At 40.6% G+C, this 288,358-nt stretch overlaps 2 protein-coding genes, 1 long non-coding RNA gene, 1 other non-coding gene and 1 pseudogene across 9 annotated transcripts in view; 3 read left to right on the top strand and 2 right to left on the bottom strand.

The window, feature by feature from the left end:
* The first annotated feature begins 42,334 nt into the window (after nt 1-42,334).
* Nucleotides 42,335-42,529, top strand: LOC127666592 (H/ACA ribonucleoprotein complex subunit 3-like; annotated as a pseudogene).
* Nucleotides 42,530-44,733: 2,204 nt separating this feature from the next.
* On the top strand, nt 44,734-44,876 carry LOC127667137 (small nucleolar RNA SNORA48). Its single transcript, XR_007973796.1, has one exon. It is a non-coding gene; the product is annotated as a small nucleolar RNA SNORA48 (small nucleolar RNA).
* A 119,614-nt stretch (nt 44,877-164,490) lies between these two features.
* Nucleotides 164,491-168,964, bottom strand: LOC127666997 (uncharacterized). Its single transcript, XR_007973763.1, has 2 exons — nt 166,407-168,964; nt 164,491-165,033 (listed from the first exon to the last, which is right to left on the bottom strand). It is a non-coding gene; the product is annotated as an uncharacterized LOC127666997 (long non-coding RNA).
* A 2,389-nt stretch (nt 168,965-171,353) lies between these two features.
* On the bottom strand, nt 171,354-263,992 carry Nnt (nicotinamide nucleotide transhydrogenase). Of its 3 annotated transcripts, none has more exons than XM_052159567.1 (22): nt 263,850-263,992; nt 258,875-259,076; nt 250,812-251,041; nt 248,548-248,765; nt 243,078-243,165; nt 238,812-238,900; nt 237,488-237,675; nt 219,853-219,986; nt 218,930-219,121; nt 218,283-218,436; nt 215,397-215,558; nt 214,270-214,380; nt 212,973-213,118; nt 211,072-211,267; nt 207,906-208,139; nt 206,491-206,651; nt 204,343-204,522; nt 195,168-195,327; nt 192,053-192,134; nt 175,517-175,635; nt 174,118-174,233; nt 171,354-171,873 (listed from the first exon to the last, which is right to left on the bottom strand). In XM_052159567.1, exons 2-22 carry the CDS (start codon nt 259,023-259,025, stop codon nt 171,724-171,726), a joined length of 3,261 nt encoding a protein of 1,086 aa, XP_052015527.1. In that variant the 5' UTR covers nt 259,026-259,076; nt 263,850-263,992; the 3' UTR covers nt 171,354-171,723. The 3 variants fall into 3 exon arrangements, with proteins under 3 accessions (XP_052015527.1, XP_052015525.1, XP_052015524.1); XM_052159565.1 differs by lacking the exon at nt 263,850-263,992 and adding an exon at nt 263,717-263,809; XM_052159564.1 differs by lacking the exon at nt 263,850-263,992 and adding an exon at nt 263,437-263,557.
* Nucleotides 263,993-283,311: 19,319 nt separating this feature from the next.
* Nucleotides 283,312-288,358, top strand: part of Paip1 (poly(A) binding protein interacting protein 1) — a 25,356-nt gene continuing 20,309 nt past the window's right edge. Inside the window, exons 1-2 of one of the 4 annotated variants that reach the window (XM_052159739.1) lie at nt 283,312-283,550; nt 284,933-285,102. In XM_052159739.1, the coding sequence (XP_052015699.1) occupies nt 285,004-285,102 (99 nt within the window). In that variant the 5' untranslated portion in view covers nt 283,312-283,550; nt 284,933-285,003. Of the gene's footprint in view, nt 283,551-283,981; nt 284,352-284,398; nt 284,490-284,932; nt 285,103-288,358 lie in introns of those variants that run through there. The other 3 variants (XM_052159740.1, XM_052159737.1, XM_052159738.1) reach the window with 3 other exon arrangements.

The following is a 288,358-nucleotide window of genomic DNA, read 5'->3' as shown; positions in this document are numbered from 1 at the left end:
GCTGGGGCAGAAAAGCATCACTAGGTACTGTATTATCCTGAGCTTAAGATCTCTGAGGGTGCAAACCGCCAGGGGTCTGCCTGCATCCAGGACCTGGGCACATAGGTGGGTCCTCTGACAGCAGGCCTGTCGGGGGCCTGTGTCCTATTTGGAGAGCAGCAGAGGGAGTGACTCCCAGTGGCCATCTTGGCTGCCTGCAAGGGCAGAAAAGCATCACTAGGTACTGAATTATCCTGAGCTTAAGATCTCTGGGCGTGCAAACCGCCAGGGGTCTGCCTGCATCCAGGACCTGAGTGCATAGGAAGTTCATTTGCCAGCCAGCCTGTCATGGGGGCCTGTGTCCTACATGAGGATCAACAGAGGGAGTGACGCTCCACCGCCATCTTCAATCCATGACAGAGCAGTCAGGGAACACGTGGTTCACTGAGACAACCCAAGTATAACATTGCTTGAGGCAAGACTCAGCAGAGCTCCAAAGGCACAAAAGAGGAAGGCAGCATATCAGCAATCTGTGCCAGAGGAAACCCAGTCATCCAGTGTCACTGAAATAACGTTAAAGGTCCACAGGAGGTTGAAGCACCAGCCAGTGTCAATAAGACCATCTAACACCAGTGAGAACCAGATGGCTAAAGGCAAACGTAGGAACGTTACTAACAGAAACCAAGGCATTATGGCAGCATCGAACCCAATTCTCCAACAACTGCAAGTCCTGGATACCCCAACACACAAGAAAAACAAGAGTTGGATTTAAAAATCACTGATCAGGAAGCTATTAGAGGAACACTTGAAGGACATAAATAACTCTCTTAAAAAAATTCAGGAGAAAAAATGATCAAAAACTAGAAGCCCTTACAAGAAAAACACAAAAATCACTTAAAGAAATTCAGGAGAATATGGGTCATAAGTTAGTAGCCAAAAAGGAGGAAATGCAAAAATCTCTTAAAGAAATACAGGAGAACTTTGATAAAGGCAGAAGTCATGAAAGAGGAAACACAAAAATCTCTTAAAGAATCAGAGGAAAACACAAACAAGCAAGTGACGGATCTGAGCAAAATCATCCAGGATCTAAAAACAGAAGTAGAAACAACTAAGAAATCACAAAGAGAGACAACTTTGGAGAGACAAAATCTTGGGAAGAAATCAGGGGCCATAGATACAAATATCAACAACAGAATACAAGAGATAGAAGAAAGAATCTCAGATGTTGAAGATACCATAGAACCATGGACTCAACAGTCAAAGAAAATGCAAAGTGCAAAAAGCTTGTAACCCAAAACATCCAGAAAATCCAGGACACAATGAGAAAGCCAAACCTAAGGATTATGGGCATTGATGAGAGTGAAGATTTACAACTTAAAGGGCCAGCAAATATCTTCAACAAAATTATGGAAGAAAACTTCCCTAACCTAAAGAGAGAGATGCCCATAAATATACAAGAAACCTATAGAACTCCAAACAGACTGGACCAGAACAGAAATACCTCCCGTCACATAATAACCAAAACCCCAAATGTACTAAACAAAGAAAGAATACTTAGGGCAGTAAGAGAAAAGGGGCAAGTAACATATAAAAGAAGACCTATCATAATTACACCAGACTTCTCACCAGAGACCATGAAAGCTAGAAGATCCTGGGCAGAGCTCATGCAGACTCTAAGAGAACACAAATGCCAGACAAGACTACTATACCCAGTGAAACTCTCAGTCACTATAGATGGAGAAACCAAGATATTCCAGGACAAAACCAAATTTACACAATATCTTTCCACAAACCCAGCCCTACAAAGGATAATAGGGGGAAAACACCATTACAACGAGAGAAACTATACCCTGGAAAAAGCAGGATATTAAACTTCTTTCATCAAAGCCAAAAGAAGATAACCACACAAGTATAAAATTAACATCAAAAATGATAGAAAACAATAACCACTACTCCTTAATATCTCTTAACATCAATGGACTCAATTCCCCAATAAAAAGACATAGGCTAACAGACTAGATACATAAACAGGACCCTTCATTTTGCTGCATACAGGAAGCACACCTCAGTGTCAAAGACAAAAACTACCTTAGAGTAAAAGGCTGGAAGACAATTTTACAAGCAAATGGTCTCAAGAAACAAGCCAGAGTTGCCATTCTAATATCAGATAAAATTGACTTTCAACCTAATGTCATCAAAAGAGACATGGAAGGACACTTCTTGCTGGTCAAAGGAAAAATCCAACAAAAAGAACTCTCAATCCTAAATATCTATGCTCCAAATGCAAGGGCACCCTCATTCATAAAAGAAACTTTACTAAAACTCAAAGCACACATTGGACCTAACACAATAATCATGAGTGGCTTCAACACTCCACTCTCACCAATGAACCGATCAGGAAAACAGAAACTAAACAGAGAGACAGTGAAACTAATTGAAGCTTTGGACCAAATGGATTTAACAGATATATATATATATATATATATATATATATATATATATATATATATATATATATATATATATATAACTTTTCAACCCAAAGCAAAAGAATATACCTTTTTCTCAGCACCTCATGATACCTTCTCCAAAATCGATCATATAGTTGGTCACAAGACAGACCTCAACAAATATAAGAAGATTGAAATAATCCCATGCCTCCTATCAGATCACTATGGAGTAAAAGTGCTCTTCAGTAGCAACAGAAAAGAACAGAAAGCCCACATACACATGGAAACTGAACAATACTCTACTCAATGAATCCTTGGTCAAGGAAGAAATAAAGAAATCAAAGACTTTTTAGAATTTAACGAAAATGAAGGCACAACATACCCAAATCTATGGGACACAATGAAAGCAGTGCTAAGAGGAAAACTCATAGCTTTGAGTGCTTCCAAAAAGAAATTGGAGAGAACATACACTAGAAGCTTAACAGCACAACTGAAAGCCCTGGAACAAAAAGAAGCCAATTCACCCAGGAGGAGTAGAAGGCAGGAAATCATCAAACTCAGGGCCAAAACCATTCAAGTAGAAACTAAGAGAACCATACCAGAAATCAACAAAACCGGGAGCTGGTTCTTTGAAAAAATCAACAAGATAGATAAACCCTTAGCCAGACTGACCAAAGGGCACAGAGAAAGTATCCAAATTAACAAAATTAGAAATGAAAAGGGAGATATAACAACAGAAACTGAGTAAATTCAAAAAATCATCAGATCCTGCTACAAAAGCCTGTACTCAACACAACAGGAGAATCTGGAGGAAATGGACAATTTCTTAGACAGATAACAAATACCAAAATTAAATTAGGATCAAACAGATCATCTAAACAGACACATAAACCCTAAAGAAATAGAAGGGGTCATAGAAAACCTTCTGACCAAAAAAAAAAAAAAAAAAAAAAAAAAAAAAAAAAAAAAAAACACAGGACCAGATGGTTTCCGTGCAGAATTCTGTCAGACCTTCAAAGAAGACTTAAAACCAATACTCTTCAAACTATTCCACCAAATAGAAACAGAAGGAACACTACCCAATTCCTTCTACGAAGCCACAACTACGCTGATACCAAAACCACACAAAGATCCAACTAAGAAAGAGAATTTCAGACCAATTTCCCTTATGAATATTGGTGCAAAAATACTCAATAAAATTCTTGCCCACCGAATCCAAGAACACATCAAAATGATCATCCACCATGTTAAAGTAGACTTCATCCCAGGGATAAAGGGGATGGTTCAATATAAGGAAATCCATCAATGCTATCCACTATATAAACAAACTCAAAGAAAAAACCACATGATCATTTCATCAGATGCTGAAAAGGCATTTGACAAAATTCATCATCCTTTCATGCTAAAAGTCTTGGAAAGGACTGGAATTCAAGGCCCATATCCAAACATAGTAAAAGCAATATACAGCAAACCGGTAGCCAACATCAAACGAAATGGAGAGAAACTTGAAGCAATCCCACTAAAATCAGGGACTAGTCAAGGCTGCCCCCTCTCTCCATATCTTTTCAATATAGTTCTTGAAGTCCTAGCTAGAGCAATTAAATAACATAAGGAGGTCAAAGGGATACAAATTGGAAAAGAAGAAGTCAAACTATCACTATTTGCAGATGATATGATAGTATACTTAAGAGACCCAAAAACCCAACAGAAGAGTGGATGCAAAAAATGTGGTATATCTACACAATGGAGTACTATTCAGCCATTAGAAACAATGAATTCATGAAATTCTTAGGCAAATGGATGGAGCTAGAGAACATCATACTAAGTGAGGTAACCCAGACTCAAAAGGTGAATCATGGTATGCACTCACTAATAAGTGGTTATTAACCTAGAAAACTGGAATACCCAAAACATAATCCACACATCAAATGAGATACAAGAAGAAAGGAGGAGTGGCCCCTGGAAAGACTCAGTGAAACAGTATTCGGCAAAACCAGAACGGGGAAGTGGGAAGGGGTGGGAGGGAGGACAGGGGAAGAGAAGGGACTATCGGGGAGTGGGGGGGGGCTAGAAAAGGGGAAATCATTTGAAATGTAAATAAATTATATCGAATAAAAAAATAAAAAATAAATTAAAAAAAAAAGAGACCCAAAAACCTCTACCAGAGAACTCCTACAGCTGATAAACAACTTCAGCAAAGTGGCTGGTTACAAAATCAACTCAAGCAAATCAGTAGCCTTTCTATACTCAAAGGATAAGCAGACTGAGAAAGAAATTAGGGAAATGACACCCTTCACAATAGCCACAAACAGCATAAAGTATCTTGGGGTAACTCTAACCAAACAAGTGAAAGACCTATATGACAAGAACTTCAGATCTCTGAAGAAGGAAATCAGAGAAGACCTCAGAAAATAGAAAAATCTTCCATGCTTGTGGATTGGCAGGATTAATATAGTTAAAATGGCCATCTTGCCAAAAGCAATCTACAGATTCAATGCAATCCCCATCAAAATCCCAAATCAGTTCTTCATAGACCTAGAAAGAGCAATTCTCAAATTGATCTGGAATAACAAAAAAACCAGGATAGCTAAAACTATTCTCAACAGTAAAAGAACTTCTAGGGGAATCAGTATCTCAGACCTCTAACATTACGACAGAGCAATAGTGATAAAAACTGCATGGTATTTGTACAATGTCAGACAAGCAGATCAATGGAATAGGATTGAAGACCCAGAAATGAACCCAAATATCTATGGTCACTTGATCTTCAACAAAGGAACTGAAAGCAGTGGAAAAAAGATAGCCTTTTCAACAAATGGTTCAACTGCAGGTCAGCATGCAGAAGAATGCAAATCGATCCATTCTTATCTCCTTGTACTAAGGTCAACTCCAAGTGGATCAAGGACCGCCACATAAATCCTGACACACTGAAACTAATAGAAAAGAAACTGGGGAAGACCCTTGAGGACATGGGCACAGGGGAAATGTTCCTGAACAGAACACCAATAGCTTATACTCTAAGATCAAGAATTGACAAATGGGACCTCATAAAACTACAAAGTTTCTGTAAGGCAAAGGACACTGTCAAAAGGACAAAACATCAACCAACAGATTAGGAAAGGATCTTCACCAACCCTAAATCCGACAGAGGGCTAATATCTAATATATACAAAGAACTCAAGAAGGTAGAACCCAGAGAACCAAATAACCCTATTAAAAAGTGGGGTACAGAGCTAAGCAAAGAATTTTCACATGAAGAACTTCGGAGGGCTGAGAAGCACCTTAAAAAATGTTCAACATCATTAATCATTAGGGAAATGCAAATCAAAACAACCCTGAGATTTCACCTCACACCAGTCAGAATGGCTAAGGTCAAAAAATCAGGAGACCGCAAGTGTTGGCAAGGATGTGGAGAAAGAGGAACACTCCTCCACTGCTGGTGGGATTGAAAGATGGTGCAACCACTCTGGATATCAGTCTGGCAGTTCCTCAGAAAACTGAGCATGACACTTCCAGAGGACCCTGCTATACCACTCCTCGGCATATACCCAGAGGATTCCCCAGCATGCAATAAGGACACATGCTCCACTATGTTCATAGCAGCCCTATTTGTAGTAGCCAGATGCTGGAAAGAACCCAGGTGTCCCCCAACGGAGGAATGGATACAAAAAAAATGTGGTATATTTACACAATGGAGTACTATTCAGCCATTAGAAACAATGAATTCATGAAATTCTTAGACAAATGGATGGAGCTGGAGAACATCATACTAAGTGAGGTAACACAGTCTCAAAAGATCAATCATGGTATGCACTCACTGATAAGTGGATATTAGCCTAGAAACTTTGAATACCCAAGACATAATCCACATATTAAATGGTGTCCAAGAAGAATGGAGGAGTGGCCCCTGGTTCTGGAAAGACTCAGTGAAGCAGTATAGGGGAATACCAGAACAGGGAAGTAGAAAGAGGTAGATGGGGGAACAGGGGAAGGGAAGAGGGCTTATGGGACTTTGAGGGAGTGGGGACCCAGAAAAGGGGAAATCATTTGAAATGTAAATAAAGAATATATCGAATAAAAAAATTAAAAAAGAAAGAAAAAACAGCATTAAAGATTAAGTGATACACTCAAAACATAGTTGAACAGTCATTATAACCCTTGTCAAATAATGGTTAAGAAAGGACTGAAGAAGCTGATGAGGTTTGCAACCTCATAGGAAGAACAACAATATCAACCAACCAGACTCCTCCCCCACCCTCAGAGCTCCCAGGGACTAAACCACCAACCAAAGAGTACACATGGAGAATCCCATGGCGCCAACCAAATATGTACAGAGGACAGCCTTGTCAGACTTCAATGGGAGGAGAGACCCTTGGTCCTGGGAAGGCTCAATGCCCAATGTGGGGGAATGCCAGGATGGGTAGGTGGGAGGGTTGGGTGGATGAGGGAACACCCTCATAGAAGCAGGAAAAGGGGGACTGGGATAGGGGACTTCTGGGAGGAAGCCAGGAAAGGGGATAACATTTGAAATGAAAATAAAGAAAATATTCAATTAAAAAATAAGGGGAAAAAAGAACACTATACAGGTAAATGAAATACTGGTGAAACTACACGTAAGAAGTACTATGTTGCTATATTCATTGCATTTCTAGAAATATTAAAAGAATCACTTAATTAGTAGAACCAACAGTTCAGTTAATAATATAATGGATGAGATAAAATGGAACACAGTATTGGGTATCTATTCAATGACATGATTACAGAAAAGTTTGCCAAATCTAGAGAAATGGCAGCCAAGCACATGTTTAATATTGTCCCATCAGAAATTGTAAAAGTAATCAAGCATAGAATAATAATATTTCAGCTCTTGAAAATAAACAACTGCCAGCCAAGATTGTTATGACCAGCAAATGTATCTTTTAAGGATTTTGTATTTGTTTTCTGAGAATTTAGTGCAATGTGTTTTCCTTTCTGGTCCCCTTCACCTTCGTTCCACTGATACTTCCCATATCTACCCACCCTTTCCTAGCCTCCAAATTTTGGGTCTTTTATGTTATAGACCAAATTGTGTTACCCAAGTATTCATAGATATTGGGTTTATGGCCCTCCTTTGGCACATAGTCGACTTACTAGAGGCTACGCTCAGAGAAACTGACTCCCTTCTCCCTGTAGCTACCAACAGTTGCCAATTCCTCCACAGCTATGAGTAGGATTTTGTTCCCAGCTCCTCACTTTATGCCAGGATTTCATCTGCTTTGGGCTTGTACAGTTCTTGTGTATTCTATTACAGTTGCTGGACATACATATCACTGTCTTATTTGATTTTAGTAGAAAGACTATGATCTTTTTACATAGAATGATGTTGGCTATGGGATTGCTATAATTTACCATTAACATGCTGTAATTTGTCCACTGAGGGGTGTCTCTTCAGGTGTCAGACAGAAAAGTGAACTATGAAGAAGTGAGAATGAAAATTCAGGAAACTTGGTCAACCTGGATTCCTGATGCCAAGAAGTTTATTCCCAACAAATTTAAACACAGCATAATAACTTGGAAGAAAAAAAAGTCTCCTGGTATAATACAACCCCTGGTGCACAAGAAGATGGGTTAAATGTATTTATTCTAAATAAACTACTGAGCAACATCATAGTCTCATCAAAATCCCCAGAAATAATGACCTTTAAAATTGACTATTGACACAGTTCCTAATGTCCTTGATTCTTTCAGGAACTCTCCTGATCAATAAGTTACTAATTTTAAACAAGTAAAATCCTCTCAGACAAAAGCTTGGCAGACTGAGGACCAAGCTCAGTGGTTCTGCACCACAAAAAGAGAGTAAAAACCTAGACAAAAGCAAACCACTAGTGAGGTCCAATTAGTGGATCACCATGTTCTGATCTATGCTACACTTCATAATAGCTGTGGGCTGTACTCAGTTGCAACAATGCATCAGACTCCCAAGGAGAAAAGGAAATACAAAGATGGATGTTTCAGATGCTCTGATGACAAAATCAGTGGATAGTCAATAGTTTCTGTAATAAAAAAATTAATGAGTGTTCATAGCATGTTATCACCTGAGAAACTAACCACCCTCATGCTGTAGACCTTCTCAAGTTGATGTGTGGAATTCTGAGTTCTTACTGTTATTTATTTGTTCTTATTGTTACTTGTTACTCTTGCTGAGTAACAAACTGCTACAAACAAAACATCATAAAATGGCACGCTTTAATCTCTCACTGTCCCAGCAGGCATGGCGTTCCATTAAGGCTTAACTGGCGACTTTACTTCTAGTCAGGCAAACTGCAATTAAGGTAATAATAAGACTGCTTTTTCGTGGACCTCTAAGCTAAAGAAGACTTTGTTCCTAAGCCCACTAGGGCTGATGGCAAAATGTATTTCTATCTGGCAATAATGAGTCTGCAATTGGGATTTTCTATGGTACAATGAAGGTAGTATCAGGCCATTACCTTTGCTTTATCTATGCTAGTACCAAACATGGTTGCCACCAACTCAAGGGACCGAAATTATGCAAGGGCATGAATCTCATAAGACAGATAACATGGAAGGGAAGTTTTGTAGACTCTCTAGTCCACATGCTCACTGGGAAACAAAATTGGTTTACTAAATGCTTAAATAATAAAGAGTACAATATGGACCAGTGCTTTTAGATAGTCTCATGATTTGTCTTTAAACATTTTAGATGCCAAAGCATTCCCAAAACATCTCTGAAATTTGCACTATACATGATAATGCAACAATAAAATAGAGGATATTTGTAGTAGAAAACATTGAGACCCACCACAATTTTTAAACCCCTTTCTAGAAAACTGCATAGCTTCAGTTGGGCCAATTTTAGACTATGATACATCAATGTTGTTTAAATTCAGAATAAATGCAAATTTCCCCAAATGAAACCTATACAAAACTCATCACTAGAGGAAAATAATGTTCTCAATTATGATATCACTTTCATATGATGGGTGTGTTTAGACAATATTAATAGCATTCCTGATCCAATTTAGTACATGCTGGAAGAGAGATGGAAAGGCAAGGAAGGATAATGGAAGATGAGCCCCACAGCTCCATCACCTTTGCGGACCACTTACACCACTAGAGAGAGCAAGCCAAAGATAGACTCTGATGAACCATCAACACAGACTACGCGATGCTACCCGGAATCATGCATGTTTATAATTCTTTACAGGCAACAGAAGTCATTTCATAATTAAAAGAAGTGGGCATTTATGATTTCTGATGTTCAAGTGTTTCTGATTCATTTCTAACTTCCTTATTTAAACATTCTTTTCTCCCAGATTAGCCAAGAGATTCTTTCTCAGTGAGCAAAACCACATGGAAAGTTACAGTTTTGTGTCACTCCCAGTTCTTAGTTCTCTATGAACTAAACATAGATTGCTTCAGATTCAGAAATCTAAGTATAAAAATTCAAATCTGGGATTTGGGTTAAGGAAAAACACACACAAAAAAATTCTTCCCTAAATAGGTAATTTTGGGGGATGCACTAATCGTCTTGAAACATTGAACAAATGGTACAAAATGATAGATACATCTATGTACAGCTAGCTGTTCATATAACCAATAATTACACGAAGCAAAGACAAACATAGTAAGAAAGTCAATGTATGTGATAAGGTAGTGAGAGATGATCGGCATAATTCCTTTTTAAAACTGAAATCCCAGACTTTGGGAGGCTGATGTAGGGGGATTGTGAGTTTCAATGCAAGTCTGCGTTTTATACTGAGTTGCAGACCCTTTGTTAAAACAAGTATCAGGTAAGGCTCTGAACATACTAAGGCAGAGGCTATGAGGGAAAAAGCGGCTTGTAGGGAGTGAATGGCCCAGAGCAAAGGAGTCTAGGCACAGAAACTACATTCCAAATGAAAGTTACCTATATCGTTAATCCAAAAATACATAAAGAAAAACGTGAAAATTACTGTGTCCATTAAAGTGGACTTTTTTTGACTAACATCTTGATCTATCTTATCATGTATGTCGAGTCTATTGGAATAATATATTTTATGCACTTGCTAGATACTTAGGAGATATCAATCCATTTCCCCACCCATTCAATAACTAAACTGTTTACTGAACACCAGCCCCAAGGTAGTCATTTTTCAAGAAATCATAGTCTACATAGCAGTGAATAATTGATAATAATAATAATAATAATAATTAATAAATACCCCTGATCTCATGAAACTTCCCTTCCCAGTCAATAAGCAAATACCCAGATGAAATAACAATTTAAGTCTATCAGGTAGTGTTAAGTACATCTCAAATACGACATTAAGAGATAATCAGAAAAACAACTTCAAGATAATGGCCTTGGAACTAACAAATGAATGAAATGTAAGAAAAACATATGAAAGAACAGGGAAAGAGACCTTCGGTATGAGGGGTGACACTTGGGAAAAGCTCCAAGAAAGACCCAGCCAGTTTAAGAAAAAGAAGCTCAGTGGGACTTGTGTTGCAAGGAGAGGGCGAGGAAAGCTCTAGGATGGCAGAGTCCCTGAAGAGCTAACTCTGTGCTTGGTTGACCTCATGATGATCTATAATGAGAGGTGTCATGGAACACAAGTATATAAGCAGATGAATGCCATGGTCTGATTTACATTACCAAGGAAAATCTGTCTGAAAAATATTATTAACATAATTAATGTTAAGTATTTCTTGGGTACAAAAGCAGAATTGTAATAAATTAAATGCCTGGCTTGGATTTCTAGAGTAGCTTTCTCCCATAGATTTTTCTTTGAAAAAAAATCATCATCTGTTTATTTTCCTAACATAAAATGCCATTATTCGTTTTATAGCTAGGGACTGAGACACAGTACAATCCATTTGCTTTCTATGCTTGACATGTAAGAACGACCATCACTGTAGGAAAAATGCATCCAACTAGCAACTTTGTGGCTGCCTTCTAATTAAACAAGCATCTCGTCTTGTTGATTTCACTGAACACCTCCCCTCATCCTTCCCTTCAGATGGAAGAATTCCTCTGAGTGCTTCTGGAAGACAAAATGCTGCTTGCCAAATTACAAGCAGACAGGCCGTCTTTCCCTGATAGATGAATGGCTGGCGTTAGTGTTATGAGTCACTAAGCTCCCAGTTGCTTTACTCACTCGAGGCATTCAGTCATTTCCTAACAATGCAATGTAGGGAATGAGTGTCTTACCGCTTTTAGGAAACAGAACTCATAAATAAAAATAAGATGGTATTCAGGGTGCTTTGCCGACCTCACAGTACAGACAAGTCAAATAAACACCATCATGCACTTTTTTTCAGCCCAAAGATCCGAAGCTTAAAAGAAGGCAATCTTGAAAGCCAACCCATTAACCTCTGGCTTTCCATTATCTTTTGCTGGACTTTGATAGAAACTCCTGAACAGCTACATCTCCTTCATCTCGAGAAGAGCTTGGAGGACTTGTCTTGTCATCGTGGATGTTAAAGTGGGTTGGTAGATTTAGGAAATACCTAAAAGAACATAGAAATGTTTGCAGGATGGTGAATGTTTTCCTTTACTCTCTCAGCAGGACTTCGTTGGCCACAGCCTTTTCATAACAATTTTCCCAACAAATTGACTCACTCACCACCCAAAAGACATATCGATGCAGTAAGAGTACAAAAATGTTTTTGAAGAAATCGACTAATTTGAATGTTTTCCTAAAATTGCTAAGGTCAAGAAAGGGTTAAAGAACGAGTCCTTGTGTTGCTGAAGTGGCCCTTGGTGACAACTGTCACTGAAGACAATTCTGTCTCCTAATACACTGAAGTGGCAGCCATGGCTTTCTGTGTACATGACTGTCTGCTGCTGGCTTCCTTAACCTAAGGACATCCTGTCCATGGACATCTTATTAATTTTTTTTTTTTACTTAATCTATTTTACTCTAACATCTATTTAGTTTTGTGTGTTTTGTTTCTTATTTGCTGTTCAGTCTTGGTGTTGTTTGGATAGTTTGGTGTTTTAGAACAGGATCTCACTCTGGAGCTCATGCCAGTCTTGAAGTTATAATCGACCTGTTTCTCTGTTCCTGAGTGTTTATGGTTACAGGTATGTGCCAGGGTGGCTGACTTAGGCTGTCTGTGATATGCTGAGATCCTGGTTGATACTTTAATTGACCTCACATCAGAGTGTTAGAAGTGTTAAAATCCAGCCTCGTAGACTCTTTGTGGAATAAGCATTTGCTGTTCCTCACTACCCCTCCAGTTACACAGTGTACGTTGAGTCTGCAAATCCGGAAACAGTGGGGGCACAGTTTATTTCAAGGAGTGTAGTGTCTCCTTGCCATACCAAAACTTTAACCCAGGGTCTCATACATGCAAGGCAAATTTCCATCACTGACACATATCCTAAGGTCCTGAAAAAGCCTTTCCATGCCAGGAGCTCTTCTATGAACTGTAGAAGACATTACTCGTTCCCATAGGAAAATCATTCTATTAGGCAACTATACCTTCTCAAATTCTTTTCATGGTTGTTTCTATCACATAAAACCAGCTAAGCTAAAATTACAGAACACAGACCCTGCCGTAATTACAGAGATGGTAAATGTTGGTATTGGAGAAGCATTCGAGAGAAATTTAGATACACATGATAAAAGAACAAAACAGCATAGATTTGGTTGAAACCAGATAATCAAGAATATTGAATACTGTTAACAACTAATTTATCTGAGTAAATTGTGATAAGAAATAGTAGAATTACACAAAATATGGAGTGAACACACCAAATTTTATCAAGGAATTAAAGACTGGTGAGATGAGAGAAGCTTTGGTACCCAGTAAATAAAATAGCTCCAAAAATGAGGCTCAATACTAAACACAAAAAGAGAAATATAAATCCAAAAGGCTACCAAATCTGAAAAGTAAAGTGGATTGCATTAATTCTAGAGGTAATAATGAAAAAGAGACAACCTTAGGTAAATTATTGTGTTATATAATTGCAAACTCCTGTGGCTCTGTTTTCAGATCAAGATGTACTGATTTTTCTCCTAAACCATATTCCTACTTAGATATAATCAACCATAAGATCTATTTGCCCACATTTTAGGAAAGTTTCTGAACTACATCTGTTTTCATAAGATTGTATGGTGGTCACCATTCTGTTAGTAATAACTCCGTGTGGTTTTTTTCTGTATTACATCAGACAATAAGGAAACTTTGGAAGTTTTGTAAGGAAGGGCCGAAGCTATAATTATGTCTCAAACATGATTCCATCACGTTTCACTTTCTACATAAACCATCTTTGGAAATGAATGAGTCAAAGCAGGAAATGTTCTTTCTGCTGTTACAAGAAAAGAACACAAAGTAACAATCAAGTGTGAGATGAATCAGTATCACATGGCAGAGGTCATTAGGATGGGGCACACTGTTGTTCAAAGCAAAAGATACTAATTTCTTCCAACATCAAACACTGCTCTGCTCAAACAGAAGATTGCCTACATGCAATGAGCCAAGTCTTAACATTTTTCTTCTCTAACTTATTTCTCCGTGCTGAGACAAAAAATAATAATAATAAATACAATTATACCTTTAGCATCCTTTTAAGGCTTCATTTCCTTTCCAGTCCTGGAACACAGTCTTTATAATCACTCTCTCAATGAACTTATATGTTCCCGTAGTCTCCTCTCCTTCTCGTACCTGTCTATCCACCCTAAACTTCAGCTTCTTTCTCCTTCCTGTATAGTGAGCATTTCCACATAGATGCCTTGCCACACTCCACACTCAGCACATTTATGACAAACCCCATCATCTCCTTCCTTCCTCCCTGAGTTAGCTCATCCTCGCACCAAAATTACATTCAAACACTGTAGTTTTCCACCGGTCTTGCAGTCTTGAGATCTTGACATCTCTCACCTTTACATATTACTTATTTATTTGTTTCTTTCCATATATATATTATTCTTTTGTTCTTAGATAAATAACGACCATATAGGCATGTATGTCTATATGTATCTCCATAGCAAAATGGAAAGAAACAACACTGTCTTAAATTATAAGGCTAGTAAAATATGTAGGCTTACATAAACATGGCACTATCTTCTTCTGTAAATAATAATAATATAATAATAATAATAATGACAATAATAGAGACTGGGCATTCCTACTCCAAAAATCCAAACTCTGAAATGATATAAAATTTAAAATGTCTTGAACCCCGGCATGACACAAGTGAAAAAAAAAACAGCTTTCTGCCAAAGCATAAGCATATAAAATATTGTGTAAAATTACCTTTGGATTATGTATATAATTTTCACATGAAATGAGTTTCATGTCTAGAATTGTGTACTATCCCCCAGATGCTATATTATATATGGGACTATTTTAAATTCTGAAAAAGATCTGGTTCTAAGCCTTTCAGATAAGGGAAATTAAATCTCTTATATCGGTTCCATAGGGTTGACAAGAGGATGAGATGGTATAATACACATAAGTGGGCATGTATTGTACCCAGTAATTCAGTGAAGTTTGCTATGGGTTTCATTGCATCACTCAGTTCACATAGTTTTATCAAGCTAACTGAACTTAGATCTTGTTCCAATTCCATTCATTAGCCACATAAGTCCTTGGAATTTATTTATTATTTCTTTTTGTTTTCCTGGAACTTATACTGTTGGCTTAGAAAACAATACTTGCTGGTCGTTAAAAACACCATATAAGATGCCTCTTTACTTTGGCACTAAAAACGTCAATTACCCAGAGCCCTGGAACTGGTCCTGTTTTAGTCCTTCTTCTAACCCAAAATATGTGACAGCAACTATTAACATACTATGTTCTGATGGTAGGGCTTGAAAATACTGTTCATATTGTTCACATTTTCCTGTAAAAATGTGGAGTTCTGTATCAGATGAGAACAGATTATCTTTTGTAATATGGTGTCTTGTGACATCATGAGACATTAAATACCAGTTCACAGAATCTGAATAACTGATTCAATTACAGACTATGCCAGGGCAGGTGAAATTCTACATCGCCCTCTGTCAATGGGCTCTGGTCAGTCAGCCCAGCTACCATCCTAGGCTGAAGAAGAAAAATCTCAAATCCTTTAACAAAAGTCGTGGATTTCACAGTCTTCCTTCTCCCAATCATTTTTTAAACCCTATTGTGTTTCAAGGGAAATTCAATCCATCTGTTTCTGGTTCTTCAAAAAACATTGCTGTTTTGTAAGACTTATTTGATGTCCCAAAGCCTGATGAGTCTCAACAAAGCCATTTGAGTCCCCACAGAAGGCTATAGATGTCCCCAAGGAATTAATGAAGCTGGAACCTCAGGCATCTAAGACCTCAAGGCTATTATACCCCGCAATGACTACCAACTTGAGTGTCTTTCCTTCTCTTTATGTACAGTAATTTTATAGGCATTCCTATAAACACATATATAACATGGTTTGCTCATAGTCTCCCCTTGGTTATCTTTTCTTGCCCTCTGTCTCTCTTCTGCCCTGACATATCTCAGGTAATTCCCCCTTTACTTCTACATATTTTTCTGTCTTCATTATGCACATGAGATAAAAGGTGACAGCATTTCCCTGAGCCCGACTTATCTTACTTAACAGAATGATCTCTAGTTCAACCTATCAATTTCCTCAACTAATATAATTTCATTCTACTCTAAGACTAACACTCTATTTGTGGGGTCTAAAGAGATGGTTCAGTTAAAAACATGTAATACCTTTGAAGAGGTCTCTCATCAGTACCCATGTCAGGCAGGTTGTGACTCCAGGCACAGAGGAACCAATGCCTCTGCCCTCCACAGACCCTGCACTCACTAATCCAAACATGTACATAAAATTTTAAAACAAATCAAAAACTAAAGCAAAAGTATTTTTTGTATATCTATCACTTTTTTCAACCCTCTATAGGGACAGGAACCTAGACAGATTATATAGTTTGGCTTTTATGATTACTTTCATAAACATGGGCATGTAGGTAAGTCTACAATAACTAAGGTCATGGTTCTTTGTGGTATATACCTATAGTTTATAATAAGCAGGATAGATAGTTGTACTTGTTCCTTTTAAAAGGAATTTTTAGGGCTCTCCATAACAATGTCTGTTCACTTTTTAAAAATACCTAATTAAAAAGTTGTTCTCTATCTTAGTCTATCTTCTTATTTCTGTAATAAAAAAAATCCTCACAAAAGCAATTTAAGAGGGAAAAAAACAAAGCTGAATTTGGCTCACAGTTCAGAGTGCAGTCCAGCACTACAAATAAATGCATACATACATACATACATACATACATACATACATACACACATGCAACTAGAGCTGGAAGCAGTAGTCACCGCATGTATATGTCCAGGGCCAAAGAAAGGAATGATGCTGTCCAGCGGACTCTGTTCATTTCATAGAGTCTACGATCCCTGCCCTTAGAATGCCCCACCCACACAGAGTGGGTCTTCCCTCCTTGATTAGTTTAATTAACATAATTTCCCACTGGCATCCCAGAGGCTGGCCTCTCACGTGACTCAGGTCCCACCCAGTTGATGACTAACATATCCGGGTCACTCACTCCCTTATAGCATCACTAGCCACACACTTTACAATGTGATACAAACTCACCTTCCTCTCCTCAATATACTGATATTCCTCAGTATACACTGATACTCCTCAATACACAGTGATGCTCCTCATAGGATCACTGTGATGCAAGTGAGTGCCACTGCTTTAGGAAATGGAACTTTCAGCAATCAAATTTTCTATTTTAGCCCCTTAATTTCTACAACATTCAAAGGAAAAATAGTAATCTCACATAAAGAAAGATGTATCAAACTATAACATATCAGGGGCAGCAATGATGCAAGGTTTCCTGTTCTTGGATGATCATTTTAGAGTTCTAGGGAACAAGCTGGTAGATACAGAAAATCATTCATTAGAATAAGTTAAATAAGATAGCTTTCTTCTTCTTGGAGTGAGTTACAATTTTAAATAGAGTCCTGGGGCTCTGAACTGAAGCAATGAGGGAAATTAAATTGCAAATTAATTAAGGAAGATGCAATTTCAATTTCACCAAAATACAATTTTGTCTTCCTGATGTAACCCAGGCTTTTGTTACTGCTTTCTCAAACAAGCCCATGAAGTAAGAAAAAGGAAGCAACTCAAAATAAAGTGTGTTTTGAAGTCCATCAATCTGGCAGTATTAAGCTTTTCTATAGAAGCCGAATTTAATCAAAACAGCAAGGAGAATTGTCCACTAATTCATTAACACACTGAATGTCTGAAAGGACTGAGCTTTTTAAATTCTTCCATAGGGAGTCTCTTGACAGTTATGATAAAAAGTTCTCTAAATACATTTCAGTGGCAGCTATATGATTAAACCAGAAGAAAGATTAGTACAAAGGGTTGATTTCAAAGGCAAAATACGCATTATCTGGTTTTAAATAATCTAAGAGATAAGCCCTCTAGTAGTAACCAGAAATATAGTAACATAAATGTGAAAATGGCACCTTTTCATAATCTTTTTTCACTTGCCTTGCTAATTTTCATTGTTCAGTGTATGACTGTCCCATGAAATTCAAGTTATTTCCCTTTTGTGTACTTAAATAATGCTAACGGCAATCATGACATGAATCGTGTACACAGCTTGAGCTATAGGGACATGAGAGCAGTCTTGGATGAGACTTCAGAGAAGTACAGGTTTGAGGGCCAAAAGTGGGTGGCTCCATGCACCCAAGACACCAACCTCTTGAACACTTTCCTTTTCCTTTGATATAGACATAATCTAGTTAAAATGGAAATGTATTAGGAAAGTCAAACAATTAATTGACGCAAGAAAGGTTGTTTCGTGTTCTGTGTAAATCAAAGCTAGAAATTAATTTGAGAAACAGCGTTGTGTTGTAGACTAAACACAGTTTGGCTTGAGTATGGGGCTTGCTATGGGTGTCAAAGTTGTTCAGGCTATACAGGGTCGGTAATCCTCAGCAGAAATGTTAACTCAATTTGTCAGTATTATCTTTATGTCAACAGTAATGCTTAAATATTTACAATAGGCATAGTACAGTGAGAGTTAGTAACACAAGATAAATTGGAAAAACACTAACAAAATGAATGCTACAAATAGAAAGCCCTGGTACTACAGGCTCTGGGTTTATATACAAGAAGCTTACCCAAAGGTAAGATTTTATTAGGTCCTATCACTGATACGCTGTTCCAAAGGTTTCCTTAAAATATAAAAGGAGTTTACCAAAATTATTCCACACAGCACGGTCAGCATTTGATTCCAAAGCCCAGAGTAGCCACCCTGCTTTTTAAATAGACAAATAATAGCACACAAATTGAGCAGCGTGTTTTTCAGGTATATCATATATTTCAACTCCACAAAACTAAACAGCTACCGTGTTACATATGATGAAAGCCACGAAAAAAGAAAGTGTTCCTTCTCTTTCGTTTTGTGGGTCCTGCTTATATTGCTACTGTTTGTTGTGTTAAAGGAGTGCTGTGTGTTTAAACTCTTTGTGCCTTGAGTTCATTGAAAAAAACAGAGACAGATAAAACTAATAAATAAATCTTGTAGACTTAAAACACTGCCACAGCACAAAGGCAACTAACAAACAAGTCTGTCTTTCAAAATACAAGCCCCAAGAAAAATAAGTAAATGAAGGAAAACTATTATGCAGAGTTTAAAATGGGGGACAAGAAAAGTTTTAAAAAGAAAGAAAGAAGTACACAGCAGTTGGAAGATAATTTTAGGAATTTACACAAGTGTTAAAAAGGAATAAAATGTATCCGAAATTCTAAAAATCAACTAATCCATTGAAGAAACTTGCATCTGCAATCCATAAAGATGTACAAAATGAACAGACAAGACTATGTTTACTTTGAAGCCACTTTGAAATTTTCAACTCTTCTTCAGAATTGATTCATTTAATTTTGTCTGTGTTAAAGGCCGAAAGAAAAGTTCACTTAGTTGAGAGGTGAGCGGCCTAAAACCCTTATATTTTGCTTCTTTCCATCCATCAAAATGTCCCAGAATTGTTTTGTTGTAGCTTTTTAGGAAGAACTGATAAAAGATGCTCTACTGTTGAGATGATGTATAAATTATTATTCTAACATCTGCTGTAGAACCCAATTTCCCTGAAGGACTTTATAACAATCTACCACAGAAAAATATCAGCACTCTATGAAACACTATCTTAATTTTCTTGCCTTTGCAGGGAACTTTTCAATCCAATAATAATCAAATCAATAATAGAGAAGGAATTAACAGAAGTCATCCATCTATTCTCAAAGGCATTTTTCTGATTCTGCTGCATAACCATATGGTTTCCACTTATTTCTTTGATGTTTTATGTCATGCTCAATACCAACCAAAAGTTTCTAGGAACTTATGGGTGCTGAATCCCCAGAATCACCAGCATTTCAAGTAAACTGAAGATAAATACACATACATCATCAAAACCAGTTAATTTTTAAGTAACCACATTCTTGTTATTGCTGACTTCTGTCTTATTAACATGTCAGTTGATACCTTAATTCTTTTGTGAGAAATAAAGGTATTAAAACCATTACCTGTGTTAATTTGGTATGTCATTTGGAATTTATGCATTGTAAAATTAATCCTCTAAGTCAAATGTTAATGGCATTTGTAGATGAGGCCTCTGGGATGGAAAATTAAATAAATCCATGAGGATGAGGACGCATGATGGCACTGTAATGATTTTATACATGGGAGATAAATCCATCAGCTAACGTGTTTGTTCAGTCAAGGTGAACATTATTTGTTCATCATGTGATTGGTGCTCTCTGCCACACAGTGGGGAATCCTTTAGAAGATGTCAGCATCTTGACACTGGACCCCAGAAGTGCAAACAAGAAGCTTCTGCTATTTATAAATTATCTCTGTGGTACACAGTTTCAGGAACCAACGACAACTAATGACCAAAAGCAACTTGGGAAAGAAAGTTATCTATTTTAGCTAACAGTTGATAGTCCATTATTCAGAATATTCAGGTCAGGCACTCAAGCAGAAACTGATGTAGAGGCCATAGAAGAGTACTGCTTATTGTTGTATCCTTCATGCCTTGCTCAGACTGTTTTCTTATATAACTCAGGACCATCTACCTAGGGCCAGCACTTCCCAATCTGGGCTGGGCCCTTCACTTCAATAACTGTCTTAGGAGTTCCACTGCTGTGAAGAGACACTATGACCAAATCAGCTCTTATAAAGGCTAACATTTATCCTTTCAGAGGTTTAGTCCATTATCATCATTGTGGGAAGCATGAGCGCATGCAGGCAGACATGATGTGAGAGGAACCAAGAGTTCTACATCTTGATCGAAAGGCAGACAAAAAGAGACTGTCCTCTGCACGCATCCAGGAGGAGTCTCTGATGCTATACTAGGCAGAACTTGAGCATAAAAGGCCTCAAATCCTACCTACACAGTGACATAATTCCTCCAACAAGGCCACAGATATTCTAATAAGGCCACGCCTCCTAATAGTGCCACTCCCTATGACCAAGCATTGAAACACATAAATCTATGGGGCCCTAACCTATTCAAACCACCACAATAACCAATCAAGAAAACACACCCCAAGTTTGCCTACAGACCAATATTATGGATTCATATTGTAAGTTGAGACTCCCTCTTCTCTGATGACCTTAATCTTTGTCAAATTGAAATAAAAGCTAAATAGCACAATTGACCCCTTTTCAATATGAATATCACTATTCAACTATTCCTTTTCATTCTTGCTAATGGCTAAGATTTCATATTACTATGAAAATCACAACAAAAACATTCCAACATTTTAAAGTCTTTAAAATACAAATATTTCATAAGTTCAGTCTCTTTTAAATATTTTAAATTTCTAGAAAGAATGAAAGGTTCTTACAAAATCAAAAGAGAAAAAGAAAGTTAAATACTACCTTATTCTAAGATGGAAGAGTCAGGGCGGGCGTGTTCACAATCAAATGAAAGTGAAACCAAAATTCAACAGTGTAAAAAGTTCACTTTTTAAAGTCTGGGACCCACTCACAATCTCCTGGGTTCTAAAAAGCTCGGTTTCTCCAACTCAGCTGTCTAAATCATGTACAATTTGTCTCAGGCTCAGCCCTGCTGCTGTCCTCAACAGTTAGACCATGGCACTGATTCTCCAGTATACTGGAGTCTCCACTACAGCTGGGCTGCAGTTCACCTATAGACTCTCCAGGACTTTCTTCAGGAATTCTGGCTCTGCCACGTTTACCCCAAGCCTCAGCTTGTCTTCATGAGGCCTTCAGTCTTGGGCTTTACTGCATCTGAAGCTGTCCCTTTACCAATAGCCCACCCTGGCTTCTCTCAGTGCCAATCTTCAGCTGCTCTCTATGACCCTTTGTGCCTAGAAAACCAGTACTATGTGTAAAACTCTACCCATTACCAAGTTCAGCTACCAGCATGAGGTACAGCCTCAGTCCCCTCTGGACTGCAGCTTCTGTGTGTTGACCCTAAGGAAACACTCCCCAGATAACATTGCTTCAGCATTACTGGTCTCATCCTACGATTGATTTTTCAGCACCAGATAACCAGAATCAGTTCTCCCAGCAATCAAAGCTTCATTTCAATGTCATCTGCCACATCCTGTGCATCTTGGGTCCCAGAACCCTGATTAAGGGCAGCGACAGAATGAGAAAGGACAGACACATCCATAAAAGTAGGATTGTGTGGACCATGTGCACTCTGGATGGGGTGACACTAGCTATTCAATAACCTGTAACCTTAGTGTATTTATTATGGGCAACACAAGGAGAAAGAGTTGACTAGTCTTGATAGGAGACTATCCCAGTCTCAGGCTGTAAAACATCAGAGAAGTAGAGTTGCTCAAAAATAATCATACTTACACACACTGGATACATTGGACACTCAGACCAGTGGGTCATTTTGCCATCCCTGGGGGAATCTCTGTCCTTCCCAAGGCTCTGAGGACTTGGGTTGGCCATGCCAATATCAAATAATATGGATGTGCTCAGGACTTAATCTACTCCTCACACATTCACCCAAGGTTTCCTGAAACTTCACAACCCAGACCTCTATCGGCGATATCACTCTCAGCATTCTTTCCTTCCAAGTTTCTAAGGAAGTGTCCACTCTGCCCTGAGTATTCACTGGTTTTTCTAGCACAGAGTTCTAAACATCTTCCAAAATCCTTCCCTAAAACAAAATGGCCAGGTCTGCCACAGCAATAATTCACTCTCTGTTTCTAATTTCAGTTTTAGGTAGAATCTATTGCTGTGATAAAATACCATAATAAATCCGCTTGAGAAGAAAAGCTTTATTTCATCTTTTTCCCAAGACAGTAGAATTGTGTGGTATGAATAGAACCTAGTTTTATATTATTGTACTTTTGGAGATTACAGTATAATTATATCATTTACCCTTCACCCCACCCCAAACTCTCCTATATATCTCTTCTTTGTCACATTCAAATTCATGGTCTTTTTTTTTTCATTCATTTTGCTGTTCATTTTTTCATTCATTTAAGAATATATATGCTTATATATTAATGTTATATATGTAATATATAACATTAATATATAAGCATATATATGTGCTTATATATGCATATATATATATATATATATATATATATACTTTCCCCACTCTCATCCTTCTTCAGTCACCCATAGTTCTTTGTGTAGGGTTAGGGCCTTGGGCGTTCTCCTCCCCATTCATGTTAGGATGACTATTGTCCTTATTCAGCTCAAGCTAAGACAGGCTTGTTGATAAGGCTTTATATGTGTAGCCTTCCTAGAACACACAACCTCACAGCAAACTTTCTGATTCTCTAATTCTTATAATCTTGTCCCCCCTCTTCTGTAATAATCAATGATCCTTAGATGATGGAGGTAGGTAGGTAGATGTTTCCATTGGCACTGGGCCCCAGAACTCTGTCCATTTTAATTGGTTGTGATTTTCTATAATTTTTCTTATCTGTTCCAAAGAGAAGCTTCCTTGATGAGGGGTGAGGACTACACTTGCCATACACTTATCTTGAGGTATAACAAAATTAGAACAGTTTATTTCATCAGCAGCTTGTAGTCTATCACCCAGAGAAATAAGGCATGAACTCAAGGAATGAGCCTAGAAGTAAAAACTAATACAGAGACCATGAAGGAGTACAATTTACTGGCTTGCTCCTCATGCCTCACTCAACCTACTTTCTTATACAACTCACAACCACAGACCTGGGGATTGCACTGCCCACAGTGGGCTGGGCCCTTCCACATTACTCATCAATCGAGAAAATGTATCACAGGTTTCCTCACAAGCTGATGTTATGAAGGCGTTATCTCAGTCGATGTTTTCTCTTCCCATGTGACTATAGTTTGTCTCAATTTGAAATAAAACCTAAGTCAACTCAATATCAAGGTTACTGTAATAAGGAAGACAAAATGACCTAGTAGTGCCAAAAAGAGAATGACTAAGATAAAATCACTTCTCCAGAAAAGTAGTTGTGGCATATGAAAAACTATGGTTACTACAAATTGTAAATCTACATAGAATTATAATATACTTTCTACTTTTATTTTTATTTTATTGCTATTTTTACTATATTTATTTTAATGCTATTTATTATATAGTATATAATTTTACTATACTAATATTATATGGGAATTTCCTCCAAGATCAAATTTTCTGTCTCAGAGAGAAAGTCCCTTCAGAGCAAAGATGCTCCAAAGAGAGGTGAATCATTACATCCCACAAGGAAGCTCATTAAGATCAGGAGGTAAACAACTCGAAAGTTTCCCTGAAGCCAAAAAAGATTGAATAGTTTCCTCATTCTCTAAGCACATCTCCTATGACTGCAAAGAGATATTCTCAGACTAGCTCTGCTATCTTGAAATGGTTTTGGTCAACTGAGCTGACTGGAAGAAAAACCCTCTGACTTGCCAAGCTGCCTACTGGTTGTAAAAGTTTCCAGCTTTCATGAGCTCTTAGCCATGTTGGGATGGGCTTTTGGTAGTGAAACGATCTTTGAGTCATTTCTTCTGTATGTAACTTCCTCAAGCACACTCCTGTGAGAAACAGCAATAAACTCACTGGTTTTCTCAAGTTGGATTTGGTAGTATCTAGACTTTGGTCTGTTATCAGTTCCCTATCTGAGGTGAGTAGAAATTTGTTCTTGAGTGCCCAGGAATAGTATCACACAACAAGTTATAATCATATAAGACCATTTCTTCTTCATCTACAAGTCGATACCCCTAATATAGAATTGTCAGAATCAATACTGATGGTTTCATAAAAGGGCTAGTAAGGCATAGTTTGTGCGAGGACACAGATAGTGAGTTCTTCAAGAATAGTTAAGAACAATTGCTGGGTACTCCAAAAGCAGATCAGCTACAAAATGTCTATACTTTACCAACTAAACAACCTGCAATTTTTCTTGGCTTCTACACTGCTATAATCTCTCTTTAACCATACTCTTCCTTCTATCACAAATGTTTGTCTCTTACCATGAGCCACCAAAGATAAAGCTCAGTTTTTCATCTGAAAAGAAGATGGGAGTCTAGGCAATAAGTATTTCCTAGAAACCTTGAAAGATTGACTCTTAGTTGCTCATAACATTGTGTAATATTTAACTTCCATCATAAAAACTCAATATATGGTACCACTTGCCAAAATAAGAGCATAAAATGGTTTATTTAATAACAAAAAATACAACAGTAGTTTGGGAGAAGAAAAAATGTTTATTGAGAAGAGAAGTTACAGACACAAATATGGGAGAGCCAGTAATAGCGGCAGATACCAGTAATTCCAGAACTTGGGAAGATGAGGCAGGAGGATTACAAGTTTAGAATTAGCCAACAGGGATATGCAGAAACGTCTTAATCTTGGAAAGAAAGAAAATAGCTGGTTAAAAGAAAATAGGAAAATCTTAAAGATCTAACTAGAATTATTTCATTGAGAGTAAACTCATATTTTTAAGGATGAAGATAATATCATGGAAAGCTATGCTTTGAGATTATCCTGACAGTATTTGATGTATTTTGAAAATAAGGTGTTAATACCCATGGAAATCATCAATATGGCAAACATAGAAGATATAGATGCTAGGATGTATTTCAACTATAGTCACTCTGTCTTCTCTACCTCCAAAAATAAATCTTGAACATTTTGCTGAAGGAATTCTAGGTAAAAGTAGAGAGAACTATAAAATACATAAGCCATGTAATACAAGCCACCTTTGGGGAGGATGAGAATGAAAGCAAGATGGACTCTCAGTTAAATGGATGGAGAAGAAGAGTATGGTGCCGCTCATATCCTTCTTATCCTCATGCAATGTCAACTTCCTGAGTATGCCAAGAAGACAGCAAGGCAGAATCCTAATGTCTGATATGCAGCATCATCTCATTATACCCAAGGAAGAGCAATGATGTAGCATAAAATACTGTAAGTAATAGCGGCATAGACATGGTGACGTTCACATAAACTCATGGGTAGAGAGAGAGGAGCAGGTAATAGAGGCATAGGCACAAGGATGATCACATAAACTGAAGGGTGAAAAGAAAAAAATTATCCACTTCAGAGGCCTATGTTAGCACCCACCACTGAATTAGATAGATACTTGAATTTATCTGAATTAATAAGTCCCTCTGAACCTCATTAATTTCTCTTATCAAAACTAGGCACAGTAGATATTCTGCAGGATTATTTCTCATAGACAATGACTCTAAGATCTCAAGAGTTACTGTTCCCTACAAAGAACATAAGAATATAGACTCCAAAGAGTCAGATAACCCTATTAAAAAATGGGGTACAGAGCTAAACAAAGAATTTTCACCGGAGGAATATTGAATGGCTGAGAAACACCTAAAGAAATGTTCAACATCCTTAGTCATCAGGGAAATGCAAATCAAAACTGAGATTTCACCTCACACCAGTCAGAATGGCTAGGATCAAAAACTCAGGAGAAAACAGGTGCTGGCAAGGATGTGGAGAAAGGGGAACACTCTTTCACTGCTGGTGGGGTTGCAAGCTGGTACAACCACTCTGGAAATCAGTCTGGCAGTTTCTCAGAAAACTGGCCATAATACTACCAGAGGAACCAGCTATACCACTCCTGAGCATATACCCAGAGGATTCCCCAGCATATAATAAGGATATATGTTCCACTATGTTCATAGCAGTCCTATTTATATTACCCAGAAGCTGGAAAGAACCCAGATGTCCCTCGACAGAGGAATAGATACAGAAAATGTGGTATATTTACACTATGGAATACTACTCAGCTATTAAAAACAATGAATTCATGAAATTCTTAGGCAAATGAGTGGAACTGGAGAATGTCATCCTGAGTGAGGTGACCCAATCACAAAAGAACACACATGGTATGCACTCACTGATAAGCAGATATTAGCCCAGAAGCTTGCAATACCCAGGACACAATTCACATATCAAATGATGCCCAAGAAGGAAGGAAAGGCCCCTGGTCTTAGAGAGGCTCAGTGCAACAGTGTGGAGAAATACCAGGACAGGGAAGCGGGAAGGGGTTGATTGGGGAACAAGGGGAGGGAAGAGGGCTTATGGGACTTTCGGGGATGGGGGATCCTACAAAGGGGAAAACATTTTAAATGTAAATAAAGAATATATCAAATAAAAAATTTTGTAGGTGCATTCATCAAAAGTCCTGTCTTCTACAATCCCACATTACAGTCATACTTAGAAAGCCCATAAGATAATATGAGTCTCTCATTCCAAATAAATGTTACACTACAGTTCTATTCAAGGATGTCCAGACACTGAAATGGAAATACATTCTGAAAAGTAATGGCTACCGTTTTTCAATACATCATAAATGTTTTGTTTCTTTTGCCTTCATCTTTATCTACCTTTAAAAAAAAATAGCAGTCATCACTGTGATTTAGAACCCAGATTTCTTCAAAAATATCTGCTGTGTTGAAGACATAGTCCTGAGCTGGTGGTGCTGTAAAAAAGTAGTGGTCCTTAATAGGTGGGGGGATACTGGAAGTTAAGTTATTATGGAATATCCTTGAATGGAGCATTGGGACTCTGATTCATTCCGTTCTATGACTCCCACTCACCGTGGAAAGCAGTCGTTTTCAGCAGTACCACCCACCACATGTTTCTATCAGGCTGTACTGTCTCAGTTTGGGCTGAAAAGCCATCAATCCAACCAACCATGGATTGAAACTTTGAAACCATTCATCTAAATCAAGCATTTGCTCTTAATAAAATGACCATCTTAGATGCACTGTCACAGTGGTAAAGATCAGGCTAACATTTAAAAGGGTCAAAGAGTTGTTTGTATTATTTCATAGGCTACACTAATGATTCTATTAATTTCCTATTTGGAACTGTAAAATAATGTGGTAAACCTCTCCTTTGCAGAAGCTGCAAAGCATTTGACAAAGTTCATATTGTATTGTCTAGACACAAAGGATACAAAAATTTAAGATGCCACATGGAAACTAAACCTGCTCTTCCTGAATACCAGACCCCCTTCACCCAACACTACGTCTCAAATGACAGCTACTTCTACTACATGATGGCCCAGATAGCAACCACTGCAGTCCTTATGGCTGTGAGACACATAATGGGTCTCACCATAACTGAGAGCATCCGTGAGTAGTAATGCTGAGCTCACAAAGCCTGAGATCACTTCCCAGGAGCCTACAGGAGCACAGGTGGTGAAGTAGAAGTCAGTCGTCCTCTTTCTTAAAATTAAACCGTTCCTGGAATGTGCCCAGATCCAGCAATGAGAATTGCAATGCGGGTCTGAGGAAGTTACAACTACAAATGGATTGATCTAATCACAAAGTTCAAACTGGAGAGATGGGAAACTGGCTGTAACGGTCAGTCATAATTGATAATGTCAAGTATGAGTCTCTGTTGTAACTAATCATTCCATTGTCTGAGAATGGACATGAAAGGGAGTTCACACCGTACCAGAATTCACTGAAGTGTGTAGTGTGAATACCAGGCAAGCGTTGGTCTCAATGAACTAACTCTACTGCCTACTATGTTTTATTTATGAGTTAAATCAAATGATTATAGAAAAAACATTGTGGTAAACAATGTCAGTTTCATTTATAGTCTGTTGAAATGCCAAAGCTACTCAATCAATTACTCCTGTTCAAAATATATCTAGCTAATCAAACAGTCCTGATTTAAATAAGAAATTTAATTTAAAATGTGTCATAGTCTAGATTGAATTATTAATTATTACATCATTAAAGTCCTATTATAATAGTGACCTGGAGCTTTAAATCTTTCTTAGCGCCCATCTAAATCCATGAAATTTCATTTTACTTACCATGACAGTGTATTATATTGACTGTCACTCTTGCAGTAATATACACATATATGCATGTACATACACACACACATATACACACATGCTAATACACATACAGTGTCTTAAGTTTTCTTTATATCTTGAGATATCTTACTTTTCATTTCTCTGGGCATTTGATTATTGGTATTGTGAAATATATTGCTCCTTTACAAAAGTATTCCTCAAAATAATATCATCCAGTAATGTTTTTCTGATATTGATGTTGTCAAGGTTGTGTGAATGACCACAGTTGTGTTTCTTAAAAGAGTGCTGGGATGTACCTGACCAATAGAGAGTCAGGTACTCATAACCAGTCCTTGAACTGAACCCAGGGACCCCAATGGAAGAGCTAGGGGAAGGACTGAAGGAGCTGAAGGGGGCTGTGACCCCATATAAAGGACAATATCAGTTAACTGGAGCACCCAGAGCTCCCAGGGACTAAACCACCAACCAAAGAGTATACATGGAGGGAGCCATAGCTTCAGATACATATGTAGCAGGGGAGGCCTTGTTGGACATAAATGGAAGGGAAGGGACTAAGAACCTCCTTAGTCCTGTGGAGGCTTCATGGCCCAGCATAAGGCGATGCAAGAGTGGTGAGGCAGGAGTGGATGAGTGGGTGGAGGAGCACCCTCATAGAAGCAAAGGGGAGGGAGGGAGAGGGATGGGAGGGTTGTGGAGAGGTAAGTTCGATATCATTTGAAATATAAATGAATAAAATGATTAATAAAAAGAGTACTGTCATAAAGGAATAGATAAAATATTTCTTATGGGTATTTTCTAATTAATCATCTAGAATTATTATTATTTGCTTTAACGGGTATTAACATTTTTGTTAGCCATTCAGAATATATTAATTTGATTATAATTTGATAGTATATATATATAATTTGATTATATCAGATATGGCTAGAATGTTTCCTCTTTATTTACAATCCTTGCATAATCATGGAGAAAAATGAAGTTATGTTTTATCAAATAAACATAATCTATAAAATAATCCTCAAAACATAAATTTAACAACTTTTTCAATGAACTCTGGTAAAATGTAAAGACTCCTACTGCTGTCAAGTAAATTGAAGCTCACACATATTCCCAAGCACTGAATATTTGCTATTTTTTGGTTAAAGAGAGATAGCCAGGTGCTTCCAAGAAAAGCCCAACAACAATGTTTTGAAAATAGATGAAATCTCATCTTGTCTTTGAGCTGTCATTTGAGCTCTTGAAAATCTCCTGTATTTCTATTTCTCTTCTTGTTCAGACGGAGGTAACTGATTCCCAGTTTGGTTATTTCCTCTTGTAGAGAATATTTCATCTCAATCCAGAGCTTCTACATTGCCTTTGGTCATGGAGTTCCTGGATAAAAGACACACAAGACCTTTATATTTATAATATGCCTTTATTGGCACTAAGGCTAGGCAAATATCTACTCTCTGTGCTATTAAAATCTATTTCTTACCAATAACCCTGAGCTATTACTTACGAGGTTGCATTTGGGCTGTTCTCAACTCCAATTGGCCAGTCCTCAATCTCCATGCTTTCTTGACTCCTAACCCATGGCATCTTTCTTCTCTCTCCTCCTTCTTCTCTCTCCTCCTTCTCTCTCCTCCTTCTTCTCTCTCTCTCCCGGGTTTCCTCTGACCCCAAGTTCAGGAACACTAAACCCCACCTGTCTAAACTCTGTCCAGCTGTAGGTTGTAGGCATCTTTACTTACCAATCAGGAATAACTTGGGGGCAAGGTCACAAAGCATCACTCGGGTCTCAATGTGGACTCTCTCACCTCTGCGCCAATCCAGCTTTGTGGGCCTACACCTAGCACTGCAATGCATAACAACAGACCCAGCCTCACAATTCTTACTTTTTAGTCCAATAAAAATGCTCCTTTTCTCTCAAATATAAATTAAATACAATTACATGAAAATCATACAGTATAATACAAATTTTTAATACAAATTTATAATGTCCAGTTCATTATATTTGGCAATGTAGATAAAGTATTTTATCATCTATCCTATCCTGATGAGTTAGAAATTACTTTTTATCTTAACTTGTACGACCATCCTAAAAACATCTTTTTTAGACCTAGAACATCTTCTTAAATTGTAAACAATTTAAGTTTAATTGTGAGATTATAATTATCTAGTCTTCAACCTCATTACACATCTAAGAAGGAATAAATATTTGAGTATGCAGGAAACAGCATACTCCACAAATGATAGAAATGACAGAGATAGCTTTCTGTGTGGACAGTCCCAAATATTCTTTACAATATTGTAGCATCTATCTTCAGCCTTCTGTCCCAGAACATCTGACAAACCTTAAATGAAGCAGGAATTATGAATAACTAGCTTATCCTGTCTTGGCAGAGTTTAGCAATTGACCACCCTGTGTCCATTTGTCCTTTTTGGACAGCATTTCATCTCCAGACAATGTTGGGACTTTTTTCCCAGTGGCTAGTTTGCCATAATTGAAACAACTCCATATGGAGGTTATAGGTGTTCATCCTTTTCTTTAAAGTAGAATGCAGGTACTTTCAGAAGCAAATCAGTCTCATAGTCAAAAGATCTTTTAATAAAAAATGGTTTTAAATATTCTGTGGATCTCTGACACTTTTAAAGACCATCTACCTATATAGAGCATATCTGGATTTTAAACATTGTTATTTTTAGCTTTTACTATTTGAATAACTTTGAAAACATTTTATTGTAATTAACTAAATTAGTATCATATGACCAGGAGTTTGACTATCAGGCTATTAACTTGCATTATTCAATTAATTTTTCTAAACAGTTTGTAATAACAGCTATCAAAATACTAGAACTAAGCCTTGAATTCTTAAATGAGTTGCATAAGCATAATATCTATATAAGAGTCAAAACATACATATGTTGTAACAAAATTAATCTTAAATTTTGTATCAATATGCAAAGATTTATGCCAATGAAAACCTTAAACCTGTATCTATATACAAATGTAAGATAACATATTAATTCTGAATCAAAATATGAAGATCTCTACCAGTGTAAAATTATTGCTATAAAATGCTTTTAAGAGTGGATTTACTAATCCATCCTTATTTGTCTAATTTCTTATAATAATACTATATCCCCTATTTTTCTTTTTAACCCCCCCATCCTAGAAGGATAGAGAAGAGGAAAGGAAAGACAAAAATTCCAGAGTCTAAGCTCCCTATTTAGTTTCCTCCCTGTTCAAGACTATAATTATTTGTACATCATCCCTTAAAATGATATTTATAATTTATAAAATAAACAAAATTACCTGCCCCAATTTAAGGGATTAGAATGATGGTCTCTTTATAATTGCTTCCTGTTGAGTTGAAGCAAAGAATTTCTGTTTGGAGGCCCAAACAGAAACTGGAAAAACGGTTAAGTTAAAATAAAGCTAGCTGCCATCATTTGTTATCCAGTCTTTATGTGTTGAAAGAACAGGGCTTAACTGAAGTCCTGGTGGGAACAATCCAAAAGGCTGCATGGACCAAGGTCATCAGGGATGAGTTGTCTTTCCTGAAGCTGTTCTGGAAGCAAATCTCTGAAAACAGCATCAGTTTGAGGCAGGATCGGTCAAAAAGTTAGAACAGCAAGTCTCATCATCTCAGCATCCCCAAGGGTGAATCTTGTCAGAACTGTCCTTTTGGTCTTTCCATGAACATAAAGCTTTTAGAGGTAATACATATTTATATATTAGCATAAAGTATGGGATGTTCTCAGATCAGTTGAAGATGAATTTTGCTCCTTGTTTGAGTAAGTGAAAGACAATTAGCTGTCTTTCTTTAGAATTAGTTTGATAATATAATCAAATTGCAATATAAATATCCATTTATATCATATGAAAAGATAGTAAATAATAATAAGAGAATTCTGTAGCTAACAAAATTTATTGGCCATGTAAGTTGAAGTTCTGACTGGAGACATATATGTCCCTGTCAGTTCCATAGTTGTTTTAATAGAAGGTTTAGCAATATACATTACCAGTATATTTGAGCCTTTCAATTCCTTCCTACCTATAGATGAGATCTTTAGGAGTCTTTGTCTATCAAATCTAATCTTTATAACTTTGGAAGAAATCCAAAGCCTTTTCTTCTTTCCTGTTAACACAAATACAGAGCCTCTCTCCCAAAATAGCATATCCTTGGTCCAGCAACTCAAAGTCAATCAAAGTATAGATTGATTCAGTTTAGCAACCTCTTTTTTATTTAGGTTTGCTCTAGTTTGATCTCTCTCATAGAGGATTTGTAAAACTATTATAACCGCCAAACTTATAGCCACCTTTATTTTGATAATAAAAAACAATTTAAAACAATTAATATTATTTATTGGGAATGTGTTTCTCTGTATAGCCTGGGCTAGCTTGGATTTGCTCTGTAGATTAGGCTGGCCACAAACTCACAAGAAACTAACCTGTGCTTGCCTTTGTCTTCCAAGTATTGAGATCAAAGGTCTGGATTTATTTATCTATCTATGTATCCTTAAAAACATTTATATCAGTTCTTATTTCTTTCTTCCTTCTTTGTAGGTTAATGACCTTGATGATTTAAAACAGTTAAAACAATTAAAAGCAATTATTATTATTTATTAAGACAGAGTTTCTCTGTGTAGCCTGAGCTAACTTGGAATGGCTCTGTTGATTAGGCTGGACTCCCAGGTTGGTGAAGGTCAAACACGAAGAACAAGCTGAGACACAATTGCTCAGAATCTAAAAGAAATAAAATTGAATGAAAAATTATAAATTGATAAAGGACAAAGAAAATCCAAGAAAAATCTGTGAGAGTCAAAATTGTTCAACTATGATATATTGACCAATGCATATAATAGCTATTTATATTACAATTAGAATTATATATTTGATTATACATTCCAAAATTATTTTGAGTCCAATAATTTATATTAATGTATAATTCATAATATTTAAAGCACAGCTTACACTTATGAAAAGTTATAGCATTATAATAATAATTTACTTTAAATGAACATAAATAATCTTTTTTAAAAATATTCATTTGAATCCAAAATATTTAACTGAACTTTAGGTTTAAAATTGTAGTTATATACAATTAAAATATTTAAAGCTAGTGAATTGACTAAGTAAGTGGCTATTGTTCATCTACAATTCCAGTGTTGTGCTCCTGTGGGAAAATGGGAGGTGAAGAGAAAAGAATTCCCAGAAGCTTGTAGGCTGGCTAGCCTGCCACACAGCAGCAAATAACAAAAGAGAGGTCTTGCTTCCAACAAAGTGGAATACCATAACATACATCTAACCAAGATTATTCTCACCTCTTCAGATATGTGCATACACACACATACACACACATACACACACAAACACAAACACCCACAAACAAATAAAAAGCATGCATATCCTCTACTACTTGGATAGTGATGAAATAACAAACCTTTATTTAGTTCTTACATTTTTTCCTTTTTTAAGTACAATTGTCCTTATCACTGAAACAAAATCATCATATGAAAAATAAGCTAGTAAATCACCATGTGTGTCATACGTTTAACAAATTTTGCATATGTCTACAGATATATTTAGGCATATATAAGACTATATATGTATATGTAGTTGGCTTTTATATTTTTTTCTCTCAAGTGGTGCCACCTGTACACCTGGTACTCTACCTAGCTTTGTCACTTAGTAGGACTCTCAGAGGTCCCATCAGTAGTCCTAGAGCCTCACAATATCTGCTTCTGAGCTATATCAAAACCTGTCTTATGGATGCACAAAAATTTGTACATAGAGAGCCATTTACAAATAATTAAGTATTCTGTCATTTTTCTCCCTCTTACAAACAGCAGTGAAATAGATAATTCAAATAACTATCTTACTGGTTCTTGTGGCCTTGACACAAACCATTAGATTCAGCAATATGATTAAGCCACCATGGACTTTGAGAAGAGGTATTTATCTGGGGTATCAAGGAACAAAGACTGAAAACACAATTTGTAAGGGAATTTTGAGAAAGAACACTGTGAGCATATGTGCAGATAATTCTCTGCATAGTTTTTCAGTAAGGAAAGTAGAGAAATAGAAATGAAGTTTAGAAGGTGAACCAAATGTTAGGCTTGGCTACATTGTTAAGAGAGGTTGGAGTGTGCTACTAAGGCTATAGTAAAACAAATATTAATAACACACTATGAGGTATAAGTAGAGAAGGCAGAGTCTTGTGTATAAGGAGAAGAGTGGATCTTTAGTAAGAGCAACTCCAGTAAACAGAAAATTCGAGGCTGAAGAAGTTTATGCTATTGGGTCATTAGCAACTCATTTATCAAATGTTCATTTGTGTTTTTAAATTTAAAATATACATTCTTCAAAATATTATTCCCATTTTCCCTTAGTGTAACAGAAGTGAGAAGGTTTTTTACAGTACATTTTCATCATGGTTTTCCCCTCTCTAACTCCTAATAGATCCTCCCCATCTCTCTATTCTCTCAACTTTCTTCCCCCTCTCAAAAAAGAAAGAAAAACAAAAAATAACTACATAAAATAGATAAAACAGCAATAAGACAAGAAAGAAAGAGAGAAAGAGAAAGGAAGGAAGGAAGGAAGGAAGGAAGGAAAGAAGAAAGAAAGAAAGAAAGAAAGAAAGAAAGAAAGAAAGAAAGAAAGAAAGAAAGAAAGAAAGAAAGAAAGAAAGAAGAGAAAAAGAAAAAAACCAACCAACAAACAAAGTCCACAAAAATACCATTGAGTTTGTTTTGTGTTGGCCAATTACTCCTGGGCATGGAGCCTGCCCTGGAGTGTGGTTGATATACCCAGTGGCACACCATCATCTAAGAAAATTTCCATTCCCTTTGTCAGCATGGATCAGTTACAGATAGCTTCTCTGTTAGGGATGGGACCCTTGTCCAATTCTCCCTCTCAGTGCTGAGACCCCACCTGGCTTGAACCTGTGCAGATCATGTGCCTGCCTCCACAGTTCCTGTGAATTGGTGTGTGCATCCATCCTGTTGTATCTGAATGACACTGTTTCTTTGGAGTCATTCATCACCACTTGTTTACAGTCCGTCCACCTCCTCTTCCACATAGATTCTGAGCCCAGAGGGGAAGGCTCTGATAAAGACACCCCATTTAGGACTGAGTGCTCCACCGTCTCTCACTCTCTGTGTGTCATTCAGTTGTGGATATTTGTGTTAGTGCCCAACCATGGCAAGAAACTTCTCTGATGTAGGCTGAGCCAGGCATTGACCTATAGGTATAGCAGTATGTCATTAGGAGTTACTTCACTGCTGTTCCTATCTTAATCACTCTTTTATTCCTGTGAAAAGATACCATGACCAAGACAACTATATTAGAGAAAGCATTTAACTGAGGACCGGCTTATAGTTCCAGATGTTTAGTCTATAATCATCAGAGAGTATGGCAGCATGCAGGCATGTACTGAAGCAGTAACTGAGATCTACATCCTGATCCATAGGTAGAGAGAAAGTACCTATCTCAGACAGAGAGAGACATGCAGGTAGAAAGACAGAGGGACAGTCAAACAGACAGGTAGACAGATAGGCAGGCAGGTAAGCAGATGACAGACAGATAGAGGGACAGACAGACAGTCTGTCTAAATCATCAGGTGGCATCCTCAGAAACCCTGTTCACCTCCTTTGACACAGGACTTCTCACTGTCCTAGAGGATGCCAATTAAGCTAGACTAGCTGGAAATCAAGCCCCTGTCTCTGCTTTCTCAGCCCTTAGGTTATAAGCAGAGGCCACTCTGCTTGGGATTTTTATATGATTTCTAGAGCTTTAACTCAGGCCCTTATGCATATGGGACAAGTACATTACTAACAGTGCTCTCCCCCACCTCCTCTGAATTTTATTTTACCAGTACTTATACTACTAAACTTCAAAAGAAAACTATTAATTAGCACTAATCAGTTTACCTCATTTCATCCAAAGTGTTATTTCAAAGTGTAATCAATATAAAAGTGTAGGATGGGTCCTGATGCTAAGGTCCTGTTCCCCAATTGGTTCTTGCTCTGTCAGTAAAGAGGTCATGGGACAATTGCTGGGTGGAAGAGATAGGCAGGATTTCTGGGTCCCAGGAGGTAAGCAAGAAACCCAAGGAGAGGAGAGGAGAGTTCACCATACTTCTGATAGAGAAAAGTTGACCAGCCGTGTGAGATCTCAAAATGGAATGAACATACAGGCTGCTCCTACAGGCAGGTGGTCAGGGGCATTAAGCAGGGGCTAGATGGGACTGAGCCACTAAAGTTTAGGGCAGGTGGGAGAAGCAGAGATAAGAAATTGATAAGGGCACACTTTTCCAGATAGGAGATAGTAGCACCCTGCAATTGTGTCCAAAGGCAAGTTGAAATTGAACAACTATGTAGTCATGTTTTTTATCCATGGATTCAAGGGAAGCTGGGTGGGGGCTGGTGGCTTAGCCAGTTCCCGGAGCTTAGGTGGGGTAGAAAAAGCTACATGCAACATAAAAGCATTACTATTATTGCAAAAAATCTTTTTAAGTTTGTATATTCTTCTACAACTGATATGTTTTACATATATAACACACCTTCATTTAGGTACTAAGTTTCCCACCCATAATTAAATTTTTAAGTAGACAGAAGCTTGTTTCGATCTTGTCATATACATATGAGAAGGACACTGTATCTCAGCAGTTGGCTTTAACAGTAAAGGTAACTGTCCTCCATCAAACCATACCCTTATTTTAAAGATTTCAAATTCTGCTACCTAGCCTAAAAGGAATATGAATTTCAGAAACAAAAAGATTCTACAGTACCTGACTCTAAGAATCACAAAATTGAGTTTAGATACAGTTGACTTCATTTGTGACTATGGAAAGTAAAAGGTGCTAGTCTACAAAATTACTAAGGATTCATAAACATATAAGCTTGATTGATTAGCAAAGATCAAAGATGCATCATGCTACAGCTAAAGAAAACTGGGGCACTGTGTCTTTCTCCCAGTGCAGATGCTCAAGCACACATGTGTAATCTGAAGAAGATGTAAGACCCAGCCAAAACTCATGAATAGCAAGAGAGAAAAGCAGCTTATGAACTTAGGATCAATGAAGCTCTTACAAATTCAGATGTGTTACAGGAACGAGAAGTGCTTGCTGAACACCTAGTGTGGGTAAAACCCAAGATTAACTTAAAACCTTGAGATTAAAAGAAATTCCCTGTGCTTAGAAGTCCATCCTATTTGCTGTGTAAGTCCATAACTGGCCCAGGCTAAACTATCCATTTCCAATATAGTACATGATCTTTTTCAACTTAAGCCGCAACTCGAAACATTTGAGAAGAGCCCAATGATATTGTTCAGGGATCTAAGTACACCTAGTCTCCTCTATAGTTTGTCCAAATTACTGTTTAAAATCCTTTGAAATTCTGTTACTGTCTAATGAGACATTTCTTTACATTAATCTCTTCTTTATTATCTCCATTTATCTCTATTATTTCTCTGTATTTTTCTGCCACATCTGACAAAGCACATAGTTCATTCATCTTTCAAAATGTCCTTCCTACAACTTTTCTCATCAGAAAACTTTGTTTGCAAAATAAATCTTCCATATTAAAGAGCACATTGCATATATACCTAAATGGTTTTTACTTACATATTACATTGTGAACTTTCTAAGATAAAAAAAATAACATGTACATTTTTTTTTTGCTCTCTAATCTGCCATGTGATGTGGATTTGCATGGAACTTTTTCAACTGTTGCATGAGACAAAGGATCCTAATTTCAAAGTGCAGTCTCAGAAAGAGATGTCGGTAGACAGGACATTGTTGTCAGAGCTGGACTACCGCATATACTAATCCCCTTGGCTCCTACTCTCAACCTCCCTGGACATCAGCCGAGGATCTTAACCTGCCTGCTCTTAGAAAACACCGGAAAGAGAAAAATGAAAGATCAGGACAAATGGACACAGCCTTGGGCTAGGATTTGCTAGTCAGTAAACAGCTCTGACCTTAACTTGGTAGCATATTTTCTCTCTCTCTCTCTCTCTCTCTCTCTCTCCCCCCCTCTCTCAAAATTAAATAGGCCATACCAAAGAGAGTCCAATTCCCACTGTGTCTTCAGGTAGAATCACATGCACTCACATGTGTCTTATCATTTGAGGCCTTCCTGAAGAAATGCTGTCTCAAGGTGGACACTAAGAGGAAAAAGTAAAGTTGTTCAGTCACCAAAGGCATCTGCTGGGTAACAAGTATCCAATCGACTGTCAAACTCCTACTTTCTTGAATATACCTAGATTCTCACCTCTGCATTTTGATGGTAGCTCTCACTAAGCAAATTTTGCCTTAAAATGCTTCTGAGAGCATCCAAACTATGAAATGTATCTTCTATATAAAATGCAACAAGAAAGGAAAAAATAATTCCCTTCCAACAAAGTCTAATCTTGTATTTAAAGCTAGCACCTAATAATAAAATTACAGTAATGTTTCACATGTTTCTGGGTTTTGTCCTCAGCAAAAGCACTATGTGACTATTGAATCACGTCATATAGTCAAATTATAACAGTTTATCAGCTCCCACGAGTGTTCTCCAAAAGTCATTTTCAAATCCCATGAAACCAGGAAGTGTGGGATAACGAAGGGTTTCTCCTGTAGAACTGCATTTGCCTTTGTCTGGACCCACAGTCAAGGACTATTACTAAAATATAGGAGAGGACATTGCACTGCATCAGTGTCCATTCCTTCCGGGCCTTGTGCTGAATGCGCGAGCATCCACACCAGCAGGACTCTTCACCCCTCCGGACCCCTGACTTAGCTAACTACCGGCTGTAGCAGCAGGCACATGCCAAACAGGGGAAGAAGATCTGTCCCCCACAGCAGCTCCTCCCTGCTCCCCGGCAGATTCCAGAGTTGTTGCTGGCTGTGGTTTCAGACTTATCTACTGATGTGTCACATGTTTGGGCTGTTATGTGATCCATCCTGGCTGCCTTGTGCTCCTAAAAGCTTTTTCCATTCGATGACTTTTTACACATTCCGAACAGTTGTGAATGAGGTGCCTTATGACTCGCCTGTGCCAACACACTAAAGGTCCGTGTGGGTAGAGAAATGGAACTCTTTCTCCAGATTCCTTCCTTGTCGGCCAGTTGCTTCCCTGGGCACCACGTGCAACTTCCAACCACGAAATCCCATCTTAACAACTCCCCCTCTCCGTCCTCCAAGCTCCAATTTTTCCTCACTGAAATAATGCTCGCTTAAAGATTCTGTTAATTGCTAAACGCCACCTTCACCTTGGCTCCTTATTTGACCCTTCCAAGGCATGTGACATAGTCGATCTTCCTGCCCTTGAAACTCTTTTCTGGGTTCTTCAGCCCACTTAACCCTCCCCTCCTCCTCTCCTCCTCTCCTTCCCTCCTCCCCTCCTCTCCTCTCTTCCTCCCCTCCTCCCCTCCTCTCCCCTTCTCCTCCCCTCCTCTCCTCTTCTTCTCTCTTCCCCTCCTCTCCTCCCCTTCTCTCCTCCCCTCCTCTCCTTCCTTCTTCCCCTCCTCTCTTCCTCTCTTCCCTTCCTCCCCTCCTCCCTTCCTCCCCTCCTCCCTTCCTCCCCTCCTCCCTTCCGCCCCTCCTCCTCTCCTCCCCTCCTCCCCTTCTTCCCTCCCCTGGCTGCAGTTTCCAAGTTTCCCAACTTCCTTTCCTGCTTGTTTTCCTCCAGGTATTCTGTACACACTGGTTTAACCTGAATCTAAATGTAAGTTGCTTTCCTCTCTTTGTCTGCGAGCTTCCCATTGAAGATCTCACTTGGCTGCACGACATGCACCTCGCCACTCCATGTACTCTCCCCAATCCTTCCCTGGCATCCTCCTGCCTGCTACCGTCCGGTCATCACCCTTTCACTCCCTCCTAACTCACAAGTGTTCAGTTCTGAAACCCTTAACATGAGCTAGTGGCAGCGCACTCCTCATGCTGTCCGAGTCATGACGCTAAATCTCATCTATATACCTCATATTCTTGAAGCTCAGTCATTTTTAAAACAGAGTCTTCAGTTTTGTCCTAGTGATAGGGCAGATTATCTTGGTGAAAACATTGACTCATAATAAAAAATATCCACCAACCCTCAGGCTCTCCTGCTGGAGAGCTCAGATGGTGTTTTGGCCACTTATGTAAGTGAAGACCTCACGTTAGAACAGAGAGTATGCCAACCATGTCGGGTACTCCCGACATTGATATTATCCCAGCAAAGACCCCAGATATCATCAAGCAACAGAAAGATGCTTTTAATGTGTTGTTCATTAATTATATGACGACCATGAGAAATTTTTTAAGTTGTTAAATACCATTGAGATGGGGGGGGGGAGGAGCAGGAAATAGCAAATACAGATTAGCTTCCTGAGCTTCAAACATAAGAACATTACCTTTCTCTCCCATGTTTTCATTCAACAAATAATTTCATTATGAGCCTACTATGTGCCAGACTCTGTACCAAGAACTGGTGACACAGATGATTACAAGTCTAACAGAGAAGCTGTGCAAAGGAAACAAATCAGAACACAATAAGATGGCATTTCCCAACTTCGTTTCAGGGAATTCTGCAGGCAGATGTTTCTCAAAGGAGATGTTTCACAGTCAATTAATCTTAGAAAAAACAAGAGATTTCTTTTTTTCCCTGCATTACTTCTAAAGACGCTAGTCAAATATGTGTAATAAATGTGTAAAAAAAAAAAAAAGTCAAAACTACCCAAAATTATTGACTGCAAAACAGGTTTACTGGTTGTTTAGATGGTTGTTCTTTTGTTCTTTTGTTTTGGAGAGAAACTCCAGGAAACGCAGTTCTGCATGCAAGCCTAGGACCTTTGATCATTAAATGTGTATATAAACCATGCACCAGGAGCCAAGAAGGGTGCCTAAGACTTCATTAATTAAAGACTCCCTCAGTAGGAAACAGGATTGGAACTGAGTATTGATGGAGAGTAAGACCCTCCCTTCTGTCAGCGGAAGTGGGAAACAGGACCACCTATCAGCAGGAAGTGGAGACTCCACCAGGTTTGGAGAGACTGACATTAGCATTTCAAGTTCAGGTCTGAAGTTGTTTACTGACCAGCAAATCCTAGCCTAGGGCTTTGTGCAGACTCTGTTCTCTTTTCTTTTTCCTGTGTTTCCTAAGAGGGGTCAGGTGAGGAGCCACAGGCATGCCTGACGTTTACGTATTCTCTTATTTCTATGTTTACAGTAAACCCTTTCTTATTCTCAAAATCTACTCACATTTGCAATTCTAAAGCAAAAGATTAATTTAATCCATCAAAAACTTTTATGAATCTAAAATAATTCCATTATTCAGGTCACCCAGATGCCACATATAAGATGTAAGTCCTTCCTTTAATAACTCTGTATACTTAACATAAGGTCAGGGATTCTGAGATTATTTTAAATTATGCACCCTAATTCTACATAAGGAATTAACATTGAAGTGTGATATTTTGTAAAAAAAAAAAAAAAAAAAAAAAATTGCTGGAAAATTCATAGAAAGGTAGTTTTTAAATGATAGGACATATTTTAATAAAACAAAGGCAGTAATGAGATGTTATTGATATTTAAGGCATATGTAAGTATATGAATACATTTTAAATATCTACACAGGTAAAACGAGGCTGGAAGTAAGCATACGGGCATCTTTTTGCTGAGGGGCAGTCATGCTTCTCCAGTATTACCTCAACAAACAGGGCAATCAGGTCTATGCACTGAAGAAATTTGACCTTGTGGGACAACAGACTTTCTCTGTCCATCCTGCTTGGTTCTCCCCAGATGACAAATACTCAAAACACTGAATCACCATCAAGAAACGCTTCAAGGTGCTCATGACCCAGCAACCGTGTCCTGTCCTCTGAGGGCTCATTAACCTCTTGTTAGGTTAACATCCCTCAGCCAATTATCAGCAACCAAACTCATCCATCTGTAAGCATTGAAGCATCCCCATGCTGTTTGGAATCCTATCTCACTCACTTCATGAGTGAGTCTATACTGATGGTGCTCACCCATAAAAGGAACAATCTCCTTCTTTCTTTTTCATGTTTTGACTTACTGCCAGGTTATTAAAGATACAATGACTTGAAAAAACAAGTGTGTGTGTGTGTGTGTGTGTGTGTGTGTGTTGTATCGATTGTACATATATATGAACTGGCTGACAAAGCATATTAAACTTATATAAGTCAACTCTATACAAGAAGCTTATCCACTCTTTTTTCTCTTCTTCCAAGAGATACAGTATAGCCGAAGGAAGTCAGGCAGATCAGGACTAATTCATAAGTCCAAACTAGGAAACTGATGTCTACATGGCTCTGATTGGGGCATAATTTAAAGTGAAGTATCTCTTAACATAGTCCTGGTGAGTTCTGGGCTGGATTAAAGCATGGTGCACTAGAACTGATCGTAAGAGGGCTGTCACTCTAACAGGTGAATGACCTGAGCAGCTAAGCTGAGTCGGGGTGTGCTGAAGCCATCACTCAGCTCTCCATGTCAAATCCCTCTTCAACCTGAGACATTTAATCATGGGAAAGCAGTGGCTAATCCGAAATCCCATACTGATAAAACACTGAAACAGTACCAACTTCTCTGAGCATTTTACAGAGAAGAAAAAGTGTCTATCATAGTTACTGATTTGGTTAACACACACTCACACACACAACCACCACCACTACCACCACTACTACCACCATCACCATTATCACCACCACCACCACCACCATCACCATCACTACCACCAAAAACAAAAACAACTTTCTGGCCTATGAAGATTATTAAGTTTCTGATTCTCTATTGAGTAAAGCCAGGTGAGTATGGTAGGCAAATTGTAATCACAGCAAATCAGAGGCCAAAACAGGAGATCCACTGAACAGTCTAACTAGTGTGGATTATTTGAGTCAGGGAGCCCAGAGTTCAAGTGAGAGATCCTGTCTCCATAAATAACATAGAGCAGGATCAAGAAAAACATCTGAAATCAATCTCTAGCCTCCAGATGCACTCGCATGCTCATATGCACATGGTACACACATGTACACCCACACATATGGACAGCACATGTGCGCATACACATGTACACACACAACACACACATATGCAAGTGTGCAAAAACACAAAAGCCTTCTTCCTATATCAAAGCATATCTCACAAAGTAAATGTTTTCCTTCATCTTTAGAAACTTATAAGAAGGGGGCTGAAGAGATGGCCCCCTTAAGAGCACCAACTGTTTTCCAGAGGTCCTGAGTTCAATTCCCAGCAACTACATGGTGGCTCACAACCATGTGTAATGGGATCCAATGCCCTCTTTTGGTATGTTTGGTGACAGTTATAGTGTACTCATATAAATTAAATACATAAATCGTTAAAAAAAACTCATAAGAATAAGTTCAACTTCTTTTTTTTTCTTTCTAGTTCATAGTCATACTTCCTTAATAATTAAACTTAATTTCAGTGTCCAGGTCACTGAGAAAACTGATTAAAAACCCTTCACCCTAATGACAATATCCTATAGATAGCTAAAATATCTATAAACACCTTAAAGAAACTTCTTTGTTAAAAAAATAAATAAACTTGTAAAAAATTGAGAAGTCCTCAGAAGCAGTTTTGGTTTAAAGAACTATTTTTTTTTTCAAAGAAAGCCAAGTTGTCCTTTATCAAGGACATGGAGGAAATTACAATCATACAAGGGACATAGGAAAAAGTACAACTCTATTACCAGAGAACTAAATAGTTAAAGAACCACAAGATGCTATCTGAAACATTAGGGGCTGGCTCATTGCACAACTCTAATGGGAGTGGAAGCAGGGGGCATCACTTGGAAATCATATTAGATGTTCTTCATTAACCTCAAACAGCCTCTGCCTCTGGACAAGGAGACCCCTGCCTTAGTTGGGGAGCGAATGGAAGTCAATGACTGCTGGGTAAGAGAGAGACCCTTTACTTTCTGGAGTGAAACAAATAAGTTGCATATCCCCTGGTGAATGACCCACACTGGTGTCTTTATATAGCAGCTCTAATGGATTCAGTGTCTTAATCAAAAATAAAAACAAAAAGAAAACAAAAACAGAAACAGAAACTCTGGTACTGGGCAAAGGCAGACATCTTGCTGGTGGTGTTCTTGTATCAGTCAGGGCCAGAGCAGATAGCAGTCCTTTACTCATTCTAGCTTAATGCCTGGCTTGGTGGCCAAAGCTGATTTATGCCTGGAGTACATAAAAATCAAATTCAGGCAACACAGTAAGGGAGGAAGAAGACAGAGACCTGAATCCTGCCATGTCACGTGGTGCAATCAGGGAAAGACACCCACCGACCTGCCTTCCACCCCACTGCTCTAGCGGTGGCCCATAGTAGACAGACACACAGCGCCCTGCTCACCACCACGACAGAGACCCGCAGAACCCCACGCCATCCTTAGACCTGCGCTCCAGTGCATGGTGCAGGCAGGCCATAGACACCTGCTCACCGGAGGATGTCATTCAGGGGCCTGCGAATATGTGGCAAGCCTGCAACGGGAACCACCACCGCAGTGTGCAGAGGTGATGGTCAGATGGGAGAGAAAGGAGTGGAGCCGCTTGAGCATTAAGAAGAGAGATGGAACTGGAGACCTGAGGGTGGAGAGGAGGAGCCTGTTGTGGATGGCCAGTCCTGCCACCTGGGGCTACGGTGAGATCCCAGCCGGGAGATGCCACCAAGAGCCCTGTCTGAGTCCATGGCTATACAGTGGCACCTCTATAGTTGGAGTCAATCTCCATAGCTCATATTGCCACTAGAGAACATGGGGATGTCCCCGGTCAGAGCAACTGCAGAGGAGCCATCTGGGTGTCCGGGGTCTGTGCAGAACTTACCCCGCCTCTCATTGGCTGTGTGGTTCTAGACAACTGGCTTCACCTCTCACCAGCTGCTCTGGAGAGGAGGCCTTGTGCCTAACCCAGGAAGCAGAGTGAAGCTGGCCCTGGTGGCAGGGTTGTGAGCTGGGGCATGAGTGTGGGAAAGTTGACCCCCCCACACACACACATACACACACACACACACACACACACACACACACACACTTATCTGCCACCGGGTGGCATGGATTCAAAGGTGATTCTCTTCCTGCCCCGGCCCTCACCACCTGCAGTAGTGGGAAGAGCTGACCCTATGGGCATGAGAGCAGCGGGAGAGCTGGCCCTGACTCCTCACTGACTGCAGCACATGGGAGCATGGGCCCTGATTCTAGACAGGCCAGCATAGTGGAGCTGGCTCTGGAGGCGTGGGTGTAGGTAAGCCAGCCCCGAGTGCATCCCAAAGATTTGGCCCATCCCAAATCTCTATCATCTGCAAATGGTTGGGACATGGGAAAGGGCCAGTACTGCTGTTCCAAAGCTGCATGATCTCTATGACACAGGGCAACAACGGGACAAATGGGAGGAGGTCCAGTGAGGATCCAGTATTGATGGTGTCACAGAAACCAGAAATCTCGGACTAGACCAATGACTCATTGCAGTGAACATTTACAAGTGAAGATGTGTGGGCAGAGGAATAGACTGTGGCATCCTATAGCTTCCATGATGAGAAGTTTCCTATGTCTTGGTTTTTTGGTTTGGGGGCATTTGTGTGTGTGTGTGTGTGTGTGTGTGTGTGTGTGTGTGTGTGTTATTTGGGAGGGGGAGGTTGCAAGGGTTAAGTGATAGGAAGATAAGCTAGGGCCCATGATGTGAAACTCACAAAGAATTAATAAAAAAAAAATATTTTAAGGCTATGAAATTTCAAGAGAGATCTGTTGGAAGAGGAGTAACAGGCAGAAGAAACATTGTATACCTATATGAAATTTTCAGATCTAATTAATTAATTGATTGACTGGAAAAATTAGACTATGCTTCAACAATCCTATCACTAACATTTATACTAGGGCAGCAGCTTCTGGCATTTTTTAAGCCAACACTTAAAATAAAACTATGCAATTTGAATTACAACACAATACATGCAAGATAAACCTATGTAGACTCAGCAAACTGGAGCAAGGAATTTTCACTCATGTAGAGTACACATATAAAGAGCATTATCTGGAGATGGAAACTTGGCATTGCCTAGTCCATTACACCAATGGTTCTCAACCTTTCAGATTCCGCCACCCTTAAACAGAGATCCTCGTGTTGTGGTAAAATTATTTTCATTGCTACTTCACAACTGTAATTTTTCTACTATTATGAGTTGTAATGTAAATATCTGTGTTTTCAGATGTTTTTATGTGACCCCTGTGAAAGGGTTATTCGACCCCCAAAAGGGTCCCAACCTACAGGATGAAAACCACTGCATTACAGTGTAAGATTTTGTATATATAATTTGTTTAGGAGGAGCATGCATGCCCTGGTACATAAGTAGAGGCCAGAGGACAACTTGCAGAAGTCTGTCCTTTCTACCTTGTACATCTCAGGAATCCAACTCAAGTTACCAGGTTCTGTGCCAAGCTCATTTACCTACTGAGCTATCCCAAAAGCCCCATAAGAATGTATTTAAACATTGGTCCCAAGCTACTAAACGATCTTCACAAATTCGGTCACAAACTAATGTGATAAATATTGCCCAAGTGATTTATCACAAACTAATGTGATAAATATTACCAGAAGAAAATGTACAGGAATATTCAGTCATGTCCTCATCATTTACAAGGGCAAGAAACAGAATACAACTCAATTCTATATTTATAGATAGATCCCCATATATTCGTATTGTTGTAATCATAAAAAGAGAAAGAGGTTAAAGAATATGTTCTGCGGCGGTGTGGGGGTAGGGGGTGCCTCAGTGGGCCCATGCCAAGGCATCCCTTCCCCCAAGGGACCAGGCACACACTGGTATAGGATAGAATAGAGTTTATTCAGGGCATGGGATGGGAGTTAAAGGGGTAGTAGAGGCGGAGAAAAGCAGAGAGAAGAAGAGAGTAGAGAAGCAGAGGCCGGCCATGACCACATGAAGAGAGGGAGTAGGGGAGGAGAGCCCAAGAGGGGGCAAGAGAGAAGCTGGGAGGGTGAGAAGAGAGATGAAAGAGCTGTAAGAGAGGGAAGAGAGAGGAGGGGCCGAGCATCCTCTGTTATAGTAGGCCAGGCCTACCTGGCTGTTGTTAGGTAACAGTGGGGAGGGGCATACCTGGCTGTTGCCAGGTAATTGTGGGGTAGAGCTTAGACAGAATCCTAACACATATAATAAAGTATAGTATAATATAAGTATGAAAAGTTAATGAAATACAGTTACATAGAACATGAATGAATCTCAGAGGTACAACTGAGAGACAAAACCAAGTTAGAAAGTCTAATTAATTCCTTTTCTACAAGTGGAAAAACATGCAAAGCTAAACACAGTCACTATAATTCTTATGGAAATGAAAAATGCAAATTTTAGGATAACCCTTACCTTGAGAGGAGACAGAGAAGAAAGGTATTTAGGTCATAAAGGGACACAAATGGGCCACAGATGAGTGCAAAATGCCCTTTTGAGCAGCTGTTCCCAGCAACCACTTAAGTTCAAATTCTTCTGTCCTAAATCTCTGTCATAATACAGATCCCCTCCCATTCATTTCCTCAGAGCTATGCTCTTCAGAAATGTGAGTGGCTAACCTGCAAAGATACAGTATGTCTAATGCAGAGACAAGAAAATGAGCTACTAAAGATGATTTAATTTGAAGGGACTTTGGATGAGTGTCAGCAGGATAGACTTGTAGCAGGACCAGCAAAATGCCTGCCTATACACATCAGCTAGCTATATAGCACCAAGAATAAAGTCATCAGTGTAGATTCCTACTGAAGGAAAAGTGAACCAAGAACAAATGCTCAGCACTCAAACCCTCGGCATTCAAATCCTTTCAATCTTCTGCCAAGTATCCAAAGAGAAATAGCAGATGGTCATGATGTGCTACCCCTAGGAACATGCAGATACATGGATAAAGCACACACTATGATATCTACCACTACACCATGGCAAAGGGTACAATAGTTTATAGATTAAATGTAAAGTTAAAATGAAAGTGTTGTTGTGTTTATTTATATCATTAATTCAACAAAATTCCAAGCATTCTGTCTAACTAGTTGCCAGTGTCAACAAACTGGACATAAACTTTTATTTATTAAATGAAATAGCATCATTACTCTCTGGACTAAACAAATGATTACAAGTTAACAGATTAATGGTAGGTAGTGAATGTTTTTATGACTATATAACCCTTTGAAAAAATATAAACATTTGTTAATTTCATGTCCTAGTTACAAATCTTAACTTATCCAGAACATACTCACGAGCTTAGAGAGCAACAAACAAATATTTTAAAACAAAACCAAAAAAAAAAAGGACTAAAACCCATATATTCTATTATTTGAGAAAGGAAAACTTAGTCTTATATTTTATGGTTGTGAGCCTAGCCTTTAACTGCTGAGCCATCTCTCCAGGAAAACTTATTCTTATGTCATCTGAAACACACAAAAAATAAACAAATAAATTCATAAAATTTGCCATCTGGAATAACTATTATACTATGGCTACCAAAAGATCATATATTGACAACAAGGACAGGCTAGAAATGGATGTGCACACTAATGTCTGAAACAGTTAAAAGACAAACTATGTCCTTCGGCCACTCCTGGAAGCATTATGATTTTTATACTAAATTAACAACTGACCATTTATGTTTGTGACTGAGGTGATCAAAATTAAATTATCTCTCAAATATTTTATGCCTAAAATCCCAAGGAGGTATGTGATGCATAATAATAAAAATGTCTAAAGTTGAAAGCATTGGTATGATAAATTATCCTATATGGCGTAGGGCCTCAGTTCTACGTATGACATTCCATACACACAAATTATTCACATACCAGATGTCAACTACTCAAAAAGTAAACCATTTTATCTAAAATATCTTACTTACCCTTTGCAAAATTGCATCTCAAAGGCAACTTGGAAATTATTCTCTAGAAGCTCTTAGTGGACATCTAATCCTGAATCACTTTGGCGTTTCTGAAAGTCATCTTCTCTTTGATGGTACAAGATGGTTTAATTTTGATTTAAGTTAAGGCAAAGCTTTCGTACACACCTCATACACTGTTGACAATAATAAATGTCACGTATCAATGAAATGCCATATGACTTTTGCAGATACCAAGACATTTCATCATCTGAGAGCAGCACTTTAATGATATCTGCACATTGTAGAAAAATTTGCTTCACTTTCTTCCAACAAATAATTCCTTCCATGCCTCCATGTGATTTTTTTTTCTTTCAGAGAGTTCAGAATCAATAGTTTTTCTGTGGTTTATGGTTTCCTTAAAAACACTCAATGATGAAAAAGAGAAGCTCGTCTTAATTTTGCTTTCCCAATATGCTTTTACCCAACACAAATTGTTTCCAACTCCTTGCCTCAAAGAAGGCAAATTGGAGCATTAATTAATAATATTAAGACTTAACAAGCTAACTTTCCATAGTTCTGCTGAACAAAGTGTGTTCTTCCCAAAAGGAACAACAAAACCACAAATTCAGATTTTTTTCCTGTCATGCTGACCCATTTAAAAGCATTAACTGTTACAGAAAAAGATAGACAGACATCACTTAACTTCCTGAAATGAACTAGGTCATTCTCTCTTGGTGATGGTTCTCAGACTGTATGGGCTTTCTAGATTACAAAACACTGCTTCCTAATAAATAAGTTTATCATCTGATGAAATTATCTAAATGTAATGCAATTCTGCAAGCATTTAATTTATAGTCATTAAAGTGTTTTTACACTGTGTGAGAAACTTCTTCATTTTGAGCTGAAATCTTTTAATTCCAAAAGTAATCTATATCAATAATCTGACTCTAAATGTTATCAAAAATTGTCCATATCAGTTCAGTTGCATAAATAAATCTTCATACACAACCATCAATACTCAAACATCTGGTATTATATCATATGATGTACATAGGCTATCAATTAAAATGTGATTTAAAAGAGATAGAAGGAGGGGAGAGAAGTTAGCTATAAAACAAGTACTATTTTAACTTTTTATTTTATCTTAAATTTTGTTGTTTCTAATAAGATAGTAGACTTTAAAAAAGTCTCTCATAACCTTGGTCAAAGAAAATTCTTTTTGTAGTAGACATAGTCAGTGCGGAAGGGGCACAATTATCAAAGTGTTGAAGTCAAAACAAAGACTGCTCACTCCTAAATGAGACATAATTATCAAGACTTCACCCTCTGCCAAGGCTCAAGAAAAAGAAGAAACACACACACACAGAGAGAGAGGGGGGGGAGGAAGAGAGGGAGAGAGGGAGGGAGGAAAGGAGGGAGGAAAGGAGGGAGGGAAGGAGGGAGGAAGAGAGAGAGAGAGAGAGAGAGAGAGAGAGAGAGAGAGAGAGAGAGAGAGAGAGAGAGAGAGAGAGAGAAATACACACAAACCACAGGAGGACTATAAGAGCTGTGAAATGCTATCTTCTGCACATGACACGGTCATTGCATTCATAGTGGTTACCAGCACATGACCTACACATGATCAAGCCAACCAAAATTTTATCATGGAGGAGAGAGATACTCACCAGACCCCACCCCTTGATGAGGAGCTATTGCCAATACATAGATACTCAGGGAGGGAAAATCATCTTTCGGAGGTGTTCCTACCCTAAGTTTCCCATGCTTCAGTGGACAGTCTCATACCCATTCACATAGTGTACTTAGTGTGTTATCAAAAGAAGAAAAGGGGGAGGAAGAGGAGGAAAGAGAAGGAAGGAAGGAAGGAAGGAAGGAAGGAAGGAAGGAAGGAAGGAAGGAAGGAAGGAAGGAAGGAAGGAAGGAAGGAAGGAAGGAGAGAGAGAGAGAGAGAGAGAGAGAGAGAGAGAGAGAGAGAGAGAGAGAGAGAAAGAAAGAAAGAAAGAAAGAAAGAAAGAAAGAAAGAAAGAAAGAAAGAAAGAAAGAAAGAAAGAAAGAGAAAGTGAGAGAGAAGGAAAGTAGGTAAAATTCTTGAGAACAAATGAAAATTATAATTAAAAATACCTAAAGTTACTGCTATACCTATTACAGAGCTAAGCATTATACAAGCATAGTAAAATCATATGTTGAGGATCACACTGGCTTAGTAAAGTGCAGGCAATAAAGGGCAATAATAATAGTCTGTAATGTTTTTTGAGTCTCTTAGACAACTCTGGAAAAAAAAAAACAACAGCAACAACAAAAAACAAAGTAAAACGAACGCCAGGGGTAAGGAGATGCTCAGAGGTTAAGAAGAGCACTTCCTGCTCTTCCAGAGGACTCGTGTTCAGGTGTCAAATCCAGCAGCTCACAATTAACTGCAACTCCTCATACCTGAGATCCAATGCCCTCCTCTGACCTTCATGGGCATCCACACACAAATGTCATACATCCACATAGACACACACACACACACACACACACACACACACAAGTAAAACTAATACATAAATAAACAAAAGCATGAAATGCCTATAGAGCAAACCATGTCATCCTAGAGCTGAGTGGAAGGATACACTGCCAAATTAAGCCTACCATGCAGGCTCCAGCAGCCAACCACAGAATAAAATGATAGTAACAGATGGTCATCAAAAGAGTTTAACAAACTAAATGTGACAGGAGAATGAAGCTGTTTATTTGAAACAAGCGCAGCTTATATCCAGTTTATATTCCAAGAGCCTCATACCTGGAGAAGTTAGGGAATATTATATTATACATAAGGGATGCTGTAATGTATCACTTGCAGTAGGTCGAACATGATTGAACCTTGCTGAAATACTTGATGAAACATAATCTCCCTAAGATATTAAAAGACGAGGTGGGACCACTAAGAGCTGATCAGGGCTCTGCCTGCTTGATTGGACTTATGCATTTGTGTCATTAATGGGTTCTTTCTGCTGTGGTCATACTACAGAAGCCACTTCTGCGAAGCGGGACTCCACTGTGTGCTGACCTTCATTGTGCCGCCTCAGGAGCCAAAACAAGTCATACATACATATATATGACATGTATTTTTTTTAACTTAGCCTGTGTTATTGTGTCACTAGTGTCCTAGGCTGAGTAAAATGTCACCCAAACTGAGAAAAATTTTTTAAATATTTTTATTCGATATATCTTTTTATTTACATTTCAAATGATTTCCCTTTTTCTGCCCCCCCCCCACTCCCTGAAAGTCCCATAAGCCCTCTTCCTTCCCCCTGTTCTCCCACCCACCCCTTCCCACTTCCCTGTTCTGGTTTTGCCCTATACTGCTACACTGCGTCTTTCCAGAACCAGGCCACTCCTCCGTTCTTCTTGTACATCATTTGATGTGTGGATTATGTTTTGGGTATTCCAGTTTTCTAGGTTAATATCCACTTATTAGTGAGTGCATACCATGATTCATCTTTTGAGTCAGGGTTACCTCACTTAGTATGATGTTCTCCAGCTCCATCCATTTGTCTAAGAATTTCATGAATTCATTGTTTCTAATGGCTGAATAGTACTCCATTGTGTATATATACCACATTTTTTGCATCCATTCTTCCATTGAGGGATACCTGGGTTCTTTCCAGGTTCTGGCTATTATAAATAGGGCTGCTATGAGGAAATTTTAAAAGTTTAAAAGAGTACTGCACTGGCTGGAGAGATGGCTCAGCCGTTAAAGGCTAGGCTCACAACCAAAAAAATGCTACTAGTGATTAAGGTAAACTCACTCAGACAAACCAGGGTGTAGAATCCACCTAGCCATAATTAAATCTGTGTGTCATACCAGGAACATTGTGAAGACATAGCATAGAAGGAAGTATTTAGAGAAACGACAGACCTTCCAGACACAAGTCACTCGAGCAGGAGAAAACTTTAGAAGTTTCCATTCAGGCGCATACACAGGTGCACACATTACAATATGTAACATATTGCATGACTGATCCCCTCAGGATTTACAAGCTTGTAACTAATTTGTGAATAATAAGTTCTGAAACTTAACGTTTGTATACTTTTTCTTTGCTTTTTCTAAGTTGATGCCTGAAATATTGATTTATTCGTCATTATCACTTTATTACTCTCACTGGGTGTATGTTTGTGTGGAGCCTATGTGGGAGCAGAGGGTAACTTTGATAATCTGGTTTTCCTACCTTTACAGGCATTCAACACAGGTTGTCAGATTTATAACTCAAGTGCTTTACTAGTTAAGCTATGTTCGTTAAATAGTGCTATGTTGCATAAACAATATTTAAAATGTTATCTGAAACACTAATGGCTTAAAAATCAATAACTTCCTTTTAGTTCTTAGTCTCAGAATACATTTTCACTACCTAGTTTATATGAAGGAGTAGAAAGATCCTCTCCACATTCCTGGATTAACTGCTAATATTTGCCTAATCTGATTATGTGTACAACGAAGCACAAATCCTTTGGCTAAGTATAGGTTAGCACTCCAGCGGGATATACACAGCATACGGGTCTGGGTTTATTTTTTAACTTTTTATTGATTCTTCCTGAGTTTCAACATCATGCACCCCAGTCCTGCTTATCTCCCTATCCTTCATATCTGCACTTTGCCCTTGCAGCATGCCCCCCCCAATGAAACACATTCACACAAACAACAAAAGAACAAAGCGTAGAAAACATCTCGTCATGGACGCTGTAGTAAGTCGCAGTGTGTCCCACAGTATATCCCCCTGTCCACATATCTTCACTTCAGTCTACTGTGCTGCCCAGGTGAGGTAGAGGGCCTGTTCTCCCGGGTGCTGCAGCTGGTGAGGGGCGTCTTCTTCTGAGCTTGTGACCCTGTGGGTAGCTTTTCCAACTGCTGAGGTGGCAAGGAGCTGAGGGCAGGGTATCACCTCTGCACCTGTGCTACCCCATGACAGACAAGTGGCAGGCTTGGTTCTCCCACACTCATGTCCTCCATGCTGGCTCCCTCACAAGCCCACCACCAGGACCAGTCCTACTGCACTGCCTAAGCAAAGCGTAGGTCCTGTTTTCCCAAGAGTTGCTGCTGGTGAGAGATGGATCCAGCTTTCCATATCCCTGCAGCCAGTGAGGAGCAGGAACTGTTATACACAGCCCCTGGACAATAAGGTGGTCCCCTGCTGCTTCCCTAATTACCACTGGTGAACCAGGGACATTCCCATGTTCACTAGTGGTAATATGATTCATAGATGTTGACACCGACTGCTGTTGCAGCACAGCCACAGACTCAGACATGGTCCTCAGGGTCATCTCTGGGCTGGTACCTTACCATGGCCCCAGATGACAATGCTGGCCATTCACAACAGTCTACTTCTCTCTACCCTCATGTTCCCGTTTCCATGGATGGTGAGCAAGCCAAGAGAAGAAAGTCAGTAAGCAGCACCCCTCCATGGTCTCTGAATCAGCTCCTGCCTCCAGGATTCTGCCCTGCTTGAGTTCCTGTCCTGACTTATATCAATGATGAACAGCAATATGGACATGTAAGACAATTATACTCTTTCCTCCTAAAGTTGCTTTTTGGTCATGGTGTTTCCTCACAGTAATAGAAACCCTAACTCAAACAGAAGGTTTTAAAGGGAGCATCCAAGCATAGTTTTAAAAAAAAATAGCTCTCCTCAGAAAATTGGACCTGAGGACCCAGCTATACCACTCCTGGGCATGTATCCAGAAGATGCTCCAACATGTAGTAAGGACACATGCTCCACTATGTTCATAGCAGCCTTATTTATAGTATTCAGAAGCTGGAAACAACCCAGATGTCCCTCAACAGAGGAATGGATACAGAAAATGTGGTACATTTACACAATGGAGTACTACTCAGCTATTAAAAATGATGATTTCATGAAATTCGCAGGCAAATGGATGGAACTTGAAAATATCATCCTGAGTGAGATAGCTCAGTCACAAAAGAACACACATGGTATGCACTCACTGATAAGTGGATATTAGCCCAAAAGTTCGGAATATCCAAGATTCAATTCACAGACCATATGAAGCCCAAGAAGAAGGAAGATCAAAGTGTGGATGCTTCTTAGAGCAGGGGCACAAAATACCCACGGGAGGAGATATGGAAACAAAGTGTGGAGCAGAGACTGAAGGAAAGGCCATCCAGAGACTGTCCCACCTGGGGCTCCATCTCATATACAGTCACCAAGCCTGGACGCTATTGCCAATACCAGGAAGTGCTTGCTGACAGAAGCCTGATATGGCTGTCTCCTGAGAGGCTGTGTGCCAGAGCCTGACAAATACAGAGGCAGATGCTCACAGCCAACCATTGGACTGAGTGTGGGCTCCCTGATGGATGAGTTGGAGAAGGGACTGAAGAAGCTGAAGGGGTTTGCAGCCCCATGGGGTGTGCAACAGTGTCAACTGGCCAGACCCCCCCTCCAGAGTTCACCGGGGACTGGACCAACCAAAGAGTACACATAGAGGGACCCATTGCTCTGGTGGCATATGTGGCAGAGGATGGCCTTATTGTATATCAGTGGGAGGAGCAGCCCTTGGTGCTCCATGCCCCAGTGTAGGGGAACGCCAGGGCAGGAAGACGAGAGTAGGTGGGTGGGTGGGTGAGCACCCTCATAGAGGCAGGGGGAGGAGGGATGGGATAGGATTTCCAAAGGGGAGACCTAGAAAGGGGAAAATAATTGAAATGTAAATAAATAAAAATATCCAATAAAAAATAAAAAAATAAAAAATAAATACAATACCATGTAACCTACTACCTACTAGATTGCAAATTAAGTGAATTAAACACAAAGAAGGAAAAAAATAGCTCAGGGTTAACAACCTAGGAAGCATTACCATCTTCAGTCTCTAAAAGGGAAGGCTTTAGTAGCGGACTTTGGAGGAAGCCATTTCTGTAATGGAAACCAAGTAGGCACTGTGGCCTTTAATAGAAAGTCACTGCCACTCCCCAAACCTACAACCATTGTATCTATTTTGGTACTTCCAGTTGCCCCAAGGCATGGCTAATAAAAAAAGAATCCATAGACCTCAGTCTCCAGCGTGACACAGTATAATATGCAAGGCTAAAGAATAGATCTGGAGAAACAAACCAAGAATGTACAGTTGGACTTACTTAAATGCTATAAAACACTTCTTACTACAGTCTGGATGTGTTCTGCATCTCTTTTATATTCATAAGTGAAAAATTAAGAACAAATTAATGACCCCAGGAATACACAGACACAGAGCAGGTGATATGAGGACTACTGTCTTGGCTTCTCTAGATGAAGAAATTGATGGTAAAGAGAAAATCTGGTTGGATCAATCCTCCAAAAGATATAATAAAGGCTATCTTGTCTATGAACCTGGCTTTACAGCTAAGTCACTTCTCAACATTAACTAGAAATTCAGCCTTCTACTCCTAAGCCAAAGAGTCTAATAACACCAACAATGTAGTGAATGCCAACTACATTAAATGTGTATACATACATGCGATAAGATCATTTTATTTTTATGAACATAAATTTACTTTATGTCCCTGTGTGATACAACTCAGGGGATCGGTGACAGAACTCTGACTCACAGAATTAATAATAGTAGTAGTGGAGGTAAGCAGAGTGTAAGTGGGCCGTAGCCATATTAAAAAGGTGATCCCATGTGTTTCCCATCATTGGTCCTGCAAATGGCACGCTGTTGGTGGTAGCAACAACAATGACAGTAATAACTGGATCAAAATCGATGATACATTGTTTTCTGGCTGAAGCAAACTTGCAGAAATCTAATGGCAGCACACAATGAAACCTGAGAATAGTTAAGCATATTTCCTGTGCTGTCTACTGTAACAGACACTGATATATTTCCTTCATCTATTTCCTCTTTTGCCTTGGCAAACTGCTAGATCACACGTTCTATCCTCCTTGCAGTTAATTACAGGTGTGAGGGTGTGGAGGGCACACACCTTTAATCCCAGCACTCCGGATGCTGGGGCAGGCATGTCTCTGTGAGTTTGAGGCCAGCCTGGTCTACAGAGAGTTCCAGGACAGACAGAGTGGCTACACAGAGAGACACAGTCTCAAAAGCAAAACAAAACAATTAGTTACATGTAGCCATGCCACTGAGTTCTAGCTAAAGTGGCCAAAGTGAGTTTCCCCTTTTAGCCTGGCCCTGCAGAGAGCTTCCACTCTCCTTACGTTCTATTCTTCCAGATGATTGCGCTCAAAGAGCACCAGGAACTCTGAACTAAAGATGGCTGAGCGTATGTCAAGCTAAGTCCTCAAGTAAGCAAGCAGAGCCACTCACCTCATCCTGACCCAAACAGTAATTGATTCAGTTAATTAACTGGGGTTACTGCAGCAACCTTAGTGAATAAGCCACTTCTCAGGATAACCATATTTAACATATTCACATGCAACAATAGTCCCAAAAGTATATTCTATTGTACAGTGCCCCTCAGCCTTTTTATATTTTGGATAATTTCTCATGCTCATGGAATCCTTAAATATTATAATTTTTAAAAAGCTTGTTAGTGACCCCATGTTGTGGTTATAGTTTTGTGTTTTCACCATTTTATTTCATTTTTGAAGCATTAAATAGCCCATTATCCAAAGAACTATGTGTTCTCATTATTATGCTAAAGACCATGTCCTCATTATAGATTTTCACTGATTTGTCCCTAATGTTCAGAATAATAGACCACGGATTCTGTGCTCCTCAACCTCAGAAAATCCATATGTTTCTTTGAGTTTGTTCCATATGATAAGCCTTGCTCACAATATATTCTTGTAAAAGTAAATAGCTTTCATTTAAAATGCTTCAAAATTACAAAGTAAATGGACTGCTGTGATCCAGCACATATTAGAACCAAACCATTTGCCATTCTGTGTTCTATATTAACATACAAAATAATGTTTATTTTCCAAAATAATTATGATGCTACAGAAAAAAATCTGCATACAACGTGGGAGAAAATACTCTCAAACTACTTCTAGCAAGGAGTTAATATACCTATTATTTAAGAAACTCAAATAGTCTTTAAAACTATTTTAAAGAAAGACTAAAAAGATCTAACAAGACTTTTTTTAAGTCATGCAACTGAGCAGCAGATACGTGAAAAAGTTTTCAGATTCACTAATCATCAGAGAGTTGCAAGTCAAAAAACTCAAGAGACAGTGTTGAACTCCACTGAGAGACTTACCAGAAGGGTAGCAAGGGCCGAGGCAAGGCCAGGAAGGAAAAAGAAGCCTGGCCGTTTCTGGGTGTGATGTACACTAGTGTGACCATCATAGAAAACAGAAACAGTGTTTGTTCTTCAGCAAGATGCACGCACAAGCTGCCCATCTCAGCATCCCTTGACATGTCCAGATTCTTTATAACATGAACCTTTGTACAGCACTTGGAATAGCATAAGCTTTGCGATGCAGTCTCTCCACTAACCAACCATGTGACCATCAGTTATTTGTTTTATTCTTGAGTTCCAGTTGCTAGATGGATAAAAAGAATTGAATACCCACTTCACAAGACATTTCGTAAGTATTTAATTTCATTGTGTGTATCATGAAACCACCATAGAGCAGAGCATGTAGTAAAGAGCCCACAGATTTTGGTCCTTTATTTCCAGTGCCCATTATTTTTGCTAAAATATTATCTACCTAATACTGCTGCTTAGGGATGTCTCTTAAAACATGCAAACTTTGTATCTCTAAATGACTTCCAAGACACCCTATTTTTCCAAGACACACAATTCTATTTTTCATTTTTTTCTTTTAACATACATTTGCCTTATATCTGCTCTGTGCTGGGAAGTGTTATCACTGCTATAGACTTAATAGCAAAGATAAACTACCAAAAAAAATGACACTTGTAAAGTTTATTGATCACAGAGGACTATAGACATTTTGATGCAAAATTATCTAGGCTGCGGAGAAAAGCAAAATAAAAATGATATGACTGATTGTAGCTGATAGTTTAATTGGATCTGAAAAGAATGCTATCTCTGTATAAATATTAAGTTAAAATAAGAGAAGAGCAATTGGGGATAACTATCTAGTCAGAAGGAAGAACAAGCGAGAAGACACTACACAAAAGTAGGATGACAGTGCTAAGAAGATTGGTGATAGAATGACAAGAGAGATGGTAGGTAGGTCAAAATAAGGCTAGATTACACGGCTGAGGAGGACATCCTAGATCACATGGCTTAAGAGGACATCTTGAGGACGTTTGATATTAGTTAGAGTTAAATTGCAGGCATTACAGAAGTCATTGAGACATATGGTAGACAAGTGACCTATTGTGTACATTTCACTGTTTCCCAGGCAAAGAACGATGGTAGCTTCATCAGAATGGTTGTAGTGGAGATGGTGAGATGTCACCATGTTCTGCTTAGGAGTTCACTGGGTTTGCTTGTAGACTGGAAATGGGATGTAAGATCCCAGAAGGAAGATGGATGAAGCCAAAGCTGGAGCTATTACAGCTAAAAAAAAAAATGGACTCACTATTTTTTATTATTATTAGATATTTTCTTTATTTACATTTCAAATGTTATCCCCTTTCCTGGTTTCCCCTCCAAAACACCCCATCCCATCCTCCCCTCCCCCTGACCCCCAATCCACCTACTCCTGCTTCCCTGCCCTGGCATTCCCCCATACTTGGGCATCGAGCCTTCTCAGGACCAAGGGCCTTTCCTCTCACTGATGTCCAACAAGGCCATCCTCTGTTACACATGTGGCTGGAGCCAGAGCCATGGGTCCCTCCATGTGTACTCTTTGTTGGTGGTTTAGTCCCTGGGAGCTCTTGAGAAAATATTACAAAATAAAGTAGAAAAGGATTGGACAAATTTGGTTTTGTAAACACTGTTAGATGTGCCAACTGTATTCAGCAGCTGTGCATAGAAGGCACATGAATAAAAGAATCAAAAACTGAAGATAAAATTCAAATCAAGAATCTAAAACTTAAGTGTCTAGAAGAGACGGGTGGTAGTTACCTCTCAGAGACAAAATGTTGTTCCACTCGGGTATCAGTGTGCATGGGGGACATAAAAAAATCCAGAGCTGAGCCCTACTGGTCTCAGGATTATACATTGAGCAAATAATAAGTAGGTTTGTGTTTGGGTTTGTTTTGATTTTTTTTCATGCTAATCAATTCTTTGTTTCTTCCCAAAAAAAAAAAAAAAAAAACTAGGACCTAAACTTCAATTCAATTTTAACATTAACTAACTTAAACTGGTATTAGGTTCCACAGATTTAAGGGCTCAGTCTAAAAAGATAGCAAACTATCAGGCGCCAGTTATAAGCATCATGTGCCCTGGTTACTAACATTTCTGTCCTCGAATATCAGACGTTCCTGCAGGACCTTTCCCCCTCTCAGAAAACTTGTTACAATCATTCATAGAATTCTATTATTGCAGTCTATTGTGGAGGATGAAGATGAAAAATCAGATGAAAAGATGTTCTGGGTGAAACCTGGAAGGATCCTGAATGCAGGAACTTCTATCCTTTCGAAGTTAGTGTGTGTTCTGGAAATCGGGTGTATTGGCACATTCATAAATCCAAACTACGTCATTTGTGAAGGCTTCATTAAATATGCATGATTTTTTCTATTGATGATTGACTCGCTCTCTCACCTGTTTTTCTCTGACCTCATACATGTGCCTTGGTATGTGCATAGCGCGTGTGTGTGTGCGCGTGCGCACACACACACACACACACACACACATGAATGAATGAATGAATGAATGAATGAATGAATGAGAAGGTGTAACTTTATAGATTTAAGGATTCATTTATCAGCCTGATTGCTCTGGAAATTCTAAGGAATAGAACCAGAAACAAACACTGAATGTTTTCTCTATTAAATCACAGTCATGACTTTAGTCTTTGAGCCAAATTCACTATAGCAAAATGATCATACTTCTCAGGATATTCATATGTGGATGAGCACCTATAGAATGGGTATATCAACAGGAATGAAATTAATTTGGCTAACACTTGAAGAAAGCTAGTGTGTGGCAGGAATTGATTTCACGAGATGATTTATCTTTACAACCATTATATCTTTCTCCTATTCCTGTACTTACTGTTTTAAACTGTGGTTGTAGCAGTATTGTGCTATTCCGATATTTTCCCCCCCACCCGTCCTCAACTACTACTAATTGTAACTTTTGATAAGTCTTTTAGAACCACGCCCTGTAGAAATCATCTCTGCCATGGCTAGATCTGCTTATTCCTAGGCTAGTCATTTCACATGGGTATGATAATCTATCAGTAACTTTGGTTACTCTCAGTACAATTAACCACAAATATAAGTATTATCATAATGACTGTTTATGTATGATGAGCTGACCTCTCTCATCAGTGTGCTGTCTTGGTATACCATATGAACACAGACAAGTTGGATTTCATAATAAGACAAATAAATGATCACAGAGACATTTGCGTTGCCTTCTCAATAGAATCTACTAAATAAGCAAGGTGGCCACTTTCATCTGGTTTAAAATACTCAAGAGACCTTTAGGATCTGGTATAAAACATTTTCCAGCACTAAGTTGTAGCCAAGGTCAGCATTATCGAGTTAACCTCACCAACTTCAATACGTCTCAGTAGCTTCCAGGCTGATTCCTGTTCTTTGACTTCTTTGAAGATCATTCCTTCTAATCTCCTTTCTTTACTGAATCCTTTACTATTCTTCCATTTAAAAAAAAAAAAAAAACATTTTGTTGCCAATACAGTCTAAACCACACATACATCCCTTTTCAGTTTTGTGGGCTGTGCTACTTAATCTACCATGTGTATCACTGCCATAATCTGCTAACATGTTTTATAGCCCAAAATGCTGGCTAGCCCAACCTAGAGTTAGGTAAATGGTACTTACGTCTAAATTCAGTTTTGTCTGTGGATGTCATAAAACACACTTCCTCCGACCTATCAGCCGCAGGCAGCCCTCCTCTCAGGATAGAGCCTCTCCGAAGGAAAGCTAAGATCACGACATGGAGCAGCTGTTTTCATCTCATCACAGCTCAGGTTTCCCTGGCTCCTCTTCATCACTTTCCATCACGGCACACAAGAGTGCTACAATCTGTGCTCTGCACACTGGTGTGTTTGCCATGCTGCCATTGAATTTCAACTGGCATATCCAGAGACCTCTCTGAGCACTGATATTTGTAGCTGCTCAAGTAGGTATTGGCAGTTGTACAATGATCCCTTGAATGAGCCTAATACCTGCAGTCATGACTTCCTCCTCAAAGAACAGCCTGTTTAGTGGATTTTACCAAAAAGTGAGAGTCGGGAGAGAGTGATGCAATCAGAATGTCTTCTGGGGGAAGACACTTTAGACAGGATGATTCTTTGGTGTGGGAGCTGTAGGCTCATCATGGAATGTGTATCAGCTTGCTGAATGTTGTCTAGAAAGCTGTTAAGAGCAGGGCTAGGGAGATGAATGAGCAGTTCAGAGCACTGGCCATTCTTACAGAGGACGTGAATTTGATTTCCAGCACCTCTACATGACAGTTCACAACTGTCTATAACTCCAGTGCTAGGAACTCCATAGGCACCTGGCACACACACGACATAAACTTCTACCATACAGAAGTAGAAGTTTTGGTTCCAGATTGGGGAGAGCAGAGAATTATGGGACAATGGTCAATGAATACTGTGGAACTCAGTTACAACTGATAACTATAATATACAATTAGCCACAAATCCGTACAGTCATCATGTATGATTATTATCATTAAATTCTGAGAAAACATCAGCTCTACCAAGAGCCAGGAAAGGGTTGCCAGTGCCCCATTCTAACAAGCAAAGGTATGAGTCAAATCCCCTGCAGAGTTTCTGTAGAAAACACAAGCCTCACAGATGCTATTAAGCTGAATTCTGTATTTGATTTGGTCACTGGTCACTGCTTCTCTTAATAAATAAATAAAATTGTAAGGGATTCCAACTTGCATTGTATTTAGATTGCTAAGAAAACTTTTGACAAGGTCTCTCTCTCTCTCTCTCTCTCTCTCTCTCTCTTTCTCTCTCTCTCTCTCTCTTTCTCTCTCTCTCTCTCTCTAGAGAGGCTATCAAGCTTGTGGAAATGAAAGCAGGTACACAAACCTCTTATTATCGGAACAATGGACATGATATTCAATATCCTTCAAAGAAAATTTAACCTGGTCTTTGATTTTAGCACTTTCTGCTACTTTAAAATTAGGTCAAACAACTATAAGTTTTAAAAAAACAAAAATGGGACAAGAGATAAAGCAAATTCATAAACCAATTTTATTTTTCAAGCTTAGCTGAAAAATGTATATGCAAAACAAATTTCCTTGCATGCTGAGTAATGCTCTAACCCTTCAGCTTCTGCAGAAAAAGAGTTTTTTGTCATTTTATAATAAATCTAAAACATTATCATTTTAACATGAAATGCTATGTGTTGCCTTGCCAAAAATAGTCACCCTGCGAAGCAGTTGATGCAAGTTTGTTTTAATAATCCCCAGATACATTTACCACTATGTTGGCCCCTCAGCACACTACTGCTATTATCTATTGTTTAAAATAGATGTCCTAAGTCCATTATCTAAGTGAACAAAAACATAAACATTTCAACTATCAAATCATCAGAACTGCTTAGGCAAGCATAAATATCCCTTACGGAACTCTGCCCGCTCCACAGACACCCGCATCCCAATCCCCCTGCCCTGCCCCTGACACGTCCCCACCACCTCCCACCCCCACTCCCACCTCTGTTACTGGATCTGCTGCTGCAATGATAGCAGACCCTCGCTCAGATAATGAAGTCAGGGGTCTTCTTTTTATAGTTTAAGTATTTTTTTATATCTGAAGAAGCAGTGGTAGAAGAAAAAAAAAACATTTTAGTATCATCCAAATGGAAGATAAAATCAATGAAGGGCATCGCTGGAAAGGAGTGAGTAAGTTGGATTTAGGAATTGACTTTAATTTCCACTTGACATTATAGGGGATTTTTTTTTTGCCCAGATATCTCCATCAAAATGCATAGTTCCACTCTGCCTGTATTATGTTTTCAGGGTCTTCTTTGACTTTAGAAGGTGAAGAATCACTTTAGGTTCATGATCAATCCAGCGAATAAAGGGTTGAGAAATGTCACAAGTTTTCACACTGCTCAAAACTCCTGGCTCTGTCTTCCCTCACAAAGGTGACATTCCATAGAGGATTACAGAGAAATACAAGAGAAACCTAGTCCTGTGCTAGGGTCCTTTGGTGGGATAATTTCTATTGGATTGGTATCAGATTCCATTTAATACTGTCTATTACTGAGATCATTTTTTCCTTCCACAGAAGTCTTCTCAACTGTCACTGTGATGAGTCGGCCTTTTTCTGATGTCCCTAAGTGCCTGCACTACCAAGGACTCAGATAAGAGCCCCAGCTGAGTGACTGGGTTAACTGATAAAATTGCTAATTAAAGCCCTGTTTTCAACACTCCGGAAAGATTAACTAACTGGCCAAAGTTTAGAGTCTAGAGGAAGTTTTTATTTTTAACAGTGTGTACTGTCTGGTAAATAAAAGGCTTTACACAATTTCAAAGAAGGTAATGTCAAGAGCTATCCATAGAGGCTTTTCCCTGCAGAGAGTTGTGAAGATGGAACTGTTTAGAGGAAGTTTTGTTAGTTTTCTTCACTGTAAACATTGTCGCTTGGTAGGAAAGCTCAGAAGCTCGCCCATGAACTCTTCTATCTGCCTGAGCTAGCATGAGGATAGCTAGCATGAGGATAGCAAGGCATGTATGAAAACATATTTTCTCTAAGGGGGTGGGGGTAACTATTTTGTCTTTAAAACTATGGAAAATGCAAAACTTGCATGTCAGACTTTTTCAGTTGGGTACCGTTAGAGAAACTATTCAATACTGTTGTTTCCTAGGAAAGCAACACTGCCGGCTTTGACATGAGCTACCTCCTAGATTGCTGGACTTGAATGCATTGCTTTGATGTGTCTATTTCACTGTCCTGTCTGAAAAGCAGAATGACAGTGACTGCCTTCTCTGACTATGGTGCAAGGTGAATGAACTAAATCAATTGGTCAGTGCATAGGAAGTGCACACTCACACAGCAAAGAGAGACGCTTGTGTGCATGGGCACATAGTCAGAAATCACACATCAGTGTCACAACCTAAGACTTAACTTTCCTATGCATGTTTGTATGGTATGGTGAAGGACAGATCTGAGAAACTCCTCCTCCTCCTCCTCCTCCTCCTCCTCCTCCTCCTCCTCCTCCTCCTCCTCCTCCTCTTCCTCCTCCTCCCCCTCCTTCTCCTCCTCTTCTTCTTCTTCAGACCTAACTTGTTGATCAAGAATACTTTTGTCAGTGAAATCAACTCATCTGTACTGTGTGATTACCCCAGCCTCTTCTTGCTCCAGTGCTCACCAACTTGAAGCCTGAGCAAAAGCACTTGGAAACCCTGGCTCATTTGCCCCACTCGTTAATTGTCACCCTCTCTCGACAACCCTCACAGTGCTATAAATCCACCAAATGGCTAACCTCAACTATTTGTGTCAGCTGCTCTTCTGGGAAAAGTCAATGGAGAAAAGCTCCAGTGAAGCGTGTTTTTTAACTTGTAAAAAGAAATGGGTTCATTCCCCCTGGGGGCTCTTTCTTTTCCCAGACCCAGTCTAGCTGCTGGTGACAGACATGAGACATGTGGATAAGTATGGTGAGAGGACCAAATGCCAATCAGCTAGAGAATAAAAGCTGGGAGAGAAACAGAGCCATAGGTTCTTCTTTGCCTGCCCTTCTGATGTAAGGAAAGTGAAGGACCATTAGAATGTGGCCTTCTTTGATATCCCTTCTAATACTGCTGGAAATGGGACTACTCACAGTTCAAACGTGGGATGTTCAAACTGTTTAAAATGTCGGGCTCTGGAAACATCAAAGGCTACTCCTGGGTGGTTTGGGCCACCGTGAGGTCACCACTGCCCTGAACTATAATAGGTGTGGAGACATTGTGTACCTGTGATATGGTTTTATTTGCTTTTTTCCCTGCTGATAAATGTGGAGCTGGAAGAGGAGATGCCTCCGTGCGCCTGAGGCATGATCTACTGTGGAAGGCTTAAAGGCAAATAGGTATCAGGTTAGGGTTACAGGGGGCGAGTTGTTGGACGAAGATGTTCTTTGTTCCTTGAAAATGGGCCTCTTTAATTCATAGTGCAGCAGGAGATATTGATAATAAAGGCTTTCCTCTAGACTGCCAAATTCAAAATACAGGTAGCCTCGTTCTGACAATAGGTAATTGAGATGACATTAGGAGTGGATATAAAAAAGGAGGAAAGGTTAACTCATTTTATCTGTTCATAGATACTTTTATATTACATTAGTTCCCCAACACTCATCCAATATGACAGTTTAAATTACAATCCCATAAAATTATATCAGAAAATCGTGTGTAGTTTCTTAGATAAAGTTCTAAGGGGGGAAAATCTCTATTTACATGTAAAATGACTTTAAAGGTTTTAGTAATAAGCCTTCAAACCTTTCTTAGAATGATAGACTAATACTTTCAAATTAGGTATTTATTATATAAAATGGATGGGGGGGTGCGCCTAACTGCCTTTCAAGATAAAAAGTAATATTTGATCCATGGAAAAAATGAGAGGAAATGATGATATAATAGGTTGTGTTTGCCTCCCAAAATATAGGGAGAATGATTACAAAGACATGTAAAGCCAAACAGCCCAACCAAAGAAAGCCCAACTAAAACTGTGAGAACCACCATGGGGGAAGACTGCTTCCACCACGGGCAGTGAGGGCTGAGTGGTGCCTCATCCTCGCCCAGGATCCGTAGTGAAGGTCACTGGTAAGGAGACTGTTTCCTAAGACTCACATTCTCCTAAACCCTATCTGGACTTAGCCATAGCAGTGTGACTATAAATCGCCTTAATACCATTGCCCGTCTGTGGCAACTCCACTATACATCTGCAAAGTCCAGAAAGCACTTTGTTTTTTCTGTTTTCTTCTCATTGTGTGTGCATACCTCCAACCATACCAGTTATGAAAGAGAAACCGTAATTGCTGGTTGAGCTAGAAATGAAATCTCCACTTAGGAAGGAGGAAAGAAAAGGTGAAAAGAGGAGTCTAACTCTCATCCCACAGCGACCCCATTGCATCTTCTCAGAGGACTAGAACCATGAACAAACACCTTGTGTCCAACTGCCAGGCTTTACCTTGTGGGGGTGGGGGAGGGGGATCGTTTTCTAGTAGACTCAGGTCCAATTTCCATTGTGATTTTTTACCTTCAAAAAATAAACATCGTGGTCAGAATGTCTGCCCAGCATCCCTCTGGCCAGAAAAGCAGTGGTTTCTAACAAAATGAGAGTGCTTGGTAAGACTGTGTGGGCCCAGTGACTACAAATTCATATGAAACACAGGTTTTCTAACCACTGGCAGAGTTGCAAACCACTTAATTGAATGACAAGTCCCCAAACCAGCTGTCACTTAAGATTCCTGGGTTTGGATGAAAGGCCAGAAGTCCTTGTAATTGCCCCCCTCTAGCACCCTTTGACTAAACACAGCACAGCACTGGCAGTAATTTGCAATAAGATGAGCAGACTGGACTGGACGTGGGGTGTGAGCAGACATCTAAGATGGACTTTTTTTAAGACATGAAGGTGTCTTTTCTTTCCTTCCTTCTTTCTTTCTTTCTTTGTTTCTTTCTTTCTTTCTTTTACTTTCTCCTGTTTTCTTCTATGATTCTTTTAAGAAAACACCACTTTTCGAAAAAACTTACAGCTTTCAAATCCTGTTTCATATTAAAGTCCTTCCCATCTTTCATGGTCTTCCAGGATTCAGTTCCTCCAACAACTCCGCCCAAGTCCACAGGAGTAGCACTGACCATTTGAGAAGAAAACTCTATTTATCTGAAAGGAGGAGTCCTATTCTCCACACAAACGTGATTAATATCAACATTGTGCTTGAATGTTGGGGCAAATGAATGCTAATTCTAATATGTGTGGGTTGAAATAACTGTGTATAGTGTACCGGCTAAATAAGATTATTTCTTGAGAAGAAACACACTGAAGCCCAGTATGGTAGCACTGGAGTCCCAGTATACATCACAAGGTCAGGACAATTGAGAGTCTGAGGCAAAAGCTGGCTTTGTGGTGAGCTTCAGGCCTGTCCCTAGTCTACAAGGTGAGAGAGCCTATCATATGAGCCAACCCTAAAATAAAACGTAACTATATATGCGATCACATTTCACATCATCATATGAGTCTGAAGACAACCTTGTGAGTACTGTCTGGCAGATGCCATTCCCTCATTTGACTAACTAAGAAGTAGAATGAAACACGTTCACCCTGCAGCTCCAAAGCCATGTGGGCTCACAGGACTGCTATCCTTAGCCCACGCAGCTTTAATGCAGTAAATAACCATTTAAAGTTCACAAACTCTTCTACATTTACCCTTCCTGTTTCTTGTTATGTTCTTCTCTGCTTTATCCTAACATACAGCAGCAGCAGGAGAGAGGGGAGAGGGAGGAAGGAAGAGAGAGAGGGAGGGAGTAAGGGAGAGAGAGAGGGAAAGAGGGAGAGGGGGAGGGAGGCAGAGGGAGAGAGGAGGAGAGAGGGAGAGAGGGAGAGAAAGAGAGGGAAAGAGGGAGAGACGGGGAGGGAGAAAGGGAGAGGGAGGGAGAGAGGGAGAGGGAGAAAGATACACCATGATAAAATATCCTAGGCAAAAGCAACTTAAGAAAGGGTTTATTTTAACTCACAGTTCAAGATCAACTCCTGCCAGATGGTTCACCTGCCTTCTCCATACGTCTATCTATAGCCTCGGGTTATCACTGCCCTCAACCTCGGTCAGGACAGCCTCTCTTTGCAGTGGGTGGTAGTTAATATAGGAACTCATAACTTGTCAAAGTGCTGAGAAACATGACCTCTGAGTGCTCAGCCCATGATGAGACACCTCTATACAAGTCCTCCCTTCTAAAGACTCAGGGCACATTGCAGAAAAAGAGACTGAAAGGGCGTGAGAGCCGGGGAGTGGTGAAGAATGCTGGGAAATGCTGCTGTCTTCTGGACGTGACACGGTCATTGCACCCATGGAGGCACTGAAGCTAGCTATGGCTCATGCCCCAGATTTGCACAAGATCAAACCAATAAAATTAGTCAACTTTCCAGCAGCCAACAGGAATCGGACTCAGTGGGTGCCCCCCTGGAAAAAAAAGTAATGGGGGACATAAAAACTGGCAGAGGGCCCGGCAGTGGTGGCGCATATCTTTTTTTTTATTCGATATAATTTATTTACATTTCAAATGATTTCCCCTTTTCTAGCCCCCCCACTCCCCGAAAGTCCCGTAAGCCCCCTTCTCTTCCCCTGTCCTCCCATCTACCCCTTCCCACTTCCCCGTTCTGGTTTTGCTGAATACTGTTTCACTGAGTCTTTCCAGAACCAGGGGCCACTCCTCCTTTCTTCTTGTACCTCATTTGATGTGTGGATTATGTTTTGGGTATTCCAGTTTTCTAGGTTAATATCCACTTATTAGTGAGTGCATACCATGATTCACCTTTTGAGTCTGGGTTACCTCACTTAGTATGATATTCTCTAGCTCCATCCATTTGCCTAAGAATTTCATGAATTCATTGTTTCTAATGGCTGAATAGTACTCCATTGTGTAGATATACCACATTTTTTGCATCCACTCTTCTGTTGAGGGATACCTGGGTTCTTTCCAGCATTTGGCAATTATAAATAGGGCTGCTATGAACATAGTAGAGCATGTATCCTTATTACATGGTGGGGAATCCTCTGGGTATATGCCCAGGAGTGGTATAGCAGGATCTTCTGGAAGTGAGGTGCCCAGTTTTCGGAGGAACCGCCAGACTGCTTTCCAGAGTGGTTGTACCAATTTGCAACCCCACCAGCAGTGGAGGAGTGTTCCTCTTTCTCCACACCCTCTCCAACACCTGCTGTCTCCTGAATTTTTAATCTTAGCCATTCTGACTGGTGTAAGATGAAATCTTAGGGTTGTTTTGATTTGCATTTCCCTAATGACTAATGAAGTTGAGCATTTTTTAAGATGCTTCTCCGCCATCCGAAGTTCTTCAGGTGAGAATTCTTTGTTTAACTCTGTACCCCATTTTTTAATAGGGTTGTTTGGTTTTCTGGAGTCTAACTTCTTGAGTTCTTTATATATATTGGATATTAGCCCTCTATCTGATGTAGGATTGGTGAAGATCTTTTCCCAATTTGTTGGTTGCCGATTTGTCCTCTTGATGGTGTCCTTTGCCTTACAGAAACTTTGTAATTTTATGAGGTCCCATTTGTCAATTCTTGCTCTTAGAGCATACGCTATTGGTGTTCTGTTCAGAAACTTTCTCCCTGTACCAATGTCCTCAAGGGTCTTCCCCAGTTTCTTTTCTATTAGCTTCAGAGTGTCTGGCTTCATGTGGAGGTCCTTGATCCATTTGGATTTGAGCTTAGTACAAGGAGACAAGGATGGATCAATTCGCATTCTTCTGCATGCTGACCTCCAGTTGAACCAGCACCATTTGTTGAAAAGGCTATCTTTTTTCCATTGGATGTTTTCAGCCTCTTTGTCGAGGATCAAGTGGCCATAGGTGTGTGGGTTCATTTCTGGATCTTCAATCCTGTTCCATTGATCCTCCTGTCTGTCACTGTACCAATACCATGCAGTTTTTAACACTACTGCTCTGTAGTATTGCTTGAGGTCAGGGATACTGATTCCCCCAGATTTTCTTTTGTTGCTGAGAATAGTTTTAGCTATGGTGGCGCATATCTTTAATCACAGCACTTGGGAGGCAGAGGCAGGTGGATTTCTGAGTTTGAGGCCAGCCTGGTCTACAGAGTGAGTTCTAGGACAGCCAGGGCTATACAGAGAAACCGTGTCTCAACAGCTGCCCCCCCAAAAAAACAAATTTTAAAAACTGGTGGAGGTCATGTTGGGGAAGGTTCAGGGAATAGGAGGGAGAAATCATGGCATGGATGTGATCAGTGTACACATATATGAAATTGTCAAGGAATAAGTAAAAGAAGACATAACAAAGATACAGTCTATCATGAAAAGGTAGTCATGGCATCATGGGCTTGAAGAAGCTGCTCACGTTGTATCTCATCAGAATAATAGAGCAACCAAAGCACTAAGAGTCGTAAGTGCAACGATGCTGGCATTCAGCATGTATTTCCATTTCATATAGTCTCAGATATCAGTTCCGGACTGACGCCACTCACAGTGAAGAAGCCTTCCCACCTCAGTTGACCAAGACAATGTCCAAAGGCCCATCTTCCTGGTTAGTCTAGGATTCTGTCAAGTTAACACATCATTAACTCAATGATCAGTGTCACAATGGCCTTCTGAGAGAAGTTACCTTTGTTACTCTGCTTTTTGAAGTTATGGTGCATACCTGTTTGAATTTCACATCAATCAAATGCTTTGCTTCAAATTGCGTTGCATGACAGCTTTATTTTGGGTTTTAAAGAAAGTAGTTCCTAAATACTAAATTAAGTGTGACTTTCTTGGTCCTGGAAAGGCTCAAAGCCACAGAGTAGGGGAACACCAGGACAGGGAAGCAGGAGAAAGAAGGGTGATTGGGGAACAGGAGGAGGGGGGAGGGCTTATGGGATTTTCAGGGGGAGGGGAACCAGGAAAGGGCAAATCATTTGAAATGTAAATAAAGAATATATCTAATAAAAAAATTTTTTAAATGTGGCTTTCTTTCCCTAAATGGAAAGAAGATTATCACCATATGGCATATTTTTCTTATGTTACACAACTCAGTCCTGCCTCTAATGTTCTTGTCCAAAATATTCCAATACTTTACTTAAAAAGACAAAGCATTCCCATAGTCTTCTATGTAAAATCAATGAGTTTACCCCATGGTATTTATTACTGATAAATTAGTTAATAATTGATAATTAGACCTTGATAAACCTTTTATTGGATATCACCTGTCAAAGTTTTAAAAAATAAAATAAAATTTTAACAAATTTCCTCTGGGAGGCAATGTGATGTTCTTTGAGCAAAAAAATATTCTCTGAACAAGGATTTGACATCATGACTTGCTACAAAATGGAGTAATGGTGGGCACAAGTCTTCCTTCAGTTCTAGGGTTTACATCTCTGGGATCTCATATGCTATATCACCATAGCCTTATATCATACAGTAGATACATATCCTCCTGACCTCAGAGCACCTCATGGAAACTGGGACATTGGTAAGTTTCCTCTCTGAGACTGCTTACATACTTGGTTCTTCATAGGAATATATTCCTAACCTGTATATCCAACAGAAAATCAAAAATATTTGGGAAAATAACTAAGTGTCCCCTTACACCCTGTCCTGGATCCTTCTGATGCAAACCTGCCACCTGTAATTCTCTCTTTGATCCTTAGCACCTTAAAAGCTGCCAGTTTTGAGCCTTCACCTCTCAAGACAGGCTAGGCTAGATTTTATCCCCTGAGAATTTTATCCAAAAAGTGTAATGAATTTTATACACTTCTGCTATGTAAATCCTGCCTCTTTAAATACATATTTTAAGTAATGGATGTCATACAGAAGAAAGAGCTGACTGTTGGGTGGATCTTTAGGAAACACACTGGTTCAACCTTCAGGAAAGACCAGTTCTCAGAGATAGAGTGCTTGCACAGATATTATAGTAGGTGGGAATCAGGTAGAGTTCAGTTTGTGGCACACAATCATCCGGGAGTATACGTGTCTATTGCCAGCTTCAAATCTGCCACCTGTGGTCCTCTTCTTAGTCCTCAGTCACCTCATCCAGACACCTATATCTTATTGGCATGCTTCTCTATGGACACCCCTGATCATTTGGAAAGCCTCCAGAAAGGTCAAGCAGAAGTCAAATACTCCTGTCCCAGTGTGTCTACCATCCTGCTTGGGACCATTAAGTGATACTGTGAAGGGTGTTAAGAAACTGGATTTGGCTCGTGAATCTATGGTGTGTTTAGCAATGATCAAGAATGGAGTCGAGGGCATATTATCTTATTTGGATGTGTGTGAAGTACACGCATGTGCACATGTGCACTTGCCATAGTCCACATGTGGAGGTTGGAAGGCAACTTATGGGAGTCAGTGGGGATCAAACTCAGGTCATCAGGCTTGGCAGAAAGTGCCCTTGCCAACTGAGTGACCTTACTGAAGAAGGTTTTACAATATCCACAGAGATGTTCCATAAGCCAAATGTGGGAAGAAAAACTGAGTGTCTTTTCTCATAAAACCTTACTGTGATCCAGCCCTCATGCTGTTACTTTTTAAACGCTATTTGTTAAAACCAGGGTATAATTACTGGGCTGGCCAATGTTACCCAGCTATAATTTACCTGTTACTACAGATCACAAGTCAAGTTCTTACCAATATGTAGAAGCCAATCATGAGTATTAACAATGCCTTCTTCCTCTGCCCAGCCACTACCTTCCCAACATTGTAACCTTCTCTGCACTCATTAACACACCAGTTACTGCTTCTGGGAATTTTAAACCTTCTGGTTCTTTCTAAAAAGAGAAATATTATGAACTGACCTGACCGCAACTATTTTCTAGAGATTGGCTAACCTCTGCAATCCACATCTTGAGAGCTTTGATACTTCAGAGGTTTCATCTGCATAGCACTAGGGTGGGCACCATGTTATTAAAAATGAACTCAGCCAGAAGACATAAGTCCATGAAGCTATGACAGAGTCACATGTCCGTGGCTTGAAGTTAGTTTCCTTATGGTTACTGTAGAATTGGGTCCACATGAGATGTGTTATCGAAAACGAACACGTACATATCCACCCCAGACTGCATGACAAATTTTTGTATAATTTCATTTTGACACCGTATTTAACACCCAGCAATGTCATCCCGCCTCTCATGGGAAGGCTTGCTGGTGGGAAATGCAACACTGCTGGAAGAAAGAGTATTTGGAAAGAAACTCAGACAGAAAATTCAAAGCATGCACAAGTCACGCACAGTCTATTTTCCTCAGTTTTGCTTTCTAAAGAATACAGTAAGACACAGGCTGGAGAGATGGCTCCATGGTTAAGGCACTGACTGCTCTTCCAGAGGTCCTGAGTTCAATTCTTAGCAACCACATGGTGGCTCACAACCATCTGTAATGGAATCTGATGCCTCCTTCTAGTGTGCTTGAAGACAGCAACAGTATAATCATATAAATAATAAATAAATAAATAAATAAATAAATAAATAAATAAATAAATAAATAAATAAAGCTTTAAAAGAGAAAAGAAAAAGTATAGTAAGACGCAGGCTGGAGAGATGGCACAGAGGTTAAGAGCACTAACCCCTCCTTCAGAGGTCCTGAGGTCTACTCCCAGCAAGCACACAGTAGCTCATAACCATTTATAATGAGATTTGGTGCCCTCTTCTGGCATGCAGGCATGCACGCAAGCAGAATGCTATATACACAATCTTGCATAGAACTTACATTGATTAATTACCAGCAGTAATCTACAAATGACATAAAGCACACAAGAGGATGTACACATGCTGCATGCAAATTATATGCTTTCAATAAAGATCTTGGGATTCTCTGGACTAGATGAATATTGAAAATCTGGAGCCAATCCCCTGTGCTTACCAAATAACATCTCTACTATTCCTCATATGCTGACCCAACACTTGCCCCTCCTGCCCCTGCCTATGATGCATAAAGACTACCCAGGACCTGTCCCCATGCTCTGGAATTCTTGTTTCTCTGCTCTTTACCTACCTTCTCCTTTTCCATTACCACTTTCTCTTCCATCTCTGATCACTTCTTGTAATGGCCAAGCTCAGATTCATGGGGACATAAAATGAAACATAGTTAATCACTGGCACTTTTTCTTACTAGAAAGGTTATTATTCATATTAAGATAGGCTACCACAGAAAAGAAAGTAAGTTGAACCTGACAATTATTTTGTCTACGAAATTCCCTTAAGTTTCATAGTCTGCTCATTTTCTCTCGAAGCTCATTTAAAATCATCCTACTTTTAAAAAGTAAGTATCATCTAGTCCTTTGTGTTTAGTGTCCAAGTGGGAATGCGATTGGTTTTCTTTCCAGGAACAACTTGTGAACTTCAACTTGAAAGTTTAAGAATCAGGTACTGTTAGTAAAGCAAGGGATTTTCATACTTAATCCATGGGAAACCCCACTGTCTGTTTTACTGAGTGGACAGTGATTATTTGCTGAACCCAAGACATTCTGTCATTACAATTGCACCAAAAACAAGGTTCCATATTCAATATTATAAAATTAGATTTTCCTTCTCACATGGTCTTAAGTTCTCATACTTTTTCCCTTCACTAATTGTTCGGGGAGATTAATAGAGTCACATATCATTAGCAACTTGTCAAAGAACCTTTAAATACCTTCAAACACTAAACAGTCACATAATCATGTAAAATTATGGGACAGCAATTTCATGAAGCATAAATTTAAATTTAACATGGTGACTATGAAATAATTTCTTTGCTAATAAGATATTCCTAAATTCTCCATGATGCTATCAGCTTCCTAAGCCTTCCAGTATAATGTCCTATTTGATATTACTTCAATTTTTGGTGATCTTACACAGGGAAGGGGACTATTTGTTGAAATGAGATCAGTTCTTGCATCTGTTTGAAAATTTCCCTACCATCCCTTGTATAAAACCGACAATTTATGTCTTGAGCAACAACCACTAAGACTCTAAGTACTCTGGACTCTGACTATTTCTCTAGCCTCGTCTACATAACATTTATTATTCTTGCCAGTGACATTGCCTTTTTTCCATTCCCATAACCATGGGTAGCTGCCTCCTTCTCTACATAGAAATCCTAGCCAAACCGTTGCCCCCTCAAAGATAATTTCCCAGAATTCTCAGCCTCTTGCCAACTCACTACCTCACTGCCCAGTTTTATTCTCTTCAGGGCACTTGCTCATTGATTAGCACCTTTCAGTCATCTTCCCACATAAAATACAATCCATGAGAACAAGAGCTTGTCTGTCTGTGTCTTAGTTTTCTCCCCACCACCCAGTCTCCATCCTGTAGCTAGCAAAAGACTATCAATTTCCCCTTTCTTCCTTCTATTCCTAGCCCTTTGTGCAGAAGAAAAATCCTTCTTTCGATTGCAGTTAACCACCCACAGAAGATCACAATCCAATATGACATCCTTACATGGGTCTGCACATTTCATCATGTCAATAACCTCAATGCAAAACATAAATAGATAGATAGATAGATAGATAGATAGATAGATAGATAGATAGATAGACAGATAGATAAACAAACCACTCAGCAGGAAGCAGCCCGAATAACAAAGATGTCACCCTACTTGCCATGGAAATGGATTTAAAGATTGATGGTGAGAAAAGTAATAGTCCTGGAGGAAAGCATTTTTTTATACTGTAATTGTGAACATATAGAAAAATCCTGAAACAACAAACATATTAATTTGGCTGTTTCCAAGTGGAATCAAGGTGAGGTGGGGTGAGGCAAATTTGCAGCTTTAGCCTTTGCTTCCATTTAATCCCCTTCCTACTTTTTTCTCTTTATTTGCCCCACCTCCTCTTCCTTTTCCTAATCTATCAACCATCCATCCTTTCACATAGCATTCTTGTAACAGCCCTCTCCTGCTCATCAAGAAGAGATGGGATTCTAAAGAGCTCTTGCAAATCCCATTTACTGCACATGTACACTTCCAGCAGTGATAAGCTATAATCAGCAATGGAAGAATTTGCACATATGAGAGGCAGAGTATAGAGAATTCAAGCTGTACCTGACTTGAAAACTTCCTCCCTCCTGGCTAGCTTTCATAATGCTGGAAGGTGCCGTGTTGTGTCCTAAGAAAGAAAAATCCTCAACATATCACAAAGCTATGAAACTCACACGCTGCAGTAATGATCTGCCTGGAAATGTGCAGTTTCTTACCACAGCATTGCCATGACTTCCATGGGTAGAACAGAGTGCTTTCTGATTGGATTCACAGCCAACTCCACAAGGGGGACCAATCAAGCCTAGTGCAGGAAATCTGGTCAAAAGGCCACAACTGTGATGTTCTAGGCCCTGGAAGACTACCTATTTATACTTGTTTTACTAAATGGACATGATATCAAACTGCTTCAAATTTATTCTTATGCTGTCCTCAACCTTTTTTTGAGAAACTTCTTTTTGCAGCAAGTGGTGGTTCACTCAGACTCACAGCTGTTTGAAGAGAAAGAAAAAGTAGGGTGCTCAGTCCTAAGTGGGAAAGCTATTATCACCCTCTCTGAGGCTCAGGGAACATCATGGAAGAGCAGGGAAAGGATATGAGAGACAGGGGATGAGAAGAAATGGTTCAAAACAGAGCCTTCTGGATATAACATTAGGTATTCTCCTTCCTAACTCACTACAGCTGTAGTTTCTTGCTCCCAATTTTGACAAAATTGGACCTGTCGCCATTTCATCATGAATGGAGAAAGGACTCATGCCTCACTAAGGGACAATAGACAATCAATGACTGCAAAGAGAGTGGGCAGCATTTTCTTTAGTGGTGAAGCCACTATTAAGTTGCCTATATTATAGTAAATAAGCCCTAATCCATTCAAGAAACCCTAATTAAATCCAACTAATGGTAAGGATACAGATGACATGGAGATACATAAGATAGATACATACATACATAGAGAGAGAGAGAGAGATGATAGATAGATAGATAGATAGATAGATAGATAGATAGATAGATAAGAGACAGACAGACAGATAGGACATCAAAATTTGAGAGGACTTGTTGGAAAGAAAAATTCAGTGGAAGATGAAGAGAATGGGGCAGGGTAATAGAGATAAAATGAGGGAAATCCATTATAACCATGCATAAAACTGTCAAATTACCTATGCCACGAGCCATACCCAGATATCACTGGGAGGGATCTAGTCTCCCAGGAGTGCTGACACACCTGTGAGCACAGATAAGGCCACCACTTCTGCTCAGAGGGACCTGCCCAGTGCCCTCAAGACACAAGAACCAAGGAGCAGCGTGGAACAGGATCCTTCTAGTTTCTGTCAGCACAGCATGTGGAATACTGTGCCACAATATTCCATACTTAAATACCACCTAGAGAGAGCTGGTCTCTGAGGAGTGCTGACACACCTGTGAGCTCAGGTAAGACCATTACTTCTGTTCAAATTCCTAGCCCAAGAAGGACCTGCCCAGAGCCATCAGTACCTGCCCAGAGCCATCAGGAACCAAGGAAAAACTGGGGACAGGATCCTTCCGGTTTCTGTCTGCATCCCTGATCTGACCACATGCCACAGCTCTCCATACCCAAATTCCTCCATGAGAGAGGTGGTCTCCCAGGAGTACTGACACACAGGCTTTCAGGAAGGACAAGCCACAGTCAGAGACAGCAAAACCATCTAACACCAGAGATAACCAGATGGCCAGACGCAAGGGCAAGAACATAAGCAACAGAAGCCAAACCTACATGGCATCTTCAGAATCCAGTTTTCCTATAACAGTGAGCCCTGGATATCCCAACACACCAGAAAAGCAAGACTCTGATTTGAAATCACACCTCATGATGTTAATAGAGGACTTTAAGAAGGACATAAATGACTCCCTTAAAGAAATACAGGAAAACACAGGTAAACAGCTGGAAGCCCTGAAAGAGTTAACACAAAAATCCCTTAAAGAATTACAGGAAAACACAACCAAAAGGTGAAGGATTGAACAAAACCATCCAGGATCTAAAGATGGAAATATAAACAATAAAGAAATTACAAAGGGAGATAACTCGGGAGATTGAAAACTTCAGAAAGAGATCAGGACTCATAGATGCAAGCATCACTAACAGAATACAAGAGATAGAAGAGAGAATCTCAGGTACAAAAGATACCATAGAAAACATTGACTCAACAGTAAAAAAAAAAAAAAAAAAAAAAAAAAAAAAAAGCAAAATGCAAAAAGCTCCTAACCCAAAGCATCTAGGAAATCCAGGACACAATAAGAAGATCAAACCTAAGAATAATAGGCATAGAAGAGAGTGAAGACTCCCAAATTAAAGGACCAGTAAATATTTCAACAAAATTATAGAAGAAAACTTCCCTAACCTAAAGAAAGAGAAGCCAATAATCATACAAGAGGCCTATAGAAATCCAAATGGATTGGACCAGAAAAGAAATTTCTCCTGTTACATAATAGTCAAAACACCAAATGCACAAAACAAAGAAAGAATATTAAAAGCAATAAGGGGAAAAGGTCAAGTAACATATAAAGGCAGACCAATGATAATTACATCAGACTTCTCACCAGAGACTATGAAAGCTAGAAGATGCTGGGCAGACGTTATACAGACCCTACAAGAACACAAATGCCATTGGGATACTATACCCAGCAAAACTCTCAATTACCATAGATAGAGAAACCAAGATATTCCATGACAAAACCAAATTTATACAACATCTTTCCACAAATACAGTCCTACAAAGGATAACAGATGAAAAATGCCATCACAAGGAGGGAAACTAAACCCTAGGAAAGGCAAGAAAGTAATCTTCTTCAAAGAAACCCAAAAGAAGATAACCACGTAATCATAAAAATAACATTAGAAATAACGGGAAGCAACAATCACTATTCCTTAATATCTCAACATCAATGGACTCAAATTCCCAATAAAAAGACATAGGTTTACATACTGGATAGGTAAACAGGACCCAGCATTTTGCTGCATACAGAAAATGCACCTTAGTGTCAAAGACAGACACTACCTCAGAGTAAAGGGCTGAAAAACAATTTTCCAAACAAATGGTCCCAAGAAACAAGCTGGAGTAGTCATTTTAATATCAAATAAAATCAACTTTCCACCAAAAGTTATGAAAAAGGATAAGGAAGGACACTGCATACTCATCAAAGGAAAAAAATCTACCAAGAAGAACTCTCAATTCTGAACATCTATGCTCTAAATGCAAGAGCATCCACATTCATAAAAGAAACTTTACTAAAGCTCAAAGCACACATTGCACCTCACCCAATAATAGTGGGAGACTTCAACAGCCCACTCTCATCAGAGGACTGAACATGGAAACAGAAACTAAACAGGGACACAGTGAACTAACAGAACTTACGGACCAAATGGATTTAACAGGTATCTATAGAACATTTCATCCTTAAACAAAAGAATATACCTTCCTCTCAGAACCTCATGATACCCTCTCCAAAACTGACCATATAATTGGTCACAGAAAAGGCCTCAACGGATACAAGAAGATTGAAATAATTTCATGTTTCCTGTCAGATCACCACAGACCTTATAAGGCTGGTCTTCAATAGCAACAAAACAACAGAAAGCCCACATATACATGGAAGCTGAACAGTGCCCTACTCAATGATAACTTGGCCAAGGAAGAAATAAGGAAATAAAATAAAGACTTTTTAGAATTTAATGAAAATGAAGGCACAACATACCCAAACTAATGGGACACAATGAAAGTAATACTAAGAGGAAAACTCATAGCTCTGAGTGCTTCCCAAAAGAAACTGGAGAGAGCATACACTAGCAGCTTAACAGCCCACCTGAAAGTTCTAGAACAAAAAGAAGCAAATACACCCAAGAGGAGTAGACACAAGAAATAATCAGACTCAGAGCTGAAATCAACCAAGTAGAAACAAAAAGAACTATACGAAGAATCAACCAAACCAGGAGCTGGTTCTTTGAGAAAATCAACAAGATAGATAAACTCTTAGCCAGATTAAACAGACGGTACAGAGACAGTATCCAAATTAACAAAATCAGAAATGAAAAGGGAGATAGAACATAGAAACTGAGGAAATTCAAAAAAATCATCAGATGCTACTACAAAAGCCTATATTCAACAAAACTGGAAAATCTGAATGAAATGGACAATTTTCTAGACAGAAAACACATAAACCATCTAAACAGTCCCATAACCCCTAAAGAATAGAAGCAATCATTAAAAGTCTCCCAACCAAAAAATGCCCAGGACCAAATGGGGTTAGTGCAGAATTCTACCAGACTTTCAAAGAAGACCTAATACCAATATTCTTCAAATTATTCCACAAAATAGAAACAGAAGGAACACTACCCAATTCATTCTATGAAATACACAGTTATGCTGCATATTCTCCCTTGGAGATGGAACAGTTTCTGTCTAATCAGCAACTTGTCACGATTTCCTTTCATAGAAGACTTCATAAGAGATTTTTTTCTACTTCTATCATGTTTAATATTCAAAATAGATTTTGAAAACTGGTTGAGTGCATATTACATTTATCTTCAGAAGATATCATGTATATTTAAGAGGCATAAATTATTTTGATGACTTAAAAATTGTCAATACTGGGTTGTATATTTTAAAATAAATTGTATTGGCTTAATAAAAATAAATTTAAAAACTGCCAAATTATATTAAAACAAAAAGAGTTTAAAATGTATTTCCTTTAAAAAGGAAGAGACAACAATGGGATGCTAACGTTATAATGAATGCCAATAGAAATATAAGGAAAAGTCATCAAGTAAAGAACAAGAAGTAAAAAAACTGCTTAATCATGGCAATTCTGTAACTTTTATAAAACTAGTGATTCAGAGCTGCACTGTGAGTTCAGGGTATCCTTGGAAATCTGTTTTCTCAATTGCCTCAAAGCCTTGGGAGAGGCAGTTGGGAAATAGAAAGAGTACCTTTCTTCTAACAGTTTAAAATAACTCTGATAATTGACAACTGCCCTATTATTAGCTTCTAATTGCTCCCCTCAGGTTTCAGAGAAAAATTTTTTATAGATTTCCCTATAAATATTTTATTTAGTCCTTGGATTCTTGAAGCACATGGAGTAAATGAGAAGGGATGAAAATCCGAGCTGGGAGCCACACATGTCTCCCTAGAAAACTGTCTTGAGCCTAATAATTTTATTGTGAAGTAATTTAAAGTTAATGCAAATATATTTATTTTCCCTTAAATGCACAGCTCTAACCACATGACCATCGTCATCATCACATTGCCACAAGTGAAAAGTACTAAGTGCCTCTATTCAGTATGTCTGGATCAAATGCTAGAGACAGCATAAGGACAAAGGAACGTCCATGTTTTATAGCTGATGAGAATGGGAGCCGGCCAGCCACTCTCTAGGGTAATTAGCCAATATTCTGCATCTGCGTCTGAGCACGATCCATTGTTTAATCAACTATTTCCTACATACATGCTCCATAGACATTTCTTTGTTAACTACATGAGATATAGAATGTTGCTTATTACATAATCATTGACAATATTAGACTAGGCTTGATAACAACCTCTAAACTTTCACTATAGAAAACCAAACATAAGCACCGTACAGGCAGGTACAGAATACATTTTTAACATGGCAAGAAAAAAATAAACCCTAGGGACACATGAATCAAGCAAAAATCAGTGTGGAGTAACTCTGACAAAAGTCCAATAAACAGAACATGTATAGCGCCACAGACTGATAATGTCTTTTTTTTTTTAGTGCATAAAATAATTAATAGATTTTCACAAGTATATTTAGTACTTTTTAAAGTTTTAATGAATGATGCACATAAGTAAAATGTACGAAATGTAGGCCAGTGAAGAAAACAGCAGAGGTTATAGATCCAAGAATAAAGGTAAACAGGAAATAAAAAATAGCAGATCTAAGGCCTGGTGAAAAAGCTCAATGGTAGAACACGTGCCTAAAAAAGATCAACCCAACTTCTCACAAGGCACCAACCCCTGGGCTTTCTTCTCGTGGTTGCACTTCTCAGCCCAGCAGCTTCCCTGCATCCAAAATGTCTCTCTAACATCACTAGAAATCATTTCCTGCTAAATTCAAAGGACACGGAGCATTTTCAGCTCCTGTCCTAAGGGACCTTTCACCAGCCTGACCTCTCATTCTTTACTCCCCTCAACATTACAAGTTCCTACTTTGCCTCTGCCATCTCTGAATGCTTTCTATTGCTCAATAAGTGTTTCTCTTTTTCTTTAGATATCAGCTCAAATTTCACCTGTGTAAGCCTTTTCTTACTGTTAGGCAAAGGCAGATGAACCTGTTATATGATCCCTCGGGACTCAATGTGGTTTTTCTTTTATAATCATTACTACCATTTACTTATCTATTCAAACCATAAATTTCTCTCACTCATGCTAATGATGTAAGTTTCATGAGAGTGGGTGATATATGTAATACTGCTCAGTGTGTCGCCAAATTTATCATACTACTTATCATACTATGTGAATGACTAAATACACCCTAGGATATCAGCCTATCTCAAAAATTATAGTGCAGTAAAAATTTTCAGTATCTCACATACACTTCTGTTGTTTGTTAATCAAATAAAATCAGGCTACAGAATAAGAATCACTCTTTCAATATTTACTTAAAAGCCCCATACTTTAGCCAACAATAGACACTTCTGTTGACTAGCTGTTGGTATTTCACCCATAAAACTGAATCTTTAATGTGATGTTCTTTAGACTAGGGGACATGATGTGATTAGTGTCTTTAAAAAAACAAGGAAAAGAGACCGTGGTGGCTTACCCCAAACCCACAAACACACGTGAAGATACTTGAGGACAGCCTTCTGAAAACCTGAAGATAGCCTTCCCTTGTAGGCATGCTACCCTGCATATACCCAGTACTTGTATTTTAGACATCTCTGAAACTTTGAGAAATAAATGTCTACCTCGGAAACAATTAAGCCTATGGTATTTTGAGGTTGTAGCTGTTCTAAAACAGGCACCCAGTAAGCAAAAACAATCTGTGCTGCCCAATCTCTCTTGTATCCCAAGAGAAGCAAATTAGCAAGTTTGGGTGAATAGGAGGTCCAGCAAATTGCTGAGCGCAGCCTTGAAAAGAGGCACGCCATCTTTCTTTACTTCTTTCATCCATCTTTTTCTCTCTCCTATTCACTGAGCAGAAATGCAAGCAACAGTCTACACTTGATCTTAGCCAAAAGGCGGAGAAGCAATTGCAAGCAACAGTCTAAGCAAGCAAAAGCAACACCAAGCAGAAAAAGAAGAGAAAAAACTGGTTCCTCATAGTTGGTCTAATGAATCAACACGGCTACCCAAACTTTTAAAAGAAAGGGGGAAAATACAACCTTGGTTAACGCTTCATATTCATATTCAGCCTCAACATGTAAATATATGGCTAGGTGATACAAGAAGAAATGGACATAAGTTCCTTTTAACCGACATAACTGTGAATTTTAACTAAGTTAAAATTCAAGGGGAAGTCCTAGAAAGATGGATCAGCAGCTAGGAATATGTTCTTTATCCATAGAGGATCTGAGTTCAGTTCCCAGCATCCACTTTAGACAGTCACTTGTCACACTTGGCAGTCACAGTCACTTGTAACTCCAGCTCCAGAGTATCCCTCTTGTGGCCTCAATGGACACTGCACCACACACACACACACACACACACACACACACACACACACACACACGATTTAAACATTAAACCAAAAGTAAAAAACAACAATCAAAATTTCCTGTGCTACAACATTTTTAGGCCTGCCTAATCCAACCCCATGTCCAGTTAACAGTATCTTTTGTCACTGATGTCACTGAAACAATCCATCAAACACCCTACCCTCTCCAACTTCCCTCTTGGCTTCATGGACCTTCAGAAATCCATCCTCCCAACCTTGACTCAGTTCATTTTGGATACATCCCTTTTACCCATTCCCTGAATTTTATCAAACCTGACGTTTCATATATATGCCCATTTGAGACGTGAGGCATTGGGAGCAAAAGGTGGTCTTTCTAATTCACTCCAAATTAAATCCCAATAAATACCCCCCATCCCACACTGCCTTTTGTAAGCATGCTTACACACATATCATGGCAACATCTTCCAGAGCACAGGTGTTGAAACAGCTAACTCCCAACCCCCACTCACTTATTCTTTTCCAGATGTTCTCTGGTCAATAGCTCCTTATCACTGGGTTTCTGCTCAAACTTAATCTTTGTATTTGGCAGAAAACATGATGAGAACAATAACAGAGAGCCACAAGGATTAACCAACACTTAATGATTTCTTCTTTCATAGGATCCTAGCCAAGTAATCAGCAGGCTGTACAGCTCTCAATATGAATGGTCTTTCCCCCATTACAGAATAATTGCTAATCCCTAAGGGGTAGGGCCTTTGTCCTCTTAAATAAATAGAAAGTGCTGAATTTTCCAAAGGTCAGAAAGTCAAGATTGGTAAGCTACTTATATAAAATAAATGGATGTCATTTTATAATCATGGGAGTTCAGCAGAAAAACCAAAGCCACTAATGTTTAATACCTTACCAAGGAAGTCATTTGAAATTATAAGAGATGATCTTTAAATGCAACAGGCATTTGTAACTGCCTGTGCAGAGGAGATAATAGCCCTTATAATTCAATTCTCAATGCCTATGTGTTTATGGGCAGTGATCTCTATGGGCAATAATTTTTCCACATTTCTAAATATTTAATTCAGAAGCAAGTTTTACACTCACATTCCTTCACGGCATGTGTATTATGTGCTAGATTCTGAAGGTACAGAGAAGTATGAGGCAAGACCTTTTGTACTGAGAGCTGTATGGCTTCTCCACTCCTTGTCTCCAATCCTACAAAAGGAGAAATGTGCTTAAACTCTAAAGGAGATGATGGAAGAAGTCATTGTGACACGAAATGCAAGTGTTCAGAGGAGACACATAAGCTACTTGTGAGAAGTGACCGAAATATCTTAAACAACGAACAGAAATTATTCTGGGCAATGACGTACAAGAGTCACTCTACACAAAATTCAGAGTGTATACAGAATTATAGGGATGAGATTATGAAAATTAAAGCTAGTAGATTATAGCTGGAGCCAAGGATCAGTGAGTGAAACAACCCAGAACAAAGCAGGAAGGATGTACAGGCATTTGACCAAGATCTTGGGCATGAAGACCTGATATACCATACCATTACCATTCTTTGCATTTAAAATAAAAACTAGTTACAGGTGGTTACTGCTGAGCCAGAAAGACTTAACATTGAACTCTGATTAGCTGACACATGCTTGATGCACTGCCAAGCATATTCCAACATCTTACATACTTGTGAAGTAAGTACTATTATTTCTATCCCATCAAGACCAAGTTAATGACTACACAAATTTACACCAATGGTGACAGAGCCAAAAACATAGCTAACACCTCAGTCTAACATGCCACAGCTACTTCCAAAAAGAAACTATCAAAACTATCAACACTTGCCCTAGCTTATATATTATACAAAACAATTTTAATTCATCATCTGACTTGATCTCTATTTTATGCTGTAAGGAAACTTAAGACTTGGAGAGTTGGCTAGGTTTTTCGGTTGATTAAATGGTGAATTGAAACCCAGGACATCTAATGATTACTATTAGCACTTTTCAATGTTACCTCTCTCTCCTGGCTTGTTTTGTGTGTCAACTTGACACAAGCTGGAGTTATCATAGAGAAAGGCACTTCATTGAGGAATGCCTCTATGAGATCCAGCTGTAAGGCATTTTCTCACTTAGTGATCAAGGGTGAGAAATCCCATTGTGGGCGGTGCCATCCCTGGGCTGGTAGTCTTGGTTTCTATAAGAAAGCAAGCTGAGCAAGCCAGAGCAAGCAAGCCGGTAAGTAGCATCCCTCCATGGCCTTTGCATCAGTTCCTGCTTCCTGACCTGCTTGAATTCCAGTCCTGACTTCCTTTGGTAAAGAACAGCAATGTGGAAGTGTGAGTTGAATAAACCCTTTCCTCCCCGACTTGCTTCTTGGCCATGATGTTTGTGCAGGAATAGAAACCCTGACAAAGACACACCCTAAATATAACCTTGTTCTTGTAACTCTCGTATTTTATGAACTCACCTTGAGTAATATTCATACAATCAACAGGTCACCTACTCTGCCTAACACTGACTTTTAATATTATCAGTGGAGGCTGCTTGGCTGACATCATGAGTCATGTTCCCCAATATCTATTGGCCACGCAACTTTATGAGCCCCACACACAGTATGTTGAGAACTGAGCCCCTCATCTTGCCACAAGATGAAACTCGTTGTCTAAACCAGAAATCCTGGGCTGCCCAACTGCCAGCTTTCTCATTCTCATTCCCAAATCTAATTGTCCTCCAAGTCCTAGTTAGTCTCTCTCCTAACTGTCCAGAGAGTTGCTTTCTTTTTCTGTTTTACTACTAGTACAATGTTTCTAATTTAATTCAGTTTCATTCATGAACTCCATGTCATGAACTCCATTTTAAGTTCTGTGACCTGTCTTGAAGAGAATCTGCAAACTGCCTCATATATATATATATATATATATATATATATATATATATATGTATATATATATATATATACATATATATATATATATATATATATATATATATATATATATACACACACACACACACACACACACATGCACACATACCAGAAGAGGGCATCAGATTCCATTAGAGATGGTTGGGAGCCACCATGTAGTTGCTGGGAATTGAACTCAGGACCTCTGAAAAAGCAATCAGTGTTCTTTACTGCTGAGCCATCTCTCCAGCTCCCTGAAAACTGTCTTTTTCCAGTTCAGCAGGGAACAAACTTTCACCAGAAGGTAACCATATCACTCGTTTCACTGAACACACAACTTTATTTCAGTCAACTTTTCTCAGTAGTCACCCTTTCCTTAATAATACATCAGCAGGGCTGGAGAGATGACTCAGGATTTAAGAGCACTGACTGCTCTTCCAAAGGTCCTGAGTTCAAATCCCAGCAACCACATGGTAACTAATAATCATCCTTTACGAAATCTAACACCCTCTTCTGGAGTGTCTGAAGACACCTACAGTGTACTTACATAAATAAATAAATTTTTTAAAAATAATAATAATGCATCAGCAATGACACAGGTGACTTGATTGTTTTTGGTTTTGCTCCGTGTTTTCTTGTTGCAGTTTGTATTGTTCTGGTTTCATTGGCTGGTTTTGCTAGCTAGTATTTCTCAATGAAAGGTAAGGCATTTCTCTGAATGCTGACATAAGGCCTTTAACCCTTAGAAACCTTAACCAACAATTCAGATTAACTACTTCTAGCAACATGACTAATGATGCTACCATTCTGAAGGCAACCCATGTTCAATTCAGATCATGTACTGCCATGGTAAATGATGTGATTTTGATCCCTCTGGGGGGTTTGTTCTGTTCCTCGTCCAAAGAATTCCTTGGCACTGTGTTTACAATAGGGAGAGCACTCTTCATATTACATGATAATTTTTATTCATTCCTATCATGCTCCATGAAATTTAGCTAAGTGAGTAGTAAACAACTCTCTGTAGATGTTCTTATTCATTTGGGCCCCTATTACAAAAGTACTTGTAGTAACTGGTTTTGTGTCAACTTGACACAAGCTAGAATCATCAGTGGTGAATGAGTTTCAGTTGAGGATATCTCCATTTGATCCAGCTTTAAGGCATTTTCTCAATTAGTGGGTGATGTCATCCCTAAGTTGGTGGTCTTGGGTTCTGTAGAAACCAGGCTGAGCAAACAAGGGAATCAAGCCAGTAAGCAGCGTCCCTCCATGGCCTCTACATCAGCTCCTGCTTCCAGGTTCTTTCCCAGTTTGAGTTCTAGTCCAGACTTCCTTTGATAATAAATAGCAATATGAAAGTGTAAGCTAAATAAACCCTTTCCTAATAATAGAAATAGAAATAGAAATAGAAATAGAAATAGAAATAGAATAGAATAGAATAGAATAGAATAGAATAGAATAGAAAACCGAATTAATACAGTACTATATCTTTACTGATTACTTTTCATTTGTTTTCACAATTGTAAAGGCTAGGACATCTTAAAAATTAAAAGCATCAATGGATTTGCTGTCTACTGAGGACACTTTTTCTGGTCCATAACTATTCTTTTGGCTGTGTCCTTTCAAAGCAATGAGAGAAAGAGCTCTCCCTGGGGCCTTCTTTATAAGAGCACCCACACCATTCAATTTGATCTCCAGCAATATGGCTGCTCTGACAAGGGATCACATCCAAACATGATGATCTGGCTGTAATGCAGACATGCCTTTAGTATACACCTTTAATCCTAAACAAAGACATCTAATTGAGGGACAGACAAACTAATGAATCAAAGAAAGATTTGACAGAATGAATCAAAGATAAGGCATGCCCAGCTCTCCTAAGGAAAGACAGAAAAGAAGGGCTACTTAAGGATCTATAAGGGAGAGAGAATTGAGTTCAATTCAGTCCAGTCCAGTCCAGTTCAGTTCAGTCAGAGAATTCAGTGCAGTTTGGAGCAGTTCAGTTCCTGGAGTTCAGAGGCAGTCTTCAAGCAGAGCAATTCAGTCAGAAGATGAGAGAAGCCAATTCAAATCATTCAGATTGGAGAGAAGTTTGGGCCAGAACAGCTGCATTGAGCCAGCTGGAGTTCAGAAAGAGCTAGAAAGAGTGAGTCTCTTCAGCAGTAACTCTCAGAGACTGAAACAATGTAGACCTGGTTTAACAGACAGAGGCTGGAAGCTGAAGCCTTCATGCTCTAGGCTTATGGAAGAGAGGCTACAGATTCCGAAGCCTAGGCCTAAAGATAGTACAGAGAAGGAAACACTGGGCTCAGCCCAAGCCACGTACTCACGAAGCTCGAGTACGGCTCTCATCTCATCTCATCTGAGGAAATAAAAGGGACATTTACGTTTACTCACTTGACCTAAAGCCTTCCCCAAATCCCTTCTTTGAATATCATCACCTCAGAGTCTAGAATTTCAACACACAAATGGAAGCAATGGATGGGATTTTAAGGCAGGAACAAAATGTCAGCTATGGTGCACTTCTCGCCTACCTGCTTTTAATTAAGCTTTAAGCTTTAAAATCTTAAGTATGTGCATATTATAAGACAAATGGTCTGCTGACCTACTGTAATGTGATTTTAGTCATGTCGCACACTATATACCTGATAGAGAAGCTTTTCTCTTAGTTCACACAAGAAGAAATCCTGACCTAGAACAAGTATTTTTTTGGCAGGAATTGCTGTAGACAACTTGCTATTCAAATCAGATTTGGCTCCCAAGACCCATTTCTCCATCTATCTGGCCCGTTTCTACATCTATTTCCTGTCCATATCACTTGGAACCTAGTTTTTCAAGAAAATGTGTTTTTAAAATTGAACGAGCATGCATTTTAGTCCCGTGATAGATAAGACGTGTAATTATGTGTTTTAGATTCCTAAAAGAGCTAGAAGTGCAATTTATGTAAAACACATACATATAAACAAAAGAAAATAGGAGAGCGTGCACATGCAGACGTGGCATACAATGGCTGATGTGATATTTTCAACGCATGGTTTTGGAAATATGTCTTTCTGCCTTGTTTATAGTTTCAGCTGCTTATTTAACTTGCCATCACCCTTGGTTCAATTATTTACACCTGTGACTTACAGTTATTTATGGTGTGTACATGGTATATTAAAAAGACCTAAGACTTGCTGAACATTTCCAATTCACTCCTCTTCTACTCTAAACAAGAATTCAAAGGTGTTGGTTCAACAGAGAGTGTCCGACACAAGTGTCGGGATCTAACAGCTGGATGAATAACTATGAATGCATACCATAGATCAATGTAGGAAGCTGCATCACTTTCTTGGTCCTCACAATCTTTAAAAGTGGACCTATCATTTGTTTGAAAGGTCATATGATTATCAAACACCTTTCTATACTGCTGTAATTAGAGGTAGGCCATGCTGAATATTTGTGGTTGAGGAGTAATTTACTGTTGGTTAGGTGACTGGGCTTGCAAGATTTTTGTGAGCTCATGGGAGTTTGTTTGGGGGGTTTTGTGGTTGCTTTTGTTTTCTTTTTTTTTTTTTTTACTACCTAGAACCTCCCCCATTTTCAAAATCAAACAGAAAACAATTAACTCTTCTCCCTCTGAAAATTTCATATATTTCAATAATATTAATCTCCCCCTACATCCCTACCCAAAATGTTAACTATCTTAATATATTTGTATTATTTTTTGAGAATTTCAGACATGCATACAATGTATTTTGATCCTATGAACCCACCACTCCTCCCAGTAACTCCTCCCACATCTACCTACCCCTCTCAACTTCATTGTCTTTTTCTTTAGGGGGTTGTTTTGTTTTGTTTTGCATATAGCTCAATGATTTCAGTTTGACCTTATACTCATGGATAAGGAGCTATCCCTTAGAGCATGGTTGGCATTAGTTTCCACACCCATTTCTTTGAGACGTCACCGACTGGCAATAGCTCTTCAGTCACAAGTGGAGAGTCATGAGCCCCTTCTGACTTCATACTGGAAGAAATGTTGATTGGCTTAATCTTGTGAAGGTCTTATGGTGAGTTTTCAATTTTAACTTATATTTAAGTTTCTGAGACCCTAGTACTTAACGTGGCATATACTTGAGTTAAAGGACATAGAAAAGTCACAATAGTGCTTCCCTGGAAGCTCCCTCCCTCCTAACTAGCTTTTGTGGTACTGGAAGATGTTACACATGGCATTGGAGAAGAAATTAATCATTACTTTTACCCAGCTGTGAACCCTATGAGCTACATCAATGACCAGCCTGGCAAGTCATGTCCACTGATTCAGTACTGACACAAACAGAATGGGAGTAACCAGCTACTTTCTAATTGGATCTAAGACCCATTTCCCAAGATGAAACCATACCAGTACCATTATTAGACCAACAATCTATAGCTAAGCAGGTCGAAGACTTTAAGGAAGAATACTATTATTTTCCTAATTTGACATAGTATTAGACTGTCTCCTAATGACATCAGTAGAGGTCAATGACTCTCTCAGCCCCCATCAAAGAAGCTTCTACTTGCAGTAGATCGTAGTTAGCACAGAGACCTGCAACTTATGAAGTATCAGAAAATATGAGACCAGAATACTCATCCCTAAATGTAACACATACACCACATATCCTGCTCACAAAACTCAAGGATCATTGCAGAAGAGGGAGGGTGAAAGACTAAGGGCCAGAGTTGACAGATGATTACACAGAAACAGTTTTATTGGGACACAGCACATGGCTACAAATATGAACTCACACAGGTTATATTAGCATTATAAGACCTATGCAAACCAAACTAGATCCTAGAAAGAAGGTGGCCACAAGATCCCACCTCTAGCTATGAAGCTATTGGCAATTATTAACTGCTGGAAGACAGAATCAGTTTTCTCTGGTGTAGCTCCTGGCATGTTCTAATGGAAGGCCACACATCCACAAATATTTGAGCAGCATAAATCAGTCTTGATATATTTTTTTAAGGGGTTGGTGACACAAAGTTGTTTGTAAATGGAAGGGAATGGATATGGGAAGAGGTAGAAGGGGGGATGAATATGACCAAAACAGGTTAGATAAAAGTCTCAAAAAACTAGCAAATGTTTAAAAAGATTTGGTAGCTGTGATGGTTTGTATATGCTAGGCCCAGAGAGTGGCACTATTGGAGGGTGTGGCTCTGTTACAGTAGGTGTAGCCTTATTGGTATAAGTATGTCACTGTTGGCATGGGCTTTAAGACCTTCATCCTAACTGAGGGAAGGCAGTATTCTGCTAGCAGCCTTCAGATGAAGATATAAAACTCTCAGCTCTTCCTGTAACCTGCCTTCCTAGTTGCTGCCCTGTTCCCACCTTGATGGACTGAACCTCTGAACCTATGAACCAGCTGCAATTAAATGTTGTCCTTTTTAAGAGTTGCCTTGGTCATGGCGTACTGGCTGGTTTTGTGTGTCAACTTGACACAGGATGGAGTTATCACAGAGAAAGGAGCTTCAGTTGGGAAAGTGCCTCCATGAGATCCAGCTGTGGGGCATTTTCTCAATCAGTGATCAAGGCAGGAGGGCCCAGCCCATCGTGGGTGATGCCATCCCTGGGCTGGTGTTCTTGGTTTCTATAAGAAAGCAGGCTGAGCAAGCCAGGGGAAGCAAGCCAGTAAGGAACATCTTTCCATGGCCTCTGCATCAGCTCCTGCTTCCTAACCTGCTTGAGTTCCAGCCCTGACTTCCTTTTGTGATGAACAGCAATGAAGAAGTGTAAGCTGAATAAACCCTTTCCTCCCAACTTGCTTCTTGGTCATGATGTTTGTGCAGGAATAGAAACCCTGACTAAGACACATGGTGTCTGTTCATAGCAGTAAAACCCTAACTAAGATAGAAGTTGTTATCTATCTAGACAACAACAAAAAAAAGACTATTGCGTATCAGTGATACACAAAGACACCTAATTTTTAACATTATTTTTATTCTTTGAGAAATTTATTGTGTTTGGTAGTTTTATGTCAACTTGACACAAGCTAAAGTACCTAAGAGGAAGGAACCTCAATTAAGAAAATGCGTCCATAAGATGGGACTGTAGGAAAACCTGTAGGGAATTCTCTGTGACTGGTGCCATCACTGGTGGTCTTGTGTTCTATAAGAAACCATGCTCATCTAGTTATAAAGAACAAGCCAATAAGCAGCACCCCCTCCATGGCTTCTGCATCTGTTCTTGCCTCCTGTTCCAGTCCTGCTTGAGTTCCTATCCCAACTTCCTTCAGTGATGGACTATGAAGTAGAAGTGGAAGCCAAATACCCCTCTCCAACACAACTTGCTTTTCGTAATGGTGTTTATCGTACCAAAAGAAACTCTAGGATATTCATACAATATATTTTGAGCATATTCACACCCCAACTCCTCCAATAACTTCTCTCTCCACCTTCTCATTGTCTTTCATCCTCCTTTGCACTAAACTCTGAGATTTCCTCTATTAATTTATTTCCCCATTAAAGCCAGTTTGTGCTTCCCTGATGATCTTGGGAGTAGGGCTTGCCCTGGTATGTGGGCAATCTACCAAGGGTCACCTCATTTTTAAAAATAATCTGATTCTCCTTCTCCCAGAAGCTATTAAATACCAATAGCCCCTTGGCTAGTGATGGCAACTGACTCCCGTATTCCCCCTTCTGTGCTGGTATTTTGTCCAACTGGAGTTACACAGGTCATGTGCATGCTGTCACAAATGTTATAAAGTCATATGTACAACTGACCTGTTGTGACTAGGGAACACTGTTTCCTTGATGTTTTCCACTACCCTTAATCTTAATCTTACAATCTTTCTGTCTTCCGAGCATTAGTTGGGACTGTGGTGGTGATGTTCTATGTAGGGTTGAGCATCCCATAGGCTCTTTTTCTGTGCATATTGCCCTGTTTAGGGTTACTGTGTTAACTGCTATCAACTGCAAGGAGAAGCGTCTCTGATCATATTGAGAGGTGCTCTTGTTTGTATGTATAGTAGTAAGTCATCAGAAGTCATTTTAATATTCTGTCCATTTAGCAGAATAAGAGTATTAAGTTCTCTCCTAGGGCCCATGCATGACCTGTGTAAACATGGGAAGTTTTAGCAGTGCCAGGTATAGGTTACATCTAATGCAGTGGACCTCAGTTCTAATCAGAAAGTGATTGATTACTCCCATAACATCTGTCAAACACCTAAATGTTTAAGTTTTATCTCTTAGCAAAGATTGGACAGGACGACAAGGCCTTCAGAACCTCATTTATTGTCAGATACTTTAAACTGGCACAAGAATTCCCCACCAGACATGTGATCTGACAACCATTCTTAAGGTCAGGAGTGAAGGCAGCAAGAAAGGAATTTAGCCATTTCTCTTTCTTTCCCGTGCTCCGTGTCTCCATCGCACACACCCTGAAGGAGCAGAAAGGACAGTCTCTCTTTTCTTCTCATGGGTTCTTTTTCTACGTGTCACGGTTTAAATACAACTGAACAACTGGGACATGGTTTCATCTAATCAATAACTTTGAAGAAACTGAGCACCCAAACCAACAAGTCTTGCCAAATTCCAGCAACTGCTAAGTGGCTGACTGGAATAGACCTGCTTGCCTGGCAATCTCAGCTACATCCATTCTGATGAAGAAACAACATGCCAGGGATTGCCAAGTTTTCAAGCTCAGGGGCAAGCCAGTCTTTAAGAGATGCTCTGCAGTTGGGTGCAATCATTATTTATACCCTCAAACCTGGACATGCAGGTGTGGTTTGGGTTTCTCCCTATTTAAATTAAAATTTCATTTTAGTAAAAAAGGCCATTGATTATGCAAGTTTCAATAATGTTTAATGGCTAATAATGGTCAATAATGCTTACTACAACCAACATGGATTTGGTTAGCTTAATCTTTCCTGGCCTTAATCTTTGTATTTGACTGCTCATGAGCATATTGTTCTTTTCTTTTCTTAGATTAGTAAAGCTTAGTTTCTCTTAAACTTAACAGAATAACTGACGAGTACTTCCAGAGACTGTTTCTTCTTATACTTTGAGTTTTGTTCTCTTGACTTACATCTAAGTATCATCTTTCCTTTAACATTTTCTCTGATTTGAACTGTGGATCTGATTTTGATAATCCTAACTGTATTTTAGCTAGAGTTACTGTTGCCATGATGAAACACCATGACCAAAAGCAAGTTGTGGAGGAAAGGGTTTGTTCAGCTTACACCTCCACATCATAGACCCGGAACTCAGGAAAGAAATCAAGACAGGAACTCAAGAGGAACTGAAACATGGCAGCAGGAACAGATTCAGAGGCCATGGATGGGTTCTACTTACTCAGCCTGCTTTCTTATAGTACCCAGGACTACCAGTGCAAGGACTGCACCATCAGCAGTGGCCTGGTCCTTCTCCATAAATCACTAATTAAGAAAATGCCCTATAGTCTGATCTTATGAAGCCATTTTCTCAGTTGAGGTCCTATCCTTTCAGATGACTCTAGCTTGTGTCAAGTTGACATAAAGCTATGAAGCACATGCTGGTTTCATTTATTTAAATTAATTAAGTTACTAAAGGGGAGCTGGAGAGTTAGCTCAGCAGTTGAGAATACTTGTTGCTCTTCCAGAGGACCGAGGCTCAATTTCCAGCACCCACATGATGACGCACACCATTTGCCACCAGAGGATCTGACACCCTCTTCTGACCTCTGCTGGCAATAGGTATACACATATGGTGAAGTATATGCATACATGCAGGTAAAATACCCACACACATAAAATAAATACATCTAAAATAAGAAGACCTTTTTTTTTAATTAGAAAGTAATTAATTCATTGTTCCAGTTCCCAATGAGTAAGAGGGAGGAAGGATGGATGACTCTAAATAAAAGATAAAATCTTTAGTTGACTCAGAAAGACTTTTTTTAACTGATTCAATTATGCAATTCTTAAAAAACTTAAATGTAGCCACCCTGTAATGGTGCTCCCCTACTTTACTACTCACCTTAACTTCAAAATTATCAACCTTTACATTGGGATGAAAAATTTGGTAAAATTGTTTTGCACATTTGCTCATTTATCATTCCCAAAATAAGGAATAATTGGAATTCTTTGACAGCTGCTATTAAATTTTGATGAACATATTGATTAACTCAACACTTAAATATAAAAGATGTCAAATCTTTTGAAAATTTCCATGCAGTTGGGCAGCTGACGCAAAAAAAAAAAAAAAAAAAAAAAAAAAAAAAAAAAAACCTGTTAATTCAAGGCTAGTCTGGGATATATTTTTAAAATCCTATCATTGAAAATAAGTAAACTTAAAAATAGTATGCAATCATCATATTTCAGTAAGTAAATAGGATTATGTATGTTTTTCTCCATAAGAAATATGAGTAAGGCTGAGGAGTTAGCTCAGTTGTACAGGGCTTGCCAGGCATACTCAAAGCCCTGAGTTCAATCCCATCATCAGGACCACATGAAGGAGGCATGGTGGCATAGCCTACAATCCTAGCACTCGGGAACTAAAGGCAGGAGGATCAGAGGTTTGATATTACCCTTGGCTATATAGAAATGAAGTATAAGGCCCCAAAATATAAATTGAGAAATTAAAATAGTACAGAACAAAGAAAAATGTTGGAAAAATAATAGATCATTTTGTCTCACTCATGAGTATATCACAAAATGTAAAAGCATACTTTCAAACCAAAAGACTTCTGTCGATAAATCCAAATCACTTACTGTCATAAGGATGATTAGTCCTTTAGGAAACCTGTCTTTAATTTTAAATATATGTCATGAAAAAAATAGCACCATTAGAAAAAATCACTTTAATCCAGGTATGGAACCCTATGCTTAAAATCCCAGCATTCCCAATGTTGAGATGGGAAGGTGACAACTCCCATGCCAACCTGGACTACCCAGCAGGACAATGTCTACAAATTAGCCAAATAATAAGAACAGTCATAATTTTAGCAAATAATTTATTCAAATTGAATTAAACTATTTCACACATTTTTAAGGAGGATGTGAAACTCTAAACTTCAATTTGATTATGCTGAGTGAAAAATTAAGAGTAAGACCTATATGGTTCTAGAAAATGCAAATTCATCTACAGTAGCAGAAAGTGTATATGTTATCGCCATGAAGATGATAAAAGCACAAGGAGACCATTATGAGTCATGGGATTCGCCCTTTGTTTCCAGATTGCTGTTGGTTTCCCTGATTTGTCTACTTCAAACCTTCCACAGCTGAGCATACTGTGTGTATATAATATGCATATTAATTTCCCTCAGTAAAAGAGCTACATGTTAAAAAAAATTCTAATTTAAGACTATTACAAAATCAACCACTTGTCAAGGTACAGGAAGCAACTGATTATGGAGTATCTATCACCCAATTTACAACTCAGCCCATACACCTAATGTACTAAAGGATAGTGAAGAAGACCGTAAGATAATGTAGAAGTCCCAGAGCTACTATGTAGTATCTTCTAAACATAACAGGGAAGCTGCCCCCATGATATCTCAACAAAATCCTAATGAAAATAGCAGTTGGTATGTCAATTTCAATAATGGATGGGAGAAATCCCAAAAGGTCTCATCACTAGCTGAAGGTAATCAATGGCACTAGATAGGCAATTAGTGGCTATTGAGAAAGGGAGAATAAAATTTCTTCTAGGTGAGCCTCCTGATGGCCAATTCCAAGTGGTCAGCCCTAAACACTCCTACATAATTGCAATTAGTAGGATACATATATGAATATATGTCTGTGTATATATGCATTGTAAATAGAGTTACATGTATGTGTGTGTATAATGAAGTCATGAATTTAAGAGAAGTAAGGACACAGGAAAAGTTGGAGGGTAGAAATACTATATTCATATATAAAATTCTCAAAAAGAATTTAATTAGAAAAAGTCCAATTTATTTTCAAAATGAAACTCTATACCTACTCGATGATTAGTCAGAAAACTCATTTTAAACAACATTTTTTCCTAGAAAAAAAAACATAGAATAGCTTGGTAAATTAACACCTAAACATAGTCAATCAGCAGAATATAATTTTCAGTATGACATAATTTATTTGAAATCCTTATTTTGATAAACCAGTGATTTAACATTTACATATATGAGGTAAGTCGAGTTTATAGAAATATGATGATTCAAAGATCAATAAGAAATAGTCTATCCTTTCTTGTGACAGAAAAATATTAAAGGGACATCTGACACAAATTAACAACCGCACTCCAATTTAGCAAGTCTTGCTTGGAATTCCAGTTCAATAAATCAGAATGTGCACATTCTGAGCTTATCTTTAGAATCGAGATATAGTGCACTTGTGAAATTAAAATTTCATTGATTTCAAAGCTTCATCCTTCTGTTCCTTATCTAACAGCCAATCTGTGTGAGAACAGCGGGTCTCTGGGGCGCAGGAAGGGATGCAATGGCTCTGAACAGCAGGTCTCTGGGGAGCGCAAGCAGGAAGGGATGCAATGGCTCTTTGTCTTCCAAGTCTGTCATCTCTCCTTGGCTTTGGAGATATGTGCCCTTCTGAACCGTGTTGTTAACTGGTGTGCATTTACTCTGTGTAAATCTTACATTAACATAGCATTTTAGAATTAAAGTTGGTACTGATCGTCATTGGTCTTTCAAGCATCAGAGGACTTCTCGATTTTGCCAAGTTCTCCCTTTAAGGTATTTTAAAGTTGGAACACACAAAACTGATCAAGCTACCACAGAGGCTCCAAATGTTATAGATTTGTGTTTGTACTTAGCTTCATATTAGAGCATGAGCTGTTCTGGGAGTGAGTTTCAATCTAAGAAAGACCTCGCGATATCGATAAGATGCCTTAACTATGTGGTCCCTAATGACCATTTAATGCACACAAGAGTGATACATTAAAAGGTTCCCTAACCAAATAAAAATGGCCCAGAGTCCCTAAATGGATTTCAGCCCTCGATCATTTCAGACTAATTAAATAGAAAGTCAGCAATCGGGATAATTGAGATCTCCAGATAATCTTAAATAAATATAAAATAATGTAATTGTCTGCCCAGTTCCATCCACCAGTCTTACAGACTACGAGACTTCAAAGCAATTTGAAGCATCTTATCCTGAATCAAGTTTTCCAATAAGAAAACTGTTCTTGGCTCCATCTTTTCCTATAAATGATGAAGGTTTGTTCTTTGGAGAATCTTGTTCATCTAGAGTAGTGGTTCTCAACCTTGCTAATGCTGCAGCCCTTTATTATAGTTCCTCATGTGGCGATCCCCAAGCATAAAATTATTTTCATCACTACTTCATAAGTACTACTTTTGTTAGGAATCATAATGTGAATGTCTGTTTTCTGATGGTGTTAGGAGACTCCAGCGAGTCTCCTTCAACCCCCAAAGGGGTCACAACCCACTCTTAAGAACCACTGATCTAGTTGATTCCCAGTACTTTACATAATTTGTAATTGAATTTTGTTTTTCTATAGGTACATTTTTTTGAGGAAGCATCTATACATGTATGCATTAGAAATTAGCTCTTTCTTCATATCCAACTTGACCTTTTCTAAGCAGTTTTGGAAAAACACTCAATAATAATTAAGTGCATAAAATGTAATTTCTATCTGAAAATTTTATTTCATTGAACCAATCCTTATCTTTCTCTTGAATAAAAATTTAAGAGTCATCACATGCTAAAGAAAAGGAATATAATGGTCCTTAATTCCAACACTAAAGAAGCCAAAGCAGGCAGAATATATTTGCCTAGCTTGGTCTAAATAATGATATAGTAAATTCCAGAACAGCTAGGGCTATGTCAAGAGACTCAAGATATGTATAAAGCTCAATTCCTCAATAGCCAAGTGGAATACAAGAATTATATTTATTATAAATGTATTTATTACACATGTGTTTAGTAGACATTTATTAGAAATGTATTTATTATAATATTAGGGGGAATGATTATACTAACATAAATAATATCATTGTAATTTACTGATTTATTATTGATTTATTAATTTTTAATTTATTAGTTGATAAAATGTAAAGTTCCTCAAATAATTAATAATTCTACAATCCTTAGAAAATTGCTGAAATATTTTTCAAATCATGAGAAGTACTGAAAAACAGCAATTTATTTTTCAGACATGTGGCCATTATTAAAACAGTCTTTGTTAAATGGCCTCACAAGTATGACACAGTGGATACTGTAATATAACATATGGTAAATGCCAATAAAAGCCAGTTCATAAGAATATAAGAATTTGAATGAGGACTATTGCCCAAAGAGTTTAGCTGAGGCTAACCTTCACTCCTAAGATAATTTTATCTTAAATGCACCTTGATAACTCAAGCTTTCTTTTATAATTTACTTACTGATACTGAGTATTGATGTACTCAAGACCAATGCTTATTACATTTCTTGTGTAAGTTATGCCTCTAAAACTTTATTGCTATGGGCATAACAGTAGTCATCATTCCTAATGTTATACTCTTTCAGGAATTTCCTCCTTTTTAACCCTCTGAAACTTCTCTATTACCTTACTTTGCTTACTGAGTTTATTTTTATCACATCCAGTCATTTTCACATTCTTAATACCGCATAACCAATGAAGACATTGAAATATACTATCATGAACTGCAATAAGGACTCAATAAGTATAATTTATTTTCAGATCCATCCAACAAAAAACATGTGTTCCCACTGTGATTGTATGGGGTTCTGATGCAGATTATTATCTGCTTTAAAAGAAAATATTTGTGGTACCAATTAATTCAGAACACTTGGGAAAGTGAGATTTCATCAAAACTCATGCCAATTCCCTATGTGACTCTCTGTGTACACACTGTCTTCTCCTAACTCGATGCCATTTATCAGTATCTCGATTTGTCTCTATTCTGTATGTTTCCAAAAGTACATCAGGTCTAAGGAAACAGAAAAATGTGAGCAGAAAGGAATTTGAATCCTGTGTTCTTTGCATCGCTTCTGATCCACTATCTGCAACTCGTGAGACCAACATCTGGGAAATAGAGTTAGCAGCATTGAAAAACCACCAGATGTCATTTAGCCCCATCTTTTGTACCCAAGACTAGCAGGCCCTAAAGATAACAAACAGTTAAACATCTCGAAAGACCAAAATAGTTGAAATAACCTCATTGGTATCTATCACACTGTAATAAACTGATGGAGTGCGTGTGCTATGGCCCATGTCCTCATAATCCAGATGGCTCTTTCTTATGTGAAGGAATTCTCTGTCGATGTCAACAAACTGGGCTGTGGGTGTCTTTTGAGAGTCACGTGTGAGAAGATACACAATCTGACTTATGCAAGAGTTACTAAGGGAGAAACGAAAAAGAAAAGCAGGCAAGGGAGGGGGAAGGGATAACACAGTTAAGTGCTCACTGTTTCACAACAGCAGCACTTAAAGATTCTGAACTCTGCTCAGCTGACACTATCAGAAGGCCTCTGCGACACAATGACAGTCATCGTCTTTTCTGCATAGATATTGCTTCTGAGAGATGTCACAGTCAAAAATCCCTGACTGTCTCCTGGTAAAACATCTGAAACAAATTGAGTTAGAAGTCTTGCCCCCCTCCCCGCCTCCCCGTTTGTGGATTCTGGCTCCCTAAGATTTGGAGGACTTAGCCATGAGCACATCATCTTAAAAATAAATAAAAATGCTGGACGTTTTAGTTAATGTAGCATGTAGAATAGCACTATCTGTGCATCTAAACTAGGCAAATAAATACAGTGTTAATTTTCTTGATTACAAAGAAGGGAAAATGGCATAAACGGAGCTCTTGTTTTAAAACATACCAATCAGTGTGGCATGCTGCTTTCCAAAAGCAGAGAATAGTGTAATTGGCTAAAGGTAATATAAAAAGTGAGAAATAGTACTCAGGTTTGATATTTCCTGTTCCTGGTTCCAAAAACCATTTAATATCTTCACCAGATCCTACAAACAAATCTTTCTTCCTCCTCCTGTAAGCAAGTAAAGAGTGAATCTTTTTTTATAATGGGAATTGTCACATGCTTTGCAAGGGCAAATTTACTTTCTTTTACACAGTGTATCAAATAAAGAAATCAAAGCTTTTATTTGATACTAAGATACATTTCTATCCCCAAAGACCAGACTGCATAACTCACTTCTTTACACTCAAACTGTCTTTATAGAAAGACAAGGAAATATGGCCAGTAAGTTCTTCCTGGAGGAGGAAGTAGTCAGTAGTTCTGAACACTGTATCTTCTGCTCTAGTTGTTAGCACCTATCTCGTGTCTACCTTCCCACCATAGGCCCCTTTTAAATATAAGCCATACTTTACTAACTATGGATTCTTTTAATAGAGAGACATAAACAATATTTGAATATTACTCCCATTCCAGCAGATATCTTGTAACTATTGGAAGAACACTTGCCAGATGTGGTGGCACATGCTTTTAATCCCAGTACTCGGGAAGAAGAAAGAAAGAAAGAAAGAAAGAAAGAAAGAAAGAAAGAAACAAAGAAAGAAAGAAAGAAAGAAAGAAAGAAAGAAAGAAAGAAAGAAAGAAAGAAAGAAAGAAACAAAGAAAGAAACAAAGAAAGAAACAAAGAAAGAAACAAAGAAAGAAACAAAGAAAGAAACAAAGAAAGAAAGAAACAAAGAAAGAAAGAAACAAAGAAAGAAAGAAACAAAGAAACAAACAAAGAAACAAAGAAAGAAACAAAGAAAGAAACAAAGAAAGAAACAAAGAAAGAAAGAACACTTAAACCATACATGTATTTACATAAATATGTACTATATATTACTTGTTCAAAATACATTATTTAAAAGCTCATAAAACCCTGGGGCAAAATAAATACATACTCCTCGATTCCACTATTTTTCCCTTTCTAGATAGACACTAACCACAATTGCATAAAGTCATCGCTATGAGTCTTCAAAGACTTTCAACTACCACATGGTTTATAAAAGAGGAAACTCTGGTCTAATGAAATTAAATAATTTACCTAATGATACGCATCATAGCAAGCAAGCCCAAGAGGAAGGCTTCACATTTACTGATGAAACACCCTTTGCCCCATATGACTTGGACCATCCTTCTCATATTTCTGAATGAATAAACTGGCAGATGTTACCAAGGAAGAATGATTGGACAGTTGACCAATGGTCTTGAGTTCAGCCTCCCCAGGGCATGGTTCCAACCTACCCAAAGGACATACCTAGACACTTTACATAACAGAAAATTTATATTAGGCTACGCAATAGCATACCAGAGCCCCAGGTTCCCTTCATAGTTCTCAGTTGCCCCCTGCATTATACTGGGGCACTGACCTCATTCTTATCTCAATTTGATGTGTTTGCAAAATTGCTGTAATAATAAATTGAACAGCAGTAATGTTCTTGGATTGCCCAAGTTCATATCATGCCAAGAGTTATTCTAGATCTGATACTTTTACATTATTATTAATAATGACTATCACCATTAATATTGTTTTAATTGGAAAGATATACATGCACAATGTCCCTCAACAGCCTCCAGCTCTCTCATTCATTCTGGTCTATCCCCTGCAATATCTCCTGAGCTTTAGTGGCATATGTGTCAGGGGTGTTAATATGAAGGTCCCAGGTAGCGCTGATCACTTAGTGTCCTAGCCTCAGTGCATAGACTTTTTGTGCCTCTTTATATCAACTGGTACACACTGAAACAAGAAGGCTCTCTGACCAAGGGTGAGAGTAATCCAGGTCTATGGGTAGAGATACAAATATTTAGAAAGCAATTTGATAGTATGATCCTTTAGCAAGATAACAATAACGCATTCTACCCTGCAACCTAGGTGACCTTCCCAGCCATGGGCTTTTGACCGGGACTACTTTACCGGACATGAAATTTCCTCCTGGGGAGCAGGCCTCAAATCCAATCAGAAAGTGTTTTGTTACAGCCTTGATCACTGTTGCACACATCCTACATATGATCCAGCCAACCACAACCCTGGCATAGATTAGCAAATGACCTCCAGGATCCACACCGCACTGAAGAACTGTTAGCCATGGATGATTGCTAAAGGATGGAAAATCAATCTCTGTCAGAGATACGGCCACTGGTAAGTTTCTTGTGCTCTGGAGGCTGACCCCATATAAACACACATCGTGATAATGCTAACTGGTTTGGGTGAGTCATCAAAAAGACAAAAAGAAAAACAGACATTAAGTCAGAAGAGGAGCATGTCACATTGAGTAGGAGGGAGTTGGGAGTAGGAGACTGAAGGGATATCTGACCATATTTCATTGTATACATGTAGACATGTTTTTACAAAATTAAGGGTTTTTAAAATACGGGCATACATCTTGAAGTGGCTTGACCTAACTCATTAGCACGCATGTTCCTTCACATACCTTTCATTTTTAGGTGGGAAAATTTGAAACCTGCTATAACAGTAATATTCATGAACAGATGACATTATTACTAGCTAGAGCCACCATGCTGTGTGTGATAAATAGCTTATCCTTCCTACCTAAGCGGAGTGTTTCATTCTTTATGTGAACTTTCTCATATTTTTCTTAAGCCAGACATTGGCACTTCCAGGTGCCATATAATTTTCTGGCGAGAGTCCCCTGAGCAGCAATGTTCTCACTGTTGGATGATATTTAAAGAAGAGACAGCAACTAAGGGGTGGCCAGGCAAACCAATTCCAAGGCGCACGTCACTCCACTGGCCGCCTGGATCCCAGGGTCGCTGTCTTCAGCTCAGACACAGAAACCAGAAGCTTCCTAGGTCCTCCTTCTCCCTCTTTGATGCCACCATGGAAGACAAACTTTCTCACCATTTAGAATTCAACAATCACATTCCATTTCCAAAGGAGGAAGAAATAAAGGCCATGGGTCCCCCATATACTTTGGGCTTGAAATTTTTTGAAATACATATTTTTAGTTCCTCAAAAAAAAAAAGTTTAGCTCTCAAAAACACTGTTTATAATAAATCATATGTCTCTGTTTTTAAATTGTAATCAACTATAGTGTGAGAGCAGCTCTTTTATAAAAACTCTGAAATTAAAACAACCACTTAAGACTCCAATCTAATGCCTGCAGTAAATCAAATGTCTTTGTTGTTTAGATTTTAGCTGAACAGGTCCATATAAAAAAAGAAGTTTTAGCACTATTTATAAGAAGAATTGTCTCTCCAAACCCATCCAACAAGCTTTTCATTCTTAAGGTTAAAAACTTCAGCAGGAATCTAAACGGAGTGTAGGCTTCCGACCAATAACTTCTTCTGCAGGATGTAATACAGCAAGGCCAAATTTTAATGTACACACAAGTGTACAGCAGCTTTTAAAAAGCAGTTGTTCAAAAAAGTGTCTAATAAATCATCATGGGGCTACAAAGGCTGTGTAGCATGTGTTAAAACTACATCTCCGTCACCAACATACTGTGTGACTCTGGATCTCCCACTTAACCCCTCTGCTTCCCAAGTTCCCTGTATGTGACCTCTCCTACTCCCACAATCTTGTCAGGTCAAGTCTCCGGGAATCAATCCATGCGACAGACTGTTCCTTTACATACCCCCCTATAAGCCATGTGCCTCATGTTCCAGGAAAGGCGTAATCCAGTGGCTGTTTTTCTCTGGACTAAGTAAACCTTCCCCATAACTAGATTCTCCGGTCTTGCCAAAGACAGCTAAAGAGAAGAGCGCAGCGTAGCCGCAGCCAGGGAGGAAAAGTACTGTGTCGTAAATTGAGAGAACCAGTTTCCAGCCCTGGCGTTGCCACTCCCTGGTTTGCAAAAGACACTTGACCTTCTCTGTCCCTGTTTCCTCGCCTGTAAAAGATGAGTTGGGAATATGATCTATTTGTAAGTAAAACCACATGGTAACTAGTGCGTGAAAAGATGCGCATACCAATAGACTACAGGAGAAAGTCCAAAACCAGACCCGCCAGCTCAGGGAATCAGTTACGGTAAAGTCGGTATCTCAGGTGAGCAGAATAAAACTAAAACAGTCTGCTTCATAAATGATAATTGGGACAAACTGGACAAACAGCCTAGCCATTTGGAATAAAAAAAAATTAATAAACTTAGATCTACTGTGATCTAAGTTTAATCTAAACATTAGATTACACATAATGTTTAATATGTGTAAACATTAACTCACATCTAGATTATGAATAAAAAAAAAAAGTAGTTACTGAAGTACCTGGGGAAAGAGGATGCGTTCCACCCTTAAAAACTCAGTAAAAGGAAGAACAACCAAAGGAAGGTTCAAAGTTCACATGATGTAAAGGAAATACTGATAAAAATTAATGTCTGTTCAACCTAATAAAGAAAGAAACAAGACAAGTTTCAAGTTAGAACACAAAGGGTCAACTGCTACAAACGCTTGACATATATATATATATATATATTTGAGACTGAGTTACATATAACCTAAACTGACCTCTCAGCACATGGTCAAGGATAACCCTGAGCTATCAGTCCTCTTGCCTGTCTCCCAAGTGCAGAGATGGCGCATGTATGCCACCATGTTCAGGTTTTATACAGTGCCAGATATGGAACCAAGGGCTTCGCATGTGCTAGGCAAACGCTTTAACCTACTTTTTGTTTTTCAACTTAAAAATTAAGAAAACTCCCAACCAAAGAATGTGCAAGAGTAAAAACTTTTTTTTAAAGATGTATTTATTTATTATATGTAAGTACACTGTAGCTGTCTTCAGACACCCCAGAAGAGGGCGTCAGATCTCATTACAGATGGTTGTGAGCCACCATGTAGTTGCTGGGATTTGAACTCAGGACCTTCGGAAGAGTAGTCAGTGCTCTTAACCACTGAGCCATCTCTCCAGCCCTGAGTAAAAACTTTTAATAACATTTTATTGAACTACATATGAAAAAAGTGGAATAAAAGAGATTAGTAGGTTTTCTCAGTTTGTGTGTGTTGTTGTTGTTGGTTGTTGGTTGTTGTTGTTGTTGTAATGTAAGCCTGACAAGTGTAAGCCATGTGCACATCTCTAATCCCAGCACTTGGGAAGCAAGAATTCACAACTAGTCTGGTCTACATAAAACGTTATGTGCCACAGCTATGTAGTGAGACCCTGCATCAAAAAAAAAAAAAAAAAGGAGGAGGAAGAGGAGGAGGAAGAGGAGGAGGAAGAGGAGGAGGAAGAGCGGGAGGAAGAGCAGGAGGAAGAGCAGGAGGAAGAGCAGAAGGAAGAGGAGGAAGAGCGGGAGGAAGAGCAGGAGGAAGAGCAGGAGGAAGAGCAGGAGGAAGAGCAGGAGGAAGAGCAGGAGAAAGAACAGGAGGAAGAGCAGGAGGAAGAGGAGGAGGAAGAGGAGGAGGAAGAGCAGGAGGAAGAACAGGAGGAAGAGGAGGAGGAAGAGCAGGAGGAAGAGCAGGAGGAAGAGGAGGAGGAAGAGGAGGAGGAAGAGCAGGAGGAAGAACAGGAGGAAGAGGAGGAGGAAGAGCAGGAGGAAGAGGAGGAGGAAGAGGAGGAGGAAGAGCAGGAGGAAGAGTAGGAGGAAGAGGAGGAGGAAGAGCAGGAGGAAGAGGAGGAGGAAGAGCAGGAGGAAGAGGAGGAGGAAGAGCAGGAGGAAGAGGAGGAGGAAGAGCAGGAGGAAGAGGAGGAGGAAGAGCAGGAGGAAGAGGAGGAGGAAGAGGAGGAGGAAGAGGAGGAAGAAGAGGAGGAGGAAGAGCAGGAGGAAGAGCAGGAGGAAGAGGAGGAGGAAGAGCAGGAGGAAGAGCAGACGGAAGAGGAGGAGGAAGAAGAGAAGCAGCAGCTAGTGATGGTTCTTTCCTGTACTGTCACCTGTACAGAGGCTGAGACAGGAGAATGGCCAGTTTGAGGGCAGCCTGCCTGTGCTGCATGTTGAGACTGTGCTGAGTTTTAAAACTGAATAAAAAGGAGGTAGACAGAGATGTCGGGGGATTAATGGGTGAGGAGGGAGAAGAGATTATTGATTGCCGCGATCGTAAGAATGAGCACAGCTTGTGCTCTGGTCTTGTTTTCTAAGCACGGTGTCCCACTCCAGCAATATCTAACATGTGTGCGGTCAAGCACACGTTCTCCATCATTCTCCGCATGGAACCGGTTCACAAAACAACGGAGCATCCTGCTTTTAACACCTGCTCCGCCAGTTCGCAGCCTCTGCTTTGCCAGACATGCACTTTCTTAACCTATAAATCATGTTTGTTATTACCTTGCATGGCTGTTAAAGAAGTAGAAAGAACGCCTGAGGAAGACCCACTGGCTGGCACAAGGATGCCACGGCAGAAAGGGAATGTAATCGCCATCAAAGCAACTAACAGATTTCTCTGTTTGAATTCTCAAACTCTGATAAGGGTTGGAGATTTTTGTTTTAGGGGGTTTTAAGTATAAATGACCACATTTCTGAGAATAAAAGAATTACAGGCTGTATTAGAACTGGGGCTTTCTGTCCTGTGTACTGGCTCCTTTTTCTAAATTTCCAAAAAGGGTAATATTGCTATTGAATGAAGTAGTAACCGAGTGGAAATAGTTTTGCCTTATTGATTGCTGAGGATATTCTAATAGCTTCAGTTCCAGAGATAAGAGGGCGCGGGTGGCTGGTGATAGAACTATGAAGTCGAGACAGGGAACAAAGGAATCTTTCTTTTCCTTTCAGAAAATAGAATTAAAAAATAGAATCTTTTTCATATTTATTTTTTTATTCAATATATTTTTATTTACATTTCAAATGATTTCCCCTTTCCTGGCTCCCCACTCCTCGAAAGTCCCATAAGCCCTCTTCCCTCCCCCTGTTCCCCTCACTTGAGAGGAAATCAACAACTCTAGGGATCGGAACCACAGCCCTGTGATAAAGGGTGTGGAAAATGAAACACCACTCAACTGACTTGGGAGAATTTTCTCCCAACAAGCTGAACTGAGACCGATGAAGAGCCAGACATCACCAAGGGCTTTGGGACTTGGGGTACATGTGACTTTTTTATCCCCTCTAATTACCTCAGCCATCCCCAAGTTATCAAAATGAAAATTCTTTTCTTGTCTTCCAAAGACACTCCAAAGACACCATGTGAGTTACAGCGGGTAAGAGAGGAACCTTCTGTTGGTTTCCAAAGCTAAAGCACTAAGTTACCTCTCAGGTCAATTTTCTTCCCAAGTGTGCTGTGTAGGGACTCAGAAAATGACATACAACCCCTGAATTCCCAGTCCGTTGTTGTCTTTTGGTTTGAGGATTAAAATAACTAAGAGAGTTTTGTAGCCACGTGTAGTAGCTCACGCATGCACTTAGTAGGCTGAGGCAAACGCTTTGCTTTGAGTTCAAGGCCAGCTAGGCTACCTAGTTCCCGGTCAGCTTGGTATGCAGTGGGAGACACTGTCTCAAACAAACTGGAGAGGATTTTAAGAAGGGAGGGAGAGAAAGCTTTCTGCACAGTAGACAGCCCAGAAGAAAGGCACGGAGCATTGAGGCCTCATGAGCCTCAATGAGCAGCTTCTATCCGCCACGATAAGAGCTACTTGGCTCTGTTCTGCCCTCCCCACCACGATCGACTAGCACCATTGAAACAGACTTAGTGATGGGAGTTCACAAATTGGGAGGAAAGTTCTCAACCAAGTAAAAACAGGGAGTTCTAGAAATGCTGCCTTTGATATTGAATGCCTTATAGAAACATTTGAAATCAACTCCAAAGATGCATTGCTTATCATGTACAGGAAGAACTCTTGGCGCCATCAGAGTGTTGGGCTTGTCCATCAACTTCAGGAATATGGAGCCATGTTTCTGCTGAGCAAGACTGACAACCGAGGATGTCTCTAGTCCTGTCACTGAGGTCATCTGTCACGCCTCAATCCAAGGCTGTAAGAAGAGAACACACGGAGGGATTTAGAAAAATGCAAATAGTCAATGCAAAGAATGGAAGACGTGCAATCAACGATAAAGAGGATGCGAATCTGGTAAAAAAGAACTGTAGATTATGACATGGTAACAGGTACACACACACATACACACACAGAGTTTCTTTTCAGTTTCATCTCTGCAACTCCTTAGCATTTTAAATGTTCCTCTTCTGCAATCACCCACACTACTCTCGAAGAGATATTGCAATGATTCATTTTTTGCACTGAAATCTGGCTATGTGATCTAAAGTCATTTGCTTCAATAAAATTCAAAGTGAAAACCCTTTATACAATTTTTAAAGCGTGTGTAACAAAAGAATGTGCTAATTGTTTTTCTAAAAATGTATATGGTGTCCTATACACTACATTTAAAAACAGTTTTGCTGTTAACTTTATGAAATTTCGAATAGAAACATTAACAAAAATGAGAAATCTGCCTCATTTCCTTCTTAGTATGATCCAATGACTTCATCACCATTCTCTTCGTACTTTCTACTCATATTTTATTTTTATTTGCTGTGTCAATATATTTTGATCAAGTTGGTTTGCTTTAATTCCTCTATACTGTCAGGTTCTAAAAGACCGTTTTCTTTGCATGTGGTTTTATATTGATGTGCGTTAATTGTACAGAGTAAAGGGTTTTATTGTGACGTCTCAATAGGAGCATATAGCATACTTTGGCCATCGTCATTGCTCTCCATTCATCCTTTCTCCCTTCAGCCGTTATCTTCTCGTGCCTATAATCATCCTCTAACCTCTGTCATGCTCCTTGATCACACACATGAGAAAGAGCATGCAGTTCTTTCTTGTCTTTGTGACCCTGACCAATTCTTGAAACATTATGATCTCCAAGTCCATCTATTTTCCTGCAAAGGATTAATTTTACTCGTGTTTATGGCTGAATGGAATTCCATTGTGTATTGGAAATTTCCTGAGTGACTATGGCAAAACCCACCAAGCATGTGGTTTCCGTACCAAAAACAGTAAAGAAATCAAAGACACAGAAAAGATGGAAGAGGATACCCTAGACTGACCGCTAGAGCCTCCAGGGCATAATCCAGGAACAGTTGGGAAGTTGCTCTCCAGAAAAAGAAACAGGAGAGAGAATCCAGTGGGTCCTATTAAGGAGGTAATCGGTTCTGAATGCAAGTGCATGCAGTTTGCCAGGACTCGGGACAATGAAAGAGGCTCAGCAAATCATCTCCCTACTCTTAGCACCCAATAATTTACAGAAATAAAGAGAGAGCATGTGTGCTATGAACAAAGGCTTCTTGGCAGACTGAGGACTGGAAATCAAAGAGGAAAAATAAGAGAAAGTGAAATAAACTGAAATTAAGTAGCAAATACTGGGATCGTCACTGAGCAGAGCTGGAGTTTGCACACCTACAGGCATTGGAAAGCCTCTCACCTTGGCATTTGACAAGAACGGCTGCAGGAGGCTATCTTACACAGGTAGGTAGTGAGACAGCTCTAGAATCAACAGTCTTTCCTCAGTAAACCACTCTGGAAACCCAGAGGAAGTGTCACTCTTCTGAGAACAGGCTTGCACAAGGCTCGCTCTAGCGAAAGAGAACAACTTGGATCCACACAGGGTTCTATGCAGCAGGAATCTGGTCAGAGCCACAGACTAGAGAGAGAACCATCAGATCTGCAGAAGATGGCCGCACAAAAGTAAATGCTTGATGGTGCTAGAGTCTGGGCAGCCAAAGGAAAGCAAGGCTGCCGACAGCCCTCGTTGGTCCCTAAAGGACTGACAGACACATCTAGTTACAGTACACACTGCCCCACCCTCTGGTTGTACAGCAAACAACTCAAAGATTAACAAAAATACAGCGTCACAAAAGTTCAGGTCTCCTCAAAAGACAGCAATCCAAATAACCAAGAAAGGGGACACATGATGGATAAAGAGACTCTGTCCCCAAGACTAAGAAAATTAATGCGCAGGGAAGCAGCCTGAACCTTTGCTCAGGCAAGAGACTGAACAAAGACAGTCCACACCTACCAGAGGAGTAGCCCCAGATGAGTATATATATATACACATACACACACACACACACACACACACACAGACACACACAGACACACACACACATATATATACACACTGTTTAATGTCAAAGTTGAATTTTTAAGGCCACTTCTCTGCTGTTCTCCACACCCTGATTTTTGAGATTGTCTCTCCCAAAACACTTTGACCTAGAATTGGCAGTCCCCCTGCCACACAGTTCTGTAGAGCAAAATGGCTACATTACCAAAAGCAATCCATAGATTCAGTCCAATCTCCATCTAAGTCCTAATCACATTCCTCAGAGAGATTAAAAAAGAAAACTAAAATTCATATAGAAGTACCAAAGCCCCTATCAGAATTTGCTTTCTAGTGCTGTGATAAACATCATTGACTCCAAACCAGTGGAGGAGGAAAGGGTTCATTTGGGATAAATGTCCACAACTTAGTCCGTCACTGAAGAAAGTCAGGGCAAGCACTCAAGTAGGAACCGGGAGATAAGAACTGAAGCAGGAACTATAAGGAGTGCTGCATACTGGCTTGCTCTCCATGCCTTACTCAGACTGCTTTCTTATACAAGCAAGGACCGACTACCTGCCCAGGGATAGCATAGCCCACTGAGGCTTAGACCCTCCCATATCAATCACTGAATCAAGAAAATGCCTCACAGACATGCTCATAGGCCAATCTAATGAAAGCAGTTCCTCACTTATTCTTTTCCCTGGTGACTCTAGTGGGTGTGGATTTAACAAAACCTAACCGGCATGAACCCTAAATATCCGAGAGAAAACCTGAAGACGAACATCATGTTCTACTACAGAGCCTCAGCAACAAAAGCAGCATGGTATAACCCAGCCACAGCTACTTAATTTTTGACAAAGGCTTCAAAACATACATTGAAGAAAAGATGGCTTCTTACATGAACAGTGCTGGCAAAACTGGGAGTCCACATACTGAAAAATTAAACTACACCTCTATATTCTACCCTGTGCAACTGATTCAAAAAAGATGAAAGACCCTCCCACAAAACCTGAATCTCTGAAAGTGTCCGGGGCACAGACTCACTTTCCTTTCCAAGTAGCTGTCAGTTATCAGTAGCTTCTTAAGTAGGGATGAAACTTAGAGGCTCCCCTCATCTCCTTTCATGACTAAAACCAGATGCCAGTTAGAAGACATCATAGAATTAATTCATCCACTAATCTTTGCATTTGTTGATGAAATTCTAAGCTTAGAAATAGTTTCCATATCAAGCAGAAAAAGAGAATCCAACTGATCATTTCAAATAAGACTTGCATACAGTTAAAGAGATTTGAAGCCAGTGTTGACTGGAAAACTCCATTATTTTTTGACAAGTCTACTGCTTCGAAAAGTTTGGTGACTGGTGGTACTCTAGCCACCCATGCAGAAGCACAACTTCCTAGAGTGAATTTCCCATTGTTTTGGCACTGTAAGTTGTACCTTTGACAGGAGAAAATGTAGATCCTTCTAGGGGATCAAAATACGTAACCATCACATATTTCAGCCTTCCAGATATGTTAAGATAGCTTTAAAATCTTGCTACATTCTTCCGTGGCTTTCTTCATTCCAATCTTCACATCAAAGGTGAAATTCCTCAATGTGTAAGACGTGGGTTTTTCCATCAAGTTTAGCAATACCCCTACACAACATCTCTAAATCATTTCTGTCTTAAAGTTCATCATTGGTCCTTTGCTCTGTGAACAGGGAAAGGCATGGTCTGTCTGCAGACAGTCCAATATTCTAGTGGAATACGTAGCGCTAAGCCCCTCATCCTGTCTGCCTCTGGTTTGTATCAAGCTGACAGTGTATGGGCCAGTTCACTCGTCCTCAATGCACTGTTTAAATATACAGTAAAAGCAATATTCATGGAGTAGTATAAATATCAAACATCAAATCAGAACCATTTTATTTAAATACTCCCATCTCCTAAAAAACTCACGGAGAGTACAACGTTTCTACAACTTAAGATCTAAACAGAACAAAAGAAATGTTGAGATGGATTATCAGAAAGCAAAATATAAAAAAAAAAGTTTTGGTTCTATTTTTTTTTTGAAGCTACTTTTAAGCACAGTTCTCTGCAACCTTTTAGGTAAGTGCTAGTGAGCATGTGAAGCTCTTCCTAAGCGATGACTTATTCTATAAAATTCTATTTATAAGATCCTTTCTCCCCATTGAGGAAGTGGTGGTCGCTACAAGAATGGATGATAATATGTGCATACTCACTATGGCATTCATCATTAAAGAAATATGAGTAAGAATTAAGCCTCCCTATATAGAATAAAAAAGGTTGAGATTATTAGATTGTTATGCAAATTTCACACACAGGTGAGTAATACAACATATGACCAGAAATACCACATATTATTAACCTCCATTCTGACCACATTTTGGCTTCCCCACAATCTAAATTCACAGATAGTCTGACAGTAAGAGATTCACACTGAGAAAGAAAAACATCTTCTGTATTCCTAAGTAATTGCTAAATACTTGTGTGGCTTCACTCAGAAACAGAGTAGCTTTCTAAGATTCCAAAGACTCTTCCATTAGAGAGTTATCAAAAATAACTTTCTAAACTCAGAAAGAACAAAGCATTTTCTTACAACATGAGACCTCCTAAACTCAATATTGGTGGTTTCGTTGCAGAGATTTGGTTCAACCATTTATCGTTATGCAGAAAGTAAGTTTAACTCAGAAATAACAGAAAATTCAAGATAACCGTATACTTGGTATTTCCTCTCTTTTCAGCATTTGTAATAAATAAATTACTCCTCTCTTAGGACAATTCAAATAAAAATGCTACAAGGTACACGATAAGTGGGTTTGGCTGAGCAAGGCACATTTAAATATCTTTCCTTCTGAAAGGAATGCAGAGAGCCTAGCGCTGAGTTCCTTGAAGAGCTTCCTGACATGAAAGAGGGTAAGAGACAGTCAATAGCACAGGGTAACTCTGAGTTGTACCCCAAAGCTTCAGCTGCGAGCTTCAAAGGCTACAAGAATTACCAGTAAATAACATTTAAATCCATTGATATGAAAGGAATTTTAAGTATTTTTGAAATGTAGTAGTCTGTGGAATAATGAAATTCAGTGGAGACTTGACTTTTATTGAGAACTTGACACAAAGAAAAAGAAAGAAAGAAAAGAAAAAGAAGAAAAACCTCACCCACTGATAATGATTCAACACTAAAACGTACAGAAACGCAATTCTTGTCACATGGGATCCCTTCTCTCTGTCTCATAGTTACGGGCAGTCACTAGACAACATTTTCTCTCATGTACAAGCCAATGTTGCAGCTACTAGTCCAGCTTCGATTCTTTCCAATTTACTCCAACATCTCCAATCCCTCTCCAATGAGGGTGAGCCTCTTCATCCCCAGAGCCAGCAGCCTATGGAAACGGCTTCTTGTCCGGGAGCACACTGGCTGCTACCTAACCAGACACACAGTTGAGAAGCAGCTCTTGGAGATAATCTGGCAGAGAAACCAAGAGAGTAACTTCCTCATTTCCATTCCCATTCTCATTCACTCTCCCAATGTCTGGTGCTGAACTCATTTTTTGCTGTTTCTCTTATTGAATCTTAAGTAAATGTTTAAAAATACTTAACAAAGGGGACCACCGCAGTGACGTTTCTACCATTCTGGAATCCACAAAGAGTCAGTAGGTATATTGTTTCAGTCACTCTACCACGGGGTTCCCCAGTTGGCAAGGGCCTGCTCTCAGTTTTCAGTGATGAACTGTAGTATTGTGGAATGTCTGCCCAGCATACAGCTCCTAAATATCAGGTCAGATCTGACCTAGGCCTTAGCCCCTAAGCTTCTGAAGAACCAGGAGTGTGGAAAAAGAGGTTAAACTTTGTTCCTTACATGAACTAACTCTGATATAATTTCCTTGCACTTGGCTGGCAATTTCAGAAGCAAATGGACTATTTGTTCTTCCATGAGATTTTTCAAAGCCAAAGAATCATAGCTTCAGAGAAAAGGAGAATGATGGAACAGCTATGCCCTCATCCTTGCCATGAAGTGGGGGAAATACCAGCAGGGCTCAGCTGGGTGGTCCGATAGTACTAATGAATATTTATTTTTTATTTGTTTGTTGGTAGTATGACTTACCGCAAAAAGAATTTAAGGCAGCTTCAAAAGAAGTTTATAATTCAGTAAGATACAATAACCTTAAAACACACAAGAGGGGAGTCAGATCAACTAAAGGGAAGGAAAATGGGAGGAAGATAGGATTCAGTAAAGATTGTGCACGCATGGGAAGTCCTCTTCCCTGGGGAAGGTATGTCAGTCGTTATTATTTTCAACATTAACCAAATATAACTAATAAATCCATGTCACAAAGCCACTGACTGGAGCATGGGAGTGCAGGAGCTGAGAGGCTGGAAGCTGGTTTCCTGACGAAGACTGTAGACTCTTCCCACAGCAGCTATAGCTATCACTAACGTACTCACTTAGTGTTGGAGACAAACATACGTATGCTATCAGTGAGATGCTCTGTCAAAGTTCTGCTTTCCCAGATCCTAAACATTGCAGCTAACCTGGAAAAAAGTTCTTTATTGGGAGCTTGTACTCATCTTTTAAAGGTCATGCCTTGAAATTCTCCCCCACAAAGAAGTGTTTCTGGTTTATATCCTGAAGTTGATTTCCCAGCATGCCTTACATCAGTACTGACTGTCAAGAAGTGTGTGTAATCTGCATCCAGCGCCCTCTAATGGTTGCCTGGAAAACAGTTTCTCACACACCTAAGGACCAAAATCAATCAGAGGCTAAAGCAATAAGACAAATATACCATTCGATTCAGTATCTGTCAATATAGTCCCTCATAGTTCTATGTAATTCAAGATTTGTTTATTGGACCCCATAAAGTTAAAAACTAAATCACTAATCACTCATTCACACACACACACATACACACACACACACACACCTGTTCTAATCAACAATCCTGTATGTACTCCATACTGACAGGGAAGGATGATTTTCAAAGCTATCTGTATGTTCTGTTTCTTTTTTAAAAAATTCATGAAATTCAATATTTTGTTTTGTTTTGTTTTGTTTTGTTTTTTAATTTTCTATTAATTATTTTCATACACTCCATATTTTTCCCCACCCCCCCCCCCCCCGCAACCCCTGTCCTCCCTCCGACTGTTCCACATCCCATACCTCCTCCCCACCCTCCTGTCTCTATGGAGATGTCCCCACCCCCCACCCCACCTGACCTCTAAACTCCCTGGGGCCTCCAGTCTCTTGAGGGTTATGCGCATCATCTCTGAATGAACACAGACCAGCAGTCCTCTACTGTATGTGTGCTAGGGGCCTCCTATCAGCTGGGGACTCTCCAGAATGCACCAGAGACCTGGTAGGTGAGAGACTCACAGACTAAAAGGGGGGACCTTAGATGAAATGCCTGACAGTAGAGAGAGGGAACTTGTAGAGCCCACCTCCAGCAGGAAGACAGGGCATCAAATGAGGGAGGGGGGCCATCCCACAGTCACAACTCTGACCCATAATTGTTCCTATCTGAAAGAATTACAGGGATGGAAATGGAGAGCAGCCTGAGGAAAAGAAGGTCCAGCGACAGGCCCAAAGCGGGGTCCAGCTCAAAGGGAGGTCCCAAGGCCTGACACTATTACTGAGGCTATGGAGCGCTCACAAAAAGGGACCTAGCCTGACCGCACTCCTGAAAACCCAACAAGCAGCTGAAAGAGTCAGATGCAGATATGTACACACAACCAATGGACAGAAGCAGTTGACCCCTGTGGTTGAATTAGGAAAGGCTGAAAGAAGCTAAGGGCGACACCGTAGGAGGACCAGCAGTCACAATTAATCTAGACCCCCCAGGATCACTCAAACACTGGACCACACCAAACAGGCAGCATATACCAACTGATATGAAATTCAGTATTTTATAAAGGAAAGCTTAGTTTTGGAGCCTAAAAGGTCAAGCCTGGGCTAGCAGGTCAGCCTCTGCTAAGAGCTTCCTTGGTTGTGTCACATCATGATGGGTGGCATCCTGGTGTGAGAAAGTGATAAGGATAGATTAGGCAGGATGATACAGGGATCAAGTTACTCCTCTAACACATTTTCACACGTGCTAATTAGTCACATAAAGACAACCCTTCCTGAGAACTGAACCTTCAATTACTGTAGGCTGAGCCCTGCCTCACTCCCAGAAAGATTCTACCATCTCACAACATCACCCCAGTAGGGTCAAGATTCCTTTAGCTGAACCTCTGGAAGACACATTTAAACAATAGCACCCGCTTTCACTTTTTCCATGAATGGCAGAGTTGAGAATTTCCCTGGCTCATTGCTGCTTCCTCTACTGCCAAACTTGTTATGTAGAGGGAAAAATGGGCATACAAATTGAAATGTCTCTTGAGGTTTCTTAATGTTACTCTATCCTTCAGTGACAACTAACTACACAGCAAAAGAATGGCGGGCCTTTCTACGCTAGCCAAAGCGTTGGCAGCATTTTAGGTTGATGTTAAATTTTTCATCATGAGACGTAGATGGTTTGTGTTGGCCCATGTCTGTGGTCAGATGTGGCCACGCTGCAGTGAATGTCAACACACTCCCTGGAGTCCTTCAGAGCCTAGCGATTCATTTCACTGCAGAGGATGGAGATTTCTAAAACTCTTTCCAGGTGGAAAGTTAGAAGTGCTGAATGAAAATAGTTTTCTTGCTATGAGTCAAGCTCCGTGGATCCTGAGAGGTTAGGAAAGGTTTAAGCACACCTTTAGAGCCTCTTGGCATCATTTCTTTTCTTATTGAATATTTTCTTTATTTACATTTCAAATGTTATCCCCTTTCCCAGTGCCCCTCCCATTGGCATCATTTCTAAAGACCCTTTTTGGTACATCAATGGCCAGAAAGAAACTTACCTGTATATGCCCTCATTTTCTTGCAAATTCATTCTCTTGCATCCACAGACATGACCAATATCATCCTAGCTGAATCAATTATAGTAGCAGTAGTTCTTGTTCATGGGAAGCCTGCTATATACCTGGAAGGTTGCTAGATGTTTTATTACACTATTATGTTGGGTCTCTACATTTGAAATTATCACCCTTATTTCACTGAACAAGAAACCAAAAGTCAAAGAAGTGCACTTATTCATCATCACCCAACGAGCACGTGGTTGGGTTTGTTGAAGTTTAGGATCAAGCTACTGATAGTCTCTATCAAGCCTTCAGAGAACTAAATCATATAAACTGTAAATGGCTTGAGACTTAGAAAAATGTTTTCTGACACTATTGACCAACCACAAATTATTGGGAAGCATTGTCCATCAAACATACAAGGTGGTATTAGTGACCCGAGAGCTGACCCCAGTCCAGATTACCCAAACAAGCTAACACCGTATTTGAGAGCCTGTCACCTGCCACTTGAGACACAAGAGATATAATAGTCACCTAAGTGTTAGTAACTATCTGATCATTACAGCCACATGGGTGGGGCACATGGCACAGTCATTTCTCATTCATAATTTGCCCGAATATTCAAACAGGCTCATACTCACAGCAAACACCCTATTTCCTTCAAAGACTCCAACAAAAGTCTGTTCAACTGAGACGTAGCAAAGTGCCTTCAACTCATCTACGGCCTGTGGGTTCACTGGGAGCTGTTTTGTGAGGTCAGAGCTTATACACAAGGGAAATCAAAACATGTGCAAATGTAGCTGAATCTCTCCTCCAGGAGCATGGCTGGGAAAGTCATATAAATATACAAACACACTGAGTTGTATTGTGAAAGGAGCCGTTTGTTTTACTAACACAAGTTGGTATGGTGCAAGATTTTTCTTGGCAAATAAACAGGACACAATGGAAAAATTTGTAAACAATTGGGATTTCTGGCAGTTTGTTAAAAAACTGAATGAATTGGCTTCCCAAAGGGGGAGAGAGAGAGAGAGAGAGAGAGAGAGAGAGAGAGAGAGAGAGAGAGAGAGACCTTCTTCCCTCATCTCCCATGAGATACTATTCACTTTTAATAACTCTAAAAGTCAAAGCAGATGAAGAAAAAAATGGACCAGTGATCAACAAGGCTTGTTAAAAGTACCATTTGGTCAGCAGTCAGCTAAGCCGCCAAATGCTCAGCGTGAAGAACTACGTAGGCCAAGCCAGGCTAGCCAGATGAGCAGTCTCTCAGTGGTAGACGCACATCAGAGTTCAGAAGGTGAAGAAACCACTCCCCTTCCCAGAACTCCTCTGACGGAGGTTCACATACAAGCATTGCCCTAATGACCAAATGTTACTTCAAAGCCTCATGTCCTTGCTCGCATACATAGGTTTACAGAAAAGCTATTAGCTAAAGGCCAAAACCATAAAGAAGTTTCCCAAAGATAAGGTATATAATGTTGGCTTAAGAAACATGAATATGGGCCTACAGGAACGACTAGGTGCTTACGAGCAGGTATTGTTCTTATACAGGACCCTAATCCTGATCTCAGCATCATCAGAGGGAAGCTCATAGCTGCCTATAATTCCAGCTCCAGAGCACCCGACACTCTTTTCTGGCCTCTGAGGACACAGCACTCATGTTCACATGCGCTCACAAACACACATGTATATACATGAGTACATCTTTAATTTAAAAAAGTAAAGTCCATCTGTAACGACCTATACATCATTTTTTCTACTTGATCGTTCAATGTAGCCGAAAATACCCTCATATGTATTCAGACGTCGGCATCTGCTCATTTCACATGAGTATCCTCAGAAGTAATTAATATGTTTGCAAGTTTGCAAAACAATATGAATTCAATTTTTTTCAATTAGATTGGTTTATACTAAAAAGATTTTTTTATTTGTGTGTGTGTGTGTTCTTCCAGATGCTAATGTGTGCACAAGCACCGGTGCACTTGCAAAAGTGTGGAGGTCAACATTGGGTGTTATTTCCCAGGAGACACACACCTTGTTCTTTGACACAGGCCCTCTCACTGGGAACTAGAGCTTACGGATTAGCTACTCTGGCCATCCAGTGAGCCCCAAAGCTCCTCCTGGCTCCTTCTTCCCAGAGCTGGGTTAATGAAACCCAGCCTTTCACATGGATGCTCTAGTCCTCCAAACTTTCAGAGCAAGTGCAAGTATCTTCTCAGCCTCTGTACTGACTGGTTTTGTGTGTCAACTTGACACAGGTTGAAGCTATCACAGAGAAAGGAGTTTCAGTTAGGGAAGTACCCCCCATGTGATCCATCTGTGGGGCATTTTCTCAATTAGTGATCAAGCGGGGAGGGCCCATTGTGGGTGGTACCATCCCTAGGCTGATGCACTTGGGTTCTATAAGAGAGCAGGCTGAGCAAGCCAGGGGAAGCAAGGCAGTAAGGAACACCCCTCCATGGCCTCTGCATCAGCTCCTGCTTCCTGACCTGCTTGAGTTCCAGTCCTGACTCCTTCTGGTGATCAACAGCAATGTGGAAGGTGTAAGCTGAATAAACCCTTTCCTCCACAACTTGCTTCTTGGTCAGGATGTTTGTGCAGGAATAGAAACCCTGACTAAGACAGCCTCCAACACTGAAAATAATTTTAATTAAGACCTGTATACACTTTACCATGCAAAACCATATAAAACAACACATAGAAGATACACTGAGTTTTGGCATCCATCTTCAGTTCCTTCTCCTGACAGAGCTGGAACAAGCCTTAGTTATTTCTCCCTCAGTTCTAGATTCTTTCCTCTGTCTCCCACTGTGTGTATGCCAGTGTATCTGCAGATGTGTCTGCAGATGTGTCTGCAGATGTGTCTGCAGATGTGTCTGCAGATGTGTCCTTTCTTGTCCATTGATGTTTGTAGGGGCCACTTACATACCTTAAGTCTGTTCTCCACCAAGTAACAAATGTTAACATTTGTTAACCATATCTTACACCCACCCCAACTTCATATATTCAGGTATGCATTTGAAAACATTCTGACTGTATGTACTGATGTGATGCTTTCTTTTCAGAAGTGAGACTATAGTGGATTTCCAAGTAATATGGTGACCTTGAAGCTGCCTCTGTGCAACTCGGTGAGGAAAGGATTGGAATAAGAAAATATTCCAAGGAGAAAAAGAGAGGAGCTTGAGAAATTCCAAAGAAGTGAAAGGTACCTGAAAATCAAATAAAACAATAGATGTATAAGAAAAGAAAAAAATTATAAATAATACACAACTTCAGGCAATCCTTGAATGGGAGAAGGGAAGTGGGAGTCACCAGGAAAAGGTAAGCCAAGTGAGAAATGGGGGGACAAGCACCCAACTGTCACAAGCCTAAAAACAAGTTGCATAGATTGGTAAGACTGATTCTAAATGGCTTCACTTTCTGAAGGTGTCTAAAGATAGCAATTCTGCTGTATGGCGCTATATGAGCCAGAAGGCAGCAGCCAGATACTATCATGAAAGGGAACTTATTATTAAAAACTGAACAGCCCTGAAGACCTCAGAACAGGCAGCAATGACAGCTCAGGAGCCTCCATGCGTCCTGTTGCAGCTTCAGGGTTAAGGAAATGTCCAGGGAGGCAATTGTAGAGAGCAGGCGAGCATAGAGAGCAGGCGAGCATGGCGAGCATGCCGATAAGTCAAAGCGTGCAGGATTTAGAAGGCTCAACTCAGGCAGGGCATAGCGTGGCCTCCTCTTTGACGGCCAAGGGCAATGTTTCAGAGACTGGAAGTAACCGTAGAGTCCAATAGCTCTGAGTCTTAAATCATCGGCCCCTGGAGTAGCAACGTTGCGTTCAGAGGTTAGAAAAGCCATCCACATTCAAGACATCTATACACGCATCCCTCCAGGAGTGTGATTAATACTCAAGGGACCTTCAAAGTATAAAAACACATCATCTACCTGAGCAGATTTCACAGTTGTGGTTGTTTTCGCTGCTCCCGCAGTACTTGAGAGACACCCCTTGCTGGAACCTTTACCACTCCAAAGAGTGTGAGCTCAGGAATCTTGAAGGGATGAACCGACCCAGTTCACGGGCTGCAGAGCCAAATGTGGCCAGCAGAGGGCTCACGTGTGCAAAGAAGGAAAACTTCTAAGTGAAAACCACTCTGATGGACACCCAGTAAACTGTCTGGTACTGGCTCGGCACCAGCACAAACTATGAGAAAGACAAGAGCTCTCGAGTCCAACAGCACACCTCCGTGAACATAGATGGCATAATCCAGTTTTCAAGGAAAGAGAAAAAGGCACTCCAATATTCAAAGCATTTCTTGAAATTTGTTATGTTAGCCAAAAGAGACAAAGCAGGTCACTATACATAAATAAAAGGAGCAATTCACTGAGATGATTTAGCAATCGCAAGCACACACACCAAACGTTGGAGCACTGACGTTCATAAAATAAACACACATGGATGTAAAATGTCAGCTAGGGTCTGATGCAATAATAGTGCATGATTTCAGTATCCAACACCGGTGCATCTCTATCTAGGTCTTCAAGTTGAAAATTATATAACTAAAAAAATGCCAAACTTATTAGTTTTGATTATTTCACTTTTAAATAATTGCATAATTACCTGTGGTATGAATTAACTAGAATTAATTAATACTTTCCTTATTTAATATTATTACTAGGTTCCTTGTCCTTTGCTATTTAAAATAACATGGTCCAGTTATAATTTAAGCACTAATGCACAGATGTGTAAAGGCACAAGAAGGCTTCTCCCACAGAACATGGCCAAGGGCCTCTGCATGCTCACCTTCTACCTCTACACTACAGCATGAACTCCTCAGTGGTTCCCAACTGGCCTACTTCCGTTCTTACCCGTCTGTATCCTACTGTTCACCTTGCATCTGCTGCATTATTAAAATAGTTGTTCGAATTTGATCCCATCTCTCAGATGCCTTCCAGAAGTTTCTAAACACACGCAGAACATGTCATCACAACTAACCAAGCCCTGCACAATTAGGACAACTGGCAGCTGTTTGCAATTCATCCCCTGACATTCCACAGCCATCCAGCCCTCCAACTGCTTTCTCGTCTTTTATCTTCCTCGGCAATACTAGGAAGCCAGGTTGAAAAGATGGCTCCACAGTTAAGAGCCTTTGGCTGCACTTCCGGAAGACCCAGGTTCAATTCCCAGCACCCACATGGCAGCTAACAACCATCCCTAACTCCAGCTCCATAATACTCCTTTCTACCTTTCACCCACAAAAACAAATATGCAGGAAGAAAGCACTCACCCATATAAAATAAGAAAATAAACTTTGAAAAGCAATACCAAGAATCCTCAAATACCAGCTTTTGGCTCACCAATTTTTTTCTCATCAGCCTTTGCTCCTGATAAGTTTTTCCCATCCGAACCTTCTTCCCCAGAAGCCCACGACTCCTTCGTATGCTTAATCCAAACATCTGCTTGATTTGCCTCTTTTCTGATTTTTACATTTAAAGCTGCCCATTGTGGCGGGAAATGTGGCTTAGCGGTTGAGAGCTCGTAATGTTCTCTTAGAGAACCCGGGTTTTAGTCCCAGCACATGTTAGGCGACTTAAAACTTTACCTGTAGCTCCAGCTTTCAGAGGGTTCTCACACCTTTGGCTTCTGTGGTATCACTCATGTGCATATAACAACACACACACACACACTTAAAAATAAGTCCTTGTTAATTAAAGACTTTATTTAATTACTATGTATATGAGTACACTGACTATCTTCAGTCAAACCAGAAGAGGGCGTCAGATCCCATTACAGAGGGTTGTGAGCCACCATGTGGTTGCTGGGAATTGAACTCAGGACCTCTGGAAGAGCAGAGGTCTTCCCACTAATCCTTTTTAAAAAGTGATCCCTTGTCCCTTGTCTTGGTCTATTTGTCTTTGAGTCACTGACATAATAAAAACTGATGTTAGTAATTCTTTTCTTTCATTAGAATGTAAGTGCCAGGGCCTTACATTGATGACTCAGATGACTCAGTGGCTAAGAGCACTGACTGCTCTTCTAGAGGTCCTGAGTTCAATTCCCAGCATCCACATGGTGGCTCACAAGCATCTGTAATGGGATCAGCAACAGTGTACTCATGTACATAAAATAATTAATTAATTTTAAAAAAAAAGAATGTAAGTGTCAGGCCTTGTCGCCACTCCTAGCACCCTGCATTGCATAAGTAGATGCTATGTGAATATATGTAAAAATACATTAATGCACAAAACAAATTAGGAGGAAAAGCACAGACTATGTGTAAAACATTTTTATGAGTCTGCCTTAGCAAAATATCTTTTTACCTGTGTCCAATAAATCATTTTTATGTGTCTATTTTAATAAAATACTTTTTTGTCTATGTCCACTTAAAAAAAAACATTCATTTATGTATGTATTTGCCCTGACAAAATATCATCTGATACAACTGACTTTTTAAGGAACCCTCACATTTTTATTTCACCTGTGTAAGTTATATTACCTGGCAAAGCCAAGATTTGAACCTTAGTAATATAACTCCTAAACTCACACATAAAAACTTGACCATGTTCTTCATAAAATAACTCATAGATGATAGTGTAGGGAAAAGGACCTTTCTCTGGAAGATGTCACATTGCGATTTAGATCCCTCTAACTCGTGGATAATCTGGATGGGCACAGTGATGTGTTCAAAACATTCCTTGAGTAATCTGCTGTTAACAATGCTTTCCATAAATGCAAGTCACAGTCAAACGGGGAGACAAATACTTCTTTGGGATTCAAGAGATAGATTCATTGGTAACATGCTTGCCATGGAAGTATGCTGACCTAAGTTCTATCACCAGGATCGACTTAAAAAGTCAAGTATAGTGACTCACACCAGTGATCCGAACACTGGAGAAGCAGACACAAAATGATCCCTCGGCATCAGGGGACAGCCAGCCTACCCAAATTTGGTGGCCCTAGGTCCCTGTGAGTGAGACTGTCCCAGATAACAAAATGGATGACTCACTAAGAACAGTAAGGCTAGCCTCTGTCATCCACACACACAAATGCATATACACATGAACACAGAGACAACTACACACTACACACACACACACACACAGTGTTTTGTAAAAAATAATCTATTGAAAATGAACTAGCAAGCACTAGCAACTCCTTCCTATTTTAATGCAAAATTACCACATCGGCAAAATTCAGCTTGAGGAGAAAAGACTGAGTTCAACATGGGCAAAAATGAGTAAAGTATTAATGCTTAATGCCTTGGATTTATGTTACGCCTCAGCTATGTGCCCTTGATAATTTGACTCGCATTGCTCATTCTAAAAAGAGTGTTCCAGAACACGTTGTATTCCAGAGGAATCCACACTTACAAGCCTTGTAATCTGTGGTTATGTCTTGTAGCGTGTCGGTTACCCCAACTCGTCTAAACAAAATTTGGTTAGTTTCATACAATATACACATTTGATTGTATGCAATTAAGAATGTATAAGCTCAACCTTCCTATGATGTCTAATACTTTCTAGCAATTTTTGGAATGCTTCGTATTATGAGGAATTTGTTTCGTGCAGTGCATTATAAGGCTAAAATTGAAAAGGACTGTGTGCCTTGTGGGAGGAAAATGTTAAGGAAAATATTGTTTATAAAATATATAAACTAACAATGATGAGTTGAAGAATTCCATCCAATCAGCTTTCTTTTTATAATTCCTCACAGCCTAGGATCTGAGATCTCAGACAAAACTCCGTACACTTTATTCCAAATGCTAAGTTTTGGTCACTGATTGCTGGGTAGTATGAGTAAGGTGTAGGACCACTAAGTAGAAGAAAAACAGATCCAAATTGTCCACTTTCTTATGAAATCAATTAAAAAAAAAAAAAACTCTTCCCTGGTCAGAACAATAATACTACACAACAAACAGCTGAAAATATCACAGAGCTTTGTCCCCAAACCTAGAAAACCTAGGTATAAAGTTTGAGAAAAAGAGACAAGCAATAGGAATAAGGAAAAACATAAAACAAAATGACAAAAATGACCAAAGCTACACCAAGTTGTTAAGGAATATAGCATACATGAAATAAAAACTGTCACATCAAAATGTAAATTGTGTAGGGAGAACAAAAAGGTATGTGTTCCTTTGTATCTGAAGCTGTTATCGGCTTTAAATGGCTGTTAAAGCCATTTCATGATGTGTCTTAAAAATCTCAAAAGCCAGTAAATACAGAAATAATTTTATAAAAATAACCAAAGGTTATCGTTATAGAATATGACAAAATGATATGAGCATATAACTACCAAAAGAATCTTTGTTCTATAAAACAATCAAAAATAAATTACAAGAGGACACAAGTAATTCCTTATCTGTCAATGAAACCTGAACTGTGGGTGCAATAAATTCTCCAATCAAAATGTTAGCCTAATAAAAAAATCCAAATGGAAGATGTCTATTATATTTGAGGAAATATATAAACTGAAAGTAAAGGTACAGAAGATATTCCCCAAAATGGTCAATGCTGAAAACATACATACAAGTAGCATTATGTAAACTGATGAGGTTATATTTAGGAATATATGTGCACATACACATATGTATGTGATAATGAAAAAAGAGGTCATGAATATGAAAGAGCAATCGGAGGGTCTGTGGGAGGGATTTGGGGGAGGAAAGTAATGGAGAAATGCTGTAATTATAACTTTTAAAAACAAGAACATAAAAAAGAGACTGTGACAAGCACCCTAATTAATGACAATATTAACAATACTTAGTAACTAAAATAGACATCCAGTCAAAAGCTGTCTAGCTGTCAGTTATCTATATAAAGGAATTATACCTATACCTACACCTACACCTACACCTACACCTACACCTATACCTATAAGGAAATATCTATAAAGGAATTAATCAATCAAGAGAACATATGTTATACATTCATCCAAAATTGGAAAAGCTAAGAATACACAGAAAATATTAATGTGTATGAGGAAAGAAATATCAGCACAATAGTGGTAGAAGACTCCAATTCCTGGCTCTGAACAATAGTTATATAAACCAGGCTTAGAATTAAAAAAAAAAAAAAGCTAAATTTGTATTCTACTTTGATCAAATGTACCTAATAGATGCACACAGAACCATCCACCTTGTGGAGGCACAACACACATTACTTCTCGTGCATAGAACAATCTCCACAGTAACTCACACAGCCAATCTTAGCTAATTTAAGATTACAGAAATCATGCCTAGTACTATTTTTTAAAAAAAAATCAATAATAGAATCTCAGAAATTTCACAGGGACATAGAAATTAACTATGTACTCCTGAACAAAACACAAGTCAGATAGTAAACTTTTAAAACAAAAAATATCTTTATACAGATTACAATGGAAACAAAATTTACTAAAACCCTTGGATAACAAAAAAAAGTAATTCTAAGACTCAATTTTATGGAAATGCATGCCTACATTAAAAACAGAAGGTCCTGAATAAATATACTAACATTGTGATTGAAGAGGGGGAGCAAATGAAGTATTCAAACGCAAGGCAAGCTTAGTAGCAGGCAAGTAATAATAGAAATCCAAACTCAATAGCTAAGAAAAAGAAAATGAAAATCATAGGAAATATCAATGAAACTACCAAGATTTAGGAGAGAAAAATGTAAAGCCTAAACAGGCCAATAACAATAGAAGAATTGAGGGGTGGGAGGGAGATGGAAAGATGGCTCACTAGTTGAAAATATGCACTATTTTTGCAGAGGACCCAAGTTCATTCCCAGCACCTATGCCAGGTAACTCACAACCTCCTGTAACTCCAGATCTTAAGGGTTTGATATTTGGCACCTTCTTCTGGCTTCTTCTGGCTCCTCGTGTGCACATATCCACACACATAAACATATATTTAAAAATAAATGTTTTTAAACATTTTATTGAAAATAGATCTTTTTCCCAAATGATATAACCTGATTATAGTTTCCCCTCCCTCGACTCCTCATTCCCTCCCCAACCCTCTCCAATCCAGATCCACTCCTTTCTTTCTCTCATTAGAAAATAACTGGCATCATTGAGTAGAGTATTGTTCAGTTTCCATGTGTATGTGGGCTTTCTGTTGTTTTTGTTGCTATTAAGGACCACTTTTACTCCATAGTGATCTGATAGGAGGCATGGGATTATTTCAGTCTTCTTGTATTTGTTGAGGTCTGCCTTGTGACCAATTACATGGTCGATTTTGGAGAAGATACCATGAGGTGCTGAGAAAAAGGTATATTCTTTTGCTTTAGGGTGAAATGTTCTATATATATCTGTTAAATCTAATTGGTCCAAAGCTTCAATTAGTTTCACTGTGTCCCTGTTTAGTTTCTGTTTTCCTGATCGGTCCATTGAGGAAAGTGCAGTGTTGAAGTCACCCACAATTATTGTGTTAGGTGCAATGTGTGCTTTGAGCTTTAGTAAAGTTTCTTTTATGAATGAGGGTGCCTTTGCATTTGGAGCATAGATGTTCAGGATTGAGAGCTCTTCTTGGTGTGTTTTTTCCTTTGACCAGCAAGAAGTGTCCCTCAGTGTCTCTTTTGATGACTTTAGATTGAAAGTCAATTTTATCTGATATTAGAATGGCTACTCCAGCTTGTTTCCTGAGACCATTTGCTTATAAAATTGTCTTTCAGCCTTTTACTCTAAGGTAGTGTTTGTCTTTGACACTGAGGTATGTTTCTTGTATGCAGCAAAATGTAGGATCCTGTTTACATATCCAGTCTATTAGTCTATGTCTTTTTATTGAGGAATTGAGTCCATTAATGTTAAGAGATATTAAGGAATAGTGATTATTACTTCCTGTCATTTTTTTGATGTTATCTTTTATATTTGATTGGTTATCTTCTTTGGGGTTTGATGAAAGAAGGTTACTATCTTGCATTTTCCAGGGTGAAGTTTCCCTCCTTGTATTGGTGTTTTCCTCCTATTATCCTTTGTAGGGCTGGGTTTGTGGTAAGATATTGGGTAAACTTGCTTTTGTCATGGAATATCTTGGTTTCTCCATCTATGGTGATTGAGAGTTTTGCTGGGTATAGTAGTCTTGGCTGGCATTTGTGTTCTCTTAGAGTCTGCATGAGATCTGCATGAGATCTGCCCAGGATCTTCTAGCTTTTATAGACTCTGGTGAGAAGTCTGGTGTGAAACAACTAAACAACTAAAAAATCACAAAGGGAGACAACTTTGGAGATAGAAAATCTTGAGAAGAAATCAGGGGCCGTAGATGCAAATATAAACAACAGAATACAAGAGATGGAAGAAAGAATTTCAGATGCCGAAGATACCATAGAAACCATTGACTCAACAGTCAAAGAAAATGCAAAATGCAAAAAGCTTGTATCTCAGAACATGCAGGAAATCCAGGACACAATGAGAAGACCAAACCTAAGGATTATAGGTATAGATGAGAGTGAAGATTTACAACCGAAAGGGCCAGCAAATATCTTTAACAAAATTATGGAAGAAAACTTTCCCAACTTAAAGAGAGAGATACCTATGAATATACAAGAAGCCTACAGAACTCCAAACAGAGGCCAAGTAACATATAAAGGAAGACCTATCAGAATCACACCAGACTTCTCACCAGAGACCATGAAAGCTAGAAGATCCTGGGAAGACCTCATGCAGACTCTAAGAGAACACAAATGTCAGCCAAGACTACTATACCCAGCAAAACTCTCAATCACAATAGATGGAGAAACCAAGACATTCCATGACAAAACCAAATTTACACAATATCTTTCCACAAACCCAGCTCTACAAAGAATAATAGGAGGAAAACTCCAATACAAGGAGGGAAACTACACCCTGGAAAAAGTAAGATAGTAACCTTCCTTCATCAAACCCAAAAGAAGATAATCACTCAAATATAAAAATAACATCAAAAATGATAGGAAGTAATAATCTCTATTCCTTAATATCTCTTAACATCAATGGACTCAATTCCCCAATAAAAAGACATCGACTAGATAAGGAAACAGGACCCTACATTTTGCTGCATACAGGAAACACACCTAAATGTCAAAGACAAAAACTACCTTAGAGTAAAAGTCTGGAAGACAATTTTACAAGCCAATGGTCTCAGGAAACGAGCCGGAGTAGCCATTCTAATATCAGATAAAATTGACTTTCAACCTAAAGTCATCAAAAGAGACACTGAGGGACACTTCTTGCTGGTCAAAGGAAAAATCCACCAAGAAGAACTTTCAATTCTGAACATCTATGCTCCAAATGCAAGGACACCCTCATTCATAAAAGAAACTTTACTAAAGCTCAAAGCACACATTGCACCAAACACAATAATTGTGGGTGATTTCAACACTCCACTCTCCTCAATGGACCGATCAGGAAAACAGAAACTAAAGAGGGACACAGTAAAACTAATTGAAGCTTTGGACCAATTGGATTTGACTGATATTTATAGAACATTTCACCCTAAAGCAAAAGGATATACCTTTTTCTCAGCACCTCATGGTACCTTCTCCAAAATCGACCATATAATTGGTCACAAGACAGACCTCAACAAATACAAGAAGATCGAACTAATCCCAGGCCTCCTATCAAATCACTATGGTGTAAGAGTGGTTTTCAATAGCAACAAAAACAACAGAAAGCCCACATACACATGGAGGCTGAACAATACTCTACTCAATGACAGCTTGGCCAAAGAAGAAATAAAGAAAGAAATCAGAGACTTTTTAGAATTTAATGAAAATGAAGGCACAACATACCCAAATCTTTGGGACACAATGAAAGCAGTGCTAAGAGGAAAACTCATAGCCCTGAGTGCCTCCAAAAAGAAAATGGAGAGGGCATATACTAGCAGCTTAATGACACACCGGAAAGCCCTGGAACAAAAAGAAGCTATTTCACCCAGGAGGAGTAGAAGACAGGAAATCATCAAACTCAGGGCTGAAATCAATCAAGTGGAAACAAAGAGAACCATACAAAGAATCAACAAGTCCAGGAGCTGGTTCTTTGAGAAAATCAACAAGATAGATAAACCCTTAGCCAGACTGACCAAAGGGCACAGAGAAAGTATCCAAATTAACAAACTTAGAAATGAAAAGGGAGATATTACAACAGAAACTGAGGAAATCCAAAAAAAAATCATCAGATCCTACTACAAAAGCCTATACTCAACACAACTGGAGAATCTGGAGGAAATGGACAATTTCCTAGATAGATACCAAATACCAAAATTAAATCAGGACCAAATAGATCATGTAAACAGTCCCATAACCCCTAAAGAAATAGAAAGGGTCATAGAAAGCCTTCCAACCAAAAAAAGCACAGGACCAGATGGTTTCAGTGCAGAATTCTATCAGACCTTCAAAGAAGACCTAACACCAATACTCTTCAAACTATTCCACAAAATAGAAACAGAAGGAACACTACCCAATTCCTTCTATGAAGCCACAATTACGCTGATACCAAAACCACACAAAGATCCAACAAAGAAAGAAAACTTCAGACCAATCTCCCTTATGAACATCGATGCAAAAATACTCAATAAAATTCTTGCCAACCGAATACAAGAACACATCAAAACGATGATCCACCATGATCAAGTAGGCTTTATCCCAGGGATGCAGGGTTGGTTCAATATACGGAAATCCATCAATGCAATCCACTACATAAACAAACTCAAAGAAAAAAACCACATGGTCATTTCATTGGATGCTGAAAAAGCATTTGACAAAATTCAGCATCCTTTCATGCTTAAAGTCTTGGAGAGAACAGGAATTCAAGGCCCATACTTAAACATCATTAAAGCAATATACAGCAAACCGGTAGCCAGCATCAAACTAAATGGAGAGAAACTTGAAGCAATCCCACTAAAATCAGGGACTAGACAGGGCTGCCCCCTTTCTCCTTATCTTTTCAATATTGTACTTGAGGTACTAGCTCGGGCAATTCGACAACATAAGGAGGTCAAAGGGATTCCAATTGGAAAGGAAAAAGTCAAACTATCATTATTTGGAGATGACATGATAGTCTACCTAAGTGACCCAAAAAACTCCACTAGAGAACTCCTACAGCTGATAAACAACTTCAGCAAAGTAGCAGGTTATAAAATCAACTCAAGCAAATCAACTCAAAGCCTTCCTATACTCAAAGGATAAGCAGGCTGAGAAAGAAATTAGGGAAATGACCCCCTTCACAATAGCCACAAACAGTATAAAGTATCTTGGGGTGACTCTTACCAAACATGTGAAAGATCTGTATGACAAGAACTTCAAGACCCTGAAGAAGGAAATGGAAGAAGACCTCAAAAAATGTGGTACAGAGTTAATAAAGACCTCATGACCTCCCATGCTCGTGGATCGGCAGGATCAATATAGTTAAAATGGCCATTTTGCCAAAAGCAATATACAGATTCAACGCAATACCCATCAAAATCCCAACTCAATTCTTTACAGAGTTAGAAAGAGCAATTATCAAATTCATCTGGAATAACAAAAAAACCAGGATAGCTAAAACTATTCTCAGCAACAAAAAGAAATTCTGGGGGAATCAGTATCCCTGACCTCAAGCAATACTACAGAGCAATAGTGTTAAAAACTGCATGGTATTGGTACAGTGACAGGCAGGAGGATCAATGGAACAGGATTGAAAATCCAGAAATGAACCCACACACCCATGGCCACTTGATCCTCGACAAAGGGGCTGAAAACATCCAATGGAAAAAAAGATAGCCTTTTCAACAAATGGTGCTGGTTCAACTGGAGGTCAGCATGCAGAAGAATGTGAATTGATCCATCCTTGTCTCCTTGTACTAAGCTCAAATCCAAATGGATCAAGGACCTCCACATAAAGCCAGATACTCTGAAGCTAATAGAAAAGAAACTGGGGAAGACCCTTGAGGACATCGGTACAGGGAGAAAGTTTCTGAACAGAACACCAATAGCATATGCTCTAAGATCAAGAATTGATAAATGGGACCTCATAAAATTACAAAGTTTCTGTAAGGCAAAGGACACCATCAAAAGGACAAATCGGCAACCAACAAATTGGGAAAAGATCTTCACCAATCCTACATCAGATAGAGGGCTAATATCCAATATATATATAAAGAACTCAAGAAGTTAGACTCCAGAAAACCAAACAACCCTATTAAAAAATGGGATACAGAGTTAAACAAAGAATTCTCACCTGAAGAACTTCGGATGGTGGAGAAACATCTTAAAAAATGCTCAACTTCATTAGTCATTAGGGAAATGCAAATCAAAACAACCCTGAGATTTCACCTTACACCAGTCAGAATGGCTAAGATTAAAAATTCAGGAGACAGCAGGTGTTGGCGAGGATGTGGAGAAAGAGGAACACTCCTCCACTGCTGGTGGAGTTGCAAATTGGTACAACCACTCTGGAAATCAGTCTGGCGGTTCCTCAGAAAACTGGGCACCTCACTTCCAGAAGATCCTGCTATACCACTCCTGGGCATATACCCAAAAGATTCCCCAGCATGTAATAAGGATACGTGTTCCACTATGTTCATAGCAGCCCTATTTATAATTGCCAGAAGTTGGAAAGAACCTAGGTATCCCTCAACAGAAGAGTGGATGCAAAAAATGTGGTATATATACACAATGGAGTACTATTCAGCCATTAGAAACAATGAATTCATGAAATTCTTAGGCAAATGGATGGAGCTGGAGAACATCATACTAAGTGAGGTAACCCAGTCTCAAAAGATGAATCATGGCATGCACTCACTAATAAGTGGATATTAACCTAGAAAACTGGAATACCCAAAACATAATCCACACATCAAATGAGGTACAAGAAGAACAGAGGAGTGGCCCCTTGTTCTGGAAAGACTCAGTGAAGCAGTATAGAACAAAATCAGAACAGGGAAGTGGGAAGGGTTGGGTGGGAAAACGGGGAGGGAAGGGGACTGATGGGACTTTCGGGGAGTGGGGGTCCAGAAAAGGGGAAATCATTTGAAATGTAAATAAATATATCAATTTAAAAAAACTCAAAAAAAAAAAAACTCAGGAGACAGCAGGTGTTGGCAAGGATGTGGAGAATGAGGAACACTCCTTCACTGCTGGTGGGATTGTAAGATGGTACAACCACTATGGAAATCAGTATGGCGGTTCCTAAGAAAACTGGACATGATACTTCTGGAGGACCCTGCTATACCTCTCCTGGGCATATACCCAGAGGATTCCCCAGCATGCAATAAGGACACATGCACCACTATGTTCATAGCAGCCTTATTTATAATACCAGAAGCTGGAAAGAACCCAGATATCCCTCAATGGAGGAATGGATACAGAAAATGTGGTATATATACACAATGGAGTACTATTCAGCAATTAAAAACAATGAATTCATGAATTTTTTAGGCAAATGGTTGGAACTGGAAAGTATCATCCTAAGCGAGGTAACACAATCACAAAAGAATACACATGGAATGCAATCATTGATAAGTGGATATTAATTAGCCCTGAAGCTCTGAATACTGAAGATATAATTAGCATATCAAATGATTCCCCATAAAGAAGGAAGAAGAGGGCCCTAATCCTGGAAAGGCTTGATCCAGCATTATAGGGGAGTACCAGGACAGAGAAAAGGGAGGGGGAAAGATAGGAGAATGGATGGAGAGAAGAGGACTTATGGGACATATGGGGGGCAGGACCTGGGAAAGGAGAAAGCTTTTGGAATGTAAACAAAGAATATAGAAAATAAAAATATATATAAAAAAAGAAAATAACTGGCTTCTAAGAGATAACAACCCAAGATGACACAATAAAAGATGAAGCAAAAAAGTCATATCAAAGTTGAATACAACAGGAGGAAAAGAGTCCCAAGAACAGTCAATAGAGTCAGAGACCCACACAATCTCATAGTCAAGAGACCCATAAAAATAGGAAGCTAATAGTTATAATTAATACAGAGGGCCAGTGCAGACCCATATAGGTCCTGTGCTTGTTGCTTCTGTCCCTGTGAGCTCATAGATACCTTCCTTGATTGATTCATAGGGCCTTGTTTTCCTGGTGTCTTCTATACCCTCTGACTTTTACAATCTTTCTGCCTCCTCTTCCTCTGGATTCCCTGAGCCCTGAAGAGAGGGATCTGTTGGAGACCTCCAGTTTACACACTCTCTCTGATAATGTCTGGCTATGCATCTCTGCATCTGTTCTCATTTGGGGCTGGAGGAAGCCTTTTGATGATGGCTGGGTAAGATATTGATCTGTGAGTATAACAGAATACCATTTGGAATCATTTTCTTGATTTTTTTTATATCAACCATGTTTAGTTTTACTCTAGATCTCTGGGCTGTCTAGTCTCTAGTTCTTGGTTCCCCAAGCAGTGTTGGGTGTAGATTTCTTCTTACACAGCAGGCCTTAAGTCAAATCAGAGCTTGATTGTCTACTACCATAACTTTTGTGCCACCATTGATCTAGCATACTCTGCAGGCAGAACAGATTGTAGGTCAAAGGTTTTGTGGTTGCTCTCTAAGAGACACCACAGCAAAGTAAAATAACATGAAGCAAATTTTTCTTATCAAAGTTGGACACAGTAACCCAACCAAAAAAATAAAAAATAAAAAAAAAAAAGAAGGTCTTAAGAGCAGGCAATAGAGTCAGAAACTAACTCATTCTCATACTCAGGAGTCCCGTAAAACATGGGTTTGTGGCCATGTTTCTCTTTTGGTAATACCAAAGAGATTAGAACATAGAGGTGAAGGCTCCATGCAGACATGAGCTTGACTTCTCCATGTTCTGTGTGTTATATAGATGTCCTCAGCAATGGGTCCCTGTTGTTAGTTTGCAGAGAGCAACCCTTTGTCATAGCATTAGTCTTGGTTGTTTGGGGATTTCCATTGGATTGCCTTGGCCAACAACTCAACTGAATGCAACCCAGTCCCACTACTGGAAGCCTCACCTAAGAAATAGATTATCAGTAAGGATGTCTGAACAAGTCATAAAATTGTATTAACTACTTAAAATTGTATTTCAACTCTTCTTCTACCCCCTGCCCAAGTTTGTATTACACAAACAAGCTATCTTCTCCATGCTATCCTTGCCCCATCAATATGTGAAACAGACATGCTTATTTAGCAACACTTTAAGGAAAATTTTATACACACACCCTCATTGAAACACATCATTACCCAATAAATATACTACCACAATTAAGTGAATTAGAGTTATGAAATGTTCTATCCAATTAGGAAAGGATGTTCTACAACTAGTTTGATACAAAACCAGAAGGAAGGAAATCAGCAAATCATTCTGAAAACTAAGCATTTAATGGAGTAATACTAAATATGTCTCTCCTTGAGGTGGTTAGAAGAGTTGTCTATATCTACCAACAAAAGGCACAAAGGCATTGCTTAAAGCATCTGAGTGAGAAACACAGTCCTACTAGATCCTATTCCCATTTCATGGCATTGGTTCATTTGCCGAATTACTTCCTTTTCAGCCCAGTGTGCACTGCCCAGTTATGTCAGCCTGTGTGCTCATCTGTTACCTCACCTCTAAAGTGCATTTACCTTTTTCTTCCTGGTATGCAAATATCTTACTGCCCATTTCCTTCTTGTTGTTGTTGAGATTATAACATCATTTTTCCTTTCCTTTTTCTCCCTTCAAACCCTCCCATATACACCTCATCCTACTCTTTCAAATTCATGAATTCTTTTACTTTAATTGTTGTTACAAATGTATGTGCACATGCACGCACGCGCACGCATACACACACACATGCATGCACATGTGTGTGTGTTTCCTAAACACATAAATAGAACCTGTTTAGCACATGTTATGTCACTTGCATGTATGTTTTCAGGGCTGAACATTTAGTATTGAATAACCAATTGTTGTGCTCTTCCCCGGGAAAAGCTATTTCTCCCATTCTCAGCTTTTCTTTATAGGTTTCCCTATAGCTTTTTGTCTAAGGTTGAGTGAGGCCTTCTCAGCTTTTCCATTAACATGTCTATTGGGGTGTCTTTTGGGGGGGGGGGTCTTGTTTGGGCAGCCATGTTGGTGGAACTTCCCAGATGTGGCTTCTGACATTTCCAGGAGACACAATCTCTTAACAAACTCCCTGTTCCTCTGGCTGTTACAATCTTACTGCCCTCTGTTCCACAATGACCCTGAGGTACAGGAGTTGTGTTGTAGATGTATCAGCTGGGACTTGGCTCCACAACTGATCAGTAAATGATCTCTGTTGTGAAGAGAAGTTTCTGTGATGAACGACGTGCTGCCTAGTCTTATGTCAAGTTGATGCCAGCATTTTGGAAGAAGGAAACTCACTTGAGAGAAATGCTCCCACTAGCTTGGCATGTGAGCAAGCCTGTGATGCAGTTTCTTGGTTAATAATTGATTTGGGTGGGTCCAGTTCTCACTGTGGATGGTATCACCCCTGGGCTAATGATCCTGGGTAGTGTAAGAAATCAGGCTAAGCAAACCATGAGGAGCAAGCTAGTGAGCAGCACTCCTCCATGACTTCTGTATTAGCATCTGCCTTCACTTTCTATCCTGCTTACCTTCAATGATGGACTAAAACATGGACACATACGTAAAACAAATCCATTCTTTCCCAAGTTGTTTATGGCCATAGTGTTTTGTCACAGCAATAGAAACTCTAAATAAGACAAGGAGTGAGAACTATACTTATCTATGGGTATAAGGACAAATATTTAAGATGTAGTTATGGATTATTCTTGTTTATTAAAGCAGCAGTTGTATGTTTTCCTCCAATATTCATGACTTCACCAGTCCTGAGTAGATGACTAGGTTCCCAGGACCAGACCAGGTCTTGCTTAGACCAGGAAAAATTATGTCTTGTCCTGGAAACCTAGTCATCTACTCAGGACTGGTGACCAAGCTAACCATGTCACATGTCACTGCATCATTGAGGTTAATGTGCAATGCTGGTTGTGGCAATCATCGGTGTCATAGCTGGGTGAAAGTGTTGGCTGCTTCCCTGCTTCATAATTTATATGACTCCTTCTGGTTCCATAAAAGTTAGTCTTCAAGGAAGAGTCAGGGTTTCAAGTCAGACTTAGCTTAGGGCATCTGGACACTATGTCCAGAGATCATGGTGTTTTCCACAATAGTGACTTATTTTCCACCTGGGGAGTGTATCAAAGGGCAGTATCAATAGCATTTTGGGACTCTCTTAGATAAACTAGTCCAGCTACTCAAAAGAGGGCTTTTCATGCCTAATGTTAGGGCTTTTATTAAATGGTCTATGGTTCTTGGAGAGGAACATTGTCAACAAAGGTGGAAATTTTTTTTTATTCAAGCAACTTATATATGCTAATATACTGATTTACAATATTTATACTGATTTAGATATTTATTTAGGTATTTATACTGATTTAGGTATTTTAAGTAGTTAATATTATTTTATGACTTGTTCAGACATTCTTAGTGATAACCTCTTCCTTTTTCTGTATTTATCTCCTTCCATTTTCCCTAATTACACACACATACACACATACACACACACACATACACACACACACACACACAATTTCCCTCATCAGATCGCTTTTGCTCATAAATTTCATTTTTATAATAACAGTAAGGAAATTTCTATATTTTTCCACTGTGAAACACCAAATTAAAATATTCAAATTTAAATGGTTTTTTTCTATAACTGAGAGTGGGACTTTAAACTTTTTTGTTATTTCAAAGTCATTCATAAAACTTTAAAACTGCTCTTAATGACTGGTCAGAGAACTTCCTGTAGAGAAGATTCATGTTTTATATTTCTTTTAGATGATATATCATAAAACAATAAATGACACATATTAATGTGGTACCTACCACATGATGTCTCAATGTTGAAATCAGGTTAACATATGTATCTCCATAAACTTTTATCATTTGGGGGACAAAAATATGTAATTCAGAATCCTTTCCTATAGTTTATTTTTAAATATATGGTACCTAATTGTTATCTATAATCACCCTACTGTGATATTGCATACCAGAACTTATTACTTGTAACTGTAACTTACTACCCTCTAATCAACCTCACCTAATCCCTTCCACTCTTTTACTTCAGCCCCCACAGTCTGTAAACCACTGTCCTCTCAACATCTGTGACATCAACTAGTTTAGTTTTTCTGGCTCTGAGCCTGGCTTATTTTATTTAACATAATGACTTCTAATTCCAGGCACATAGTCACAAATAAAAGAATTTCATCCTTTTTATGGTGGACTAGTATTCTATTATGCATATTTTTATACACTTTCTTTATCCATTTATCTGTTGACAGACACTTAAATTGTTTCCTCTTCTTTACTGTCTTTAATTGTACTGAAATAAATATAGAAATGTGGATGTTCTGTTGACATGTTGATTTCATTTCTTTTGAATATGAATAACCTGGGTTAGTATTTCTTAATCATATGGTAATTCTATCTTTAAACTTTTTGAGAAACTATTTTGCACAATGGCTGGACTGATTTACATCCACACCAGCAGTACGCAGGGTTCCATTTTTATGCGTTAAAATATTCCTTTTTGATACGTTGTCTTAGTCACTGTTATATTGCTGTGAAGAGACGCCATCACTACCGAAACTGTTATAAAAGAAGTATTTAACTGGGGCTTCCTTACAGTTTCGGAGGTTTACTACATTTTCCGTCAGTGGAGAGAACAGTAGCATAAAGGCAGGTGCTGAAGCAGTAGCTGAAAATGCTGTCTCCTGCCTGTTCCATGGGTGTGGGCTCCTGAAACCTGGAAGCACACCCACCCACCCCACCCCCACCCGCCCACCCCTGCCAACAAGGCCAGCCATGCCTCCTAATCTTTCTAATCCCATCAAAGAGTTCCACTTCTGATGACTAACCATTCAAATATATGAGCGGCGGGGTCATTTTTATTCAAACCACCACATGTGTGAGAAATAACTCTGGTAGCTTAGCTTTTACAAATTGCATTGTAAACTTATCATTTATGGAACAAGCTAGTAGTGAAGACACACTGTCATTGGCACTCTTGTGACAGCTAACAAGAGCCAGAATTAGTACTATAACTGATAGTCAATCACGCAGTGTTCTTACATGTACAAATAATGCTGAATATTAACCGTTTTCTATTAACCATGATTCTCTATCAATAGTTAGGTTTAGAGATCTGTATCACAACTGCTATATAAAATTTTCATAGTATAAAATAATAAAAATACAAACCCACATTTGTCAAAATTATATCTCAAAATCTGTATGTTTATGAACTTTCAGCCAAAAGTCTGGAAAAAAACAAAATAAAATAAAAACAAAAAACAACAACAAAAAACAGTGTTTGATGTATAAATGGTTTAATTGATATATTTTACAAAAAAAGAAATATTCAAAATGACCCAAAGACTTCATTTAAGGCCTGTAAGAAAATATAGGAGAAAATACAGAGGAAATACTTAAAATATAGCATGGGCAAGGACTTTGCAAATAGGCCTTGTATAACATAATAAATAATTGCAAGAAATGAGAAATGGTATTATATGAAGCTAATCAGAGTTGCGGGTTTTGAACAAGAATGGCCTCTAAAGGCTCATTTATTTGCATTCTTAGGGTATGGCACTATTTGAAAGGATTAGGGGGTACGGTCATATTGGAGTAAGCGTGGCTGTGTTGGATTTGGTGTAGCTTTGCTAAAGGAAGTGTGTCACAGGAGGTGGGCATTGAAGTTTCAAAAGCCCAAGCCAGGCCCAGTGGTTCTCTCTTCCTGCTGCCTGTGGGTCCAGATGTAGAACTCTCAGCTACCATGACCCCCAACTATGAGCATAATGGACTGAACCTCTGAACCTGCAAGCCAGCCCCAGTTAAATGCTTTTCTTATCAGAGTTGCCCTGGCCATGGTGTCTCTTTACAGAGGTAGACAGTGACAGAGCAAGAGGGAAGGGACCAGAATGAGGGGAAAGACAGGTGATTAATATCTAGGAGATATATATACATCGATAATCAAACACTAAAAAATCCAAATCATTTCATCAACAAATTGGTAAATGAACTAATTAGATAGTTCCCAAAAGCTAAAAATGAAGGCTGAAGAAATGGCTCAGAAGCTAAGAACACTCACTGCTCTTACGGTTCTGTCCCCAGAACCCACACTATGGCTCACAACCATCTATAACTGCGGTTCCCAAGGACTCAAAGGCCGCTTCTGGCTTCTGCAGGCACCAGGCACACAATCAGTAGGTATGTGGGCAAACGGTCACCCGTATAGAATAAAAATAAATATTTTTATAAAACAAGAAAAGTTCGAAAATGTTTCGAACATCTATGCCATCAGGGACATGCAAATTGCTTTGAGATTCCATCCCACCCCAGTTAAAAGAGTTATCATGGAGAGAATCGGTAATAACAACAAGGGAGGGAAAGAGCGTGAGGAATACGGATCCCTTGGTAACGACTATGGGATGCAAACTTGTGTGGCCACTATGGAAATCCCTACAGCAGTTTATCAAAACACTGAAAATGGAATTACCGTATATCCCAGCTATACCATTCTTTAGTGTATACACAAAGGACTCCAGAGCAACACACTACAGAGATACTTGCACATCTACGTTTACAGTAGTACTTGTCACAAGAGCTGGGCAATTGAACCAGCCTGGATCTCAATCAACAGATGACTGCATAAAGAAAATACAAAACTGGCCCTGTCTACAGTCATGAATCTAGGAGGGACCCTGTTCAGAAAGTTCTTGCCCATGCTATATCTTTAAGTATTCCTTCTATATTTTCTCCTACAATTTTCTTATAGGTCTTAAATGATGTCTTTGGATAATATTGAATAATTTTTGTGTGTAAAAGATGGGAAATATATCAATTAAACATTTTTTTCATCAAACACTGTTGTTTTGGGGGGGCTCTTGGCTTAAAGTAAGTTCATAAACTTACAGATTTTGAGATATAATTCACTGCTAAAGTGACATTCTCTAGGAGACAGGAAGTCATTATCTTTAAATTGTGCCAACAGGTGGGTCGACCAAGTCCCAGGGGTATTTCAAATCCATGGGCATACCGCTGGCCTTGGTTAGACTCAGTGACCAAAAAAAAGACTAGATGTGAAAAAGAGCTTTGTGGGGCAGAAGGAGAGTTAACAGGGATGGGAGCTAGACAAGAAAGGATGGTGAAGAGAGCAATCCAGATACCTTATACACACACAAGGTTTACAAAGAATATGTTAAGTGCTTTAAAAATAAAATAAATGGCATATATACACAGTGGAATTTTATGGAATTGCAATAAAATTAAATCATAACATCTGTTATGGATGCAACTGGAAATGGTTATGTTGAGTGAAATAAGCCAGACTCAGAAAAATAAATATCTCACATTCTCACTGTGGAAACTTAGTTTCAAAATTAGATATAAGTGCATGTGTGTGTGTGTGTGTGTGTGTGTGTGTGTTCATTTATATGTGTGTATGTGTTTGAAAGGTACAAAACTAGAAAAGGGATTATGAGAGGGGGAGGAAAGATCCCAAGCGAAATGGGAAATAGAGTAATAGGTACATGGAGAGCTAAAGGAATCAGTAGCAGAAGGAATTAATAGCAGAAGGAATCAGTAGCAGAAGGAATCAATAACAGAAGGAATCAATAGCAGAAGGAAGAACTAGTTAGGGAAAGAGAGTGCACCGGAAGTGGAGAGAGGAACAAGTTGATGATGAGAAAAGATGAGAGAATCCTGACTATGCCTGGAGCTCCACTGTGACACCTACCGTTTTGTATGCTAACTATAGTGATTTGTCTCCTGTAAACCCAGGCATTTGCAAACTTGATCCTCAGTTGGAGGCCCATTTGGGGAGGTTTCAGAACTGTGACCTTGCTACAGGAAGTTGTCACTAGGAGCAGGCGTTGAATATTTATGATCCTGCCCCCCCTCCTGTCTGTGATCTCTGCTACCTGCTTATGTTGTCAAGAATGTGAGCTCTCAGCTCCCTGCTCCTCAAGCACCAGATTTTGGTTATCATCAATTCAATTAGCTTCTAACTCATTTTTTTTCTTCCACCAACAAGTTACAAAGCATCTAATATGTAGTTGAATACAGGGAGTCTAAAGATGGCTTAGAGAAAATTATTTGAGGGTTTGTTTGTTTGGGGGATTGTTTGTTTGTTTGTTTATCTAAGTATATACTGTAGAAGAATAAATGTAGAAGAAGAAGGGAAAAAAAGAAAACCAAATTAGGAAGGACAGGGAAGGCAAAAATTCAAAAAGACAGGTCAGGTAAGAGCTATCGAATAATAGTTCAAACCCAAAAAAAAAAAAAAAAAGTACCAGTCACTATACTATAGCTCCTTTAGTATCTTAATTTGCAAGCAATTCTTTCTCTTAAAAAAAAAAAAAGTCTCATATAATTCTAATTCATCTACCCAGTAGCCCCTCAACAAGTTTAACACATTCTGATCACACCATTTTTATACTATCTTTTGCCTCCCTCCTGTCTGCGCTCCTGTATCCTCACTAAGTTCACTCCCTTGTTTGTACCTTCACTTTTGTTCTCCTCTGGAAAACTCAAATGCAACTCTCCACAGACTCTGTACTGGCCTAAGCCCTTCAATTTGCTAGAAAGAAAAAGCACAGCACCATGCAACAAATCTCACTTCCCACTTATTTTCAGCACTCTATAAAAAGGCTCTTGATACCGTATAGCGAGCCTTGCTTTGGCAATTCTACTCACTAACCAATGCTCCCAGAACACGTCTCACTTTTCAAAAACACCTCCTCTGCCCCTTTCCTCTCACTGAGAACAGAACCTCTCACAACAGTCATTTCTACATGTTCCCCATATCCCTTCTGCCACTTCATATATTCTGCCTTTCTGCCTACTCTATATGGAGACTTTAATGGTGTTCTGTGCAGAGTCAACTCCTCCATGTGGTTGTCACCTACTGACATGTAGTCAAGACCATCACCTCTACTGTGGTTTCTAGTCTTTAATGGATTGCCAAATTCCCTTTCCTCTGTGGGGAATCAACAGTGGGGGCGGGGCAGTATTTTCTTGCCTTTTCTTATGAGTTGCTATTCCTTCCTGGTTCTCTTTCTATATTTGGAGGTACTCTAATTCCATCTCCCTTGTTTTTCTTTTCTTTATACGCTACAACCTTTAGAATAAGAGCACGGGGCCTCTTCTGCTCTCTATCCATACCCTCTCTCAAGCCTCTTAGGTTCCATTTATATATTCATGATCTCCAGTCCCAGTTTCTCCTCTGAATTACGGCTCATACACAGAACACTAGAAGTCAGCGATTTCATGAGGAGAAGAGTCAAGAGAGCATCCATGGAGAAAGATGGCCCAAGATGTGAATCATAACCCAAGTACAGAAAGGGGAGAGCCAATGTGGGAGGGAAATTATTACGTGTAAAACCTCAGACAGAGAAATTCAGCATTATGTGTAAAACCTCGGACATGCCAAGAAGGATTTCCAGGCAATGGATGAATGGTGTGTGTGTGTGTGTGTGTGTGTGTGTGTGTGTGTGTGTGTGTGAAGAAAACAGATCATGAATACAAGAAATCAAACAGGGAGAAGATCCTTCAAAAGAGTGTGGCCAAGTACAAGGATCACCGCCTAGCATAACTGAAGTAAAATGGTGTCTGTATTGCAGTTATTATCTAGACAGTTCAGTCTATCCATTCATGGAAGAGGCCAGTGCAGAGACAGGAACCAAGTGCAAAGGTCATTACAAACTAGGATACATAGGATCCCAACACACTTTTTCCTGCAGTAAACCTAAACTGTGCAATCTATGCAATACAAAATGGCCTCATAATTTGTTTGAATGGGAGTAGGTAGGCATGTAAGTATAACCATGTCTAGATCATAAAAGATGGAATACTGTTGCTCAGATAGTAAGGATTCAATCAATTGCTTCCCATATATGGAGAAAGGGAGCAAAGATAACCTAGACAGAAGTAATAGCATGCACAAAGGTAGAGAATCAGTCAAACAAATGCAATTTAGGGACTGAAAACAAAGAAGTCTAATCAGATACTCGAAAGAGGAGATGCTCAGAAGAGACAGATTCAGAATGAAGACAATAAAAGACTTGTAGAGGCAGTGAGTGTGACTTACAGGAAGACAGCCAGTTCTAGGGTTAGATTTCATTATCATGTCTGATTCAGAAACCATTTTCACATGGCTCTGAGCAAATACTTAGTATCGTAAGCCTCCATTTCACAACCTTTACAATAGGAAGTAGATATTTTGATCTAATTTCAGAAATTATTATGAGCATGGGGCTGAAAAATATTCTCCAGAAGAAGAGATGCGGAGGAAAGAAGAAAGTAAAAGAACTGGAAAAGGAAGAAGAATGTTATATACACAGAAGCCGTGAGCTTCCTGTAGCTGCTTTCTGTTCCTGCCACCATTGAACTGTGCCCTTGGTTACAGACACTTCCTGTCCTTCTACATGGGAATTTATTGCAAAGTGACTAGAAAATAATTACAAACTAGAAGGCTCCAGAAGGGAAGTCAAACAAAAGACCAAATTGAAGTGCTATAAAGATAGGAGGGTCTTCCCCAGTTTCTTTTCTATTAGCTTCAGAGTGTCTGGCTTTATGTGGAGGTCCTTGATCCATTTGGATTTGAGCTTAGTACAAGGAGACAAGGATGGATCAATTCGCATTCTTCTGCATGCTGACCTCCAGTTGAACCAGCACCATTTGTTGAAAAGGCTATCTTTTTTCCATTGGATGTTTTCAGCCTCTTTGTTGAGGATCAAGTGGCCATAGGTGTGTGGGTTCATTTCTGGATCTTCAATCCTGTTCCATTGATCCTCCTGCCTGTCACTGTACCAATACCATGCAGTTTTTAGCACTATTGCTTTGTAGTATTGCTTGAGGTCAGGGATACTGATTCCCCCAGATTTTCTTTTGTTGATGAGAATAGTTTTAGCTATCCTGGGTTTTTTGTTGTTCCAGATGAATTTGATAATTGCTCTTTCTAACTCTGTGAAGAATTGAGTTGGGATTTTGATGGGTATTGCATTGAATCTGTATAGTGCTTTTGGCAAAATGGCCATTTTAACTATATTGATTCTACCAATCCATGAGCATGGGAGGTTTTCCCATTTTTTGAGGTCTTCTTCCATTTCCTTCTTCAGAGTCTTGAAGTTCTTGTCATACAGATCTTTCGCATGTTTGGTAAGAGTCACCCCAAGATACTTTATACTGTTTGTGGCTATTGTGAAGGGGGTCATTTCCCTAATTTCTTTCTCAGCCTGCTTATCCTTTGAGTATAGGAAGGCCACTGATTTGCTTGAGTTGATTTTATAACCTGCCACTTTGCTGAAGTTGTTTATCAGCTGTAGGAGCTCTCTAGAGGAGTTTTTTGGGTCACTTAGGTAGACTATCATGTCGTCTGCAAATAATGATAGTTTGACTTCTTCCTTTCCAATTTGTATCCCTTTGACCTCCTTATTGCCCGAGCTAGTACCTCAAGTACAATATTGAAAAGATAAGGAGAAAGGGGGCAGCCTTGTCTGGTCCCTGATTTCAGTGGGATTGCTTCAAGTTGAAACTGGGGAAGATTGTACTAAGCTCAAATCCAAATGGATCAAGGACCTCCACATAAAGCCAGACACTCTGAAGCTAATAGAAAAGAAACTGGGGAAGACCCTTGAGGACATCGGTACAGGGAGAAAGTTTCTGAATAGAACACCAATAGCGTATGCTCTAAGAGCAAGAATTGACAAATGAAACCTCATAAGGTTACAGAGTTTCTGTAAGGCAAAGGACACCATCAAGAGGACAGATCGGCAACCAACAAATTGGAAAAGATCTTCACCAATCCTACATCAGATAGAGGGCTAATATCCAATATATATAAAGAACTCAAGAAGTTAGACTCCAGAAAACCAAACAACCCTATTAAAAAATGGGGTACAGAGTTAAACAAAGAATTCTCACCTGAAGAACTTCGGATGGCGGAGAAGCATCTTTAAAAATGCTCAACTTCATTAGTCATTAGGGAAATGCAAATCAAAACAACCCTAAGATTTCATCTTACACCAGTCAGAATGGCTAAGATTAAAAATTCAGGAGACAGCAGGTGTTGGAGAGGGTGTGGAGAAAGAGGAACACTCCTCCACTGCTGGTGGGGTTGCAAATTGGTACAACCACTCTGGAAAGCAGTCTGGCGGTTCCTCAGAAAACTGGGCACCTCACTTCCAGAAGATCCTGCTATACCACTCCTGGGCATATATCCAGAGGATTCCCCACCATGTAATAAGGATACATGCTCTACTATGTTCATAGCAGCCCTATTTATAATTGCCAGATGCTGGAAAGAACCCAGGTATCCCTCAACAGAAGAGTGGATGCAAAAAATGTGGTATATCTACACAATGGAGTACTATTCAGCCATTAGAAACAATGAATTCATGAAATTCTTAGGCAAATGGATGGAGCTAGAGAACATCATACTAAGTGAGGTAACCCTGACTCAAAAGGTGAATCATGGTATGCACTCACTAATAAGTGGTTATTAACCTAGAAAACTGGAATACCCAAAACATAATCCACACATCAAATGAGATACAAGAAGAAAGGAGGAGTGGCCCCTTGTTCTGGAAAGACTCAGTGAAACAGTATTCCGCAAAACCAGAACGGGGAAGTGGGAAGGGTTGGGAGGGAGGACAGGGGAAGAGAAGGGGGCTTACGGGACTTTCGGGGAGTGGGGGGGCTAGAAAAGGGGAAATCATTTAAAATGTAAATAAATTATATCGAATAAAAAAAATTAAAAAAAAAAAAAAAAGAAACTGGGGAAGACCCTTGAGGACATCGGTACAGGGAGAAAGTTTCTGAACAGAACACCAATAGTGTATGCTCTAAGATCAAGAATTGACAAATGGGACCTCATAAAATTACAAAGTTTCTGTAAGGCAAAGGACACCATCAAGAGGACAAATCGGCAAACAACAAATTGGGAAAAGATCTTCACCAATCCTACATCAGATAGAGGGCTAATATCCAATATATATAAAGAACTCAAGAAGTTAGACTCCAGAAAACCGAACAACCCTATTAAAAAATGGGGTACAGAGTTAAACAAAGAATCCTCACCTGAAGAACTTCGGATGGCGGAGAAGCATCTTAAAAAATGCTCAACTTCATTAGTCATTAGAGAAATGCAAATCAAAACAACCCTAAGATTTCATCTTACACCAGTCAGAATGGCTAAGATTAAAAATTCAGGAGATAGCAGGTGTTGGAGAGGGTGTGGAGAAAGAGGAACACTCCTCCACTGCTGGTGGGGTTGCAAATTGGTACAACCACTCTGGAAATCAGTCTGGCGGTTCCTCCGAAAACTGGGCACCTCACTTCCAGAAGATCCTGCTATACCACTCCTGGGCATATACCCAGAGAATTCCCCACCATGTAATAAGGATACGTGCTCTACTATGTTCATAGCAGCCCTATTTATAATTGCCAGATGCTGGAAAGGACCCAGGTATCCCTCAACAGAAGAGTGGATGCAAAAAATGTGGTATATCTACACAATGGAGTACTATTCAGCCATTAGAAACAATGAATTCATGAAATTCTTAGGCAAATGGATGGAGCTAGAGAACATCATACTAAGTGAGGTAATCCAGACTCAAAAGGTGAATCATGATATGCACTCACTAATAAGTGGATATTAACCTAGAAAACTGGAATACCCAAAACATAATCCACACATCAAATGAGGTACAAGAAGAAAGGAGGAGTGGCCCCTGGTTCTGGAAAGACTCAGTGAAACAGTATTCGGAAAACCAGAACGGGGAAGTGGGAAGGGGTGGGTGGGAGGACAGGGGAAGAGAAGGGGGCTTACGGGACTTTCGGGGAGTGGAGGGCTAGAAAAGGGGAAATCATTTGAAATGTAAATAAATTATATTGAATAAAAAAAATTTTAAAAAAAAAGATAGGAGGGGTGAGTCGCCAAATTTTTTATAACTTCAGTGCATGGCCACTATGTCAGAGTCCATGATTTTATCTTAGACATAATAATAAGAAATGGAAAACTATAATAGCTATGGGTGAAGACTCGTAGCTCATACATTTTATGTCTAATTAACAAGTATGTGTTCAAATAGATTGGCATATTCCTATCATTGCAGCAATCAGGAAGCTGGGATATCAAGAGTTAAAAAGCAAAAGCAATCTAGGCTACATAGGGAGAAGACATTGTCTCAAAAGAAAAAAAGAACAGAGACATAGAGGGAGGGAAAGAAAAAAGGGAGAACATGAGGAAGGAGAAAAGACAAGGGAGGGGGGAAGGATGGAAGGAGGGAGGCAGAAGAGGAGGAGAGTGGGGAAGAGGGAACACTAAAAATTCTCACATAGAAAGTTCGATGCAATGGAGGAAAGACCTTTCAAGAGCCTGTAATCCCGAAAACTGGTCTGACAAAGCCAGGAATTTCAGGGTTCAAGTAATGAGGGCACCCCAGTGTGTCTTCAGGATCCGTGGTAGCATAGCCTTTATCCAACAAGTTTCAATTCAGCGCAGAACACAGAAGGAAGGCTCTGCCAGCAGTAGCTTGCATCACAAACCAGAGAACAGTCAGCATGTATACAGGATGTGGAAAGAGCCACTTGTCAGATGTTGGTTTTTCCCAGCTGCAGCTCCTCAGTGGTAATATCATCCTCAAATTATGAAGGACAGTTTGATTCTATAACTACCCAGGCATGCAGAACACCAAAAGAGGATGATAACCTGCATTGAGGAGTTAACATCTCAATAAGGCAAGTCAATTAGGAAAAGCGTCATGTAGGATGATGCTGCCTATATTTCTAGAATTCAATTTCCTTGATTGATCTGATGTCTTGAGAAAATGGACAAGTACGAGAATGAGACAGAATTTCATTTCTATGCTGGTTTCGTTATGCATGAGCTCTTCAGTCTAGGAAAAAACTTTTGAGCTTCTCTGACTCTCAGTTTCCTTAAATCTACAATGGGGTGGTAAATATCACTTTGTAAAGTTGTGGTGCAAATTAAAGGAGATAGTTCCGGCAGAATTCTCACCACCAAATTCCCATCTTATCCCAAAGTATAAATACCGGCAGACAATTGTCATCAGGGCTCACAAAAAGGAATGATTTATTTTACTTTCACACGTCATCCCCTGAGGTGGTTTGAATATGATTGGCCTAGGAAGTGGCACTATTAGGGGTGTGGCCTTCTTGGAAGAGATGTGCCACTTTCAGGATGGACTTTGAGATCTTTCTCCTAGCTTCCTGGAAACACTCTGCTCCTGGCTTCCTTTCGAAGAAGATGTAGACCTCTCAGCTCCTCCAGCACCATGTCTGCCTGCATGCTGCCATGCTTCCTGCCATGATGATACTGGACTAAACCTCTGAAAGTGCAAGCCAGCCCCAATTAAATGTCGTCCTTTATAAGAGTTGCCTTAGTCATGACACCTCTTCACAGCAATGGAAACCCTAAGATATTCCCTCTATTTGAAAGCAACAGTGCATAAGTCCTGTCAATCATATTATATGATAACAGTAAGCTAGAGTACAGGGACTCACTATATGTAGCTCATGAAATACTCATGATTCTTATATGTGCACTTAAGAATCCTTTAGTTTGACATATCTATTAAAAATGCTCCTTTTTCTTCCTCATACCTTTTTATTACCACTGTGAGATCTTTCTGAAGGATCTATCTCACTCTGCAGCCCAGGATAGCATCAAACTAGCAGCAATCCTCCTGCCTCAGCCTCCTAGATATTTTCTTTTGAAAAATAGACCCTGTACTGTCTGGTTTTGTGTGTCAACTTGACACAGGCTGGAGTTATCACAGAGAAAGGAGCTTCAGTTGGGGAAGTGCCTCCATGAGATTCAGCTGCAGGGCATCTTCCCAGTTGGTGATCAAGGGGGGAAGGTCCACTGTGGGTGGTGCTATCCCTGGGCTGCTAGTCCCAGGTTCTATAAGAAAGCAGGCTGATCAACGCAGGGGGAAGCAAGCTAGTAAGGAACATCCCTCCATGGCCTCTGCATCAACTCCTGCTTCCTGACCTGCTTGAGTTCCAGTCCTGACTTCCTTTGGCGATGAAGAGCAGTGTGGAAGTGTAAGCTCAATAAACCCTTTCCTCCCCAACATGCTTCTTGGTCATGATGTTTGTGCAAGAATAGAAACCCTGACAAAGGCAGGTCCCTTATACACTTCTCTTTTCTTCTCAGCTACTGGCTAACCATTAGCAGGATTCTGCTAACATTAGTTGCCTCCTGTCCATCAACAGTAGCTTCCTTTCAGTAATTACAACCTAAAAATAAACCCATCCCTTTCAGCTTAGACGTTAAGTCACCCCTAAATCTACAATTAGACCATAACTGCTTTAACAAAAATAGTGCTTAGTAAAATGCAAGTGAATTTTATACAAGTAAGTGGAACAATAAAATATGGCCATTTTTGGAGGTCTTACACCAGTCACTGTCCTAAGCTTCTCACATACATTAAATTGTAGCAATTTTATGAGGTAGAAACCAGTGACACATTCATTTGTAGTATACATAGACAAAGTACCAATCCGCACAGGTTAGTTGACACAGAGTTTCAGAAGCTTGTCTGTGATTTAAACGCAAGCAATGTGGGTTCAGAGACTTCACCTACTATTCAGGGCCCCAGGACACAAGTAAGAGAATGCTGATCGGACAAGGCAGCATTAAAAAAATCTTCACAAAATATCTTAGGTAATGAATTACTCTCTGACAGTAACAATTTAAATATGTTTGCTTCCGTGAAGATTCGTGCTGTATCATAAGGAGAAAAAAAGAGTAAAGAAATCTTTTAATTCACTGTGCTTAGCATCCAGAACTTGATTGCAATTGTCTTAATGAGTAATTTTTTTTCTTCTGAGAGTTTGACATTTGTACCAGGAAAGAAGAGGAGGTTCTGTCCAAGCAGTTGAACTTAACTATAAAGGGCTCCCTTAAATTGTTCTAATTTTCATTGCCTTGTTTTATTTAATTCACAAATTTCTCATTTCCTCTCGAGTGAACAGTTTAATTCTTCCCTTAGCCCACAAGCACCATCTAGTGAAGAAATGGGATAACGACAGGGCGGCTCCCAGCGAAGACCTGTCTTGCTGTGTTATTGTAGCCATTTTATCATTCTTGGCATGCTTAAAGTACTATATGTTTTAGATGTTCACTGTTTTAAAGTTGTGGGGACTGCTTTCAATTTTCATCCCTATTGGTCTCTCTACACTCGATGAATTCAGATGCTCGGATCTTTTGGTTTTATATCACCCTACACCCTACTTTCTCCCTTTTCCTCATTTATCACACTATGTGCTTCTGACTGGCTCTCTGAGAATTTCACACGGTGTGTTTGTTTGACCATACACACTCCCCTCCCCGATCGCCTCTTATCTCCTGTGCACTCATCCAATCATTCACTGAGGATGAGAGATCCCTCAAAGCCCGTGCTTCAGTAGATTTAGACTTTGAGGAAATAAATTATGTTAGATGTTATGGTGGGGTGTAGAGTGAAATTAATCATTTGTGGTTGAAGGCACAAATGAAATCGTTTGCTGTTTTGTGGTTTCAAGGGAAGGTGAGGAAGACATCTCCTCCTACAATAATTTTCTTACTTTAACCCTCCCCTAGCCACAATCATTGATGATGTTCACTATGTCTATAAAATATATCGAGTTGTGCCAACTACGCACTGAGTGCTCGTGGATGGTGGGCTAATCTGAATACCCGTGAGTCACTGTCCCTATTAGTTGATATTAGCTGACAAATACAAGTAGCAGGGGATAACTAACTTAAGGGCCGGAGCTAAGGGACTATGTGTCAGAAACAGCACACTTTCCCAGCATGTGCCAGGCTCTGTATTTAACCACCAATACCACAAAGATCAAAATAAGAGAGAGGCATCATTTGTGTCTTCTCCATAAGTATAACCATGCCATAGTTATATGGGCATGATATTAATTGCATGATTAGGATAATTAAGGCATCAACTAAAGCATCTGTTTAAGAATTGCCATTAGCAGAACTTATAAAACTATAAAAGATGAAAAAATAATTCCATATTAAAACTAAGTTGAAGAATTTTTAGGCTTTCCTGTAATGTATAAAAGTGCCTGGAAACTTTAACTGTAACTTACAAATGCACTTTACACAAAAGAGACTATCTTTGACAGGCAGTGGTGGTGCTGGACATTAATCCCAGCACTTGGGAAGCAAAGGCAGGCGGACTCCTGAGTTTGAGACCAGCCTGGTCTACAGAGTGAGTTTCAGGACACCCAGAGAAACCCTGTCTCAGAAAAAAAAAGGGGGGGGGAGACTATTTTCAGCATTTCTAAGACCTTAAACTTTAAGGTGACACTTTAAAAGTGACATAGAACTATAAAAATCGCGTTTAAAAAAAGCAAAACATAAAATGAGTTCAACATTATGGGAAAATAAAAACAAGTTTAGTTCTTTAATTCGTATTTAGAGAAAGAAAAAGGAGAGCATGGGCAATGTATATCCTTGGATCAACACCATAAAAACAAGAAGACCGTAGACAAGTGTTCCCAGATCTCACATTCCTTTGTTTACTTCGAATATCATCTTAGAGGCTACTCTAAAATAGAAGACTTTAGCTGGAAAATCAGAGGGTTTCGTAAAATGACCTGCTCGCTCACCTCCACAGTATGTTCAAAGGACTGAGTCTGTGATCCGCCATCACTGAGACCTCAGGAAGAAAGAACAAGAGAACTACTCAAACTTAGAGGTGAGAAAACATATTCCTCATCAAAAAAAATCAAAAAAAAGAGCTATCACAAATAACGCTGATCGTGCTTACCTCCATTTCTGAGCATACCGTTAAAAGTTCAGATCACAAAAGATGAAATGGGGAGAGGATGGTATAGATCAGATTTAGTCCACAAGACACAAATGCTACCCAAGTCCAGCCATTTTTGGTTTGGTATGTGTATGGTATATGTTAGTTTTCTATATCTATATATTTTTAAAAGACACTTGTCAAATGTTCTAAAGAATCTACCTAGGGACTAAGGATCAGTGGGAGAAGAGACATAAGGTCATATGTGTCATGGCTATGATCAAAATGCATATATGTATACATATGTAAAAATGCCACAATGAAACCCACTGGTATTTATAGTTAATATATACTCATTTTTGAAAGTAACATCTCTTTTTAGAGTTATCTACCTAAAATTTTGAAGAAATGAGAGTTCAATATATTGCATTTATTACTGTTTTCCCCTAATTGTCTCAACAGATTGACACCATGTTAGAAAAGAGCTTCAGCATATGTTGTTGACTTTTGCCCTAGTCTTTGCACCATGACATTGTCTTTTTGACCTCAGTGACTACAACAAGGTGATTGGTGTCACAGCAGCAGCAGAAACAAAACCAAGCAGAATAGTCATCTCAGTGGACGCCAAGCTCAGGAACCTGATCTCAAAAAAATAGAAAATTGGCCTGCACGGACTCTGAAAATTACAGAAGCATAAATGAAAGAAAATGGACTGTCAGAAACATCTGTGTAACAGATTAGGGTTTTAGTTAAGTTCAAAATATCAAAAGAGTTAATGTGCCTGCAGACTATATCAATAACACAGTAGTTCTTATTGAGGAGATGTTTTCCAGATTGTCTAGTCCCTGGTAACTCTTACAGGAATGTCCAAGAAGAAACCCTTCTTAAATTTATATTTAGTAAAAAGGGGGTCATTGTAGACTTTCAGAGTAATTGCCCTTAATGTGAAAGCCACCAACAAAACTATTCTGAGTCTTAGGAGAACATGGGCAAAAAGTAAATCACCCCCTTGGAGCTTTGGCTCAGCAGTTATGGGCCCTTGTTGACCACCATTTTGCTCCCACCATTCAGGTTGGGTAATTCACAGCCATCTGTAACTCAAAGTCAAAGGGATCCAGTGTCATCTTCTGGCTTCAGTGGAGACACACACACAAATTAAAAGTAAGTCTTTTTAAAAATTAAAGAATTTTGGGTGCAGAATATAAACTAGAATTGGATTAATGTTAAGTTCTCATGATTTAAGCACTGAGAGCACTGTCATTTAGAGGGGGAAAAAAACACAACTAAACTCAAGCACTAGATGCTTGACGCCTCTAGTTTATCATCCAGCTTCCAGAGTGCTCTGCTTCTAACAGCCAATAACATTTAGAATTTACTCTTCCTTTACATTTATTTTATATAAAAACCTACCTATGTAACAAGCATGGAACACTGTGAGATGGAGAAAATCAAATAATGGTAGAGAACATAAGGAATAGAAGAGAAAGGACTAGGCATGAGAGAAAGAGAGAGACAGAGACAGTGAGACAGAGAGAAATTGAGCTCTCTTACCCAAGCCAGATGATGCTATAGGCTTTTTAATTTCCTAGTAAGCTCAGCAGTTAACACAAGAATAACAAAGCTGTCCTGAAGTTTTGAAGTGTTTTTAACTTGGTTCCATACTGTGTATACTTAATTATATAATAAAGTGAAAGTTCACATGAAATGAAAGGGGAAGATGGATGAGAGAGAGAGACAGAGACAGAGACTCAAGAACTCAAGAACCATGTGCATCTCAATACCTCAAAATGAGTATCTCTGCTCTGAGAAATAAATCATGTGATCCTTCTGACAGCAAACAGATAATTTTGTATTTCTTTAAGTTATTATCTTTGGGGGGAAATTTTTCAGCCAAGTGCATGCACAAAATTAAGCAAAAGTCCAAGGGGTGTGTTAAACTGTACTTCACTTCTTTAGTACCCTGGAGACCTCACAGACTATAAGTAGCTTCTACCTTAGCAAGATTTTCCTTAGAAAATCTGTTCTGACACTGTAGTGCTGTGGTTTCAAATGCAGCCAAATGTCCCAGGTTCAAGTCCTGATACTATCATCTCCTTAATTAATTAGACCCATATCTGAAAACAGGACACCTACACAAAGATTGTTCTGGTATGGCAAACGAACTATAACACACCAATTCTTCCAAACCTTAGGCACCAACTGTGGCCAGTGCTACATGAGAGTTGGCTGTTGTGAGCATCTGCACCTGGACAGCAATGAGAGAAGTGAGTCATAGAGGGAGGGCAGAGGTCACTGGTGATGGGAAGAAACAGAGAAGTGGGAACAGCTCACACATACACCTCTCTATATGAATAAGAGGAAGCTGCTCTATCCCACTTCAAAACCATATGAATGCCAAAGAACTCACTTAACCAAACCAAAGTAGTTCAAACAAAAAACCACTTTATTACATTTTAAAGTTCCATGACCCAATAACAAAAGGAAATTTAGTTCAATATACCATTCCTTCTTGATGAGTCACAGCACAATTATCAATCAACCGACTTTAAAAAAAGAAAGCATACTACTTTAATATTTTCAAATTTTACGTGGCCCACAGGAACCATTCTTTTAGTCTTCCCTGCCATTACCCCCATACTTTTGGAAAGGCTTCTGTAGGGCAGTCACTCCCAGATATTCTGAACAAGAACCAACAGAAATCATCACTATGCAAACAAACCAGAGGCTTTTGATTCACGCTGCTCAGAGAATTATAGAAATGCCACTCGTGATTTTCATATTGGCCAATCCCTGATTGTCATCCTTATTCAACCCATTCAAAGTCAGAATGGCAGTGCTAAACCTAAAGCCCCACCGCTTCCTTTTCTCAGCTCATACTAGTAAACCCACTATAAATAATTTTACATTTAAGTGAATTACTACTGACGTTAATGAAGATTAATTTGAGAACGGCAAAGGGTATGAAAGCACTTTAGTTCTTCCCTAACAAAGCTGAAATTATTTAATTGTAAAAGAAAGGAAAGCTTTTAACTATTATTGCATGGAAAAATGGGAGTAATATTTATGGTATCCCAGTGATGTTTTTACAATGCATGCCAGTACAACGCTAGCCCTTCTAACTTCTGCTTCTGGGAAGGATTGTTCACGGGCTAGAAGTTAAGTGGATGAGGCACTGTAGGAGAGCCCTCATTATTCCAGCGAGTCTTTATTTCAGTACTTTTAGCTTTAATTTCCCTTCTGAAAACATCACAGAGCTTGAGAACACCAAGCTTTCTTACCCCCAATAAAGCGCCAAGCTCGGTGTAAAAATTTCTAAAATACGTGGAACGTGTATGACATTGGGAAAGAGCAGAACTTATTAACGGGAAATGATTTCTAAAATAGGAAGGCAAAGGGGAGGATTTAGTTGCTCACAATTTTCGTTCAAGCCTTCATGAACTCCTTTAAGTGATTCTGAAAGCATCCCATGGCCAGTGTGCTGGACCTCAACGCAGCGGGTCGCCTTAGCACGTCATTTCCCATGATTTCCGTTACACACAATTAGGCACAGTACAAAGTTAATATTTTTCCTGATCCTTCCACTTCTTTTGTTGTTATTGCTTGTGGGTTACTTTGGTTCATACTGGACAGTGTCTTGTCCTATAGACTTTGTCACAAACTGGTTATGAAGCCCAGGGTGCCCCTAAACTTTCTATCTTCTTGCCTCTGCTACCCAAGGGCTGCAGGAACAGGTGTACAACCACTAAATCGGGTTTGTCTAGACTCTTCCAAGTGACAGTTATGGGAACATAACTTTTGCTATGGCATATTTTTAATTATTTCATTTTATTATTGGTTCTTGTTAATATCTAGCTAGGCCTAACTTATAAATTTAATTGTACCATATATAGCAGATACATAGGTTAGGAAAAGATTGTGTGTGGGGGTGGGTGGGGGGGGTGTCTGGTATTATGGTTTCAGATATCCACTGGGGTCTTTGAATGTATTCTCTACAGGTAGGTGAGACTTACATAGCACAGCGAGCAAAGACATGCAAGAGCTCTGTCCCCTTCGAGATTTTAATACTTCATAGATAAACGCATATAAAGATGGATAATCAGGAGCAGTAATGGTTCTGAAGATGGGGTATTTGGTATTATGAGCACCTATAATGGAAAAAATTGACTCAGACATCTTGAAGGTTAGGGACCTTCTATAAAAGAAATGTTAACAGAGTCAACAGAAGAAGAAGAAGAAGAAGAAGAAGAAGAAGAAGAAGAAGAAGAAGAAGAAGAAGAAGAAGAAGAAGAAGAAGAAGAAGAAGAGGAGGAGGAGGAGGAGGAGGAGGAGGAGGAGGAGGAGGAGGAGGAGGAGGAGGAGGAGGAGGAGGAGGAGGACAGGAGGAGGAGGACAGGAGGAGGAGGAGGGGAGGAGGAGGGGAGGAAGAGGGGAGGAGGAGGAGAGGAGGAGAAGGAGGGGAGGAGGAGGGGAGGAGGAGGAGAGGAGGGGAGGAGGAAGAGGAAAGGAGAAGAAGGAGGGGAGGAGGAGGGAAGGAGGAGAAGGAGGAGAGGATGAAGGGGAGGGAATGAGGAGGGGAGGAGGAGAGGAGGAGGAGGGGAGGAGGAGGGGAGGAGAAGGGGAGGAGGAGGGGAGGAGGAGGGAAGGAGGAGGGGAGGAGGAGGGAAGGAGGAGGGGAGGAGGAGAAGGAGGGGAGGAGGAGGGGAGGAGGGGAGGAGGAGGAGGAAGAGGAGGGGGAGGAAGAGGAGGAGGAGGAGGAGGAGAAGGAGAAGGAGGAGGAGGAGAAGGAGGAGGAGGAGGAGGAGGAGGAGGAGGAGGAGGAGAAGGAGAAGAAGAAGAAGAAGAAGAAGAAGAAGAAGAAGAAGAAGAAGAAGAAGAAGAAGAAGAAGAAGAAGAAGAAGAAGAAGAAGAAGAAGAAGAAGCACACTGAAGCACACACGTAGTTCCAGCTAATTGGGAAGCTGAAGAAGGATTGTTTGAGTACAGGAGTTCAACATCAACCTGGGCAAGCAATGTACCAATACTGCCCAACTTGTCTCTGCTCTCTGTCTCTGTCTCTGTCTCTGTCTCTCTCTCTCTCTCTCTCTCTCTCTCTCTCCTTCCCTCCCTCCCTCTCTTCCTTACAGTTATTAAAAGTAAAAGAAAAGCTAAAGATAACTATATGAAAAAAACAGAAGAACCTGGCAGGGAGAGGTACAGACAATGCTTCTTATCAGTGGGTCCTGGGGAGGTGGCTACTCTCAGCTGTTTCCTGGGAAAATTAGTTGACCAACTAGTTGTAGCCCCATAAGAGCTGACAAAGAATAGTGTTCTGTGTCCAAGGATATTTGCATGTCAATTATTTAAGCTAGAGATTATTAGGCAGATAGGGAAAAGTTGTGTTTATATAACGTGGGCATTTTCAAGTGGTAGTACAGTCTATAGAAAACATTCTATGGTAAGTGGGGCTTGATAGTGTCTTCCAACCCATCCTGCCCACAAGATCAACCATCAATTCTTCTATGGGAAGATAAAAATGGAGACAAAAGGAAGAAATATTTATATTTATATATATATAGAGAGAGAGAGAGCAAGACAGGAGAATTGTCACACCAAGGTAGTAGATGATTTTGTAGGAGTGTTTTGTTTTGTTTGGAAAAACTAAGCTTATTGTTAAGATTTTAACATTGCTTGTCTTCCACTGCTATATAACAAATTATTCACAGCATAAGTTATTGTTTTTCAGGAATTCTGACCAGATTCTTTTCATGGAAATACTGTGAATGCTTACACAGTTGCTTTCAGCCTATATGCCCAACACAGACTAAACTCCAAAGTACTATGTTGCTTCTTGTGTCTCAAACATAACATTAACATGACACAACACAACATGGACAGACAACATAACATGACCTGACATGACATTGCACAACAGAACACAATTTTTTTCCCAAGAAGGACTTTCATAAAGTCCTAGTCTCAATACCCAAATGCTAATCAAGAAACATTTGTGTGTCACGTGCCACTGTCTCATAGGCCAACATGAGCTGTATATTCATGACCAGAAGAAAAAATGATGAATTGACATTTGTGAAAACAAGTATTAATATATATATGCACTACAACCAAAATGTCATTAAAAATATTAGTCTCTTTTCCTCATACCTATAAATATGCATTCCTGTGTTCTGCCAGAGAAAGAATAGATACTATAGGCGTTAAAGTGCCCATGGTGCTGAATTGTTCTTTTGAAAAGATCCAACTTCTTTGTTAGAAGTGGATGAAATTAAGATGTCTTGATTATTTATAAATTCAATGACTTATACCATCGATCATAGAAAAAACATAAATTAGCTAAATTTTCTGCTCTTAATCTGTTGTAAGGGTAACTGTATCAAAACAAAGTTCAATCTAAGAATGTAGATATTTACTAAGAAGGTGACTTCACACAATTGTGAGTGCTGGTATAAGTGTCTATGAAAAGTTCTCAGCTGTTTCTAATGGTGGTACTGAAGTGACCACCATGGGGCAAGACTACTGGCTGGACATGATTCAAGAGAAGGACAAAATCGGACCTGCTGCCCTTCCACAAGCAGGTGCTACACCAAGTGACCCATTAGCCCTGAGATGAGGCACACGGCACACAGAGTTGTAGGCATCCCAGGACTTGAGCAAACCTTCAGGACAAAGTAGTAACTGCTTCACCTCATGCTCCAAATCTCATACACTTCTGTTGGAACTGAGCTAAAATTGGATGAGGAAGGAAATTCTGACTAAACTGACCCTAAACTACATAACTAGAGCTACTGGCAATCAGAAATGAGGCTGCTTATTGCCTAATGAGCTGATCTTCTGAGGTCAAAGCTAGCAGGCAAACAGGACCCCAGAAGACACACAAGTTGGTACAATTGAATTGCTGGTGCCTGGTTTCAATTGCCTGAGTGTTTTCTTGGTAAATTGAGCAGTCTGTAAGGCAAAGAACATGATGTTCTTCCTTTACTCGCGCTCTGACAAAAGTTGAGTAAAGAACAGATTTAGAGAAATACTTGGATTGTTTTGGGTTTGGGTTGTTGTTGTTTTTTTATATATAATTTTTGCCTGAAAACAGTTTTAAAACAAGGAGGTTAGTTGATGTTAAAATCAACAGATGAGAGCCTACAAGACACCTCAGAAGAAAAAGGCACTTGCCAACAGGCCTGACAACTGGAGAGAGATCCCCTGGAGCTGTGGTGAAAGGAAAGAACCAACTCTCATGGGTTGTCCTCTGTCCTCCACATGTGCTCTAGTGCACACACAAGTACATGCACACAGTCACACATGCATGCACAAGATAGATAGATAGATAGATAGATAGATAGATAGATAGATAGATAGATAGATAGATAGATAGATAGACAGACAGGTAGATAGATAGACAGACAGGTAGATAGATAGATAGATAGATAGATAGATAGATAGATAGATAGATAGATAGATAGATAGATAGATAGACAGACAGACAGACAGACAGACAGACAGACAGACAGACAGATAGATAGATAGATAGATAGATAGATATGGAGGTATACAGAAAGACAAAGACAGACCAACAGAGATGGAGATACAGATGATCAGATGATAGATAGATAGATAGATAGATAGATAGATAGATAGATAGATAGATAGATAGATAGAATTTAAGAAGTAATATGAACATCTACTAGTTTATAAACAAATTTTGAAATATAAAATATTGGGGCTGGAAAGAAGGCTCAGCAGTTATGAGTGAATACAGCTCTGGTTCTTACAGAAGACCCAACTGTGGGTCCCAGTGCCCATCTTGATGGCTTACAAGCACCTGGAACACCAACTCCTGGGGTTTCAGTGCTCCATTATATTGCCATGCATGGAATCCTTCCCTTTGAGTTATTGTTGAAGGAGGGCCCAAAATGACATAGCTATTCTCATTGCTCTTGGTTGGTCTCCCTTAACTAAATGATAAGCTCCTACTGCTGAACACAGCACACACTTTGGTTGCAGGATATGGAAAAATCAATCAGAAAATGACCAAGAGTCTCTTTCCCTGCTGTCTAACTTGCACAGTGCTATGCAGGCTGCTGGGTAGAAAAGACATCAATGGTCTTTCTCAGCATTTTTGTCATCCATGCTCAAAGCTAGCTGTATCCCTAGCCCCAGCTTCTACTGTGAAATGCAGCTTACTACATTTGAGGGTCCCTTTGCCATCCCCACCCCCACCCCCATGTTTAATCTACAAGAACTATGATGTGTTCTGTTCTATCTCCCTGTCTCACGAAATAGGAAAGAGCCCATAAAGGCTTATCCACAGCCACCTCACTCCCTTAACCTGGGTTCAATGGCAAGGCCCCTGGTCATTGTGTCATTTCCAAGCAGAACACTTACCATGCTGTGTGCCTGTATCCTCCCTGCAGCTGTTCTAATGCCACTGAGCAGTGTGCTATGAAAAGATTAAACTATGACAGCTTTGAGCATGTTTATCATTATCTCATCCTACTCAACTCCATCTCTGGAGCAGGAGGGATATGGCCGCAGAGGAGCAAAAGGCATATGCATGATATTGGAGCCAGGACAGTTATAGAAATTACCAAGCACTAATAATTTAAGGTAAAGATGTGATTTTTGCTGTTCTATCTGCTACAGAGTAAATACAGAAAGTTTGTGGTATATTTCACTCTAGCTTCTCCGGTGAAAATTGCAATTAGTAACGTACAGAAGAACTGCTTTTTAAAAACCATTTCATGAGTAATAACATGAGTACGGAAAAGTTGGATGACCTAGAAATGCTAACTCGTCTTCTTAAAACAAGAAGAATTATCAGTAGAGTAGCATTTTGACCTTTCTGTCTTTGTTTCGTGTGTGCTCCAACTACAAATTAATGATTCTTCCCAAAATTTGGCTGTAGATGTAATACCAAAGTGTTGCTGATAAATGACTTGAAATTAGATGATAAGGCACTTTTTAATTCTCATAGGACAAAAGAAAAACCTTTCCCCAAACCAGTTCAACATTTCACTAAATTTCCAAAATACAAATTTCTGATGCAATTCCGTTCCTCTGACTAGATGAATTAAATAGGTCTTCCTTAAAATGTCTTTGCTTAAAACATTTGGGTGAACCTCAGTTCAAATTATTTAAACAGGGCATCTAGTATTTTCCTTGTGTGAAGTACTAGTAATGGTCTTTCATGAAGGCCATTAATTTTTTCACCCTAAATATGAATACAAGTAATGGGATTTTTTTTTTCAGAATATTTTGAGAGTATCATGCCCTCGGCTTTTCGGAGTTTCACCATCCCAATCCAAACTGATTTCACCATGATAAAACACCTTTATTTAAACCAAAGAACAGAGGGAAGAAGTCAGAGAATGCAAATGGGTCAAATACAACTCAAACTGAACTCAATCTACCCTAACAGTCACCTGCTTTTCAATGTGTCCCCGGAAGAATGACGTGGACAAGGAAAGACCTTAACATAAAGCCAAATTTCTATCTATAGGGAAAATTCATGACCCAAAAAAGGAAGTAAGTACAATTGTATGAGAATAAAGCCATATCTTGGCACATCTGAATTTGTGAACTGTGAGGGGAAAAAATTCTTCAGCAAAAAGCTAGATTGGAATAGTGGATCCAGGAAACTATATAGGTCAAGCCAAGCCAATAGGTGTCACAAGGAGGCTCAAACAGCATGAAACCCAGAAGGGTGGATGGACTGGTCTTAAGGATGAAGTGTTCTCAGGGTTCAGGTTTCTTGTGTATGATGCAATGTCTCACTAAATTTCCAGCTGGGGGAAGTGTGGTGGATCAGTGAATGAAGGTACACACTGCCAAGACTGACATCTTGAATTCAATCCTGTGAAGAGAAGCACCTCCTGTAAGTTGTTATAACCTCCATACACATGGACACACATACACATACACACATACACTAAATGTTCAAACCAATAAGAAAATGGTTTCCTACATTTCATTAGAATTTGGTTTTGCTTTTGCTCTTTTTTTTTTTTCTCTCTCAAGCCAGGGTCTCACTCTGTACATAGCCCTGGCTATCCCAGAACTCATTTCTTAGGTCAGACTGGGCTCGAACTCAGAGATGCTCCTGCTCCTGCTTCTCAAGTACTGGAATTAAAAACATGTACCACCGCATCCTTAAAAGTCTTATTATTTCAAAATAGTATTAGTGCCTTCATGAACAAGGTGAAAGTCAAATAATGACTCTATTACCAATAACCTTCCTCAAGTTACCAAAAAACAGTAGGCACTCTGGAAATTAATGTTTTCCCATCACCTTGAGGGTGGATGATATCTTTAGCTGAAATTTATAACTGGAGTTTAAAATATACTTTTTTAAACAGTTTTGTTAAACAGTTTAGACAGTTCTTCCTTTTCACAAATCCTATCCTTTCTTTGACTTGGGTTGTTTTTTTGTTTTGTTTTGTTTTGTTTTGTTTTGTTTTGTTTTGTTTTTTCTGGACGTCATCATGTAAATGGACTTTACTATCAGCCTGACCTGGATTGAAGTCCTGTGGTCATTTTTTGTGATAGGATGCACTTAAACCCAAAAGATGGAAAAGACGCCAGCCAGTACAAAGTTGCCACTAACCAGAAGCTATTCTTCTGGCTATCTATTTGATGAGAAGACAAGCGGAGACTTTCTATCCAGAATGAAAAAGAAAAACAAGAGGATCCACCAGAAAATGGGTCCTGAACAGAAGCGAAGGTGAGAGAGAGGTAAAGGTGACTATCCTCATGTTTTGGTTTCCTTTCTGGTGCTGAGATAAAACACTCTGACCAAAAGAAGCTTAGAGGAGGAAAGGTTTATTTGGCTGATACTTCTAGGTCACTGTCCATTACTGAGAGAATCTTGGGCAAACACTTAAGGTAGGAACCTGGAGACAGCGGCCGTGAAGGAGCTTATCAGCTGGTTGGCTAACTCATTCACAGGACCATGCTTAGCAAGCATGGTCTTCTACAACCCAGTCCCACCTGCGTATGGGAGTGGGCCGTCCCTCCATCATCAATTAATAATCAAGACAACCTCTCCCAGCCAGGCTCACAGGCTGATCTGATCTAGGTGATTCCTCAAGTGAAGTTTTCCTCTCAGATGATGTAACACTGTGTCAAGCTACAATTAAAGCTAAGACAACCTTTTTTTCCTCCTTGCATGATTTTAGAAACACACGCTTATATTTATATAAACTTAGATATAAATACTCTCGTGCTTACTTTATCAAGAGGTGGGATTCCAGATGTGAGAAAACAGCCAGAAGTGATTCATTATGTAGAAAGCAGGCTAGTCCACCGCTGCCACCCTTTGCTTCAGAACCCAGCTTCTCCGGCCTTTCATTGCACTGAGGACCTGTGGATTTCCAGGAAATTCTCTAGGCTTTCAGCACCGGGTTGGAACCCCTGAGTCACCCAGATTCATGGACTGAGCAGCCGTCGAGTTTTCAGCCTCTGACACACAGCCAGCCATTTTGCACTCCACAGTCAGAGAGATGTACAGCCCATTTCAAATATATATTCATTCTACCAGCTTCTAAATAGCTCTGACTATCACACCATGTTAATTTACCTACCTCTGTCATAACCATCTCATTCAAGACCTCTCATATCTATTTTCATCAACCACTCTCTTAGTTGGGTTTCATTGCTGTGAAGAGACACCATGACCAAGGCAACTCTTACAAAAGCAAGCATTTAATTGGAACTGGCTTACAGTTCCAGATGCTTGGTCTCAGCAGGAAGCACGGCGGCATCCAGGCAGACATGGTGCTGGAGGAGCAGAGAGTTCTACACCTTGATCCAAAGGCAGCCAGGAGAGGACTCTGTTTTCTACCCTGAATCTTTTCCACCCTCAGTAGAGCTTAAGCAGAAAACCTCAAAGTGCAACTACACAGTGACCCACTTCCTCCAACAAGGCCACACCTCTTAATAGCACCACTTCCCATGGGCCAAGCATATTCAAACCACCAAAACCACCTTATATTTAAAAGCTTCAAATATTAGCTATTTCAATTCCTGTCTCATACATTACTGTGTTGCCAGTATAAATATCTAAACTGGTTTAAAGAGTGAGGGGGAAAAAATGGGTCTTTGGCTCAAGGCAGGATTTCTAAAAGATAAAGTTTAAGAACAAGAATTTTGAGTGCTTTGACATTCACTTAAGACCGTTTTTTTTCTTTTTTTCTTTTTTTTTTTTTTTTTTTTCTGCTTTGTTGATCCAATACTTTTAAAAGCTTTGCTTGGGAAAGTTTTGTTTTCTCTTTGTCAATTAGCTGATTCTTCTTTTGAGAATATAATGATCATCTAGATTGTGCAAGCTGCTCCTACTGGAATGGAGGACTTGCGTTTGGGATTACTGTGTGTGGAGGGGATACATGTGTTTCTGACCAGGGCTTATATTCTGACCCAATATTTCCTGGCAAGGCTCGCAAAGCTTACCAGAGCTATAAACTAGATATTGGAACTACCCTCCTTAGCTATACTAAAGAGCTATCCAGCTTCCCAACTTTTAAAGTGCTTCAATTCATACAGCCTATGCCTTGGGGAACTACAAAACTTGCCTCTAAGTTAGACGAACATATGAGTTATGAGTTATTAATTACAGAATAAAGCTCTGGGATCAGAGAAACCAAACAAAACCCTAAAGCTAACTGATAGATAATATATTCCACATTTGTGCTGGATGAGAGAATACACTGGAATATAAAATGTAGGATCATGACTTGGGTGGAATAAGAAAAGTTAAAACTGGGCTGGAGATGGCTCAGCAGTTAAGAGCACTGACTGCTCTTCCGAAGGTCCTGAGTTCAAATCCCAGAAACCACATGGTGGCTCTGTAATGAAATCTGACACCCTCTTCTGGTACATCTGAAGACAGCTATAGTGTGTGTGTGTGTGTGTGTGTGTGTGTGTGTGTGTGTGTGTTTATTACAATAAATAAATCTTTAAAAAAGTTAAGACTCATTTTCTAGACACTATCAAATACTTACTGATATTGTCTGGCTTGGTGAAGCTCTGACACCTGCTGCATGAAGGAACAAGAGCTACCTGCCCTATTTCAATGCCTAGAAGAAAAAAATCTATGGAAGATAAAGAATATCTGTATGTAGGAGCTGTGTAGGTATGCAGAGACATAAATGTGTGTGTGTGTGTGTGTGTGTGTGTGTGTGTGTGTAAAACAGATCAATGGTAGCATTTCAGTTATTTGGAGAGTAAAACAGATTGTAAGACACAGTGTCCAATATATCATATGTACATGTGTACACACACACACACACACACACACACACATCAGTGCCACTGTGGCTTGGATGTGATTTATCTTGAAAGGTTCCATTTCAAGGTCCACTGAGCCCCTTCAGGATAGATACCCTGTGAAGGTAATTAAGTCCACTCTAAGGGAAAGATTACTGCTGTTCTAGGAAGTGCATCAAGTCTCCTAAGCTTAGATTCATTTACTCAAGAATTGACTTCTCGCCGTTTGCTGGCTTCTGACCTCCTATTGGGCTCTGTGTGCATAAGGCTAGTCCTTGTGCTTCTGTGCTATTAGATATTAGGGCAAATGGTTCCAACTTTCTGGCTACCAGTATTGAGCCAAGTAACTTTAGGTTTTTTTTTTATAAAAGTAATTCATTCCTAAGGATTTAAAGTTCAACTACACAATGACACAGATCTAAGGAAATTGAATATAAAAACATAAACAAAAAATATGGAATGAGTCATATCTATCAGTGTATGAATTACCAGGAATTGCAGGCACAAGCCACTACTTCTTTTAGAGGAATAACTTAATTATATACTTGAAGATCTTTAAAATAAATCTTTTAGGTATCTTGTGCAATAAAGTTAAGTAAAACCAATTAAGTCATGAGCTGGATGGCTAAGGAGCGGCATATATATATATATATATATATATATATGTGTGTGTGTGTGTGTGTGTGTGTGTGTGTGTGTGTGTATGTGTATACATATATATACACATAGATAGATTTACTGTAAACAACAAAAGTAAGTAGCCCGAGCGTGATTGTTTACTTGTTCACTTTCTGAGACTAGTTTTTACATATCCCAGAATGTTCCGGCACTTGCGATCCTACTGCACAGTCTCCTAATTGCTGCCCAAGTGCACAGCCTGATCCTATTTTTTGGGCACTTGTTTCTTCCATGAGAAGGCTCTAGAAAGCCAACTAACAACAGAACCCAGTCTTAGGGCTCAGGGACTGTCTTTAGGATGAATGCCAGATGCTATCTTCAGGATTGACTCCAAGAACTATGCCCCCCTTTTCCCTTTCTACAACTAAAGGGGCTTTGCTCAAAGAAAATCAGGCCTAGTGTCTTCTTCACCCCAGAGACTTACCCCTCCCTTCTGGAAATCCACAGCCAGTGATAACACAGAGGCAGCTCCAGGTGTGTGTACCGTGAGTCAGTTGCACTTGGCCTGGTTCCCGTGAACTTTGAAGGAGTCTTGAGTTATGCACTTAGCAAAGCCCTTTCTTCTGCCTTTGATAGCCCCCTTGGGGAAAGCAGGTGCACTAACCATTGTAGCTTGCTGAATAGCAAATGATCACTGCTGAATTACAGTTTCTCATTTGCCCTGGCTTTGGAAAAACAAAAGCCTCAGCCTTCAATTTGACAAATGCTTTTTTCCCCCTTCATATAAATAGTACCATTAGCTAAAATTGCCATGCTTTAGATATTGTAATTAGTATTTAAACCACCAAGAAAGACATCAGGTTTGAGAAGACTGAGGTTTCTCAGTCTTGGCACTATTGATATTTAGGGACTAGATCATACTGTGTACTATATGGTGGGGGAACTGGTCCTGTGCATTTACAATGATCATTTAGCAGTATCCCCTGACTGTCATCCATTGGATGCCAGTAGGATCTTCCAGTTCTAATAACCAAAAATGACTCTAGATACCACTGAAAGGCATCTGGGGAAAGAAGCAAAATCCCCCTCAATTATTTAGATAAATTTGGAACTACTTTTCAAAACTTAACTTGCTACTTTTTAGAAACACCTACCACTGCTTTAAGAGGAAGAAAGGTATACGAAGAAAGATATTGTTTAATTTATTCTAACAGAACTTTTATGATAAATTTGAAGTTATTAGTGACCTCAGATCTATGAGTAAATTGCATTTATTTCTTAGATATTTAAAAGAAATCTTTGCTGCTTTAGCATCTTCCCTCTTCCCTCTCCCTCCTCCCCTACCTCTTCCCTCTCCCTCCTTCCCCTCCCTCCTTCACCCATCCTTTATCTCAGGCACAACAAAACAGAACTTGCTCATAGAACCAACCAATATTGGGCCGTATAAACTTGATAAAGATGAGCAAATATTTCACTGATAGTCTTCAGATTTAGAGACAGCTTTGTATGAGTCAACAGATTTTCTTTTTGTTTTGCTTTTCGGTACTGGGGATTGGACTCAAGCCCAAGGCAAGTCCCAAGCCTTGTATGGATTAATAGAACTGCTTTGGGAGACTTGGTACCAAAGGGACCAAGTGCACCGAGAGACAGAATCCTAAGAATGTGCCACATTCATCTCTACTTAGGAGCTTTTGCTATAAAGGTAAAGTCAAAAAGAAAATCTAAACTTCTGTGAAAGATGTTCCTTTTCATTGTTCATTGAAGATATGGCTAAAAGTACTGTTACCATGTTTAAGTATCATCAAATTATGTATGAGCTCACAAATCACAATGGTTTTAAGCAATTCCGTCTTCTAAACAATGAAGAGAGACTAACTACCTGCTAGAAAGTAGTAGGTCTTCCACCAATGTTAATGGGTAGAACCATTTAATTTTAGCTCTTTGTCATCAGAGAAAAGTTTATATCACTTTGAGAACATGATGAACTCATTTATTATTCAAACGGTTGCATTCCATTCAAGGGCACTTAATATAGTCCATTCAAGAGCACTTAATTGATTAAAATTAAAGAGACCAATTGGCAAGGGAACTTTCAAAAATACAACTTATTATTTTCAAGTTATCACTTAAACTATCTAGACCTTCCACATATTAAAATAGAAGTGAGAAAATAGATCTTTGGAATATAGTGAAAGCTGATAACCTGACACAGATTTGGCATGATCAATCCACACTATGGCTAAAATGCAAGAGTTCAGGAGTTGACAAAAGCTTCAAATTAGTCACATTTGATGAAAAAAAAAACACACACACACACACTAAATGCAGATGCCTGTGATGATCATACTGTGTACTATTTAAAAGACCAAAGCACATCCTGAAATCTCGAACATGTTCAACTTCTGAACTTATTTCTAGCTACTGAAAGGAAATTAAAAAATCCAGTAGGGTTGCATCTAAAGTGAGGCTCCTCTTTCACTGCTGACAAAAATACTCTTGCTTTTTGGCAATGGCGATGATAAACAGGTAGACGATGAGAATTTCCAATGCTTTTTGAGAATCAAGGGTTGTTGATGTTGAAAATCCCCGTTGTTTTGTGAGGCTTCTTCAGACTTGAGAGCTTTGCCTCATTTCTCCATTCCTGCAACTGAAGGTGCCGGCTTGATCACTTCTGATAGGATTCTCGAACTTTGGCCTGCAGAGCATCACATGTCTTCTTGGCATCCCCCAGAAGCATGGCTGTGTTAGGTTTGTAGAAGATTGGATTGTCCACGGCAGCGTAGCCAACACCAAGGGATCTCTTCATGACAATGACCTAAGACCCAAAGATTGAAGAAATTATATCCAATAGGACCAGTTAGGCTCAAAACAGTACCTTTTCCTGGTTCTGTTGTTGTTTTAATTTGTACATTACTTTTTGACTTTTATTTATTTAATATATGAAATTATAAATGCACAGTCACCAGGCACAGGTGACATATCAATACATGTGAGTATTAGTCGGTACTTAGATCAGGTAAAACATGTCTCCCTCCTCTGACGTCCATCACGGATTTATGGTGGTGAGAGTCAAACTGCTTCATTCCAGCTTTGTGAAATACACAGGACATTGCCCATAGAAGCCAGCTGTGCAAGACCACCCAGGACTTCCTCCTCAAGTGTGAACAAGGCCATTGTAATTATTCAATTATTATTATACAGAGATTTTAAAATACACATGATGCATTTTTAAATGTACATTTCCTTTATATTAATGAGCATTTTTACTCATACTCTTATGCCCATTAGAGGGAAGTTTGGGTTAAAAGTTTACCTTTGAGCAGTAAGACCGCAGTGGCTTTTCATCCTTGTGCTTTTTTTCTACAAAGTCTGAGAATAACATTGTCTCATCGGAAAGATAACGCGGTGAGCTCATCTGCTTTTCTATGAATTCGCTAAAGAAAACAAACTTAGTGCATAACCTCCCACTTGGAAATTACACCTGAGTGGGGGAAATGGTACAACTCTTGTCTATCACTTCAGAGTAAACTAAATCAGAAAGTTCTAAGACAAAGGCATGTCAGGAAACAAAACAGCTTCCTTCAAGAAGAGAACTAAAAAGTAACAAGATGTATGGGCCAAGGACAATGATGGGATTCATTGTCCTAGAAACACTGTAGTAACATAGACAATCCCGCTGACATTTATTACTGATTTTGTTATCCTGAAAATGTCAGGTTGGTTCTTAAGAAATTGAAAGCCTCAGGGCAGTAGTGGCACATGTCTTTAGTCCCAGCACTTGGGAGGCAGAGGCAGGTGGATTTCTGAGTTCGAGGCCAGCCTGGTCTACAGAGTGAGTTCCAGGACAGCCAGGGCTACACAGAGAAACCCTGTCTCGAGAAGAGAGAGAGAGAGAGAAAGAAAGAGAGAGAGAGAGAGAGAGAGAGAGAGAGAGAGAGAGAGAGAGAGAGAAATTGAAAGCCTCTGTACGGTCTTCTAGAACATATGATCTATTCAAAATGGAAGCATTGGATGTATGTCCGTGCCTTATATGACATTAGCACAATAATGCAACTCTGATGACTCTCAAATATTGACTACTAATATGATAATAGTCTTATATACATGCACAAGGACATTTTGCTCATCTCAAACAGTACATTTTAAACTCGAATTTACAATAAAAGAAACAAAATTAATGGGGAACATTCATTTCGTTACTAGAATCCTTTTTAAGTTATATTTTATTTTATTTTATTTCATTTCATTTTATTTTATTTTCATTGTGTGTACAGGGAAGTGTGGGCACCTGCAGATTTCACAGCTGGAAGGTATTGGAAATCTAGGTGCTGAAGTTACACGTGGTGGTGATCACCCAGTGTGGGTGCTGGGGACTGAACTCTGGTCCTCTGCAAGATCGGTACGCACTCTTAACCATGAAGCATCCCTCCAGTGCCAACATTGCCATAATCCTTACAGCGTGTACATGGTCAGGAGCAATAAAGACACCTTCTGGATCAGAGGACTATTTAGAAGTTTTTGAATTCTCCAGAATTTAGCATCTAGCTTTCTGTGGGAGCCACATGCAAGAGTCACACTTCCTTTCTTGTGCCATGCTATTGTTTGGATTTTTAAATCACCTCTCTGTTAGACAGTCCATAACAACATACAAATACCCCATAAAAAACAAATTGAAAAAAAAAATGTGCTCGTCTTGGTCTACGAAGGCGATGATACTGACTCACTGTCCCAGAGGGAAGCCATCTGCTTCACGGGACTCAACCTGGAACTCGGCCAGACACACTCCAGTTGCTTACGGCCCTTTATTCAGCTGTGGTTACAGATTTTGTTAATCCAGCCACATAATCTCATCTGGTTCTGCTCATGACGCGGCGTTCACTCGGGGTCTACAGTGTCAGGGAACAGAAGGAAGCAGGACACAGGGACCGGTCCCTAAGCTATGCCTGTCCTCCTGAGCCTCCGAAAAGGCATCGCCCGTTCTCATTAAGTGACCAAAGAAAGTTCCGCGTGTAGACATTTCAAGTGACCATGAGAACGAACGGAAAGTCTAAATGTGTACCTGTTTGGACTTCCAGACCTCAAGGACTGGCATGCCTGCAATTATAGAATTGGGGTCTTCTTGAGCCGCTGAATTCACAGTGTCATTAGCTCCAATGACAAGAACCAAGTCAGTGTCTATATTTGAAAACAGAGGGGGAGGGACAGAAAAAAATAAATCACAACAGGTCACTCGCACTTCTTTTTAGGCAAATTATACGGATTTTTTTTTTAACAATAATAAGACTGAATTCTTATAAGAGGCTAACTTGTGCCAAATACTACATACAGCTCTACCAGAAAATGCCACAGAACTAGAGTCCAGCAGGGTGACCTGCACCGGGCTTCCCCATCCTGCTAAATCCTGCTTTGGGATGTTTATCCCCCCAGTGGATCTACCTAATCTGACTTTATAATTCTTTTATTATCCCCAAATTGTCTTGCTAGTCACATGATTTTATAAGATCTGAATCCATTTTCAACTCTCAAAAATGACCAATTAAGATGCAATCTAATGTCAAAAAAACAATGTCTAAAAGTCTGTACTGTATTAAAGCTGTGTCCATAATTCCTGGAACCGGCTGGTTTTACACATAATTTAATGACAGTTAACTTTAAAAAGGAGCGTAAAATTAAAATGGCCTAAATTCCCTCTTTAAGCACTATAATTTAAATTACCTAAGGATGTTGCCAAAAATGCCATGTGCATCTAGACATACACACAATTTCGTTGTTGCTATTTTTTTTTCCCTAATAAACAGTGTTTTCTTTTTAAGTTTACAGTGGATACTTGCCAGAGGGAACGGGTCTAATTTTAACAAACATGATCTTGGGCCAAACGTCATTACCATTCCACATCTACACAATGACAGCTATAAAGTACAGCGCCTTATCTTATGAAGTCCTAGGACTTATAGAGGAAGGGGGAGGGAGAAAGGGAGGCAGGGAAGAAGAGAAGGAAGGGGGAGGAGAGCGAGAAACAGAAAAGGAGCACGCGAGCTACTTCGCTGACCATAACTAAGTACAACAGAAAAGCAGTAAAATTTCAGACACCAAGAACTCATCCACAGAAGCCATTCTGTAGAGGACACTGTGGTAAGCATGTGGTTCAAGGCTACAAGCTACTGAGAGTGGAGATCTGGATTCGAAAGCCAGATCAGCTCGGGTTTCAGATTCACCTATGCACTACGTCCTGGGGTCCTCCCAGAAGAATGAAATTTCGCTGTGCTTCTGAGGACTGCTGTGACTCACGGAGAGATACCCTCCACTTATTTATATTCATTGTGAATGCACATTTATCATCGTCACATCACTCTTTATCAAACCTGGAAGTCTTCACTAATCCCACGGTCATACTCTAAATACAGCAGCACCACTGGGCACACAGTATTTAAAGGTGTGCCATCACCCCTGCCGCTCACCTGGGAAATCGCTGTTGATCTCATCCATCTCCAGCACGATATCATAGGGCACCCCCGCCTCGGCCAGGAGCACATTAAGCTGGCCCGGCATCCGGCCCGCCACTGGGTGGATTCCAAACCTGGACAGGAGACAAATGAGCAGCTGGCTTTACTTGAGAGGCCAAGTGTACAGAGGGTCCAGTGTCCCCTCCAGAGCTGCACGCCTTGTTCTTGGCACCTCTGCTTTCTCCTAGCTCTATCTGATCTCTGCAAGCAGAAGGGGAATTCAGCAAGATATACGGCCATTCTACAAATGCTGAAGTTGGAAAATCAGACTTATAAGCTATAACTTCCTTCATAAAAAGAACACTGTAACTTTGAAATCTTATTCTTCCAACTATGTCTTAGGTGCCACAAACTTTCGATAGTATTAATTAAATAATATTCCCTCGCATTTCAAGGTGTTACCGTTTCTCATGATATTTTCTAATAAGTCCTAATCTCTTTAAAATGTTAAGTAAGACTGGAATTGTTTCCAGTTTAAAAGTTAACATCATTCCAACAAACGTTGCCTTAATGCTCAATTGCAGCTCCTGTAATAAAAGGTGGAGAAAAAATACTATACACCTGGTGTTGAAGATTCACAATTTTCAGAGATTGATACAAAACATCACAAAAGAAAAGTGATAGTAACACGTGTTTAGAAGACATAGCACCCAGAGCTCTATAATAAAAGCAAGAAGACTGAAGCAGCGATCGGTTTTTCCCATCAGACACACTGCCCTTTATATATTAATCCTATTTCTTGGCCACCATATTTATCTTTCAATACCAGACACCACGCCTACCACATGGGAAGGGTTCACAGAAAGTGAATGGATGAATTCAGAGAAGAAACGTCATTTGCAGAATCTCTTGTGAGTATTCAACCAACCTCAGCTTTAACAGGATTGAGGGAGGATAGAAAGACAGGGAAGAGGCCCTGAGAAGGAAAAGCCATTTCAAAGTTTGGCTAGAGCTTCTCACCAGCTTGGAGTTGGGAATTCCAGCACAACTAACATTTGCTGTGAAGGTTGCCTGTGTAGAAACAATATTCCTTTTATACACAGATATTTCTCACCATAATGCTAAAATGGCAATGAATTATCCTTAAGACCTAAGCATATATTTCTTCTTACAGTAGAAATGAATACAAAGGCACAGAGAGCTGAACAACACAGCTTTGGACCATTCAGCCTTACATGGGATGTCTATATCACAACCCTCCCCTCAGGGATCAGAGATACATGTGGAAGACAGGGAGGAAAGATTGTAAGAGCCAGACATAATGACTTCACAGAAAGAGCATTTTCCAGGCCCAACAGGACAGGTTGCACATAACAGGTGCACATACAAACTCAGAGACTTTTGACATAAAAGAATGGTGTATGTTCAAGCCAGAAAAGAAATCTCAGCACAGAGGAGGGGAAGTGGGTACAGAATCACAACCCTAGCTATTTGCAATTGATAGCTCTTTGGAGAGAGAAGTCAGTCTTCCTTAAAGAAATGGCATTGAGTCTATCAACCATACTCCAGGGCAGGCATCATGCTCAGGAGGAATTGGCCAACACAAACCAAACCCGGCAAGATTCTTTAGTAGTTTTTGTTGTTTTTGTGTTTTGGGTTTGCTTGTTTGTTTGCTTGTTTGTTTGTTTTTGAAGAGATAGAAGGAGCATGAAGTTGGGTGGGGAGATAGGTGGGAGAAGATGTTGGAGAAGGGGAAAGAATATCATTTATATATTGTATGAAATTCTCAACAAATAAGATAAAGCATTGGGAGGAGACTTATGCATATGGCCTTACTATTTTCCCAGCCACAAATGTACATTTTTTTAAATCTTGCAAGAACCCCTATTCACAGTAAAAGATATGCTATGCAACCCTTGCCACTTACAGGTATATCTGACCAAATTAAAATGCTATCCAAATGATTGTCAGAGCCTCTATATACTCTCACTCAATCAAAAAGAGAAGAAGGGGGTCTAGAGAGACGGCTTTGCAGTTAAGGGCACTTGCTGCTCTTCCCAAGGACTGGAGGCACAGCTCCTAATTCCCAAGGTTGTTCACAACCACCTATAACTCTAGTTCCAAGGAATCTGGTGCCCTCTGCTGGCCTCTGTGCATGCTGCATGAATGTGCACATACTCTCCCAAGACCTTAATATTTACCTTGAACCAACACAAATAACCTAGTATAATTACAAGATGGCATCTAAGGCTATTAGGATCAGGACATAGACGTATAATTTAGTCCACCAGAGTACTACTATTAAAAGTCCAAGGACTAGGGTTTCTATTTTAGCCGACAGCCCAGTATATACTCCGTGTTTTTCTTTTAGAATTCAATGCTGTGTGCCTCTTTGGTTCCAAATGTTTATTTAATTTTAATTTGCTTTTTGTTTTTAATACTGCCTTTGTTATCTTTAAATTTCTCTGTCTACCATCTTTATGCTTTAATAGTGATGTCTTGGACAAAGTTAAAAAATTGAGACTCTTGGAATATATTAGCTCTTGTTCTAACATCTTGATTAGCTACAGACTGCACAAAGACAATGTTTCTGTTTGGCTAGTTGTGAAGGATAAATAATCACCAGCCTAACCATCATGCTACAATGACTATCCCAGAGGAGGGATCATTTTATATATCTGTTTGCATAATAATTTATTACCCTGAGCTTTGGGGCTTTATGTTTGGAGCAAACTACATGTAAGATTATTAAAAGAGAATGCCAATGTTTTGAGAGAAATACCAGAACACACTCAAATTTGTAGTAATATATATGCATGCTGATGAGTCAACATCAGTTTATAACAACTCTGGCCCTTGTGGCTGGCTAATCTCCAAAGTACATATTAAAATTAATTGTATTAGACACAGGCTGGCCATAACCAGCAATTTCCACAAACTGACTGGCCAAAGCTCATCAATGATTCATCATCACATGAAGAATATCCAGAACTCTTAACACAGAAAGGCTACCAGCCTTTGGGTTCTTCCCTCTGGAGCAGGAAAATGATCCCCTATTATGCATATACTTTAAAAGCTGAGTCAGCAATCCCTGGCCACAACAGGAGAATAACACTAACGTGGGCTCCCAGGCAGACCATCCACGCACCCAGGACTTTCTTCTTCTGCTCCTCCTACACCATTATAACACATGGGGGTCAATGAGTCCTTCTCAGTGGCAGCTCCTTGAGCACAGGAGCCATGCCTTGCTGGTCAGTGGCCACAGTCCTAGCGCTCTACTTCAGCCTTTGGTTAAAAGAAGAAGGGTTTACTTAAACAGCATATCCCAAGAAGACACACTGGTTGGTAAAGGTCCTAAGTCTCTTTCTAAAGCAAGAATTTAGGGTTTGGTTAGCACTTAGAAGTCCTCATTGCACAGGAGAGTTAAGAACTTTACCTGCAAGTGCTTTACATCATCACCAAATAAATGGAGGCCTTTGTAACTTTGATGGTTTGAGCAAGAACGGCCTCTCCACAGGCTCACATCTTTGAGTGCTTGGTCACTGGTGAGCAGCACTACTTGAGAGAGATAAGGAGTTGTGGCCTTGTTGGAGAAAGTGTGTCACTGGGGGCGGACACTGAGGCTTCAAAAGCCCATGTCAGGCCCAGTGTCTCTTTCCTCCTGCTGCCTGTGGATTCAGATGTAGAACTCTCGATCCCGCCTTCAGCAGCACGTCTGCCTGTGTGCCGCCATGTTTCTCACCGTGATAAAAAACAGACTAAACTCTGAAACTATGAGTAAGTCCCAATTCAAAGCTTTCTTTTATAAGAGTTGCTGTGGCCATGGCATCTTATCACAGAATAGAACACTGGCTAAGACAATTACCCAGTATTACAGTGCTCTGCTCAAATATGCCTTGTAATAGAAACGTCCATCACGCTCATCAATTAAGTGTATATTTCCAAATGTTCACATGTTTCAAAACAACACATGCTTTTCACCTTATAGTAAATGTTGGGCTTTTAAAAACCCATTCTAGGTTGCTTTTCTAATTTTTACCTTGAGAAGCTAACATGGTATATAGCAGTAACTGATAGAGTCCCCCCAAAGCAGGAAGTTCTTTGTACTTGCATCAAAAAAAAAAAAAAAAAACTAGAGAAATGATACAGTCAACATAGATTAAATCCAATAATCATGAGCGTTGAACATTAGACTCACTAGGAACTTGGTGATAGCTAAATTCATACACTTGTTTATGCTGATGGGGTCAAATTTCTAAAGTCTCTGCAATTCCCCATTCAATTGATAGCAGTAGGCAAAACAGTATTATTGCTTTATTTGACAGGCACATAAACATCATCATTGAAGTCAGTGTAATCTCTGCAAGTATCTTCCAGCTTTTTGTTATTTTTGTCTTTCAACTACGAAAATTATAGTCTTTGGTGGAAACTTATGTAACAAAGAAGCTTAGCGCTCAGTTACCAATTAAAAATAGGCTCAAACCCTTTGGGGGGAAAATGGAGCAATGTAATCTAATGAAACGACCCAATCTTCTGGGCCTTTTTAATTAGCCAAGAAAAAATAAAAACAAGGAAGAATGTACACGGAACTATTCATGAATATCAAGTAACTGGATAAAATCTGGGAAGGGAGCAATTTGAAAGTATCATTTTTTAAAAAGCTTCTTTTATAATCCATGATGGCATAAGCCCCATTCTTGCAGTTCTTTGCAACCTCACATGAGATTTTAAACGCCATATGTTTTCAAGAAGACACAACGACATCAATTCCCATGATGACAGACTTTGAAAACAATATGTCCCAACCAGAGTTCACTGTAGCAGTTGTTCTTGGGCATGTGGGGCTATTAAAGATTATAAAATATTCCCCCACATGGGTCCGACCACAACCATCCAAATAAACCCTATTTTCCTGTTGACATTATGGAAACGTCCGTCTAGGTCAGCTATGAATCATGAAGAATGGTTTATTGAATTGAACATGGTAATTCAACAAGTAGACAAAGAAACTAAGCACAGTTGGGCTCCTTCCTGAAGCTTCTAGCATTTTCTCCAGCTTGTAGATGCTGAAGTTTCAAATATCATAAGGCTCCCTAGACATTTTTTAAAAACGTACTCTATAATCTTCAACTACTTGGTTTTAAGTCTTTTTTTAGTCCATGTGCAAAATTATTTCCATATTGAGTATCATTAAAGGGTTAACTTCCCTTCCTTTATGGTGATTTTAATTTTAAAAGCAAACTGTATAAGGGAAGCAATGTGCATTGACAATATCTTGGAATTATGCCTTCCCAGATCCACTGCCTCGCAATTTTGGAAACTGGTAAGTTAGGAAAAAAACAGAGAGAAAGGTTAGAAAGAAAGAAAGAAAGAAAGAAAGAAAGAAAGAAAGAAAGAAAGAAAGAAAGAAAGAAAGAAAGAAAAAGAAAGAAAGAAAGAAAGAAAGGAAGAAAGAAAGAAAGATGAGAAAGAAGGAAAGATGAGAAAGAAAGAAAGAAAGATGAGAAAGAAAGATGAGAAAAGAAAAAAAGAGGATTCATTTGCTGGAAATCTACTTCTATTTTAAAACCCTAATTATTTCTAAATCATTAAAACTGTTGTCATAACTCCTACTGGGTTGCCGTGTCCAGTCTTGATATGAAAGCATAGGCCTAGTTTTACTGTAGCTTGTTATACCATGACAAGTTGATATCCCTAAGAGGTCTGCTCTTTTCTGAAGGGAAATGGAGAAGTGGATCTTGGGGAGAGGGGAGGAACTGAGAGAAGTTGGGGGAAGGGAACTATGGTCAGGATGTATATGACAGAATGGAGAGATAGATAGATAGATAGATAGATAGATAGATAGATAGATAGATGATAGATAGATAGATTTTAAAAACTGTTGTAGATACTTGTAATTTTATGTTCCTCGGGAACCATTTGGAAGACAGGGCTGTCACATTCACGAAATACAGCTTAGTCATCCTCGGCAATAGATAGATTTTAAAAACTGTTGTAGATACTTGTAATTTTATGTTCCTTGGGAACCATTTGGAAGACAGGGCTGTCACATTCACGAACTACAGCTTAGTCATCCTCGGCATTTCCCAGCTTTCTGTCTCCTGTTCCCCGAGGCTGATACAGATCTACATAGCTGAGCTATGCTGCAGTCTCGCTGTAGCCACAGATTCCTACCCACTTTCTCTAAACTCACGAACTAGAGCTCCTTCCTGAACTAGAGAAATTGTTCAGGTCCTGTCTTGAACCTTAGTAAAGATCTAGGCTTCTAGGTATCGCTCCCTTTGTCACCTCAGATGCTGGGCTAAATGTGATAGTTTCCCTTCTAATCTTCCAAATTTATCTTCAATGGGGAAATTACTCCTCCTCTTCTCTCTGGTATTTGTAAGTAATAAACTGTTTGCATGGTATCACACAATTTATTAGTCTTCCTCTTCTATCTGACCTAGCCAATGCACCCTCTTCATTTCAGGCCTTTCTAGGAACTGGTCACCATGATAGGAATTTACTGGGTTTATGTCAAGAGGCACCAACTTATAATAAACAAGATGGAAGACTGGCCATTCAGGCATTAGATCGTCAAGAAAACAATGTCTTATGAAAGGCACACTATCAACAGCCACTGCCACCTGTCAGGGCTCTCGCCAGGTCAGGGCTAGATTTAAAAGCACTCTTCTAACAGTGTTGAAGAATTTTAATCCAGTGACATGGCTTCTGTGGCAAGAGATCACATCCAAAGACCTTCTAGATCTATATGGTCCAGCTGGAGTGAAGTCTCTGGATTACAGTATGATCTTGCTGGAATACAGACACTTAGTACACACCTTTAATCCCTAACAATGAAGATAAGGTTAGTTTGTAGATGGAAGCAGCCATGTTTAAAAGTGACATCTAATTGAAGGATAGACAAAGTGATGAATCAGAAAAATTTGATATCTATCTATCTATCTATCTATCTATCTATAGTAGAATGAGTCAGAGATCAAATACACCCTATTCTCACAAGGAGAGCAAAGAGAAGCTACTTCAGAGCAGCACAGGAAGATCTAGACAGAGGTAATGGTGCTGTATGTGTGTGGTAGTTTTACAGAGACAGGTTATAGACAGAACAAGATAGGTAGAGATGAAGACAGAACAAACCACAGATTGAAGAGGTGCCAAAAGATTAGAACATATCGCCAACGTTAGCATGAGGCCAAGCAGAGCAATTTAGTCAGGAGGCCAGAGAAGCCAGATTAAATCAGTCACTTGGAAGATTAGACTGTATAGCAGCTAGAAGCTCCCAGGTCTATGTCTAGGTAGTTAGAACAGAAAAAGAAACGCTCTGCATATCCACACATCTTGGGTCTAGCGCTCATCTCATCCCATCATCTAAGGAAATAAAAGTGACATCTATATACCAGAATCTCTAAATCCAAATTAGAGGAATATCACACCTTAATAGTAAATTGGACTTTAAAGATCTTATATGACTTTAAAGTCGTCCTATGAGAGGAAACAGTTATTCAGAGTTACATCACTTATCAGACATGGTGTTTGGTCCCAAAACATGTTAGAAATCCCACTGTGAATGTGACAAAGTCCTTCAAGGACCTCTGTATTCTAGATTTGCATGTGACAATAGTCCATTCTGAAGAGAGTCCCTGAAAATAATAGAAGAGTTCATTGCTAGAGTCAGTAGCTTTACATTTTAGTTACACATTTCTTCTGTGGAAAATATGGCAAATTGAAAAAGGAAGCTCTTTTGGTCTATTGAATACTTATCCAAATTTTTTTATGGGCATTCATAAGTCCCTTAAAAACACAAAGGGAGTTTTTTTGGTAACAATTTTAGTAAATTGTTTTGAAATTAAAACCTTCTAAAATATGAGGTCAGCGTAGTAAATGATACCCAAATCATCTTTGGTCACTACCAAGACGAGCTGGGCAGGGCTAGTCTTTTTCATCAGAAGAGAATCGTGGTAACGATGAGATAAAAAATATTCGTGGCAAGGCAGCTGCTGTCCATAAAAATCAATTACTGAGAAACGCGATGCAGTCACTCTCTCTGGTGAGGTTTCATAAGGTAAACACAGTTGCTGCACTTTCTAAAACACTAAGCACTGCTGGAAGTTAGACAAAGTCATTCGTACGGTTCTAAATGAAAAGCAACACTTCATTCAATCTCCTACGGCTGTCCAGCATTGGGGTTATGCTATGCACCTCCCTTTCTTCATTTGAAGTCAATTAAGACTTGATCTACTACTCCGATTCTGCTATCTGGGGACCATTCACATTCTTTCCTTGCTTAGGGGGGAAAAATCGTTATGCAAGTCAAAGAGCTTATAAAAGGGTCTCATAATTTTTCTAACATAGAATAATGGACCCTGTTCTTCCAGTAAACTTGATAAAATGTTTGACAGCCTTACAGCCATGTTTTTCCATCCGGTCCATGTAACATACAACATCAGGTTACTCAAAAGAGATAACAAGTCGTCCAGGTGGATCGGATTCAAACTGAATGTCAACACAGCCCTTTACAGACCCGGCATTCATGTCTCTGTGAGGGTGTTGGACTTTGGAGTTACAGACAGTCACTACCTACCACGTGGGTGCTGGGAATTGAACCCCGGTCCTCTGGAAGAGCAGTCAGTGCTCTTAACCACTGAGCCATGTCTCTATCCCCTCACTGACACTCTTCATTGAAGACTGCTGACAATTCTGTACAAAGGGTTCAAATCTACGTGAGTCAGTGCATGTACTTGTTTCGCTTCACTCTGCTGCCAAAGGTTTACTGATTTGCACAACTGCACAAACACACCTTTTTTAAAGCCTGCAAACAGTTTAGGTTATTAGTACAGACGATTGGAAATGTTCCCTGAGCAGTAACCTGGTTACTTATTTTATTCTCCTGGATCTGCACCCCTTACCTTGATACATTAAATGGAATTCACTCTTTTACTTATAGATTTTTTTTTCCCTTCATAACTATGAAACTGGGAAACTGGGCTTTTATAGCTTTCTATCATCAATACCTAGCAAATAAAAAGCTATTGACGAGCTGTTAATAGATACAGCTAAGCTGGGTGGTAGTGGCGCAAGCCTATAATCCCAGCACTCGGGGAGACAGAGGCAGGCGGATTTCTGAGTTTGAGGCCAGCCTGGTCTACAGAGTGAGTTCCAGGACAGCCAGGACTACACAGAGAAACCCTGTCTCAAAAAAACCAAATCCAAAAATCCAAAAAAAAAAATAAAAGATACTGCTAAATAGTAACCTAAATGTAAAAAAGGGGGAAGTAAAAAGAAACACTGGAGAGGGCTTAACACTTAAGAACAGTTGCTGCTCTTCCAGAGAACCAGGGTTCGATTCTCAACCACCTGTAACTCCAGTCCAAGAATAACTGATGCCCTCTTATGACCTTCACAGGCACCAGACATGCATCTACTGCTTAATTATATATGCAGGCAGATGCCTATACAAATCAAATTAAATTAATCAAATTTAGAAGTAACACATAATATCAATGAGTCAATCAAAGAAGTCAGGAAGTGTTTCCACAAATTCAAAAGGACTTCTGCAATGAAGCACTCGATAACACTTTAGAGAAAGAAAATCAAGTAGTTGTTAATTAAAAATGAGAAGAATAATACAACTTTCTAAGATTTACTCCTTGGAGATGCTATTCCTGTCTTTGATGGAAAAGACTGAACTAAAATCCTTCTGGTTTCCATCTGCGTCTGGAACTGATCCTGTGCCACAGATCTCCATACCCAAATACCTCTGGGAGAGAGCTGGTCTCCCAGGAGTACAGACACACCTGTGAGCACAGATAAGGCTGCCACTTCTGTTCAAATACCTGACCCAATAGGTCCCCTGCCCAGAGCCATCAGGACACAAGAACCAAGGAACAGCTGGGGACAGGATCCTTCTGGTTTTTATCTGTACCCCAGAGCTGACCCTATGCCACAGCTCTCCATACCCAAAGTCCTCCATGAGAAAATTGGTCTCCCAGGAACACTGACACACAGGCTTGCAGGAGGGACAAGCCACAGTCAGAGACAGCAAGACCATCTAACACCAGAGATAACCAGATGGCCAGAGGCAACAAGGGCAAGCACATAACTAACAGAAACCAAGGCTATTTGACATCTTCATAATCCAATTCTCCCACTACAGTGAGCCCTGGAGACTCCAACACACCAGAAAAGCAAGACTCTGATTCAAAGTCGAATCTCATGATGATGATAGAGGATTTTAAGAAAAACATAAATAACTCCCTTAAAGAAATACAGGAGAACAAAGATAAACAGCTAGAAGCCCTTAAAGAAGTAACACAAAAATCCCTTAAAGAATTACAGGAAAACACAACCATACAGGTGAAGGAATTGCACAAAACCATCCAGGATCTAAAAATGGAAATAGAAACAATAAAGAAATCACAAAGGGAGACAACCCTGGATATAGAAAACATAGGAAAAAAGATCAGGAGTCATAGATGATCACCAACAGAATACAAGGGATAGAAGAGAGAATCTCAGGTGCAGAAGATACCATAGAAAACATTGACACAACGGTCAAAGAAAATGCAAAATGCAAAAAGGTCCTAACCCAAAACATCCAGGAAATCCAGGACACAATGAGAAGACCAAACTTAAAGATAATAAATATAGAAGAGAGTGAAGATTCCCAACTAAAAGGGTTAGTAAATATCTTCAACAAAATTATAATAGAAAACTTCCCTAATCTAAAGAGAGAGATGCCCATAAACATACAAGAAGCCTATAGAAGTCCAAACAGAATAGGCCAGAAAAGAAAATCCTCCTGTCATATAATAGTCAAAACTCAAAATGCACAAAACAAAGAATATTAAAAGCAGTAAGGGGGAAAAGGTCAAGTAACATATAAAGGCAGACCTATAAGAATTATACCAGACTTCTCACCAGAGACTATGAAAGCTAGAAGATCCTGGGCAGATGTTACAAGACCCTAAGAGAACACAAATGCCAGCCCAGGCTTCTATACCCAGCAAAACTCTCAATTACCATAGATAGAGAGAGCAAGATATTCCATGACAAAACCAAATTTATACAGTATCTTTCCACAAATCCAGCCCTACAAAGGATAATAGATGGAAAATGACAGCACAAGGAGGAAACTACACCCTAGAAAAAGCAAGAAGGTAATCTTCTTTCAATAAACCTAAAAAAAAAAAAAGCCACAGAATCATAAAAATAACATCAAAAATAACAGGAAGCAACAATCACTATTCCTTAATATCTCTTAGCATCAATGGACTCAATTTCCAATAAAAAGACATAGAATAACAGACTGGATATGTAAACAGAACCCAGCATTTTGCTGCATACAGGAAATGCACCTTAGTGTCAAAGGCAGACACTACCTCAGAATAAAGGGCTGGAAAACAATTTTCCAAGCAAATGGTCCCAAGAAACAAGCTGGTGTAGCAATTCTAATATTGAATAAAATCAATTTTCAACCAAAGGTTATGAACAAGGATAAGGAAGGACACTTTATATTCATCAAAGGAAAAATCTACCAAGAAGAACTCTCAATTCTGTACATCTATGCTCCAAATGCAAGGGCAACCACATTCATAAAACAAACTTTTCTAAAACTCAAAGCACACATTGTACCTCACACAATAATAGTGTGAGACTTCAACACCCCACTCTCAGCAATGGACAGATAATGGAAACACAAACTAAACAGAGACACATTGAAACTAACAGAAGTTACAGACCAAATGGTTTTAACAGATATCTATAGAACATTTCATCCTAAAACAAAAGAATATACCTTCCTCTCAGCACCTCATGGTACCTTCTCCAAAACTGACCATATAATCAGTCACAAAAAAAGGCCTCAACAGATACAAGAAGATTGAAATAATCCCAGGTATCCTATCAGATCACCACAGACAAAGGCTGGTCTTCAATAACAACAAAAACAACAGAAAGCCCACATATAACATGGAAGCTGAACAATGCTCTACTCAATGAAGAAATAAGGAAAAAAATTAAAGACTTTTTAGAATTTAATGAAAATGAAGGGACAACATATCCAAACTTATGGGACAATTAAAGCAATGCTAAGAGGAAAACTTATATCTCTGAGTGCCCCCAAAAAGAAACTGGAGAGAGCATACACTAGCAGCTTAGCAGCACATCCAAAAGCTCTAGAACAAAAAGAAGCAAATACACCCAAGAGGAGTAGATGGCAGGAAATAATCAAACTCAGAGATGAAATCAACCAAGTAAAAACACAAAGAACTATACAAAGAATCAACAAAACCAAGAGCTGGTTCTTTGAGAAAATCAACAAGAAAAATAGACGTTAGCCAGACTAACCAGAGGCCACAGAGACAGTATTCAAATTAACAAAATCAGATGCTGGGTGGTGGCAGTGCACACCTGTAATCCCAGCACTCTGGGAGGCAGAGGCAGGAGGATTTCTGAGTTCAAGGCCAGCCTGGTCTACAGAGTGAGTTCCAGGACAGCCAGGGCTATATAGAGAAACCCTGTCTCAATAAAACCAAATCCAAAAAACAAAACAAAAAAAAAAATTAACAAAATCAGAAATGAAAAGGGAGACATAACATCAGAAACCTAGGAAATTAAAAAAAAAATCATCAGATCCTACTACAAAAGCCTATACTCAATAAAACTGGAAAATCTGGATGAAATGAACAATTTTCTAGACAGATACAAGGTACCAAAGTTAAATCAGGATCAGATAAACTATCTAAACATTCCCATAACCCCAAAAGAAATAGAAGCAGTCATTAAAAGTCTCCCAACCCCCCCCCCAAAAAAATGCCCAGGACCAGATTAGTGCAGAATTCTACCAGACCTTCAAAGAAGACCTAATACTAATACTCTTCAAACTGTTACACAAAATGGAAACAGAAGAAACACTATCCAATTTATTCTATGAAGCCATAGTAACATTCCATTCTCTGTTAGAGATGGAACAGTTTCTGTCCAATCAGAAGTTGTCACAATTTCCTTTCATAGAGGACTTCATAAGATATTTTCTTCTATTTCTATCATATTTAATATTCCAAATAGATTTTAAAAACTTGTTGAGTGTATATTACTTTTGGCTTCAGAAGAATATTTAAGAGATATTTAACTATTATAAATTATTTTGATGATATAAAAATGTCAATGCTGAGTTGTATATTTTAAAATAAATTAATAAATTATTAAATTTATTAATTAATAAATTAATAAAAAATAAATTAATTAAAATATGAAAAAATCCAAAAGAAAAAAAGGAAAAGACTGAACTATCACCAACCCAAAGTTTGGGAAGGAAAGAGGAAAGAAATATCTGTGCTCTTATACTCTAAGGATTTTATCTTTAAAACGTTCAAAAACCAGGTTAAGTTTTGTAAGCTGACTGACTAAACAACTAAGAATCTAATGATGTCTTATGCACTAAATTTCCATGGCATTGGCAACCCAAAATGAGTTCCTGTCAAGAAATACCACGTGCTTCAATATAACCTCGAGCCTTTGAGAGCATGTTATGACTGTGGCCAAAGTGAAGGAAACAGTAGTGTCTCTAAGTCAATCACGGGCCATGAAAGCCAGACAGACTGTATGACAGATGCGATTTCTCTTGGCACCACTCGGGCGTAACTAATTGATGACAATCGTATGTCCATATTGGCGTGTCTCCACAGGGGAAGTGTGTGAATACATCACTGCATCTGGATGCTAGGCATGCTGGGGTCCTGAGGCTCTGAGACCTACTAAACCTAGGGGCCCAGCAGCTGCACTCAATGAACGCTGTGGGAGCATCATGGAGTGATGAAAGGGCGAAATTACCATGAACTGTAAATACAGATTTATTTCATTAAAATACGAGGTAACGGTGGCAGCCACCTCTCGTTCAAACATGTGCCTCTTTATAAAAACAAAAGCTGCAGAGTGTGTGTGTGTGTGTGTGTGTGTGTATGTATCTGTACTTAGTAAATAAAAAATTTCATTTCCCCTACTAAAAGATGATGACATATACATAAAGCAAAATCAGAGTTTACCTGATTTCCTTAGTAAAGAAAATCCACACAGGAACTAAACTGGGACAGTCTGACAGAAAACTGTCATCGTGTTTCTAAAAACAGTTCCTTTCCATTTCATTCAACTGAAAAATCCGAAATGCCATGCCACAGAGCCTAAAACTCAACACAGAATAGTAAAAATTGTGTATATCACATGTACGTCCATCTTGAAAATGAAAGCCAGATGAACATAAACTAGCATGTATAACTCACAACTAGTGAAACCAGACTAATAATCTTATTCTGATTCTACATTACGAGTTGTAAACAAATCTGATGATTATTTTTAACAACTGTTTTCAACAATTATGTAAAACCGTCAGGTGTTTTTATAAAAAGGTTTCTATTATATTCACAAAATCACTTCAATAATCTATGACTTATAGCTGGATAATCCCCTTATAGATGTATAATTAAATGTCTTATGAACCTTAAATCATCACTCTTCCTATGCAAAAATACATACAGCAGCAGTAGTTTAATCTATGGCATCAGGGATAAAGTTCTCGTTTTAATCAAAGCAGAATCTAAAAGTTCACTTGCCTGCTATCTTTTCAGACTATTTCATTTCTCTTATCTATTTCCTCTCATGCCCTTACTACTTTCAAGCTGTCCAACAAACACTACGATTTTTCTATATGTTTGTGTCTGTATGTGTGTGTCTATATGTGTGTCTCTGTGTGTGTGTGTATGTGTCTATGTGCATATGTGCTATGTTAATATGTATGTATGTGTTTGTGTGCATATATTTCTCTGTGTGTGCCTTTCTGGATGTGTGTGTGTGTGTGTATATATATATGAATGTCTCTGTGTGTGTCTGTATGTGTGTGTCTATGTGTATCTCTGTGTGTCTGTGAGTATATGTCTCTGTGTATGTGTGGCTTTGTGTGTGTGTGTGTGTGTGTGTGTGTGTGTGTGTGTGTGTGTGTGTGTTCTGTGGGTTTCTGTGGGTTTCTATGTGCACATAAGCCAAAAGTCAAGCATCTGCCCACCCTACTGTAATGGGGCTTGCCAACGAGGCTAGGCTCGCTGCCCAGTGAGCTCTCGGGATCCACTAGTCACTACCTCCTCAGCACTCGCTTTACAAGCCACCATGCCTGCCTTTTTACACAGGTGCAGAAAATCGAACTCAGACCCACATGCCTGGGCAGCAAGCACTCTGCCTACTGGGCTACCTCCTCGGCCCTTCAGAGGATGAGCTTCAATTCCACATCCACTCTTGTAATGCGGAACTGATTCTCTAGGCTGTCTTGTCAGCCTCAGCTGATCAGTGAGTAACAGGAGAGGCATGCCACATCCAGGCCTCCTTCCCTGAGGACAGCGAAAGCATAGAGGCCATCTTCCACACTCTGCTGTATACATTACCACTCAGCCCCTAAACACTCACATGCCGATGGGAGGCGTTACCAGTATATTAGACTATTTCACATGTGGATTGAATAAAGAAGTCATTTCCTTTATAGGAAACCATACAAGGCTCTTTAACACATTCTTTTCACTTGTAGGCTTGCAAGTGCTATGAAATGGAAGACTATGGCTAAGAAAGAAAGAGCACCTGAATAACTGATATGAAATAAGAATAAATAACCAAAAAATGAGTCCTTTATAAATACTTTGATGAAAAACTAAAGTCAATGACTTTTCTCATATCCAATTTATTTAATAGCATTACCAAATATGAAAATCCTCCACATCGGAGCAGTGTTGGTCCCTCTTACCAGAAAACAGCACCTTGACACTTCATGTACTGAAATGCACACACCATAGATTTTAGGCAGGGACGGAGCGGCCATAAAGGGTGGGAAGAAGTAAAATTCAGCTGACACTAAGACCCAGTAAGTGACCTCTGACCTCATCACCTATGCCTCCTTCAGAATCATAAATGGATGGAACAGACTGACAAGTTCGAGGTCCTCTGTTGGGTTTAGGTCTACCTTCTTATCTGCCCCAAGACAAAATGTATGCAGTTGGCATTTAAAAGGAATTATTAGTGGCTGGCATTAACAATCTGGTGAACAGATTAACATCCTAATGGACTAATTCCATTCAATGAATTAACTTGAGCCTCTTCTTTATGCTACCAAGTCAACACAACTACTAGTGAACCCAGAAGATGAACAGCAGCGTTCCTGTGAGGGACGACCTCGCAAGCTCACTGTCTTTCCTAAATGCCAAGAAGCAGTGTCCCTTAGTGGGGACACAGAGAGGAACAGAGCATAAGCTCAGCACTGCAACAGCCATTGAGCTCTTCCTCCAAGAGTTCTCGTGCTCCTTGAGACCCTGAGGAATGATCTAGGTGGGCACGGTCCTCCACTCCTCTGTTTAACCCCCTCCCCTGACATCCAGTGCTCAAATGGCAAACAGCAGCAACAGCAGCGCTGTGAGTTTGGAGGCTTCTTCCCTAGGGTCACTTGTCTTAAGTGTCACTTTTTTAGACCCCACTATTCCCTTCTCTTCACACCCAAACTTTTACCCGCAACGCACTAACCTGACTTTTTTGCCTTGTTCAGTAAGCATCTTCACCAAATCAGCAATGGGGTACTGGGCTTTAGCTGCACAGAGGCCGTATCCTGTGGAGGGGACATAAGGGACACAAAAGAATGTGGTTTTATCTTTGACATCTTATTGATGATAGCCTCCCTCTTGATCAAACCATACTTCTGTGACAGCATAGGCAGTTAGGCGGAATAAGTGAAAGCGGATTTATAGTCTGGACTTTCTGAAACTCAAAATCTAATGACGCCCTCCTCAATCTCTCGGTAAGTGTCATGCTGCAGTGTCCCTGCCACACTCCCTGTGCCCACGCTAGTCCATGCCCTTGCCCATGTGTTTTCAGCTCTGGATATGTGTCTTTGATGCCACTGGAGTCCGGTGTGGCTCACTGCTGGCTTTCTTACTATTCTTCCTCTAACACCTTTACTAGGTTTTCTCCTTCTCTTCTTAAATAGTCACATCTGCCCCTGAAGCTTTCCATTTGTCCCCTGCCTCTCCTTAAATTTTAGCTCACTCCAGGACGCAAGCAACTGTGCCAAGCAAGTCCTCCCGGGTTGACCTACAATTGAGCTCCAGTATAGCATGATCACTGTCCAAACCTAATGCCTTCAAAGAAAAAAACTGCAAACCCTTCTCCCCCAACTCCACTGCTGTATTTAAATAAATAAATGGTGGTCCTTTCCACGTGAGGTTTGTAGAGGTATGACCAAGAATGTCCATCTACTCCCTTGTTCCTTAACTCTAAGACTGTGTCCATATTACCTATATGCTGACTCACATCTGTTAATACTCTTCTGATTCTTCTCTCCAAATGCCAACTCTTTGCTCTAGCTATCATTCCTGCCTTCTCCTACCCACAACACCATACATCCTCTCCTCTAAGGCTCAAGACGATTCCTAACTTCCTTACAACCCTTAGCTTCCTTAGGTTCTTCCTTAGGGGGAAAAATGTCTACACAGTTCAGTTTAGCCACTCTCAGAATACACTTGGCATCATTTATCTCCCTATCCAACTTCTAAACTGGGGTAGACAGCTCCTGAAGGAAAGTCACTACCACGTCCTGTCCAGTGTCATATCTTTACACACAGGCACAGCTTCTCAATAAGTCACACTGTTGCCTTTTGGCAAGGACAATTCACTATGCGGGTATGTCCCAGACATTATAGTGTATTTACACACACTAACTGGCAACAGTAGTCTCAGCTCTGTAACAACCAAATTCCATCATTCAAATGTAATACTGCCTTTATTGAGGTGCATATTAAAATATCAAATTTACCTTACATTTGATATTTTTATCAGACTACATTCTCAACCAGTAAATTGCCCATGTGTCAAGTCTTTCTTCTGGAAAACTCCCAGAATGGCATGAGAGTTAAAATCATAATCTGACATTCTGTGACAAACATGAAAAATTGAACTCAGTCATACACATTAGGAGATATTAAATGACTTGGTCTGTATTATACAGGCTGTTAGAGGCAAAAATTAAAGACAAAAGTGACATATTGGGACTCCCATGACAAGTTATTTTTAGTACACAACTTTAATCAGGCAAAACTACAAGTACATGATGAGCTTTCTCCTAAGTCATACTAACGTGATAGAAACCACTCACTATGCCTGCATAATCCCTAGCAACCATCTAGACCTCTGTCCTTATACCCACAGGGGACTGTAGTCCTCACCCCTTGTCACAGAAACTTAACTTCACAACTGACGGAGACCATTTCAGAAAATCACAGAGATTCTTTTTATTTATTTATTTATTTATTTATTTATTTATTTATTTATTTTATTTATTTATTTATTTATTTATTTATTTATTTATTTGGTTTTTCGAGACAGGGTTTCTCTGCATAGCCCTGGCTGTCCTGGAACTCACTCTGTAGACCAGGCTGGCCTCAAACTCAGAAATTCACCTGCCTCTGGCTCCCAAGTGCTGGGATTGCAGGCGTGCGCCGCCACCGCCCGGCAATCATAGAGATTCTTGATGAACTCTTGAACAAATGATTTCTGAAGAGACTAACACTCACTGGGTCTAATGAAAGAGTCAGATATTTCTACATGCTACACCTAATTTAATCTTACATACCCTAAAAGTAACAATAAGCAGGACTCGACAATAGCTTACCATGTTTACAAAAGCTCAAAATGACAGCTAGAATCCACTGCATTAATTGATAGAATATGTATGTTATTCTAAAATATTGCCTTAGCTGAGAGTGCCCAGTATTCTTATCCAAGGCCCATTCCATGGCTACTGTCTCTACTGTTTCCAAAAATGAGGAGGTCCCTATGGCTACACAGGCCATAGTCCCTAGAAGAAAAGCCTACTGCTATCATGCTGTTAAATGGACATAATATTAAATTGACTTCTAGAGATGCATTTTTATTCCCATAGATCAATGCATCTCTCAGCCCTCAGCTGTAAAGCTTCTACCTGCCCCGTCATTAACAGAGTGATTCGCAACTGCTCCAGATACAGAGAATACGAGACTGCGGACAGCACAATTAAATGGGACATATTTACTGCAGCCACTCTTCCCAAGGCTCAGAGACCATTGCAGAAGAAGCAGAAAGTATCCGTAGGCATCAAACGTGATAGATGGAGGACTATGAAGAAACATTATCTTCTGGGCACATCGGGGCAGCTGCTCCTACAAGGTCACAGTGGTTGTCACAGCGCGCACAAAGCCTATGCAAGCCCAAGTCAGACCAAATCCCAACGTGGAGATGGGAGGTGGGTACAAAACCCCACTCCTAGCCATGCAGTTGTTGGCAACAGGTAACTGCTGGAGAAGAGGCCCCTGGTAAGCCAGTCACGTTCCAGTGGAAGACCACACATCCACCAACACCTACGTGGCACGAATGCTCTTGATGAGTTAAGAAAAACACAGAAAGGTAGGTGACTAGAGAAGGAATGGATCTTGGGAGGATTGGCAATGAATATGATCCAAACCTGTATGGAATTCTCAAAGAACTGATAAAAACCTTTAATGAGGAGGTTTCAATGTACCTTCTTCCTATCAATATAATCAATCACAACAGCCAAGATAGGTTGTTTACTTTTTCTAGATTTTACTTTTATTCATTTTTTTTTTTTTACCTGGAGTTATAACAATGCTGTTAGCTTCCCGGATCATCTCAACAGCATTGTCAAGGTTGATTTCTGTATGTGTGCCAGAAATTTCCATGGGTTTCCCACCAGCTGTTGAAGTTGTACCATAGCCTCCAAGAATTACGTTAGCCAGGGAGCGATTCATTGCCTAAAGAGAAAGAACAGCACCTATCAGAGTCCAACCCATGCTCTTTGAGAATAGCATGAATCTGATACACATGAAATTCAAAATCATCTTAAAGTAATCTGTTTAATTATTTAAAGAACTTTAGCCAGGGATGGCTCCTAAAATCACTTCAAAACTTAAATAATAGAAATATCTAAGAATCATATCAATATTCCAACCAGGTCAATTACACACTGATATGTTTCCAACAAAACAAAAACAAATATTTTAACAAATAAAAAAATATAAAATATAGAAATTAATAAAATTTTGGATGTACTATTATTGTCTAGATATTGAATAACCAACTTCTTTCTCCATATTTATATGTACTTCACCAGAGTGAAAGAGAATGAGAGATTTGCAAGAAGAAAAATTCTCACAAAAAGACCTTATATATCTCTCCAGTAGATTCTGCTACTGTATCCAAATGATAACTACACATTTCATTCAGAACTTCACAGCTTCTTGCATTCAAGGAAAAAAATAAGGATATGGACACCCTCACTTTCCAAATCTTTTACAGCTCATCACTAGGATTCTAAAATATCTCGCCTGCAAGGAGGCAGACAAGCAAGGCAGTATACACTTTCAGCCTGTTCCTGCCCTTTTCACTAGGAAGATAATCTCAGGAGAGAATTCAGAGAAAGCCATCTCTCGCTCCAGGTGTGCTCACATATGATCATCCATGAATGAAATTTGAAAACGCCCTGATTAGATGGTAAGACAAGAAGCATTTTGTCAAGAATAGCTGGAGGGGGTGTGGTAAAGGGAGAGAAACTAGATGTTTTGAGGAACAAAACACATTTTAAGAATTCAAATTACTTACTGTTTTAATTAGGGTTGCTATTGCTGTGTTAAAACACCATGACCAGACGCCACTTGGGGAGGAAAGGGTTATTTTGCTTACACTTCCATACCACAGTTCATCACATCACTGAGGGAAATCAAGGCAGGAGCTGAGGCAGAAGCCATGGAGGAGTGTCGTTTACTGACTTGTTCTGTCTGGTCTGCTCTCTTGGAACACCCAGGACCAACAGCCCAGGGGAGCACCTCCTACAGTGAGCTAGACCCTCACACATTAATCATTAATCAAGAAAAATGCACCACAGGCTTGCCCACAGACACATTTTCTTAATTGAGGTTTCCTCTTTCAAAATGACTCTTGCTTGTATCAAGTTGACATAAAACTAGCCAGCACACACACTGTTTGTAAATCTGAGCATTTTATATGATGAGTACTTCATGGGAAGGGAAAAAAACTCAAAAAAATCTTTAAAACCTGTTTTTTTATTATCGTTATCCACGAAATCACTTAAAAGCTCACAATTATCAATCTATTACTTTTTCAAAGACAATACTCTATTTAAAAAGTTTAAAAAATTAAAAGAAGCATCCAGAAATCTTCAATAATATCCCATCAGAAAAAAGCAGGGTCATCCATACAACAAGGAGGCCAGGGACAACCTTGTAGAGAGATTTACACAGCTGAGGAGGTCTAGCAATGAGGAAGAGGGAGAAGGGATGTGGGAAATAGCCACACTTTAATAAATAACATAAATTTCAAAGATGATGGATAAGGGGATAAGAAAAAATTTAATGTTTTGAATTAGCATCCTAATCCCAGCCGGGCAGAAAGTTTATAAACTTCTGAATAAAAAAAAAAAAACTGAAGCAGCCATAACTGGGACTCCCCAAACATTCAAGTTTTGATGTCTATGAATCTTTTCCAGTTCTGATTACAAGATTTTTGAGATTTAACTCTCAAAAAAAAAAAAAAAATGTGTTCTACTAAATTCTTGTCATTAAAAATTAATTTGAAAAGCCTATCTTGGGGGCTGGAGAGATGGCTCTGTGGTTGAGGGGTTTGTGAGCAAGCATGAGGACTGGAGTTTAGAACAGTTACCAACACCTCACCCCACCCCACCCCACCCCCCACCTCCACCCCACCCCACCCCCATCCCTACCCCACCCCACTCCCCCTACTCCACCTTACCCCCACCCCCCATCCTACCCTACCCTACCCACCCCACCCCCACCTTACCCACCCCACCCCACCCATCCCCACCCCACCCCCTACCCCACTACCCACTCTACCCCACCCCACCCCCGGCACCATCCCACACACTGCAACCTCAGCCATAGGAGCTGAGCTCTGGAGTCAGCATGAGGCCCTACCTCAAAGGATCAAACAGAGAATGAGAAAGGAAGACTCAATGCCCTTTCTGTCCTCCGTACATTGGCCATGCTCACCCTGTGCAGCCATGTGTATATATCATACACACATACACGCACAAAACAACTCCGATGTTGGGGTTCCCATTTCAGAGGACTTTTCTCGGGTGGACAGAGAGTCCGATTTGCTCCACAACAGAACCAGCAGAGCACAGGGGCACATGATGCAGAGATCATGTGTAAGATGCATTATCATCCTAACTTGGCTTAAGAAAAAGCGTTATTTTCTCTATAAAACTGAACAGGGGAGGAGGGAAGGATTTCTGAGGACATTTAATTAAAGTGCACTCACTTGGGATAGAACTTGGGGAGAAAAAAAAATTAGTGGTTTAACAATCAAAATCTGCCTGTTAAACACATCAGCAGAATTATATCACCATCATACTAATTCCAAGTGGTCTCTCTTAAATTACATTACTTTTCATCTCTTAATTTACTATTGCAACATTGTGTTCACAACAAATGTTTAGGGTTTACGGCTTTGTGCCTCTTCCCACCGCCCCCTATTCTAGTCCCTTCCTTGTGACCATCCTGTGGCCACTTATGTACAGATTGAGGGGTTCCCAGATTCCAAGACAAAAAAAAAAAAAAAGGTTGCTACACTGTCCAAGACTGTTCCTTTTGAGCTAATAAGTCCTATAATGAAAGTTATGTTCTACATTAAAGAGATCATTAACTCCCATAATTCCAGCTACTCTGAAAGAAAAAAGAAAAAAGAAAAAAAAAAAAGGACAGGTCATAAAAACACCCGAAACTGAAGCAATAGCAATCTATACCACTGAGTGCTGTCTCTTGTCCCCATGTTCTGTAGATAGTGATCAACCAATCACAAAGGAAAAATAAAATAAAATAAAATTCTGCTTGGCCTGGCTTTTGACTTACTTCATCATAATCTAACTCTACTTGAAAAGAAAGATGAGACATCTCTTTCTTGTCTGAAGAAACGCTTTCCCGGTTTGGGGAGGGTTCCAGCTCCCAGGCATTAGCGCAAGGAGAGGCACTGCAGGAGCCTGACCGCTGCAGCTTGGCGGGAAGCAGACTGGGAGAAATGTCAACCTTCTCAGTGTGTAGAATATGGCTTGTTGTGTAACCCCAGCACTGGGCTCAGAGGATACCCAAAGGAATTCACTGTCAGGCAAGACTTTGATTTTCACAGATTGTTGGTTAGTCACTTGGGGACCATTCCATTTCCTCCCACACAATAAAACCACCCTGCTCTGGTTTGTACTTTCATATTTTACTTCAAAAAACACTAAAGAAGGCCAATATACTGGTACCATATGGACTCTAATAGCATCTGCCTCTGTCACCTATTCATAGAGGACTCCAAAGTAATAAACAAAATAGTCCTTTGCTGTCCTTTAATGAACTTTAATTTACCAAAGACTATGTTCGTTTGGCTATCTATGCCTGCTGGATCTGGCTTCTTAGACACAGGATGCACATCTTAAAACATGTCCTATACAAAATGAAACCATTTCCCTCCTCCAAAACTACTGTGGGGATTAAACAAGCTCATGTTTGTAAATGACTTGGCGTAAGACCTGCACTATTAAAATAACCTTGAGTGGCCATCATTTCTTATTCTAAGCTACCTTAAGCTATTGAGCACAACTCTTTTGAAAGTTTCTCATAATAAACCAGTAGATGCTACAAATCAGTGAATTTTGGGCATGGGGGGCAGGGATGTCAACTCTAAGAGAAATTTAGGAAGAATCCACTTTAAATGCCTAAAACTGTGGTGGGCTTGGTTTTTGATTGGTCACACGCTGTTTTGTAATTGCATGTGGAAGCGTGGGGAGCAATAGAAGGACCACACTGACAATAAAAGCTCGGCCTGTCAGGGTTCTCAGAGATCAGTTCATCAGGATCGACAGCCAAGCACAAGCACTCACACCTTCAGACCGTTTCCTTGTACTAGTTAAAACTTAACAAAGGAACACTGCAACCATTTGTTCCAAACATTCCATACTGTGGATGTGGAACTATTATGGTATAGCTATATGTTGTACTAATGTGTAAATGTTAATATATATATGTATATATGTATATATGTATATATGTATATATGTATATATATATATATATATATATATATATATATATACATATATACTAGTTAGAAAATCAAACATCAGACTAGCATAATACATTACAAAGAGGATGAGTGAAAACTCAACCATCCAGGATTAGACTACTGATGTTAGCAGTCAGATGATGAATGGGAATTGTGCCGTTTACTTTCCTTTATTCCTTTCTAGCCTTCCAAATACCCTCCATCTTGTACTTTCACAACTGAACTTTCTTTCTGAAATAGATCTCCACAGGTACGAGCTGGCCTTGAAGTCCCTACGTCATCCCATCTGCAGAATCCCTGATCTCCCTACTTCAGCTTCTCAAGTGCTGAGGTCACAAGTGTGTTTTTGTTTTCACTGTATAGCCTGGGCTTGCCTAGTACAACCTGGTCTACGTAGACCAGGGTGGCCTCAAACTCAGAGATCTGCCTGCCTCTATCTCTGCTTCCCAAGTGCTGAGAACAAAGTCAAGAACTACCACACCCCAGCCTTGGAATGATCTTAATAATTAAGGCTTTCCCTGTCCTTAACGTCAGGTGAATAAAAAAATATTATTACAGAGTACTAATCTGATCCAATATGTTTATGGTCCCTGACAGATATAAGGAGGTATTAGTGTAAGAACACAAATAAAAAAACACTATAAGGCATAGATGGGGATGGCGTGTTGGAGGCAGTAGACTTAGAAAAGAAACAAAGACTAGGAAAACATCCTAACACGTGAACGGGCAGAACAAAGGGAGAAAGATGACATCATTCTACAAGAACACACAGAAGAGTCTGTCTGAGAGGTGCCTTTCACTGGGCAATTCATTCCAGTTACTGTTACTAAAAAGTTACTGTAGGAGCTACTGTGGCTACAACAACGTGGAAACTGGATAGGAAGGAAATAGGAAGGAAAAGACAAGAAGGAAAAGACGAAGATCAGAAACCTGGAACATAAGCTGCTAAGTACATATATTTATAAATGTATATACGTATAATATGTATTATATACAAATTGATATATCTGCCCATTAAAGAAGCAAGGGTAAAAATGGAAAAGATGCTCTTGATGATGTCCCAAGAACTATATACAATTCCTTCTCCATGACCCCTATATCCATATACCACTAGCCTTGACAGAGTTCAAATATTTTGCCAGGCGTGGTGGTGCATGCCTGTAGTTTCAGCATTCAGGAGAGTGAGGCAGGAGGATACACACTTTAAGGCCAGCCTGGGCTAGATAGTAAGATTCTGTCTAAAGTGAAAACAAAATGAAACAACAAAGCCAAATAAGACAAAACAACTCAAATCTTGCAATTTGATTTTAAACCTAACTCACTTTTCCGGCAAATGGCCTTTAAATAATAATGACAATCTGCTGCCCCCTGCTGGCCATCCAAATTCTCCAAATGATAGAAAGTAAACCGCTTTAAAAGTTCCCTTACAAAGAAAACTGCATTTGCAAAGAACTAAGTACAACTTTTCTTCAAAGGTATTGGCAATTTAAACACCCCAGAGCCTTGAAGTTTTCAACGGGGGTAGTATAAAATTTCCAAATTCCACTTTTTTTAAAAAAAAAAAACAACTTGGACTACATAATAATTGGGTTGTTTTAAACTTGGACTGTCAAGCCCTGTGTTTTACAAGATGAGCAAAACCACAAAAACACTTTTATTACAAAAAGATAACTCCCAGCGTTTTAATTGACATGATATCTCTCACTTAGAGCCAAGTAAAATGCTGAAATGCAAAAATGAAGGTTTTATGTAACCTGAGGTAACCGAAGACGCCAGGTGTGGGGCTCTCACCCTCATCCAAAAAGCTTTTTTTGTGCGACAGATGGAGACTATTACAGAGATGCACGGCTGGTCAAAGCACAGAGAATAAGTAAGAGACCATGAGGCGGCCAACACCAAACAAAACATTTGCATTGCGGAAAAACCACCGGAAGGGAAGCTGGAAACCTTGGAAGAGCACGATGCCTGCTGTTAGACAGCGCCCCCTAGACATGACAACGGGAATGCACCCATGAAATCCCAGCACTGTGCTTGCCTAAACAAGGCCGGCATCCTGACCCAGCTGAGTGCCAAGGTGGATGGGGGAATCTCCACAAGGTCCCACCCTAGATGAAGGTGGTCAACGGCCACTGAGAAAGGGAAAATCCACTTCCTCCAGGGAATCCCAAGTGGTCAGCCCTGGTCACGTACACATACAAGCAGCATGAAATGGACTTGGTATGTTGTCTATACACATGTGTGCATACGTTTACAGAAGAAAAGGCCTTGCTGGCTTTTTCCCAGCAAGGAAAGGCCTATTATTCCTTGCTCCCAATATTCTGGAGGCAAAGGCAGATGGACCTCTGAGTTCGAGGACAGCCTGGTCTACAAAGTAAGTTCTAGCGCAGCCAGGGCTACACAGAGAAACCCTGTCTCAAAGAAAAGGAAAAAGAAATATATATATGTATATATACATATATATATGTATATATACATATATATATATATGAGTGTGTGTCTGTGTGTGTGTGTCTGTGTGTGTGTCTGTGTGTGTCTGTGTGTGTATGTGTGTCTGTGTGTGTGTGTCTGTGTGTGTCTGTGTGTGTATGTGTGTCTGTGTGTGTGTGTGTGTCTGTGTGTGTGTGTGTTTGCACACGCACAGAGATATATAATTGTCCTAAGTATATTATTAAGGTATAACACATTAAAGTTATCTGTAAAGCTAAGATGTGTTTATAAGCTTTGGGATAGTTATAAAGCACTTCAAGTGGGTTTCAACAGTAATCCAAAAATCTCCTGTAGGGAAAAACTAAAAACAAAGTTTTCAATCATATTTAGGGTTATTTGCAAGATATTCTTTGCTATCAAGAAGGGAATTAATTAGAGCCAGAAAACCCTATAGCAAAGCCAGAGAAAGAGATAGCTCTTTGACTTTAAAGCTGAGGAGGAGGGCAACCCTATAGGAAGACTACCAGTCTCAACTAACCTGGACTCCGGAACTCTCAGGCACTGACCCACCAACCAGACAACATACACCAACTGATATGAGGCCCCAACACACATACAGCAGAGGACTAACCGGTCTGGCCTCAGTCAGAGAAGATGCACCTAACCCCAGAGACACTTGGAGCCCCAGGGATTGGGGAGGTCTGGTGGGGTGGAGGTGGGGGCATCCTCTGGGGGGGTAGGAAGTGTGGAGGGATGGGGAAGGAGGTTCAGAATGTGGAACAGTCAAAGGGTGGACCTGGAGGGGGATAATGACTGGACTGTAAAAAAAGAGAGAAAGAGAGAGAGAGAGAGAGATTAAAGAATAAAAAGTGGTAGAATTAACTAGGAACAAAAAGGAAGCCGAGAAGTATTCATATCGCTACTTTTTGTTCTGGATTCTTCTATTAGAGAAAAAGTCACATTCACCATAAATCTTCATGATAGGCAGGCATATAGATGAGCAGGAAAAGCGCAGGTCAGAACAAGCTGTCTACAAACACAGTAAGTATAAAAAGCCTCTCCCGGTGAATGCATTCTTTCTAAAAACTCTAGCTCATAAAATTGAAAATTCATGGATGGGGAAAAATCAAGTCCCACCGCTAGCTGAGGATCTACTGCAAACTGAACTGATGGCCTCTCGGGGACTCAGAGGGAGCTGTAGTCCCAGAGAGGCTATTCATGCTCCGGCACATTGCCCTACACCCACGGACACGAAGTTGGGAAGAGGCAGTGGTTACAGGTCGTGGGGACAGAGGAGGAAAGGAAGATGCAGGTGTTTTCCTTTTGAGACAAAGTCTCACTGTGTAACCCTGGCCAGGCTAGCCTTTAACAGAATGCGGCTACCCCTGCTCCTAACCCCGCCCCCAGCACCCAGCCCCGCCCCAGCCTCTGGCCACGCCCTGCCACCACCCCCTGCCTCCTGACCGGCCCCCTGCCCCCCACCCCCACCCTCACCCCCGCCTCCTCCCAAATAGTTGGATTAAAGGCCTGTGGTACCAAACCCATCAAGAGGGGTGAATTTCATCAAAATACATATAGATAGATAAATGAAATTTTCAAAGAGTAAAATAAAACACGTGAAAAATGTCAAAGATGTACTATGCACAAAGATAAATTAAAAAGTCAACACTGTGAAGTGTTGGGAAAATTTTTGTCTATCCACATGGCAGATTACCATAAGGCTCTTTAAATAAGATTTTAGAGGCAGAGTCTTTCATGATTAAAAAGACAAGACAATAGTATGTAATATTCTAAAACTTAAGTGTAAGCAAGATACAGCATATCGCCGCCCTGCAGTCCTGTAAGCAGGAGGACCGAGGATTCCAGTCCCAAACGCAAGGGCAGCCAGGGCTGTGTTGATAGGCGCCTGTCTCACACCACAGAAAGACAAAATGATTCTGAATCGAAAAATACAGTAAGGTCAGGCAAGCAAATACACAACATGAAGAGAATGGGAAAAAAAATACCCTAAACTAATAAATATGTGTCACTCTCCAGATGGGGAACAGCATTACAAGAGTTTTACCCAGTAAGCTTTTCCTAACTCCTTGAAGTTGGATATCTTTAAGGCGGCCTTAGAAATTTCCTCTAAAGAAAAACCTCATATTTCTGCTGAAAATGATGAAAACCAATAGATTTATTTCTGCCGCAAACTGAAGTGGCGCGCACAGCCGCGTCTCCGGGTCCTTTCCCTTCTCTTTCGAGCGAGCATTTCTTACCACGCACATGATGTACGACAGGATCGCACCAGAGGAGCCGATGAGCGCGCCCACGATGGTCAGCAGGTTGTTGTTAAGCAGGAAGCCCTCGGCACACAGAGCCCAGCCCGAGTAGCTGTTTAGCACAGTAATGACCACAGGCATATCTGCACCGCCGATAGCAGCTGTCAAAGTCACACCCTAGCCAGAAAAAAAATCAAAGGAGCGACATAAGCTCACGCCACCAAGCCTCTGACGTTCCATGTCTTGGCTCTTAAACATTATAATTTTTTTAATTAATAGATATCCATACAGGTACTTGGTGATGATCAAGTCTCCCATATGATCAACTCTCCCATGGGCTTATCAACGGCAAACATTTAGTCACCACCCTCCCCCCAAAAAAAAACCTAAATGAAAGTAGTGATGAAACCTGGTAGACACTGAAAGAAGTTCTCCCTTAGAAAAATAAAATATACCAATGAGTGTCTTGATAGACCCAGCTCTTAATGGCTTTAGACTGAAGTCAGGCCCCTGCTGGTATCAAGTGAAGGAGACAAAACTAAGGCCATCAGTCCACAGTCTTACTTGTTTGACGATCCAGAGGACGTGGATTTGGTGACAAAGACAGCTGAAAAATGAGAAAGAAAAATCCTACAGAGGAGCGGGCTAGAGTGATCTGAAGGAGCTCCAAATGCTATACTAAACACTCCCCAAATCTCTAGTTAACACTCAAACTGTAGCCAGATGCCAAACAATTCTGTTAAGGCTAAAATAACAACAGGTTTCAGTTGTTAGACTACAAGAGAACTTCAGTGTAAGCACATTAGCAGCTCCAAAACAAAAGTAACATTGGTTATCAATACTGGGAACGAATACAACAGAATCCAGTGCATCAAAAAAAACAAAAAACAAAAAAACAAACCTCAACAATGCTCATGATGCAATCCAAAGTTATTAAATACAAGAAAGTAAACAGGAAGAGGGTGGATTTTCGCCACTCATTCTATATTCTTCTTCATTTTTTGCATTGTTTCTATGTAAATATCTAAGCCAAAAGCAATTAAAAGTATCTTTTGTGTTATGGGGATAATTTCATATTGGCTATTAAGTTCTTTTAAATATATTCATCATTTCTCAAAAATGACAATTCTCTAAATTTTACATTTCTATATTATAGGTTTGATTATATGGACTTCTGCTTGATTAGATTAAAACTACAAAAGTTATTTTCTTACATTTAAATAAAACAAAACAATCATCACCAGATAAGACAGAAGAAAGCTGGACTATAAGGCACACAAAGAGAATTTCAAGTCATTTTTCAGTGTCCTAATGTGTCTGTACTGAAGTCATGCCCTAACTTATAATAACTCATGAATAAGTTTCATTTGTATACTACAGATCATATGTTTCTGAACCAGGGTCAGTATTTGATAAAAAAAAAAAAAATGACTAGACAGCTAACTCTGTGCTATAAATATTTTTTCTCACCTTAAAATATAAAGACTGTCTAAAAAGTATAAACCAGTCTAGAGGAATGTGAAACAAGAATGAGTAACAGAATTCCATGTACTACATCCTCTACTAATAAAATCCCAACTGAACACAGAGACAGAATCTCTGTTTATATCAATATATTATATGTAAAAGTCAGACAGGAGAGGAAGAGAAAACCCACCACAAAAGGATAAGCCCTCTCAGTGAATACACTGGGTTTATTAAGTGTAGCCCATTTCACGTAATTACTTGGATTCCACGTATTATCTTTTAAAGAACGTAAGAGCAACTCATGAGCTGTGACCACCTTACACATATTAAATAAACCTCAAAGTATCATTTGTAGAACTTGTCACATAGTAGGTGCCTACCGAATAGAGTTAAAACCCTTGGCTTTTAAAATTCCTGTTCACCTGCATGTTGGTAGTGTGAAAACCCCAGAGAAATAAAGGTGTCAGATGTGATGACTCTTAGATAGTCAATTAGCCGAACATGATTTTCTTCTCATAGTTTTTTAACTTTCTGTGTTCTGAAACGAGGGGCATGTAACCAGTTGTTAGACATGTTTCTTCCCTTGGGCATTTGAAGGGACGGAGGCATGACCAGATTGTGACCTAACAACAGGTTCCCAGCTCTTTTCTTAGTACGTACTTCTCTCCGGGGACTTACCATGAGAGTGGAGAGTGCGGACACAGAGCCCAGGCAGGTGATGCCGGTGGTAAAGCTAGGGTCAGCCATAAACGGGATGATTCCACCCACGCTAGCAGCCAGCAGGCCCGCGTTGAGGGCGTGCCTTCCAGGGAGCAGCAGAGGGGCTGATTTCAGAATGCCTGAGCCAAAGCAGATGGTAGTCAGAACCTAAACGGTGTTGTGGGAAACCCCACATGCCACTGAATCCTAAACTCCCAAAATTGAGTATCAGAATAACAGTACAATACTTCAGAAATCGTTTTATAGCACCAGATATGAAACGTTAGGGCATGTTAAGAGTTCAGCGGGGTACATGGAGAGATGGCTCAGCAGTTAAGAGCACTGATGGTTCTTCCAGAGGTCCTGAGTTCAAATCCCAGAAACAACATGGTGGCTCACAACCATCTGTAATGGGACCCAATGCCCTCTTCTGGTGTGTCTGAAGGCAGCTACAGTGTACTCATATAAGTAAAATAAATCTTTTTTTTAAAAAAAGACTTCTGCATGTAACAAATTAGCAGAGACAGAAAAATAAGGTTCAACTTAACTGTACTTTTCCTTACATTGATCACATACTCTAACATGGAATCTTAAAAATTGATTTTCCCCCTGTATGACCAACACAGAAGTTGTTAAGTATGGTTTTGTTTATTTACAACTTCAATACAGAGTTCTGGGACATTAGCATTTCCAATGCTATAAACCGAACCCCAGGGAGAACCCTTGTTAGCTATTTCTAAAGAAAAAGCCCAAGACAAGAATGTCTTAGATTTGAAGTTCATTTGTGATTTTTTTTAAGCTTAATGGAAGTTTCCCCCATTTAATAACTTTATTATTCAGAGGCAAAAACATATTTTCACATCACAAACGAGTCTCTCTAGGGACTCTTTTGTGAGCGCGCTGCACAGAGGCTCTCTGGATTTTTCACTCAGCTTCCATTTTCATGATACCACACTGCAGTAGTAAACTTTGCCATGGCAGAGTGCTCTAGCACCTGCCGGTTTTCAGAATGAGTTCCACTAACCAAAGCCATCCAGTAAGCTTGGCTCTACTCTAGGAAACACGAGTTCATTTCTACAGACAATATGCAGTCATCTCTAAACTAAGGTTACAGAGTTGTTATTTCATTCATACATATTATCAAATACCCATTAATGTCTACAAACTTTTGTGTACTAATTTCCTTTATTTCCTGTCTGCAGAAAAAAAGTGTCACAAAGCTTAGACCCTCTAAGAATTAAAATAAATCGTCTTTTTGAGGGGAAAATCTTTTACATGTGTCTGGGTGCTATACAAATCACTCCTCTTGAAGGTCTCTACTCTGAAGGGGTTTTCTAAAAATTGGATACCCTGAAAAATAGACGTTTACCTATACGTTATATCAAATCACTTACCCTGTAATTTTCCGTAGGCAACAAGGGACCCACTAAAGGTGACTCCGCCGATGTAAGTGCCAAGGTACGCCACAATCTTGGTGAAGTTTGACGCGGCGTCCATGGCGAAATGCGGATACTCTACGATGTACTCCGCCAGGCAAGTAAGGACTGCAGCCAGGCCCACCAGACTGTGGAAAGCAGCGACCAGCTGAGGCAGGTCTGAGATCTGGATCCGCTTCGCGATCGCCAGTCCTGGTGGGGAACAAAGGTCAAAGAGAGAGTAAACTTGATGGACCTCTGGAAAACACCAAAGGTAAAAGCAGGGTTCACATCCCTGCCGCAAATGAGCGTTACCTGGCTCCCTGTGTGGACGAAATATTCCTACAAGGACAGTGTGGAAGGAAAAATACTGGCTAATGCGTATCATGTCAAAATAACTCCTTTTCTTGCCCCATCTAATGGACATCAAAAAACAGTGTACAGTATCAGTGCGTGCCTCCTCAGACTCCGGATACACCCTGAGACAAAAGCTTATGAAGGCCGCTTAAAGCTCCAGTTACATCCCTTTAGATGTTACATCCTTATGACTTATATGTCCGCACTGAGTGACTTGCCCATGCTCTCTTCTCTTTGGCCAGTGTTTAAACATATATATATATATATATATATATATATATATATATATATATATATATATATATATATATATATATATATCACTAACAGATGGAATTTTAAGGAAAACAAATTTAAGCTTGGGTTAGCTAGAGCCAAAACAAAAGAAAAATCCTGGGTAATAAATTCCCTAATTCTGAAGGATTTTTCACAGAGGTAGTAAGGAGATACAAGGAGTGGGGGGATTTGAATATTTGTTGAAGATCACAGGTGTACTGGCTGGTTTTTGTGTCAACTGGACACAAGCTGAAGTTATCACAGAGAAAGGAGCTACAGTTGAGAATATGCCTCCATGAGATCCAGCTGTAAGGCATTTTCTCAATTAGTGATCAAGGTGGGGGGGGGGGCTTGTGGGTGGTGCCATCTCTGGGCTGGTGGTCCTGGGTTCTATAAGAGAGCAGGCTGAGCAAGCCAGGGGAAGCAAACCAGTAAGGAACATCCCTCCATGGCCTCTGCATCAGCTCCTGCTTCCTGACCTGCTTGAGTTCCAGTCCTGACTTCCTTTGGTAATCAACAGCAATGTGGAAAGTGTAAGCTCAATAAACCCTTCCCTCCCCAACATGATTCTTGGTCATGTTTGCTCAGGAATAGAAACCCTGACTAAGACAATGGGTAAGCAATTTCCCACCAAGAACATGCAATACCCATTTTCCCTCAGTGTCTCTCTCAGAATTGCTACCAAAGGACCCGCAGCTTTCCAGAGAAGTATGAAGGGCAGCCTGAAGCAAATGCTCCTTTGGGAAATACATAGCAACCAGAAGACAGGAGAGGAGGTGCATATGCGAGTTTATATAAAGGTGGATAGGATTTTCAAGTAATAAAATATACAATTGGGGGGGGGTACTTATGAAGGCTGGAAGATGGCATCAGGTCCCCTGAACCTGGAGCTACAGGTGGTTGGGAGCTGCCTAACATGGGAGCTAGGAACTGAACTCAGATCCTCTAGAAGAGCAGACAGAACCACTAACCACTGCACCAGCTCTCCAGCTCTCCAGCGTCAACATGTGCAGTATCCTTTATTCCAAGTTCCAAAAAGATTATTGACTTTTCACAGCATGACTTTGTTAACTTTTGCTAAGTTCCCATACCTGTAGCAAACCTAGAATTTGCAACCAATAAGGATGCTTCCCACATAAACATCGGTAAATATTTTATTTATATTATATTTAGAGGTATAATGAAAAAAAAAGCTGTGTTTGTGCTATGAACCCTAAGATGAAAGTGAAAACTTTGCCCCTGTAACAACTATGTGGGGGGACTTCTTCACTATGGTAACAGTTTCCAAACTTTATTTTTGCGCAATTCACAATGTAATAGCCATAGTCATATTTTAGGCTTAAGCTAAATTTTTTCCATCACTTTCTTAGGTCTTTCCACACTTCCGCCATGAATAATTTCAACATACCAGTTTTATGTCATTGAATGGGAATTGAAGAAATTATAACAGCCTGCCATTACACAGTACTTCTACCATAAGCATACAAGAGACATGAATGACCTCAAGAGCATATTAAAAAGTCTTGTACATTAATTACAAAGGGGTATATGTTATTGGTATTACCTTTGTTTCTTATGTAATTTAAGTTTTGGGGGTTTGGTTTGGTTTTTGGTTTTTTGAGACGGGAACCCTAGCCTAGAACTCACTCTGTAGACCAGGCTGGCCTCAAACTTGCAGAGATCCAACTGCCTCTGCCTCCCAAGTACTGGGACAAAAGGCACGTACCACCACCAACCTGGCTTATTTAGGTTTTAGTAATAGTTCTATTTTAAAAGCAGTTCACCAAACTACTGAAAATTTAACAAGAGCGCCAATATAGAGAAGACACTCTATTTGACACAACACTAGAGAAGATTATAACAGCAGGGTTTTTTTTTTAAACTCAGTCATGTGTTGTTTGAAAGTTAAGAACATATCTTCTACTGAAGTTTATAGTCAGAAAAAAAAATGAATTTATATATAAGTTTCCCAGTCCCCTATCCTATCATCGGTAATGCTGGATACAATCAGTAAAAGAAAATAAACTTCACGCCACTTGGGTTTTTTGTTTGTTTGTTTGTTTTGTTTTGTTTTTTGTGTTTTTGGATTTTGGGTTTTTTTGAGACAGGGTTTCTCTGTATAGCCCTGGGTGTCCTGGAACTCACTCTGTAGACCAGGCTGGCCTCGAACTCAAAAATCTGCCTGCCTCTACCTTCCAGAGTGCTGGGATTACAGGCGTGCGCCACCACCGCCTGGCTTTTTTTTAATCCCACTCTCTAACTCAGTTGACATACTTCCCCGGGTTCTATCTTGAGTATCTGTCATATGTGAGTAAGAATAATCTGGGAAATGTTTACCCTAAGAGGACTCTTCCAAATGATGCACTCCTCAAATTAAGCCCTCAATGTTGGAGAACTCTTCAGACCTAAGTCTCCGAGCCTAACTCTCTTCAGACACATGAAGGACATAAGAAGACAGAAGCCAACAAGCGCTCACTGATGGTGCCACCCATTGCCAGCCCACAGCACTCACCGATGGTGCCACCCATAGCCATTGCCCCAGACATCTGAGCTAGCAGCTGTGGGTCTGGCTTCAGGCCTCCAAGGGTGGCTGCCAGGCCTCCTGCAACCCCAATCATGCCCAAGGCATTGCCGAGTCGAGCTGTTCCCTGAGTGGAAAGGCCGCCCAGGGCCCCAACACAGCACAAGCCTGAGCCCAGATACATGATCTTTGCAAAGGAAAGAAGAGAAAAAGATTATTAAAAAAAACAAAAAACAAAAAAAAACAAAACAAAAAAACAAACAAAAAAAAACAAACAACTTTGGTCTGTTGGCTCAGGGAAGGCCTCCCTTGTACAACATGAGTCTCTAAGGACAATTTAAATTCACAGTTGACAAATCTGAATTCTTCTGCTAACACTTCAAAAGATTTTCCCATCCATTAGGAAAATAAAAGCATTACATACTTTATATTGTACTTAGAATTACACCATTTATACAGACTTCTGGATTTGACAACATACACAAATATAAAAAAAGTACCTAAATTTAAGTGGGGTTGTTGTTAGATTTGAAAACAGTAGGCATGTCTTAAAACAGCCAATCCATGTCATCAGTGCCAGGAATTGCGTATATGCCTTACTCATACCGTAATAGTCTCATGAAAGTCACGTGGGGAAAGACCCACTGTCCTCACTTTATAAAATGAAAAAGCGGGGCATCATGAGGTTACATAACTGCCCCGAGATAAATAAGATCAGTAAGTAGAAAATCTCAAGTTCAGATGTGAGTCTTAGACTTCTAGCTTCAACTCTTCTCAAAAAAGACATCTCGTCACTGAGGTAATACTGCACACTGGGGGCACAGAAGAAACCAAGACAGATGGGATTTTTTTTTTCCTGCTGTCAGACAAGTTGAGCGCCAGTGTCATTCACTGGAAAGCAATGTAAAACAAGTAACAGGAAAGCCTCAGCTTGTTTTCTATTTCACCTAGGCACGTTCTAAGTTCCAATCTGATGATTCTTAGCACACAGCATAAGACTGTGTGTGTGCGCGCGCGGGTCAGAAGACAACCTCTGTATCCTCTCTCAGGTACCATTCCCCTTTGTTCTTTGAAACAGTGTTTTCCACTTTCCTGGAGACCACCACGGAAGCCATTCCTCCTGGCCATCAAACCCCAGGGATCTGCTGGTCTCTGCCTCCCCAGTGCTCGGATTACAGTACCACACCCAGGGGTTTGTGGATCAATATATGACCCTATGCTTGTATAGCAAGTGTTTTTTACCAACTGGCCTATCTCCGTACCCCCTTCAACAGTGGTTCTCAACCTATGAGTCACAACCCCTTTGGGATCAAATGACCCACTATGTTCACTAAGACCATCAGAAAACAGAGATATTTACATTATTATTCATAATAGTAGCAAAATTACGGTTATGAAGTAGTAATGAGAATAATTTTATGGTTGGGGAGGTCACCACAAAATGAGGAACAGTATTACAGGGTCACAGCATTAGGAAGGTTGAGAACCACTGCCCTACAACATAAAAATGTTAAATTCTATATTGCCATAAGTAGTATATTGCATAATGTCTTTTGTTAACAAGCAGTGATTGTTGTATATTTGTGGAGAAGGGAAGTATAAACATTTTCAAACTGATAACTGGTTATTCCATTGTGTCCTTACAACAATCTAGCCAGGCACACAAGGAATGTACTAATTCTCTTTCTGCATGTGAAAAACTTAAAAATTAACAAATAAGCCCACATCAGCTCCTCATCCTTAGGACATTGGGTAGTCTGTTCCAAACAGGGCCCCACTGTATTTGCCTTCAGAGTCACATATTCTGTATACTTTGAATTATGCTAGCGACATTAATTCTAAAAGGGAAAAAGACACACTAGCAGAAGTGAAAACTTCCAAAGGTCTCTTACTTCTTCGATGTTATACCCTCCATAGAGAGCAGCTAAGTAGCCACCCACAAAGGTGCCACCAGGGAGCAGATACAGGTAATTGTATTCTGGAGGATCCGTGGGCCGCTTGAACATGTCCAGCATTCTCTGAGTCACCAGAAAGCCACCTAGCAAGGAAACACAAACAGGCAAGAGGTGACACATCAGACAGCATGACTTTTGTTTTACATGCTACACTATCTTTCTTGATTTTAAGTATACCTTTATCACCAAGTATCACGGAAGGATGCTATTATTTCAAATAATAGTTTGATCCTCAAAAGCAAAAGCCACTCTACCATTAAAGCCTTAGGATGGATGGAGGATGGGGAACCCTAAATACAGTTAGGAAGAAAACTTGCTGTCAGAATGTAGGGCCAACTGTTTCCACGTGACAAACGGTAAATAGCCATGTAAAGGCTTGGAAATACAAAGGGTCAAAAGTCAGCATTTTCCTCTGACAGGTTACTCTGTTTACCAAACTCTAACAAACGATAAATAGCACACACTGCAACAACAGTCACTGGGTGCCTGGGACCCATTAAAGGAATTTTTAGCTATAAAATAGCATCAGATGAGTGTCATACATGAATGATGTGCTAGCCTGTCAGTTTTCAGGAACACACAACAGTCGTGATAAGGCAATAGACTAAAATCTTATCTGCATTTATACTCATTTACAGATGTCACGGTGAGAGCGGAAGTCAATGTTATCCAAAACCTTGCAGTCCACGACTTCCCAGTTAGCTTCTAGCAGGACATCACTGTGTAGCTGGGAGTATGGAGGCATTGGTTCTTTATCAATACAATTTCTAACCATTACAGATAGGCAAGATATTTGACTTTCCTTCAAAAGGAACATTTGTGGTCTGAGAGAAGTCATTTTTAAAGGAACAGGTAAATGCTTAAACTCAGAAAGTCTACTTTATACAACTTGGTATTTGCTTCCTATGTCCTTGTCAAAAAGAGTCTGGGCTCTTTCCTCCTCCTCCTCCTCCTCCTCCTCCTCCTCCTCCTCCTCCTCCTCCTCCTCCTCCTCCTCCTCCTCCTCCTCCTCCCCTCCTCCTCCTCCTCCTCCCCCTCCTTCTCCTCCTGCCCCTCCTCTTCCTCCCCCTCCTTCTCCTCCTGCCCCTCCTCCTCCTCTTCCTTCCCCTTTTCCTCCCCCTCCTTCTCCTCCTTTTCTTTGTCCTTCTCCTCCTCCCCCTCCTTCTCCTTCTTTTCTTTGTCTTCCCCCTCCTTCTCCTCCTCCTCTTCCCCCTCCTCCTGCCCCTCCTCCTACCTGCAATGTTGACTGACGATATAAATGTAGCAAGAGCAGCAAGACTCTGGGAAGTTGTGGAGGGATAAAAATATCCTCCCATCAATGCCAGCCCACCAACCGCAGTCAAACCTAGAAAGAAAGCATCAGCATGGTGAAAAATACAGTAACCTCTCCAAATTCAATGTGAAAACCCAAAACGTTTGTCCTATCAGGACCCAATACCCAAAGTCAAGGCAACCTTCTTATCACTTCAATCTTCCTGATCAAAAAGAGGCCTGTGCATCTTTCTTACTTGAAGTACTATCGTGGGAAAGGTTAACACATCCTCCTTTGGCATAAGGATCTGACCTTCAACTTTCTACCTGTGTTCTCAAAGTTACTAAAACAAGGCTTACAAGGAAGTGTGACTGTGAAAGCTACCTTGTAACCAAACTAGAGGGAACTAATCATGGTCCATGGGTATAGATCATGTTGCCACCAGTTTGAGCTTTCCTGCATACAGCACATTTTGAAACTGGATGTGCTCCCTATAGAAATCCTAGGAGCTATGCCTAGGACAGTCAAGAGATAATCACACCTTCGATCATGTTGGCTACTTAGATGGGGCTCATTCCCTTGCATCAACACCATTGCTAGAAGTCAAAGAGAATAGCTCCTTGCAGTCACATGTACTGCTATACAAACTCTCACCAAAGACAGATGCCTGGTACCATTCCTTGGCAAGCTGGCTCCTTACCCCTAACCATCATAGTCAACCAAAGCCATATGCAGCAGACTCTAGCCTTGCTAGATTCCATATTTTGTTGATTCTAAGAAGAGATCCTAAAGGTTGTTGTAACTGAATCTGTGAAACCCTCTCTGGTTTTAAATTTCACTAGTGGAATCCTTTCCTTAAAATACATGGTAAGTGAAAGCAATATTAATGGAGCCACACTGTCGGAAATGGGAATGCAGGAAGGACCGGCACAGTCTATGATATCTTCCTTGACAAGCCCGCTCACCCCTGGCAGTCCCCAAGTCACTAGTGACGGGTAGACACCAGGAGTTCATGATTTGAAACTGAACTTTATAAAGTACACTGAAACGACTCCTAGAGCTGAAAAGACCACGATGGCCTAAGCAGCAGAAAGAGGCAAAGGACCAACCTGAGATGGCATTGGTCACAGACATCAGCGGTGAGTGGAGAGCAGGGGTCACTCCCCAGACAGTGTGGTAACCAATAATGCCGGCCAGGCCAAACGTGGTCACCATCTGAGAGAAGGCCAGATTGGGGGCCACGACGCCCAAACCTAGCATCCCAGTGAGACCTAGAGGGAGAGAGAGAGAGAGAGAGAGGAGAGAATAAGATGGTCTATGATGACCTCAGGAAAATTAAAAACACATGCTCCTACACATACACACACTAAAGAATAGTGTTTTAAATTCTGTTCCCCTGCCAATAATAAGCAGACCTTTAAGACACCTGACCGTTAAGATGCAAGGGAGATAGATTATGGATAAAAATCAACCTTTCTGACCAAAGCAAAATGCAAAGACCTAGTAATATTTATGAGTTGCCTTCTTAACAACAGGTACGTTTCCCTATGCCCAACTTTGTCCTTGTCTCTGTTTTTACCGTTTACTGACAGGATCTCGTGTGTTTATACAAGCATTTTTATTCCCGAATTACAGGCCTACAGAAGAGCGACAGAGAGTGTTCTACTCAGGCGGGATATAACCTTTACAAGACAGGATTTTTATGAGGCCAATTTCATGTCACTCTCAGTTGTGGCTGAGAAAGAGAGGTTTTCAAAGACCAGGAAAGATTTCATTCACTCCAGCACCTCCCCAAAACATATGGCTTCCACCCACCCTGCCCAGGACAGAAATGTTGCAATTGCTCCTGAATCTGGACTGGACTGCTGGCCAGGACTGTCAGCTCCAGCCTCAGCACCAAGTCAGCAAACAGAGTTTTACAAAGAAAAGGGGGAGAAAAAACTACAAATTAAATTAAGAATGTGCAGGATACAAACAGTCCGCTCTGAACATACAGCTTTAATTATCGCCTTCCTTAACAGCAAACATGTGGATGGCTATTCTGCAACAGAAGAAAGGGTTACCTAGTGGTCAGTAAAAAACAGAAACACTGAGTTATGGGGGAGCTACAAGTGTTCTTTCCTGAATAACAGAGGTCCTTGGGTTCTTGGCAGTACCTAATACCTTATCAGTGGCACGGCTGAACAAACAGCTATGAAATGACATTAATTTTACTTTAAGGTAACTGTTTGTTTGTTTGTTTGTTTGTGTATTTATTTGTTTGTATTTCAAGACAGCACTGGCTGTCCTGGAACTCACTTGTAGACCAGGCTAGGCTTGAACTTAGATACCTACCTGCCTCTGCCTCCCCAGTGCTGGGATTGAATTGTGCTCCTCTACCACCCAGAAAGTTGGTTCTTCTTAATGTAGAGTTCCCTATTCATAGTATTTCAAAAGTTCTAACACATGGCTTGTTGAACCTCTAGAGAAGTGCCAGGTAAGTGTGCTGGCTGTCCAGTTAATGAGAAGACATTCTTTTCTATAGGGTTCTAGTTAGCCAGACTTTATTCAGTCAGACTGAGTAATTCAAGGCCTCTTCCTGCTGCTTGCTAGTGGCCTGTTTACAGACCTGAAGTGCGCCTCTGTGCTTCAGTGTCCCCATCCATAATATTATTAACCCTCTGTGTCTTTATCTTTAAAAAAAAAAAAAAGAATATAATAGTATTCCCCCATTACTGAGTTTTTCTAAGGCTAATGAACTAAGGTGTATGAAGCATGGAGCAGAAGGCCTGGGGCTTGTTAAATGCTAGCCTCTATTCTGATCTTATGACCAGAAAGTACTAACTCAGCAAAATACACTGTGCCCCATGTTAGGCAAAGACACAGTGAGTATAACATGTGGGAAGGTTTTCTTACCAACTCTTTAATTGTTTAGCAGAAATCCCTCGACTCGATAAGTAAGACAGAAACCTAGAAAAATAAATCGTCACATACGCCCTGCACCCTTAGATACACTCTTCTGCATCTCAAAGAGAAATGGAAACCTGCGGTTCTGCCTAGGAAACACCCATGAACAATGCAATCATTCTATTTCTCCCCCCCCCCTTTTTTAAAACAAGCCAAGTGCAAGCGGGGACACCGCTCACAATGCGCCCCAGCAGAAGCTCTTCAAACATCTTGCCGAGCCTTGCTCTCTGCTCAAGGAGAGTTACACATTTGGCTTTAAGACATCTGGGCTCACATGGGAATTCGGGGAATGCTGAGCCTACAAGAATCCTGTGCGCCTGCTGCTGCTCCCTTAATTTGTTAGAGTTTTTGTTTTGTTCTCTGCTTTGACGCTAAGCAGAGCTAAGCATGTTTAATTCCTTCTGTGAGGAAGAAAGCAATTTCCAATCAAATACCCACATCTCGGCAATACACAGCCAGAACAAATATGTCTCGCTATTTTACGGTAATTCTTCAGTGATTTCACAAAGATGAATCTAAAAAAAAAAACCTTGTGGTCAGTTTTAAAGAAAGAAATCAAAGTTGAAATATTAAACCCTTTTAGTAGGTAACTTAGAATGTTAGTCCAAAATGCAAGGTTATCCTGTACCTCTTACTACTTAGAATTCAAATGAGTGTTCCTCGGTCTTATCCAATTACCTAATAGCCACAGCTAAATGTCCACAAAGCACAAAAAGACCTTAACCAGACTTTAACTCCCTGACACTGTTTCTCAATAGCGTTGATAATAGGTAATATTGGTGACTATACAGAAGATGTTTCCTGTAAAATGTATCAAAGTGTTATTCCATGTCTTTACTCCAGTACTTAACACAGTGCCTGAGTGATTTGGGGTAATCACTGTGGTCTCCAAGTCCACAGAGAAGTAACATGCGGAAAAGTCAAACCTATCGGGTCCCATGCAAAAGAATCCAAAGAGCAGCAACAGTATTTCAATTATATAACGTGACAATTTCCATCCTACAGACAAAACTCAGCTAGGGCTAAGCCTTAATAAATGTGATCCTCACCTGCCGAGTACACAGACGCTGTCGTCAGTGTCTTCGTGTACATTGAGACAGTGCCTGCTTTCTCTGCTTCTAGCTCAGCCACGGTCTTCTGTTTGACTGGGGCTTCTTCAGGAATATTCTTTGGTGTGGGAGCTGGGAAAATCACATTGCCATCCTAACCAATATTAGGAAACAATATTTCTTAAAGTCAAATTGGCGTTTGTCAAACTTACAACAGAAGACAGTGCATGCTGAAAAAAAAACTGTAACTATAACTTTAATATATATAAATTCATATAATTTCCAAAATGGGTATATAAGTGAACAATGTTTGCATTGCACACGTGTAATTTTTATATGTCTGGGACACATAGAGAAGAATAATGTTCAAACCCTGAAAAGTTTGTACATGGGAGAACAATTCATTTTTTTACTTTATTAAGTTTCTGCCCCCGGTTTTCAAAAGTGATGTATGTTTTTCAATGACTCATACATACTTGGGTCTTTGGAATGCTTCCCTTGAGTCATTCTCTGTTTTTACATAATTTCCACTGACATGCCAATGATGTGTTCAAACCCATCTCTATTCCATAATGTCCATAGTTCTTCAAGGACAGAAGTCGTAAGTCCGGCTCACAGGAAGGACACAGGAAGAAGGGGACCCCTACCTTCATCACCACTGTTCCTCGAATGACGTGACTCATTGTACCAAAGTCAAAGTCATCCTTCACTTCAAAGTGAAAATTGTCCTTGTCAGGGCTGATGGCCTTCAGGAGTTTGGTGATGTTGTTGGAATAGAGAGTGCTTGCCTGAGTGGCCATCCGGCTGGGAAGATCTGTGTAGCCGATGTGAGTAATTCCCTAAGTGAAAAAGCATATTTTCACAAAGGTTGATTCCCTACACTTCCATTCCCTCTAGAACAATCCTCACATATAGTACCTACCTTTATAGATATATATACATACATACTTACAAATGTAAGCATACATTTTTAAATGACCTTTAATTATTCCCATTTTTTAAATCTTTTTTCCAAGACTTCATGGTTGGTTGGTATTTTTTTAAACTTTAAAACTTCAATTGTTCCAAATACTTAAAGGAATATATAGCCCTTACTGAGGATTTGGGGCAGAGCTCTGTGGAAGAATTCTTGCCTAGCATGCGCGAAGCACTGGGTGTGATTCCCAACACTAAAAAAAGGCATTTTTTTTGGTTTTTTTTTTTTTTTGGATTTTGGTTTTTTCGAGACAGGGTTTCTCTGTATAGCCCTGGCTGTCCTGGAACTCACTCTGTAGACCAGGCTGGCCTCAAACTCAGAAATCCGCCTGCCTCTGCCTCCCAGAGTGCTGGGATTACAGGCCTGCGCCACCACCGCCCGGCTAAAAAAAGGCATTTTAAAGGAGGGAGGAGACCTCATTTGGGGGATGGAAATAGGACCCAAGAAGCACTGGGAGACGGACTGTAGAGTTAATACGATCCAATACATTGTAGGTGTGCATTGAATTCTCAAAGGATTAGTAAAAATATTTTTTATATGTCACCAATCACTAAATATCAGAATACGGAGGCAGAAGAGGCTTTCATGCTATACCTTATGAACATAAAGTTCTCCCGGCTTAGTTGTTTCAAAGTTTCCACCAGCCTCGGCAGCTAGATCCACAACAACTGAACCTTCCTTCATGGACTCGATCATTTCTTTACTAAATAACACAGGAGCTTTCTTCCCTGATCAAATCAAAGGAAATGGTACAAATTAGTATATTGTTCTAATGGCAACAGTAGTCTCTAGGGACGGCTATGGTGGTGTCTGGCCATTCAAGGTTGGGTTGTGTGAAACTCCAGTTCTTTACGAGATACTCCTAAGGCTAGGGCGCGAGTGAGCGGGCCCGTCTCTTTGAGAAAGGATGTATGTGTGGGCTGCAGAGGACCCATTCAGCTGGCGGGCAGTCCTCACCACATGCTTGGCCTGAGTGATCTCGGCCATGCTCTTCCCAGCTGGCTTACATCTTGGACCATTTACCGAGAGATTTTCCTTGTTCAAAAAGAAAAACGTGAAATAAGCCATCATGGAAACTATGTTCGCCCAAGCTGAACAATTCACAAAGGTCACACATGTCAAGAGTACATTCAGGACTAATTTATGAATTATGAAATAGAATATTTCCATTCCTCTTAGCAAATGTCACCAGATTTTTCCAACTCATTATCTACCTTAATGTAACACAGGGTAGCGACTAGAAGAGACCAGAGAGCACTGTGAAATAAACAGTATGGCTCTGTATAGCTCCAAAGGGTTGGGAAGCATGCCTGTTCTTGTATTCCCAGCTATTGATCTGATGCCTATGAAGGCGACCCTATCTATATCTGGTGCTGGGAGTGCAGAAGTAGATAAACAGCAACGTTCCCTGTTCTCACGGGACACATCGTGCTCATGTGCTATTTCACAGTTTAATCTCACAGCGTGTTTTAGGAGGCTCTCTGTAGTTCCTATAGAGCAGCAGGTCTTACCCTTTGGGTCATGACCCCTTTGGAGGTTAAACAACCCATCACAGGGGTCACATATCAGATTGTCTGCATATTAGATATTTGCATGATGATTCATAACAGTAGCCAAATTTCAGTTAGGAGGCAGCAACAAAAATAATTGTAAGGTTGGGGGTCACCATAACATAAGGAACTGTATTAAAGGGTCATGGGATTAGGAAGGCTGATAACCACAGATTTTACATATATATATGTATGTATGTATGTATGTATCTCCCAACAAATACCAGAACCAAAATACAAATAGACTTGCAAGATTGGTAGAACAAAACCAGGGCACCAACAACCTCATTTCTACTCCTCTTTTTTTAATTTTATGTTTACATGTTTTAGAAAAAAAAACAGTCTTATACACTGACATTATATTTGTATTAAAATCATCTCATTATGAAAATGCTTAACTGATTTGTAGTACATAAGAAAACTATTATGAAGACATATGTGGGTGTTTTGTGGTTACCTCAATCTTTTTGGTATAATCTTCAAACAAGAAGTCCACAATGAGTCCGAATGCTTATTCCTGAAGGCTTTCTCCCCTGGCGGGATGGTGCTTTCTAACAGGGCCGCTCACGGCTTCCCCTTCTGGGCCATCCATCAGCAACACTAGACTGGCTACCAGAGCACGCCTTGAATGACGTGACTCTCCTTTCTGAGTCTCCATAAAGGATCAAGAGGCACTTTCCCCCAAGGCTCAAAGTTATGGCTAGCAACAGCGATTTTTCCAAACTCCTTGGCAGTAATCCTTTCCCTTTCTTTCCCCAAGTAGTAAACAAAGGCACCTTGAATACTTCCCTGAGCCTTGAGAACCTGAGAAGGCTGAATAGGGAATCACCAGTGGCTGAGCCCTGCATCCACAGGAAGGCAGCCCTGAAGCGCTTGCCTGCCCTTTCCAGATGTGTCCTGTCATCACCACCCCACCCTTCTGTCCATAGCTGAGACTTAAATCAGCAACCTTCCTGCACAGCTTTTACACCCATCTTACTTACAGTCTCCAGGCTTGGGCCTATAGGCCTAAAAACAATCGTTTCAGATATAGGATGACCCCCTCTGGCTTCTGACTAAACAGAAAAACTGTGGCCGTTGATGCCAAATTTTTACTCGGCATCTAACTAATTTGTTCTGCCACAGTCATGCTAGATTCTTTTTTATCTGTACAGGATACTAAAGAGCCTAAGATTTCAGGCTCCTTAGAAAGCACGAAGGGTACAATCCATCTCTAATTTTATTTATTCAACTTTTACATTATTAAATTTGGCAGCAGCTGACACTGCCTTGAGAAGCACCTGTGCACATTGGTGTCTTGATATAATTTAGGTGGTTTGGTTTTTATTACTGTTCTGAAATTCAATCATTTTTAAGAAAATAGCACATTATTTCAGACCCTAACTTAGGGTAAGGACCATAGGGTATCATCAGAACCATTTGAAAACCTTGCCAGGTACATGCCTGTAACATAATACTCATACAACAGGGGCCGCTCCGTCAGAAGTTCAAGGCTAGTGCTTGCTACATAGTGAATTCAAGTCGGGCCTAAGAGAACATGAGAATCCCTCTCAAATCACATCCTCCTCTCCGCGAAACTACAAGTTATAGAGAGACGGCAGAGGGAATATTTACAAACATGAAATACGGGCTAGAAATAGAAAGAGGTCAGCCAGCTGTTTACTGTGCCGGGGCCATGGTTTCACCCTCTAGCACCAAACCAGCAAACAAACAAAAACACAAGAAATAACTGCAAGCCAAAAGCACGAAGCAGAGCTGTTGAGGTGGCTTGGTGGGTAAGAGCATTTGCCACCAAATCTGACAAGCGCATTTGACCCCTGGGACTCACACGTAGGGACAATCAACTCCCACAAGTTGTCCCCTGACCTCCACGTGACTCCACTGGCACTCAGCACTCCCTATCCCCAAACACACAGACGCTTCAAAGAATTAAAATGCAATTTTAAAGCATATAACAGGGTATGTGTATTTAAAATATACATACCTACTTTATATCTGCATACATAAGACATTCCATATGACATGTAACAAATTTGTTCCTTCATATAGCACTTGCCAATACCAGAGTATATTTAAGTGATGAAGCTAATTAATTAATTAATTCTCTGTGCTTTTGCTTATCTCCCAAATGTCCTAATTTAACAATGAAGACATCTTAGCAAGGGCTCCAGAGAAGACAATGAGGGAGAGAACAGGGCAGCCGCCTGCAAACACTCACATGGGGATAGGGGTTTTGGTTTGTTTAGTTTTTTTGTTTTTTTTTTTAATTCTGGAAACATCAAAAATAAAGATTAAAAACAGAAGGGGGAAAGATATAGCCAAAAGAGAAGCAGGATAGTGGAGAGAGTTCCAAATGAGCAGATCCTCAAAAGAACAGGTCAAGAGGGAGAAAGAATGGGAGGGCGATTTCAACATCGTATCTTAGTATAACAGCCTAATATGACAAAAATGTAACTGCATGATAAACACAGTATTGAAAAACGAAGGAAGGAAGGAAGGAAGGAAGGAAGGAAGGAAGGAAGGAAGGAAGGAAGGAAGGAAGGAAGAAGGGGTAGTAAATGGTTTTGTTAGGTTTGGAGGAATGTTTTCTATTCACAATGAACTTCAAATTTTTAACTAAGGTACAGGTAGATCATACTAAATCATAAGCGAACTGACAAGGAAAAAGAAAAGGAAAGCAAAACCCTTTTGAATCCCTCTCTGATCTGTGGACTTAAAAAGGAATTTCCTAAATTTAAAACAATAAGGAAAATTACAAAAGAAACACCAGCCAACTAAAATAAACAAAGCCAGGAGAGGAAATTGGATTCCTATACACTACACACACACACACACACACACACACACACACATATACAAATGTGGACACAGACACATACACACACAGCAAGACACAATCACAGAGACACAAATCCCATTACAGATGGTTGTGAGCCACCATGTGGTTGCTTGGAATTGAACTCAGGACCTATGGAAGAGCAGTCAGTGCTCTTAACCTCTGAGGCATCTCTCCAGCCCTTAAAAGATCTTAATAGACAACTGACAACATAAACACATGATTAATTCAAAGACCAGTAACAGAGGAGGAGGAGGAGGAGGAGATGGAAAAAACAGTATAATTCAGGAGAATTAGAAAAATATAAGTATAAAAAGTGGGAATTTTGGCTTCTCAAACTAAGAGTCAAAAGCAATATAAGAATAGAGGTGGGTGAAGCAGATGACAGAGGGCTAAGAGGTGAGTATGATCAAAATACATTATATGCACATATAAAATGTAAAGTTTACATAGGCTAATAAATAATTAGTATACCCCATATTGAAATGAAACAATTAACTGAACAATCTCAATGAGATTATGAACAGCAAAATCTTTCAAGAAAGCAGTTTTTTAGGTGTAAGTTGGCAAAAATAAGATCCAGAATTCACCCCTCCCCCATTAGTTTTACTTTTAAAACCCTCATTACTTTGGAGAAGTACATGAAAACACAGATATAGAAAGTGTTCTCAGAGTTTTGGTTTTATGCTGACAAAAAAGCAGAAGTAAACTCAAATTTCAACTTTGGGTAGAGCTAAAAATTTGTATTTGAAAAGAAAACCCTACAAAACCATTAAGACAATCTGACAGAGCTCCGATCATTAGGTTGCATCAAACACTTCCACAGTACTAAATGGTGGGGAAATGAGCAACATCTTGACCCCAGTACTGCAAAACTGTACTGAAGGGAAAGGCTCCAACTGTGAACAGTGTGTCTAGCTAAACTGAGATTGCAGATTATTTTTATTTTCTGTCGTGCTTTATTTCATCTCTAGCAAAAGTCATCTAACCTTTTTAATTTGTGTGTGTGTGTGTGTGTGTATGTGTGTGTGTGTGTGTGTTCTATGCATGTGTATGTGCTTGTGTGCACACATGGAGATGGGGTATTGCACATACTTGCATGTAAAAGTCAGAGGTCAATGTCTTCCTCTATCAACTTGTTGTCGTTACTGTTATTACTATTGTTGCCGTTGCTGTTATTTTAGACAGGGTCATTCACTGAACCTGGAGCTTACTGACTGGCTGGGCTGCCTGGCCAGGAGGCTCTGGGAATCCCCGGCTCCTTCCCAGCAGCTCTCGAGTTATGGACGCACACACTACCAGGTTTTCTCTTCACGTGAGCGTGGGAGATCAGAACTCTGGTCTTGACACTCGCTTGTGCCATCTCTCCAGCCTCACAGACTATTTTTGTTTAGAAAAGAAAAGTTTCCTGAAGGATCACAGCCAATTCTTGCTTTAAAATTATGGTTAGATATTTATTACCAAAAAAATTAAAATAACTAAGGAAAAAAAAAAACCAACAACGGACTGGCCTATTTACTTCTAACCAAAAAAGCTCCGAGTGGATTGACCTACTCTCCACACTACAAACAGAGCTGTGCTGAGGCCCGCCCATAAGAGGACAAAGATGGAGAAAGAGAAATTCTATGCAGACTTCTCACATTATGTAATGGCAAAGTCCAACCTCCACTGCAAAATCTCTCAAACAGAACAATAAAACAAAATAAGAATTTGATACTTTCTAGGACATAAATGCAGAAGGCAGAGGCGCTAGCTAACCAAAGCGTGGGTAGGAGGTCTGGAGGAGGCCTTATTGCTTTCTTGCTTTTTGAGGTACACGTAGGTTTTCCCATTCTGAAAGCACAATTTTATTAATTTAAAATCATTTATCTAAAAAAGATGGGATTTACAAACAGGCCGGGATTGTTATACTTCCAAGCACCACCCATCTAAAATTAAATAAATAAATATTTTTTAAGTGAACAATAAGAAAAAATCATTTTCCTGGCGAGAACTGCACTGAGAGGTTTGACACAATCTTCCTGAAATGTTCCTTGGCCTTTCTGGTTCACGGACATTGAGTTCCTCTGGTAAGGTTACTCAGTCCCTTCCCACTGGGAGTTAGTTCCTTTCTTCTGCCAGGACAATGGTAAGACATCAGAGCTCACAGTCAATCATTCAGATGTTCACTCATTCACTAATTCAGTCAATGGCCACTTAGTGCCTGACCCGCCACCTATGGGCCAAAACTAAAAGGAAATACTTATAGCTCTCAATTTTAAACTATTTTAAATTTTAAACTGACTACTTTTTAAAATTGATAAAACCGTGTTTTAAAAGTCGATGAACTGACTCCTAATGATATTCTGCTATACTCATCAATCAGTGCTTAGCCCAACTGTCATCAGAGAGGCATCTTCTAGCATCTGCTGGGAGCACATGCAGAGGCCCAGAGCCAAACACTAAGGCAGGGCCAGAGGGATCCTGCGGAAGAGGGGGAGAAGGATTGTAGGAGCCAGAGGGGCCAAGGACACCAAAGAACTCTGCCTACAGAATCAACGAAGCAGACTCACAGAGTCTGAAGTGACAGTTGATGACCCTGTCTGGGTCTGAGCTCGGTCCTCTCCGTGTGTGTGTGTGTGTGTGTGTGTGTGTGTGTGTGTGTGTGTGTTATAGTCGTGTGGCTTGGTGCTCTTGTGGGACTCCTAACAATGGGGGTGGAGCTGTCCCTGACTCTTTTGCCTGCTCTTGGGATTCTTTTCTTCCTCCGGGGTTGCCTTTCTCCAGCCTTGATATAAGGGTTTGGTGCCTAGTCTTACTGTATCTTCTGCCGTGTTTGGTTGATATCCGTGGCAGGCCTGTTCTTTCCTGAAGGGAAATGGTAAAGGGAGAGATGGAAGAAGAGGAGAAACTGGGGTGAGTGGAGGGAGGGAATATAATGCCTAAGAGAAGAATAAAAATAAACATTTTAAAAAATTGTCATGGACCTGGAGGTCAGGGCCTCCTTTCTCTGAGAACAGCAGCAGGATGCTAAAAAAAAAAATCTCATCTGGTGAGGGCTATAGCTAAGTTGTAGAGCAGCTGACTAGCATGCACCTTAAGCCCTAGTGCCCAAATAAACAAATATATCATCTGGAAAACTGAAGTATGCCATTCTCTGTTCAATTAACTGCTGGGTGGGATAGATAGGAGCATTTCCCATTAGTGCAAGGGCTCTCTGAATCTCTGTGGTGCACCATAAGTGTGGCAGTTCATTCTACAAGCATTTTTTTATATAAGCATGTATGGATGTAACTCGTATAAACTGTGTTTGAGTCAGATCCACAGGCTGGACTCAAACTTGCTACGCAGTCAAAGATGGCAATGAACTGGTAATCCTCCTGCCTCTGCTTTCCAGGTGCTGGAGTTGCAGACATGAGCTTCTAGGCTCATCCAAAACTTATTTTGAAGGGGGGGGGAGAGAAAAATAAAATAAAATTTATTTTGAGATGTTAATGAGCATACAGAATCTTTTCAATAATCATGACTTCCTCAATAAATCTACACTGAGATGTGGTTTGAAAGCATTCAAATTAAACGCAAGTAAAAAAAAAAAACCTATTAAATTCTGAAAACAATTTCAACAACTTACTGACATAGGGCAAAAGAATATACCCTTGGTTTCTCTACAACACTAAATTCAAAATGTCATTTCAGTTAAACTAAATAACAACGACTAACTGCTTACTGGAAGATTTTGTAATGTACCTCTCTGAATAAATCAAGGCAAACATGATCATCCAAAATCAATAAATTCTCTTGGGTCTATCATATTGGAAAAAGAATCCAATCTGCACAGCCAAATTTGATCAAGGATCGGGGAAAGAGAGAGGGAAGGCGGAGGGGGAGAGGAGAAGACGGAGGAAGAAGGAAAGGAGAGGAGGGGAGGGGAGGGAAGGGAAGGGGCCAGGAGGTGAGGGGACAGGAGAAGAGAGGAGAAGAGGGGAGGAGAGAAAAGGGGGAGAGGAGAGAGAAGAGGAGAGGAATTAAGAAGAAGCCACAAAAACTATTAAGAACAAAAAGACAGCAAGATGAAATGGATTAACCACAAGTTTTTATAATGATTCCAAAAAGCACAGAGAATTATTTACTGGAATTACTCAATGACATGTAATCATGGGGAAATTCCTGACTTCCTGGCCCATAAAGCATCAAATTAGAGGCTCAAGAAAAGCTTTCTGCCTTAACCCAGCATGATAAAGTTAACTCCATACTCACTGATGCCCAATAGAGAGAATCTGTTTACCTAAAACCAAGATAGACCCGGCACAAACAAGCACGATGAAGGACAGTCTCAATACTATGTATTACCTAAACGTAAAACTAAACCTCTCAAGAAAACAGTAGAAGCATCAGTGTTTTACATATTAAGAAATTTCATTATAAACTGGGTGTAGGGGCCTATGTGTGTAGTCCTAGCACTTGGGAGATGAAAGCTAGAATTCAACTTAATCATCAGCTACAGAACAAGCAAGACCAGCCTGCATTACAGGAGACCCTGTCAGGAGGAGGAGGAAGAAGAGGAAGAAGATAAAGAGGAGGAGGAAGAGGAGGAAGAAGATGAAGAAGAAGATAAAGAGGAAGAAGAAGAGGAGGAAGAGGAAGAAGGAAAGATCTATTATAACAAGAATTTTTACTGTTATGGCAAGTTCATATTCATATGCAAATATGAATATGACCGATCCTCCATAGCCTTGCATATTTGGGGTTTAATTGCTAATGGGATTTTGGGAAATGACTAAATCCAGAGGGCACTGACTTAACAAATAGATTAATTCCTTGGTAGATTCATACTCTGATGACATTTTTGGAATGTGGGATAAAATAGAAGCTGGGAGGGCTTCTTGGAGAAATGGGTCCCTGAGGACATCTGTGGAGAGATAGCATCTCTTTCCTCGCTCCTCACCTCCTTCCTGCCCACCAGGAACTAAGGGACTCTGATGCATTTGTTGGGGGGCGCATTATCATAGCCTTCAGAATTTGTATGTAGAATTCCTATGAAACTGACTGAATTTGTAGATAGGGCTGTTAAAGATGTGACTGAATTAATCTAGGCCCTGAGCCTAACTTTATTGGTATCCTTAAAAAAGACAAAATTAAACATCAAATGTAACACCAGGAGTGCACACACAGAGAGGACAGAGAACACAGGCCTGAGAAAGGCAGTCATCTCCAACCAAGGAGTAAAGTCTCAAGTCTTCAACCAAAGAGAAGTCAATCCTGCCAACAACTTGATCATAAACTTCTTGACCCCACTCCCAAATGGTGAGCAGATATGTTTCTGTTGTTTATGCTACCCAATCAGTTGTATTTTGCTATGAAAACCTTAACAAACTAACACAATGTTATCTTATTACAGGACACACAGCTGGTCAAGAACTCCTAGCTTCATTCACAGATGCCTCAGACCATGTGACTCTTCTTAGCAAAAGAAGAAATGGAAATGAGGGTGTTTCTTCAACAATCAAACAATTTTTACACTCTTGGATCAATGTTTTATAACAAAGATTGTGGATTTAGGGCCAGACTATCATAGGAAAGAACAGGACACACAGGAAGGGAGTGGGAATTCACCACTGCTATGTGGTGAGGGTGAGACATTAATTAATGGTAGCTCATCCCTAGAAGTGGTCTCACCTCCCAAGCCATCCAACTCAGGGACTGGCAGGGAGAAGCGCGGAATACTTCTCCATCTTGCAACATACTTTTGGAGAAATAACAGGCAAAACCAGAATATAACTCTGTGGCATAAACTTTCCTAAGAGAACATTTGTTAAGCATGGCTCAGCAATCCATGAAGTGTGTCAGACACACCCTAAGAAGTCAAGACTGACAAATGGCAGCAGAAAACTCCAGACTTCTGGCACACTCCATCTGATGACAAGTGACCCTATCTGTGTTGAAAGCTACCAAGAGGTATGTAGACAGCCTGTGGTCACCAATCCTTGGTGTTGTGACATAGAAGCATTTCTTGCTGTCTTTCAGAATTCTCAGAACAAGTGGTAGTGTGGAAGCAATTTTTTAAATTCCATAGAGTCATAAACTACATGGAGGGGGGGACCATCAAGGACATATCAGACACTCAATAAAAAAAAAAAAGAGTACAGATTCCAAAACATTGGGAATTGCTGACCTACACAATGTAGTTTTGACTTCCAAAATCATAATGTACACAGAGAAGAAAATAACTCTCTGAATGATAAACTCCTCTGGCTTTTGGCAAGCATTGTACAGCTGCCAAAGCAAGAGTTCTCTCAGTGGAATTCCACCAGCAAGTGTCAGTTATTGTTATATTAGTCTCCTGTCTGAAATGCCATCTTTTCGAGACTATTATCCTAGCCCAGATGCATGCAAGAAAATCGGGCAGCGTCAGAGGCAGGGTCATTTATGGCTCTACGTGATGGCAACATCTTAGGCTGAGTCCCATCAGAGGAAAACATCTCCTTCCCAACTCTTTCCCAGTTGTGGAGGATTTAAGGGTCCGGTGACAGGGATATTTTATAGACCAGGATAAACACAAAACATACTGCTATCTAACTGGGATTAAGATGTTATAATTTACAATCAACGAATATCTTCCTTCCTGACAAGACACTTTACAATTCCTGAATATCATCCACTACTTCCTAATTCCAGTGCCTGGAAGGTCAAGCTAGCCACCTTAAATTGCAGACTGAGCATATGTTCTAGCTTTGGATAATTTAAGAGAGCGAAATTTCCAGTCTTAAGTTAGCTTCTACAATGTTCCTCTTTAAAAAAAAAAAAAAAAGAGCCAACAGAGTGCTCCATCCAGCTTTCTTTAGATAGTCTTGAAAGAATAAAAGTGACCATGCCAACCAAGACCTCAGGAACACATACAGGATTATGAGTTGAACAATGTCTGCTGTGCCACTACTGTGCATGAAGCACTAGGCCAAGCACTGGCCATGACAGATATGGTGGGAACAGACCCTTCTCCTACGCTGTCAGGACAGGGCAGTGAGGACAGGATGGGGCTAAGCACAGCCGTTCTGTGGAGCCCAGACAAAGTGCTGCGAGTGCAGAAAAACTACCATCCACTGCTCAGCAGGATCCCGGAGGCACTGTAGAAGTCACAATGGAACAGGTGGGACTTCAAAAGGCAGGAAAGAGCGGGGATGGTGTGTCAAGGTGGAAAGGCAGTAGATGTGACATTATGGAAGGTCCTTAGATGATCTGAGGCAGTGACTGGCCAGCATGACCAATAGCAGATACTAGTTAGCATAAATTTAGCATGAAATCCAAAAGCTACGTTTGGACCAAAGAAAAGAGAAGAAGGAGGAGAGAGGGGAGGAGAAGAAGAACCACAAGGAGAACAAGAGCAAGAAGAACAGGAGGAGGAGGAGGAAGAAGAGGAGGAGGAAGAGGAGGAGGAAGAGGAGGAGGAGGAGGAGGAAGAAGAGGAAGAGGAGGAAGAGAAGGAAGAGGAAGAGGAGGAGGAGGAAGAGGAGGAGGAGGAGGGGGAGGAGGAGGAGGAGGAGGAGGAGGAGAAGAAGAAGAAGAAGAAGAAGAAGAAGAAGAAGAAGAAGAAGAAGAAGAAGAAGAAGACGACAACGAGAAAAAGAACAACAACAGGAACAAAAAGAACAAGAGAAGAAGAACAACGACAAGAGGCACAAAAAGAAGAGGAGGAGGAGGATGACAACGATGAACGAGGAGGACACGGAGGATGAAGGGCTATAAACACATCACCAAGGATACCAACTTTCTAACATGGGTAACTGGGAGTCGGGGGCTATGAGCTAACCTCGACAGGCCAGAGTGACTTCAACTAACAATAGTGGGAACCTAAAAGGAGCAAGACATAGACTTGAAAATGTCAGGCCATGGGCCGTTAAACTGAAAAGACCACAACCTGAGGCAGGGGATGGGGGGCAAGAGAGCTACGCCATCACAGTCTTTGTTAATTCTTATTTTGGTGCGTACAGTGTATGCATGTGCAGATATATATATGGAGGGGAAGGGAGGGAGGGAGGGAGGGGAAGATGAGTGCACCCATGTATGGAAGCAGGCCATGTGTGGGGACCAGGGGAGAACCTCGGGTATCCTTCTCTACCCCCACCCTTCTTTTGTTTTTCTGAGACAGGGTCTCTCACTGAACCTAGAGCTGCCAGCTGGCTAAACAGATTTGTGAGCAACCCTCCAGGATACCCCTATCTCTGACCTTCTCCTCCGACACTGGAGTTACGTACACATGCCCCCACACCAGACTTGTGTGCCAGGGCCGGGGAAACTGATCTCAGGCCCCCCGAGCTCGAGTGGCAGACTCTCCACCCACTGAGCGCTCTCCCAGCCCTGGTCAGGAATTTTTAACTGGGTGACTATCAGGAAAAATTTTCAATGTAACGGAGGTCATTTCTGCCCCAGTAAATCTAATAAAGATGTGACAGAGAACTCAATGGCTTTCTCCTCTGCGTTGAACACCACTGAGACTTGCATTAAATAAACTTCTCGTCTCTAATTCATTGCCCAACGCAGTAGAGGCAACACAACAATTATCTCCTTCTACAACTATTTTAGTCCACATATATCATATACTGATTAAGTTTTCACTCTCTTTTTTTTTTAATTTGCAGAACTTAAGGCAGACAAGCCTTTTGAGAGCAGGCTCTAGGACAATGTACTGACCACAAACTTACTGCAAGTGTAATGTGAAGATTATGGCTTTGGAAAATAGGAAATGCAATGAAACAGATTGGAAAAATCTCTCTAGCTAGTCTTCAAGATGATCACACAGTTGACCTTCTACTAAAATACAGTGAGTAGAGACCACTTGGAGGGGGAGAGAGAGAAAGAAAGAGGGAGGGAGGTTAGGGAGGGAGGGGGAAAAAGAGAGAAAGAGAAAGAGAGAGAGAGAGAGAAAGAAAATAAAGCCATCTGTAATCCCAGTATTTAGGAAGCTGAGGCAGGTGAATGACAAATTCAAGGCCCCTCTCAAAACAAGCTATGCAGGTAGGCACAAAAGATCAATATATTTACCTAAGAGGTCTAGAGTCACATCACTCAAAGCTTTATAATCAATAACAAAGATAGATACCATGACAAAATGACTACCATTTCTAGCTTCCTGTCTTTATTAGTCTTTCAATGAGTAAATGTCTTAGCGCCCTCTGCTGGCCACTTGTTGTATGGCAGCTCGTAGCGCTGCCTTCTCCAAGGTGCAGGCACTCCTTGTTTAGATGGCACAGGTGTCCTAACTCCTTTTGAGGAGTCACTGACACAAACGGGGAATCCTGGGGTGCTCTCCTGCTACTGCTTGTGTATGACTTCCATGATAGTTGCCGGATTCCACAAGCACCATCCAATGGCTTCTGATCTCCACCCACTCAAACCTAAGCCTCAAGACTACGCTCAGGCACGCCCATGGGATGGGCCCATACCTCCCTCCTGCTTATCTGCCTCATCTAACAGTGCTCTGGCGGGGGTGAGGGGGGGGGGTAGGGGGGGTGGGGGTGGGGGTGGGGGGGGGGGTGGCAGCGTCTGGGAAGTCGTAAAAAAAGCAAACATTCAAACAAAAAAAAAAAAAAAACAGAACTAAAAAGAAATTTGGCTTGAAACAAGAACAAAATTTCCATCGATTTCTGAATCGAAGCAAACGTTTACCATTTTCTACTATAATGTTTGTATGCAAAGCAACACGCTCAGAGCCAGTGAGTATAAAGTGAAAATAGCAATCAACTCTGAAAACTATTGAAAATGCTCTAGATTCTATAGGGTCAAACATCCGGCCCAAACATCATTCTTTATGTAAAAACAAATCAAGCATCATCTATTTCATTAATATGTAAACTTGCTTTAATCTTAGTAAATGCTAAAAAAAAAAAATACATATGAACTAAAAAACTGCCTTCAAATAAACTTCTTTCTAATCTATGTCCAGTGGACGTTTGATTTGTATGCCTACACACCTGGGCCTGTGTAAAAATTCTCAGGCAAAGGAGTCATGAGGAGGAAAGTTTAAATTTTGATAAAAAGAAAAGGACAAGCCGGGCGGTGGTGGTGCACGCCTGTAATCCCAGCACTTGGGAGGCAGAGGCAGGTGGATTTCTGAGTTCGAGGCCAGCCTGGTCTACAGAGTGAGTTCCAGGACAGCCAGGGCTACACAGAGAAACCTTGTCTCGAAAAAACAAAAACAAGGAGAGAAAAGAGAAGAGAAGAGAAGAGAAGAGAAGAGAAGAGAAGAGAAGAGAAGAGAAGAGAAAAGAAAAGAAAAGGAGGCCCGGCCTAGGTAGACACAAACGCTAGCCACCGCAGCCTTAGCTCTCACCTTCTCGCTCGTTTTTCATTCAGGAAGCAGAAAGAACCACCGCGACACAGTTCTTATTGCTCAGTGGAAGGAGCAAAGGATGGGGGGAAGGGCTGGGGGAAAGGGCAGGAAAATATAAGATGTATGTGCGTCAGGCGGCTTTATACTGGTCGATAAATGTCTATTGGCTTGATATTATGCACTCTGCACAAACACTACATAAAAAAATGTTAAGATTTAAAATAACCCTGCTGGTAGAAACCTCCCAATCTAGTGAATAAGAAGAGACATCACGGCTGGAGACGCGGCTCAGTGGTTAAGAGTGTTTACTGTCCTTGGCAGAGGTCCAGCACCCACGTTGTGCCGCACCGACTTCAGTAGAATCTGTGTGACAAGTTCCACAGACTGAGGCATCAGACTTCAAAAGAAGGAGGTCTCCTCGAACGGGGTGTGGAAGTCTCGGCCGGAGCAAATATATCGAGCCGTACAATTGCAAGGCAATTTTTTTGTTCTCTTTCATTCCTTTTCTTAGTTACAGGTTCCTGGTAACTAAGCCATGATCTTAAGCAAGAGTAATGGGTACGAAACCACCTCTAGAGATGGGGTCACAAGCATGATCTTATCTCCGGGAAAACCAACGCTTTACTTTTCAAATCATTTACGAAATTATTATGATAGATAAAAACTTTCCCAACAATAAAATTTCATATGGCTACATGTGTGTCATCGGAGGTGGGTTTTGGTATATGGTAAAGAGAGCCTTAAAATTAAAATAGTTTAAATTTATTCGTTAAAGATTTATTAAAAAAAAGGGGGGGGGGCTGGAAAGATGGCTCAGTGGTTAAGAGCACTGACTATTCTTCAGAAGGTCCTGAGTTCAAATCCCAGCAACCACATGGAGGCTCACAACCATCTGTAAGGAGATCTGATGCCCTCTTCTGGAGTGTCTGAACAGATTTATTTATTACACGTAAGTAAGAGTATTACTTACGTGTAATAAATAAATGAATCTTTAAACAAACAAAAAAGATTTATAAAAAATCAGACATTAGATGTTAAATAATAATTAACCATATGGGGCTGGAAAGTTAGCTCAGCGGTTAAGAGCAAGGACCATAAAGATTTATTAACCTGTTCTTGGGAATATGCCACTAGCCTTGGACAACTACCCTATTGAATACATTCTTTTAGAATTGTTATATTTTGGTGACTTATATTATTATTAATGATGTTACCTGTTCTGTTTGTGATTCACTAAACATAGAGTTTTAGAGTCATAATGCTCAGATTTTTGTATTTTACTGTGCCAGATGATTTTTGTAGGTATCCGTGATTGTTTCACTGGATACAGTTTCTAAGAGTTGTGTCATGTTTGGTTTTTAAGGAATCACATCCCCTGCTTGAGAGCTGCAAAATACGCTCAGATTCAAACTGCCTCTGTGTTTGTTTCTGTTTGTCACCGTTGAATCCTTACCCATCTGGACTTCGAGGACCCTCATCCCAGGGACCCCCATACCCAGCTAGGGTGGTCCGTGACAATGTCAGGTGGCTCTCAACTGTCCCTGACTTCAGCTCCAGGGGACTCGATGGCTTGCATAGCACTGCACTCACAGAGACATGTAGGTATGCATGTAATTGAGCATAAAATAAATCTTCCCCCCTCGGAAAAAAAATGGCAAAAAATATGAAGAACAAAGTGCCGTATCCTTAAATAAAAGCATTCCCTGCAGAGCCCATAAATACATGCATACATGCAGAGACACATTATCATCTGACAACATTATCCCCAAAATATTAGCCATGATCATCTCTGATGGAATTTCTGACTTGTTTAAACTCTTTAGAGTTTTCAGAACTTTTCTACAATGAAAACATAATACCTTGAGAAGGGAAAACAGATTAGCGCTTTATCAAAAACCACAGTAAAGACACCTCTTATGAATACAATATTGTGCACAGAAAAATAGCCTATGCTCGATGCAGCAGTGTAGGGGAATACCAGGTCAGGGAAGTGGGAGGGGGTTTATGAGGGAACAGGGAGAGGGGAGAGGGGAGCCAGGAAAGGGAAAATCATTTGAAATGTAAATAAATAAAGAATATATCTAGTTAAAAAAAAGAAAATGGCCTATGATGTAAACGTAGTTACCTGAAGACACACTGAAAGATCACGTGGTGTTATGGATAATTTCTGTACCTGGGGGCTGCAGTGATTTTTGTGGTGTGCTTTTTCATTTTTCTAGTACTTTTATCACAAAAAAAAAACAACAACAACAACAAACAAATAAAATCCCTTCATTTAAACTCAAACATGTGCAGTGATGTGTGAGTGAAACCAAGCTTTTTAACCCTAAGTCACAGTCTGCTGGACCTTCCCTGCGGTGACTGCAGAAGCCCAAACACTCGGGCAAAGTGGCTGCGTGCTCTAGAGGTCAACACAGTCACCACCTTGGTAGAGGTCAGGAAGGCTCGTAATGGCGACTGTCTGTGACACAGACCCCACTGAGCTGGATGGGGGTCCCCCGCCTGCGTCATCAAGGGGAAGGCCAGACTGGGGTGCCTGGTCCCCAGGAGGACGTGCGCCACTGTTGCCTTCACCCAGGCGAACTCGGAAGACAAGGGCGCTCTGGCTAAGCTGGTGGAAGTTATTAGGACAATTACAAAGACAGACTGCGATGAGATCTGCGGCCTCCAAGGAAGAGCATCCCGGGTCCTAGGTCCATGGCTCGCATTGCCAAGCTAGGGAAAGGCGAAGACTAAAGAACATGCCGTTAAATGAGGTTAAACACACACTGCTAAGTTTCCTGTGCATAAGTACAAAATTATCGTCCATCCAGAAACATTTTTTTAAAAATATTCCAATGAGCCGGGCAGTGGTGGAGCACATCTTTAATCCCAGCACTTGGGAGGCAGAGGCAGGCGGATTTCTGAGTTCGAGGCCAGCCTGGGCTACAGAGTGAGTTCCAGGACAGCCAAAGCTATACAGAGAAACCCTGTCTCGAAAAAACAAACAAACAAACAAACAAACAAACAAAATCCAACACTGAACACTTATTCATCCTTGGACGAGTTGATTTTGTTTGAAGGGGTGTGTGTGGATGCTTATAGCACGCTTTATCAGTCTGACACACGAGTAATCTGAGAAGAGGGAACCACAATTGGGAAAAGGCCTCAGTAAGTCAGTAAGCAAGACTAGGGAATCACAAGTCAGTGATTGTGGGGCAGGGCAGCTGACCGTGGGGGGTGGGGCAGTTGACTGTAGGTGGTGCCTGGGCACCCTGGGTAGGTGGTCCCGTATTAAATAAGAAAGCGAGCTGAGCCATCTTGAGGAGAAAGCCAGAAACCAGCACCCTCTTCAGCTCCAGCCGGGAAGTTCCTTTCTTGAGTTCCTGCCCAAACTTGGCTCAGTGAGCGCCCCCTGACAACACCTGAGAGTTGTAAGCCAAAGTAAACCTTTCCCTTCCCAAACTACTTTTGGCGGAGGTTTTGAAACCCTAAGGCAGCCCTCATTTAAATGCCAAATTCTCATTTGCTGTTTAAGGATGGCAGTGGCTAGGCACGCACCTGGAATCAGAGCTGTGCTGATGAGGATGTCCACCTCCTTGCACTGCTGAGCAAAGAGCTTCATCTCAGCCTCGATGAACTCTTTGGACATCTCCTTGGCGTAGCCCCCTTGACCCTCACCAGATTCCTTCAAGTCCACCTCCAAAGGCTCAGCTCCAAGGGATTTGAACTGCTCCAAGGCAGCAGCTCTGGAGTGTTGAACGGAAAATGGTACTTAATTAGATCGGGGATCTGTTAATCGAAGCCCTCACTTATGCGTACACTTTACATCAGCGGTCTCCAACCTTCCTGATGCTGCGACCTTTTAATACAGTTCCTCATGTTGGGGTGGGTCCCCAGCCATAACATTATTGTCATTGCTACTTCATAACTGTAATTCCACTACTGTCATGAATCGTAATATAAGTATTTTTGGATAGAGGTTTGCCAAAGAGGTCTCGGTCCACGGGTTGAAAACCACAGCTCTAAGTAAACCTTACAGAGTTCAAAGTCAAGAGTTTGTCGGCTATCTCTGGCTTGATTGTTTGCATGACTTTTGAGACATAGGCAGTTCTTACATATTTTTTGCTCAGGGGAAAAAAAAAACACAAGAATCCCAATTTCTATTTAAACAAAAAGAAGAATGTCACTACTGCCAACCCCAGTGTTGATTCTTTTGATCCCAGTGTTCATAATGATATGATATCTGATACACATTAAGATTTGCCATCATGGGCTAGAGAGATGGCTCTGCGGTTACGAGCACCGACTGCTCTTCCAGAGGTCCTGAGTTCAATTCCCAGCAACCACATGATGGCTCAAACCATCCGTAATGAAATCCGGTGCCCTCTTCTGGAGTGTACTTACATATAATAAATAAATAAATCTTTAAAAACAGGTATTTGGAGACTGTGATGTCAGTTTTATCTATTTCCATCCACTCAATGTTAGACAAAGTCTCCTCCCAATGTACCTGTTAGCTTTGTTCATGCCCTGCCTTGTACCCAGAAGCACTCTAAAGATTAAAAGGACACAGTAAAGCAACATGCTACAAGTTCACTAGAGACAACTCTAGTCCCATTGCCAATGTACACAAAGATCTATGGCCTATTAATTATTAATTATTTTATTATTTCTGGGTTTTTTTCAGTAAATAATAATTTTTTGAGCCAACTTTTAAACTGAAAAAAAAATTTTTTTTAATTGGAAGGAGCAGAGAGAAACACTTCAGTGAACCATTATCTCTAATGTAATTTGAAACAAATGAAAAAACACTGGAAACAAATGACAAAGCATATGAAGCAAACATTTTTAGTTAAATATTAATCACTAGTTAAATGCTCACCTTGTATCAAATCCTCGGACGACTGCACCCATGGACTTCGCTGCCCCTGCGGAAGCGAGCCCAGCAACACCACCACCAACTATCAGGATCTGAAAAAAGCAAAAACAAAAGGGAATGTTTTAAAGCTTGTGACCAGGTGATGGCAAAAGATCACCAGGTAACAAGTCCTGGTGCCTGGTACACAGCTAACACTCAATCGGTGGTACAGATCAACCACACAAACACAGCAAAGAATCTATCCTTCTGCTGAATCCCTGGTGGTTTTAAAATTGATCAAAGAAACAGCCTCTGCCAGTGGCGGACAACTTCCCCTAAAAATAATGGCCTGGCAATCGGCAGCGTCTCGGAGCAGAGGCCATGCAAGTTCAATCGGTGCCTCGCATGTTAAAGATTAACCAGTCGTTCTCACTGCACAGAAACTACCACCAAAACACCAGGGTGTTATTCCAGCCACCTCTGCCTCTCCGAAGCCAAGGCTTTCCTGGGTTCATAAAACACAGAAAACCTTGTCCAAGATGAGCCCAACTGTGACAGCACATCCATGGTAGCTGCTATTTTGAGCTCAAATGCTTCTGACGATCTAGTAAGGAAACGCAGACCTGAGAACCATCTTGAATGATCCATATCTGAAATTTGATGCAATATAAGTCACTCTTAACCACAGAAGGATCCAAGCCAAGAGCCCAAGAATCCCACAGAACCTCCAGCCTCCCCAGCCTGCAGAGAAACAGGGGAAACACTGTTGCTTCTAGCCTTGAGCCTGCCTTCCTGAGAAAACAAGTCTTGTTATGCAGCCCCAAAATGGCTGAATTGAAGGCAACCTCCTGTTCCTGTAGGAACAAACAAATGTCACCCAGAGAATCAGGGATGTTTGTAAATTCTCACCCACCTACGAGGCCCACACTCCTTCTGCTTTTCTAAGAAGTCCATGCTGTCAGAACTGTGTGCTCCCGGGACACCTAGGCAGTGCCTCAGAAATCCTGGTAAAGGATGTTGATAATGGTGGTTTATTGGGATCAGAAGAGAGTCCACAGAAATTAGGTCAGAAAGAGACCTCAGAAAACAAACATCAGAGTCTAAACTCAGAAACACCAACCCTGTTCTACACAAGGTCCCAATAAGTCTAAAAAGAAAATAACAACAAGTACAAGAAACTTATAGGACTGGGCTAATTATCCTGTCAAGAAATATCACAGATGCATGAGACACTCTAATCACATTGTAAAGCAAGGAGGAGGAGGAGCTGAAGGCTATCCTGAGCTACAGAGCAAAACTGAATCTCAAAAACAAAAGGAAAAGGATTGAAAAGGATACGTGATTACACTTAGGAGAAATAAAACTCAAGAGATCTACTGTACAGCAAAATAACTAATAACGAGGCTAGGGAGAAGGCTCGGTGGGTAAAGGGCTAGCTGGACAAACACAAGGTCCTGAGTTCAGATCCCCAGGCACGGTGTAAGAAGGCAGGCACAGGGAGCATCAGCCAGCCAGACCTCTGTTTTCCACATCATCAAGGATCACACTCCACCCTGCTCATCCTCACATAAGGCAGTAGTTTGAAAATAATTGGCCCAGGGAGTGGTACTATTAGGAGGTGTGGCATTGTTGGAATAGGCGTGGCCTTGCGGGAGTTGGCATCACTGTGGGGGTGGGCTTTGAGGTCCTATGCTCAAGTTCTAGCATTAGGAAGAGAGCCTCCTCTTAGCAGTATGAAGAAAGCAGTCTTGTCCTGGCTGCCTTCAGATCAGGATGTAGAACTCTCAGCTCCTTCTCCTGCACACCTGCCTGCACGCTGCCCTGCTTCCCGCCATGATGATAATGGACTGAACCTCTGAAACTGTAAGCCAGCCCCAATTAAGTGTTTTCCTTTATAACAGTTGCCTTGGCCATGTTGTCTCTTCACAGCACCGAAACCCTAACTAAGACACACTTCAAAACCGAAAGCCTTCTTTTCCTAGAACACGCTAAACTCCTTTCCATTTCGGTATCATATAGATGCTGTTCCCTTTGGCCAGCATCTTAAGTCCTGGGTTTCCTTTTCCTTCCTTCCCGGCTCCGCTCGGATGCCAGGAGAGCCTTCCTGGCCCCTAGCTTAGGAAGTCAGCGTTCTCGGCTGTCGTCATCCTCTCCTCCTGACCATTCTGTTAGAACCACATTTACAGCATACACTCATCCGGGTTTTCCCCGTCTTCATCAAGACATGTCACTTTCATGCAGCAGGGACAGTGCTTGCCTGGTCCAGGTCACTCACTGCTACCCCGAGCACTCAGTCCATCACACGCATTAAAATGATGTTAGTTCATTTTAGATGAGTTAAAAAAAAAATTTTAAATGAATGTAAACTATTATTCATAATAAGCCCCAACTATATTTAATTCTTCTATTTTGTAAAATTATTTCTTACATCAAGCCAATTACTTAAGCTGAATTTATTTCTCTCTCTTTTTTAAAGAAGTATTTATTTATTTTATGTATATGAGTATACTGTAGCTGTCTTCAGACACACCAGAAGAGGGCATCAGAATCCATTACAGATGGTTGTGAGCCACCATGTGGATGCTGGGAATTGAACTCGGGACCTCTGGAAAAGCATTCAGTGCTCCTAACTGCTGAGCCATCTCTCCAGCCCTGAATGCATTTCTTTGTTTGTTTGTTTGTTTGGGGGTTTTTTGTTTTTTGTTTGTTTTTTGTTTTTTGGATTTTGGTTTTTTCAAGACAGGGTGTCTATGTGCAGCCCTGGCTGTCCTGGAACTCACTCTGTAGACCAGGCTGGCCTCAAACTCAGAAATCTGTCTGCCTCTGCCTCCCAGAGTGCTGGGATTACAGGCATGTATCACCACCGCCTGGCTGAATGTATTTCTTAATGATATTTTATTTATTTGTGTGCAAGAGTGTGTTGGCTTACATATCATTGCATTCAGCCAGTTTAAGAACAGCATCAAGTTTCTGGACATTTGAACACCAAACATTTCCCCATGGTCTTATGCAATAAGCTAGAATCATATTTCAGATACAAGAAGTTTAGTGTCTTGTGTCCCATATATCTATGGCATTCACATATATGTTCTTGCTAGACATCCTGGCCTTTGTTTAAAGGACTTGCTTTTCTTCCTATGGTCTGTTTCTCTCAAGGCTGCTTGGTTTTGGTTTTGGCTTTGGTTTGGTTTTTGTTTCTCTTGTAGATTTATTGGTAGAACCATTCTGAGTATGTAAGAACAGAAAGCAGGCAGATGGATGACTCTTCGTCCTATGCCTCGACTCCCCACTGAAGGGCCACGACGTAAGCTCGGATGCTGTGCCTCTCACCTCCCTGCTTCTCACTAACCGCTCTCTTTCTCTCTCTATTCCCAGCCTGGGTTCAGGAAGCAGCCCCCTTACACTGTGCCTTGACCACACCACCTCCCATTATTTCCTGTCCTCTTGATGCCCCTCCCCACCCTCAGCCGACAAGACAGAAGAAATCAAAGAGGTGCTTTCCACAAACTAGGACGCTGCAGTAATCAGGAAACACGGACTTACTGAATTATATCTAGAAGTGCTTTAAAAAGTAATAGTAAATCGACACACAGATCAATCTAGACAAAATCCATTTAAGAATTCAAGTAAGTCAGAAACTGCAAAGGCAAAAGAAAAGAGACTAGAACTTTTAAAACAAACAAACAAAAAAGCCTAAATTTCTTTTTTTTTTCAACCAATATTCAGTGTTCAGCTCTAAAGCCTCGCTTTAAATTTCTAAGTACAACAATAACGTCGTCAAGGTTAACACACAGCAAGACATTTAAAAATAACCCTATTTTATGACACCTTCAATTTTTCTCATTAAGAAACACTAGAAGGGGGCTGGAGAGATGGCTCAGTGGTTAAGAGCACCGACTGCTCTTCTAGGGGTCCTGAGTTCAATTCCCAGCAACCACATGGTGTGGCTCACAACCTTATCTGTAATGAGATCTGACGCCCTCTTCTGGTGTGTCTGAAGATAGCTACAGTGTACTTACTAATAACAATAAATAAATCATTTAAAAAAAAAAAAGAAACACTAGAAGTGGGGCTGAAGATAGCTCAGCAGTTAACAGCGCTGACAATTCTTCCAGAGGTCCTGAGTTCAATTCCTAGCAACCAACCATGTGGTGGGTCATAATCATCCATAATGAGATCTGGTGTCCTCTCCTGGCATGCAGGCATACATGCAGGCAAAACACTTGCATACATTATACATACATATATACATACATACATACATACATACATACATACATATATACATACCTTTGCTGGGGGTACTTTTCCAGCAGCTGTGATCTGACCAGTGAAAAACCTTCCAAAATGATTCGCTGCTAGAACAACAGCCTTATAACTGAAAAAGAAATAAACAGACAACTCCATAAAATAAGAGGTGGAGGCCCAGACATTACTATAATCTGTCAGTTACATAACTACAGAAGCCTAATGCTTGCAGGTACTTTATGGCGAGATTATTTCTGAGCACTGTTCATACACCTCCCCCTCCCACCTTCACAATCAGCCTCTGAATGCAGACAATTCCTACACTTGCTTCATAAACACAGACACAAAGGCCCTTGTCCACAGGCACTCAGCTAGACAGCAGCCAAGAGCGAGCCCTGGGCAGCATGGCTGTGCTGGAAGACTCCCACCCAAAGAACTACTCTGCTGCTTCCTAACAAGTACTGCAGACTAACCAAGATAGTTTAAAAAGAAAAGATGCCAAATGCTATCATCAGCGCTTTCTTCAGGTGTCAAGGCTCCCTATCTTCAAACCTCCCCTTTTTTCTTTTTTTTAACCGTGTTGTTGAAATGTTCCTTAGGAGCTATGTAGTACTTACATTACATTAGGGGAGGTCTATCTAGATTAGCTGTGACACTTGCATACAATAATATTTTGGTCTCGGAGGGGGGAAACCACTACCTTTGCTCTGTAGTGGGTGAAAATCTGGGCCCCTGAGTCAGACCAAATAATCAGATCTGAGCGAAGTTAACCCTTGCTCCCCTCATCTATAAAATAAGAGCCAAGGATCGCATCGAACTCTGCAAGCTACTGAGAGAACGAGGTCAGTTAACACGGGTGGAATATTCAGAGTGGTTCTTGCTGCATGACCAATGCTCAGTAAATATGATTTAACTACAGAAACAAGTAATCCAATAAAAACTAAGAGTGAGCAGAATCTTTGCTTTAGTAGGATATCTGGAGCCCACTACACTAATCTCATTCCCATATTATCTTTACTTAGTTAAACACAACTATTTCATACTAAGACTCACGTGCTGGCTTGAAGTCAAACCTCTCCCTCATAGTTGTAATACTTAATAAAACAATTAATATAAAAACACGTTACCATCATTGCTATTACTCTAGGTTAGTCATAGTGGAGCAGATAGAAAGTAGGTGTTTCTAAACACTCCTGACTGTCCTGGAACTCATTCTGTAGACCAGGCTGGCCTCGAACTCAGAAATCCGCCTGCCTCTGCCTCCCAAGTGCCGGGATTAAGGGTGTGCGCCACCACCGCCCGGCTCTGCTTTATTTTTTGAAGATGAGGTTACGAACTTGTGTCAGCTCATCTGGCTTTTTGTGTAATGTGTTGGGGATCAAACCTGGGTCCTCAAGCTTGTGCTACGAACGCTTTATTGATTGGGCCATCTTGACAAGCCCTCCCCCCTCTCCACCCCCACCCACCCATCCCCCACACCCCCAGCCCCCAGTTGTGTGAACTTGTTTTAACTTTAATACAATGGCAACGGGATGGACAGCTGAAATAGAAATTGTGTGGTATGTATGACACACGCCATATTTTAAATATTACACCTAAAATAGGAAACTTGGCCCGGGGAGATGGTTCAGTGGGTAAAAGGTGTGCCACGCAAGCCCGGCAGACTGAGTTTGATCCCAGGAACCCACGTGTACAAAGCTGAATGGAAGCACAAATTTGTAATCCTAGCACTGCCTTGGCAGTGATCAGGTGTGGTGTGAAGCTGGGAGCTGAAGCTAGGAGAATCGCCTGGAAGGTGAAGGAAGCAGCTAGCCTAGGCTACAAAGTAGCTAGCCTAGGCTACAAAGCAGCTAGCCTAGGCTACAAAGCAGCTAGCCTAGGCTACAAAGCAGCTAGCCTAGGCTACAAAGCTCGGCACAAACAAAAGCGTCCTCCCTCCCCAGTAAGACAGAAGACCTTACTCCTGAAAGCTGTCCTCTGACCACCAGATAGGCTTGCTCACACTCTCCGACACACACACACAGATAGTGACAGACCTAAAACATAAAAACCTAAGAGCCTTCCAGTTCATGCAAGACTCTGTGAAAAGGTCTTATTTATATTGGGTTTTCTTCCCCCATGCACTGTTTTCCCTTTAAATATTTTTGTTGGTGTGTCGATCACATTAGCTTAAATTGTAATTCTGTTAGTTTCCTTAGAAGCCGATTTCATAAGCATCACCCTATCTCCGTGTTGCTCCCACCCTCTGAGGTACTCATCGGTCTTTCCAGTCCCTCACAAGCAACCTGATTATAACCATTTTCCTGTACACAGAGAGGAGCTTAGAATGCCTTTCTATGAGACATTCCACACAAGACACTTGGGAGCCTTTCCCATCCTGTAGGCTGCCTCTGCCTTTGATTAACAGTTCCCTTTGCAGTACAGAAGCTTTTTCATCTCATGAAGTCTCCAAGTTGTTGACTCTTGGCCTTGTTTCCTGAGTGACTGAGGTCCCATTCAGAAAGTCCTTACTGAGCCCAGAGTCTGGTCTTTCTCTGAGAGGCCTGACACTGAGGCCGCTGGTCCTCTTGAAATTGACTTGAGTTCTGGGTGAGAGGGAAGGATGAAGTTTCTTCTACAGGTAGATGGTTTTCCTAGCAGCATTTATTAAAGATGCTATAATTTCTCCAATGCGTATTTTTCTCATCTTTGTGAAAAACCAGTTGACTGTAGGTATATGGATTATGGGTTCTTGATTCTATGCTATTGATCAACATGCCTATTTCTGTGCCAATCCCATGTTGTTTTACTGTGGACCTGTGGTATAATTTAAACCAAGAACAGCCATGCCTCCAACAATGCTTTAAATTGTTAAGATGTTTGGGAAACATATACAGTCACCAAAGCCAGACACTGTCATGGATGCCAACAAGCATTTGCTAACAAGAGCCTTATATAGCTGTCTCTGAGAGGCTCTGCCAGTACCTGACAAATACAGAGGTGGATGCTCTCAGCTAACCACTGGACTGAACATAGAGTCCCCAATGGAGGAGCTAGAGAAAGGACCCAAGGAGCTGAAGGAGCTTGCAGCCCCATAGGAGGAACAACAATATGAACCAACCAGTACCCCAGAGCTCCCAGGGACTAAACCACCAACCAAAGAGTACACATGGAGTATGCATGTGTAGCAGAGGATAGCCTTGTTGGACATCAAATGGAGGAGAGGCCCATGGTCCTGAGAAGGCTCGATGCCCCAGTATAGGGGAATACCAGCACAGGGAAGCGGGAGTGGGTAGGTTGGTGAGTAGGGGGAGGGGGAATGGGGATAGGTTAGGGGATTTTCAGAGGGGAAACCAGGAAAGGGGATAACATTTGAAATGTAAATAAAGAAAATATCTAATAAAAAAAAGATGTTTGGGAAAGCCATATGGAAACCTACTACTATCATATATATACATATATATATATGTATATATATGCATATATGTATGTACACACACACACACACACACACACACACACACACACACACACGGGAATAATGCTCCTCCCAGAAGCCATATGAGTTGGGGAAAATAGCTCAGGATCAGGATTAAGGATGTGAGATTAGTACAAATGTTATGTTGATAATGATAACTGTTTTCTGAGTACAGTTCAGTCCTGCCCCAAAGAAAGAAACTCACACCTGGATACTTTAAATCTGGCCAAGAACACATGGTTGGAGAACTTATAAGCCCCAGGGGTGAACCTACTGCTTCTAATGTGACAGAGGACCAAACTGCCGTCTAAATTCATGTCATTAGGCCCACATATTTGTTCAGTTCTTAGACCACTTCAGATAATCTTCTTGGTATGGGGAATAGCAGTTACTGCAAAAATGGAACTGGTCAAAGTGCAAAGAGCACGTGTCTGTCAGCCACAAACAAGGACACCTCTACACACCTCCTCCCTCCACATCTTATGGAGGACCACAGCAAAACAAGGTCTCCTGAGGAAGACCAGACCACTGCGCTCATGAACTCACGGCCGCAGAGGCCACCTGTGAATGCACGCCCAAGCCAATCAACACCTAGGCATGGAGGGTGAGGAAGGGTGAGGGAGGGTGACGGAGGGAGAGGGGCTCCCCCACCCCTCGCTGTACAACAGGAAGGTAGATTCTGGAGGAAGAAGTATCAGTTTTTTCTTTGATAATGTGGTCCCTGGTAAGTCAACCATGCTCCAGTAGATGGCCCTACACCCATGAGTATACGGTCAGCACAAAATGGACTCGGGTCAGGGGCTGGGCAGTGAATCGGGAAGAAATCAGGGTGAGGAGTAGGGAATAAATATGAATGGAAACACATTGTGTTCGTGTATGAAAGTCTCAGTGAATTTTTAAAATATTCTGTATTTTATTAAATAAAAAATAGAGTTCTGAGAGAGAGAGGAGAGAGAGAGAAGACAGCAGTGCTGACAGGCAGATAAGACCCACTGCCACTGGGGCCTCAGAAGTGGGTGGGCTCTAGTAAAAATGACAGACTGTGACACAAGAGAAAACTTCCCTCTAATACGGAAATTATCTTAATTCATTAAATATTAAATTAACTTACTCAAGGAAACCCTAAGCAAGATGAGGACCTAAGCATAATGGTATGTGCCTATGATCTCAGTCCTCAGAGGGCTGGAGGCCACGGGATCACAACTGTGAAGCCTGGGGCCACCCTGAACAACGGATCCAGGTCTAGGCCAGCACGCACTACACAGCTAGACTATTTTTTTAATTAGTTAATTAATTATAACACAGCCTGCTTAGCACTCCTAATACAAAAATCCAAAGTCAAAACTGTTCCACATGGGGCACTGACAGTTTTACAAGCAGAAAGTCCCATCTCGAACCTCTCAGGAAACATGTGATGATGGGTCACAGATCAAAGCACAAAAGACCAACACTGTATTAAAAACATCCCAAAGGAGAAAAAAAAAAAAACCCTTCTGAAATGCACCATTTTATAAAGAAAATCACCAAACTATAGTTACAAAACTACCTTCAGGCTATGTGTATAAGGTGAATATGAAACATAAATAAATTCCATGTGTACACTTGGATCTCAGGTCCAAAACACCTCATCAGATGAATATTCCAAAATCTGAAAAAGTCAGGAATCTCAAACACTTCTGATCCCAAATTTTCAGGGCTCTCAATCTGTACTACATCAAAACGCGTGAACCTGCCTGTGTCCAACTTATTTGTGTCCTATAAAAATAACCATTTCAATCTGATGCGTGTACACACAATGCAAAGATACTGCCTCCTCATACAGACCCTCAGACAGCTACTTCCTACGGTAGCTGTAAACACTGCTTCTAACTATAAAGATAGGACGTGTAACGTGTATTACTGAGACTACTGTGAAAAGGAATCAAAGGAATCACAAGAACTAATTTAAGTGTGAAAAGCTCAGTCCCCAACGATTATGGCGAGGGCAAACGCTACGAACGCCAGTGCTACCTCCCTGTGATTTGGGTCGCCCGAAATGGGAAAGAATATACCTACCCAGAAATGTTGGCCATGGAGCTGAGAGCATCATAGCCCTGAGCTATTGTCACTCTTGGAACCTGGTCCATTGCCAGAACTGTAGTTTTCCTCTCCGAAAGTTTATTGAGCAAGTCTGGATTTTGGGCTGGGTAGATGAAGCTAATCAGAGTTCCCGAGGGCTTCAAAAAGTCCGCTTCGTGAGCTCCTAACGTGGGATTCACCATGGGGGCCCTGACCTGAAACGAAAGGCAAATCACAGATTAAAACTACCAACACCTTTACTGTGTTTTTTAAGGCAAACAGGACAATTTATATAAGGCACGGGACTATTGTTTAGATAGTACTTCTGAGAGAAGTCTTCCATCAATAAATGTCTGCCGGAACTCAAGCAGGGCAAAACATGTGAAGATGCATGCTATCTATGCTGTGACTGATGACCTGTGACCTCTTCTGAGGAAAGAGCACACATTCAGGGAGTACACAGCACCCGGTAGCTATGACAGCTACAGAGCACTAAGATAATACAAAGATTTTACAGTGAACCTGGTCTCCCCAAAGTTACTGTTGAATCTATGTTAAAATTACGAGGTATTAGGGGGGAAAAAGACAAAAAAAAAAATTTTGTTTTATGTTCGAAGACTCAGTCTGAGAACCGGAAGTACTAGCACACATACTTAATCCCAGCACCAGACAGACAAAGGCCAGGAGATCTCTGTGACTGGGAAGGCAGCCTAGTCCACAAATCCAGTTAGAAGCCAGCAAGGGCTACATGGTGAAACACTACCTCCAAAACAAACAAACAAACAAACAAACTAACTAAAAGACTCAATCCTTACTAATTTTGGCAAATATAAGAACATATGGGGTAGTGAGGCATTGGGGATGTCAGACTCTATGGTATAGATTTATGTCACTTTAAGTTCCAGATCGATAAAGAAGCACAAGCTAGACTAGCATCTCTACTGAATTAAACTTACTCTAGCTTCAATCCACTGTTCTGATAAGAAGTTTCGCTCTGTTTTGTATGAAACGAACATAGGAAATACAGCCTACAGGATTTACATTTTAAATACAAACAAGAACGCTGCTTCTGTCACTTCCTATCATGGCTTTTTTTTTTTTTTAATTTATTTACCAAAGTGCCTTTGCCTATTATCCCTGAGCTGGTGACTCCTGTGAATCTAGACTGAGAACTTGTAACTCTTTGGGCAGGAGGTGTGGTTCAGTGGTGGGGGACTTGCCTGGCATGTGTGAAACCAGCAACATACGCCCAAAAAATCTATCTCAGAAATTAAGAAAAACTCAAGGACTGCTCTGGGTTGATTCTACCGGCCCCCATCAAGGCTCAGCTGGGACCACTGGTATCCGAGATGTCAAACCAAGTGAATCCTTAAACCTGTTCTTCAGAAGAGGAACAAGCTTGATTCAATAGAGAGGCTCTGGGTCAACTATGTTATAAATGGAAGGGAAATAGAGATTTTCATTTGTATACTAGCTGGGTAGAAGTCTCTTGTAACTGACTATATGGCCCATTTATATACAGACTTCCTGCTGATGACTATATGCTCTTGGGATAGAAAGACGTTACTGAACACAGCTCAGGATACTGTGTGTAATGTCTAGAGGCAGAAACAGTATGACCACTCTGGAGAAGGGAGCATTGGGCTGAGTGACCCATAGGCCATGTGACTTTAAAAGGTCTTGAGATACCACACAGCAGAAATTTACAAGCCAAGGAACTTTATAACTAAAAAAAAAAAAAAAAAAAAAAAAAAAAAAAAAAAAGAAGTAAAAAAATCTATCCAGCTAATATAAAAATGAAAGTCTCCATTTCCCTTCCATGGTTTCACTGAGAAAAGAAATTTTCTAATAGGAAAAGCTGAATGGGTAATGTTAAAAATGATGGATACGCAAACTGCTCTGATTTGATCATTGTACACTGTATATATACATTGTACATACATACATATATGTATGTATGTACATATGTATAAATATATATACATATATACTACATATCACTGCATGAATATGAATAATTATTATGTGTTGATTAAAAACAAAAGAATAGCATTAAGGAAATTTGGAAATGCTGGGTGTGGTGGGTTTGATTCCAGCACTGGGGAGGCAAAGGTAGGTGGATGTCTGTGGGTTCCAACCAGCCAGGGCTATACCATGAGACCCCCCCACCCCACCCCGACTCCCCACCCCCCCACCCCACCCCCCTCCCATCTCAACAAAAGACATGAAACTATAAATGAAAAAGAGAAAAGAGTAATTACTTTGACCACCAGATCAGAAGCCAGAACTTCCTTCGTCCCTTGGATCTGGGCCCCTGCTGCTCTGTAGAGATCATCTGGGAATTTGGAAGCTTCGCCTGCGCCGGATTCCACGACAACATTAAAGCCCTGCTTGACCAGGGCCTGGACCCCGGCCGGAGACAGTGCAACTCGCTTCTCGTTTTGGAAAATCTCCTTGGGGACCCCAACTGTCAACTGCTTATATGGAATTCCTAAAAGCAAACAAAACCAAAGTTTAGACAAAGCTAAAATGCATGTTTCGGAGCAGACTTCAGGAAAGGGAAACGGGCAGTCTGTCTATCAAATGGTACAGTGCGCCAGGCAGTGGTGGCACATGCCTTTAATCCCAGCACTTGGGAGGCAGAGGCAGGCGGGTTTCTGAGTTTGAGGCCAGCCTGGTCTACAGAGTTGAGTTCCAGGACAGCCAGGGCTACACAGAGAAACCCTGTCTCGAAAAAACAAAAACAAAAAACAAACGTGCACAAGCTGCTACTGAAAATAACGATTCACAATCACAATCCATTTATCTTGTTGAAAAGTGATGCATTTTTGTACAAACTGTCCTGAATTCACTAAATGTTTTATTTAATTAAGCATCTCTCTTTAAGGCACACGATAAGCTTAGTCTATTAGGAGAAAAATACCTGAGCTAAGAAATCACACAGCAAGCTAACTCCTCTCCTTCCCCTCTGGGGTTCCAGTCTTCCTGGCCTGGCCTTTAGTAAAGACAGAAATAATTTACTGCAGAATAGTTCTACCATAGACACGTTGGTGGCTGCCATAGCTGAAGTCCCTTTCCTGTCAATTTGGCCAGAGGAAATTTCTTAGAGATTTCCGAGGCTGAATCCTAAGACGTAACCAGGCAACTGAGAGGCCGGCAACCAGGTCAAAGGTAGTCAGTCACCCGACAGGCCAGGCATGAGGGAAGCCAGCAGCCACTGCTGATGACATAACTTAGACAGGAACTGTGGATCCAGAACAATCCATCTTGGCCAGTTATTAACCTCCTCCGTTAGCTAGTTTAACGTCAACTTGATACAAGCTAGAACATTTGGGAAGAGGGGTTCTCAATTAACAAACTGTCTCCATAAGATTCTCCTGTAGAGAAGTTTGTGGTGCATTTTCTTGATTAGCGATTGATGTGGTAGGCCCAGCTCAAGGGGATAGACCATCCTGCAGAGAATGATAAAGCAGGTTGAGCAAGTCACGGAGCAGCCAATAAGCAGCCTTCCTCCGTGAGCTCTGCTTCCGTTCCTGCCTCCAGTTCTTCCCTTCTCCTCCCCGCGTTGCTTTTGGTCACCGTAGTTTATCACAGCAACAGAAAAGTAACTAAAACACCTACCCAGCCCTGGTCGCTCCGAGGAGGTTTTTGTGGAGAAGCCTCGCAAGGCTAAGAGAGTAGCTGCTGTGAAATGATTTGAAAGCACAGCCAGAGGACAAGGAGACATCCCGAGTAGCACTGGCAGGCACCGAGACAGGGGCTGCTTAAAGAAAGACCAGCCAGAACTAGGAAGCCCGGAATGCATTCTGCAATGAAGGGGCTCCTGGGCCCCAAGAATCCATACAGTACACCTTCACACACTCTATATATACCCTGATTGTCATGCTGTTCCTTACAACCCAAAAGAAAGCATGTACCACAAACCTCTTTATGCCGAGTTCAGGCTAGCTCTACCTACAGGACACCAGTTTCTTCTGATGCTTTAATCAATAATAAGCCATTAACACTAATTTTTTCTTTTGGTTTTGGTTTTTTGGGGGGGGAAGGCAGGGGAAGACAGGGATTCTTTGTGTAGCCTTGGCTGTCCTGGAACTTGCTTTGTAAACCAGGCTAGCCTTGAACTCACAAGACGCACCTGCCTCTGCCTCCAGAATGTTGGAATTAAAGGCATGTGCCACCACTCCCAGCTATTAACAAGTTTTTAAATAGTATGTTTCAACATAGGATTTACTGTATAGTTTAAAAATTCCATTCTTGCTACTGAACATATAATAAAAATGAATAAACTTATAAATATGGAGTAACTTTAGACAGATTAAGGCAACTCAAAAATACTGGCACTTGAACATAGCCTTATATTCACCTATTATTTATACACTAATAATTTACAGTATACCAGAGACAGACAGATGCTTAGTCTCTCCCTAAAGAGAGAGAAAAATAGGAGTTTGGCAAATATCAGATCCAAGTGTAAAATGAAGCACATGTGGAGTTTGCCACTCATCTGAAAACCTCAGATCGAAGCCCTGCATTTGGAACACCGAGGCAGCTACTAAAGATGACAGAATTGAGACAAACATATTTAGGAGGGGCAGCAGTGACGGTGCACACCTTTAATCCTCGTTCCCAGGAGGCAGAGGTAGATGGAGCTATGTGAGTTCTAGGCCAATCTGGTCTACATAGCAAGACCCTGTCTCAAAAAAAGAAAAAATATATATATGTGAGCCAACTCAAAATGGCTTCCACTAGCCAACTATAGGAAATTGATTATTAAAATAGAATGAATGGGAGCTGGAAGGATGCACTGGTCTCCCAGAAGACCTGGGTTCGATTCTCGCCATCTACATGGTGGATCACAACTGTCTATAACTCCAGCTCCAGGAGGTTCTGGAGCTCCATGAGCACCAGGAATACACACACACACACACACACACACACACACACACACACATATATATATATAATGCCTGTAGATAAAGAGGCATAAAATAGCCAGGCGGTGGTGGCGCACGCCTGTAATCCCAGCACTCTGGGAGGCAGAGGCAGGAGGATTTCTGAGTTCGAGGCCAGCCTGGTCTACAGAGTGAGTTCCAGGACAGCCAGGCAGCCAGGACTATACAGAGAAACCCTATCTTGAAAAAAGCAAATCCAAAAAAAAAAAAAAAGAGGCGTAAAATAAAATGAACATTTTAAAAAGAATAATGGAGCAGAATACTTCCAAAGATATTATAACCCATGAGTTCATGTTAATTATCAGAAAAAGTACTAAGTATTTATTTTAAAGGGCATGGCTCAACCTAGAACATGCATCGTGATGGGCAGAATAACAGCTTCCCAAGAACATCCACGCCCTACTACCTTTGAATCCATCGTGCATGGCACAGGGAGTTACGATGGCAGACAGACTTACGGGCTGGTGATCACTGGGCCTACAGTAGGGAGAGTGTCCCAGGTTCCCTGGAGCTGCAGGTACTCACAGAGTCCTTACACATGGAGGAGAAAGTCAAAGAGCTCTAGGCAAGAAGCAATGTGAGGGTGGTACATTGACACTGTCAAGATGGAAAGGGGCCACAACCTGACAGGCGGAGAGGCTCTCCAGCAGCTGAATGGTTTAGAAAAATAGTTCTCCCTTACAGTCCCCAAAACAAATGCAGAGCTGCCAGCACTTGGATGGAGGCCCAGTGACAACTCCCTCGGACTTTGGCTTCCAACGGGTAAAAAGCCAGTAGGCTTATGACTATTTATTACATCAGCGAGAGGAAATTAACACATAAGGGAAACGAGTGATTATTAGCAAAACTAGTGAGTGATGGGAGAGAGCATTTATCCCACCTCCCCAGGGCCATTGCAGGGCAAGTGACCCACAGAGAAAATGTGCTTTCTTTATACAAAAATTCTAGCTGATGAATGAAGAATGGAGTTTCACCATTTCGAGAGCCCTTAATAAAAATCAGGAACTTAGCTAATAGGTATCAGTCAAATGGCAGAAAGCATTTGAGTGGGAAAAGCTTATGGGAACTTCATTCATATCAAAGAGACCACAAGGACAACTCCTACACTGTCCAAGTGGTCTTATTGATGCAATACAGTAATATAAAACACTACTGGTGCAGTATTCTTGCCTGAAATGTATCCTTAAACTAATGGAGCCTGCAGGTCTAGCTAAGTGTTACAAAAGAAAAAAGAAACCGGGCGTGGTGGTGCACACCTGTAATCCCAGCACTTAGGAGGCAGAGGCAGGTGGATTTCTAAGTTCGAGGCCAGCCTGGTCTACAGAGTGAGTTCCAGGACAGCCAGGGATACACGGAGAAACCCTGTCTCAAAAAAACAAAAACACAAAATAACAACAAAAAAAAAGAAAAGAAAAGAAAAAAGAAAAAAGAAAAAAAAAAGCTCAGCAGAAATATAGGAACTCACTCAGTCAAATTTAGAATTCTGCTCAGCAACAACTGTATTTTTCAACATGGGAGAAAACAGGGAAGAGCAGCAGAGAATGTAACTGAATGGTAAATACTTAGCTGGCATGTCTGAAGCCTTAGGTCTGATTCCAATAATGAAAGAATAATTTTTAAAAAAAAAATCTCTCAAAAAAAATCTCTCTCATATATCTGAGGTGGTTAGAATACAAAAGTATTTGAATGACTGGAAAGGCTCCTGTGTTTGAATTCTTGGCCCATACAGAGTGACACTATTAGGAGATATGGCTTTGGTAGAGTAGGTGTGGCCTTGTTGGAAGAAGTATGTCAATGTGGGGGGGTGGGCTTTGGGGTCTCCTACGCTCAAGCTACGGCCAGTGTGGCACACAGTCTCCGGCTGCTGCCTACACACCAAGGTGCAGAGGTCTCAGGTACCTCTCCAGCAGCACGCCTGCCTGCCCGCCACCATGCTTCCCGCCATGATGAAAGTGGACGGAACCTCTGAAACTATAAGCCAACCCCTTTTATAAGAGTTACGATGCCTCTTCATACCGATGGAAACCCTAAGACAATTATCATAAGATCCATGAGAGACGGCAAGCAAATGCAGTAGTGCAGGAACTCTAGACCATTCCTTGAACAAACCTACTATAAAAATAGAGTAAGAAGCTGGGTATGGTGGCAAGCACACCTTTAATCCGAGCACTAGGGAGGTGAAGGTAAATGGGTATCTGGGGGTTCAAGGCCAGCCTGATCTACATAGGAAGTTCTGAACAGAATTATTGAGACACTTGCTCAAAAAAGAAGAGGAGGAGGAAGAAGCAGAAGCAGCAACTGGAAAATCAGGAATACTGACTCAAATTACTTTTCAATGCTTTTTGATATGTTAATTAAATTAATATCTTATTATAGAAAAAAAAGAATCCTTATCTGTTAAAGGTTTTTTTTTTAAAGGCAGTTAAGAAAATAAAAATCACCAGGCAGTGGTGGCACACGCCTGTAATCCCAGCACTTGGGAGGCAGAGGCAGGTGGATTTCTGAGTTCGAGGCCAGCTAGAACTACAGAGTGAGTTCCAGGACAGCCAGAGCTATACAGAGACACCCTGTCTCGAAAAACCAAAAAAAAAAAAAAAAAAAAAAAAAGAAAAGAAAAAAAAAGGAAAGAAAAATCAGTGGCACACGCCTATAATCTCAGCACTCTGGGAGGCAGAGGCAGGCGGATTTCTGAGTTCAAGGCCAGCCAGTTCTACAGAGTGAGTTCCAGGACAGCCAGGGCTGTACAGAGAAACCCTGTCCCGAAAAAAACAAATCCAAAAAACAAAAAAAAAAAAGAAAGAAAGAAAGAAAGAAAGAAAGAAAGAAAGAAAGAAAGAAAGAAAAGAAAAGAAAAGAAAAGAAAAGAAAAGAAAAGAAAAGAAAAGAAAAGAAAAGAAAAGAAAAGAAAAGAAAAGAAAAATCAAAAGAAAGATCAAAAGTGAAACAAGGAAGATTTACACATATTGCTGCAGAGGTCTTTGATGTCCCTAGATCTATTCACAAGTAAGATCCTCTTGTCCTCAGCTCAGTCAATTTACCTCTATCTTGTCAATTTTATCACTAGGTAACTCAGCTCTCCCAAGCAGAGTAAAAGAAAGTCTCTGGAGATAAGCTTGAAGCAATAAGGGAAAGGTACGCTGCCAATAGAGATTTGTCACCTATGAACATGGAACAAGGCTACAAATCTATTCAAGGTAACAGCTCCTTGGTGACTAGAAAGGAATCTTGCAAGCCCTACGAGGGAAAAGAAACGTTCATGCCAGCCTTTCATGTTAGGCGCTAATCACCATTCTCAGCCGGGCGTATTGCCATCTGGAATAAAAACTAAATGTCTAAGTCGTCCTGACAAACATCCACGTGCTTAAGGTCCAGCCAGTGAATGACAGTGTACTAGGATGGTCCTCGGGAAGAATACTAACAGAGAGGTGACTCAGCTTAGAAGGTGACCTCTAGGGTCTAGTGAGATGGCTCAGAGGGTAAAAGCACCGACTGCTCTTCCAAAGGTCCTGAGTTCTAATCTGAGCAACCACATGGTGGCTCACAACCATCTGTAATGAGATCTGATGCCTTCTTCTGGTGTGTCTTAAGATAGCTACAGTGTGCTTACATATAATAATAAATAAATCTTTATAAAGAGGAGGAGGAGGAGGTGACCTTCTGGCCTGTACCTACAACAGAATTAAGTTGAGATTCCTATTACAGAAGACCTGATAAGCCATTGGAAACCTTCAGTCTTGCTTGGTATGAACTGAGAAGACAGAAGTGGTTCTTGAAGAAAGGACTAACTGTGCTCTTACAGCTTTAAAAGGGGTGTTCACATTGCTGGAAAGCCATGTGCTGGAAAGACAGTAGGAGGGCAGAGGCTGAAAGCACAGAGATTATTTAGGAAACTAACACTCCACTTGAGTGGCAGACGATGGCTCAAACCAAAGTGGTAAACATGGTAAGGTGGAGCTGGAGAGATGGTTCAGTGGTTAAGAGTGGTGGCTGCTCTTCCCAAGAGTTCACATTTGGTTTCCAGCATCCACATCAGGACATTAACAACAGCCTGGAACTTCTGGTTCCAGGGGACCCAACACCGTCTTCTGGTCTCAGGGGACACTGACCCACATGTCACCTATACAGAGTCACATAGATAGATAGATAACAGACAACAGGATAGATGGATGGGTGGGTGGGTGAATGGATGGATGGATGGATGGATGAATAGATAGATAGATAGATAGATAGATAGATAGATAGATAGATAGATAGATAGATAGATAAACAGACAACAGGATAGATGGATGGGTGGGTGGGTGGGTGGATGGATGGATGGATGGATAGATAAATAGAGAGACAGACAGACAGATAGAAAACCAAGCTGAACAGTAGCTGCTAACAGCATGTGGGAATTCTAACATCTCTGACTTAAACTGCAATGAGGTTACTTTTTACCAGAGCAAGGAACATTACTGTAGATCAGTTAACATACTTCCTTCCTAGGTCCTAAGCAGTGAACTCCATCTGGTCCAATTCTCCAATACCTTCTAGGAGCAAAGGAAGGGCTATGAGAAGAAATGGTTACTACAAGCAAAAGGCTCCCACATACAATACAACCAGTTAATCTTTCTCCTTTCCCATTATTTTTTATCTTCCTTGTTAGGAGGGGCAATCTGGAATTTCTATAAGAGGAAAATAAGAAAAAACACTGTTGTGCGTTTGGCCTAACACTTGCATTATGTTAACTGGGTTCCCAAAATTGCACGAGAATCGGCATATAAGACGCTGAGGGTCCCTGGTTTCAGTTGGTAATAAAGTTGCTGGTGGCCAATGGCTGGGCAGGGGGACAGAGTCAGGACTTCAGGCTTCGAGGGCAAGGGGACCGAGGGTGGAAGAAGGATTTAGAACCGCCATGCCAGGAAAGGTCCAAGAAGGAAGATCCAGGCCTGACAGCTGCAGAAGAGAGTATACGGTCATGTAAGAGCCAGGGAAGGGCACACCCCTCCCCCACTGAGTCTAGGACAACAAGGATAGAATATAAATTTTAGTAAATAATACTCAGGAATACCTGTTAGACAAGTGGGGGGTTTGGGAATGGCCCAGCCATTGACATAGTAAAACATAAAGCTGCATGTGTGTCTTTCATTTGAGAACCAGAACATTGGGGCAGGGCAGCGAGGAACACACCGCTCCTGCCACTGCCACCAGATCCGATTAGAAACGAGATTGGTAACTACAGCGCCTACAGCAAAACAGTCCTTTGTGTTTCTGTTGCTGCTGATGTTGTTTTCTGTTTAAAACGACCACTCACAAGCGCCAGGCTATACAACTTAATGTGTCTTCCTTGCGGGTCTCAAAGACCTGAAGCATACGGTGAAGTTAAGTTTTACCTGGTTTTACTGGTGATTTACACCACAGTGCCTGGTGAGTACGGAACGTTCGTAAAATGTCTTTCTTCCCAGGTAGAACCTTACAGGACCCCAAGTTGCTAAGGAAAGGACATGAATAGCCTGTCGCCACCGTCTTCAGTAGATGTGCCATGTTGCCTTAAGCTCCCGATGTTTCAATCCCCAATTCCTTGAAGGTGGATAACTAAAAAGAAAGAGAAGAACATGTTTATATACCAAGAAAAAAGTTACCTTGTCATCTGAGCATGAAAAAGCATATAAATTGTCCATCTAAAGGGTCTGCATCTGGAATACATTTGTATACTGCCATCTACAAAGAAATTAGTTGTCAAGTCTTACTCGTGGACACTTCAAATATCTGTTTCCGATTCAGCATTTAAAACTTGAAATCCATTTTCTACCTAGAACTGGGATTAGAAACTCAAAATTCAATTCTAGGCCTGAATCATAAAAATGTGTGCCTGTGTGTCTGTGTGTGTGTGTGTCTGTGTGTCTGTGTTTCTGTGTGTGTTTGTTTATGTGTCTGTGTCTGTGTGTGTGTGTTTGTGTGTGTAGCTAGAGAGCTTGTATGTACACACCCATACAGATAACTCTCATCTTATACTAAAGTTATCCTCTAAGTCAATATATTTGTTAAAAAAGTATATATAATCAGAGTTACATTTGAATTTCCCTTAAGTTATCTAAAAAACAGTTGGGCACCAGGTCATATAAACACATTGCTATGCCTAGCTCTTCCAGTGAGATCTGCTGATCTATGTCTAAATGAACATGAGAATCATGTTTACCTCTCAAGAAATAAATACACATAGAATAATACTGAAAGGAAATAATAATAATAATAATAAATAATTCAGTCCGTGCTTGCAGGTGTGGGTATAACTGTAAACTCTTTTGAACGCAATTCTCAACCATGGCCAGTATAATTTGCAAGTGTTTTATGATAAAGTTTATTTCACCAAAAGGTGGCTACTTATTGCTGATTCTAGAATCACTCTGTTGATTCTTCAGCTACCTTTGTCCTCTTTGGCAGATCCCCATGAATGCACATCGGGCACGCCTACATTTCCCATGTTCCTCCACTGCATTTCCCTGTGTTCCTCAGCATTTCTCATTGCTTTGAGAATGGGAAAGAAGCAGAGGGTCTGAGGTCTATCAGTCAAACCCGGCCAAGATTATGCACTATGCCTATAGGCACTGATCCATGAGATGGACTCTCATGTGGCCAAGCATCATATCCAAGAAGCAGGCTCTACAACCACTTTTCCAGGCAACAGAGAAGTGTTCAGCTGATTTTAAATCTCCAAGTTGTTACTACGACTTCCTAAATAAACTTTAAAACGAAGAGATGGAACATGGGTGGTGGGCATTATCAATCCAGGAGTTGCCTATCCACTAGATGCCCTTTAATGAAACAAACACGGCCCAAGGACAAGAATCTCAGAGGCCCTTTGTCTTCTTGGGTCATCCCAGCTCCCTGCAAGCACTGTCCTCAGTGAGTTGGTAAGGCCTCCCCAGACCTCATCGGCAAATAAGTGAATGTGGCCCAAATGCAGCCCCACATTGCCCAAGTCCGCCACTTCCTGATGGTTTAGCCTGAGCTACTTTTGAGCTTCAATCCACTAACCCATAAAAGTGGTAGCAAGCAACAGCTTGCTGAGGTCTTTTTAGACTCTAAAAAAATCCATGATTGTCTTGCCTGCTTGGAAAATAATAATTTGATGTAGAACAGATTCCTAATAGGGGCACCATATTATATCAGAAACCCAACCAAAAAAAATTAAATAAAACTCCTTTATTAGGCATTAAACACATAAATCAAAGATCAGGAGGTTTATTGGCAAGGAAAATCCACTACACTTGCCCTACTTTAAATATAAATGGTTCTGAAAGGTATCCAGAAAGTATCTGAACTATTGGCTAGTCCATGTTTACTCCAACAGAGTTACATTTCCCCCTTTTCCACTTCAAAATTCTCTATGCACTTCCATGCACTTCTTAAGCCTTAACTCAATAAAAAATAAAAAAAAAAATTGTGCCAGGCAGTGGTAGCACATGCCTTTAATCCCAGCACTTTAGGAGGCAGAGACAGGTGGATTTCTGAATTCAAGGCCAGCATGGTCTATAGAATGAGTTCCAGGACAGCCAGGGCTATACAGAGAAACCCTGTCTCGAAAAACCAAAATAATAATAATGATAATAATAATAATAATTTTTGCAAACCCAAGTTTAAAAGAATAAAATGGCCGGGCGGTGGTGGCGCACGCCTGTAATCCCAGCACTCTGGGAAGCAGAGGCAGGTGGATTTCTGAGTTCGAGGCCAGCGTAGTCTACAGAGTAAGTTCCAGGACAGCCAGGACTATATAGAGAAACCCTGTCTCTAAAAAAACCAAATCCAAAAACAAAACAAAACAAAAAAAAAGAATAAAATGCCTGCTTTAGCATGGCATTCTTTAAGCCACTTGATGTAAGTTATAAGGACAAGTGCCTCCCCAGAGTGTGTAGTGCCAAGGACAGAATCTAGAACCACACAGTTGCTATGAGAGGACACTGCCCCTGAGCTACATCCTCAGCCTTCCCCCAATGTTAAAACCCTCCAGAGCAGCAGTTCTTTAACCTGTGGGTCAAAACCCCTTTGGGGGTCAAATGACCCTTTCACAAGGGTATCATATCAGATATCCTGCATATCAGATATTTACATTATAATTCAGAGCAGTAACAAAACTACAGCTATGATGTAGCAACAAAAATAATTTTATGGTTGGGGGGGGGGGTCACCACAACATGAAAAACTGCATATTAAAGGGTCCACAGCAATAGGAAGGTTGAAAACCGCTGCTCTAGAATCTAGGGCAAGCACCTGGTCTAGCAAAAGAAGACAGTAAAAAGACTAGAGTATAATCTGGGTTGGATCCCCTTTTCTAGTTTATTATAGGTGTGTCCTTCTCAAATCACCCGGCTTCTCTGTACCTTATCTTTAAGGTCAGAATAATAGTAAAAACCTACCTCATAAAGTTCTGAGGATTAAAGTAGCGATGTGCCCTGACCATTGGTTTGTAGAGAGGATTAAAGAACACAAGATCCTGGTGGGTCAGTCCACTCGCTTTGCTATTTGTCTTGGCCCGTGCTTTGTATGACACAGAGTAAGTCGGTTAATACTTTTTGACTTAACATTTAAATAACTAGGGCTGGGTATCCTGACGCCATTCCACAATACATTTCTGAAACAGAGTTTCCAGACGGTTCCTTTGAAAATGGAAGTTTTGTATAACCTTGTAGAAAACTGACCCTATCAGCAAAAAGAAACTGTTTGCTGATGCTAGAATGATCCTAAACTGTCCCCTCAGGAAACAAAACAAGAAAGAAAAATGGGGCTGGGGTGGTAGATCACAGCTGTGAATGCCAGCCCTGGAGAGGTTAAGTCAGGAGGAACAACTCAAGTTCAAAGCCAGCCTGGGCTACACATAGAAGTTCAAGCCAGCCAAGGCTACAGACCGAGCTCTTCCTCGTCTCGAAATAAAAAAATATAATAAAAATAAGAAAGTAAGAAAGGAAAAATAACCAATATTTGCCCAAAAAAGGGGGTGCAGTGGGCAAGTGAGTTCCATGCCTCCAAAGTTTTCTAGTGACTGCATACTACCACAGGACAAATAAAGGGGACCTGCAAGCATAAACAAAGTCATGCTTTTAAAAGCTAGGCATACCAACAAGGACACAATACCCTGTCCTGGCAGGCAGCCTGACCTCACCCAAAGCCGCGGGTGCCATGGCCCCTGTCACAGGTGCTGCCCCTCCCTCAGCAACTAAACTGCCACCCTCTGGCACGTGCAACTGGACCGCTATTTATAACCTCCTGTGGAAACCCATTGGCTCTGGCAACATAGTAGTTCTTGTGCCTCTCAAGTTTGAACCAGCTCTGCCCAGGCCTACACCCCGACCTCCAATCCAGCCCACCCCGACCTCCAATCCAAATCCCCTTTTCAGTGTTTAGAAACTACCATCAGTCAGCCCTGACCTACAGTCACATCTCTTCCTATACACCCAACTGGACCTCCTGCCTGAACACTCTCAAGGTTCAAGTCCAACTTAGGGGCGCCAGCTGGCGTTCTTCTAGATGCAGCATCCATCGAAAGTCCTTTATGACCTCTCTTCAAGTCCCCCGAAGGGCAAAAATGGCTAAGGGCCAAAGTAACTTACACACAACTTTTGTAGCCCTTGCCCCGACTAACAGCCCAGGATCCAAGACCTGCACCTGCACAGCTGTCACTTGCTTACCTTGTCCTCTGCCAGGACCCCGTTCCCACCTCCACCCTCTCACTCCTTTCCATGTCACCCCAATAGAACGCACACACAAAAGGGGCCCCGAGGCACCGTACTCCTCCCTCCGTCTCCTGCGTGAGCCTCTGCACCCCATTTGCTAGACACTGCCGACCCCGCCCCCCTGCTGCCCCCTCTTGGGTCTCCTTCTCGGAGGGACCAGGGGTCAGCGCTGGCTGCCCGCCTATTCCAGCAGCCACCAGGCGCTGCAGGGCCGGTTGGCTCACCTGGACCGGCAGGCGGGACATGCGGCGACCCCGGGCTGCGAGCAAACGCCACGCCGCGCTGGCAGACCCGGGCTTGGCCCGCGGCGCTGTGCCTCCAACCCGGAAGAACAGCCCCAACCCTGAGGTGGCGGCGACGGCCACGTGACACAGCACAGCCCGGACCCGGACCCGCGCCCCCTTTCGGCACCCCCTCTCCTCCTCCCCCTGCCTCCTGCGGCCAAGTCCGCTTCGCCCGATCGCCAGTCTGCAGAGAAAGAGACTCCACCGAATGCATCCTTACAGCGCAGCAGCTGATCCGCGACAATGGGTCCTCCCTCTCCCGGTGGCCGCTGAAGCCCCTTTGTCTCCACCCGGGCCCCAGGCCCGCAGCCCCGCCCCCTTGCTCTTGCTCAATCGGTCTCTGTCAATCAAACCTGGTGCCAAGTTCTGCAACTCAAGTTTTTCGGAATTCGTTCTTCTTCTTCCCCCAGGAGACTAAGTTACAAAGTGTGATTTCCTCATCTGTCTCCCAGCAGAGCAAATAAACGGATACTATAACTCCACTCTTTGGGCCGGACTTTCTTCTAGCTCTCTAGGAAAAAAAAAAAAAATCCAAACTTCTGTAACTGGAGAAGACCTAGGCGGGAGGAAGCCGAGGGCGGAATGGGGGCGTTGTTTTTCCATTCTGGACGGGGGGTGGGGTTAAATTCCTTACAAACGAAGTCAAGGCCTGAAAATGAACACACACGTGTGCATATTTGGCATCAACAGCGAAGCCTGCCACGAAGAAACCCTGTGTTACTATTAACATAGGCAGGGACTGGAATGTACCGGTAGTTGCCGTCCTTGTCAACGTTCCTGATTAAGGAAAATCAAAACAATGACCTAATTAGTGGTTAGTGATTAGATTCTGTTATTTGCTCTGCAGGTGCATTCTGATTAAACTTAAACAGCGCTGAATCTAAAGGAAACGTCAGTGTAAGACTGTTGTTGTTGTTGCTTGTTTGTTTGTTTTTAACTTAACTGAAAAATTTTAACAGGCAGAAGAAAACAGCAGGTATTCAGTATCTTTTAAAAATAACTGAACCACAGAGAACCCGTTATTTAGAGAATGCCTTGTGTTTTATACAACAGAAAGGGCCATTGGGTTAATGGACTGTGCACAGCAATCTGGAGTAAACTCGGCCAGTGGAGGAAGAACTAGAAGGCAAGAAAAGAGTCAGACCGGCTTTTAAAATAATAAGTGTAAGTCCACAGATAGAGATGCTGCAGGTACAATGAGGTAAGTCCATAAACATTTAAAACCCTGGGGACTTTGTGGTACAGTGTTCATGTGCAAGGCTCTACTACAATCAACAAGTCTAGCCTCAAAGGACATCTGCCTTCATACGCTACTTTATGTTTTCCAATGCTTTCTTTCTTAGTGTTGTTTTTGTTACCACACACCCCCCCCCTTCATTTTGACTAGCATTCCCCTGCCCTGTTCCTTCCTCCGTCTCCTGTCTCTCTAATGGAACTGTTCCACAACCAACATTCCCCCACCTTCATTTTCCACAAGTTCTACCATCCTTCCTTCCTTATGGGAACTTCCCATCCCACCGGCCCCTTTCTGGCTTCCTGGGGTACTCCACACCTACAAAACTAACGAATTGAAGTTACCTTGCTCCGTATAATATTTCCAGTTTCACCCATTTAACTACAAATTTCATAGTTTCGTTTTCCTTAATAGCTGAATAAAATTACATTCTGCACATGTACCACGTTCTCAGTATCCATTCATTAGTCAGTGTACGTCTAGACTGGCTCCACTTTCTATGGTGTATATAGTTCAGCAGTGAACACGGATGTACAAGTGTCCCTGTAGGAGGGTACAGATTCCTTGATGTCTTAGCCAGTGCTCTATTGCCGCGAACAGACAACAGTTATAAGACAAGGCATCTCATTGGGGCTTGCTTGCCATTCCAGAAGTTTAGTTCATTGTCATCATGAAGGGGAGTACGGTGGCAGGAAGACGGAAGCAGCTGAGAGCTTTACCTCTGGACCGGCAGACAGCCTGAAGAGCCAGACAGTGGGTCCCCAAAGCCCACTCCCAGTGACACACTTCCTCCAACAAGGCCTTACCTGCTCCAAGAAGGCCAGACCTTCTAATCCCTCTCAGGTAACGCCACTTCCTGATTCAAACACACGTGGCATCAAACACATGAGCCTGTGGAGATGATTTCTATTGAAGCCAACACACTTAGGTTACATGCCCAGAAGTGGTACGACTGGATCATATTTCGAGGTGTTCAGAGGAACTCCCAGCTGATTTCTAAGATGGCTGCACAAGCTTACACTCCCATCAGCATTGTATAAGGGTTCCCATTTCTCCACATCCAGGTCAGCATCTGTTACATTTGGATACACAAAATTTAAATCCTGTCAAATGTAGAAGACTTTTAGGCCAACAGAGGTTTAAAGATAGTGTTAACTTCTAGAAAATTCATCAGCTTCAACAACTGTAGATAACCATTACCATCAGCTTAAAGCCCGAAAAATCAAAGAGGTACCTAATAGTCAAAAAAATTAAAGTGTAAAAGGAAGCTGAGAAGATGTGCTACTAAATGTGGTGGTTTTCCCTGGTACTGTTTGTATTTTGATGTTAATTCTGCTTCCTCCAGTGATCTCACTGAAACTTCTCACTGTTCTAACTGATGGAATGAAGGCTAGAGCCTATAACTGGGCAGTGGAAGGGAAAGGTGGGATGGGGGTGGGGGTGTCTCAGAAGAAAGAGGAGAAGGAGGAGAGAGGACAGAGGAAGCCAAGGTGGAAACCAACATGGAGCAGAACCACAAGGCCTGGAGAAGCTGCAAGCAGCAAGGGGTCTCATCGGTGGGAAATAAATTAGCAGAGTGATAGATCTTCCCAATCTACGCATATAGCTTATAAATATATTAACTGGGGTGTGTGTGTGTTTATACGGGCTTATTGGGGTAAATAACTACCGCAGCAATTAAACACTGACCTGTAAGCCCAGTCTGGGGTGCATAAGACCCTGTCTGGAAAAAAGAAAAAAAAATTGAATAGATTTCCATCACAGTTATTGTATTTTGTCAGCACTTTACTATTTCACGCTTCCCTTTTTATAAACACAGTGGGGAACTGGGTGGGTGTGGTTCACACCTGTAATCCCAGCTCTTGGGAGGCCTGAAGGAAAAGGATTGCCGGAGTTCAAAGGTAACTTAAACTACATAATGACTACTGGGCTAGTCAACAAGAACTGTCTCAAAACAAAAACAAAACACACACACACACAAAACAAAAAAACAAAAAAACAAAAAAACAAAAAAAAAAAACAAAAAAAAAGACACCAAAACAAATGATTATTATTCTTGGCTAAAAGGCTCCATCAGATAAGAGTCTTAGAGAAATCTAACAATCACTCCAAGTGGCAAGTTTTCAAAGAACCAACCTTAGGACTGGGAGTGTGGCTCAGGTGCAAAGCACCTGTCAAAAGGGGCAAGATGCTGAGATTAACTCAATTTTAGGATGACCAATCAAGAGTGTTTGATCCCAGGAAATAAATATATTAATGAGCTAAGTGAACTGATGCTAGTCAATACTGACTGGAATAAAACTGACACCAAACAGCCGGCACAATGTCAACTGACAATTTGATCTATTTAATAAAAGTGCTTGTATTGGTAATTACTGCAGTATCTACCAACCTAACTTTAGCTGGTAACAGTGGAATCCGCTTCTGGGGAGGCTGAGACGAAGCCTAGGAGTTGGAAACCAGCCAGATCAACAAAGCACGGCTGCACCTCTTCAACTAATTCGGCTTTCTTGTGTGGTAAGTGCTAATTATAAAAATCTTTATCAACATAAAGATAAATGGTATCTTTGGGGACCTGGGGAAATAATAAAGGATAAAGACTCCGTTAGCATCCTAGGGCTTCAGTAATACTTCACCATGAGAAGTTTAAGCTAGACCACTCCAAAATACTCCTTTAACCTATTTAAAGATTGTTCTTCAGGGAGACTGCAGAGAGAAGAGTAACTGAAAAGCCGCCCCTTTGGAGTTCGTTTGCATCTGCAGTCAGAGTAATCAGCAGAAGCTTGCAAGCTTTCCCTGAGCACCATATAAGAAACTGGGGATGCACTGGCCCAGAGAGAGAGATTGACAAATGTGGCCTTCTGAAGACAGACTGTTACCTTGGGAACTTTATCAGCCTGATAACATGACCTTTAGTTGGGTGAACTTTTCTGCCTTAGCTCAAAATGCTACTTAAGCTTTAATTCTCCTGCCTTTGAGTTTCATTCAGACTCATAGTGTGTGCCATTTAACCACAGCAATGACTTTAAAAAGCAAAGAGCCCTTAAGATGGGCAGCATGGTGACTCATACCTGGAAACCTGCAGCAGAAGGACTCTCATGAGTTCCAGGCTAGCCGGAGTGACAGCAAAAAAGTCTGCCTCAAAGATAGACAGAGAGAGAGAGAGAGAGAGAGAGAGAGAGAGAGAGAGAGAAAATAATTTCAAAGTGTAGGGAAGAGACTAAACATACACTTCTATATAGTTCAGCACTTATACTTCTGAGCATTTATTCCAGAGAAATAGGAATCTATTCTCTCACCAAAACCTAAACGTGAAAGTCGGTAGTAATTCAATCTAAACATTCCTGATGAATAGTGGCTAGCTAAATAGACTGTCAGCTTGGAGATCATTGTGTATGACTACCATGAAATATTACTGAACAAAGAAAAGGAAAAAGCAACACATATAACTTGGATGAATTGCAAGTATGCTAAAAGAAAGTCAATCCCAAAGGGTTTCCCTTGGCCGGTTGGTAGTGGTGCACGCCTGTAATCCCAGCACTCTCACTCTAGGAGGCAGCGGCAGGAGGATTTCTGAGTTCGAGGCCAGCCTGATCCATGGAGTGAGTTACAGGACAGCCAGGGCTATACAGAGAAACCCTGTTTTGAAAAACCAAATCCAAAAAACAAAAAAAAAGGGGGGGGTCCCTTACTGTAACAGTTTTAAAAATACAAAATTGTGAAAATTCCGAGTAGATTCATGGTTAGCAGGGTTGAAAGGTGGGAATTTCTCAAGAAGTCGATGTCACTGTGAACAGGTAACTGAGTGGCTCCTGTGGCGATAGAGATGTCCTGTGATTTTGTAAGGGTCCATGATTCACCAAAAAATGATACCCTAGACTCAAATAGTATGTAAACACAAAGAGTGTTTTATTCAGGAAAAGTCCAGCATGCTGGGGTCTCCCATTACCAAGATAGAGAGACAACCCAGTGAACTCAAAGACCTGATTTAAAGCACGTTAGGGGATTCTGGAATAGGTGACCTCTATCTTAATCTGTTGGATACATTTCTACAGACATTCCATTACCTGGTGTTGGAGCTGGAAACTTGCTGGGGAGGTCTGGAAACTGCTTCTGACCCATTGTCCTTGCCTCAGGCCAGGTGGCTGGGCAGCTTCTGAGGGCAGAGCAGTTTTCTGATTAGCTGCCTGAAACCCGGGTTTGTTTGTTTCTAGTAACTGAGTTGTCTAGTTCTTAGGCCTAGTCTCTGTCTCTCTGATTCTGTCTCTGTCTGTCTGTCGGTCTCTCTCTCTCTAAAGATTTATTTATTATATATAAGTACACTGTAGCTGTCTTTAGACACTCCAAAAGAGGGCATCAGATCTCATTAAGGTTGTGAGCCACCATGTGGTTGCTGCGATTTGAACTCAGGACCTTCGGAAGGGCAGTCAGTGCTCTTAACCACTGAGCCATCTCACCAGCCATCTCAATGCTGCCATATTGAAGCCTGTGTGAAGCTGTCCTATAACTTTGCTGGATACTAATATTGAGAGATGCCAGGAAACAAGGTTTTCTCTTTTAAACTGCACAACTGTGTGGGAGTCTATGACTACCTCAAAGATGTGTATTTAAAAGGTTGAATCTAGAAGGTATAGTTAAATACTAATGATAGAATCTTGGAAGAAAGACGTATGAATCTATGGGGTTTTTTTTTTAATTTGCTGCATTCTTACATAGTCTTGTAGAAGTTAGGAAAAATAATATATTAACTTTTATACTTATTCTGAACTAAATTCTAAAGAGTCTCACAATTCAAGGGATAAATATAACATATAATGAAATTATTAAAAGTATTCAGAAGTGCCTCTTTACCTGTGGCCTAATTTGTTAAGTGGTTTCTCATCTATGGGGCTTTTCAGAAGTAGTATAAGGAAACATCGCTTGTTCAAGAAGCCATCCTGACCTTGGAGACAAGGACTTTTAAAACTCTCTTTATTCTGTGTTTCCAAACACTGAAATATTTGTCCCAGTGATGGTCAAATTCCTCTCCCTGCTGGTCTTTTCCTCCACAGAGTGGTCAGGGTTCATTCTCTAAGGATTACGTGTCTCAAGCATTCCACACTAAATGACACATCAGCTGCTATATCCTCCTGCTTCTGGAAGGGGGTCAGAATTCTCTGTTGTCCCTAGCTTTTTTTTTTTTTTTAAGATTCTATTTATTTATTTTATATATATGATGACTACACTGTAGCTGTCTTCAGACATACCAGAAGAGGGCATCAGATACTATTACAGATAATTGTGAGCCACCATGTGGTTGCTGGGAATTGAACTCATGACCTCTGAAAGACCAGTCGGCGCTCTTAACCACTGAGCCATGTCCCTAGCTTTTGAGGAAGGGACAAAGGGCTGTGGATTATGGCATTAACTCAGTTGTTTTTAAATAGCTCGGGTGGTGGTGGATAACTACTTCAGGGGCTTAAACCTCGGAAAACTGAAATTTACTTACAGACTTGTACCGATTGTGAGGAATGCTATGTTTCCTAATCTCCATGACTGGTAGGTATAAGAATATAAAAGCATAAGTCATTGCTGTAGTTTGAAGATGAAGTACCACACCCTAAAAAGCTTATGTATTGAAGGCCTGGTCTTCATCTGGGTGCTATATTAAAAGGTATGGGTCATAAAGTATGTTAACTTTATCAGTGGGTTAATCTGCTGATCAGCCCACACTGAATGAGTTGCTAAGAGGCAGCGCCTGCTGAGAGGAGGTGGATCATTTGGAAAGATGCCTTTGAAGGCTATGCCTTGCCCCGGGGCCCTTTGTGTCTTTATCTTTGCTTTGCAAGGACCATGAAATAAAAATGTTCTGTTCTGGGTTGAAGAGATGGCTCAGTGGTTAAGGGCACTGACTGCTCTTGCAAAGGTCCTGAGTTCAAATTCCAGCAACCACATGGTGGCTCAGAACCATTCAAAACGAGGTCTGACTCCCTCTTATGGAGTGTTCTTGCATGATGCAGGAACAATAGAGCCAATAGACCGCAGACTGATATCTCTAGAACTGTAATGCAAAAGAAATCTGCTCTCCCTTACGTCGATTTATTCATGTACCTTTGACAGTATTGAGAAGTTGGCCAGCACAGGCATCCCTTGGGACAGCTATACGATGCTTAAACGTTTGCTTAAACGTTTGCACAACAGTGTGACACGTATTACTGTCGCATTATTTTTCTATCGCTAGGAAGAGACATCGTGACCAAGGAAACTTAAAGAAAAGTTTGTGGTGGCTTACAGTTTTAGAGGGTGAGTCTGTGACCATCATGGCCAAGAGCACGGCAGCAGGCAGGCAGGCACGGCACTGGACAGCAGCTGTGAGCTTATGTCCTTAGCCTCTACTCGGAGGCAGAGAGAGCTAACTGGGAATTTCATGGGCTTTTGAAACCTCAAAGCCCTCCCCCAGCAACACAACTCCTCCAACAAGGCCACACCTCCTACAACAAGGCCGCACCTCCTAATCCTTCCCAAATAGTTCCACCAACTGGGAAGCATTCAAATATATAAGCCTATTGGGGCCACTCATTCAAACCACCACAATTACCTCGTTTGATTATTTCAGTGACTATGAAATGGGTATCGCTAGTTCTATTTTAAGAAAAAGAAATTATCCTGATGCATCTAAGGCAGTGGCTCTCAACCCTTTGAAGGAGGTCACATATCAGATACTCTGCATATCAGATAATTGCATTACAATTCATAACAGTAGGAAAATTACAGCTATGAAGTAGTGACTTTAACACACTGAGGTTGTGTTTAGGGTTCACCACAACCATCACCTGCCTTTCTTCCTCCGCCCATCTCAGTCTAGCCTCAACCATGAACAGTTTTTCAGCCCTTTCTGCCTTAGCTGCATAAGCAACTATGTTCCCATTAACAGGCTGTTCTGTTGCTATCAGGTGGTCAGGGATGATGTGGAAACTTCTCTATAAATCTCTAGCACCCAGCCTCAGCTTTGGTCTCAGCAGCAGCCAGCAGGTCTCCTGTGGGCACTTCCTCTCCCAGAGCAAACATTGTTGTCTTTCCTCAAGATACCTACTTGGTTAAGTCTTTTTCTTTCTTTTTTTTAAAGATTGTATGTATGTGGTGAGTACACCGTCGCTGTCTTTAGACACACCAGAGAGGGCATCAGATCTCATTACAGATGGTTGTAAGCCACCATGTGGTTGCTGGGAATTGAACTCAGGGCCTCTAGAAGAGCAGGCAGTGCTCTTAACCACTGAGCCATCTCTCCAGCCCTATCACACTCACTCCTAGCAGACATTTCCTCCTTTCTTACTGAGCACAAGGAGATTGTTCCCACACTACCCACACCTGTTTCTACTTCTTAGCGCTCCATGTTTCTCCCTTCTGATTATGTCGGTCACCTGGTCTCTGAATCCGTGACCTGTCACTCCCTTCTGTAATCTTTTACTCCTTCAAGGTTGACTCTTTCCCCTGTGGAATTCCTCTACTTCATTTGTCTTTAGCTGACATACTAATGTCTGCATGTTGTTTTCCTTCTCTATATTCCCTAATACTTCATTACTTGTAACCAAATTACTCACAAATCTATATTATTCTGAGTGCTATTAGAGTATCATTGAGTTGCCTCCTTACTGATTTGTAGTAAGAAATAAAGTGAATTATTTAAACTTGTAGGAACAATCACTAAGGATGGATCTGGAACAAGTTAATATCCTGAGCCACAGTGCTTATTTAATTTTCTCGTTATTGTGTCTAAACGCCTGGCAGCAGCGATTTAGAGTAGGGGAGAGTTTATTTGGGTTCGTAATTTGAAAAGGCACAGTCCACCGGGGTAGGGAAAGCACAGCAGTGCTCACGGCAGTGGGAGCTTTGTGATGAGGACCCACACAGCTCAAGGTCCAGAGGCAGGGCTGCATGTAGCCCTCAAGGTCCACTCCTAAGGCCAATGCCCACCCACGAGGCATCACCTCACAACCAAATATTCAAACACATGAGCTGTCATAGTTTGGATTTTATTACTGAGAAGAGACACCAAGGCGACTCTTAGAAGTGCAAGCATTAGATTGGAGCTGGGTTACAGTTTCAGAGGTTTACTTCACTACCATGGCAGGAAGCATGGCTGCATCCAGGCAGACGTGATGCTGGAGAAGGAGCTAAGAGCTCTGCATCTTCTAGAAACTGCACTGAGCAGAGCGTCAAAGCCACCCCTACAGTGATGTACTTTTTCCAACAAGGCCACACCTCCCAACAGTGCCACTTCCCATGGGCCAAGCATATTCAGACTGAGCCTATGGGGAAGCATTTCATATTCAAAACTTTATATCCCATATATATGTGTGCATGCATACATACGTAAACACACATATACATATATGTGAGTATATAGGGGGAATATATAGAGAATATGGTACCTATTTTATAGGGGTATTTTTGGACATTAAGAGATATAATCCATTTAATACAAAGTAATTACTTGGAACAAGTGCTATATAAGTATATAAATATTAGCCATAACTATTGCTGTTATGTTCTCTCAATATGCAAATTTAGATGCAGTAAAAATTTTACGTGCATCAGATCCTCAAAGATAGTAGCTTATTCCATTGCTGAATGGCGTCAGGTAAGAAACATCCAACGTAGGCACTGGAGAACTCAGTCACAGGCAAGGGTCACATTCATGGACTCTAGAATTCTATTATTTGATATCTCTACAACAACAGACACTTTCAGAGTCTTTTTCTTTAACCTTCTGGTTTATGGTAGCTTCTTTCAACTTCGGTTCTAGGGAACTAAAGAAAGGAAAATTTTCTCTTTCAACGAAGCTGTTAAGTGTGATGTCTCTTTTCCTTTCCTGCCTTTGTTCTTGGGACTCAGGCCATCAACTCCCTAACCCACACATGGTCCTCTGAGCTTTGACACTTAGCTGCCCATTGAATGATTCTGCTTGGACACTTCGGATGTCAAATGCAATGTCCAAACGGAATAAAGTCCCTGTGTTCCTGAACCTGTGCCCTTCTGGTATCCCAGCTTCGGTTGGGGGACCATGCAGAATCCTGGACATTACCCTCATCTATAACCTCTTCCTAAAGCATAATGTACAATCTGGCAATTCCTCATTGGCAATTCACTGAATCTGCCCCTCCCCCAGTAAACTACCACCACACTGTAGCCACCATATTGTTCTATATGAATTTCTATAACCAACACTGTCTTAGTCAGGGTTTCTATTCCTGCACAAACATCAGGACCAAGAAGCAAGTTGGGGAAGAAAGGGTTTATTCTGCTTACACTTCCACACAGCTGTTCATCACAAAAGGAAGTCAGGACTGAAACTCAAGCAGGTCAGGAAGCAGGAGCTGATGCAGAGGCCATGAAGGAATGTTTCTTACTGGCTTGCTTCCCCTGGCTTGCTCAGTCTGCTCTCTTATAGAACCCAAGACTACCAGCCCAGGGATGGCACCACCCACAAGGGGCGCCCCTCCCCCTTGATCACTAATAGAGAAAATGCCCCACAGCTGGATCTCATGGAGGCACTTCCCCAACTGAAACTCCTTTCTCTGTAATAACTCCAGCCTCTGTCAAGTTGACACACAAAACCAGCCACTACAAACACCAAATAGGTCTGTAGCTTCCTAAGACCTATCGATTATGTACTCCCAATCTCATATGCATATGATTAGCTCCTAAAGCTATATCTAGCCCATAGTGGCCATGCAAGGATATTTGCTGAGCGAATGGACATGTAGATGAACACATCTTTAATCTCATGGACTTTATAATGCAGTCAAGAGGTCAACATTAAGCTGGGCAGTGGTGGCGCATGCCTTTAATCCCAGCACTTGGGAGGCAGAGGCAGGCGGATTTCTGAGTTCGAGGCCAGCCTGATCTACAGAGTGAGTTCCAGGACAGCCAGGGCTGCACAGAGAAACCCTGTCTCGAAAAAAAAAAAAAAAACAACAACAAAACAAACAAACAAAAAAAGAGATCAACATTAAACAATATCAGTAGATCCTGGAGAGATCTTAGGCAGCTTTCTCGTCCAAAGGAGATGCTTCCCTGATCCAGACCTCTCCAGTGCTAACTGGCTGAAGCTTCAGAGAGCCCAAGAGACTAGGAGAGGAAGATAATTACCATAAATGAGACCCGTGAGGACAAACACATCAGCTAATTCTTCTTCTCTTCCTTAATGAGACCTCCATTCATTGACGATGGCGGTTAGGTTGTGGGTGTGGTTTGACTTACCTAGGAATAATATAGTAAGATACAGCAAGGTTTATTGAGTTAGGGAAACCTACCTTGGTGACAAATTACCTGAGAAAACCATTTAAATAGGGAAGATTTCTCTTTGCTCCGTTTCTGAGTTCTCAGAGTTCATGGCCTGCTGGAGACCCACAGCAAGTCGGAAATATCATGGAGGAAAGATGCCAGGGAAAAGCTAGTCAGTTTGTATCAACCAGGAAGCAAAAGAGGGGGTCCAGGAAGGATCAAGAGCAAGACAGCCCCCAAAGTCCTATCTTCAAATGACCTAATTCTTCTGGCTAAGCCTCATCTTCTAAGTTCCATTATCCCCCAATATAGTTCCCTCCAGCTGGGGGCCAAGGCTTCACTGAGATGTATGAGCATGGGTGTGGAGTGTGACACTGTGTGCTGAACCATCAGTTTGCATTCCTGTTCCCACTCCAGGAGCTGATTTCCATATCAACGCAAAATGTTTTAAACTTGTTTCTAAGGGTCCCCAAAGTCTCATCAGTTCCAACATTGTCCAAAAACCAAGACGAATTTTTAGCTGAATCTCCTTTAAAATAAAGATCACTTTAATCCAAGTATAAAATGTCACAGAGTAAATATCCCCATTCAAAAAAAAAAATAAAGAAAAAGCTGGAGAATAGAAAACAGGGCCATGGTAAAATCAAAACCCTGATGGGATGGTCTGGAGAGATGGCTCAGCGGTTAAGAGCACGGACTGCTCTTCTGAAGGTCCTGAGTTCAAGTCCCAGCAACCACATGGTAGCTCACAACCATCTGTAATGAAATCTGGCACCCTCTTCTGGTGTGTCCAAAGACAGCTACAGTGTACTTAAATATAATAATAAATCTTTTAAAAAAAAAAAAAAAACCCTGATGGGTAATACTGAGTCTCATAGGTCCATGTCTGGCATGAGGTAAGCTCTCAAGTGTCTTCTTGCCGCTATAGTCCACATGGTCTTTTGTTTGTGTATGGGAAGTAATGTGTGTGAAATTAGTTGTTTGTGTGTGTCAGGGGGGAAGAGGAAGAAGAAGAGAAAGAGAGAGAGAAAGGAGGGAGAGAGAGAGGGAGAGGGAAAAGGAGGAGGAGGGGTAGAGGAAGAGAGAGAGAGAAACACACACACACACACACACACACACGTAGGATTTCTGTAGGGTTGTTGGCCCGCATCCTCTCCTCCATTGGTTATTTTGGTTATGGCTGCTTGAGGAGGCAGAACGCGGGGAGCTTGTGCTTATCCAGTGTGGAAAGGGGAGACAATGAGTATCCCATCATTTCCCACCTTATTTCTTTAAGGCAGGATCTCCCTGAGCCTAGAGCTCACAATTTATTGTTCAGGCCAGCAACCAGCAAGCCCCAGAACCCTCCTGCCTCCGTTCCCCTCAGTGCTGCCGTTACAGAAATCCAATCTTCCCAAGAACAACAAGCACCTTTAACCAGTTAGCCATCTCTCCCGTCTTGCATTCTTTTTCGTGTGGGTGTGGGGAGATGGGGCTGGCTATGCTCTGTTCCTGCTGCTTTTCTCAGCAGACATTCTGGATTTCTGGCATTTCCAGCTTCCTGGGGTCTCCATCACATTGGCTTCAAAATAATTTGCAGCTTCAAAATCGCTCTCCTGATTTTCCCAGCCTTCCTTTGAAGCTGGGAAGGCTACTGGAAAGACTGGTTTTTGTTTTTTTGCCCTTTTTTTTTTTTTTTTGGTAAGTGGGTAATGAAATGTCATCAGTTTTAATTTATAGTAACTAGTGGTTAATTGAGAAGTTTTCACGAACTTAAATGCTCTCCGTATATTCTCGTCGAACTATCTGTTCACTCAGGTTTTTTTCTTCTTCTATTAATGTGATTTTTCTATTCTCTGTAACTGGGTATTTTTTTATAGTTGGCTTATAACAGTTCCTCCTATTTTCTAGTTACATGTCTTTTGTTGCATATGTGCCTTGCAAATATTTCCTCCTTCATAGTTATGAAAATTTTCTCATTAGCTGGTCTTGAAAGGTGCTCTGAGCCGGGTGGTGGTGGCGCACACCTATAATTCCAGCACTCTGGGAGACAGAGGCAGGAGGATTTCTGAGTTCGAGGCCAGCCTGGTCTACAGAGTGAGTTCCAGGACAGCCAGGGCTAGGGCTATACAGAGAAACCCTTTCTCGAAGAAACCAAAAAGAAAGAAAGAAAGAAAGAAAGAAAGAAAGAAAGAAAGAAAGAAAGAAAGAAAGAAAGAAAGAACGAAAGGAAAAAAAGAAAGAAAAAAGAAAGGTGCTCTGAGGGCTGGAGAGATGTCTCAATGGTTAAGAGCACTAACTTGCTCTTCCAGAGGTCCCGGGTTCAAATCCCAGCAACCACATGGTGGCTCACAACCATCTGGAATGGGATTGGATGCCCTCTTCTGGTGTCTGCAGACAGCTACAGTGCACTCAAATACAATAAGTAAATAAATAAATAAATAAATAAACAAATAAGTATTTTTTTAAAGGTGATCTGATGAACCTGAAGTCAGCTTTGAAAGCTGGCCTTCATTACTGTCACTATAATGACTTATGGACTTATGGAAAGGCAAGTCTATTCTAAACTAATAGTTACAGTTTGAAGACTGTGTGGACCAAGAACTGGGCTAGAACCTACAACAGTGCTTCCCAACTTACCCAATGCTTTGACCCTACAACATAGTTCTTCGCGCCACAAGGATGTGGGGGTGCACACCTGTGATGGTTCAGATATGATTGGCCCAGGAAGTGACCCCATTAGGAAGTGTGGCCTTGTTGGAGTAGGTGTGTCACTGTGGGTGTGGGCTTAAGACCCTCACCCTAGTTTCCTGGAAGTCAGTCTTCCACTAGCAACCTTCAGATGAAGATGTAGAACTCTTCAGCTCCTCCTGCTCCATGCCTGCCTGGATGCTGCCATGTTTCTGCTTTAATGACAATGGACTGAACCTCTGAACCTGTAAGGCGGCCCCAATTAAATGTTGTCTTTTATAAAACTTGCATTGGTCATAGTGTCTGTTCACAGCAGTAAAACCCTAACTAAGACAGAAGTTGGTATCAGAGACGGGGGTATTGCTGTGATAGGCACAACCATGCTTTTGTTTGGAAGAATGTGGATTTTGGGATTTGGGATTTGGAAAGCCATGAAATGCTTTAAGTGGGGCTTAATGGACCAGCCTAGTAGGAATATGGAAGACAGTGGTGCTGAGGGTCATTTGAACTGTGTAGGCATGATGGCCCAAGAGGATTCAGTGGAGAAGAACTTTAATATGTATGTGGCTGAGAGACTGTTTTTGTGATGTTTTGGTGAAGAACATGGCTGCTTTTTGTCATTGTCTGAAGAGACTGCCTAGGGCTAAGGTAAAGAGATTTATATTAATTGCATCTACAAAGGAAGTCTCAAAAAAAGCCCAACAAAGACTTTGTTCTCTGGTTAAGTCCGATGAAGAGAATTTTGAACAAACATAGCCAGCTGAGAAAGGAAAAGTACAAAATACATAGTTTGAGTATTAAAGGGACTCCAGGAAGTGAAATGGAGCTGAATTCAAGGATCTTAAATTGAATTAAGGGAGTGGTGACCTTGGGGAAAGATTCCACGCTGCCAAATTTAGGTCCAGGCTTGGTAGTACTAGCTTTTAATCCCAGGAGGCAAAGATAAGCAGATCTCTGAGTTCAAGGCCAGCCTAGAACAGAGCAAATTCTAGGTGAAGAAAAACTTAAATCCAGGCTTGGTGGACCACACCTTTAATCCCAGTGCTTAGGAGACAGGCATGCAGATCTCTTTGAGTTCAAAGTCAGTCTAGGGAGCAAGATTCAGGACAGCCAACATAGGCAGTGAAGAAGCTGGGAAAAAGGAAGCTAGTGATAACATAACAGAACAAAGGGGCCAGTGTTCCAGCTCCTGCAAGCAGCAGAACTCAGCAGCTTCGGCCATGTGTCTCTGGCTTTATATTCAAGAGGAGAAGGAGACTACTGGGACAATTGATGCTGGTTAGCTGGAGCTAAGAAATTAGTGGTGATTAAGAAAACACCAGCATCACTTAGGTGAAATCTTCTGGGAAGTGTTTTCTGAGAGCACAAAGAAGCTGTATTCCAGAGATAGCCAAGGTTGTTCCTCATGCTGCAGCTGTACTTGGTAACATGTAAGAATGCTCCAGGTTGTACTGGTTTTGGAGGCATGAAGGCATCATGAAGAACAGCTGAGGTTTGGCACTGTGAGAGGCTATGGAAGGCCATTGGTGAAAGTGCACCTTCAGTTGTAATTGACAGCCTAGGACTGAAGGGGTCATACAAAGGAGTTGAGGCTTGGTACCATGAAGAGAGTCTAGGAGAGGCTTTGGTGAAGCCCCAGCATATTGGAGATGCCAGTACCATGGGATGACCACCAAGAACAGCAGTGGCAGCGGGGTGGATCAACCTGAACTTAGAGTGCTACAGAGGGCAGAGCTGGAGAAGTGACACCAGCTCTTTGGAGATGCACAGAAGATCATGTGTGGATCTCAGACACTGGAACAAGAAGCTGTGAAGCTAAAACTGACGTGGGGACCCCAAGATGTTGAAGATGCCAGAGCCACAGGATGCCTGCCAAGGAAAGCTGCTAACAGGGAGTGGAACCAGCCCAGGAGACAGAACCTTGGAATTGGATATCTGAAGACTAATTTGCCATAAGACATGGAGATGCAGAATTTGGACTTTTCCCAGCTGGGTTCTTGTCTAGCTTGGGGGACTACAGTTAAGTGATAGGATGAATCTCAAAAGAGACCTTGAACTTTGGACTTTTAACACTGTTGAGACTGCTATAGACTACAGGGACTTTTGAAGTTGGTCTAAATGTATTTTGCATTATGCTATGTTTAAGTATGGCCCCCACAGACTCATGTATGAACAAGCCCATAGGGGCCAGGGAGTGGAATGTGATGGTTTGTATATGATTGACCCTGGGAGTGACCCTATTAGAAGGTATGGCCTTGTTGGAGTAGGTGTGTCACTGTGGGTATGGGCTCAAGACCCTCACCCTAGGTGCCTGGAAGTCAGTCTTCCACTAGCAGCCTTCAGATGAAGATGTAGAACTCTGAGCTCCTCCTGCACCATGCCTGCCTGGATGCTGCCATGTTTCTGCCTTGATGATAATGGACTGAACCTCTGAACCTGTAAGCCAGCCCCAACTAAATATTGCCTTTTATAAAACTTGCATTGGTCATAGTGTCTGCTCACAGCAGTAAAACCCTAACTAAGACAACACCTTTAATACCAGAACTCAGAGGACAGAGGCAGACAGATGGCTGAGTTCCAAGCCAGACTGGTCTACAGAGTGAGCTCCAGGACAGCTTGGACTACACAGAGAAATCTTGCCTTGAAAAACCAAACCAGGGCTGGAGAGATGGCTCAGTGGTTAAGAGCACTAACTGTTCTTCCAGAGGTCCTGAGTTCAATTCCCAGTAACCACATGGTGGCTCATATCCATCTATTATGGGATCTGATGCCCTCTTCTGGTGTGTCTGAAGACAGCTACAGTGTACTCATAAATAAAATAAATAAATCTTAAAAAGAAAACAAAACAAAAAAAAATCCAAAACCAAAACAAACAAATGAAAACACTTCCTCCGGTTGTGGTAACCCCTAACCATAAAATTATTTGCTGCAACTTCATAACTGTAATTATTATGAATTGTAAATGCAACATAAATGCAATGTAAATATCTGATATTCAAGTTATCTTATATGCAACCTCTGTGAAAGAGTCCATTGGCCCCAAAGAGGTCTCCACCCAAAGATTGAGGACTGCTGACCTAGAAGTACGGATATGGCACCAGCTGCCTTCAAAAGGATATTTCAGTGGAGAAGCAGTGTTCCTCTCACAGCACAACCATGTCAAGGGAAAATGTAGGCAGCTTGAGGAAGTGTTCTCGGAACACGGCCTAAGGTCACTTAGAGGAAACTCTGTGCCCTAGTTAGAGGCACGTCCCTTCAGATAGTGTACACCACACTTCCCATCCTCTCCGAAAGGAATCCGTCACACCCTTTTGTCACCAATCAATGAGCAATGTACAAATGAAGGGGAGCCTTTCTAGGGATCTCCAGTGAGCCCCTCGTGGCTCCTGAATGTTGTCACGAGGCCTTTTCCTGTAGTACCCAGAAGTACAGCATTGCAACGGTCCCCAGAAGGATCTAAGTGTCTCTAATATCCTGGCATATGCCCCACAGGATATGAGAACTTATATAAATGAAATGATAAAACAGTAGCGGATACATACTAATTACTTTCATTGACAACTGCTGGTTTGCAATAAATCCTAGTTTGCAAATCAGAAATTAAATTCATTCATGTTACCCCTGAGTCCATCTCTCATATTTCCTAAGCACAGAGCTAAAATTCCACACCAGGGAATGGGAGGTGGCCTTAGAGGTATGAGTTAGCTCCTCTGGTGTAAGGAACTTATAAACATTCCCTGATATCAGCATGGATACTCACCTAGGAAAGCCTCCATGTTAGAAAAGGTGGTTATCCACCGTGAAAGCTTTAACCAGAGACCTGGCAGTGTAGCCCAGAAGCAGAGGATAAGCTTAATATCTACAAGGCCCTGTGTTCAATTTTAGTACCTCCTCCCCCAAAACAACAACAACAACAAAATTGTTAGAAGGAAACCAAAGGGTATTAATCAAAAGGCTGACATGGAGGTGGTACAACTGCTTCAGTAAGAACACCCATGATAGCTCACTTTCATATTTCGAACAGTTTTGGGCTCTTTCTACATAGCAATGGTCGAGCAAGAAGTAACTGCTAAGCCAGAGGCCTGGTGCTAATGCTCTCTCTAATCACAACACCCGGGAGGTGGAGGCAGGTGGAGCCCATGTTCAAAGTTGGCCTCAGCTCCACTGAAGCCAGCCTGATTTCTTGAGGCAACTTCAGCCTCAAGAAATACCTGGCTTCTGGTGGAGGTGGAGGTGAGAATCTGGGGGGCTGGAGGGGGGTGGGAAGGACTCAGTTTACCATTAAGGGGCTAGCCACCAGGAGCTTGGCCATGCTCCAGTGAGTATATGGACCACTCAAATTGGAATTAATGTATTTTTTTTCTTTTTTTCTCTTTTCTTTGGTGAGGGCACAAGAGTGGGAGGGTGGACCTGGGAAGAATGGGAAGCGAGTTTGATCAGGGTGCATTGCATGAAACTCCCAGAAAATTAAGAAAAACATTATGCTGAGAAAATTTTTTAAATGTCAAACAAAAATAAGTGACTGAGAAGTGACTGCTGCCCATACTCAGAGACATTTTAAAATGCCAGCAGCAGCATCTTCATCCTATTTTAAACTGAAATATTATACAATATTAATCAAGAGCATATATCATTTATTCATGCTTGCCCTCAATAAAACCACATTTTTCTTGTTGATTTACTTGAAGGCATGTTTCATTCACATGGTTAATAAAAAAAAGGTTAATGTGGACGTTTTGGCCCTATTTGAAATGATACTGTAAATAAAAGTTGGAAAAACATTAAGCACCCCCCCTTTTTTGTGTGTGTGTTTGTTTGTTTGTTTGTTTTTCAAGATAGGGTTTCTCTGTGTAGCCCTGGCTGTCCTGAAACTCACTCTGTAGACCAAGCTGGCTCTGAACTCAGAAATCCACCTACCTCTGCCTCCCAAGGGCTGGGATTAAAGGCGTGTGCCACCACCGCTGGGCTAAGCCCTCCTTAAATCACAGAGTTAAACTCAGAGTTCTGGAGATGGTTCAATGCAATAGCAAGGGCATCTATTTTTCCGTTTTTCGTTATTTACATTCATCTTTTACTTGGCATTAGCACCATCAGCCCTGACAAAAACAATTTACAGGTAATTACTGGAATTGTGCTGTGCAGCACAGCAGCCAGTAACTACATGTAACTCTGGAGCATTCTAAATGTGCCTGATTCCCGATGAGATATGCGTTGAGTGTAAAATACACATTAGACTTCAAGTAATTTTCAGAGAGAGAGAGAGAGAGAGAGAGAGAGAGAGAGAGAGAGAGAGAGAGAGAATACATGGCATTCACATTTAACATTAATTACACGTTGCAACGATACCATCTGAGCGTTTAGGAGTAAGGATATGAAAATTAATTTCACCTGCCTTTCATTTAAGGCGGCTTCTGCACATTGACAATTACTTAAGTGGTTTGCAATTTTTGCTCAGGACCTCTTTTATTGGACCGCAATGGTAGAAGATGCATAGGAGGAGAAGCGGACGTGTAATCAAAGGTAGTGTAATTTCCTAGGAAGTTCCTGGAGGGCAGGACAGCAGGGCGGCGGAGGAGGCTTGGTGGACGTGACCTAGTGTGGGTGATAACACCTAGCGGGAACTGGCCGGCGGGCGCGGTAAGCGTTCTGTTTGCACTCCCTTCCTCCGCAGTGGTCAGGGCTAGGTCCTGGGCCCGCTTCGCCGCCAGGCCTCGGGGTTCGGCCGGAGCGCAATACTGGAGCACACCTGCGCGCCCACTGTGGTGCGAGTCGGCGAACCCTGGCGCTGCGCCCACGCCCCCTCCCCCCGGATTATTTTCTTGCCACCAACCGTCAGTCTCGCACTTTTCTCCAGAGGAACCAGCGAGCTGGTCGGAGTTGCCCGGTAAGCGTCCCCCGGACTGTCCCTCAACCTGACCCCGAGAGCCCAGACCACCGAACGCGGCCGTCAGCGGAGCCGCCTGCTGGCCCGGACGCCGCTCGCCCAAGCGGCGGGGTGAAGCCGCGGCTGCCCGCCCGCCCGCCGGCCCGCCAGCCAGGCAACCAGCCATCCGCGAACGCGAGCGGCCGTCGCCAGCCGGCGGGAGGGCAGCCGCGCCCGGGGCCTCCGGGCCGCGGGGGGCCGCTGTGACCCGCCTCGGCCCCACTGCGCCGCGGGCGGGCTAGCGGGCGGGCGGGCGGGGGAAGTGGGGCTTAAGGGAGAGCGTCCGCAAGCCGAAAGGAGCCGGGGAGGCGGGCGCTGTGCTGCGGCGCGTCGGCGGGGGCCCGGAGCGCGGACGACCGAGCTGGGCCCGCCGGCCTCCTCCATGAGGCCTGAGTGAGGCTCCAGCAGTGCCAGGCGGCCCGCGGCGCCTCCTGCGCGTCCTATTCGGAGCAGCGGCGGCGGCCCCCCGTTGGAGAGCAAGGAGCATGTCGGACAGTTTCGATCGGGCTCCAGGTGCTGGTCGGGGCCGGAGCCGGGGCCTGGGCCGCGGAGGGGGCGGGCCTGAGGGCGGCGGGTTCCCGAACGGAGCGGGGCCTGCGGAGCGGTCGCAGCACCAGCCGCCGCCGCCGCCGCCGCAGCCCAAAGCCCCGGGTTTCCTGCAGCCGCCGCCGCTGCGCCAGCCCAGGACCGCCCCGCCGCCAGGGGCCCAGAGCGAGGCCCCCGCCGGCTCCGCGCGGCCTCCCCGGCCTGGGGCGCTCCCAGGTACGGAGCAGCTCGAGGGGCCCCGGTGCTCCTGGGCCAGCTTTCCCCCGCGGGCCTTCGCGCACGCCGAGCCCCGGCGCGCCGAATCCGCCCCCCGGTTCTCCGAAAGCATTCCCCGAGGGGCCGGCTCGGCACGGGGTAGGGACTAGCCAGGAACTGGGTTTGGAAGGAGGTGGTGGCTGGAATCCTTTGTGCGCTCCGGCTGGGGGAGGGGCTGGGGCCCGGTGCACGGTCTAGCGTCCCGGGAGGAAGTCAGAATCGCCTACCTCTCCCTAGTGAACCCGGGCCCCAGGCGAGCATCCACTTCTTAACCAACTCCTCACAGGAGAGGGAAGGGGTGGGAAAAGCCCTCGAACCTTCGTTTTGGAGGCAGGTACGTGCACTCACGGGCCAAAGCAAGGCTATTGTTCCGTTTTGCAAGCTCTTTGTACGGCTCGTAACGAGCTTATGGTTTTTGTATTTAACTCCTAAAATCCGGAAGTTCTCAGAAGGTTTCTAAATCTGTAGTAAGTTGCTATATACAAAGGAATGAATATATCTAGCACTGCTTTTTTTTTTTCTTCTGCCTTTTTCTCTCTCAGAACTACCGAGGCCCCAGAGAGCTCCACCTAGTTCACAGGAGAAAATCCCACAGCAGAACTCGGAGTCAGCAATGGCTAAGCCCCAGGTGGTTGTGGCTCCTGTGTTAATGTCTAAGCTGTCTGCGAACGCCCCCGAATTCTACCCATCAGGTTATTCTTCTAATTATACAGTGAGTACTTTTTCTTTTTCAAACCTCCTACAACTCTTGCGCTAAAAACTATTGGAATAAAGTGGTTATTCTTTTCACTAGAGTATGCTGGCTGCTTTCTGTACTACACACAGAAATATCTTATTCAGCGAAGTCATGATTCAGGAATATAATTTGCAGTTATGTGCGAGGTATTGGAATGTAAGCTTGTGTGAATAGGAATTCTTCTCTGCGGCTCGTTTAGGAATTCTTCTCTGCGGCTCGTTTCACTGATGTGTTCCTAGTACTTAGGAAGAATACAGAAAATAACAAACCTGGTATGAAAAGCTCTTTGTCAAACATGTTTTCAATTTGTAAAACTAAAATCCACCTCTGAACCTTGTAGCTAACTTATACAGTGAGCAGCCAAGAAAGCTTCCTTTGATTTTAGTCATGTTGCAGACTGTAAATACGAAGTATCATGAATATTGAATGTTTGTCCGTTATGTTAAAACAGTGTTTTCATTTCCATTACATGTCCTATGCAGAAATATTGGAAACGTGTTTTGGAGGATTGGGTTTCGTTTTTGTTGTTGTTGTTGTTGTTGTCATTTTGTTTGGATTGGGGCAGGCAGGGCAGTTGTCATTCGTCAGCCCTCCAAACCTGGGGTTACAGGCATAACTTCACTGTGCTTAATATGGAAGCAGTTTTGGCAAAGTGTTTACATAAGTATAATGTACATAGGTATAAAGAACTTTCCACACTTTAAATCTTTGTCAGTAATGCAGCAAATCTTAATTGGTCCTAGATTTCATATTAGTAGGGAGCATAACCGCGTGGTTGAAATGTATAGGAAGAAATTCCTTGTGCTTGCAAAACTCAGGAGGCAGTGCCTAGAGATTAACATTAGAAAGGGGAAGGAATAATAGTGGTGAATTGAAAAGCTGATTGGTAATAATACCTTAGCTCCAAGTCTCTCTCACTCTCTGTTTACTGGATAACACAGTATGAACAAGGCAGCTCAAAGTTATCCCTGAAGACAACTGACAGCCAAATAGAAAAGTATCAACATCCGCTAAGCCTTATTCATCCCCGGAACTATCATTCATGCCCAGGGTAACCCTGAGCTTTGCTTGGTTCTGTTTTGTTAGATAGTTTTGATGCGTATTCCGAACTATCCTTGAACATGATGCTCTCCACCTCAGCCTCGCCGGTGCTGGCATGTTCCTAGTATTTGGGTGAGGACTGGCTCACCATTTGGACATACAAAGTAATTTTTCAAAGCTTACATAAAGTTTTTTAGATTGTTGTTCTAACTCTACATCTAAATTTATATTGTAACATAATATTTGAGGTAACTTATTCACATCTCTTGCCTGTATTAAGGTTCTGTTCATTTCTCAATGGATAACTTCTACTTTGGGGCTATTATACTGTCTCTGTCTGTGTCCTGACAGATATATATGCCTTTATTTCTGCTTGGTATGTAAAAGAAGAATTACAGTAGCCAACCTTAATAGAACCAGCCATCGCCTCTAAGACCTTCTCAGTTACATCCTCATAGTGTCTGATTTGCAACTTGCTGTTTTCTAGTCAGCACTTGGTATTTTCTGTTTAGCCATTGCAGTGGTTGTGGTTTCTTAAAATTAATGACTGCATACTTTTGGAATCTGTTTTTTGTTCTCTGTATGTTTGATCAGTGTGGAGACTCTGCATTTTGTAGAAATAGAGACTCCATTTGTCTTTTAGCTTCGGGATTAGACAGAAAACACTAAGAATGGGGCAGAAAGAAAGGTGGATTTGGTGAAGAAAGCCATTGTCATGAAAAGTAAATAAGAGCTTGGCACGATGTCAGAGTTGTATTTGGCTCAGAAAGGGAAGGATCCATTAAAGGGCTTGAGTAGTTGAATAAACTCTTAAGAATATTTACTTTTTAGCAGCCAAAACCAGTTACCCACTTATTTTCCTTCCTGTTGCCATGGGCTATTTTATCATGGGAGCAATACAGTTTTTTTCCCCTTTTCAAAGTCCTGAGTAAATTTCAAATTATAAGGACATTGCTTGTGGGTTTGTGCGGGTGAGTACATTTGTCTGAGCAGGCCAGAGGGGTCAGATCTCTTTGGAGCTGATGAATGGCCAATGTGGATGCTAGGAAAGGAACTGGGTCTTCTGCAGGAGTGGCACATGCTCTTTTTTTTTTCCTCCTTAATGACTTATTTTTATGTGTGTTAGTTTTTCTCCTGCATGTATGTTTGTGTGAAGGTGGTGGATCTTCTGGAACTGAAATTATATATGACAACTGTGATCCACCATGTGGGTGTTGGAAATTGAACCCCAGTCTCAGGAAGAGCAGCCAGTACTCTTAACCACTGAGCAATCCCTTGAATCCTGTGTTATATGCTCTTAACCACCAAACCATCTTCTCTACCCCTCCACCACTTCCTTTGAATCAGTATTGTATTTTAAGAATTCTTTGGTATATTTATTAGTGCAACAATTTCTCTATTCATTGTACCAAAAAAAATTATGATCTAGAAGCTTCTTTGGCCCTGTCTGACCTTTTGTTTTCAAGATTGTTTTAAGTAGTTGCCAACATTTAAATTGGATATTGAAAAGTCTATATTCCCTAGTTTCTGTTCAATGATAAGAAATAGCCATAGTAGACTGGAATTCTGAAAGCAAACTTGGTTGAAACATACTGGGAGCATACTTCACAGTTTCTTCCCTGAATGACTTCCTGCACTGTAATTATCCTGAATTTCATGGATAAATGCTTGAGCTTGCTACTATGCTCCAGTACATTTTCTCAACCTTATTAGTTTACACTAGTGTTTACTCATAGTCCTGGTTAAATAATTTTCAGTCCATTCAGAACAGAACAAGAGAATCCTCATTTGTCCCAGCTTTCAAGTTGTGTGCAGTTTTTCTTTGTATAAATTCCCCCTCTCTGCATTTAATTAGCCTCCTTAGTCTGCCCCCCAAAACCAGTCATGATCTAACTCTTAACAGCCACCACCATCCCTTCCTCAGTCCTTTGCTTTAGCTACTGACTTTCTTCCTCAAAAGTATCAAGCCAAGTCCCTCCCTCTTTGGAGCCAGCATTCTGAATCTGCCACTGCATAGGATATCTTTCCACCAATTGCTGACGAGTTGGTTTTGCATGTTTTGTCAGTTCAGGTGTTCCTACTTTAATTTCTTAATACTCTTATTTTATATATATGGATGTTTTGTGAACAAGTAGTATATGTGGACTGCATGCATGCCTAGTGCCTGCAGAAGTCAGAAGGCGGCACTGGA

This window comes from Apodemus sylvaticus, chromosome 16, assembly GCF_947179515.1.
Source record: "Apodemus sylvaticus chromosome 16, mApoSyl1.1, whole genome shotgun sequence".
In the NCBI taxonomy this organism is placed as follows: Eukaryota; Metazoa; Chordata; class Mammalia; order Rodentia; family Muridae; genus Apodemus; species Apodemus sylvaticus.
Note: the sequence above shows the minus strand (reverse complement) of the source record. Positions and strands in the feature narration are given on the sequence as shown.

What these genes read in the sequence shown, in the direction of transcription:
- Nnt (XM_052159567.1), bottom strand. Translation starts at nt 259,025, where the DNA reads ATGGCACATCTACTGAAGACGGTGGCGACAGGCTATTCATGTCCTTTC. An exon ending in CCGCACTCTCCACTCTCATG is followed by an intron (nt 204,523 to 206,490) that starts GTAAGTCCCCGG and finishes TTTTCTGGCTAG; the next exon opens with GGTGTGACTTTGACAGCTGC. An exon ending in CAGCATTGTTATAACTCCAG is followed by an intron (nt 192,135 to 195,167) that starts GTAAAAAAAAAA and finishes TCCCCTCCACAG; the next exon opens with GATACGGCCTCTGTGCAGCT.